The sequence below is a fragment of the Ranitomeya variabilis genome, chromosome 1, assembly GCF_051348905.1.
Source record: "Ranitomeya variabilis isolate aRanVar5 chromosome 1, aRanVar5.hap1, whole genome shotgun sequence".
In the NCBI taxonomy this organism is placed as follows: domain Eukaryota; kingdom Metazoa; phylum Chordata; class Amphibia; order Anura; family Dendrobatidae; genus Ranitomeya; species Ranitomeya variabilis.
The window spans coordinates 404,255,546-404,543,903 of record NC_135232.1 but is presented as its reverse complement, the minus strand read 5'-3'; the positions used below and the strand labels follow the sequence as shown (position 1 = coordinate 404,543,903).

At 45.6% G+C, this 288,358-nt stretch overlaps 2 protein-coding genes across 3 annotated transcripts; both read right to left on the bottom strand.

Annotated features, from left to right (window-relative positions):
* Positions 1–54,501: 54,501 nt before the first annotated feature.
* On the bottom strand, positions 54,502–222,027 carry LOC143762310 (uncharacterized). 2 transcript variants are annotated; one of them, XM_077249180.1, is made up of 9 exons: positions 221,912–222,025; positions 221,738–221,821; positions 203,423–203,536; positions 200,549–200,667; positions 155,588–155,626; positions 119,963–120,152; positions 104,951–105,040; positions 82,008–82,416; positions 54,502–54,882 (listed from the first exon to the last, which is right to left on the bottom strand). In XM_077249180.1, exons 2-8 carry the CDS (start codon positions 221,742–221,744, stop codon positions 82,010–82,012), a joined length of 966 nt encoding a protein of 321 aa, XP_077105295.1. In that variant the 5' UTR covers positions 221,745–221,821; positions 221,912–222,025; the 3' UTR covers positions 54,502–54,882; positions 82,008–82,009. The 2 variants fall into 2 exon arrangements, with proteins under 2 accessions (XP_077105295.1, XP_077105296.1); XM_077249181.1 differs by lacking the exon at positions 54,502–54,882 and adding an exon at positions 73,468–74,008 and having other exon boundaries at positions 221,912–222,027.
* LOC143762336 (uncharacterized) lies at positions 186,563–188,783 on the bottom strand. Its single transcript, XM_077249182.1, has 4 exons — positions 188,425–188,783; positions 188,031–188,222; positions 187,714–187,870; positions 186,563–187,592 (listed from the first exon to the last, which is right to left on the bottom strand). Exons 2-4 carry the CDS (start codon positions 188,098–188,100, stop codon positions 187,334–187,336), a joined length of 486 nt encoding a protein of 161 aa, XP_077105297.1. The 5' UTR covers positions 188,101–188,222; positions 188,425–188,783; the 3' UTR covers positions 186,563–187,333.
* Positions 222,028–288,358: the final 66,331 nt, after the last annotated feature.

Genomic DNA, 288,358 nt, shown 5'->3' with positions numbered 1-288,358 from the left:
AAAATGGCAAAAAAACGTTGTTTTTTATACACTTATACTGTTCCCGGTCATTTTTGACCGGACCTAACAAAGTTGTGATTTGTACCTAATTCAAGTGTTATTTGATTACCTGTTGCATTGTTTTACTGTATGTGAACATGGTTTTCAATAATCAGATGAAAAATTCAATCAAAAACTTTTATTTTTTGAATCAAATAAATTAACATTTATGTACAGTGTAATACTGTACAACCAGCAAACACATGGAAAATCAGAAAATCATGATTTACAATATGAAATGTTGACAACTGAATGGAACTAGATCTATATGAACAGCAGGGTAAATAAAAACCAGTGAAATAAATTGCGCATAGCTATACTGGAAGCGAATCCGTCGGCTGTATCGCAACTTGAAAATGTTGGTATGTGTAAATCTGTTCTGACCAAAAGTAGTCAGATACATTGATAAATAGTAGTAGATGCAATATATAGTTCAAAATGAGGTGATAGCACCTTTATTTTTGTCAAAAATTGTCTGGAGAGCTGAATAAAGGCCTATCGGTCATTTTTGACCGAACAGTACAAGTGTAAAAAAAATTGTACCAAATAAAGTAAACAAAAATAAAAAAAATAAAAATTCCCACAGAGAGTACCCCCCTAATGACGAAAAGTCAGGGAGCCTCAAGTCTCAGAATCACACGCTGAATTTTTATAACATTATAGAATTTCAAAAACGGTCATTTTTGACCTAACAGAACAGCAAGGTTAAGATGGACCCTGAGAAAGTGAGTGCCATTCTCAATTGGCCGCGTCCCTATGGAATAAAGGCCATCCAGCGGTTCCTGGGATTTGCCAACTACTACAGGCAATTCATATCTCACTTCTCCTCCGTAATCCGTCCTCTTTCTGCTCTCACCCACAAAGGTTCCAACCCGAGGATTTGGACCCCGGAGGCCGAGGATGCTTTTGTGCTTCTGAAACAGTCTTTTTCCTCCGCTCCTGTATTACATCATCCCGAGATCAACAAGCCATTTGTTCTCGAGGTGGATGCCTCCTCCATTGGTGCCGGAGCGGTGCTCTCTCAGAGGACCCCTACGGGTCGACTGGTTCCTTGCGGATTCTTTTCTAAGACTTTTTCTGCTTCTGAACGAAATTATACCATCGGAGATCGGGAACTCTTGGCCATAAAACTGGCCCTGGTGGAGTGGAGGCATCTTCTTGAAGGAGCTGTTCATCCTTTCGTAATTTTCTCTGACCACAAGAATTTGACCTACCTTCAGACGGCGCAAAGACTTAATCCACGGCAAGCTCGATGGTCCCTGTTTTTTGCCCGTTTCGACTTCGAGCTTCGTTTTCAGCCTGGCGACAGAAATGTCAAGGCTGACGCTCTGTCTAGACTTTCTCAGCCTGAGGACATCGACGAAGAATCTACTCATATCCTGGATCCCAGCAAGATCGTCACTGTGGCTCCTTTGAGGATGATCTGTCCCCCTCCGGGTAAAACTCTGGTAGCTGAGGGTGACAGAGAAAGGGTACTTCCTTGGGGACATTCCTCTAAGTTGGCAGGCCATGCCGGAGTAAAGAAGACCTTCCTTCTCATCGCCCGCTACTATTGGTGGCCTTCGTTGCGTCAAGATACCAAAGAGTTTGTCTCCTCTTGTCCTTCTTGTACTAAGAACAAAGTGCCTAGACAGTTACCACGAGGGGCCCTGCTTCCTCTTCCAGTGCCTTCTAGTCTGTGGCAGAATATCGCCATGGACTTCATTACCGATTTGCCAAATTCCTCTGGTTGTACTGTCATCCTTACGGTAGTAGATCGGTTCTCCAAGATGGCTCATTTTGTTCCCCTGCCCGGATTACCCTCGGCTCCAGAATTGGCAAAGATCTTTATTTCGAACATCTTCAAACTTCATGGTTTTCCTCAAAACATCGTGTCCGACAGAGGAGTACAATTTACGTCGCATTTTTGGAGAGCATTATGTGTTGTGAAATTGGATTCTGGGCTCCCCCGGTGGCCACTTGTGGAATTTAACTTGTGTGCATCATCCCCTCTGTTCACCTGCTCCTATCAGGATGTGGGAGTCGCTATATAACCTTGCTCCTCTGTCAGTTTCATGCCGGTCAACAATGTAATCAGTAGCCTTTCTGTGCATGTTCCTGCTACTAGACAACTCCCAGCTAAGTTGGACTTTTGTCCTTGTGTGTTTTTGCATTTTGTTCCTGTTCACAGCTGCTGTTTCGTTACTGTGTCTGGAAAGCTCTTGTGAGCGGAAATTGCCACTCTGGTGTTATGAGTTAATGCTAGAGTCTTAAAGTAATTTCTGGATGGTGTTTTGATAGGGTTTTCTGCTGACCATGAAAGTGCCCTTTCTGTCTTCATGCTATCTAGTAAGCGGACCTCGATTTTGCTAAACCTATTTTCATACTACGTTTGTCATTTCATCTAAAATCACCGCCAATATATGTGGGGGCCTCTGTCTGCCTTTTGGGAAAATTTCTCTAGAGGTGAGCCAGGACTGTCTTTTCCTCTGCTAGGATTAGGTAGTTCTCCGGCTGGCGCTGGGCATCTAGGGATAAAAAACGTAGGCATGCTACCCGGCCACTTCTAGTTGTGCGGCAGGTTTAGTTCATGGTCAGTATAGTTTCCATCTTCCAAGAGCTAGTTCTCATATATGCTGGGCTATGTTCTCTCGCCATTGAGAATCATGACAGTTTGACCGGCCCAAAAAAGGGTTAAATTACTGGCTGAGAAAGGAGAGAAAAAAGAAGTCTGCTACAATTTTTTTTTTTTTCCCTCTAGTTCTGAGTGTGCTCTTAATTGAATCACTTGCTAGTCTGCCTATACTGCAGCCTTCCTCTCTTCCTCTCCTTCTAATCCTTGAATGGCTCTGTGTTCACCTGTTTCAAATGGATCTTCAGAGTGTAGCTACAGGTTTGAATAATCTCGCCACAAAGGTACAAAATTTGCAAGATTTTGTTGTTCATGCACCTATGTCTGAGCCTAGAATTCCTTTGCCTGAATTCTTCTCGGGGAATAGATCTCACTTTCAAAATTTTAAAAATAATTGCAAATTGTTTTTGTCCCTGAAGTCTCGCTCTGCCGGAGACCCTGCACAGCAGGTCAGGATTGTAATTTCCTTGCTCCGGGGCGACCCTCAAGACTGGGCTTTTGCATTGGCACCAGGGGATCCTGCGTTGCTCAATGTGGATGCGTTTTTTCTGGCCTTGGGGTTGCTTTATGAGGAACCTCATTTAGAGCTTCAGGCGGAAAAGGCCTTGATGTCCTTGTCTCAGGGGCAAGATGAAGCTGAAATATACTGCCAAAAATTCCGCAAATGGTCTGTGCTTACTCAGTGGAATGAGTGCGCCCTGGCGGCGATTTTCAGAGAGGGTCTCTCTGATGCCATTAAGGATGTTATGGTGGGGTTCCCTGTGCCTGCGAGTCTGAATGAGTCCATGACGATGGCTATTCAGATCGATAGGCGTCTGCGGGAGCGCAAACCTGTGCACCATTTGGCGGTGTCTACTGAGAAAACGCCAGAAAATATGCAATGTGATAGAATTCTGTCCAGAAGCGAGCGGCAGAATTTTAGACGAAAAAATGGGTTGTGCTTCTATTGTGGTGATTCAACTCATGTTATATCAGCATGCTTTAAGCGTACTAAGAAGCCTGACAAGTCTGTTTCAATTAGCACTTTACAGTCTAAGTTTATTCTATCTGTGACCCTGATTTGTTCTTTGTCATCTATTACCGCGGACGCCTATGTCGACTCTGGCGCTGCTTTGAGTCTTATGGATTGGTCTTTTGCCAAACGCTGTGGGTATGATTTGGAGCCATTGGAGGCTCCGATACCTCTGAAAGGGATTGACTCCACCCCATTGGCTAGTAATAAACCACAATACTGGACACAAGTGACTATGCGTGTTAATCCGGATCACCAGGAGGTTATTCGCTTTCTGGTGCTGTATAATCTACATGATGTTTTGGTGCTGGGATTGCCATGGCTGCAATCTCATAACCCAGTCCTCGACTGGAGAGCTATGTCTGTGTTAAGCTGGGGATGTAAAGGAACTCATGGGGACGTACCTTTGGTTTCCATTTCATCATCTATTCCCTCTGAGATTCCTGAATTCTTGTCTGACTTTCGTGACGTTTTTGAAGAACCCAAGGTTGGTTCACTGCCTCCGCACCGGGAGTGCGATTGTGCCATAGACTTGATCCCGGGTAGTAAATACCCTAAGGGTCGTTTATTTAATCTGTCTGTGCCTGAACACGCTGCTATGCGAGAATATATAAAGGAGTCCTTGGAAAAGGGACATATTCGTCCTTCGTCATCTCCCTTAGGAGCCGGTTTTTTCTTTGTGTCTAAGAAAGACGGCTCTTTGAGGCCGTGTATTGATTATCGACTTTTGAATAAAATCACGGTTAAATATCAATATCCGTTACCACTGCTTACTGATTTGTTTGCTCGTATAAAGGGGGCCAAGTGGTTCTCTAAGATTGATCTCCGTGGGGCGTATAATTTGGTGCGAATCAAGCAGGGGGATGAGTGGAAAACCGCATTTAATACGCCCGAGGGCCATTTTGAGTATTTGGTGATGCCTTTTGGTCTTTCAAATGCCCCTTCAGTCTTCCAGTCCTTTATGCATGACATTTTCCGCGATTATTTGGATAAATTTATGATTGTGTATCTGGATGATATTCTGATTTTTTCGGATGACTGGGACTCTCATGTCCAGCAGGTCAGGAGGGTTTTTCAGGTTTTGCGGTCTAATTCCTTGTGTGTGAAGGGTTCTAAGTGTGTTTTTGGGGTTCAGAAGATTTCCTTCTTGGGATACATTTTTTCCCCCTCTTCCATCGAGATGGATCCTGTCAAGGTTCAGGCTATTGGTGATTGGACGCAACCCTCTTCTCTTAAGAGTCTTCAGAAATTTTTGGGCTTTGCTAACTTTTATCGTCGATTTATTGCTGGTTTTTCTGATGTTGTAAAACCATTGACTGATTTGACTAAGAAGGGTGCTGATGTTGCTGATTGGTCCCCTGATGCTGTGGAGGCCTTTCGGGAGCTCAAGCGCCGCTTTTCTTCCGCCCCAGTGTTGCGTCAGCCTGATGTTGCTCTTCCTTTTCAGGTTGAGGTCGACGCTTCTGAAATCGGAGCTGGGGCGGTGTTGTCGCAGAGAAGTTCCGACTGCTCCGTGATGAGACCTTGTGCTTTTTTTTCCCGTAAATTTTCGCCCGCCGAGCGGAATTATGATATTGGGAATCGGGAGCTTTTGGCCATGAAGTGGGCTTTTGAGGAGTGGCGTCACTGGCTTGAGGGGGCCAGACATCAGGTGGTGGTATTGACTGACCACAAAAATTTAATTTACCTTGAGTCTGCCAGGCGCCTGAATCCTAGACAAGCGCGCTGGTCGTTGTTTTTCTCTCGGTTTAATTTTGTGGTGTCTTACCTACCGGGTTCTAAGAATGTTAAGGCGGATGCCCTTTCTAGGAGTTTTGAGCCTGACTCCCCTGGTAATTCTGAGCCCACAGGTATCCTTAAAGATGGAGTGATATTGTCTGCCATTTCTCCAGACCTGCGGCGGGCCTTGCAGGAGTTTCAGGCGGATAGACCTGATCGTTGCCCACCTGGTAGACTGTTTGTTCCTGATGATTGGACCAGTAGAGTCATCTCTGAGGTTCATTCTTCTGCGTTGGCAGGTCATCCTGGAATCTTTGGTACCAGGGATTTGGTGGCAAGGTCCTTCTGGTGGCCTTCCCTGTCACGAGATGTGCGAGGCTTTGTGCAGTCTTGTGACGTTTGTGCTCGGGCCAAGCCTTGTTGTTCTCGGGCTAGTGGATTGTTGTTACCCTTGCCTATCCCGAAGAGGCCTTGGACGCACATCTCGATGGATTTTATTTCGGATCTGCCTGTTTCTCAGAAGATGTCTGTCATCTGGGTGGTGTGTGACCGTTTCTCTAAGATGGTCCATCTGGTTCCCTTGCCTAAGTTGCCTTCTTCTTCCGAGTTGGTTCCTCTGTTTTTTCAAAATGTTGTTCGTTTGCATGGTATTCCGGAGAATATCGTTTCTGACAGAGGGACCCAATTCGTGTCTAGATTTTGGCGGGCATTCTGTGCTAGGATGGGCATAGATTTGTCTTTTTCGTCTGCTTTCCATCCTCAGACTAATGGCCAGACCGAGCGGACTAATCAGACCTTGGAGACATATTTGAGGTGTTTTGTGTCTGCGGATCAGGATGATTGGGTTGCTTTTTTGCCTTTGGCGGAGTTCGCCCTCAATAATCGGGCCAGCTCTGCCACCTTGGTGTCCCCATTTTTCTGTAATTCGGGGTTTCATCCTCGATTTTCCTCCGGTCAAGTGGAATCTTCGGATTGTCCTGGAGTGGATGCTGTGGTGGAGAGGTTGCATCAGATTTGGGGGCAGGTGGTGGACAATTTGAAGTTGTCCCAGGAGAAGACTCAGCTTTTTGCCAACCGCCGTCGTCGTGTTGGTCCTCGGCTTTGTGTTGGGGACTTGGTGTGGTTGTCTTCTCGTTTTGTCCCTATGAGGGTTTCTTCTCCTAAGTTTAAGCCTCGGTTCATCGGCCCGTACAAGATATTGGAGATTCTTAACCCTGTGTCCTTCCGTTTGGACCTCCCTGCATCCTTTTCGATTCATAATGTTTTTCATCGGTCATTGTTGCGCAGGTATGAGGTACCAGCTGTGCCTTCCGTTGAGCCTCCTGCTCCGGTGTTGGTTGAGGGTGAGTTGGAGTACGTTGTGGAAAAGATCTTGGACTCTCGTGTTTCCAGACGGAAACTCCAGTATCTGGTCAAATGGAAGGGATACGGTCAGGAGGATAATTCTTGGGTCACTGCCTCTGATGTTCATGCCTCCGATCTTGTCCGTGCCTTTCATAGGGCTCATCCTGATCGCCCTGGTGGTTCTGGTGAGGGTTCAGTGCCCCCTCCTTGAGGGGGGGGTACTGTTGTGAAATTGGATTCTGGGCTCCCCCGGTGGCCACTTGTGGAATTTAACTTGTGTGCATCATCCCCTCTGTTCACCTGCTCCTATCAGGATGTGGGAGTCGCTATATAACCTTGCTCCTCTGTCAGTTTCATGCCGGTCAACAATGTAATCAGTAGCCTTTCTGTGCATGTTCCTGCTACTAGACAACTCCCAGCTAAGTTGGACTTTTGTCCTTGTGTGTTTTTGCATTTTGTTCCTGTTCACAGCTGCTGTTTCGTTACTGTGTCTGGAAAGCTCTTGTGAGCGGAAATTGCCACTCTGGTGTTATGAGTTAATGCTAGAGTCTTAAAGTAATTTCTGGATGGTGTTTTGATAGGGTTTTCTGCTGACCATGAAAGTGCCCTTTCTGTCTTCATGCTATCTAGTAAGCGGACCTCGATTTTGCTAAACCTATTTTCATACTACGTTTGTCATTTCATCTAAAATCACCGCCAATATATGTGGGGGCCTCTGTCTGCCTTTTGGGAAAATTTCTCTAGAGGTGAGCCAGGACTGTCTTTTCCTCTGCTAGGATTAGGTAGTTCTCCGGCTGGTGCTGGGCATCTAGGGATAAAAAACGTAGGCATGCTACCCGGCCACTTCTAGTTGTGCGGCAGGTTTAGTTCATGGTCAGTATAGTTTCCATCTTCCAAGAGCTAGTTCTCATATATGCTGGGCTATGTTCTCTCGCCATTGAGAATCATGACAATTATGCAAACTCCTGAAGGTCTCTCTAGATTTTTCATCTGCTTATCACCCTCAGACTAATGGTCAAGCTGAACGAACAAATCAAATTGTGGCTGTCTATCTTCGACACTTCACTAAAGGTACCTTCACACTAAACGATATCGCTAGCGATCCGTGACGTTGCAGCGTCCTGGCTAGCGATATCGTTGTGTTTGACATGCAGCAGCGATCAGGATCCTGCTGTGATATCGCTGGTCGTTGATTAAAGTTCAGAACTTTATTTGGTCGTCAGATCGCCGTGTATCGTTATGTTTGACAGCAAAAGCAACGATACCAGCGATGTTTTACAATGGTAACCAGGGTAAATATTGGGTTACTAAGCGCAGGGCCGCGCTTAGTAACCCGATGTTTACCCTGGTTACCATTGTAAAATGTAAAAAAACAAACAGTACATACTCACATTCGCGTCCCCCGCCGTCCGCTTCCTGCACTGACTGAGCGCCGGCCCTAAAGTGAAAGCACAGCGGTGACGTCACCACTCTGCTGTTAGGGCTGGCACTCAGTCAGTGCAGGAAGCGGATGCCGGGGGACGCGAAGGTGAGTATGTAGTGTTTGTTTTTTTACATTTTACACTGGTAACCAGGGTAAACATCGGGTTACTAAGCGCAGCCCTGCGCTTAGCAACCCGATGTTTACCCTTGTTACCCAGGGACCTCGGCATCGTTGGTCGCTGGAGAGCGGTCTGTGTGACAGCTCTCCAGCGACCAAACAGCGACGCTGCAGCGATCAGCATCGTTGTCTGTATCGCTGCAGCGTCGCTTAGTGTGAAGGTACCTTAATGCCCACCAAAATGATTGGGTTAGTCTCCTACCTTGGGCAGAGTTTGCCTACAATAATCACTCCAATGAGTCCTCCGCAAACTCTCCTTTTTTCATTGTGTTTGGACAGCATCCTAATCTGCCTCTTCCGATCTCCTCTACGTCTGGAGTACCAGCGGCTGATTCTTTGACTATGGACTTTTCTTCAATATGGAGGAAGGTTAAAGCAGCACTCAATAAGGCATCTGTTCGAATGAAGAGACATGCAGACAAGAGGCGTTTGGATTCTCCTCTGTTTTTACCCGGCGACAAGGTCTGGCTCTCCTCGCGTTACATTAGACTCAAGATGCCATCTTATAAACTTGGACCTCGCTACATCGGTCCCTTTCAGATTCTGAGTCAAGTCAACGATGCCGCCTACATGCTGAAGTTGCCTGCTTCGCTCCGTATTCCCAATACCTTTCATGTGTCTCTGCTCAAGCCTGTTATTCTTAACTGCTTCCATCCAACTTCTGGTTCCTCTCCTCAGCCTGTCCAAGCCGATAACATTTTTGAGGTAAAGGAGATTTTGGCTATGAAGAGAGTTCGTGGGAGAGAGTTTTTCTTGGTGGATTGGAGGGGTTTTGGTCCCGAGGAGAGATCGTGGGAGCCCCGGGAGAAAATCAATGCTCCTCGTCTTCTAAACAACTTCCTTTCCAGTTCTGGGATGGGGGATTTTAAGGAGGGGGGTACTGTTACGGTCACTACTCACCTTCGGCGTCCCGCTCCTGGCTCCCGGCGCTTTGTTTCTGTCCCTTCGGCTGCCGCGGCTCCTCCTGGCTTCCCTTCCTCCAGGCTCCGGCGCGCTTCTTGCTCCTCCTCTCTGTTGGCGCCAATTTCTTCCACCGTTGCTCGCTCCTGCTGTCCTGCCACCAGCAGGCGGCGCGCTCGCCTTCGGCAGGCTCCTCCTCCATGTTCCACCGCTGGAGGAGTCCGGCTTCTGCGCAGGCGCACGGCGTCTGGTAATGGGCGCACTCTTCCCAGTCTAGCTTCTTCTGTTTCCGGATGTCTCGATCCAGAGAGCCAATCCAGGTAAGGCTCACACTATTTCAGGCCACCTCCCCTGCTAGGCGGTGCCTGAGTGTCTTTAGCATTTCGCTTCTGCCTCCGGCCCTCTCCATTCTGTGTTATACACCTCCGTGTCTTGCTCAGTGTTCTTTTGTATAGCAACTCCGTCCTTGCTCTGCATTCCTCTCCCTGCCTCGCTTCTTCTGTGCCCTTATTTACCTTGCTCTCCCTTGTCTTCTCTTCCTACAGTTCCGTCCCAGTCCTCCTCCGGCTTGCCCGTGGATCTCCGTTTCTGTTCGCCTTCAGCTCAAGCCTGCCTTCCATCCTCCATAGGTTCCACCTTCCCCGCTACAGCTTGTTTCCGTTTTCGTTTTTCTCCTCTACTCCTTCCCTCCCAGAGCCATCCCTCTTGGTATCTGCTACTGTGGATTGGTGATCTCTGGGCCTGCTCCCCAACAGTCCCTGTATAGGGGTTGGTTAACACAGGGTCAGCTCGCCCGGGGGTTTGTCCCTTCCACGGTCCAGAGGGTCCACTCTCACCTCTGCCTCTGAAACCGTTACACGCCCCCATACGCAGGGCCGTGGGGTACTCGGTACCGGGCCTCTCTGTCTCAGTTCTGGGGTGGTCACGGACGCTAGACCCGGTCCGTGACCCTGCTAAGGGGCGTCCAATGAAAGGTTTGATGAGGGTGCGTGGTGCAGGTCGCGATGAATAACGATGACACAGGGTTGCAGTCTCTTTACCTCTTTACTGAAGGCTTCGGGATCCTCAATCCAGAGCACTGCTAATGGGGCTGGCTGAGACCGGCCGGTCCGAAGGCACATCCAGAGTTCCCTTTGCAGGTGGAAATCAGTGCCTACCTACTAGCGCCTGTGTGTTGTAATTCTTCCCTGCTGAGCACCACGGGATAGTCCTCACAACTGTTGTGTCTGTTTCTGATGTTCTCTCTCTCCGTCCCCCAGATGATATGGCTAGGACGCACCCGTATGACGGGGTAGGCCTGGAGTTATTCTGGGACCCTAGAGACGCCCCTCTCCCACAATTGCCTCCTTTGTCTTCGTTAGGTGATTTAGGTGAGACAGCCAACCTATAGTTAACTGTCCTGCCGCTGTTTGAAGTAATACGTACAGTTTCTTACTTCCTCGGTGCTCCGGCCACCGGCTACGCGCCTCAGAAGGATGTTGCCACGGTCTTAGAACCAGAAGGAGTCGTGCCCTTATCTCCTCTGTGCTGTGATCTCGCTTCTCACTTCTCCACAATATACTCCGCTTTCGTGTCCTTTCTTAGGACTCTGCCGGTGTAACACTCAAGCACGGCTCCGTAACGTTCTGTCTGTCCTAAGCTGCTGTCAGGATCCCACCCCTGACAGGTCCTCTCTCGAGCTCTCCCTAGCTACTTTCTTCCTAACTTGCTGTCCAACCCCCAGTTTTACCAGAGTGTGGGGAGTGGCCTAATAGATAGAACCACCCCCCTGGTGGCTGGAGTGTGGAGTGTAGTATGTGTCTGTGATACCTGGTCAGGTGAACTCCTTTAGTGCAATCAGACGTAACATCACTCCCCTTAGTGGCAGAGCGACATTACTGCAACGACCAGGACTCTGGGGCGCTGCAATAGCATTGGCCGGAGGCCCAGGGAGATTGAGAAGCGTCTCCCTGGCTGTTAGCCAGAGTGGGAGCGCGTGGCTGCGGGCAAGTGCCATGCGCTCAAGCCAGCGTGAAACCAATTGATGACGTAACTCCGGCTCCCTCTTGGGCTAAGGCCTGGTGGTTGATTTGGCTGGAGGCCCTGGGAGATGAACATGGGTCTCCTCGGCCGTGAGCCCTTGATGGAGCACATGACCGCTTGTGCTGGTTGTGTGCCTGCAGCTGTTTAACGGGACCCTGCGATGTGTTGGACCATCCAGATGTGGAACGCCATCCAGAGGACTGAAATCTGTGGCGGCTCCTATATGCGGTGGTACTGTGAGGCACGTCTTTAGAGGGACCGCATGAATGATGATAGGAATAGTCAAAGGAGGATTGGGAGGACCTGCGGCATTTATGCCTGCATGCGCTGCTGCTTTGGGGGGGTGTTGGGGACCTGTAAATCGATAATAAGGGGGAAGGGGCGTTATGGACCATAACTGGTAACTCTGTCCTAGTTAGCAGGGGGAATGTTATTGCATTACCATTTTCTGTATCGTGGGCGATAGGGTTTCATTAGTATTAAGGGCCATAGCCGGCAGTGGTGTGCTGTGTAATATGGGAGGTGGCGCTACGCTGCCATAATCAATATTATAAACCGTGTATGGGAGGGAAGAGGTTAAGTACTTTATTTGCTTCTGTTTGGGCGGGCATTGGCGGTGTTAGTGGTACATTAATGATAGGTGAAATAACATTAGGTGTACTATTAATGACTTGATGCTGCCGCAGAGCGTGCAGATGGGTCGTATAGAACCAATCAATGCGCTCAGCAGCAGCATTGTGGGGCCTAAGTTCTGTCTCCGCGTCCACCCATGCAGGCAGCGTGGATACGCCTGCAGAAAGGACGGTGTGGACTGTGACAGGGCTCATAAAGTTAGTGGTGCTTGGTATATTCACATTCTAACATGATGACTGAAGCTGCAGAGCAGGCTTCTCGGTCAAGTAGGACCGTTCAGCGCGCTCTGCAGCTGTATACAGCGTCCTTTGCCCTGTCCCCCGTCCCCCCTGCAGGCAGTGTGGTTATGCCTGCATGAGGAACGGAGCTGGACAGGCACAGGGAGTGATGCGGGGATGTGGGTGGAGCCTCATGGTGACATCCCGGAAGTGGGCGGGGTCTGCGGTGCCTTGGGCCCGGCGTGTCCAGGCCTGCACCCCGGGAGCGCGCGAATGACGACGTGGCTGTGGCGGAAGTCCTGTGTGGAGGTAGGCTGGGCCAGGTTATGATGGGCCGGGAAGTGGGCGGTGATAGCCAGGGCCTGGGCCCTGCGTGTGCGCCATGCTGGCCTGAGCCCAGGGGTGGGAGGAGGAAAGCGCCACTTATGTGGAGGCAGATGGGGCTCGGGACTGGCCGATCACAGCCTGCAGCCACTCGGGGCAGAAGTGGGAGGGGCATGTCTGGACCTCACTGTGGCGTAAGCGGAAGCCGCAGGGGTCCGGGCCCAGGCTGTCGGGGGCTTCGGCAAGGGAGCAGTGGTGACGGCCGAGGCCCGCGGCACGTGCCCCCAGGCCCCCGCCGCACACCTGGGGGTGCAGGATGAAGAAGCGGCACGAGAACGTGTACCTGACAAGAAAATGCTCCGGGGGACAGGAGAACCACATGGAGCGTCTGCCTGCCCGCACCGTAGCATCGACGAGGGAAGCGCAGCCCGAGATGGAGGGGGCTGATGATAGACCAGGGGTCGAGGAGGAAAAAGGAGATTGGGAGGAAGCAACGGGGCCTAAGGAGAGTTCAGGAAGGGTAGAAGTGTATGGTGCCCCGGGGGGGGTGAAGGGGAAGCCCGCGGTGCTGTTAGGGGATCATGAGAGGGCACTGGAAGGTGAGCACGGAGGCCAGCTATAAGGGCTTGTAACCATTGCTCACCTTCCTGTGCTGCTCCCTGCCACAGGGCCTCGATCATGGGGTCAGACGTGGTAGCAGCACTCTACGATCCACAACGGCTTCCAGGGATCGGTCGGGGAGAAAGAGAAAGTCGATGATCCCGGGTTACTGCATTTAACCCATGTAGGTGTGGTCGGATGCCCCTTTCCCTTTATTCCCGTTGGTTAGTCGGGCGTCCCAATTAGTGCATCACCTGGGGGAGCAGTTGGAGGGGGGAATTGGGCACTGCACAGTGTTTCCTTCTATCTTTAACCCTATGGGCTGCGCAGTCACAGGCATGTTCCTTAATCAGTACCTAATCACCTAACTACAATCTTTAATCTCTCCCTCTCCTCTAGCAATTTCCCTTCCTCCTTCAAACACTCTATCATTACTCCATTACTAAAAAAACCCACCCTTGACCCATCATGCACAAACAACTACAGACCAGTCTCCAATCTCCCCTTCATCTCAAAACTCCTGGAGCGCCTGATCTACTCCCGCCTTACCCCTTACCTCTCCACTCATTCCCTTCTAGACCCTTCACAGTCTGGTTTCCGCGCCCTACATTCGACAGAAACTGCACTCATCAAGGTGACCAATGACCTTCTGACAGCAAAATGTAACGGTGACCACTCTCTGCTCATTCTCCTCGACCTCTCTGCAGCCTTCGACACTGTTGACCACCCCCCTCCTACTCTCTAGGCTCCAGTCACTAGGCATTAAGGACACTGCTCTCTCCTGGTTCTCCTCCTACCTTTCTGAACGCTCCTTCAGTGTTCTGTTCTCTGCCTCCACTTCGTCTCCTCTACCTTTCACTGTTGGGGTATGACTCTGACGCCGTGTGACAGAGTTCGGCTTACGGCGGCGCATGCGTCATTATGTAGCGGTGTACTACCTTGATATACTTACGCTTTCCCTTATGCCCTATCACTGTGGACTTGCTGCATCTTGAAATCCCGCAGGAAATGCTATTTCTATGCAGTTATTATCGGCTGATGCGGTGATGTGCAGCGTCGCTAGTTTGTTTCAATGGTAATAGGGGAATACTTCCGGGCAAATAAACATTGGTTCCGGCGTCCTATTTAAACTCGCACTACCAGTCACGGCCATGCCCCCTGACGAAGGCTCCTGCCGAAACGCGCGTCGGGGTGACGTGGGTTGTGTCGATGGCTCTCCTCTGTACGCCCTAGGCGGTCTCCTGTCTACCTACTTAGGTATGTGAGGTTTTGCTACTAAGCTTAAATCCAGTACTCTCTCTTTGAGATATATGTTATACAGCCTCCCATGTTATCATTGGTGGTCCTCTGAGACCACATGGGCTAAGTATATATTATAATAAGTATTGATATACTAGGCAGGAGTACTTTACCGCTATTATTGCAATGGGCAATTACTATTACTATGTTGTCTGTATTTGACTATATAATTAAAATATTGTTAGCCGTTGTCCTTTCCATGTCCCGCGTTTCCTTTTAGAATTGCACATATGCCACGTGGGAGTACCCACTGTTATACCTGTTAAAATGTATGTATAATAAAGTTTTTTCTATTTTTACTATACCCTTGGCCTCTTTGATCGTTTTTTTCTCCTAGTTGTTGATTTATGTTTTTTTGCGATTTGGCCCATTATTAGTCCATCTTTCTTTGTGGCAATTAGAATGATTTATTATATTTTTATATTAAGGTTTCATTTATTATTTCTTTGAAATGCTGCTAAGATATCTATTGGGATATTTCTTTACCTATACATATGTATATATATATGTCCTCCTGACTTTTCTCTGGCCCCTTTTTCCACACCTTGGATTTATTCACCTATTAATTTCAAAACCCCTGTATCATAATATATTGTTTGATATTTATTGGTTTGGTGTTATCATTGGTTACAATAATAAAATTTGATGTTATTTTACTGGCTTTTTGTGCTTGATTTTCTCCAAGTTTTTGAAGCAGAAGAGACTTGTTTGGGTCAAAGAACACAAGGAATGGACATCAGACCAGTGGAAATCTGTGCTTTGGTCTGATGAGTCCAAATTTGAGATCTTTGATTCCAACCACTGTGTCTTTGTGAGACGCAGAAAAGGTGAACGGATGGACTGTACATGCCTGGTTCCCACCGTGAAGCAAGGAGGAGGAGGTGTGATGGTGTGGGGGTGCTTCGCTGGTGACACTTTTGGGGATTTATTCAAAATTGAAGGCATACTGAACCAGCATGGCTACCACAGCATCTTGCAGCGGCATGCTATTCCATCCGGTTTGCGTTTAGTTGGACCATCATTTATTTATCAACAGGACAATGACCCCAAACACACTTCCAGGCTGTGTAAGGGCTATTTGACCAAGAAGGAGAGTGATGGGGTGCTACGCCAGATGACCTGGCTCCACAGTCACCTGACCTGAACCCAATCGAGATGGTTTGGGGTGAGCTGGACCGCAGAGTGAAGGCAAAAGGGCCAGCAAGTGCTAAGCCTCTCTGGGAACTCCTTCAAGATTGTTGGAAGACCATCCCCGGTGACTACCTCTTGAAGCTCATCAAGAGAATGCCAAGAGTGTGCAAAGCAGTCATCAAGGCAAAAGGTGGCTACTTTGAAGAACCTAGAATATAAGACATATTTTCAGTTGTTTCACACTTTTTTCTTAAGTATATAATTCCACATGTGTTAATTCATAGTTTTGATGCCTTCAGTGGGAATTTACAATTTTCATAGTCATGAAAATACAGAAAAATCTTTCAATGAGAAGGTGTGTCCAAACTTTTGCTCTGTACTGTATATACGTATTAACCTTTGTATGTTAACATATACAAAAGTATACACACTCACACTATTCAATCATACTATTCCTTGAATTTTGTACTTTTCAATAAAATTGCGTTGTATTGCAAGTATTAGCCTTCTTTAAACCGAATCTGAACCTTAGTGCTAAAAACATGGCAGATAAAATTTCCAAATTCTCTGGTAAATAATTCTGCAAAGAGGGAACCATCATACCATTAAAAAAAACTAGCGGATTTTCATGGGCCCATCCAGTATGTGGGTTTCAAGGCGTAATGGGGTGCATATGACCATGCAGCAGGGCTGGCCTTGCCGCCAATGTGTAAAACCAAGGAGTACGGGAGTACAAAATGCATATTGTGAAGTGGATTTTCATGGGCCCATCCAGTATGTGGGTTCCAAGGCGTAATGGACTGCATATGACTGACTATGCAGCAGGGCTGGCCTTGCTGCCAATGTGTAAAATAAAGGAGTACGGGAGTACAAAATGCATATTGTGATGTGGATTTTCCTGGGCCCATCCAGTATGTGGGTTCCAAGGCATAATGGAGTGCATATGACTGACTATGCAGCAGGGCTGCTAGTATAAACCAGACAGGGAGATGGAAAGGAAATTGTAGGACCTCCAAGGAAAAATCAGGGTGTGACACAAGAGGATAGCACTTTTTTGTTAATATGTCTGCTTGTGGAGAATGTTCCCTGAAGGAGATTAAAGGGTATATATAAAGAAGGTGATGGACGTCACAGCGTCTCAGAATTTCACCTCTTAGTCCCCTATCCCAAAAAGAACAGAAACCAAAAGAAGCCCAAGTAGTAACCACAGGTATTATATTCACATTAAGATTGCTGAAAACCGCTCAAAACAGAAGTAGAACAAATCACAGTCTGTATTATGACATGGAAGGGTCCTGGGCTGTAATTACAAGAACCAGTCACCAGGTGGCAGGCACGTATGGAATGATGTGCGATGCATGGAAAGTAAAGGATATGGAATGAAACAAGATGTAATAGAGCAGCAAAGGTATAATCAATAATTACCTGGGTCAAGAGGCTGAAAGGGAATACAGCAGAAGGATGTGGTTGTGTCACCGTGCTGCGCCCGACGAGTGCCGTTTTGCGTTACCACTAGTGTTGAGCATTCCGATACTGCAAGTATCGGGTATCGGCCGATACTTGCTGTATCGGAATTTCCGATACCGAGATCCGATACTTTTGTGGTATCGGGTATCGGGTATCGCAACAACATTAATGTAATAATGTGTAAAAAAGAGAATTAAAATAAAAAATATCGCTATACTCACCTGTCCGACGCAGCCGGGACCTCAGCGAGGGAACCGGCAGCGTTGTTTGTTTAAATTTCGCGCTTTTACTTGGTTACGTGAAGTCCCGGCTTGTGATTGGTCAGGGCGGCCATGTTGCCGGGACGCGGACCAATCACAGCAAGCCGTGACGAAATTACGTCACGGCTTGCTGTGATTGGTCCGCGTCCCGGCAACATGGCCGCCATTAACCAATCACAAGCCGTGACGTCACGGGAGGCTGGACATGCGCGTATTTTGAAAAGCGCGCGTGTCCAGCCTCCAGTGACGTCCCGGCAACATGGCCGCCATTAACCAATCACAAGCCGTGACGTCACGGGAGGCTGGACATGCGCGTATTTTGAAAAGCGCGCGTGTCCAGCCTCCAGTGACGTCCCAGCAACATGGCCGCCATTAACCAATCACAAGCCGGGACGTCACTGGAGGCTGGACACGCGCGCTTTTTAAAATACGCGCGTGTCCAGCCTCCCGTGACGTCACGGCTTGTGATTGGTTAATGGCGGCCATGTTGCCGGGACGCGGACCAATCACAGCAAGCCGTGACGTAATTTCGTCACGGCTTGCTGTGATTGGTCCGCGTCCCGGCAACATGGCGCCGTGACCAATCATAAGCCGGGACGTCACTGGAGGCTGGACATGCGCGCTTTTCAAAATACGCGCATGTCCAGCCTCCCGTGACGTCACGGCTTGTGATTGGTTAATGGCGGCCATGTTGCCGGGACGCGGACCAATCACAGCAAGCCGTGACGTAATTTCGTCACGGCTTGCTGTGATTGGTCCGCGTCCCGGCAACATGGCCGCCCTGACCAATCACAAGCCGGGACCTCACGTAACCAAGTAAAAGCGCGAATTTTAAACAAACAACGCTGCCGGTTCCCTCGCTGAGGTCCCGGCTGCGTCGGAGAGGTGAGTATAGCGATATTTTTTATTTTAATTCTTTCTTTTACACATTAATATGGTTCCCAGGGCCTGAAGGAGAGTTTCCTCTCCTTCAGACCCTGGGAACCATCAGGAATACCGTCCGATACTTGAGTCCCATTGACTTGTATTGGTATCGGGTATCGGTATCGGATTGGATCCGATACTTTGCCGGTATCGGCCGATACTTTCCGATACCGATACTTTCAAGTATCGGACGGTATCGCTCAACACTAGTTACCACTTCTTCATAGGGGCGTGGTGGAGACTAGGTGGATGGGTTGGGTCTATATATCCCACAGGTAAGAAGGGGGCAAGATTGGAGGGTGGAGTTGTAGAGGTGTCTGGCGTTGTTATCGGCGCATGACGTTGGTCGGGCACGCCCAGAGCAAAGGGGACTTCCGGTCCTGTGGCAGATGACACGCGGTGGAACGCACCGCGTCTTATGTAGTAGAAGTCAGAGGGAGACGCCGAACCAGTGCATGCGCACCATGCAGAGGAGGAACAGGAAGACTGGGTGCTTAGCAGGGGGCGGTTCTATTCACCGCCTGTGCTCACAGACACGCCCCTTTTCTTCCTGTTCCTCCTCTGGATAGTGCGCATGCGCCGATTCGGCATTTCCCTCTGACTTCCGATTGGCACCTACTACATGACACGCGGTGCGTTCCACCGCATGTCATCTGGCGCAGGACCGGAAGTCCCCTTTGCTCTGGGTGTGCCCGACCAACGTCATGCGCCAATAACAACGCCAGACACCTCTACAACTCCACCCTCCAATCTCGCCCCCCTCTTACCTGTGGGATATATAGACCCAACCCATCCACCTAGTCTCCACCACGCCCCTCTATGAAGAAGCAGTAACGTGAAACGGCACTCGTCGGGCGCAGGACGGTGACACAACCACATCCTTCTGCTGTATTCCCTTTCAGCCTCTTGACCCAGGTAATTATTGATTATACCTTTGATGCTCTATTACATCTTGTTTCATTCCATATCCTTTACTTTCCATGCATCGCACATCATTCCATACGTGCCTGCCACCTGGTGACTGGTTCTTGTAATTACAGCCCAGGACCCTTCCATGTCATAATACAGACTGGGGTCTAAGGGGTAGCGTTTCTCCTTATGGAGAGTGACATACCATCTCTGGCTTGTCAAGGTAAGGAGGCTTATTCGCCGTGCAATGCTCCTCTGGGAATTTAAATATGCAAATTGCCTCTTCTGAGAAAAGAGGACTTCACTCTATAGCGCCACCTATTGGAAGTAGCGATCCTAAAGGGTTGATTGTGACTTGTAGGATCGCTACTTCCAATAGGTGGCGCTATAGAGTAAAGTCCTCTTTTCTCAGAAGAGGCAATTTGCATAATACAGACTGTGATTTGTTCTACTTCTGTTTTGAGCGGTTTTCAGCAATTTTAATGTGAATATAATACCTGTGGTTACTACTTAGGCTTCTTTTGGTTTCTGTTCTCTTTGGGATAGGGGACTAAGAGGTGAAATTCTGAGACACTGTGACGTCCATCACCTTCTTTATATATACCCTTGAGGCTATGTGCACACGTTGCGGATTAGCCTTAGGAATTTCTGGTGCGGATTTTGCCTCTTCTGGCAGAAAACGCAGGTGCGGATTTGTCGCATTTTTTTTGCGGATTCTCAGCGTTTTTTATGCAGTTTTGCTGCGATTTTTTTGCGGATTTACTGCGTTTTTTACCCATACGGATTTCTATAATGGAATGGGTACAAAAACGCTGCAGATCCGCAAAAAAGAAGTGACATGCTACTTCTTTTAATCCGCAGCGTTTCCGCACCGGATTTTTCCGCACCATTAGCACAGCATTTTTTTTTCTCATTGATTTACATTGTACTGTAAATCAATTGCGGATCTGCAGCATTTCTGCACTGCAAAAAACGCTGCAGACCAGCAGAGAATCCGCAACGTGTGTACATAGCCTGAATCTCCTTCAGGGAACATTCTCCACAAGCAGACATATTAACAAAAAAGTGCTATCCTCTTGTGTCACATCCTGATTTTTCCTTGGAGGTCCTACAATTTCCTTTCCATCTCCCTGTCTGTTTTATACTAAATAAGTTGTTTTTATCATTATGTTAATAAAAAAAATTGTTTTATTCACTACCCCTTGCGTCACTTCATACCTTTTAAGGTAAATTTTGGTAATTATGTATATTTGAAGTGCTATTGCCAATTAAATGTTGGATTATGGGATTAATATGACTGACTATGCAGCAGGGCTGGCCTTACTGTCAATGTGTAAAACAAAGGAGTACGGGAGTACAAAATGCATATTGTGAAGTGGATTTTCCTGGGCCCATCCAGTATGTGGGTTCCAAGGCTTATTGGGGTGCATATGAAGTGGTAGCAGGGCTGGCCTTGCATTCCTGGATATCTTATGGAAGGGGTATTGTGGTGCGTTGTAATTCTTGGCAGCTCATCCACTCACAGCCTAGGCTACAACAGCTTAGGAGACCCACTGTTTAATAATGGCCCTTTAAGAAGATTAATGCCGCCTGATGCACCAGTAAAAATAAGCTCTGTGACTTTAAGGATATGTGCACACGATGCGGAAAACGCTGCGGATCCGCAGCGTTTCCGCAGCAGTTTCCCATGAGTTTACAGTACAATGTAAACCTATGGGAAACAAAAAACGCTGTGCACATGCTGCGGAAAAAGACGTGCGGAAACGTAGCGGTTTACATTCCGCAGCATGTCACTTCTTTCTGCGGATTCCGCAGCGGTTTTACAGCTGCTCCTATAGAAAACCGCAGTTGTAAAACTGCAGTGAAATCCGCAGAAAAACCGCGCTAAATCCACTATAAATCTGCAGCAAAAATGCACTGTTTTTGCTCTGCAGATTTATCAAATCCACAGTGGACCAGAATACGTGTGCACATACCCTAAGAGTCTCTCCTTCATAAATGAAACAAGATGGGTCTTCTTATGTATAAATACAGAAAAGGAAGCAGCATCCGTTCCAGGTGAAAAGTGTATCAAAGAAGTCTTTATTCTGCCATCACATCATACAACGTTTCGGCCAAACATGGCCTTTGTCAAGTATACAACACAGTTCAAATGGCCACCTTAAATAGTGTGGAGCCAAAACAGGCACCAATCACCATCAAGGGGCGGCCTTTATTCAATCATTTAAAAGAGCAAAAAAATACATATGCAACATAGCTAAACCTTAAAATACAGACAATATACAAACAGTGCATTATGTGACATATAGAAAATATGTACAGTATCCAAGAAGTATGTAATTCCTAAAGAAATGCTCCAATCGTAGCGTAGCTGTTTGATTGTCATGGTAACATTCCACCAATCAGCTGTTCTATATTCGTAAACAGACGTCTCATCCAATCCCAGGAAGTCTTCATATCGGCGCTTCAGCCCATGTATAACAACATGTATCAACAACGCTATATCCGCCGGTCAGAGACCGCCAGAGCGTCCGCACAAGACACACCATGTGCAAGCGGTCACATGACCGCAGCACCGATGTAGCCCACAGCGCACGCGCAAGCGGTTCAAAGCCGTACGTCACCCCCAGAGACATTAGGTACACAGTGCGACCACGTGAGCAAAAGGGAGGAGCCAGGGTGGAAAACCACCCAGACCCACCCCCTGACAACCCACAGGGCGCACTGGACCCACGTGTACATGGAGAACCCGGACCAAGCCAACTCCATGGCAACCAGCGCATTTACAGGTATAACAACATCCTGTGCATAGCGATTTGGCACACAAGGGGAGGAGGAAGAAAAAAGGCACATACTAACAATTCATATGTACACCAAAAGAAAAAAAGGAAAACCGCAGCCCCTGCAATTTCCAAATCTCCCTGGATGTGAAATCCCAAGTGCACTGTAAAAGAAAACAAATCAGAAAAGGAAAGAAAAAAACAAATATTAGCACATAACAGATAAAAATACATATACCGAATCAGACGCAACCTGTATAAAGAGGGGGATCAAGGGATACATACAGTGGGGCAAAAAAGTATTTAGTCAGTCAGCAATAGTGCAAGTTCCACCACTTAAAAAGATGAGAGGCGTCTGTAATTTACATCATAGGTAGACCTCAACTATGGGAGACAAACTGAGAAAAAAAAATCCAGAAAATCACATTGTCTGTTTTTTTTATCATTTTATTTGCATTTTATGGTGGAAAATAAGTATTTGGTCAGAAACAAAATTTCATCTCAATACTTTGTAATCTATCCTTTGTTGGCAATGACAGAGGTCAAACGTTTTCTGTAAGTCTTCACAAGGTTGCCACACACTGTTGTTGGTATGTTGGCCCATTCCTCCATGCAGATCTCCTCTAGAGCAGTGATGTTTTTGGCTTTTCGCTTGGCAACACGGACTTTCAACTCCCTCCAAAGGTTTTCTATAGGGTTGAGATCTGGAGACTGGCTAGGCCACTCCAGGACCTTGAAATGCTTCTTACGAAGCCACTCCTTCGTTGCCCTGGCGGTGTGCTTTGGATCATTGTCATGTTGAAAGACCCAGCCACGTTTCATCTTCAATGCCCTTGCTGATGGAAGGAGGTTTGCACTCAAAATCTCACGATACATGGCACCATTCATTCTTTCATGTACCCGGATCAGTCGTCCTGGCCCCTTTGCAGAGAAACAGCCCCAAAGCATGATGTTTCCACCACCATGCTTTACAGTAGGTATGGTGTTTGATGGATGCAACTCAGTATTCTTTTTCCTCCAAACACGACAAGTTGTGTTTCTACCAAACAGTTCCAGTTTGGTTTCATCAGACCATAGGACATTCTCCCAAAACTCCTCTGGATCATCCAAATGCTCTCTAGCAAACTTCAGACGGGCCCGGACATGTACTGGCTTAAGCAGTGGGACACGTCTGGCACTGCAGGATCTGAGTCCATGGTGGCGTAGTGTGTTACTTATGGTAGGCCTTGTTACATTGGTCCCAGCTCTCTGCAGTTCATTCACTAGGTCCCCCCGCGTGGTTCTGGGATTTTTGCTCACCGTTCTTGTGATCATTCTGACCCCACGGGGTGGGATTTTGCGTGGAGCCCCAGATCGAGGGAGATTATCAGTGGTCTTGTATGTCTTCCATTTTCTAATTATTGCTCCCACTGTTGATTTCTTCACTCCAAGCTGGTTGACTATTGCAGATTCAGTCTTCCCAGCCTGGTGCAGGGCTACAATTTTGTTTCTGGTGTCCTTTGACAGCTCTTTGGTCTTCACCATAGTGGAGTTTAGAGTCAGACTGTTTGAGGGTGTGCACAGGTGTCTTTTTATACTGATAACAAGTTTAAACAGGTGCCATTACTACAGGTAATGAGTGGAGGAAAGAGGAGACTCTTAAAGAAGAAGTTACAGGTCTGTGAGAGCCAGAAATCTTGATTGTTTGTTTCTGACCAAATACTCATTTTCCACCATAAAATGCAAATAAAATGATAAAAAAACAGACAATGTGATTTTCTGGATTTTTTTTTCTCAGTTTGTCTCCCATAGTTGAGGTCTACCTATGATGTAAATTACAGACGCCTCTCATCTTTTTAAGTGGTGGAATTTGCACTATTGCTGACTGACTAAATACTTTTTTGCCCCACTGTATCTGAAAATTATATTCTATATTAAGCCCCTTTGGCTGTAAAGTCTCCAGTACAGAGATCCATCTAAGTTCTTTTTGCTTTAATTTCTGTATCCTATTACCTCCTCTTCTCAGTATAGGGACCCCATCGATAACTCTAAATCTAAGCTGGTTAACAGAGCTTCTACACTCATCAAAATGTTTGGGGATTGGTAATTCAAGTAACTTAGTCCTAATAGTGCTCTTATGCTTGCTAATACGAGCTCTGATCTCCATAGTAGTTTCCCTTACATACATGAGTCCACACGGACATACTATCAAATAGATAATAAAGCTGGAAGAGCACGTATAGCGTTCTTTGATCAAAATTTTTTTCCCTTTTCGGGGGTGATAAAAACTGTCACCCTTTAACATGTTGCTACAGCAAGCACAATTAAGGCAAGGAAAATTGCCCATCCGAGGTGGACACAAGGTCCTTTGGAGGACAACCTTCTTTGTACCCACATCCGATTTTACTAATCTATCTTTCAAGTTTCGTCCACGCCTATAAGAAAGAATAGGATGTGAGCAAAAATCTTGAACTTGCGGCAAACCTCTGTTCAGAAAACCCCAATGCTTGTTCAAAATATTTGCAATACCATTACTAGCTGGGCAGTATGTTGAAACAAATGGAACACGTTTCTGTTTGACCCTATTATTTTGAGCCTGCAGTTCCTCATCTTTTAAATTGGTCACCCTGTTTTTATGACTGATCACCTTCATCTTAGGGTAACCTCTACAGATAAATTTGTTGCACATTTCATCCAATCTAGTATCACATATATCATCATCAGAGACAATCCGTCGTACTCGTATCAACTGACTCCAAGGAAGAGAGTCCATCATCCTTCTTGGATGATAACTGTCATACTCTAAAAGGCTATTTCTGTCAGTTGTTTTCGTGAACAAATCAGTATACAACCTATCACCCTGTTTATACACCATGGTATCCAGGAATTGTATCTTGTCAGTGGAATGTGTAACAGTAAATTTCAACTCTGGATGTACATTATTCAATTCAGACAAAAAATCAAATAAATCAATCTGGGTCCCTTCCCATATACAAAAAATATCGTCGAAGTAACGCCACCAGGATCGGACATGGCACCAGAAGCTGGAACTGTACACAAATTGGTCCTCGAGTACCACCATATAGATGCTAGCATAAGGGGGGGCCACATTGGACCCCATGACGGTACCCCGTAACTGCAGGTAGTAATCATCCCCAAAGAGGAAAAAATTCCTCCTGAGGATGAACTCCAGCAGAGTGAGAACCAACTGTGCACAATCCAGAGCCATGTCCGAGCCCGACAGCACCACACCGACGGCATGTAAACCCCTCTCATGTTCGATCGAAGTGTACAGGGAAATAACATCAAAGGATACCAAAATAGTAGAAGTACCAACCCTGATATCCTCAAGCTTGTCCAAAAAATCATTGGTATCCCTAATGTAGGACCGAGCAGAGGTAGCAAAACGACGTAAAATTTTGTCAAGAAAAATCGCCACTTTATGACACATAGAACCTCTCCCCGACACAATATGTCATCCTGGGGGACTAAGTTCTTATGTATCTTCGGAAGAGTATACAGAACCGAAGTAACTGGTGCATCCACAAAAAGAAATTCTGACAGCTTCTGAACGATGAGTTCACTAGTAAGGGAGTCCTCGATCAGGAGCTGTAATTCCCTCTGAAACTGAACAGTGGGATTACCTGTCAATTTCATATATACATCAGTATCAGCCAGTTGTCCAAAAATTTCCGCCTCATATTTGATAGTGTCCATAATTACCACCGCACCGCCTTTGTCGGCCGGTTTAATTGTAATTTCAGCATTATCCGCTAATCTGCCAAGGGCCTGTCTCTCAACACTGGATAGATTGTTAAAACCAGTGTTCCGGAATCTGCCCTTCAACAATTTAATATCTCTCTCTCCACCAACTCAATGTAGGACTCAACAAAATGATTTTTAACAGGGGGTTGGAAAGAACTTTTGTTGAATAAACCTGCCCCTTTCAGGGTAAAGCCATCCAAATCCCCCCTACAGTTATCATCAACAATCTGTTGTTTCTCAGAGAAATATACAGTAAGCCGTAATCGTCTAAAGAAGGCATATAAATCACATTCTATCTGAAACCAATCAGGAGAATTTCTAGGACAAAATGAAAGTCCTTTAGATAACACATCATACTCAATTTCTGACAACTCTACTGATGATATATTTACCACTAACTCATTACGGTTTAGTTCACTTTCCGCCGTTCGTCCATTCTCCGAGTTCTCATTGGTGATTTGTGGAACTTCCTCCGTTCTCGATTCGTGCCTCCACCTCTTGTGTTTTCTAGCACCTCTATGGTTCCTTCTTTTGTTACCAATGTGTCCAGTTTTTTGGTTCCTAAAAAACTAGAAGAGGAAGAAGCTCCCAGATTAGAATCATCAGTGGAGTCAGACTCCGCTGTGATAAAACCAAACCTCTGTGGGTCCTTGTCCTGTGATCTTTTTTTCCTCCTTGCTTGTTGAAATCTAGGTCTTATATTAAAAGATGATTGTGTACCAGGTTGCCAAGAAAAAACTCGACCCGATCTATAATTCTCCATATCACGAAACCATTTAGATCTCTTAGTCTTCTCGATGTCACTACGAAATTTCAAAAGGTTCTCACCCAATTGGATCTTATAGGAATCCAACTCCTGTGCTGTCATCAGGCTAGTCAGTTGTTGCTCCAAATCTGCCACAACAGTCTTAATCTGCTCCATTTCCATACGAAGAAATTCAATATTAAGGAGCATCAAATCAAATGAAAATTTATTGGTGATGGGTCTGCTTATGTGTCACACACCACATGGCCAGCTAGGATTGTTAAATGTTACAATGACATTTCCCAGTGAATGCATTTGTAGTGGTTGAAAGCAATGTTAAAGTTGAAAAATGCTTCAAAAACGCTGCGTTTGAACTAAGCCCAAATTTTTGATCTGGGATTAATTATTTGGCCTTACAGGCAAGTCATTAACCTGCAAAGGATGTACCTTAACATATTTCCCAGCAAAATCCATTTTTGTTTCGTTTTAGTGTGTTTTTTGTGGCACCGAGAAAAATGGCATGAATCTCGGAAAAAATTGTTAAAGCTGTGAACTCAGAGTCAGGAATGCTTCCAGGGGCAATCCCCATGAGGTTCCTGTGTCATTTGAGCAGTGTTCCCATCATTTTCAGACGTTTTTAGACCTTAAAAGGACCCCCCGGGGGATCGAGGTAAAAATACTGGGGTCTCCCATAGACTTACATTGGGCTTGTTGCTCGGGTCAAATACCCGAGAATTCCAATTTGCTCGACCCGAGCAACGAGCACCCGAGCATTTTAATGCTCGCTCATCACTAATGAGAAGTGAAATGTGTCTTTGTTGTACTCTCTGAGCCGAGTCGTGGCTGAAAGAAGTTGTCATGTCGGTCTGGGCCAGATGGAAAAGACAGGAAAAGTGAACAATTCCATCAGAAAGGACGTCAGCGGTAAGTCACTATCTGTAGCTGTGCTGTGATCTCTTATATTTTCTATAGGGCTGGTATTTACCACTGACCATAAGGCAGTAATATCAATATTGGTCTTTATATAGAGATTATTTTCAGTAATACCGCGGTCATCTGCTGAGGTCTTCCTCCACTATTAGGGCGTGTCACCGAGTTGTAATCAAGGCTACCTGGTTAGGGGCCCACTCAGAAGTTTCACCCCCACCCCCGAATCAAAACCCTAGCTACGCCATTCTCAATATTTTGTTATATATCCTTTGTTGGCAATGACAGAGGTCAAACGTTTCTGTAAGTCTTCTCAAGGTTGGCATATACTGTTGGTGGCATGTTGGCCCATTCCTCCATTCAGATCTCCTCTTAAAGCAGTGATGTTTTGGGCTTGCCTTGTTCCCATTATGTCACACGATAAATGGGTGGTGTCATTCAAAAGTACAATTTGTCCTGCAGAAAACAAGCCCTCATATTGCTAAGTCGACGGAAAAAATCTAAAAGTTATGGTTCTTAAAATAAGTGGAGGAAAAAATAAAAGTTAAAAAACTAAAAATTGCCCAGTCCTGAAGGGATAAATCCATCAACAAATATGGCCTTTTTCTTTCCTGCCAATTTTTATTGTCTTTAATGGGGCATTGTTCACAGTATTTCTTGGGGGCTCATCTTTAGGCTGCTCTGCATTATTACACTGTAAGCATCACCCCCTTGATAAAGCCCATAAAAAGCAACACTGAATAAAGAGGCTCATATCTTTGGAACTATATGGCGGATTAAAAAAAAATTAAGAAGGCATCCTCAGGGGAGAACCAGGTTAAAATAAGAGCGCAAACTGTCCACTTTTGACATGGTGACAAGGGATGAGTGAATCTGAATTGTAAACTTTGGGTTTTGTTCCGGACAGCTGGTGTCTTGTGCCAATCTGTGAACATGGACTTTTTTCCGGAAATTCGTTTTACTGTTCGGGTTTGGTGTCGAATAAAGTTTGTTGATAGGCTGCAGCGCAGCCAGTCAACAAGCTTTTTGGCTGGAGCCATCACAGCCATACCTTGGGTATTTGGACTACAGTTAGACCGAACCTGAAAATCCATCCCTAATGGTGAAAGTTGTACTTTCACCCCTTTCCGACGTTGGGCGTAATAGTAAGGCAATGTCAGAATCTCTCCCTTTAATGTGGGCTCTGGCACTGAGCCCACATTTTTCTCAGAACATATCAGTTGTTTTGAACAGCTGACATGTGCCGCTAACAGCCGTGGGTGGAATCGCGAGTTTTATGACAGGGAAATGAGGGCTTCGGTGGAGCAGACCTCTATGGTTGTCATAGCCGGATTGCTATAGCAAGTGAGCATTTCTGCTACACACAAGCGATCTGATCATCATCTGTATGTAGAAGAGCTGATCAGACAACTGCAGCTTCTAGTCTCCCATGGAGACTATTGAAGCATGCAAAATTAAAATAATTATTTTTAAAAGTATAAAAAAATATAAAAGGTCAAATCACCTTCTTTCGCCCCATTCAAAATAAAACTATAAAAAAAAAATCAAACATACACATATTTGGTATTGCCACATCCAGAATGTCCCGTTCTTTTAATATAAAAAAAGAATTAACCAGATCGGTAAGCAGCGTAACAAGAAAAAAATTCAAAACGCCGGAATTATGTTTTTTTGGTCACCGCTACATTGCAATAAAATGCAATAATGGGCGATCAAAAGATCGCATCTACACAAAAAAATGATATAAAGAAAAACATCAGCTTAGCATGCAAAAAATAAGACCTCACCCAGCCATAAATCACAAAAAATGGAGATGCTACAGGTCTCGGAATATGGCACTATTTTTTTTTTTACCAAAGTTTGGATTTTTTTCATGACTTAAATAAAAAAGAACCTAGACATGTTTGGTGTCTATGAACTTGTAATGTGCTGGAGAATCATAGTGGCAGGTCAGTTTTAGCATTTAGTGAACATGGTAAAAAAAATAAAAAAAATTGTAAAAAAATATGGAATTGCACTTTTTTGCAATTTCACCGCACTTGGAATTTTTTTTTACCATTTTCCAGTACACGATATGTTAAAACCAATGCTGGTGTTCAAAAGTACAACTAGTGCTGCAAAAAAGTAAGCCCTCAGATGGCCATGTTGACAGAAAAATAAAAAAGCTATGGCTCTAAGAAGAAGGGAAGCAAAAAACGAAAACGCAAAAACAAAAATACCTCTGGTCATGAGGGGGTTAAAGAGGACCTATCATTTCAGGAGAACTTGTAGCACAATTTTTGTGTTTGCCACTAGCTCTTCTCTCCTCCTTCGCTCTCCGTAGAATTTTATGAACAGCAAATGCTATGTCATCACTCAGTAGAGATGGGTGAATCGGGACAGTAAAGTTCGGCGTCCGTACCGAACACCCACTGTTTGGGCATGGACACCGAACACGAACTTCACCAGGAAGCCCCTGTTACTGTTTGGGTTCGTCTGCCCAAACAGTGGGTGTTTGTCACACTGTCATGTGCATGACAGCGCTGCAAACACCGCTTCTGATCAGCGGTGAAATTATCCCTGCTGGTCAGTGAACCGCAGTTCCCAAGCTGTGAAAAGACAGCGTGAGCGCTCAGCTGTGGTCGGCCACTTGCGTCAGCTGATGGGACCACAGCTCCCATCATCCGACATCTGCGGCCACTAATAACAGGGAGAGCAGGAGCAGCTGATGGGAGTATTCATCAGCTGCTCCTTTGCTGTAAATAAATAATTTAAAAAAAAACGGCATGGGTTCCCCTGTATGTTTGAGAACCAGCCAGGCAAAACTCACAGCCGAGGGCTGCAACTCTCAGCTGTCAGCTTCATTAAGGCTGGTTATCAAGAATAGAGGGGTCCCACTCCCCACGCTGTATTTTTTAATCATGAGATCCCGCTAGGACCGTGAGAGTTTTCACCGAGGTCACAGCAGTTCAGCCCTGCAGGGAATGCAGCCTCAGTGACCGGAGATAATCTCTATGACGTCCCCACCAGTCACTCGCAGCAGTTCAGTCACCAGTGGATCTCAGCCTGGACGGTCGAATCTTGGCACCATCCAGGTTGAAAACTGTTTATCCCCCAGACATGGATTATGGCGTGGGACAGAATGACAGACAGGTATGGTATATTGTTGTTTTTTTATTTTAGTTTTATGACAGGGGAATGAGGGCTTCGGTGGAATAGGTGTTAGGTGAGTGTAACTGTGTTTGTTATTTTTAAATAAAAATTAAAAGTGTGTTTTGTTTTATTTCAAATAAAGGACTTTATTCTTGCTGTGTTTTTATTTACCATATAACTTATAGGATTACTAATGGATAGGTGTCTTATAGACGCCTCTCAATTACTAACCCGTGGGCTTGATGTCACCGGACAATACAAAGGTGACATCAACCCCACAAATATTAACCCCACTTGACACCGCTACAGGCAAATGGGAAGAGCTGGGCAAAGCACCAAAATTGGCGCATCTAATAGATATGCCTTTTCTGGGCGGCTGCAGGCTGCTATTTTTAGGCTGGGGGGGACAATATCCATGGCCCCTTACCAGCCTGAGAATACCAGCCCCAGCTGTCTGCTTTAGCAAAGCTGTATGTCAAAAATAGGGGGGTACCCCACGTCTTTTTTAAAATTACTTATTTAAATACCATATATACTCACTCATAAGCCAAGTTTTTCAGCACATTTTTGTGTGCTGAAAGTTCCCCCCCTCGGCTTATACACAAATCATTGCTTAAGAAGATGGCAGGGGAGTTGGAGTGTCGGAGCCACGGGTCACAGGAGGCAGGCTGCTGCTAAAGCCTATGCCCGCTGCTAAAGAGAATTGAATATTTACTGCACTGGCAGTGACTATTAATTTCTCTTATAGCGTGCACAGTTACAGCCGCAGCTGCCAGTAATGGCTGGGCTAGTATGGTTGCCCGCTCATTCAGGTAATGAATATTCATCTCTCTCCACTCCCATAGGTGAATATTTATTACCTTAACCCCTTAATGACTGCCAATACGCCTTTTAACTGACCTGAGATATAAGAGAATAGCATCTCCATACAGGTGACAATCCAGCATCTGTCAGTTGTGCACTATAGCTGACAACTTGCTGTATCAGCCACGATCAGTATTTGCACCATCCAAATGTTTAACCCCTTAGATGCTGCTGTCAATAGTGACTACATCATTATAAAAGGTTAACAGAGTGTGGGGGCTTCTTCTTTATCCAAATTGGTGCCCTTAGATCGTGAGTGTGTGGTCCTGATGTTTGCCATGGCAATTCACATCCAAATAACGACCTTACAGTCTGACGGCTATAGTAATCTGTTCAGAAGTTAGAGGCATTTAGGTGGTAAAAATACACATTTTCATTTCTGTCATACCACTTTGCGTTAATTCCTGTAAAGCACCTGAAGGGTTAATAAACTACTTGACAGCAGTTTTCAATATGTCTAGGGGTGCTGTTTTTAAAATGGTATCACGTTTGGGGGTTTACCAATATATGGGACCCCTAAAGTCACTTCAAACATGGATAAGTCCCTAAAAAAATAAATTTTGTAAATTTCCTTGAAAAAATGAAAAATTGCTGCTACATTTTTAAACCTCCTAAAATGCTAACAAAATAAAATAACATTTTACAAATGGTCCTGATGTAAAGCCGACATGTGGGAAATGTTATTTATTAATGGTTTACTGTGGTATGACCATCTGGATTAAAGGGATAATCATTCAAATTTAGAAAATTGCTAATTTTTAAACATTTGGCTCTGTCACTAAGGGGTTAATGAGCGGGGACAAGTGATCGCTCTGCCGGAAGAGCAGCTGGCACCGGAACGAGGTTCTGAGAGGGCGTGCAGGGAAGGTAAGTAGGATGTGTTTTTCTTTTTTATGGGGATAAGGAACCATGCATACAAGGACAGGGTTGAGGAGTCATGTAGACAAGGATAGGGGATAAAGAGCCATGCATACCAAGATGGGAATGAGGAGCCATGCAGACAAGGACAGGGATGGGGAGCCATGCAGACAAGGACAGGGATGGGGAGCCATGCATACAAGGACAGAGATGGGGAGCCATGCATACAGGGATGGGGAGCCATGCAGTGAAGGACGGGGATGGGGAGCCATGCATATCAGGATAGGGATGAAGGGACAATGCATCCCCGGCTTATACTCGAGTCAATAAGTTTCCAATTTTTTTTGTGGCAAAATTAGGTGCCTTGGCTCATATACTCGGGTCAACTTATACACAAGTATATATGGTAATTAAACAATACAACGTGGGGACTAGTGTTGAGCATTCCGATACCGCAAGTATCGGGTATCGGACGATACTTGCGGTATCGGAATTCCGATACCGAGTTCCGATACTTTTGTGGTATCAGAAATCGGAATCGGAAGTTCCCAGTGTATGGTTCCCAGGGTCTCATTGAGGAGTTTAGGGCCTGCGATGACGTCGCGGCCTGTGATTGGTCGCGTGAGCGGTCATATGAGCGGCACGCGACCAATCACAAGCCGCGACGTCATCGAGGGTCCTAAACTCCTCATTCTTAGGAATGGAGGCTGCCGGTTACAATCGGTAAGGTCCAGGGGCCTCCGGACGGGTGAGTATATCCATATTTTTTATTTTAATTCTTTATTTTTTACATGGATATGGATCCCAGGGCCTGAAGGAGAGTTTCCTCTCCTTCAGACCCTGGGAACCATCCAGGATACCTTCCGATACTTGAGTCTCATTGACTTGTATTGGTATCGGGTATCGGTATCGGCGATATCCGATATTTTTCGGGTATCGGCCGATACTATCCGATACCGATACTTTCAAGTATCGGAAGGTATTGCTCAACACTAGTGGGGACCCCTCTATTCTTGTAGCCAACCTTGCTGAAGTTGACAGCTGAGGGTTGCAGGCCCCAACTGTGAGTTTTGCTAGCTGGTTGTCAAAAATACATGGGAAACCACGCAGTTTTTGTTTTTTTAAATATTTAATAAAATTTCAAGAGCCGGCTAATGAATACACTCATCAGCCTCTTCTGCTCTCGCTGTTATTAGCAGCAGCAGGTGGGAAGATGGGAGCTGTATTCCCATCAGCGGACGCCAGTGACCGGAGGTAAACTTTATACATCTGATCACAGCTGAGCTTTTGACAGCATGGGAACCGCAATTCTCTGACAGGCGGGGATGATTTCCCCACCGATCAGAAGCGGTGTTTGCCACGCTGTCATGTAATTGAATGGGGTCAGGGTTCGGGTTCGGGTCTGGGTACTGTTCTGGTACCCGAACTTACTATAACGGTTCGGCCGAACCCGCCGGACCCGAACATCCAGGTGTCCGCCCATCTCTCTCACTCAATAAAGTGAAAATCTGTATTCACTGCAGACAGATTTTACCTGTGAATCAAAAGTAAATGATCAGTCGAGTAGGAATAATAAGCATAATTTCTCTGACAAGATTTATTGCGTATTTTCTTATTTTTCATGTGTACATTAGATTATGAAAAAAACTAAACTACAGTTAATACAGTATAAAAATTCTAATGAAATAACAAATGCTTATTATTTTTTTACGAAAATGCAGAAAATGTCCCCACATTGAGAATCTGTTATTTGCTTGTCTGTTATCCTTTTTTCCTCTTTTACAACTCTTCCTATTGTAACAGCATTCACATTAGGGAATTTTTAGTTTGTCCAGGTTATTCACAAAAAATGCTCAAAGTAAATATCAGGTTTTTTTATTCTTTTTTTTTTTTTTTTAACAGCCATGAACAAATTAAACAGATAATCATCATCAATCCTACATCACTACATTAATAGCAGAAATGAAAACAATAAAGATTATATATATATACACTCACCGGCCACTTTATTAGGTACACCATGCTAGTAACGGGTTGGACCCCCTTTTGCCTTCAGAACTGCCTCAATTCTTCGTGGCATAGATTCAACAAGGTGCTGGAAGCATTCCTCAGAGATTTTGGTCCATATTGACATGATGGCATCACACAGTTGCCGCAGATTTGTCGGCTGCACATCCCAAAGATGCTCCATACAAGGCAGGATGGATCCATGCTTTCATGTTGTTTACGCCAAATTCTGACCCTACCATCCGAATGTCGCAGCAGAAATCGAGACTCATCAGACCAAGCAACGTTTTTCCAATCTTCTACTGTCCAATTTCGATGAGCTTGTACAAATTGTAGCCTCAGTTTCCTGTTCTTAGCTGAAAGGAGTGGTACCCGGTGTGGTCTTCTGCTGCTGTAGCCCATCTGCCTCAAAGTTCGACGCACTGTGCGTTCAGAGATGCTCTTAGGCCTACCTTGGTTGTAACGGGTGGCGATTTGAGTCACTGTTGCCTTTCTATCAGCTCGAACCAGTCTGCCCATTCTCCTCTGACCTCTGGCATCAACAAGGCATTTCCGCCCACAGAACTGCCGCTCACTGGATTTTTTTTCTTTTTCGGACCATTCTCTGTAAACCCTAGAGATGGTTGTGCGTGAAAATCCCAGTAGATCAGCAGTTTCTGAAATACTCAGACCAGCCCTTCTGGCACCAACAACCATGCCACGTTCAAAGGCACTCAAATCACCTTTCTTCCCCATACTGATGCTCGGTTTGAACTGCAGGAGATTGTCTTGACCATGTCTACATGCCTAAATGCACTGAGTTGCCGCCATGTGATTGGCTGATTAGAAATTAAGTGTTAAAAAGAAGTTGGACAGGTGTACCTAATAAAGTGGCCAGTGAGTGTGTATATATATATATATATATATATATATATATATATATATATATATATATATATATATATATATATATATATATATATATATATATATATATATATATATATTATTTGAGCACCTACAGTGCTCCAAAAATCATCCCAAAATCCCACTGTAAGACCACGTTCACATATTCAGCATTCCGTCAGTATTTTACCTCAGTATGTGTAAGCCAAAACCAGGAGTGGGTGATAAATACAGAAATACAGAAGTGGCCTGGGCAGTATTTGCCACTAGACACTTGAGGGCACCAGGATGCAGGGGGTAGGGGTGTTGGCACCTGAGCAAGGTTTTTTGTTTGTTTGTTTGTTTGTTTGTTTTTTAGTCCAGCAGGTTGCAGGGGCAGGCCAAGTTTTTTTTAAGGGGGGTATTTTGATATGCGAGTGCACGGCGGGGGAAGGGAAGCACTAATCAGCTCCCTGCCTTAACGGTAGAAATTAGTGATGTGTCATTCACGAACGAGCTGACACAAAGAGCCGGCTCCCTGCTGTGAACGATGGGAGCCGGCACACCAGTGAGAGCCACTAAAATTCCTGAATGGCTCTCACTGGGCGTAAAATCCCGGACTTCGGCATGTGTAACTCCGCCCACCTGAGCAAAATCCCGCCCACGCTTCAATTTAATTGGCTCTAAGAAGTGGGCGGGGATTCTGCTGTAGGTGGGCGGAGTTTTGGACACCTGAATAGATATTGAGTAGGGATCCATTTAGGATCCAAAAAGAGCCGGCTCTTTCGGCTCACGAACCGGCTCTTTTTGGTGAGCGGAGCCATGAGAGCCGGATCACCAAAAAGAGCCGGACTGCCCATCACTAGTAGAAATGACATCTGAATGGTACAGGACCTGGGATGGTGTCACGATCATGTGACTCAAGGGGGAGGAGCCACAGAGCTTTGCAGGCTGGAAGCTGCAGGAGCAGCTGAAGGAGATGAGGAAACTTGTGAGAGCTAATGAGGGAACGGTTACATGTGGAGTGCTTGTATGTGATAGAGGGGTGCAGGCTCTGTGGGCTGTGGGGGTGAAGACTGACAGGGATGTGTGGCAATTATAGGCTGTGGGAAATAGAGAGGTCCAGACTGTGACAGAGAAGTGCAGGGTGTGTGAGATAGAAGGGAGCAAGGGGGTGCAGGGAGCAAGAGAGAGGGGGGTGCAGGGAGCAAGAGAGAGGGGGGTGCAGGGAGCAGAGAGAGAGGTGTGCAGGGAGCAAGAGAGAGAGGGGTGCAGGGAGCAAGAGAGAGAGGGGTGCAGGGAGCAAGAGAGAGAGAGGGGTGCAGGGAGCAAGAGAGAGAGGGGTGCAGAGTGCAAGAGAGAGAGGGGTGCAGGGTGCAAGAGAGAGAGGGGTGCAGGGTGTGTGCAGTTCCAGCCACCAAGTACAGTTGATTGATGGGAGTGGCAGGCGTTGCACCCCTACCGATCAGACATTGATGACCTATCCTAAGGATAGGTCATCCCCTTTGGACAGGGGCTGTCCTAAGTTTAGGTCATCAATATTAAAGCAGTGGCCTCTTTAAACAATGTTATAATTTGTTTCACTCAATGGACAAACATTTTGCTCGTGGATTGTGTGATTGACTGTCTATTCTGTATAAATGCATTCGGAGGCTCTGTCGGGCTTATATCTGAACCTCCACAAAACAGCTTTCAGTGATATGCGCTGATGGGGACATTGATGCAGACAAAGTCAGCACATGCTCTGTCGTGCATCATTTTTGGCTGTAGTTCGGGCAGGTGGCAAGGATGCATCTGGCTCCAAATTTTGCAGCAGGACAAGGAGCCCAAACATATAGCCAATACCATTAAAGGGGCAGTCCAGACTTAGAAAAACAGTCTCTATTCATGCTATTACGATTCCCTGTTACAAGAAAGCGATCCCGTGACCTTATGCATGTGATTTGCATACCTGGGTTCACATGCCAATTCAATGTATTTGGCTTCTGTCACGCTCCCGCCCTGACTGGTGGGCGTGAGCTCGGGGGATTTGTGGCCCCACTGTGCCACAAACCAGACTTCCCTGGAAGGGGCGTGACTATGACAGCTGCCTGGGTTCTCACTGGAGCCCCTGATGGTGAGGTCAGGCTTGTGCAGCAGGCAGCTGCAGGTGCTACTCCAGGGTGGTGTCTGGCTGTGGCTGCTGATCCCACTTGGGAGACAGGAACACCAGGATTGGTGCGAGCATCAGGCAGGACTGGCAGAAGAGCACGGCTGAAACTCAGACAAGTAGGCTGGCACAGCTGAGACATAGGGCTGGCAGAGACACGGCAGAGAACACAGGGCTGGCAGAGACACAGGACTGGCAGGGACGGCAGGAAACACAGGACTGGAAGTCACGGCAGGAACAGCAGGACTGGCAGGAACACTGGATTGGAAGGCACGGCAGAGAATACAGGACTGGTTGATGTGGTTTATGAAGGAACAGGTAGGGACCTGTTCACACTGGAGGTGCAGGTATGGATATGTAGTGTGGAGGAACAGGTAGGGACATGTTCACACAGGAGGTGCAGGAACGGATATGAAATATGAAGGAACAGGTAGGGACCTGTTCACACAGGAGATGTAGGTACGGAAACAAGCCAGAAGGAAAGGAGAATGAAGGAACAGGTTGGGACCTGTTCACACAGGAAGAGAACCGCATAGGAATGGTAGAGCAGCAAGAGATAGTGTAGCAACAAAAGCTAAGCAGAGCAGAACCACAAGGAATACTGAAAGGAGCTGCAGCGAGAGGTTTCTGCAGCAAAGCAGAGCAGAGCCACAAGGAATGTGGAGAGGAGCTGCAGCAAGGGATAACTGCAGCAGCAGCAGAAGATAAGCAGAGTAGAAAGGAGCTGAACCGCAGGAGTGCGGAGCAGAAGTAAAGCCACAAAGGTACAGAGCAAGCAGAGCCGCAAGAGTGCGGAGTGTAGGCAGACTGAGAACACAATGAAAGACACAGCAGGGAAGGAAGCCACAGACAAGGAGACCGAGATAAGACTAAGTTCAGACAAGGAAATGGAACAAGACAAGAAACAAGGACAAAGACACAGGGACCAGGATATTCTGCCTCCTGGAGGGTGGACAACAAGACCAAGGCAATAGCACAGAGAAAAGCCTCCAGAGAGGGAGTAAAGGTACCGTCACACTAAGCGACGCTGCAGCGATACAGACAACGATGCCGATCGCTGCAGCATCGCTGTTTTGTTGCTGGAGAGCTGTCACACAGACAGCTCTCCAACGACCAACAATGCCGAGGTCCCTGGGTAACCAGGGTAAACATCGGGTTGCTAAGCGCAGGGCCGCGCTTAGTAACCAGATGTTTACCCTGGTTACCAGTGTAAAATGTAAAAAAACAAACACTACATACTCACCTTCGCGTCCCCCAGCGTCCGCTTCCTGCACTGACTGAGTGCCGGCCCTAACAGCAGAGCGGTGACGTCACCGCTGTGCTGTGCTTTCACTTTACGGCCAGCGCTCAGTCGGTGCAGGAAGCGGATGGCGGGGGACGCGAAGGTGAGTATGTACTGTTTGTTTTTTTTACATTTTACACTGGTAACCAGGGTAAACATCGGGTTACTAAGCGCGGCCCTGCGCTTAGTAACCCGATATTTACCCTGGTTACCACTGTAAAACATCGCTGGCATCGTTGCTTTTGCTGTCAAACACAACGATACACGGCGATCTGATGACCAAATAAAGTTCTGAACTTTAATCAACGACCAGCGATATCACAGCAGGATCCTGATCGCTGCTGCGTGTCAAACACAACGATATCGCTATCCAGGACGCTGCAACGTCACGGATCGCTAGCGATATCATTTAGTGTGACGGTACCTTAACTCAGAGCAAGGCCTGGCAAACTCAGAAGCTAAACACAAACTGAGCTAACACATTGCACAGGCGCAGACCACTGGGTGGAGCTGCACTATATACTGGAGGCCTCCTGGCAATTGGTCAGGAACAGATTAGACAGATGCACCTGATTCCTATAAGTACCAGAGAGTTCAGGCGCCGCCCCCCTATACACACAGCCATGAAGCATGCAGAGAGCAGAGACACAGAACATGGAGCTGGCATGAAACAGAAACCACATCATGACCTGGAGCAGTGGGTAAGATAGTGTGAGAGATGCGAGGCCATGCCATGATGCCAGCAGAGTTGTTACAGCTTCTCTTAATAAAAGTGAATTGATTGCATTTGTTTCTTAGTGATAAACTTGAATAAAAACTTAACATTCCAAGGGTTTTGTATTGGCTTGAAGTGAGCGCCTCTTTAGTGAAACAAAACGGGAGAAAAAAAAATTAAGCAACCTGGATGACCACTGAGAAAAAAATAATTCGGCTTCTCTCAGATTGTAGCACATGGATGTGTTAATCTAGGATCAGATTGTCAGCCGAGTATATTGATATCTGCGGGTTTGGCTGACCTTAGTCTAATGTGTATGGGTACATTAACTACTATTTAATGGTAATGGGCATTTTTCGTCATCTTTCACTCGTCTGTGTTTAAACAAGTACGTGTAAAATGGTTCCGGTGTCATCAGTGTATGGTCCGTGCGTCATCAGTGTATGGGCTGTGCGTCATCAGTGTACGGGCCGTGCGTCATCAGTGTACGGGCCGTGCGTCATCAGTGTATGGTCCGTGCATCATCAGTGTACGGTCCATGCGTCATCAGTGTACGGTCTGTATGTCATCAGTGTATGGTCTGTGCATCATCAGTGTATGTATGGTTTGTGCATCATCAGTGTACGTACAATATGTGCATCATCAGTGTATGAAGAGTTCGTGTATCGTCAGTATACGGTCCGTGTGTTATCAGTGTACAGTCCGTGCGTCATCAGTTTATGGTTTGTGTGTCATCAGTACACAGTCCGTGTGTCATCAGTGTACAGTCCGTGTATCATCAGTGTACGGTCCGTGTGCCCATTTTTACCATCAGTTATTGTTGGTGGTTTTCACAGATGGATAAATAAATGACGAAGCCTCTGCTAAACTTTGCAATGTTAATCACTGTCAGCACACGGATTGTGCATAGACTGTATACTAATAGTTACTGTGTGATATGTTTTTTTTCTGGACCCATAGACTTGTATTAGCACTTTTCATATGTTGTACTGTAAAAAAACGGACAAATCTCCGTAAATTCTGCACAGGCACACAGTCTGTGAAAAATCACGGATATGTGGACTGCCTCATAGACTATAATCGTTACCTGTAGTTGTGAAAAATACGGATAGAATTTGTACGTGTAAAACTGATGGCTGCATGAGACTGTTGTCTAAGTAACCAATAGAGGGAGTGACCACTTACCTAGCTCCCAACCGTCCCTCATTGTGCGGGACTGTCCCGGATTTGATGCTTTGCCCCGCTGTCCAGCACAGGACGCTCTGATCCCGGAGACAGCAGGAGAAACTGCCATCACACCCCCTTTTGTTAGGCCACACCCCTTCCTGTATGTTCCTGAGTCTCCCAGTGTGCATCACTGTTCAGAGAGGGAGAGAGAGGGGACACTTCTAGTTTGAGCATAGCTCTTTTGAGGTACGTAACAGCCGAACACAGTCTGGGTGCCGGCGGCAATGTAAGTAGCAGACCAGTGGACTGGAGCTAATAATGCCTGGCTAGTAATCGTGCGTGGAATGAGTGGGGCTGAGCACGGTGGGATAGACACACTCACAGCCTCCCTCTGTTTGCCTCGGCTGCTCAGTGCTCACTGCTGTGTTATTGCAGAGCGACAGATGCAGATCAGTGAGTGAGTAGTCGATGTCACAGATCGATGACTCACTGACACTCCAGTCAGTGCATTTCAGAGGAGGAGCAGCTGCAGCTCCCTGGGAGAGGGTGACGACGCTATTGTGGCTGCTTTTTTTCCCCACGCATAAAAGGGCTAAGCCAAAGCCCCTGTGACAGTCTGACACTGTATCATCATGTGCTATAATGAGACAGCAAATCATGGCACAATTAAGGTGTGTGTATGAGGTGTATGGAGCGGAGCCATGTGTGTGTGTGAGGTGTATGGAGCGGAGCCGTGTGTGTGCGGGGTGTATGGAGCAGAGCCGTGTGTGTATGAGGTGTATGGAGTGGAGCTAAATGTGTACGAGGTGTACAGAGCAGAGCCGTGTGTGTATGAGGTGTATGGAGCGGAGCCGTGTGTGTATGAGGTGTATGGAGCGGAGCTAAATGTGTACGAGGTGTACGGAGCAGAGCCGTGTGTGTATGAGGTGTATGGAGCGGAGCCGTGTGTGCAAAGTGTAAGGAGCGCAGCCGCGTGTGTAGGAGTAGCTATGTGTGGCCATTATATGGTACGAAGTATCATGTGCGGCCAATATACAGTATGGAGCATCATGTGCGGTCATTATACAGTATGGAGCATCATGTGCGGTCATTATACAGTATGGAGCATCATGTGCGGTCATTATACAGTATGGAGCATCATGTGCGGTCATTATACAGTATTGAGCATCATGTGGGGTCATTATACAGTATGGAGCATCATGTGCAGCCATTATACAGTATGGAGCATCATGTGCGGCCATTATACAGTATGGAGCATCATGTGCGGTCATTATACAGTATGGAGCATCATGTGCGGTCATTATACAGTACTGAGCATCATGTGGGGTCATTATACAGTATGGAGCATCATGTGCAGCCAATATACAGTATGGAGCATCATGTGCAGTCATTATACAGTATGGAGCATCATGTGCGGCCATTATACAGTATGGAGCATCATGTGTGGCCATTATACAGTAAGGAGCACTGTGTGGCCATATTTTTTTGTTTATAATTATTGTATATGAAACAGTGTGATCAGCAGTGCTAAATGGGTGTGGTTGGGACGTGGATATGGGTGTGACTAATTATGAATGGGTGTGGTCAGAGGCGTGGCCTAAAATTTGCCACGGCGCGCGTTGCGCGACGCAAACTTTGTCCCTCTTTCCCATCTTCAAAAGTTGGGAGGTATGCACTTACAGTGCCTAGGGCAGCATGAATGCCAAATACGGCACTGGAAGTGGTGACGTGTTTCTATTATACTTTTCCTCTGATTGTTCCTCTCCTGGTTTTGGCTTATAAATACAGTACTGACCAAATACTGAACGTGAGAACATGTTCTTACGTGTATCCTGGCCCCATCCTCAGCACACTGGAAGTGGCTGCAAAATGTCTGTGAGTGAATCGCTAGGAACAGTGGTGACAGACCTGCCTTAGACAGTCTTTTCCTGCCTCTATGTGTGTCGAGTATGGGACGCAGAATCATTGGCTAGCAGAGACAGTAGTAGTACCAAAACAACACCTACAGAGGATCAATGAAGGGGAGTATTATTTGTTTTAGTATTTTAAACTGATCTCAGTGATTTCAGTAAAATGTTAAGTCATTGGAATGCCCCTTTAAGGGTATGTGCACATATTAAGTAATTAGTGCAGAAATTTCTGCATCTCTTGGCAGGAAAAATGCAGCATAAAATATGCACATTTTTTACATGCGTTTATGGTGCAGATTTTTCATCACTTATTAGTAGGGTTGAGCGAAACGGATCGTTCATTTTCATAAGTCGCCGACTTTTGGCAAAGTCGGCGTCTCATGAAACCGAGCCGATCCCTGTGTGGGGTCTGCCATGCGGTACGCGACTTTCGCGCCAAAGTCGCGTTTCAATGACGCTAAAAGTGCCATTTCTCAGCCAATGAAGGTGGACGCAGAGTGTGGGCAGCGTGATGACATAGATCTCAGTCCCCACCATCTTAGAGAAGGGCATTGCAGTGATTGGCTTGCTTTCTGTGGCATCACAGGGGCTATAAAGGGGCGTTCCCGCCGACCGCCATCTTACTGCTGCTGATCTGAGCGTAGGGAGAGGTTGCTGCAGCTTCTTCGGAAGCAGGGATAGTGATAGGCAGGGTACATAAAGCTACAAACCGCTTGTGCTGTAGCGATTTCCACTGTCCAACACCACCTTTTGATTGCAGGGACAGTGGAAGCTACATTTTTTTTTTCCTCAGCGCTGTAGCTCATTGGGCTGCACTAGAAGGCTCCCTGACCCTGATAGCTGCGTTGCTGTGTCTGTGTGTACGCCGCTGTGCAAACCAACTGCTTTTTTCAAAGCACAAATCCTGTTTTTCCTTCCTTTCTGCACAGCTATCTTGTGTGTTTGTCCACACTTTTGTGTGCAGCAGTCCTTTTTATAGCTGCCTGCCATACTTTTCTGAGATAACTGCAGGGAGATAAATATTGGCAAGTCTGCCTCCGTGCCATTGCTGTGTGTGGTATCTGTCTCTCATTGTGTGGCACCGAAAACACTGTGTAATACTTGGCCTTTTTTTTTTTTTTTTTTTTGGGTACATTCTCTCTTTTCCAAAAAAAAAAATTAGTGGGAGATAAATATTGGCAAGTCTGCCTCCGTGCCATTGCTGTGTGTGGTATCTGTCTCTCATTGTGTGCCACCGAAAACACTGTGTAATACTTGGCCATTTTTTTTTTTTTTTGGGTACATTCTCCCTTTTCCAAAAAAAAAATTAGTGGGAGATAAATATTGGCAAGTCTGCCTCCGTGCCATTGCTGTGTGTGGCATCTGTCTGTCATTGTGTGGCACCGAAAACACTGTGTAATACTTGGCCATTTTTTTTTTTTGGGTACATTCTCCCTTTTCCAAAAAAAAAATTAGTGGGAGATAAATATTGGCAAGTCTGCCTCCGTGCCATTGCTGTGTGTGGTATCTGTCCCTCATTGTGTGCCACCGAAAACACTGTGTAATACTTGGCCATTTTTTTTTTTTTTTTGCTAAATTCTCCCTTTTCCCAAAAAAAAAAATAGTGGGAGATAAATATTGGCAAGTCTGCCTCCGTGCCATTGCTGTGTGTGGCATCTGTCGTCATTGTGTGGCACCGAAAACACTGTGTAATACTTGGCCATTTTTTTTTTTTTTTGCTAAATTCTCCCTTTTCCAAAAAAAAAAATTAGTGGGAGATAAATATTGGCAAGTCTGCCTCCGTGCCATTGCTGTGTGTGGCATCTGTCTGTCATTGTGTAGCACCGAAAACACTGTGTAATACTTGGCCATTTTTTTTGGGTACATTCTCCCTTTTCCAAAAAAAAAATTAGTGGGAGATAAATATTGGCAAGTCTGCCTCCGTGCCATTGCTGTGTGTGGTATCTGTCTCTCATTGTGTGCAACCGAAAACACTGTGTAATACTTGGCCATTTTTTTTTTTTTTGCTAAATTCTCCCTTTTCCAAAAAAAAATTAGTGGGAGATAAATATTGGCAAGTCTGCCTCCGTGCCATTGCTGTGTGTGGCATCTGTCTGTCATTGTGTGGCACCGAAAACACTGTGTAATACTTGGCCATTTTTTTTTTTTTGGGGGGTACATTCTCCCTTTTCCCAAAAAAAAATTAGTGGGAGATAAATATTGGCAAGTCTGCCTCCGTGCCATTGCTGTGTGTGGCATCTGTCTCTCATTGTGTGCCACCAAAAACCAGTGTGTGATACTTGGCCATTTTTTTTGTTTTTGGGGACATTCTCCCTTTTCTAAAAAAAATAGTGGGAGATAAATATTGGCAAGCCTGCCTCCGTGCCAGTCCTGTGTGTGGCATCTGTCTCTCATTGTGTGCCACCAAAAACCAGTGTGTGATACTTGGCCATTTTTTTTGTTTTTGGGTACATTCTCCCTTTCAAAAAAAAAAATTAGTGGGAGATAAATATTGGCAAGTCTGCCTCCGTGCCATTGCTGTGGGTGGCATCTCTCTCTCATTGTGTGCCACCGAAAACCACTGTGTAATACTGGGCCTTTTTTTTTGGGGGGGGGGGGTAAATTCTCCCTTTTAAAAAAAAAATAATTAGTGGGAGATAAATATTGGCAAGTCTGCTTGAGTGCTGCTCCTGTGTGTGCCATATGTCTCAAATTATTGGGGCACAGAAAGCCTAGTGTGTAACATTGGGCCTGATTTTCCTTTCAGTGTCAGGCACCTATAAAGGTATATATAAATCCTACAGAAGTTTGAGTTCACCTTATAAGTTGTTTTACAGTAACAAATAGCGTTACTTTGGTTACGTTTTGCAAACAATGAGGAAGTCTAGTGGAAGAGGTCGTGGCTGTGGGCGGTCATTGTCAGCTGGTAATGATGGTAGTGGTGGTGGAGCATCAGGTGGTCGTGGTAAAAGCAGTACAGCACCTAAGTCTCGAGTTGTTGAGCCAAAAACGTCGTCTGCCTACACAAGGCCTCGAACGCTCTCTTTTCTGGGAGTAGGAAAACCACTTTTGAAGCCGCAGCAGGAGGAACAAGTATTGGCTTTCATTGCTCACTCTGCCTCTAGCTCTTTCGCCTCCTCCTCGGAAAGTGCCAAATGTCAGAGCAGTGCATCATCAGTGGATGCTCCCGGTCAGGAACAAGTCGCTTCCTTGTGTCCTTCACCCAGAACAACAGTGAAGGATGCGTCAGTCGACACAACAGGTTACTCCATGGAGCTCTTTACACATACCGTTCCTGGGTTAGACAGTGAAACAGTTAACAGGCCATGCCCATTAGAAGTTGAATCGGACATGGAGTGCACAGATGCACAGCCACAGCCAGATTACTATGCTGTTCCTTTGACTCAGACCAGAACATTACCCTCGCAGTGTACTGAGGCAGAATCAAACCCAGCGGAGACTATGGTGCCCCGTCACGAACGCTATACCACCGGCTTACACGGTGACACAGACGAAGTTGCACACGACATAGAAGAGGAGGTCATAGATGACCCAGTTGTTGACCCCGATTGGCAGCCATTGGGGGAACAGGGTGCAGGCGGCAGTAGTTCAGAAGCGGAGGAGGAGGAGCCGCAGCAGGCATCAACATCACAACAGGTTCCATCCACTGTGCCCGTATCTGGCCAAAAACGCGTGGCAAAACCAAAACCTGTTGGAGGACAGCGTGGCCATCTGGTTAAAGAAGCTCAGTCTGCAATGCCTGAAAAGTTATCCAATAGTAGAAAGAGTGCAGTCTGGCATTTTTTTAAACAACATCCAAATGATCAGCGCAAAGTCATCTGTCAAAAATGTTCAACTACCTTAAGCAGAGGTCAGAATCTTAAAAGTCTAAATACAAGTTGCATGCATAGACATTTATCCACCATGCATTTGCAAGCCTGGAATAACTACCAAATGTCCCTAAAGGTTGCAGCACCCTCGGCCAATGAAGCTAGTCAGCAACGCTACATCCCTTCCTTCACTGTAAACCCACCATTTCCCGCACCACCGGCAGTATCTGTGCAGCTTTCGTTGCCAGGCCAAAGCAGTCAGGGAATCACCAGGTTTGCAGTAGGAAACACTGCATGTAGGGCACCGGCAAGAATACCATCTCCAACCCTCTCTCACTCACCCATGTCCACCGGCACCACCGCTAGTTCCACGATCTCCAGCTCTCCAGTCCAGCTCACCCTACATGAGACTCTTGTTAGGAAAAGGAAGTACTCATCCTCGCATCCGCGTACACAGGGTTTGAACGCCCACATTGCTAGACTAATCTCATTAGAGATGATGCCCTACCGGTTAGTTGAAAGCGAAGCTTTCAAAGCGCTGATGGACTACGCTGTACCACGCTACGAGCTACCCAGTCGGCACTTCTTTTCTAGAAAAGCCATCCCAGCCCTCCAACAGCATGTTAAAGACCGCATCGTCCATGCACTCAGGCAGTCTGTGACTACAAAGGTGCACCTGACAGTTGGAGCGCCCCCACACCGCCGCAGGGCCGAGGGGCACCCGGAGCCGGGCCTCTGAGAGTCTCTGTCCAGTTCTGGGGTTGTCACGGTGGCTAGACCCGGTCCGTGGCCCTGTCCGTCAGTGGGGGACGTCCAGTACAATAAGTGGTGTTGTAACGGTGCAGTTGTGGGGTGCAGGTCGCGGTAAATAACGAGGACACCAGGTTGCAGTCTCTTTACCTCTTTACTGAAGATCTCTGAGTCCTCAGTCCAGAATACGGCTCACCAGGCTGCGCAAGTCCGGCCGGTCCAATGACACTTCCAGAGTTCTCTTCACAGGAGGAAATCTGTGCCTTCCCCCTAGCGCTATGTGTTGTAGTCCTTCCCTGCTGCGCTTACGGAAAGTACCCCACAACTGTTGTGTCTGTTTCTGAAGTTCCCTCACAACTCGACTAGATGATGTTCTGCTAATCCTCCGTCCCTCCCTGAGGTTCGGGTAGGAACGGCACCCGTTTGACGGGTAGGCCTGGAGTTCTTCCGGGACCCTAGAGACGCCCCTCTCCCACAATTGCCTCCCAAGACTTCATAGGTGATTTGAGTTAGACAGCCCGCCTGAGACTGACTGTCCTGCCGCTGTTTGGAGTATTGCTTGAAGCTGAATGTTATTCTACTCCCTCGGCGTTCCGGCCACCGGTAGTGCGCCTCAGTAGGATGTTGCTTCGGTCTTACAGCACGACTCCTACTGGTATTTCTCCTTTGCGTGATCCCGTTTCTCACTCAGCACAATCTATCTCTCTTCTAATCCTTTCTTGGGCACCGCCGCTACCCGGAGCAGGCACGGTCCCGTTACGTTCGTTCTCGTTGCCAAGCCTCTGTCAGGATCCCACCCCTGACAGAGACCCTACTGTATCTTCCCCTACAACACCCTCTGCCACAAGGTGTTGCCTGGTTCCAACCCAGTCAGCTTTCTGATCTAACTTCCTGCCTGACCCCCAGTTTACCCACTATGGTGGGGAGTGGCCTAATGAATAGCACCCTTAGCTCCCCCCGGAGGCCCGGCTGTGAAATGTATTGGTGTCTGTGATACCTGATCAGATGAACTCCTTCAGTGCCATCGGACGCACCATAGCTCCCCGTAGTGGCGGAGCCACAGTACTGCAACGACCAGGACTCTGGGGCGCTGCAACAGCAGATGCATGGACCAGTAGGCATGGCCAGGGACGTTACGTGTCCATCACGGCACACTGGGTGAATGTGGTGGATGCAGGGTCCACAGGGGACAGCAATATTGGGACAGTTTTGCCTAGTCCACGGTCAAGGAAAGAGTTGGCTGTAGGCGTTCGCCCCCCCTCCTCCTCTTCCTCCTCCTCATGCAGAAGCGAGAGCTCGTCCACACACCGCAGTCGCACATCCACTCCATCCGCAGCTGCCACTGTTGCACACCAGGTGTGCCATTATGGGACAGCTAGTGGCAAGCGTCAGCAGGCTGTATTGGCAATGAAGTGTTTGGGCGACAACAGACACACCGCGGAAGTTCTGTCCGAGTTATTGCAGAATAAAACTCAGTCATGGCTGGCACTGTACATCTTGAGGCAGGCAAGGTTGTGAGTGATAATGGAAGGAATTTCATGGCTGCCATAGCCCTTTCCCAACTGAAACACATTCCTTGCCTGGCTCACACCTTAAACCTGGTGGTGCAGTGCTTCCTGAAAAGTTACCCGGGGTTACCCGACCTGCTCCTCAAAGTGCGCAGACTTTGCTCGCATATCCGCCGTTCGCCCGTACACTCCAGCCGTATGCAGAACTATCAGCAGTCTTTGAACCTTCCCCAGCATCGCCTAATCATCGACATTTCAACAAGGTGGAACTCCACACTGCACATGCTTCAGAGACTGTGCGAACAGAGGCGTGCTGTTATGTTTTTGTGGGAGGATACACATACACGGGCAGGCAGTTGGATGGCAGACATGGAGTTGTCAGGTGTGCAGTGGTCGAAGCTACAAGACCTGTGTCAAGTCCTTCAGTGTTTTGAGGAATGCACACGGCTGGTTAGTGCAGACAACGCCATAATAAGCATGAGCATCCCCCTAATGCATCTGGTGATGCAAAGTTTGACGCACATAAAGGAGCAGGCGTCTGCAGCCGAGGAAGAGGAAAGCCTTGATGACAGTCAGCCATTGTCTGGTCATGGACGTGTAGAGGACGTGGTAGCGGGCGAAGAGGAGGAGGAGGACAAGGAGGATGATGGGGATGAGTACTTTTTGAATGAGGAAGCTTCTCCTGGGCCAACAGAAATTAGTGGCGTTGCAAGGCTGGGTTCTGTTTTTTTAAGGGAGACAAGTGACGTAGATTTGCCTGTAACAGCCCCTCCAACCAGCACAACCGCAGATTTGACAACTGGAACTTTGGCCCACATGGCGGATTATGCCTTATGTATCCTCAAAAGGGACACACGCATTATTAAAATGATGAGCGATGACATTATTGGTTGGCCTGCATCCTTGACCCTCGCTATAAAGGCAAATTGCAAAATATTATGCCACATGAGAACCTCGAACAAATATTAGCAACCAAACAAGCTACTCTTGTAGACCGTTTGATTCAGGCATTCCCAGCACACAGCGCCGGTGATGGTTCTCAGTCTCACACAAGCTGCAGGGGGCTACATGGCAGTGGTGTTAGAGGTGCACAAATCAGAAGTGGCGTTGGACAGAGCGGTTTTCTGACCAGGTTGTGGAGTGATTTCGCAATGGCCGCAGACAGGACAGGTACTGCAGCATCTATTCAAAGTGACAGGAGACAACATTTGTCCAGTATGGTTACTAACTATTTTTCTTCCCTTATCGATGTTCTCCCTCAACCGTCATTCCCATTTGATTACTGGGCATCAAAATTAGACACCTGGCCTGAATTGGCAGAATATGCGTTGCAGGAGCTTGCTTGCCCAGCAGCTAGTGTGCTATCAGAAAGAGTATTCAGTGCTGCTGGTTCAATATTAACTGAAAAAAGGACTCGTCTGGCTACCCAAAATGTGGATGATCTCACCTTCATTAAAATGAACCACTCCTGGATTTCAAATTATTTTGCCCCACCTTTCCTGGCTGACACCTAGCTTTCCTATAAAAAGGTCTTGCTTGTGGACTGGTCTTACTGAGTGTTCCAATCTGTTAATTTGCAGCAGCTGTTTGTCCAGCATACGACATGTTTACACCTCCCCCAATGGGAAAAATCCCCCCACGGGGCCGTTGTCTCGCCACTTGGCGCAAGCACCCGTTACAGTGCTGATTGTCTGAAGAGGTGGGTGTGCCCGCTTTTGGTCGACGGCACTGCCACTGGGTCCCTCATAGTACAATGTAGTGTCTCTGGTGGTGGTGGTGCGCACCCAACGTCAGACACACCATTGTAACATGAGGGGCCCTGGGGCGGTACCGCCGGCCACAAGAGAGTTCCCCCCCCCAGCTCAAACTGTGCTCTACCACGTGCAAAATTATCTCGCACAGCTCCACCAATGTTTAGTCTATGCACTGACATCATTCAATGCCTGGCACTGACAAACAATACCAATTTGTTTGCATCTATGATGCTAGTTAAAGTAGTCTGGGTCAGTGTCCTATATTGACACCAGTAAATACTAATTTACTGCCAAATTACTTTGTCATAAACTCTGCAGTTGAGCCCACCCCTGTACCTAAGCATGACACCCTTTTTTTACTTATAGTTGTTTTGCGAGACATTAACATCTATTTATTTTTTTGGAGTACTAACTGTGTCAGACACTCCTTGCAATACTCCTCCACTGACCACAATGCTGCCTGCCTGTGCATCCATGTAACCGATATAAAACTGCAATGAGCCTATTGTTTGTTATTTTAGGCCTTTGATAGCCTGTCTGCGGTCCCTACTTGCATTACTCCTCCACTGACCACAATGCTGCCTGCCTGTGTATCCATGTAACCGATGTAAAACTGCCATGAGCCTATTGTTTGTTATTTTAGGCCTTTGATAGCCTGTCTGCGGTCCCTACTTGCATTACTCCTCCACTGACCACAATGCTGCCTGCCTGTGTATCCATGTAACCGATATAAAACTGCCATGAGCCTATTGTTTGTTATTTTAGGCCTTTGATAGCCTGTCTGCGGTCCCTACTTGCATTACTCCTCCACTGACCACAATGCTGCCTGCCTGTGTATCCATGTAACTGATGTAAAACTGCCATGAGCCTATTGTTTGTTATTTTAGGCCTTTGATAGCCTATCTGCGGTCCCTACTTGCATTACTCCTCCACTGACCACAATGCTGCCTGCCTGTGTATCCATGTAACCGATATAAAACTGCCATGAGCCTATTGTTTGTTATTTTAGGCCTTTGATAGCCTGTCTGTGGTCCCTACTTGCATTACTCCTCCACTGACCACAATGCTGCCTGCCTGTGTATCCATGTAACCGATATAAAACTGCCATGAGCCTATTGTTTGTTATTTTAGGCCTTTGATAGCCTGTCTGCGGTCCCTACTTGCATTACTCCTCCACTGACCACACCAATGCTGCCCGTTTACCCCTGGAACCTATTTTACAGTGCATAGAGCCTATTTTTTTATTTTATTTAATATTAATAAAGCCATGATGGACTACGCTGTACCACGCTATGGGCTACCCAGTTGACAATTCTTTTGCGAGAAAAGCCGTCCCACCCCTCCACCAGCATGTAAAAGACCGCATTGTCCATGCACAATGTCAATCTGTGAGTCCAAAGGTACACCTGACAACAGACACATGGACCTGTAGGCATGGCCACGGAAGGTTACGTGTCCTTTGTGGCGCAATGGGTTAATGTATTGGGTGCATGGTCCACACAGGGGACAGCCTGGTAAGTCTGTCTGCAGTCCCTAATTCAAGTTGTCCTCAAATGAATAAATCTGAGCTTCAACCTTCTGGCTCTCATTAAGTGCTGTTTTTTTTAAAAAAAATGGTGTTTAGGGCCTACTAACGGTGTCTGCCCCTCCCTGGTGTTTGTCCTCAACTGAATAAAGCTGAGCTTCTACCTTCTGGCTCTCATTAAGTGCTGTTGTTTAAAAAAAAATTGGTGTTTAGGGCCTACTAACGGTGTCTGCCCCTGCCTGGTGTTTGTCCTCAACTGAATACAGCTGAGCTTCAACCTTCTGGCTTTCGGCCTATAGTATCAGATATTAAACTGCATTTGGCCTTCAACTTTGGTTACGGCCTACTAACGGTGTCTGCCCCTCCCTGGTGTTGACCTCAACTGAATACAGCTGAGCTTCAACCCTCTGGCTTTCGGCCTATAGTATCAGATATTAAACTGCATTTGGCCTTCAACTTTGGTTACGTCCTACTAATGGTGTCTGCCCCTCCCTGGTGTTGACCTCAACTGAATACAGCTGAGCTTTAACCTTCTGGCTCTAATATATATATATATTTATTTATTTATTTATTTTTTTTTTAAGTGCTGGTTGGGGCCTAATTGCTCTGTTTGCTGCTCCCTGGTGTTTTCCCTCAACTGAATACAGCTGAGCTTCAACCTTCTGGCTCTCATTAAGTGCTGTTTTTTTTTTAAAAAAAATGGTGTTTAGGGCCTACTAACGGTGTCTGCCCCTGCCTGGTGTTTTCCCTCAACTGAATACAGCTGAGCTTCAACCTTCTGGCTTTCGGCCTATAGTATCAGATATTAAACTGCATTTGGCCTTCAACTTTGGTTACAGCCTACTAACGGTGTCTGCCCCTCTCTGGTGTTGACCTCAACTGAATACAGCTGAGCTTCAACCTTCTGGCTTTCGGCCTATAGTATCAGATATTAAACTGCATTTGACCTTCAACTTTGGTTACGGCCTACTAACGGTGTCTGCCCCTCCCTGGTGTTGAGTCTGACCTCAACTGAATACAGCTGAGCTTCAACCTTCTGGCTCTTATTAAGTGCTGTGTTTTTAAAAATTGGTGGTTAGGGCCTACTAACGGTGTCTGCCCCTCCATCTTGTTTGTCCTCAACTGAATAAAGCTGAGCTTCAACCTTCTGGCTTTTGGCCTACAGTAGCAGATATTAAACTGCATTTGGCCTACTAGTGTGGTTGGGCCCTTAAAACAGTGTCTGCTGCTCTTGGGTTTGCTACTCCACTGAACAAAGCAATGCCGCCTGTTTAGTCCTGTTACCAATTTTGAACTGCATTTAGCCTACTTTATTCTTTGGCCCTATATCTGTTTCCTCCTCATCCTGCCCATTGCCCAGCCACTGCTAGATGAGTCTGCTGGTACATTGACCTAGACCACTACATTCCCCTTGCACTCTACACAGCCAGAATCTGACCCTGCTGAAAGTAAGGTTCCCCTTCCCGCATGTTATACCACCTTACACAGGGACAAAGAGGAAGGTGCAGATGAAAGTGCAGGTTCCTTCATCAGGTGGGGGGGCATACTCGTTGGCGACGTCACGGGCACAGGGCCCCTCAGAGTACGCAAAAGTGTCGCTGCCGGTGGGAGGCGCCCCCACCATGCAAACACACCGCTTTACTTTGAGGGGCCCTGTGCCAGTGCCAATGCGAACGATTGGGCCCCCCCTGCTTGCTCAGGATCACAGCACTTGCAACGTTGAAATACTTACCTCTCCCTGCTCCACCGCCGTGACGTAGTCCACATTTCCTGGGCCAACTAAAGCCTTGAACCAGCCCTACCCCCCACAACTTTTGCCAAATGACCCCCAATTTCTTGTGCCCAACTATTATTATAAAGTTAATTAAGATTGACAAGCTTCAGAAACAAGAATGGATGTTTTTGCCATTAAAATGGGCACTGTAGGTGTTTTCCTGGCCTCCATGCACTGCCGACTATGCTTCCCCATTGACTTGCATTGGGTTTCGTGTTTCGGTCGATCCCCGACTTTTAGCGATAATCGGCCGACTGCACTCGACTCGACTCTGGACAAAGTCGAGTTTCACAAAACCCGACTCGATCTTTAAAAAATGAAAGTCGCTCAACCCTACTTATTAGTATTAAATACTTATGGGCATTGCCTACTAAGCAAAGCTGACACAGAGGGGAAAGGCATTGGCACCAATGTCACAATATGGATGGATTCATGTATGTGTATTTCTGCAGTTCTCCTTAACTAATTTTGCTGGTAGTAGTATTTTCAACTTCATGTTTGCTTTTGTTTCTGAATAAAATGGTGTACTTTTTTTTATAGTATTATGACTCCTGTTTTTATTGCTTTTTTAAATTCTGTCTTAGTACAGTTGCTATTTTTACATTAAAATATCTTGTATCAATGATATAGACTTCTTTCTGGAATGTTAAAAGTATCCAAAAATTATTGCAAAATTTGATCTAACAAAACACTGCATGTGTACCATCTATTAAGCAGATAACGGGTGTGCAAGTGACAGTAGCCTTAAGGTACCTTCACACTAAGCGACGCTGCAGCGATACAGACAACGATGCCGATCGCTGCAGCGTCGCTGTTTGGTCGCTGGAGAGCTGTCACACAGACAGCTCTCCAGCGACCAATGATGCCGAGGTCCCCAGGTAACCAGGGTAAACATCGGGTTGCTAAGCGCAGGGCCGTGCTTAGTAACCCGATGTTTACCCTGGTTACCAGTGTAAAATGTAAAAAAAACAAACAGTACATACTCACATTCGCGTCCCCTGCCGTCCGCTTCCCTGCACTGACTGAGTGCCGGCTCTAACAGCAGAGCGGTGACGTCACCGCTGCGCTCTGCTTTTACTTTACGGCCGGCACTCAGTCAGTGCGGGAAGCGGACGGCAGGGGACGTGAAGGTGAGCATGTACTGTTTGTTTTTTTTACATTTTACACTGGTAACCAGGATAAACATCGGGTTACTAAGCGCGGCCCTGCGCTTAGTAACCCGATATTTACCCTGGTTACCATTGTAAAACATTGCTGGCATCGTTGCTTTTGGTGTCAAATACGACGATATACGCCGATCTGACGACCAAATTAAGTTCTGGACTTTCTTCTCCGACCAGTGATATCACAGCAGGATCCAGATCGCTGCTGCGTGTCAAACACAACGATATCGCTAGCCAGGACGCTGCAACGTCACGGATCGCTAGCGATATCGTTTAGCGTGAAGGTACCTTTAGTGTAACATTGTAGATGAAGGTAACAGTATAATACTAATATATAAGCCAAGTATTATGATAATCTTAGTAAAATATGTATTGCCAATATCATACTCTTAAAATAGTTTTGCCAAATGCTTCTTAGTGTTGTCCTTAGAGCATGGATCAGTCTACAATAAAAAAAAAATAGACATAAATAATTAAAGAATTTACTTGCATCATAATTAACCCCTTAAGGACTGAGCCACTTTGTATGTTACTGACCAAGCCTCACTTTCCAAATCTGACCAGTGTCACTTTCTGTGGTAATAACTCTGGAACACTTTTACATATCCTAGTTATTCTGAGACTGTATTTTTCGTGACCTATTGCAATTCATGTCAGTGGTGAATGTTCGTTGATTATAATTTGCATTTATTTATGAAAATATAAAAAAGTTGCAATTTTTAAAATGTTATGCTTTAAAATCAGATAGGGATACCACACAAAATATTTAATAAATAACATTTCCCACATGTCTACTTTACATCTGCATCATTTAAAAAAATAAAATTTCTTAGAAAGGTAGAAGGGTTAACGGTTGATCAGCAATTTCTCATTTTTCCAACAATTTTTTGGGGGACCACATTACATTTGAATAGACTTTGAGGGGCCTGTTTGACAGAAAATGTCAAACTGTGACACCATTCTAAAAACTGCATTCCTCAAAGTGCTTAAAACCAAGTTCTTCCCAGAAGTGAAAGGAATGTGGAAGGAAAAATAAACATTTTATTTTAACAAAAATGATAGCCCCAATTTTTTTATTTTTACAAGGGTAACAGGAAAAAATTAACCACAATATTTGTTGCGCAATTTCTCCTGAGTACGTCGATATCCCATATGTGGGTTAAAACTATTGTTAGGGTGCATGTCAGGGCTCAGAATGAAAGGAGGGCCATTTGACTTTTGTGGTGTTTGCAGAGCTGCTGATAACCTAAACAGTGGAAACCCCCCACAAGTGATGACATTTTGGAAACTACACCCTTCAAGGAACAGACTTACTGTATAAAGGTGTAGTAAGCACCTTAAACACCCAGGTGCTAAACAGAATCTTATAACATTGAGATGTGAAAATGAAAAAATAAATTTCTCACAAAAAAAGTTACCTTTTTCACAAGGGTAACAGGTGAGGATGTCACATGTAACGTAAAGGACCAATTAGGAAAAAGTATAAAGTACAAAATGGACATAACAATGATGAAAAATCACATATACATGATAGAAAAAACTGATAAAATTTCACATCATCTAATGGCAGTTATTATTGTAAAATAAGGTCTGGACTAATGTTAAAACCCTATGGAGCTCTAGCTTCTATTTTAAATATCCAAAATGATTCCCGATTTGTGAGTTTTCTTTTTAAATCACCACCACTGACAGATCTATATATCTTCTTGATACCCATGAACTTTAATGAGGTAGTATCCCCTTTATGGACATGTAGAAAGTGTCTGGAACCTGTGGATATATGTACTGCATTGTGATTAGCGCATGCCGTTGGATGCATTTTTTCAGGGGACCTGTGGTGCAACCTACATACTGGATGTTGCACATAGTTACATTAATTGTCAAGTCTGCCCAATACAAAGCAGAAAGATACCTGTATAGGATGTGCTCTACACCCCTAATCTTCAAAGCAATCTGTTATCTGTGAAGAAATTCACAAGTCAAGAAAAATAAGTTATATTTCAAGATGACAGCTGTATCATCTCAAAAGAAGGTCACACACTAGCAGAAGGAAAAATCAAAGAGGAGCTGTGCCAGCTAAAATGCAAGAAAAGTGTATATTCTGCTAAACATGAACAGCACAAGAACTTTATCCATCTGTAGCACAGGCGCCTTACACATAGACTCAGAAGCAATAAGAAAGTTAGTTAAAAAACAACTTGCTGATGGTATTACATTCGATCTGTGTAATCAGACAATGAAACGTACTAGCTGTCTTAAAGGGAAAATGTCAAGAAAATCCTTTCCTAAGAATAGTACTACATTATCAGAAAATCAGAACAGCTACACAGTTGGCTATCTGCTTCACAGCAAAGATGAAGTTCCAGAGAAACTTGAAATATTTCTTGCTGAGGTATATAACAAATTTTGGTGAATGCCAAAATTTCTACGTGCAGATAATGGAAACAGAAATTGCAAAGATGACAAATTCTAAATCAGCATTTTGAAACTAAATAATAAAAGAATGTTTGGCATTTCCAAATCAGAATACTGCTGTGAACAGATGCTAACTAAGGGTAGCCATGTCTATACACATCAAAAACATAATAAGAAAATAAAGTTGCAACTTGTAGTGCTAAGGCATGTACACATTGTACAGTAGGGGAAATAAGTATTTGATCCCTTGCTTATTTTGTAAGTTTGACCACTGGCAAAGACATGAACAGTCTATAATTTTAAGAGTAGGTTAATTTTAACACTGAGAGATAGAATATCAAAAATAAAATCAAGAAAATCACATCATGTAAATTATGTCAATGTATTTGCATTTTGAAGTGAGAAATAAGTATTTGATCCCTCTGGCAAACAAGACTTAATACTTGGTGGCAAAACCCTTGTTGGCAAGCACAGAAGTCAGATGTTTTTGTAGTTGATAGTGAGGATTGCGCACACACATATCAGGAGGAATTTTGGTCCAGTCCTCTTTTGCAGATCATCTCTAAACCATTAAGATTTTGGAGGTTGTCGCTTGGCAACTTGGAGCTTCAACTCCCTCCATAAGTTTTCTATGGGATTAAGGTCTGGAGACTGGCTAGGCCACTCCATGACCTTAATGTGCTTCTTTTTGAGCCACTCCTTTGTTGCCTCGGCTGTATGTTTTCAGTAATTGTCCTGAAGGAAGACCCAGCCACAAGCCATTTTTAATGTCCTGGCGGAGGGAAGGAAGTTGTCACTCAGGATTTTACTGTACATGACTCCATCCATTCTCCCATTGATTCGGTGAAGTAGTCCTGTGTCCTTAGCAGAGAAAAACCCCCAAAACATAATGTTTCCACCACCATGTTTGATAGTGGGGGACGGTGTTCTTTGGGTCAGAGGCAGCATTTCTCATCCACCAAACACGGCTAGTTGAGTTAATGCCAAAGACCTCCATTTTTGTCTCATCTGACCACAGCATCTTCTCCCAATCACTCACAGAATCATCGAGGTGTTCATTGACAAACTTCAGATGGGCCTGCACATGTGCCTTCTTGAGCATGGGAACCTTGCGGGCACTGCAGGATTTTAAACCTTTACGGCGTAATGTGTAACCAATGGTTTTCTTCGTGACTCTGGTCCCAGCTGCCTTGAAATCATTAACAAGTTCCACCCATGTAGTTTTAGGCTGGTCTCTCACCTTCCTCGTGATCAAGGATACCCACAAGGTGAAATTGTGTGAGGTGCCCCAGATCGATGTCGGTTGACAGTCATTTTGTATTTCTTCCATTTTCTTACTATTGCACCAACAGTTGTCTCCTTCTCAACCAGCATCTTACTTATGGTTTTGGAGACCATTCCAGCTTTGTGCAGGTCTATGATCTTGTCCCTGACATCCTTATAAAGCTCTTTGGTCTTGCCCATGTTGTAGAGGTTAGAGTCTGACTGAGTCTGTTTACAGGAGTCTTTTATACAGGTGACTATGTAAGACAGCTGTCTTTAAAGGGACTCTGTCACCTGAATTTGGAGGGAACAATTTTCAGCCATAGGGGCGGGGTTTTCAGGTGTTTGATTCACCCTTTCGTTACCCGCTGGCTGCATGCTGGCTGCAATATTGGATTGAAGTTCATTCTCTGTCCTCCATAGTACATGCCTGCGTAAGGCAAGATTGCCTTGTGCAGGCATGTACTACGGAGGACAGAGAATGAACTTCAGTCCAATATTGCAGCCAGCAAGAAGCCAGCGGGTAAGGATAGGGTGAATCAAACACCCGAAAACCCCGCCCCTATGGCTGAAAATTGTTCCCTCCAAATTCAGGTGACAGAATCCCTTTTAATGCAGGTAACAAGTTGATTAGGAGAGTCTAACTGGTCTGTAGGAGCCAGAACTCTTAAAAGTTGGTAGGGATTCAAATACTTATTTCTCACTGCAAAATGGAAATACTTTTATATAATTTATACAATGTGATTTTCTGGATTTTATTTTTGATATTCTATCTGTCAATGTTAAAATTAACCTCCCCTTAAAATTATATACTGTTGATGTCTTTGTCAGTGGGAAAACTTAAAATCAGAAAGAGATCAAATACTTATTTCTCCCACTGTAAATATGAAATACTAGATGGTGGCCCGATTCTAACACATCGAGTATTCTAGAATATGTATGTAGTTTATTTATGAAGATTTCAGAATAATGCAATGAATACACAGGATTCGGCCGGGCGTGACAAATTAGCGAAGCGTGGTTCAAATCCTGCAGCAATTCTCGGCCGGACTGTGCCTGTCACTGATTGTTCACGGCCGGCCGCGACCATTCAGTGAAGCCAGGGCCAGCTGCAGGTTTTTGAGGGCCCCGGACGAAAGTCTCACAGCTCACGTAGCACATAACACAGCCCATGTAGTATATAGCACAGCCACGTAGTATATAGCATAGGCACATAGTATATAGCACAGCTATGTAGTATATAACACAGCCACGTAGTATATAGCACAGCCACGTAGTATATAGCAGCCATGTAGTACATAGCAAGCACAGCCACGTAGTATATAGCACAGTCCACACAGTATATAACAGCCACATAGTATATAGCACAGGCACGTAGTATATAGCACAGGCACATAGTATATAACACAGCTACGTAGTATATAGCACCGCCACTGTTGTGAATTCTGCTCTTGGGCTCCCTCCGGTGGTTGTTAGTGGTAGTGCAGTGTTCTCTGGATTATAGGCCAGGGCAGGTGTTTCTGCTTATTGCAGCTCTATTAGGTATTTAGGTTTGTAGGATCCATCAATCCCTGCCAGTTGTCCATTGTATCTTGGAGTGATTGCATCTCTGTCTGGCTCCTCTGCCCTGCTGTCATTTCAGCTAAGATAAGTGCCTTGTTTTGGTTCTCTGTAGCACGCATGCAGTGTGCTTTTATGTGCAGTGCAATCTATTGTGTTTTTGTCCAGCTTGACTTGTTTGGATTTTTCTGTCATGCTGGTTTCTCTGGAGATGCAGATATACATCCTTTGTCTTTAGTTAGATGTAGTATATAGTATTTTCTGCTGTGGAATTTTCTAGTGTTTTAATACTGACCGCTTAGAATTCTGTCCTATCCTTTCTATCTAGCTAGAAGGGCCTCTTTTGCTAAACTCTGTTTTTTTCTGCCTGTGTACGTATTTCCTCTTAAACTCACAGTCAATATTTGTGGGGGGCTGCCTATCCTTTGGGGCTCTGCTCTGAGGCAAGATAGGATTTCCCATTTCCATCTTTAGGGGTATTTAGTCCTCCGGCTGTGTCGAGGTGTCTAGGCCTGGTTAGGTACATCCCACAGCTACTTCTAGTTGCGGTGTCAGTATTAGGATTGTGGTCAGTACAGGTACCACCTACTCCAGAGATAGTCTCATGCGGCTCCAGGGTCACCGGATCATAACAGTACAACTGGCCAACAATGAGTTAAATGCATCTCAGAAGAAGGGAAGAAAAATCCTGAGTCTTTTTTTTTTCTGCAGTCTGTTTTGTCTTTCCTTCCCTCTTTTCCTCTGGGTGACTGAGGAGCTGTGTGCTAGCATGGATGTTCAGGGATTAGCTTCTCGTGTAGACCAACTAGCTACTAGGGTACAGGGTATTTCCCGATTATATTGTTCAGACTCCGGTTTTAGAGCCTAAGATTCCTACTCCTGAGTTATTTTTTGGGGACAGGTCTAAATTTTTGAGTTTTAAAAATAACTGTAAACTGTTTTTTGCTCTGAAACCTCGTTCTTCTGGTGATCCCATTCAGCAGGTTAAAATAGTCATCTCCCTGCTGCGTGGCGATCCTCAGGATTGGGCATTTTCCCTGGAATCTGGGAATCCTGCCTTGCTTAATGTAGAAGCCTTCTTTCAGGCTCTAGGGTTATTATATGATGAACCAAATTCTGTGGATCATGCTGAGAAGACCTTGTTGACCCTGTTTCAGGGTCAAGAAGCGGCAGAATTGTATTGTCAGAAATTTAGAAAATGGTCTGTGCTGACTAAATGGAATGAGGATGCTTTGGCGGCAATTTTCAGAAAGGGTCTTTCTGAATCTGTTAAAGATGTTATGGTGGGGTTTCCCACGACTATTGGTCTGAGCGATTCTATGTCTCTGGCCATTCAGATTGATCGGCGCCTGCGTGAGCGCAGAGTTGTGCGTGCTGTGGCGTTGTCCTCAGAGCGGATACCTGAGCCTATGCAGTGCGATAGGATTCTGTCTGGAGCTGAACGACGAGGATTCAGACGTCAGAATGGGTTGTGTTTTTACTGTGGCGATGCTTCTCATGTCATTTCGGTCTGCCCTAAGCGTATTAAGAGAATCGCTAGTTCAGTTACCATTGGTACCGTACAACCTAAATTTCTGTTATCTGTGACATTGATCTGCTCATTGTCGTCATTTTCTGTCATGGCGTTTGTAGATTCTGGCGCTGCTTTGAATTTAATGGACTTTGAATTCGCTACACGTTGTGGTTTCCCCTTGCAGTCTTTGGAGAACCCTATTCCTTTAAGGGGCATTGATGCTACACCTTTGGCTAAAAATAAACCCCAGTTTTGGACACAGGTGACCATGTGCATGGCGCCAGCCCATCGGGAGGATTGTCGCTTTTTGGTGTTGCATAATTTGCATGATGCTATTGTGCTGGGTTTTCCATGGTTGCAGGTACATAATCCGGTGTTGGATTGGAAATCTATGTCTGTGACTAGTTGGGGTTGTCAGGGAGTTCATGGTGACGTTCCTTTGATGTCAATCTCCTCTTCCCCCCCTTCTGAAATTCCAGAGTTCTTGTCTGATTTTCAGGATGTGTTCGGTGAGCCCAAGTCCAGTTCCCTTCCACCGCATAGGGACTGTGATTGTGCTATTGACTTGATTCCAGGTTGTAAGTTTCCTAAGGGCCGACTTTTCAACCTGTCGGTGCCTGAACATACCGCTATGCGGAGTTATATTAAGGAGTCTTTGGAGAAAGGGCATATTCGGCCATCGTCTTCACCATTGGGAGCGGGATTTTTTTTTGTTGCCAAGAAGGATGGCTCCTTGAGACCTTGTATTGATTATCACCTCTTGAATAAGATCACGGTCAAATTTCAATACCCTTTGCCTTTGCTTTCTGATTTGTTTGCTAAGATTAAGGGGGCTAGTTGGTTTACTAAGATTGAGCTTCGAGGGGCATATAATCTTATTCCTATTAAGCAGGGTGACGAATGGAAAACTGCGTTTAATACACCCGAGGGCCATTTTGAATACCTTTTGATGCCCTTCGGGCTCTCTAATGCTCCATCTGTTTTTCAGTCCTTCATGCATGATATCTTCCGGAATTATCTTGATAAATTCATGATTGTATATTTGGATGACATTTTGATTTTTTCCGATGATTGGGAGTCTCATGTGAAACAGGTCAGGATGGTTTTTCAGATCCTTCATGACAATGCTTTGTTTGTGAAGGGGTCTAAGTGTCTTTTTGGAGTGCAGAAGGTTTCTTTTTTGGGCTTTATTTTTTCTCCCTCATCTATAGAGATGGATCCGGTTAAGGTTCAGGCCATTCATGATTGGATTCAGCCCACGTCCGTGAAGAGCCTTCAGAAATGTTGGGGCTTTGCTAATTTTTATCGCCGTTTCATTGCTAACTTCTCCAGTGTGGTTAAACCCCTGACTGATTTGACGAAAAAGGGCGCTGATGTGACGAATTGTCCCTCTGCGGCTGTCTCTGCCTTTCAGGAGCTTAAACGCCGATTTACTTCCGCTCTGGTGTTGCGTCAGCCAGATGTTTCTCTTCCATTTCAGGTTGAGGTTGACGCTTCTGAGATTGGGGCAGGGGCCGTTTTGTCTCAGAGGAATTCTGATGGTTCCTTGATGAAACCATGTGCCTTCTTTTCCCGAAAGTTTTCGCCTGCTGAACGTAATTATGTCGGCAATCGGGAATTGTTGGCTATGAAGTGGGCGTTCGAGGAATGGCGACATTGGCTTGAGGGAGCCAAGCATCGCATTGTGGTTTTGACTGATCATAAAAATCTGATTTACCTCGAGTCTGCCAAACGGCTGAATCCTAGACAGGCTCGATGGTCTTTGTTTTTCTCCCGTTTTGATTTCGTGGTCTCATATCTTCCGGGTTCTAAGAATATTAAAGCTGATGCCCTCTCTAGGAGCTTTTTGCCTGATTCTCCGGAGGTCCTTGAACTGGTCGGCATTCTAAAGGAAGGGGTGGTTCTTTCTGCCATCTCCCCTGATCTACGACGGGTCCTTCAGGAATTTCAGGCTGACAAACCTGACCGCTGTCCAGTGGGGAAACTGTTAGTTCCTGATAAATGGACTAGTAGGGTGATTTCGGAGGTTCATTGTTCTGTGTTGGCTGGTCATCCTGGTATTTTTGGTACCAGAGATTTGGTTGGTAGGTCTTTTTGGTGGCCTTCTTTGTCGCGGGATGTGCATTCTTTTGTGCAGTCCTGTGGGACTTGTGTGCGGGCTAAGCCTTGTTGTTCCCGCGCTAGTGGGTTGCTTTTGCCTTTGCCGGTCCCTGAGAGGCCTTGGACGCATATTTCTATGGATTTTATTTCAGACCTTCCGGTTTCCCAGAGGATGTCAGTTATCTGGGTGGTTTGTGACCAGTTTTCTAAGATGGTTCATTTGGTGCCTTTGCCTAAGTTGCCTTCCTCTTCTGATTTGGTTCCGTTGTTTTTTCAGCATGTGATTCGTTTGCATGGTATTCTGGAGAATATTGTGTCCGACAGAGGTTCCCAGTTTGTTTCTAGGTTTTGGCGAGCTTTTTGTGCTAGGCTTGGTATTGATTTGTCTTTTTCTTCCGCATTTCATCCTCAGACAAATGGCCAAACCGAGCGAACCAACCAGACTTTGGAAACTTATTTGAGATGCTTCGTGTCTGCTGAGCAGGATGATTGGGTGGCTTTCTTGCCATTGGCCGAGTTTGCCCTTAATAATCGGGCTAGTTCGGCTACCTTGGTTTCGCCTTTTTTTTGTAATTTTGGTTTTCATCCTCGTTTTTCTTCAGGGCAGGTTGAGCCTTCTGATTGTCCTGGTGTGGATTCTGTGGTGGACAGGTTGCAGCAAATTTGGGCTCATGTGGTGGACAATTTGGTGTTGTCTCAGGAGGAGGCGCAACGTTTTGCTAATCGTCGTCGGTGTGTTGGTTCCCGGCTTCGGGTTGGGGATTTGGTCTGGTTGTCTTCTCGTCATGTTCCTATGAAGGTTTCTTCCCCTAAGTTTAAGCCTCAGTTTATTGGTCCTTATAGGATTTCTGAGATTATCAATCCGGTGTCTTTTCGTTTGGCCCTTCCGGCATCTTTTGCTATCCATAATGTTTTCCATAGATCTTTATTGCGGAAATATGTGGTGCCTGTTCTTCCCTCTGTTGATCCTCCGGCTCCTGTGTTGGTTGATGGGGAGTTGGAGTATGTGGTTGAGAAGATTTTGGATTCTCGTTTTTCGAGACGGAAGCTTCAGTACCTTGTCAAATGGAAAGGTTACGGCTAGGAGGATAATTCTTGGGTTTTTGCCTCTGATGTCCATGCTGCTGATTTGGTTCGGGCCTTTCATCTGGCTCGTCCTGATCGGCCTGGGGGCTCTGGTGAGGGTTCGATGACCCCTCTTCAAGGGGGGTACTGTTGTGAATTCTGCTCTTGGGCTCCCTCCGGTGGTTGTTAGTGGTAGTGCAGTGGTCTCTGGATTATAGGCCATGGCAGGTGTTTCTGCTTATTGCAGCTCTATTAGGTATTTAGGTTTGTAGGATCCATCAATCCCTGCCAGTTGTCCATTGTATCTTGTATCTTGGAGGGATTGCATCTCTGTCTGGCTCCTCTGCCCTGCTGTCATTTCAGCTAAGATAAGTGCCTTGTTTTGGTTCTCTGTAGCACGCATGCAGTGTGCTTTTATGTGCAGTGCAATCTATTGTGTTTTTGTCCAGCTTAACTTGTTTGGATTTTTCTGTCATGCTGGTTTCTCTGGAGATGCAGATATACATCCTATGTCTTTAGTTAGATGTGGTATATAGCATTTTCTGCTGTGGAATTTTCTAGTGTTTTAATACTGACCGCTTAGAATTCTGTCCTATCCTTTCTATCTAGCTAGAAGGGCCTCTTTTACTAAAGTCTGTTTTTTCTGCCTGTGTACGTATTTCCTCTTAAACTCACAGTCAATATTTGTGGGGGGCTGCCTATCCTTTGGGGCTCTGCTCTGAGTCAAGATAGGATTTCCCATTTCCATCTTTAGGGGTATTTAGTCCTCCGGCTGTGTCGAGGTGTCTAGGCCTGGTTAGGTACATCCCACGACTACTTCTAGTTGCGGTGTCAGTATTAGGATTGCGGTCAGTACAGGTACCACCTACTCCAGAGATAGTCTCATGCGGCTCCAGGGTCACCGGATCATAACACGCCACGTAGTATATTGCAGAGCCACGTAGTATAGAGCACAGGCCACGTAGTACATAGCACAGGCCACGTAGTATATAACACAGCCCATGCAGTATATAACACAGCCCACATAGTATACAACACAGCCACATAATATATAGCAGAGCCCACGTAGTGTAGAGCACAGCGACGTAGTATATAACACAGCCCACGCAGTATATAACAGCCCACGTAGTATATAGCAACATGGGCACCATATCCCTGTTAAAAAAGAATTAAAATAAAAAATCGTTATATACTCACCTTCCAGCGGCCACCGGATCCAGCCCAGGCCTTTAGCGATGCTCCGTTCCCAGTAATGCCTTGCGGCAATAAACCGTGATGATGTAGCGGTCTCGCGAGACCACTACGTCATCACGGGTCGTTGCCGCAATGCATTCTTGGGACCGGAGCGTCGCGATGAGTGGGAAAGGGTGCTGTGGACGCCGGAAGGTGAGAATATAATGATTTTTTAAAATTATTTTTAGCATTATATGTTTTTACTATTGATGCTGCATAGGCAGCGTCAATAGTAAAAAGTTGGTCACACTTACAGGGTTAATGGCAGCGTTAACGGACTGCGTTACACAGCATTATGCCCCGGTGTGACGCAGTCCGTTGAAATGACTGCTAAAACGCTATGTGGGCGCTGACTGGAGGGGAGTATGGAGGGGGCAATGACTGGAGGAGAGTAGGGAGGGGCCAATTCGCGGCCGGACTGTGCCTGTCGCTGATTGGTCGCGACCAATCAGCGACGCGGGACCGACAAACAGACGGAAGTGGACCTTAGATGATTTTATAGATAGATGAATAGCATTACTGCTATAAATAATAAGAAAAATGAAGATGCTTAACACATAATTCATGCATGCCCAGCAGCCAATGACAAGGCAATCTCCGGTTTTGCTGGGAACCCATCTAGTGTGAACACCTCCCTTAAGCTAAAGCCTGAATTTATGGGTAGGTAGGATCCTGCTGCAATTAAAACCACCACAGGCTGGAGGGCGAAGTGCTCAGTCAGAGAGCTAATATAGAAATAACAAAAGACTGACTGTTGCTTCCAAATCAGAAAACTGATGTAGCCATCTCTATCGTGTGAGGGATTGACTCAGTCAGCAGCTTCCCAAGGTAGACACAGGAACACTTCTTGTGGTAAATAACCTGCTGGTTTATTGTCGAACAGCATAAACCATAGCAGGGTTCAGGAAAGTAAACAGAGCCTTTCTGGAATAATGGCAAAGCAAAAATATAACGTATAGCAAAGTCCGTTTGTCTGAGGGATTCGCCCGCTCATACGACCATGTGTCTTCAAGTCAACCTAGAGCCACCGTTTGGAGTCTTCTCTCAAAACCACAACACACAAGCTGCCTCTCAAGTCCAGCTATTTATACCCAGACCATGTGACTGATTACATGACTGTGACATCACACAGGTCCTGTCAGTACATGGCTATACCAACTGCAGGTGGAGATAAGCTGGATATCTTCCCACCCACTCTATAAATGTCCACATAAAACTAGCCCATGTATGAAACTTTAAGTTAACCATCAAAACACGTAGTGTGCTGGAGGAAACACTCTGGTTTCACATCACTGACACCAATATGCGCAGTGACACATATCTCCCCTCATATACCGTGCCATTGACTGTCACAGTACATAACAAAAAAAATAAATAATTTTGTTTTTTGAAATTAAAGACCTTGGAAATGTGCCATCTTTTCTTTGGACCTGGATTCTTAGATTATAAGATGGAAGCTTTCTTCTAAAACAAAGTGCAAAAATCAACTCCATTCTCAATCAGTTTGGAATGTCAGAAGCCAAAGGTATACCCCAATGGAAGCATCCTACTTAAAGTTGGAAGATGATCTGTTACTTAATGAGAAATACAGACAAGCAGTTGGGGCACACGAGACATTCGGCAACATGGAGGAGCTTGTGAAGCATCTGGTCCAGGTCCAACAGCAGCACCAGCTCGCCAGTCAACAGCAGCAAATGGTGCAACAGGAGACAAACTGTTTTGTACAGCAGCAGCAGCGACAGCAGCTGAAGGTGCTAATGCAGCAAATCGAACTCCTCGTTGAGTCAGTTCGTGGGAGGCTGACGGTCTCCTTCCCAACTCCAGGTGATAACTCATACGTCTGGAAAACGGTAAGACAAGCCGTGCAAAAAAAATGACCCCAGGGGATGATGTGATAGCCTTTCTGACTGTTTTCGATAGAGTGGCTGAATGGGAGAAACTTCCGCCAGAGCAGTGGGCAGAGGTGCTGGCGCCATATTTGTTGGGAGAACCGCAAAAGGCGTATTATGACTTTGCCCTTCAGGATGCCAAAGAATACACCACATTAAAAACTGAAATCTTGGCATGCCTGGGAGTAACGATGTCTGTTAGAGCCCAGTGAATCCACTGCTGGGCATATGCTTGCAACAAACTCGCTTGCTCACAAATGTTTGACTTGTTGAGCCTAGTCCAAAAGTGGTAGCAACCAGAAATTTTCACTCCCGCCCAAATCGTCGAGTGGTTCGACAGGTTTATCCACTCCCTTCCCAAGCCAATGCAGACTTGGGTTGCCCAGCACGACCCTTGGAATGCAGAAGACCTGGTTGAGAGATACCAGGTTGTTAAGAAATCACTCAGGAAACCACACATTGCCACTTCGCCGTACTGGGATACCCAAAGGGGGCGGGCTCACCATGGAGGGTGGCTACACCCACAAATGTGCAAATGGGGGGCATCCCAATCCGCTGAGGGGTTTCCTAAGGCTGTTATTAAGGATGTGGTCTGTTGGTGATGTCACTATCCTGAACACGTAGAGGCCTAGTGTCATATGTCCCCTGAACCAATAGACTGCACCATAGGCAGGTGCTACTCCTATTATGTCTATCTGACCTGCAGTGTGGATCCGGCAAGGGGTCGCAGTCATGTACCATGTCCATCAATGGGGTAATGGTTCTTGGACTTTTGGATTTAGGCAGACTAGTGACCCTAATCAGTGCTACACTGCCCCACCAATTAATCCCTAATAAACTTGTGGGCGTCTGCTGAATACACGGAGACACCAAGGACTATCCTCTAGCAACAGTGACCATGGGAACAGGCTGTGGAACTAAGTCCCATGAGGTTGAGGGTGTAAAAAAACTTAATACATACTGGGGTGGTATTTTTCATTGTTTTGGAACTTGTGGCAAGAGGGGGCTGCACAGAGTGTCCCGGACAAAAGCCAGGTCCCTCTGGAAGAGACTCCATCAAAAGTAGGAGGAGTTTACACTGTGTCCTTGATGGCAAGGAGGAGGAGACGGTGACAGAAGAGCCCGTCTTCCCTGAGTTAGAAATGCCTGAAGAGAACTTTGGGACTCCTCAACTTAGAGATCGTACATTGAAGGGGCATTTGATAATGTTAACATATGTAATGGGGTTGCTCAAGACCCGGTGGCTGACACCAGGTTCCAACAGTTTGCAGTCAATGGTGATTTGTTTTATCGGGTGACCAAACTGAGGGAAGGTGACATGGCCCATTTGCATGTTTTGGGGGGACATCTGGGGGTAAAGAAAATTCAGGAGAGAGTAATGAAGAGGTTCTATTGGCCAAGATGTTACCAAGAGATCCTAAATTATTGTAGGTCCTGCCCCACCTGTCAGATAACGGCTCCTACTTCTCACTTCCAACGCCCCTTAGTCCAGTTGCTTGTGATAGCGGTTCCCTTTGAGAGGACTACCATGGACCCAGTAGGTTCCCTAGTTAAATCTGCATGGGGCCATCAGTACATCCTACCCAGTACCCTAAAGAGGTGCCACTAAGGAAGTTTTCAGCTAAGAGTATCACCCGAGAGCTTGTCCAGATCTTTGCTAGGACACTCCTGCCAAAGGAGATTTTGACAGACCAGGGAACCCCCTTTATGAGCAAAGTGATAAGGGAGCTGTGTAGAGTCCTCCAGATTGCCTAGATGTGAATCTCAGTTTACCATCCGCAGACCGATGGCCTGGTGAAGCGCTTCAATAAGACCTTGAAGGCCATGCTCAAGAAGGTCATTGAGAAGGATGGTCGAGACTGGGACTATCTGCTTCCACTTCTGCTCTTTTCCATCAGAGAAGTCCCACAAGCCTCCACTGGTTTCTCATCTTGTACGGTTGACATCCGTGAGGGCTTCTGGACATTGCCAAGGAAACCTGGGAAGCCTAGGTCACACCACACCAGAGTGTCATTGAGCATGTCGCCCAGTTGCAGGAGAGGATAGCGCAGGTGATGCCTTTCGTGATGGAAAATCTTCTCCAGATACATGAAGCACAGACAAGGTTATATAAGCAATCAGCAAGACGGAGGCAATTCGAGCCCGGTGACTGCATGCTAGTGTTTATCCCAATGTTGGAGAGCAAGTTCCTAACCAAGTGGCAATGCCATTATGAGGTGCTGGAAAAACTGGGTAACGTGAATTCCAAGGTACACCATCCCGGTCACAGGAAGCTGCACCAGGTTTACCCTGTGTACTTGCTCAAACCAAGGTGAGATCAGGAATTGCTGGAAGCTCCTTGCCTGGGGATGCATCCCGAAGCCAAAGGGGAGAAGGTCACAACTGCTGAGACTCTAATGCCAGCTCAGAAACAACAGTGTCAAGAACTGCTGCAGTGGAACTGTGACCTATTCTCTGAGTTGCCAGGGCGTACACAGGTGGTGGAACACAATGTGTTAACAGAGCCGCATGTAAGGGTGAATCTCAAGCCCTATAGAATCCTCGAGGAATGCCAGAAGATAATATCAAAGGAGGTGAAGAGAATGCTAGACTTCAATGTGATACAGGAGTCAAAATATGGATGGTGAAGTCTCATCGTCCTCGTGCCAAAGCCCAATGGCAAGTGGTGATTTTGTAACGACTACCGCAGACTCAATGAGGTGTCTAGTTTTGATGCAATTCTGAAGCCCCGCGTGGATGAACTCATTGAGCGGCTTGGACCTGTGAGGTATATCACAACCCTCGACCTGTCAAAGGGGTACTGGCAGATTACCATGTCCCAGAGTGCCAAGGAGAAGACTTCTCGACACCTGATGGGTGTTTCCAGTACACTAGAAAGCCCTTCTGACTCTAGGGGGCCCCAGCTACCTTCCAGAGGAAGATGGATCAGATCTTTGTTACACAAGAAATATGCAGCAGCCTACCTTGATGACATTGTCTTCTTCAGCCCTGACTGGAGTAGTCATCTACCAAAGGTACAGGCGATCCTGGATGCATTGAGAAAAGCTGGGTTCACTGTAAATCAAAAAAAGTGTGCCATAGGGAAGGAAGAGGCTAGGTAGGCTATATCATCAGGAGTGGTGAAATTACACCACAGTTAAATAAGATCGAGACAATTCAGAAGTGGCCGCAACCACTCTCGAAGAAGAAAGTGAGGGTGTTTCTTGAAATTGTGGGGTATTACCAGCGGTTTATCCCAAATTTCACCATTATTGCTCTCCACACACATAGTCCCAGCGTGGAGAGCAGTGAGTATTCCGGCAGCTGTGCTCTGCTTGTAAGCAGCGCATGATGTTACTGCCATTCGCTGCTTACAAGCATAAATCAGCTGCTGGCATTGGAACAAGACGCTGCGAGAGAGCGCAGGAAAGTAAGTATAATGGTTTATTTTTTAATGTTTTTCTGATCTGGGCCATGCATACAGGATAGGGATGATGGGGCCATGCATACCAGGATAGAGATGAGGAGACCATGCATACCAGGATAGAAATGAGGAGACCATGCATACCAGGATAGGGATGAGGAGACCATGCATACCAGGATAGGGATGAGACCATGCATACCAGGATAGAGATGAGGTAACCATGCACACCAGGATAGGAATGAGGGGGCCATGTATACCAGGATAGAGATGAGGGGGCCATGCATACCAGGATACGAATGAGGAGTCATGCATACCAGGATGGGGATGAAGGGGCCATGCATGCCAGGATAGGAATGAGGGGGTCATGCATACCAGGATAGGGATGAGGAGCCATGCATACAAGGATAGGGATGAGGGGGCCATGCATACCAGGATAGGGATGAGGAGCCATGCATACCAGGATGGGGATGAGGAGGCCATGCATACAAAGATGGAGATGAGGGGACAATGTATACCAGGCTTATATTCGAGTCAATACGTTTTCCCAGTTTCTTGTGGTAAAATTAGGTGCCTCGACTTATATTCGGGTATATACGGTACATTGTATAGTAAATTCTAGGAAATTTAAAAATAATTCCAGATGTAGTGCTTTTTTGTTCATAATTTTTTTTTTTTTTTAACAAAAAACAACTTGATTCTTCATCTCTTCTCTCCTGCAGGGGAGAAGAGATGAATGCCGCCTTCAGCACCACATGCAAGGGGGACAGCGCTTACTGTAGCGCTGTCTCTCCTACCGCGGGACGTGCACACGGAGGAGAGTGCACACTGTTCTCCATGTGCACGTGTGTGGGATGCTTTGCGGACCATGCTGCCGGAGATAAACGGACATGTCTCCGTGTTTTCAACACGGACACACGGTCCGTGAAAACACGCAGACATGTGCATAGACCCATTCATTTGAATGGGTCTACGTGTGTCAGTGTCTCCGGTACGTGAGAAAACTGTCAGTACACGTACCGGAGCTCTTTCAAAACTTACATATACATTTAAATTGTCTATTGGTATTTTGTTTGGGCACACAGCAAAGCTCGGAAAGGAAGGAGCGTCATTTGACTTTTTGAATGTAAAATTTCCAAGAATCATTAGGGATGTCATGTCTGATTTGGAGAGCCCCTGATGTTCATAAACAGTGGAAACCCCCCAAAAGTAACCCCATTTTAGAAACTAGACGCCTCAAGGAATGTATTTAGATGGGCGGTGAGCACCTTGAACCCCCAGGTGTTTCACAGAAGTTTGAAACATAGTGCCGTGAAGATAATAAAATCAGATTTTCCTCACAAAAAATGTTATTTTAGCCCCAAATTTTGCATTTTCATAAAGGGTAACAGGAGAAATTGAACCATACAATTCATAGTGCAATTTCTCCAGAGTACACCGATACCCCATATGTAGGAGAAAACTACTGTTTGGGCGCATGGCAGGGCTCAGAAGGGAAGGAGCGTCATTTGACTTTTTGAATGTAAAATTTCCTGGAATCATTAATGGGTGTCATGTCCCATTTCGAATGCCCCTATTGTGCCTAAACAGTAGAAACCCCACACAAGTGACACCATGTATTTAGAAGCATGGTGAGGACCTTGAACACCCAGCTGCTTAACAGAAGTTTATAACGGTTGAGTCGTGAAAATTTAAAAAAAATAAATAAATTTCCCCACAAAAATGTTATTTAGGCACCAAATTTTACATTTTCATAAGTATAAGAGGAAAAACTGCACCATACAATTAGTTGTACAATTTCTCCTGAGTACGCCAATACCCCATATGTGGGGGAATACTACTTTTGAGGCACAGTGCAAAGCTCAGAAGGGAAGAGGCGCCATATTGGAATTCACACTGGCAGAGCTCCTGAGGTGCCAGAACAACAGAAACCCCCTATATGTGAATATATGTGAACTCATTTTAAAAACTACATTCCCCTATGAATTCATCTAGTGGTGCACTGATCATATTGACACCACATGTGCCTCACAAAATTTTATACCACTGAGCGGTGAAGAAGGAATAAATTACAGTTTTACCACTAAAATGTTGTTTTTGTCCTAAGTTTTTTACATTTTTCTAAGGGATAATAGGATTTTTTTTTACAACAAACTAAGGTCCATTTTTTTCCTGAGTGTGCCAATACCCTACATGTAATCGGGAAGTATTTTTCAGGCACAGTGCAAAGCTCAGAAGGCAAGGAGCACCAGATTTTACTGCTATGGTTTGCAGGTGCCATGACCCACTGGGAGAGCCCATGAGGTGCCTGAACAACAGAACCCCCCATAAGTGACCCCATTTTCCAAACTAAACCTCTCAATGAATTCATCTAAGGGTGCAGTGATCATATTGACACTACGAGTATGTCACAGAATTTTATACCATTAGGCAGTGATGAAAAAATAACTACATTTTTACCAACAAAATTTTGTTTTAGCCCTAGATTTTACATTTTCACACAAGAAGTGGATAAAAATGGCACCAACATGTGTCCCACAATTTCTACTGAACGTGGCAATACCCCATATGTGACTGTACAGTACTACTTAGCCATACGGAGAAACTTGGAAGGAACGACGCACTATTGGCCTCCTCCATTGGCGCAGATGTTCCTAGAACAGTTTGTGGACTCCCCTAATTGCTAGAAGAGCAGAATCCCCCTCAAGGGACCCCATTTTTGAAACTATACCTCTTGGGGAATTTATCTACAGGTTGTAATGAATGGAAGCGGAGGCACAGGTGGTAAAGTTCACATTCGGTTTTTATTGATATTTTTGTGGAACCTCGGGACCACGGTCCGGGGGGCTCCGACGGGGGCGTGATTACGTGAGCCTCAGACACCCGTGGTAAGACCCCTCATACAGCGTTGGAACGGGAGACACGGGTGCTATCTCCAGTTAGACCCCAGACACGTGGCAGCTGTCCCAGTGGGACAGACGGACAAGCAGAGTTAACAGATATCGTGGAGCTGACACAGGTGGTACTGGCATTGTCCAGAGGTGCAGGTGGCTCAATGGTGGGATGTGACGGATCTGGTGTAGACAGAACAGTCGTCGTCCAGGATAGCCGGGTAAAAGATATCTGATATTCTGCGGAGACAAACAGTGTAAGCGGAGCACTGGCAGAACACTTCAGAAGCTAAAGCACACACTAGCCGAAACCAGAAGCTAGCAACAGAGGATATTTGTTGCTCCGGCACCCTCCCTATGGCGGGGCTAAAAATAGTAATTACTAACATGCCATTGGTCAGAAGTACTTTTGAAAAATGCACGCTGTGTCTTTAACCCTGCTGTTCTGTTTAGATTTCACATACACTTGTACTGTTCCCGGTCATTTTTGACCGTCCTTATAAAATAATCATTTTTAGCTAATCTAAGTGGTTTTTTTAAACAGTTTTTGCACTATTATATTGCTTGTGAAGATGGTTGTTCAAATACCAGAAAAAAAAATAAATACAAAGCTTGTTTTATATTTTTTTTATATCCAAAAGGGAACATGGTATTTTTTCGATTTTTGTAAAAATTGATTATTTTTGCAGATAAAAAAAAATCTTGATCTAAATGTTAACTATAAGTAATAATATCAAACATTATGTAGATATACTTTTTTCAAAGGCAAAAAAAAAAAAAAAAAGCTTTTTTCTCTATAAAATGGCAAAAAACATTTTTTATACACTTATACTGTTCCCGGTCATTTTTGACCGGACCTAACAAAGTTGTGATTTGTACCTAATTCAAGTGTTATTTGATTACCTGTTGCATTGTTTTACTGTATGTGAACATGGTTTTCAATAATCAGATGAAAAATTAAATCAAAAACTTTTATTTTTTGAATCAAATAAATTAACATTTTTTGCAATATTTGCTTCATATTGCACATAAAAACTTTTCTTTATTCTAAACTATATACAAACTTTTCAAAAAAAAAAAAGGTTTTTTGTCAAAAACAAATGATAAATGCGATCAATGTATTACTTGCATTGATCACATGTATAATTTACATGACGCTTGCACAAGTATTTTGCACATTTGCAACACATAATATTAGATTTATGGTTACTGGACGTTGGACAGAATGAGCATCTTTTTCGCTTGCAGCTGGTTGCGATGGTGGAAGCCGTTTCAGTATCAGTGGTGGTCGAAGCTGTTGGCTCGCCGTCTCCACCATGCTCTCGAATTTGTCGGGCCACTTTTTCTGCACTCTCATTTCTTGGATTTCGTGGCCGTGTTTTTACATATGGATTAGTGAGAGACTTCCCCAATTCCTCAATAAAAAGCCGTCGTTTGTGTAATTTTTTTTCTTGCCATTTGGGGTTTATTTCCCGCCACAATACAAAGGCATTATAGGTAGATACATCGATCAGGTTGTAAAAGAGAATCATAGGCCACCTATTTGTTTTTCTTTTACATGTATACGTGCCTACAAGCTGGTCTAATGTGTCAACAGCACCTTTAGTGGCGTTATAGTGAAGAATCATGTCTGGCTTTCTGTCATCTCTCTCACTTATTTTTGCATCATGGTGCTCATGAGGATAACTTGTTTATTTTTTGGGGGAACGTACGACACTACCGTAGTGTCCTTTGTAAAATAAAACATTGAACTGTGTACGTCTCTCTTATTGAGGATACCCTGTGGAAGTTCAGGTTTATTTTTTCGTACAGTACCCAGCATAGTTATATTGTTTTTTTGTAACATCTGCCCCAATTGGTAGGATGTGAAGAAATTGTCACAGGTAACGTTTCTCCCTTTGAGTCCATGGGTCAAGTCCAAAGCTACCCTCATGCCTTGGTTTTTTTCAGGTCTTTCTAGAGGGTTTTTTCCAATATATACTTGAACATTTGCAGCATATGATGTTTTACTGTCACACAGAGTCCAGATTTTTATACCGTATTTTGCTGGTTTACTTGGAATGTATTGCCTGAATGGGCACCTGCCTCTAAATGACACCAGCTGCTCACCAACAGTGACATTTTCTACGGTATTATAACATTTTGGGAGTATCTCGACCCATTTAATCCACAAATCCCTAATTGGGGCAAGTTTATCTGTGCTTCTTTCAGATCTATCCGTTTTGTCATCAAACCGTAGAACTCTGGAAATTTCGTGGAATCTTTCTAAAGACATGGTGGCCCTAAATATATGGCGCCCCGTTTCCGAATTCCACAAACTTTTAGTGGACTCTCCATATGATTTGTATACTCCAGCTAATAGAAGTAACCCGATGTAAGCATTCATAGCCGTCACATCGAAGTTCTTCCATTTATCGCCATAAACCTTTTTTCCCTCAATGTTTGTCATTTGGATAAGTATATTTTGCATGGCTATATTTATGAATAATAGGAATGCCGATTGAATGTCATCAATTCTAGCAATTGCATATCTAGTGGGACCTGGAGTATCTGTGATGACATTTGATGAAGACCTTCTACGAGTCGGAGCAGGAGGCTGCAATTTCCAAACGATATCTTTGTTTTTTGAATTGATTTCTTGCGTCAGACCGGTTATCGGGGTTTCCACATCCGATTCACCCTCAGAATCCGAGTTCTCGGCAATATCTTCATCCTCACTAATGTTGTCCTCCTCTTCGGAGACATTTTCAGGTGTGACATCCTCGTCTGTATCGGAGTCGTTTATAAACTCCTCCAATTCAGCTTGGGTGAAGTGTCTTCTTCTCATGCTGTAAGGCATCACTGTTGAATGAAAAAATAAAATATATCCATAAACAATGAATGAAAAAAAAAATCAAAACAATTTCGCAACAATACACACAATAACGTCCCGTCACACATTGAGATATGCCCTGTGATTATGGTGCTGGAGCGTCGCAAACAAAAATGAGGCATGCACTCATTCTATCACAGCAGTGAGAATATGTACTCATAAGCAGACATTGAGTCTACACAACCCTAATGCTAACCCCCTATCATCCATTCTATCACAGCAGTGAGAATATGTACTCATAAGCAGACATTGAGTCTACACAACCCTAATGCTAACCCCCTATCATCCATTTTATCACAGCAGTGAGAATATTGAATAATTTTAGAATAAAATAATAATTTATCTGTAACATACCTGTAAAAATGGGACTTCAGAGCTCTGACGTCTGAACCTCTGCTCACTCTGTGTTGTCTCCAGCTGAACTGAAACTCTACACTGCTATGTTATCTGTCTACAGATAAGATCAGAGCAGACACCACCCTGCAGCAGGAAAAAGCTCACAGTACAACACTTTAGGTGAATTCTGCTTAGGACAGCATTGCACAGTGTAATACTGTACAACCAGCAAACACATGGAAAATCAGAAAATCATGATTTACAATATGAAATGTTGACAACTGAATGGAACTAGATCTATATGAACAGCAGGGTAAATAAAAACCAGTGAAATAAATTGCGCATAGCTATACTGGAAGCGAATCCGTCGGCTGTATCGCAACTTGAAAATGTTGGTATGTGTAAATCTGTTCTGACCAAAAGTAGTCAGATACATTGATAAATAGTAGTAGATGCAATATATAGTTCAAAATGAGGTGATAGCACCTTTATTTTTGTCAAAAATTGTCTGGAGAGCTGAATAAAGGCCTATCGGTCATTTTTGACCGAACAGTACAAGTGTAAAAAAAATTGTACCAAATAAAGTAAACAAAAATTAAAAAAAAAAAAAATTCCCACAGAGAGTACCCCCCTAATGATGAAAAGTCAGGGAGCCTCAAGTCTCAGAATCACACGCTGAATTTTTATAACATTATAGAATTTCAAAAACGGTCATTTTTGACCTAACAGAACAGCAGGGTTAAGAGACCGGGAGCACGAGTGTGCGACCTAAGCACTCTACCCGAGGACTTGCTGGCAGCGCGACAGGAAGCAGGGGGAAGAGAGGAAGCGGGGCTGCAGCAGGATGGCGCGGGGCCGGCACAGAGCAGGAGTCCCACTGGGAACCATGCAAAGGTGCGGGACCGGGTGTAGCACAGGTGTAGTGACGATTTTTACTCCATGGGTATTTTCCAGAAACAAGCAGCAATGAATGTTGCCGAGTGAAATTTGCAAACTACCGTTGTAGTGACCAGTACGCTGTAGTCACCAGTACGCTGTAGTCACCAGTACATTTTGCCCAGCCCGTGCTTCTGGAGGCATGCACCCGTAAGTTAGGCGGGCTCTCATCGCTTCAAAAATGCCAAACGTGGACGCAATATGTGGTTTAGGCACACTGTGGGGCTCAGAAGGGATGGGGCATTTGGATTTGAGAGCAGAGAATTTGCTGAATTTCTTTTGGCGGGTGAGGAGTCATTTCACTTTTCCAGAGCCTTTGTGCTACCAGTAATGTGGATGCCACCTATATTTTGTTAGCAGATGACAGACCTGAGTGGGGGCTTGTTTTTTTTTGTGGCTTGAGATGAAGCTTTTATTGGGAACACATTACATAATGTTTGGGATCACATTTATCCGGTGCTATACACTGAGCACTTAATTTGCAGTTTCCATCTAAATCTCTGTGTACATAATTCAGATGAAACCCCCCAGGGATTTGTTCACCATAGAGAGGCAGCAGAGTTACTCTGGACTCTGTCTGGTCTCTGTTTAGTGGTGTCCTTTTCAGAAGTGCACAAAACTGTGGCTGACGGCACTGTTAAGCAATCCTAAAAAAAACGGACACTGCCAGATCACGGGTTAGATGGCGTCCACAGTGCCTCCATCTGCCTTATTATAGGGAATGTTCAGCCATAGGTTTGTCTGAATCACGCATTTCTGAGATTTACACGAAACCTCGGTGCAAGCGCTCAGCACAGGATAAATGTGCAACGAGCCTTAAGGTACCGTTACACTAAACGACTTACCAACGATCATGACCAGCGATACGACCTGGCCGTGATCGTTGGTAAGTCGTTGTGTGGTCGCTGGGGAGCTGTCACACAGACAGCTCTCTCCAGCGACCAACGATCAGGGGAACGACTTTGGCATCGTTGAAACTGTCTTCAACGATGCCGAAGTCCCCCTGCAGCACCCGGGTAACCAGGGTAAACATCGGGTTACTAAGTGCAGGGCCGTGCTTAGTAACCCGATATTTACCCTGGTTACCATTGTAAAAGTAAAAAAAAAACAGTACATACTCACATTCTGATGTCTGTCACATCCCCCGGCATCCACAGGGTTATGCGCTGCTGCTCAGAGCTTCCTGCACTGAATGTGTCAGTGCCGGCAGTAAAGCAGAGCATCACCTTCAACCACTAGTCTTTGATACACCTAGTTTCATTTCTTACAGATGCGCCATTTCTGGGGCGGCTGAGAGCTGGTGTTTGTTGCCGGTGGGGCAATATCCATGGTCCCTTCCTAGACTATGACTCAGCCCGCAACTGTTTGCATAACCTTTTCTGGCACAAAAAATTGCGAATGAGCCCACACCAATTTTTTCCCTGAAAGATTCTTTTATTAACCCTTTAACCCCCAGAGCTTTTTTCAGCTTTGCGTTTTCGTTTTTCGCTCCCCTCCTTCTGAGAGCCAAAACTTTTTTATTTTTCTGGCCATGTGAGGGCTTATTTTTTGAAGGACCAGTTGTACTTTTGAACAGCACCATTGGTTTTACCATGGCGTGTACTAGAAAAATGGGAAAAAAAATTCCAAGTGCAGTGAAATTGCAAAAAAGTGCAATTCCACCCTTTGGCTTTTTTTTTTTTTTGGCTTTTTTGCTAGGTTTACTAAATGCTAAAATTGACTTGCCATAGTGATTCTCCCACTGGTTGGCGCTCATAGCAAGTGAGTAATTCTACTACATACAGGGAATCTGATCATCGCCGGTATGTAGCAGAGCCGATCGGGTTGTGGCAGCTTCTAGTCTCCCATGGAGACTATTGAAGCATGCCAAAAGTATACAAAAATAAAAAAACATAAGTTCAAATCACCCCCCTTTCACCCCATTCAAAATAAAATAATTTTTAAAAAATTTCAAATATACACAAATTTGGTATCACCGCATTCAGAATCGCCAGATCTATCAATTAAAAAAAAGATTAACCTGATCGCTAAATGACGTAGCGATAAAAAAGTCAAAACGCCAGAATTACGTTTTTTTTGGTTGCTGCGACATTGCATTAAAATGCAATAACGGGCGATCAAAAGAACCTAGACATGTTTGATGTCTATGAACTCGTAATGACCTGGAGAATCATAATGGCAGGTCAGTTTTAGCATTAAATAAACCTGGTAAAAAAGCCAGACAAGTGTGAGATTGCACTTTTTTTTTGCAATTTCACCGCACTTGAAATTTTTTTCATGTTTTCTAGTACACAGCATGGTAAAACCAATGGTGTCGTTCAAAAGTACAACACGTCCAGCAAAAAATAAGCCCTCACATGGCCATATTGACGGAAAAATAAAAAAGTTATGGATCTGGGAAGAAGGGGAGCAAAAAATGAAAACCCCAAAATACCTCTGGTCATTAAGGGGTTAAATTACAATAATATCGATATAACCGGTGTTCTGTGCTAGAAAAAGTCTGTATCTCTTAGAGCTGTGAACTCCTCTCTATGTCCATTCATCCTATAGTCTTTTATAAGTGGCCATCTCCTCACAGAAGGGAACCCACATCATTTTTTGTTGTTGTTTATTTATAGTGCAGACGCTGCACTAAATACTCCCATAAGCCTGCGATTGCTCTCGCTTTTATTAGTGACAGCAGGCGTAGCCTGATAGGAGTAGTAGTCTCATCAACCGACACCTGTGACTGGAGGTAAACTTTTTAACTCCGGTCACAGCTGCATGCTCACCATGGACACACTGATGCACAACACTGATGGCACCATTTTATTCACATATGTGCTTAAGTACGTATTGGTGAATTAGGCCTAAGGCCGCGTTTACACGTTATTTGGTCAGTATTTTACATCAGTATTTGAAAGCCAAAATCAGGAGTGGAACCATCAGAGGAAAAATGATGCCTGATCAGAAATGTGAAAACAGGCTTCTACGGGACAGAGTTAACCCCTGTTTCTATTCAAATTGTATAATCTTATCCTTTAGATAAATGCCTTAGATGTGTTTGTCATGTTTCATTTTCTCAGCCATTTCTAGGTTTTGTGTTGCTTTAGGTGAAGTTAGCCCTTTAGTGACCACCAATACGTCTTTTTACTGACCTGCGATATAAGAGAATAGCATGCCCCCGATGGGTGACAAGCCAGCAGCTATCGGTTGTACACTATAGCTGACAACTTTTGCTGCATCAGTCACGATCCATGTTGGTACCGACTATAGCCGTTTAACCCCTTTAATGCTGCTGTCAATAATGACTTCAGCACCTAGATGGTTACCAGAGTGTGAGAGCTCCCTCTTTAACCCCTTCGGCACCCTGAGATCTTGATCATGTGGTGCTGATGTTTGCCATGGCAATTCATGGCCAAATAATGGCCTTAGAGTCTGACGGCTATAGTCACTTGTTCATAAGTTATCAGCATTTACATGGTAAAAATAAATTTCTTCACTGCTGTCCTGCCACATTGCATTAATTCCTGAAAAGCACCTGAAGGGTTAATAAACTACCTGAAAGCAATTTTGAATATGCTGAGGGCTGCTGTTTTTAAAATGGCATCAATTTTGTGGGTTTCAAATAATTAGGACCCCCAAAGTCAATTCAAAACTGAATAGGTCCCTAATAAATAGGTTTTGTAAATTTCCTTGAAAAAATTGAAAATTACCGCTACATTGTTAAACCTTCTAAAATGCTAACAAAATAAAACAACATTTCACAAATGGTGCTAATGTAAAGCAGACAAGGGGGAAATGTTATGTATTAATATTTTTGTGTGGTATGACTATGTGGATTAAAGGCATAATCGAAGTTTGAAAATTGCTATTTTTTGAAATTTTTTAAAATTTCTGATATTTTTTATAAATAAACATAAAACATAGCTACTTAAATTTACCATTATCATAAAGTACAATGTGTCACGAAAAAACAATCTAAAAATAAATGGGATATGTTGAAGCGTTCCAGAGTTATTACCACAAATTAACACTGGTCAGATTTCAAAAATTTGGCTCAGTCACTAAGGGGTTAGATATCTCAGAAGTCAAAATAATGAAGGATATATTTACCACTATTTTCTGTTTTTGATCTTTGGCGAATTCTTCCTTGCTAAAGATCGTGTTTGATAACGATATTCTCTTTTTGGATTCTCCGGAGCACATTTTCTCTTTTTTTCTATTATGTTCACTTCTTCTAAAAAAGTAGTGCATGTGGTTTTGATCTTTGCTGAATTCTTCCTTGCTGAAGATCGTGTTTGATATCGATATTCTCTTTCTGGATTCTCCAGAGCACATTTTCCCTTTTTTTCTATTATGGTCACTTCCTCTGAAAAAGTAGTGTATGTGATTTTGATCTTTGCTGAATTCTTCCTTGTTACAGATCGTGTTTGATAACGATATTCTCTTTCTGGATTCTCCAGAGCATATTCTATTTCTGCACGTCTTGTCTCTGTTTTTTTTTCTGGTATGGCCATTTTCTCTAAAAATAAAAAAGAAGTCCATGTTGAATTATCAGTGGAATCATAGTCTCATGCAGTTAAAGTCCTCTTTCACACGTCCTGATATTTCCGGTACCGGAAGAACCGGTACCGGAGATATCCGTGTCCGTATGTCCGTGTGCTCAAGTGGCACATACGTGCGGCATCCGTGTGCTGCCCGTGTGCCGCCTGAGGACCACACGGACCGTGCAGGAGAGACAGCGCTACACTAAGCGCTGTCCCCCCCCGCATGTGGTGCTGAAGGCAGAATTCATCTCTTCTCCCCCAGCGTTTGTTGGAGAGAAGAGATGAAAGATCTTTTTTTTTTTTTTTGGGGGGGGTGAAAAATAAAGTTTGCATGTGCGTCCGCGTCCCCCCCCCAGTGCGCCGCCCGGCCCCTTGCCGAAGAAATACTCACCTAGCTCCCGCGATGTCTCCTCTGTCCTCTCCGCGCTGGCAGCTTCTCCTGAGTGAGCGGTCACGTGGTACCGCTCATTACAGTCAGGGAATATTCACTGACTAATGAGCGGTCCCACGTGACCGCTCACACAGGAGAAGCTGCCAGCGCTGAGAGGACAGAGGAGACATCGCGGGAGCTAGGTGAGTATTTCTTCGGCAAGGGGCCGGGCGGCGCACTGGGGGGGGAGGCGGGGGGCACATGCAAACTTTATTTTTCACAAAAAAAAAACTAAACTTGATCTTTCATCTCTTCTCTCCGGCGGGAGAGAAGAGATGAATTCCACCTTCAGCACCACACGCGGGGGGGGACAGCGCTTACTGTAGCGCTGTCTCTCCTGTGGGCGGTACGTGCACACGGAGGAGAGTGCACACTGTTCTCCGTGTGCACGTGTGCTGTACGTATTGTGGTCCGTGCTGCCGGTAGAAAACGGACATGTCTACGTGTTTTCAGCACGGACATATGGTCCGTGTGAAAACACGCACATGTGCATAGACCCATTCATTTGAATGGGTCTACGTGTGTCAGTGTCTCCGGTACGTGAGAAAACTGTCACTACACGTACCAGAGACACTGACGTGTGAAAGAGGCCAAAGGAGGTTTTCTGCTTTTAGAAAACTCATGTCCCCAGGTGCAGTCTGCAGCCAATCAATGGGCCCAGTGTCTGTCAGCAGATTGTGCCATCTACAAGGGCAAGGTCACTGAGCTTAGTAATTGGCTGTAGCACTGTCAAAATGGCGTCAGCGCTTCAAAAAATAGCAGAGACTCAGTGGTGGACATGGGGAAAGTGAATGAAGCACAGTTTGTTTGTTTTTGTTTTTTTAAACAAATTGCTCTTCTGACATGGCAAGATCATTGTAAAAACTTGCTTTACTCCATTACAATATGCACCAATTTTTACTACTTTGTTAAAGCGCAAAAATGTTTAATAAAAACACAAATTAAGAAAGGAAGCTAAAGAAACAAAACAAAACAAATTGCACCAGGGGTTCTGAAACCATAAAATCCCTTTATATTTTCATATACTGTGCATTACAGTTAGATGTTAGTGAAACAATAATGGCATTTAGTCCTTCTAGTTTCAATGTTTATAATTAATAATATCAAAGAGAACCTGTCAAAAAATGTTATTTATCTGCAGCCAAAGTGCTGATCTACTGAGAGATACTGTTTTTCAAGGCGTTGCCGGGCCTCTCTCTATATGGCCGGCGTCACACTGGCGAGTTTTACGGACGTAAGAGCGCAGAAACTACGTCCGTAAAACTCGCATTACATACGGCACAATTATTCTCAATGGGGCTGCTCCTATTAGCCGTATATTACGGTTCAGTATTATACGGCTTTCTACGGCCGTACAAAATCGCAGCATGCTGCGTTTGTCAGCGTATTGCGCAAATAATACGCCAATGAAAGTCTATGGGGGCGAGAAAAATACGGATTCCACACGGACCTGCAGTGTGACTTACGAGAAATACGCAGCGGTGTTAGTGAAAAGTCGGTAATTCAATTGCCGGCTTTTTCCTTCTCCTTCACAAACCCGACATGATATGAGACATGGTTTACATACAGTAAACCATCTCATATCCCCATTTTTTTTGCATATTCCACACTACTAATGTTAGTAGTGTGTATGTGCAAAATTTGTGCACTGTAGCTTGTAAAATAAAGGGTTAAATGGCGGAAAAAATTGGCGTGGGCTCCCGCGCAATTTTCTCCGCCAGAATGGTAAAGCCAGTGACTGAGGGCAGATATTAATAGCCAGGAGAGGGTCCATGGTTATTGGCCCCCCCGTGGCTAAAAACATCTGCCCCCAGCCACCCCAGAAAAGGCACATCTGGAAGATGCGCCTATTCTGGCACTTGGCCACTCTCTTCCCACTCCCTGTAGCGGTGGGATATGGGGTAATGAAGGGTTAATGCCACCTTGCTATTGGAAGGTGACATTAAGCCAGATTAATAATGGAGAGGCGTCAATTATGTCACCTATCCATTATTAATCCAATTGTTGGAAAGGGTTAAAAACACACACACACACATGATTAAAAAGTAGTTTAATGAAATAAACACAGCGGTTGTTGTAATAATTTATTGTTCTCGCAATCCATCAGGAACACCCTCGCTTGGAAAAATAATAAACGCACAAGATACATACCCTCAGCTGACCCGTCACGTCCCACGAAGTAATCCATCTGAAGGGGTTAACTAATATTACAGGCAGGAGCCCTGCAAATGCAGCTGTGCTCTGTGCCTGTAATCCCCGGCGAATGAATGAAATGTAGGTCATTGACCTACATTTCCTTCAGTCGCGGTGATGCGCCCCCTGGTGGATGTCCTCATATGACCTGGAGCGTGGGAAAAAGTTCCCAGGCTGCAGTTCATGAGAACATCCACCAGAGGGCGCCTCACCGCGACTCAATGTAAGTACAGATCCTGCTTTCCTTTCAGCACCCGGGGATTACAGGCACCAGCGAGTGGTTTATCGCAGCTCGTGCCTGTAATATTAATTAACCCCTTCAGATGGATTACTTCGTGGGACGAGACGGTTCACCAGAAGGTATGTATCTTGTGCGTTTATTATTTGGCCAAGCGAGGGTTTGCAAATGGATTGCGAGAACAATAAATTATTACAACAACCGCTGTGTTTATTTCATTAAACTACTTTTTAATCATGTGTGTGTGTGTTTTTTAACCCTTACCAACAATTGGATTAATAATGGATAGGTGTCATAATTGACGCCTCTCCATTATTAATCTGGCTTAATGTCACCTTCCAATAGCAAGGTGGCATTAACCCTTCATTACCCCATATCCCACCGCTACAGGGAGTGGGAAGAGAGTGGCCAAGTGCCAGAATAGGCGCATCTTCCAGATGTGCCTTTTCTGGGGTGGCTGGGGGCAGATGTTTTTAGCCACGGGGGGGCCAATAACCATGGACCCTCTCCTGGCTATTAATATCTGCCCTCAGTCACTGGCTTTACCATTCTGGCGGAGAAAATTGCGCGGGAGCCCACGCCAATTTTTTCCGCCATTTAACCCTTTATTTCAGCAGCTACAGCGCTGAAATTTTGCACATACACACTACTAACATTAGTAGTGTGGAATATGCAAAAAAAAAGGGGATATGAGATGGTTTACTGTGTGTAAACCATGTCTCATATCATGTCGGGTTTGCGCAGGAGAAATGAAAAGCCGGCAATTGAATTACCGGCTGTTCACAGATATCGCGCTGAATGAAATCTAAATACAGAATATATATATATGTGTCTCAATGACATATATATATATATATATATATATATATATATATATATATATATACTGTATATATGTTTTCCCTAACATTTGAGCACATAAATCCATTAGATGTCGGTTTTGCAAGCCTGCGCGAAAATCTCGCAGTACGGATGCCATACGGATTACATACGGAGGATGCCATGCGCAAAATACGCTGACACACCCTGCCTACGGATCACTATTTTGGGAACATTTCACCGTATTTCGGCCGTATTACGGCCGTAAAATACGGACCGTATTGTCTTACGCCGAGTGTGACGCCGGCCTATTACTGTACATGGCTGAATTGTTATAGTGTGCGAAGCTCACAGTCACGATTCCCGTGTATGCCCCATAGGACTGAGTGGTCATGTAAGCACATATATATAACACCCCAGGAAGACGGTTGTTACAGTGGTATTGCCTTCCTCACGGGGAGGGTGATGCCATGTCTGGAAGCGACAAGGATCCCTTTAGCAGGTAATTTGTACATACAACATGTTCTGACTCCAGGCCAGAAGGGGGAGCTTTGATCCAGTTTGTGGATGGCTTCCCTATATATTCTGGCTGAAGGAGGAGTTCGGTAGTCAGTTGAGAGGAGAGCTGGAGCCGTACAGACACGTTGTTCTGCAGCTCCTGACAGGGCAGTCTGTGAGAGACTGTGAGTGAAGCAGAGGCAAAGGAGAGGAAAGATACTGGGAGTGGAGCTGCGAGAGGGCTCACTCCAGGATCAACGCAGAATACCGAAGGCCGGAATTCCGAGGTTGTGGGGGTAACTGTATGCCCCATAGCAGCAACCGGCGGGAAGGAGATACAAAGTTGCCTGTCCACAACTACACCCAAAGGCACAGCACCATCACCTGTGATCCGTACCCTGGACTGTGGCTGCATACTACCAGTAAAAGGTAAAGAGACTGCAACCTAGTGTCCTCCAATTCTTTCAGCACTACACTGTCTGTCCCCGGGAGCCCAGGGGACTAAGCTTCACCTGTGGGAAGCCATACCATCTCTACTGCAATAACATCATCTCCAGTGAACCCCTTTAAGCATAGTTGGTCATCCCTGACCGAATACCACAGGCGGCATCACAAACATTCTTTATTCACAACAACCCCCTAAAAGACCTTCTCTTAACTTAAACTTCAATGCCCAGGGCCACAGACCGGGTTGCTGCCACCGTGACTACCCTTTAACGACCACCGGACCCGGCCCAAGTACCGTACCCCAGGGTCCTAGCGGGCGGCTCCAACTATAGATTGCGACTTAGTGCTTAAGATAATCAGAACCTCTTAAAAAAAACAAAAAGTGTGTGTCAATATTTTCTGCAACCTGAGATTTTTTTCTTTTTCCATCTATGGAGTTATGTGATGATTTTTTGTGTACATATGACGTTTCTCACTGATAATGCAGCCAAAATCCACTTATTTGGAGCTCCATAATCCCAACCTGATATAGGATGTACATGGCTGTCCTTGGGACAGAGAGCAATTATTGTTACAGCACACTGCTGTCATATTTTTATAGCCCTGTCCATCTGCCTATCCTCTACACAGTCCAGTCTAATGTTATTTCTAGTGTTGGGTCACAGTTATATCTTCAGTATTTACATCTGTATTTTTCACCCACTCCTGATTTTGGCTTACAAATACAGAAGTGGTGAAGTGTTTCTATTATACTTTTCCTCTTAGGCTGGTTTCACACTTGCGTTTTGATCTGCAGCGTTTTTTTTAAAAAACGCAGGTGGTGAAAAAACGCATGTAAACGCGGCAAAATGCCGCGGTTTTTAGACGCATGCGTTTTTGCATGCAGAAAAAAACGCGGCGTTTTGCCGCGTTTACATGCGTTTTTTCCTGCGTTTGCGTTTTTTAAACGCATGCTGAGAAGTGTGTGACAGCTGCCAATCATCAAAATCAACTAGAAAACCCACTACAAACAGAAATAGCTAGGGTTAGGGTTAGGGTTAGGATCCCTAGGGTTACTAGGGATCCTAACCTTAGGGATCCTAACCCTAAGGGTATGTGTCCACGTTCAGGATTGCATCAGGGTTTGGTCAGGATTTTTGATCAGTATTTGTAAGCCAAAACCAGGAGTGGAACAATTAGAGGAAAAGTATAATAGAAACATATGCACCACTTCTGCATTTATCACCCACTCCTGGTTTTGGCTTACAAATACTGATGAAAAATCCTGACCAAATCCTGATGCAATCCTGAACGTGGACACATACCCTAAGGGTTAGGATCCTAACCCTAACCCTTAGGATCCCTAGGGTTAGGGTTATGGTTAGGATCCCTAGTAACCCTAGGGATCCTAACCCTAACCCTAACCCTAGGGATCCTAACCCTAACTCTAACCCTAACCCTAGGGATCCTAACCCTAACCCTAACTCTAACCCTAACCCTAACCCTAACCCTAGGGACCCTAACCCTAACCCTAAGGGTTAGGATCCTAACCCTAACCCTAAGGGTTAGGATCCTAACCCTAACCCTAAGGGTTAGGGTTAGGATCCCTAGGGTTAGGGTTAGGATCCCTAGGGTTACTAGGGATCCTAACCTTAGGGTTAGGTTTAGGGTTAGGATCCCTAGTAACCCTAGGGTTAGGGTTAGGGTTTTCTTGTTTTTTCTTGTGTTTAGGGTTAGGGTTAGGGTTTTCTTGTTTTTTCTTGTGTTTTCTTGTGTTTTTCTATAAAAACGCATGCGTTTTTAACGCAAGCAAACGCATGTGCTTAAAAACGCATGCGTTTCCAAAGACAGCAATACATTTTTTGCCGCGAATAAACGCATGCGTTTTTTTGCGGCAAAAAACGCTGCTAGAAATTACTACATGTTGCATTTCTGCAACTGAACGCACGCGTCAAAAAACACATGCGTTGCTGAAAACGCGTCAAAGCGCATGCTAAAAAACGCATGCATTTTTAATGTTAAGTATAGGAAAAAAACGCATGCGTTTTTTAGCGCTAAAACGCTGCAGATCAAAACGCAAGTGTGAAACCAGCCTTATTGTACCATTCCTGGTTTTGGCTTACAAATACTGATGCAAAAACTGATCAAATACTGAACATGTCATGTGACCTTAAAAGGGGTATTTCCATCTCGAAGATCCTATCCCGATATGTAGTAGGTGTAATAATAATATTAGCAAATATTCCCAATTAGAAATGTTCTCCTGATAAGCTGCTGCATACGAGTTATGTGACATAAGTTAGGTATCCAAGGTTACGACTAGAGATGAGCGAATTTGCTTGGGTTCCCTCTTATTCGGCAAGCTGTAGCTCTTGCAGATATGCTGCAGAGGGAACCCGGCTTCCTGGATCGCGCTGGTAGCTCAGCTGATCGGCGCTGTAGCTGCATGTGTCGCGGCAGTGTGACAGTGACAACACATGCATGGAGAACCCAACAAACAGGCTCTCCATGCATGTGTCATGACTGTGACACAGCCACGATAGATGCAGCTGCAGAGCCGAACAGATGATCAGCTTCCCTCTGCTCTCCAAGAGCTATAGCTTGCCGAATAAGAGGGAACCCGAGCAAATTTGCTCATCTCTAGTTAAGACCATTCATATAGTGACAGCTAGTTACTTGCTGTTGGTCGTAACCATGGATACCTAAGCTGCTGCATATGGGGTAAGCAACGTAAGTTAGGTATCCATGGTTATCACCACTCATAGTGACAGCGGGTTACTTGCTAGTTGTCGTAACCATGGATACCTAAGTTTCTGCAATGGCCTACACTTGAAGTAAGCGACATAGGTTATCAGGAATTCCACTGAAGTGGAGTCTCATTACAAACACTTATAATAGCTCTCCTCTCCAATTAAAGTGAGCTTTATTGGCAGGACCATATACAAATTAACATTGCAAAGGCAAGTGTAGCACTGCCAACTATGCTGTACTGACCCTCCCTCTCACTGAATGTTAGAAATGAGAGCTGAAAGCTTTCAGTTAGTCACACTCCTTTCTACTGTGCTCTGGCACAAGTTATGGCACACTTTGCAGTGAGGAGAGCAGACTGTGTTGTCATATCTTACTGAGAGCATATTCTAAGTTACACTGAGAATGTGTTCTTTCCCCTTGTATGTGCCTGCCTGTTTGTGGTTGGCATCAAACTACAGTAAGGGAGAAGACTGTTTGTCAATACGTGTCTAAGGCCCCCTTCACACGTCCACTTTTCATGATCCTATGTGGTCCGTTTTTAAGGACCGCAAATATGGACAGACGCACACCCATTGTATATAATGGTGGTGCGCACATGTAAGGTTTTTCATACAGACCGTGTGTCCATGTGAAAAACCCGCAGACATGTCTGTATTTAAGAGGTATGCCAGCTCACCATGAAAAGTCCAGTGGGTGCCGCACACATGCACACTGATGACATCCATGGGTCCTCAGTGTGACATGTACCGGCAACTGGGAAAAGCTGGACAGATGGTGCTGTTCCCAGGTGCCGGGTGCTGAAGGCAACTCACTCGTGAAAATGGGAAACACACTATAAACTACAACTGTCCCTGCTGATTCCTGTACAGACTAGAGATCCTGACCCTGCAGTCTTTAGTGGTTCTTATGTGAGCAGAGTTAGCACTAACCACAGACTAGACAATGGCAACTCAGACCTATGCTGCCTGAAAGGCAGTTGAGCACTTCTCGTTTCTCCTAAAGAATGGGAGGGCAAAGCAGAGTGCAAATTACCTACAAAAGGGAAAGTATACTGAAACAGAAAGAGATCCCAGAGTGGGTAAAAACAAACCATGCAATACAAAATAAAGGATTAAGAATGTATTGTTAGAGAATATGCCACTTACTTCCTAAAAAGAAACAGAAGTTAGGTGCAGGGTAAATAACATAAACAGCAGAAAGAAAAACCACAGCTGGTCTTTCACTGGCTGGCTTAATTACAGCAATAAGGCTGGACATCCAAATGAGACTATCACCAGAAGGAAATACCATCAGGGGAAGATATATAAAGATGCACCCGAATGGTGATAGGGCACACAAATGAGTAAATGTTAACATCTGTTAGTCTTTAAAGACTGAAGCAGGGATATCAGAAACTAAACACCCAGAGAAAGGGTGTCTCTGTTGTGGTTTGGCAGACAGAGAAGCTGATTGCAAAGCACACACGCTTGACAGAATCACTGATGGATAAATCTGGCCTATGAAACTCCAAATCTTATATTATTAATAGTGTTGAGCATTCCGATACTGCAAGTATCGGGTATCGGCCGATACTTGCTGTATCGGAATTTCCGATACCGAGATCCGATATTTTTGTGATATCGGGTATCGGGTATCGCAACAACATTAATGTAATAATGTGTAAAAAAGAGAATTAAAATAAAAAATATCGCTATACTCACCTGTCCGACGCAGCCGGGACCTCAGCGAGGGAACCGGCAGCGTTCTTTGTTTAAATTTCGCGCTTTTACTTGGTTACGTGAAGTCCCGGCTTGTGATTGGTCAGGGCGGCCATGTTGCCGGGACGCGGACCAATCACAGCAAGCCGTGACGAAATTACGTCACGGCTTGCTGTGATTGGTCCGCGTCCCGGCAACATGGCCGCCATTAACCAATCACAAGCCGTGACGTCACGGGAGGCTGGACATGCGCGTATTTTGAAAAGCGCGCGTGTCCAGCCTCCAGTGACGTCCCGGCAACATGGCCGCCATTAATCAATCACAAGCCAGGACGTCACGGGAGGCTGGACATGCGCGTATTTTGAAAAGCGCGCGTGTCCAGCCTCCAGTGACGTCCCGGCAACATGGCCGCCATTAACCAATCACAAGCCGGGACGTCACGGGAGGCTGGACATGCGCGTATTTTGAAAAGCGCGCGTGTCCAGCCTCCAGTGACGTCCCGGCAACATGGCCGCCATTAACCAATCACAAGCCGGGACGTCACGGGAGGCTGGACATGCGCGTATTTTGAAAAGCGCGCGTGTCCAGCCTCCTGTGACGTCACGGCTTGTGATTGGTTAATGGCGGCCATGTTGCCGGGACGCGGACCAATCACAGCAAGCCGTGACGTAATTTCGTCACGGCTTGCTGTGATTGGTCCGTGTCCCGGCAACATGGCGCCGTGACCAATCATAAGCCGGGACGTCACTGGAGGCTGGACACGCGCGCTTTTCAAAATACGCGCATGTCCAGCCTCCCGTGACGTCACGGCTTGTGATTGGTTAATGGCGGCCATGTTGCTGGGACTCGGACCAATCACAGCAAGCCGTGACGTAATTTCGTCACGGCTTGCTGTGATTGGTCCGCGTCCCGGCAACATGGCCGCCCTGACCAATCACAAGCCGGGACCTCACGTAACCAAGTAAAAGCGCGAATTTTAAACAAACAACGCTGCCGGTTCCCTCGCTGAGGTCCCGGCTGCGTCGGACAGGTGAGTATAGCGATATTTTTTATTTTAATTCTTTCTTTTACACATTAATATGGTTCCCAGGGCCTGAAGGAGAGTTTCCTCTCCTTCAGACCCTGGGAACCATCAGGAATACCGTCCGATACCTGAGTCCCATTGACTTGTATTGGTATCGGGTATCGGTATCGGATTGGATCCGATACTTTGCCGGTATCGGCCGATACTTTCCGATACCGATACTTTCAAGTATCGGACGGTATCGCTCAACACTAATTATTAATAATAATTATAATTATACACCTAGGGGCATTTCCAGTCATTCCACATGAGTAGTTAAAGTGAGAGGACATGTCCCTCAAATAGTTCTAAAATCTGGTGTATGCATCCTGCCTGGCTAGATTGTCTGGTAGTTCACGTCAAGTATGTTGATTTCTGGGCTCACAAAACTGATCACCCAAATCTGTTTGTCACATGGAATGCATATAAAGCAACAATTAGAGGGGTGTTTACTTCTGGTATTGATGTGCAGAGACATGTCCTTAAAGATAGCGAGTTATCCCTGAATACTGAGGTCCAAAGGGCAGAGCAGGCATACATTGCTGATTCCCAGCCCTCATGTAAGCGTTACTGGGCCCAAACTCAGGTAATTACTTATTCTAGCCAAAAAGCAGAGTAGAAAGAAACTGCTGGCTAAGGAGTCTGTCATTTTTGAGATTTGGGATAAAAATGTGAAGTTATTGTTATTGGCTTATTTGGCTTCTGCTGTGTGGTTTCCAGTATCCATTCAGTGTATTAGGAATTTAATTGGTAAATGGCACACTGACTAACATGGTGTTAATGGGATTTTGGGGGATTTTTATCAAGATTTGTGCACTTCTAAATGTGATCATCTCTCCCAGGTGGTGGGCTCTTTTCTATCCAGTCTTCCCCTTTGCTGCTTGTGCCATTAGCAATTAGAGGCACTAGATGCCCCGATTAGTGAAGAGGAAATAGAAGATGCTATTAAAGCTCTACCGTCTGGGAAAACTCCTGGATCTGATTGTTTGGTAAGGGATTGGTACAAGACTAATTGTGATTTGGTTAAACAGCATTTGTTTAAGCTCTTTGAGACAATTTTTTAAAGTAAGGGAAGCTTCCTGACAATGACGGAGGCACTGGTAATGGTCTTGCTGCAGCCAGGAAAGGACAACATGTCTCCAAATTTGTAATGCCCCATTTAATTACTGAACACATATTAAAATTCTAGCTAAAATTCTGGCTTTAACCCCTTCATGACCTTTGCCATATAGATACATCAATGGTCATGTCCCTCCCTCCCTCCCATGACTAATAAACTTTCATGTGCTGGGAAAGATGCGGACTCAACACAGTTGTGCCTCCCTTCATAAACCCTATCTCTGTGGGTGTACCCTGAGATACTCTCGCACATCTTGTACAGTTTCATTCTGTACTTTGCCCACTTACTGGTCAGGTATTGTCGGAATTTTAGCCTCCCATTGAAATTAACTAGAGAGTCATCTATACAGAAGTCCCTTTGGGGGATGTATGCCTCAGCAAATTTTCTGCTGCAGTGTTCAACTACTGGCTGAATTTTGTATAGACGCTCAAAGTTCAGATTGTCTTGGGAAGGACACTTCACATTATCATTATGATTAGTGTTGAGCATTCCGATACTGCAAATATCGGGTATCGGCCGATATTCGCGGTATCGGAATTCCGATACTGAGTTCCGATACTTTCTCAATATCGGATACCGGAATTGGAAGTTCCCATAATTCAATGAGCCAGTTTGATTTAATTCGGTCGGAAACGATGGTCATGATGCACAAAAAAAACGTTACATGCAAACGTTTTTTGGTGGCGACGGACCGACGCAACACGACACAACCGTCGCACGACGGTTGCGACGTGTGTCAATGCATCGCACTGCGTCGCTAATGCAAGTCTATGGAGAAAAAACGCATCCTGCAAGCACTTTTGCAGGATGCGTTTTTTCTACAAAATGATGCATAGTGACGTGCAGTGCACGACGCTAGTGTGAAAGTAGCCTTACCCAGGCTAATTTAGCAACCGCTGTGTGAGAACCTTGTTTTTGCCTTGCAGCGCTGTTCACGGCTGTCTACAAGGTCTGTGTGTGAGTGCAGCTCACTCTGTAGTCTGTTCTGCAGCAACAGCTGGTTGTAGTCAGCTCAGACTGCGTCACTGCCTCATACTGTTCCATTGTCCTTTTTTCAATTAGTGCAGCCTGCTGCACATTTTTCTGCTTTATCCTATTAGTGGGTTTCCATCCGTATCCTGCTAGATTGTGGAAAAACACTATATAGGATTACATAGAGGAGCTTTTTTTGGCCTTGCAGTGCTGTTCACGGTTGTCTGCAAGGTCTGTGTGTGAGTGCAGCTCATGCTGTAGCCTGTTCTGCAGCTACAGCTGGTTGTAGTCAGCTCAGCGTGTGTCACGGCCTCATACTGTTCCATTGTCCTTTTTTTCAAATAGTGCTGCCTGCTGCACATTTTTTCAGATTTATCCTATTAGTGGGTTTCCATCCGTATCCTGCTAAATTGTGGAAAAACACTATATAGGAGTACATAGAGGAGCTTTTTTTTGGCCTTGCAGCGCCGTTCACGGCTGTCTGCAAGGTCTCTGTGTGAGTTCAGCTCATGCTGTAGTCTGTTCTGCAAAAAAAACAAAAAGTTAATAAAGTTCACCAAACACTCCACTTTACAGTTGTGTAGGCCACATTAGTTCATATTAAAGTCTAGTCCACACTTTATAAAATTAGTGTTTCTTATACCTGTTAGCAGCTGTTCAGGAATAAGCACAATAAGCCCTTAGTACTTTTCTGCCCATCTTTATCAGTCTACCGAGATGAAGAAGGCAGGGAGTAAGGCACGTGGTCGTGGGCGTGGAGTTTCTGCAAGGAGAGGACATGGGGATTCTGTGCCTGCTGCGGGCACCAGTGACTCGTCATCATCCCCCAGTTTTAGCAGGGAACAGTCCTTCATGCGCAGCTTTGTAGGAGCTCACCGTACCCCACTGCTGCGGGACGAACAAATTGAAGTCGTTGTCGGATGGATGGCAGCTAACGCATTGACTTCAATTAGTGCCACATCCTCTCAGGCACAGAGCACTGAAGAGCACCCATCTGTCTCTTCACCACCTGCCAAATTGCCCAGGCAGTCAGAGAGCCCTGTACAGGAGCCATCTCTACTTCTGTTCTCCGAATCTCTTGGCTTGGAAAGAGGGGGCCAGCCAAACAGCATTCGAGAAATGGAAGAAGAGGCAGTATGCAGTGATGCCCAACTGCTTTGTCTCTCTGAATCTGAAGAGGCGGGTGGGCCAATGCCTCCTTTCAGCACACCTCAGTACGCATCTGATGATGAGACTCAGGTGCCACTTTCTGGTGCGTACTGTGCTGCCGAGACTACCCAGGAGAAGCAGTTGTTGGAAGAGGGTAGTGTAGATGATGAGGTCCTTGACCCATCATGGCGTGAGGTACAGGAAGGTGGTGGGAGCAGCTCTAAGGAAGAGATTCCCTGAACGGCCCAAAAAGGAGGGAGAGGGAGGGGGAAGACTGCGTTGCCTGTAGCCTCCACTTCGGCACCCATTAGGAGCATGCCTCTTCCAAAAGCCAAAACAGGCGCTCTCAAGACTTGCAGTGCTTGGTCCTTTTTTGACACAGTTGCAGATGACATTTGCTTTGTCAAATGCAAGCTGTGTAATCAGAAAGTCAATAGAGGGAAAAGTGTCAGCAACCTCAAAACCACAAATATGTGGAAACATGTGCGGCTAAGCACGTGGTGGAGTTACAAAAACACACTGAATACCTAGGCCAACCTACAGCGGAAACTACCACATCTTCAGCTCGTGTTGTAGCCTCTTCCTCCAGCTCACACACAGCTGGTTCGGCTTCCTCACAGGATCGCCATGGAAGAACCTCTGGCACTGTTGTACAGAAACCCAGTGTAATTCCACCCACAGCACCACGTTCCCTGTCATCCTCACATTCCCAGGCCAGTCTACAGCCATCGGTAGCACAGGCATGGGAGAATAGGCGTCCATTCTCGGCAAACCACCCCTGAGCACAGGCTCTGAATGATGGCATAGCAAAACTACTGTCCCTTGAAATGCTGTCATTCAGGCTGGTAGAGACTGACACCTTCCGTAACTTGATGGCATTGGCAGTCCCACAATACAACGTGCCCAGCCGCTTTTATTTCAGCAGGCAAGCTGTCCCTGCCCTGCAAAATCATGTGGAGGGAAACATTAAACATGCGCTACTAAACGCCGTCAGTAGCAAGATCCACCTCACCACCGATGCGTGGACAAGTCACCATGGACAGGGACGATACCTTTCCCTCACTGCCCATTGGGTAAATGTTGTGGAGCTGGGTACAGATCTTGAGAGTGGTGCTGTACGTATTCTGCCAACTCCAAGAATTGCAGGAATCGAGTCTGTACACACTGACTCTTCCTCATACTCCAGTTCCTCTGAATCAGCGCTGCAGGAGCCGTCACAGTCCACCTCCACATGGACCCGTGAACGCTTACCTGTTACGACCGATATGAGCACAGCCGTGGCCAAACGTCAACAGGCCGTATTGAAATTAATTTCTTTGGGGAATCGAAGCCACACAGCGCAGGAGCTCTGGAATGCCATCAAGCAGGAGAGCGACATGTGGTTTGTGCCAGCGAATCTCCAGCCAGGCATGGTAGTGTGTGACAATGGCCGAAATCTGGTGGCAGGGCCTAGGTAACCTCACTCACATCCCATGTCTGGCACATGTGCTCAACTTGGTTGTGCAGAGTTTTTTGAGGGACTATCCGGATCTTGATGCACTGCTGCACAAGGTCTGCCTAGAGTGTGCTCACTTGTGGCGTTCCAGCATGGCAAGATCGCGCATTGCAGCTCTGCAGCGCCGATTCCGTCTTCCGGAACATCGCATCATATGTGACCTACCCACCAGGTGGAATTCAACGTTACATATGTTGGAGCGGTTGTGTGAGCAGCAGGCAGCAGTAATGGAGTACCAGCTGCATCAGACACAAAGAAGTCGCACTGCGCGCCGTTCAGACTTCACAACCACTGAGTGGGCCACTATGAAGGACATCTGCCAGGTTTTGTGTGCCTTCGATGATTCCTTGAGGATGTCGAGTGCAGATGATGCACTAGTCAGTATGACTATCCCCCCTATCTGCCTGCTTCAAAAAACACTGCAAGCGCTAAGGGATGAGGTTGTGGAAGAGGTGGAGGATGAGGAGTCACAAATGCCATCTGCTTCTGGACAGTCTGCGCAACGTGGTTCCTCACAAAGGCCTAGGCAGGGGACACTTTGTGAGGAGGATGAGGAGGAGTCAATGGAGGAGGAAGACATCTGTCCAGAGGAGAGAGTTACACAATGCTCCAGTATTCAGTATGTAGAGCGAGGGTGGGGTGATGCAGAGCAGGCAGAGATCCTGCCTCAAGCAGGGGACAGCGTTTCTTGACTAGTTGGCAGTCTGCAGCACATGGTTAATTTCATGCTGCAGTGCCTGAGAAACGACCGCCGCATCGCCCACATTCTCAGTACGGCTGATTATTGGGTGTACACCCTCCTAGTTCCTCGCTACCAGGACAACTTACAAAGCCTCATAACACCATTGAACCGGGAGCGTAAAATGCGGGAGTACCAAGACACACTGGTGCATTCCATCATCTTCTCCAGTACAACCGAGAGCAGTGCTGCTAGTGCTTCACAAAGCAGCTCAGTGGGTCGAGGCAGTGGAGGAAGCTCTGCACAAAGAGGGAGCAGAAGCAGTGCCTCAGCACAAGGCAAGACCAGTATGGCCCAACTGTGGCAAAGTTTTGTGTGCCCACCACAAATATCTACACCATCACAGACGGCTCCAGTCAGCAGGAGGCAACGTTTTCGTCAGATCGTGACAGACTACATGTCTTGCCCTCTCAGTGTACTCCCAGACAGCTCTTCCCCCTTCAAGTTTTGGGTCTCTAAGCTGGATACATGGCCAGAGCTTAGCCAGTATGCATTGGACGTAATGGCTTGCCCTGCTGCTAGTGTATTATCGGAACGCGTCTTTAGTGCCGCAGGTGGTGTACTAACAGACCGTCGCATGCGACTATCCTCCGATAACGTTGACTGGCTTACTTTTCTGAAAATGAACAAGGCCTGGATCTCGCAGGAATTTGCCACTCCTCTTCCAGATTAAATAATTGGTTTGCAACAGTATCCAGGTCTTCTGTTGTGTTCATGTTTCTACCATCTGAACTGCAATCCCTGGGCTCCAACACCACCAGTTGCTGCTCAGAAGTGCCGTCTGCACAGTCAACACATGACCCAGTGTTATTGGGTTTCAGTAACGTCAGCTGATCCCCAGCTTTCTCCTGCTCTGTCCACACTCACAATACAACAGATTTTAAACTTGCTGGGGTTCTGTAACATCAGCTGATCCCCTGCTGTGTATCCGGCAATGCCTCTGCTCTGCTTCTCCTGCATTCCCTGGGCTCCAACACCGCAAGTTGCTGCCCGGAAGTGCCGTCTGCACAGAGAAAAACACTAGCTCCTGTGTTAGTGGGGTTCAGTAACATCAGCTGCTCCCCTGCTGTGTATCCGGCAATTGCTCCTGCTACCTCCACATTCACATTACATCAGATATTAAACTTGCTCCAATTAGGCCTCGGCCTACACCCTGATTGACCCTGGGCTCCAACACCGCCAGTTGCTGCTCAGAAGTGCCATCTGCACAGAGAAAAACACTAGCTCCTGTGTTAGTGGAGTTCAGTAATGTCAGCTGCTCCCCTGCTGTGTGTCCGGCAATTGCTCCTGCTCCCTCCACATTCACATTACATCAGATATTAAACTTGCTCCAATTAGGCCTCAGCCTACACCCTGATTGACCCTGGGCTCCAACACTGCCAGTTGCTGCTCAGAAGTGCCATCTGCACAGTCAACACTTGCTGCCGTGTTATTGGGTTTCAGTAACGTCAGCTGATCCCCAGCTGTGTATCCAGCAATTTGTCCTGCTCCGTCCACGCTCACACTACAACAGATATTAAACTGCCTCGAGTGTAGGCATCAGCCTACACTCTGTTTCTCCTGGATTTCCTGGGCTCCAACACCGCCAGTTGCTGCCCGGGAGTGCTGTCTGCACAGTCAACACCTGCTCCAGTGTTATTGAGGTTCAGTAACGCCAGCTGCTCCCCTGCTGTGTGTGCGGCAATTTCTCCACTCAGTTTCTAGCATTGACCCTGGGCTCCAACACCACCAGTTGCTGCCCGGAAGTGCTGTCTGCACAGTAAACACCTGCTCCAGTGTTATTGGGGTTCAGTAACGCCAGCTGCTCCCTTGCTGTGTGTGCGGCAATTTCTCCATTCAGTTTCTAGCATTGACCCTGGGCTCCAACACCGCCAGTTGCTGCCTGGAAGTGCTCTCTGCACAGTCAACAGTTGCTCCTCTATTATTGGGGTTCAGTAACGTCAGCTGATCCCCAGCTGTGTATCCGGCAATTGCTCCTGCTACCTCCACACTGACACTACTACAGATTTAAAACTTGCTCCAATTAGGCCTCGGCCTACACTCTGTTTCTCCTGTAATCCCTGGGCTCCAACACCGCCAGTTGCTGCTCGGAAGTGCTGTCTACACAGTCAACACTTGCTGCCGTGTTATTGGGGTTCAGTAATGTCAGCTGATCCCCTGCTGTGTATCCGGCAATTTCTCCGTCTCCCTCCACACTCACACTACTACAGAAATTAAAGGGAACCTGTCCCCCCCAGGCGTTTGTAACTAAAAGAGCCACCTTGTGCAGCCCTAATGCTGCACAAGGAAAAGGTGGCTCTTTTAGTTATGCTCCTTGCACACGCTGAACTAAACACTTATAAAATGTGTCCCCTCATACCGTGTAAGTCCCGGAAGCGGGACTTTCCTTCCTAATCAGACACGGCACAGCTGTCATTAATACCCCCTTGGCGCCGTGCACCGCCTCCTGAGCGTTGTTTGAATCTGTCCTGGAGCCTGCGCTGTTAAGTTATCCCTTGGCCATGCGCAGTTAGCGCTGCCCGTCTTCTGACATCATTTGATGTCAGGCTGACTGCACCTGTTCGGCCGCGGTGCCCGAGATGCCGCCCCGCAGTGTCTTCTGATTTATTCACACTGCGGGGCTGGGATTCATAGGCATGCGCAGTGCATATCTTCGCCTCTCACTCATCTCCTTCCGCCTTTTTCAGACTGTGCAGCGTCAGCTGATCCCTAATCGCCGTGGCATGCGCTTAGGGATCAGCTGACACCACACAGTCTGAAGAAGGCGGAAGGAGATGAGTGAAAGGCAAAGATATGCACAGCGCATGCCCATGAATCCCAGCCCCGCAGTGTGAATAAATCAGAAAACACTGCAGGGCGGGATCTCGGGCAGCGTGGCCGCTCCAGCGCAGTCAGCCTGACATCAAATGGTGTCAGAAGACGGGCAGCGCTAACTGCGCATGGCCAAGTGATAACATAACAGCGCAGGCTCTGGGACAGATTCAAACAACGCTCAGGAGGCAGCGCACAGCGCCAAGGGGGTATGAATGACAGCTGTGCCGCGTCTGATTAGGAAGGAAAGTTCTGCCTCCGGGAGGGTTTCACGGTATGAGGGGGCACATTTTATAATTGTTAACTTCAGCGTGTGCAAGGAGCATAAGTAAAAGAGCCATCTTTTCCTTGTGCAGCATTAGTGCTGCACAAGGTGGCTCTTTTAGTTACAAACGCCTGGGGGGGTTAAAGGTTCCCTTTCAACTTGCTCCAATTAGGCCTCAGCCTCCACTCTGTTTCTCCTGTAATCCCTGGGCTCCAACACCGCCATTTGCTGCTCAGAAGTGTCTTTGGCACGGGTAGTCCCTCCTGCCCAGCCTGGTTCCAGCACGCCAGCTGTTTCCGGGTAGTGTCAAGGTCACTTTGCCTCCAATACGTTGTCCTGTCGGGTTGCGGTCGGGTTAGCCAACTCTATGGTGCCTGCAGTTTAGGTGCTTCCTATGTGGGCTGCGAGAACTGGCAATCAAGGCTGATTCCGTAGTGCCAATAGGACAAGCTACCCCTGTAGGACTGTGGGTTTTCGGTAACTCCGGCCGCCTCGCGGCCTAGCAATTTTTTTTTTTCACTTGGACCTTCTGCTGCCTATCTGAGTTCCAGCACCATTAGCTGGTTCTTTGGAAGACAATCTTGAATAGGTCCCCCTGGTTCCAGTACTGTCAGCTGGTTCCAGACAGAGCCTTTGGCTTAGGTACCTCCTTCTGGGTATCCGAGTTCCACCAACATCTAGTGGTCCTTGGTAGTGCTTTCTGGCACGGGTACCTCCTGCTTAGTAACTGAGTTCCAGTACCGTCAGCTGGTCCTCGGTAGTTCGATTGGCTCTTGTACCTTCGGGTACCCATCTGGGTTCCAGTACCATCAGCTGGTTCTCGGCAGTGTCTTTTGCTCTTGTACATTCTGCTCCCCATCCTGGTTCCAGGACCATCAGCTGGTTCCAGGCAGAGCCTTTGGCTTAGGTACCTCCTTCTGGATATCCGAGTTCCACCAACGTCTGGTGGTCCTTGGTAGTGCTTTCTGGCATGGGTACCTCCTGCTTAGTAACCGGGTTCCATTACCGTCAGCTGGTCCTTGGTAGTTCCATTGGCTCTTGTACCTTCTGCTACCCATCTGGGTTCCAGTACCGTCAGCTGGTTCTTGGCAGTGTCTTTGGCACGGGTACTCCCTCCTGCCCAGCCTGGTTCCAGCACGCCAGCTGTTTCCGGGTAGTGTCAAGGTCACTTTGCCTCCAATACGTTGTCCTGTCGGGTTGCGGTCGGGTTAGCCAACTCTATGGTGCCTGCAGTTTAGGTGCTTCCTATGTGGGCTGCGAGAACTGGCAATCAAGGCTGGTTCCGTAGTGCCAATAGGACAAGCTCCCCCTGTAGGACTGTGGGTTTTCGGTAACTCCGCCGGCTTGTGGCCTAGCAATTTTTTTTTCATGTGGACCTTCTGCTGCCTATCTGAGTTCCAGCACCATTAGCTGGTTCTTTGGAAGACAATCTTGAATAGGTCCCCCTGGTTCCAGTACCGTCAGCTGGTTCCAGGCAGAGCCTTTGGCTTAGGTACCTCCTTCTGGTGATCTGAGTTCCACCAACGTCTGGTGGTCCTTGGTAGTGCTTTCCTGCACAGGTACCTCCTGCTTAGTAACCGGGTTCCAGTACTGTCAGCTGGTCCTCAGTAGTTCCATTGGCTCTTGTACCTTCGGGTAGCCATCCGGGTTCCAGTACCATCAGCTGGTTCTTGGCAGTTCCTCAGCCTTCTTGTACCTTCTGCTGCATTTCCAAGTTCAAGCTTTTGTAAATGGTTTTTGCTAATCACTCTGGATCTCCCTGACGACGACCCTAAAAACGACGACCCTGAAGACCACCCCGAAGAAGACAACGACCTCGGAGACGACGACCCTGGAGACGACGACCATGAAGACCACCCCGAAGAAGACAACGACCCCGGAGACGATGACCCTGGAGACGATGACCCTGAAGACCAAGAAGCAGAAGAACAAAAAGCTGCAGAACAAAAAGCAGAAAAACATTAAGCATAAGACTAAAAATCAGAGCAAAAGATATTATCTAAATTATAAGCAGAAGAAGACTAAGCAGTGTATGGGGGTGAGTCCGTTCCTCCTCGTGGTGCCCCTGGAAAAAACCTGCTGATGCAGGCCAAACTGAACGCGGACAAATCCTGTTGTAAATCTTTTGTGACAGGCAGAACCGAAGGTGTAATCTTCAAACTTTTATAGATAACAAATACAGGAATGCCTGTCACAATTAAGAATATGATGAAGAAGAAGAATATGAAGAAGATGAAGAAGTAGAATATGAAGAAGAATAATAGTTGAATAAAAAGAATATGAAGAATGTAAAATAAAAGAATAACGAAGAAGAAGATGAATAATGTGAAGGAGAAGTTGATGAAAAAGATGCTGCTGCTGAGGATGATGAAGAAGAAAGTGTGGGAGAAGTAAAAAAGAAGGTGAAGAGCATGGAAGTAGTGAAACATAAATATCTGACAAAATATAAAAAATCTTAACATAGTCAATATCTTAGTAACTCCGAACGTCTTAAAAAAAAAATTAATTCCTGCTATTCCATTTGATTGGGCTAAACCTCTATGCCTTTAATGTCTCCTCCACCTCCCCCAATACATCCTACATTATTCTTAGTTGTTTTCCTTCATGTAGAATTAACCTACAAGGAAAGAAAGGGTTTATTTTAATTCCGATATTTTTGTCCCATTGACTTGCATTGGGATCGGGTATCAGTATCGGTGATATCCGATATTTTTTGGATATCGGCCGATCCAATCCGATACCGATATTTCCGAATATCGGAAGGTATCGCTCAACACTAATTATGTAGCTAAATTTTTTTGATTGCTTCAAATCATTGTCATGGCCATATGGAATACTAGTGTGCTGCACAGGTAATCAGTAGCCTAGTATTGCCAAAGCTTCACAATGCCCCAAAATGTCATAATTTCTGCTCAATTTACAGGGGTCCATCTGACGTATGATGATGTGGGATTTTGGGAGAAAAATTGATGGCCATACAAGTTTTCTCAGCCACCATAATATTTATTATATCCTTACCGAAAAAGAATTGGAAAAAGTACATTTCACTGAGGCCTGTCGTGTCAAATTTGGATTCCTGAGCTGCCCATGAAATTCGGAATAACAGGCTGATAATTTTCAGGGGCTGAAGTCCATATGAGATCAATTGCTGAAGGCGTTCACTCGTTCCTAGGGAGCCTTTCTGTGGGACCCTCCTCACCATATGAAGAGGAGGAACAAAATAGGAGCACCTCACTGCCTGAATCTGTGTCTGAGGCAAGGGAAATGTATGTTTCCTCTGTTAGTATCTTCTTGACCAATAGGCCATTTTTTAATTAATGCTTTTATACAGTAGGGATGTGTGTGTAAGTGGTGCTTTTAGAAAGTGCATTGTGTTGTGTACTATTTATTATTATATTTACTATAAAAGGTGGAGAAAAAAATAGAGAAAATTAGAGAAAACAAAAGAGGAAAGAAAAAATTTAGAAAAAAAAAATTATCAGTAGAATTAATGAGAACTTTTTATTAAAAAAATTAGCGACATTCACTACACTAATGCCCTACCTTTAAAGCTACTTGTTCGGGGGATTGATGCACTTCACCTGGGTGTGAGGGGTGGGGATAACAAAAAACGACTTGCGCAGATTGAAACAAAATGGATTGTTATGTTGGATTGTATGACTCCCAAAGGGTTAAATGAGTCCTTGAGTTTCGCTCCGTACCTCTAGTCATTTACCATCTCTAGGCCTGATCTATATGGATTTCCATCATTAACTCGCCAGATAAATTTCTTTGTTTTTAACTTTTTTTGTATTTTTTAACCTTCGTTGTTTTTGTTTTTGTATTATCAGTAATTATTCTTACCTGTGGGCCTTCTGCTGACTATTGCCTCCCTCCTCCTCTGGCCATTTGGATCTATCATCTTAGCGTCTCCATTACTTTGGACATGAACATCTGCGAGAATAAAAGCTGGTTATTATGCCATCTGTGTACTACTAATGGACACATTCAATTTTTTGTTTATGTTGCAGGATATAGGTACATTATGGCATTTAAAATATGTATGTATAGTTGCATGAGATGTTATGAATTTTGATACATTCCTACTTTGTACAATACATGTAACTGACATTCTATTATGGTGACTTATTTGTGTCACCTCCTGCATATTATTATTATATGATATATATTAATAGTTCTCCCCATTTGGGGATTAATTGCGCTATACCCATTTGTACTACATAGGCGACACTGCGGTCCGGTTTCCGGCCAGTATTTCTGACAGCATTGCTGTCCCTTTTTGATTTTTTATTCTGTGGCCGTGCGCATCGCCCGGCTGATGGGCGGCTCCTTCATGTAGGCGGGCGTCTGTGTGCTCTGTGCGGGCGCTCCGTGACGTCGTCCGGCGCGTGCGCACTGAGCCTGACGCCCTGCCTCCATGGAGGACCTTCCCGTCGCCGTGCGCATGCGCCGCCGGCGCCACCGCTATTGGCTAGATATAGACATGTGACGGAGGTCAGGCAGGTTAATAGCAGGTCCAGTCTGCCCTTTACCTCACACTTCCTTGAAGAAGCGGCGTTTTCCAGCCGCGAAACGCGCGTCAACAGGGGTTGTTATTCTGGCGGGATCCCGCTCCTCTGTCTCCCCTCTATTTTTGGTAAGCTGATTTAGGCCGATTTTTTGACTTCTATATACATGTATTGACCTTTGGGCTTGGCACTTTATTACTGATTAGCTGGCCGCTGTACCAGGTTATACTGCATGGAAGGGGCTCTTCATTTATCCCCCGCCCAGGGTTATTGTGCAGTATGGGGATCTTAGAGGGGTGGGCTTCCCCCTTATATATGTGAGTCATGGAAATAATTATGCACCTCTAAGTATTACTGATAGATGTTGTTTTTAAACTTTTGTACTAATAAAGCAGCTTTTTATATCATGCTCCGGGTTCTCCTATCTTTATTTATTCTTTAAAGCTACTAGGTAGTATTTTTTTTGCAAAAGGAAAAAGGGCATCACTAACATTCCGATGTCTGCTCAACTAATGTCCTACTTATGAAGCTACTCAGTACTATTAAGGCCGGCGTCACACTAGAGAGTTTTACGGACGTATGCGAGGCGCAAAAACAACGCATTGCACACGGACCAATGAATCTCTATGGGGCAGCTCCTATTTGGCGTATATTACGCATCCGTATTTTACGAGCGTAGAAAATCGCAGCATGCTGCGCTTGTCAGAGTATTGCGCAAAAAATCCGCCAATGAAAGTCTATGGGTGCGCAAAAAATACAGATTACACACGGACCAACAGTGTGACTTGCCTAAAATACGCAAGAGTTCAGCAGGTGACAGGAAATGTGCCAAGCCCTCAATCAGGAAGCTTAGACATGCAAATTAGCTGAAAAAGCCAAACAGACATCCCGGAAGTCTGCAGCATGCCTCCATGGAGTCTCCTGCATCATGGCCAATATTATTAATGTTGAAATGCTGCTGGTCCTGGTGCAAGAGAGGCCAGAAATATGGGATCAGCGAGATGCCCATTATTCCAACCGGGCCAGAAAAGAGGCGCATGGAGAAGCATATGTGGGATCCTTTTCCCAGAATATGAGCAGCGGCCACGTGAGGTCCAGAGGCAGATAAGTAATGTTTCTCTATGAATAATATTGCAAACTGCATTACCTACATGAATTTGGGCCTTTTGATATTTTCATTAACATTAATCTCATTTATTTATATAGCACCATTAATTACATGGTGCTGGACATGAGAAAGGGGTTACGTACAGAGTTTTATAGATGTCGTTTACATTAAACAAATTTACAATGACATACTGCTACAGACGGCAGAGGACCTGTCCTTATGGCCTGAAATTCTATGTATTTTCCATTATATCGTATTGTGCTGTTTGTGCTTACAATCTTTATGTTGATGATATTTTTTAAGAAATGCAGGTTACTAGGCCACATTAAAATCTGATCAAATATATCACTGACACATTGTGGTACCACTGTGCACAATGGCCTTATACATTATTTTTTTCGCTTTCATTGCAGTGGAAGATGTTATGAGACGATGGCGCAGCATACGCGACCAATATAGGAGAGAAAGGCAGCAGCGGGCCAGGAGTGGGGCAGCAGCGCCTGCAAAAAAAAGGAAATATATTTATTATGACCAAATTTCCTTTTTAGATCCCAGTATGGATCTAAGACCGTAAGTAAAAACATAAATAAAAATTACACATATGTTTTATAAAGGTAAAATTTGAATTTATCATTAATTATTCTCATACTTTACAAACAGAACACAATCAAACCTCACTGAGAGGGAGACCGGCTCAGACTCGGAGGCCCTGATAGATCCGGTTGGGGAAGGAGAAGAGGTGGCTGGCCCATCTTCACATCCTTCCAGTGACATCCCTCCTGCAACATCTTCAGTTGCACCACAAGATCCTGCAACAACTGGCCAAGAAGCTGCACCACCACCCGCAGCAGCACCACATCCAGGAAGTCAGGATGATCTAGGAAACAGTAGCAGCCCAACTGTTCCACTGGAGACATCCCCACAGCCTGCTGTCATTTCCCGCCGTGGCCGCAGAAGGAGAGAGCTGCAAGAAACTCGCAGGAATGTGGACAATGGGGTCCTTAATTATTTGGCATGGGCTGCACAGGATGATGGTGAGGAGGCCTATTCGAAGAGCCTGGCCCGGTACCTCCGTCCCATACCCCGTGAGGTGAGGCTACGTGTGAGAGGGTGTTTTCAAATACTTAGTGATGCATGTACCCCACCAAATGAACCCTATGAATTATTTGAGTTCATTGAGAGGTGGCAGCTGTCAGCACGTAACGTCCTGCACCTTCCATCATCTCAACAGGTGCATGCTCAACAAGTATTTGAAGCACCCCCTACACGTGTTCCTACACCTCTACTCATTCCCACCCAAAACCCACCAAAGACAGCACATTACCATATGCCATCATACCATCATACCATCAACCTTCCCAATATGGCCACTTGTCCAGACCCAGTGCTGGAGGCTGGTCCCAACCTGGTTTTGGACAACATGGCCATATTGGGGGTGTTATAATGCAAGGCCTTATTTTCAACTTCATGAGGGTCATACTCAAAACCCTTATTATAGCCAATACACAACTGGCCAATATGAGCAAGGGCATCATTTTGAGGAGGGACAAACATCATACACACAGGATGATGGACAATTGGCACAACAAACGCCACCTGACCAGGACCCTGAGCTTTCGCCATCACCTCCACCAACTTACAGAAATCTGTAATGAGAATTGTTTTATGATAATTCTTTTTTATTTTTGTTTCTAAACATGTTTTTCTTTGACTCTGCTGTGATAATCCATTTTGTTAGAAAAATATAACAAAGTGCTATGTCCTGTTTTCTGAAAAAAAAACAAAAACATATATTAATATGGTCTTTAAAAACCAAAAAAGGCTTTTGCTATAATAAAAAAATATAGTCAAAAGTAAATTTCAGTTTGTTGGACAAATCATTACAACATCATACTCAATTACTCGGTTGATAAACATCTGTTACATAAGTCAATGAAACACACATAGTTAAGTAATTTAAGTCATTTATGCATTTTTTCAAAAAATATACTGTATATAGATATTGAGCACAACGCACCAGCCCATTTCCTTTATCCACTGGATGGGCAACACTTCAATATTAATGACAACATACTGACCGATACCGATATTGAATTCAATTATACCTTCAAAACCAGGTATTGTGGCCAAGAGATCAAGGAATATCCGGGATATCCTAGTGCATAGTCATTATGAGCCTGAAAAGAAAAAAGTGGGGCCTAGTAACCTGGTTGGTTTTTTCCCGTGCGGCCGGTGTAAGGCCTGTGCGAATTGTGTCAAAACAAAAAAATTTACCAATTTTGACGGGTCTAAGGTATTTCAGATTAGGAACTTTATATCATGTTCAACAAAGGGGGTGATTTACCATTCCACATGTCCTTGTGGGAAAGTATATATTGGACTTACCAGCAGGGAACTGAAGGTGCGTATCCGGGAGCATGTGCTTGACATAGAGAAAGCTAAAACAATAGATGATCTTGCTAGTTTAAAAACACTCCCGAGGCACTACAAAAAGTTCCACAATTGTGATCCCCGCTGTATGGCTGTTAAGGGCATAGATCTCGTGACTGTAGGCCCTAGAGGTAGAGATTTGGGTAAGGCCCTAGCGCAGGTCGAAAGCAGGTGGATTTACCGCCTGGGCACACGGACTCCGCAGGGCCTTAACGAAAATTTGGGCTTCGGCTCCTTTTTGTAAGCCATTAATGTTTTGGTCTTTTTGTGCACATATGAGCATTAGTCGGTCTCTTTTAAATGTTCTTAACTTTTGTGGTTGTCTTTGGTTAGGTTTTGTGCTGTTTTTAATTGAGTTTATTCTTTCCAGAAATTATACGGTGGGGTTCCATTGATGCGTGGCCAACATTCTTCTTATCATGGATCATTGATACTGATGTGACCCTGAAGACGTTGGCATAAACTATCCTGTCTCTAAGGATTTTATATCTGCCAAGGCCGTTGGTTTCATGAAGAAATATATGACCTGTCCCATTGTTTCATATTTGAATTATTCGGCGTTCAAGGTTTCCACATCTGCCAAGATTGCTGTGTGCATGAAGGAGCGTATTATTATCTACCAGGAACCTAACCAGTGGACATTGACATATGGCTGAAAGGCCGAAGATCTTTTCCGGGCAGGAATGAAATGGCGATTTGTCTTGCTGGATATTATACGTTTGATTTGTACTTGATTTATGGACTCCTATGTATTGTAATTAGTAATTAGTATAGATTTATTTTAAGCTATGTTCTGTGTTTATAGGTGGTAGCCATATTGTATTTATATATACCTGTGGTATATGGATGAATTGTCAAGCTTAGGGACCCCTTGTATTGTACCCAGCAATTAATATTGATTTATTGGTATCCATTTTTTGTGGTGGTTACATTGAATTTATACACACTTGTGGCACAGGGAGAAATTACAAAGTTTTATTAGGGTAGCACCAGTATTAGTGCATCATGTACTGGTATTGGTGCTATAGGGACAGGGTGCAATAGAACATCAGGTTGAGAATTACGTAGTGTGGTTTTGTGTATCCGCATGGGTTTCATTTTGATTTTTTCCTTTGATAGTGGATATTGCGCCCTGTGGATTATGTGGGATCATGTGGGGGTTGATGGCATTGACTGGTGCTCCATCCTGCAGGGGTAGCTCCGATCATGCCTCACTGTCCTGTTACATGGCCCTTTTCCCTGGCGCAAACAAGGGTTCTTTATATGGGTGTTCACAGTTATGGTAACGCTGCTGTTTTAGATCATAATCGTTTTGGATGTGTATGGTTGCTTTGATGCCGTTGTTTGCTTGGGGGATGCGATGTGCGGTGTGCACTTGGACATGTGTGATCGCGGTTTTCCTTGGCCTCGGCAATAGATTTATTGTTGTGAGGCTGCTTTGGGATACGTCATCGTTTGTAGGTGTTCTGGGAAGTATGACTCATTCAGGGAATGCCCTGCCGCGGCCACTGGATTGGTTGCTTCGGCTTTTAAAAGATAGTGACGCCTTACCTATGACACGCCCCCAGGAAGAAGCAGGTGCGAAACGCGCGTCGGGGTGACGGAGCTTCAGCGTGCCACGAGGCTGGGATTCTGTGCTTTCAGTGACTGCGCTCAGGTAATATGTTTTGGAACCGGGATTACACCCACGTTTTCCATTCTCTTCAACCACTTTCAGTTCGCTACATGGGAGGTGCAGGTGTGGAGCAGCTGGGAACCTTTTGGTCTGGTTAGTTCGCTGTGCGTGTCTGGCTTGTAGCTTGCCCATTTTTAGCTCACTATGGGCTTATCTGTTATACGATCTGCATGTTAGGGAGCTATTAGGGTCCACAAAGGATTGCATATGTTAATCTTCCATTGGGCATTTGTCCTATTGTTTGATGGAGTAATTTACTCCTCTAAGCGTTCATCAGGAGGATAATAGGGCTGCATAGTGTATTATTTACACCAGATTTGAATCCCCTTTTCACCGCACTGATTTCCCATGGAATGTCATTGGTGTATATACTTGAATGGGGTTGAGGATTACCTGGGTACACTTTATTTACATTTCGCTGATCTCTGTCTTGAGTCTATTTTTGATTGTGAGGCATTGTTTTTAATGTGTATGTTCTATATGTCAATAAATAATTATGTTATTAAATTTAAATAATGCTTCTTGGCTTAAAGGAGTTTAAGAACTCCAGGGTCAGTATGTTGTCATTAATATTGAAGTGTTGCCCATCCAGTGGATAAAGGAAATGGGCTGGTGCGTTGTGCTCATTATATGTTTATCTGTCTTTTGGCAGTGCACATTGTGGTCCAGTATGGACTTTACGGCCAGAGAATTGACCTGGCGTCAGAAGGCTTCTACTATTTTCCATACAAGTGCCTCACAATCAGTGACCGATGTTTCCAATAATTATAAGGATTTGATGAAACAATATAGAAGCTATGTGCACAAAAAGACTAAAGTATGGTGGACCAAGACTACCTTGGAGAACTATGTCTGTCAGAAAATCATCCCTCGGGGGCTAAAGGTGCAGTTGTACCCGACTTTCGATTTGGGTGAGCAACAATTGGTGGATCGGTGGATGGCAGCTGCCTCAGCCTGTTCCCTGGAATTTTTACAAATTATTATAGAGAGCAACACCTTATCTATCAAAAAGATTGAAGACGAAATCAATAGGTTGGACATTCTCCTTAAAAGTGATCTCAAGAGGGAGCAACTTGAAACCTTTCTTGGGGAAATCACTAGTGACATGGAGAAATGGGAAAAAGATATCTGCTCGGGGAAAATGAAGAAATACTCTAGGGATATTTCTGATTATGAGAACAACAGGGTTTATAGGTGGCAGGAGCCCCGCCCAAGTAGGGAGAGGAGAGAATTGAGAACTACCTCCATTAGCTCTACATCATCTATGTCCGATACTGGTACTTCAAATCAGGGGGCTGATATTGTGCCATGGAACAAACGCACCAGGTATGGTGGCAATTCAAGATCACACGATTTTTTCAAGAAAAGACCTTACCAAAGGGATGACAAGATGAAGGTAATCAACCTGTCATCACATGTATTATCTGAGGAACAGACATCTATTCTTGAAAAGGGTCTTACCTTTTGTCCCTCTTTTTCTCTAGACCCCTTCACATGTGTAAAAGATTTACATCTGCTCTCAAGGAAGCTGATTTTAAAGAGGCTACATCACAAGGGGCAGGGTGATACTACTTTTGACACTGAGGAGGAGAGGGAGGCATTGGCTAACCTAGAGGCTTTGGAGTTGGAGAGCAACCCTATTGAGGTGAGTGGATTTCCAGACCATTTGGTTGGGAAGCCAAAGAAATTCCCTGCCTTGAATCTCTGTCCAGCAGTGGAAGTGTTTACAAAGCTGGTGGCTGGGGATATTGAGAAACTTGCCCAAAAGGGTTTTGGCCCATCTAACATTAGGCAGTCGGAGAAGAAGGCTTTGGACATCCTCAAGGGTTGGGGGGATGTTGTTTTCAAACCGGCCGACAAAGGCGGAAATTTGGTAATCTGGCCTCACATTTTATATGAGAAACAAGCATTTAAATTGCTCAATAACAGGGAGTGCTATAAGAAAATGGTTGGGAACCCACTTAGGTCTTTCCAGGACCAACTGAGCGATATCTTGGAAAAGGCATTTGAGGAAGGTCTAGTCCCCAAAAGACTATGGGAACTGATTAAGAACATGCATCCTAGGATGCCCACCCTATATCTTTTACCTAAGATACACAAGGACCCCGTTGACCCTCCGGGCAGACCCATTGTGTCTGGCAACGGGGGCCTTTGTGAGATCGTTACACAGGTTCTTGACTATTATTTGAAGCCTCTGGTGATACAGCTACCTTCATATATTAAGGACACCACAGCGGCCCTACGTAGATTGGATAATCTTCAACTCAGCCCAAATAGCATCATGGTGACGGCTGACGTAGAGGCACTTTATACCTCAATAAAACACGCTGATGGGATAAGTGCTGTGGCCTGGTATTTGGAGTGCAGCAATCTGGATAAAAAACTGGTACAATTGTTACTTAGGTTGCTGGAGTTTGTACTCTCACATAATGTTTTCGTTTTCGGGCGTGGCACGTATCTGCAGTTACAAGGTACCGCTATGGGGGCTTGCTGTGCCCCCTCCTATGCCAACCTTTTTCTGGGGGCTTGGAAGAGGGAGATTTTTATGAGCAACCCCATCCCCCAGGGTTATCTCATCCAGGAGTGGATGAGATATATTGATGATATTTGGTTTGTGTGGGAGGGGAGCACAGCAGAGCTTAATACCATGATGACCAATTTAAATCAGAACAACCGGAATATTAAACTCACCTTCAAGTATGGGAGGTCGGTTGATTTTTTGGATTTGCAGATACGTGCCCGCCCGGAAGGCGACATTGTGACTAATGTGTTTCGAAAAGGCACAGCTACCAACTCGTTGCTCCATGCTCGGTCAGCACATTTGCCTTCTACAATTAGGGGGATCCCGATTGGCCAATTTCTGCGGGTTCGCCGCATTTGTTCCAATGAGACTGACTTCACCACTCAGTCAATTGATCTGGCAGATAGGTTTCTGCAACGTGGATATGGCCAGAAAACAATCAGGAGAGGGCTTTTGAGAGCTAAAAACACTTCCAGAAATACTTTATTATATGGCAATAACAACAGTACACTAAAGGATGGTAAAGACCAAATACGATTCATTACGGGATACCATAATAAATGGCATGAATTCAGGCAGATCATTGAAAAGCACTGGGCGGTTCTTCATACAGACCCGATATTGAATTCAATTATACCTTCAAAACCAGGTATTGTGGCCAAGAGATCAAGGAATATCCGGGATATCCTAGTGCATAGTCATTATGAGCCTGAAAAGAAAAAAGTGGGGCCTAGTAACCTGGTTGGTTTTTTCCCGTGCGGCCGGTGTAAGGCCTGTGCGAATTGTGTCAAAACAAAAAAATTTACCAATTTTGACGGGTCTAAGGTATTTCAGATTAGGAACTTTATATCATGTTCAACAAAGGGGGTGATTTACCATTCCACATGTCCTTGTGGGAAAGTATATATTGGACTTACCAGCAGGGAACTGAAGGTGCGTATCCGGGAGCATGTGCTTGACATAGAGAAAGCTAAAACAATAGATGATCTTGCTAGTTTAAAAACACTCCCGAGGCACTACAAAAAGTTCCACAATTGTGATCCCCGCTTTATGGCTGTTAAGGGCATAGATCTCGTGACTGTAGGCCCTAGAGGTGGAGATTTGGGTAAGGCCCTAGCGCAGGTCGAAAGCAGGTGGATTTACCGCCTGGGCACACGGACTCCGCAGGGCCTTAACGAAAATTTGGGCTTCGGCTCCTTTTTGTAAGCCATTAATGTTTTGGTCTTTTTGTGCACATATGAGCATTAGTCGGTCTCTTTTAAATGTTCTTAACTTTTGTGGTTGTCTTTGGTTAGGTTTTGTGCTGTTTTTAATTGAGTTTATTCTTTCCAGAAATTATACGGTGGGGTTCCATTGATGCGTGGCCAACATTCTTCTTATCATGGATCATTGATACTGATGTGACCCTGAAGACATTGGCATAAACTATCCTGTCTCTAAGGATTTTATATCTGCCAAGGCCGTTGGTTTCATGAAGAAATATATGACCTGTCCCATTGTTTCATATTTGAATTATTCGGCGTTCAAGGTTTCCACATCTGCCAAGATTGCTGTGTGCATGAAGGAGCGTATTATTATCTACCAGGAACCTAACCAGTGGACATTGACATATGGCTGAAAGGCCGAAGATCTTTTCCGGGCAGGAATGAAATGGCGATTTGTCTTGCTGGATATTATACGTTTGATTTGTACTTGATTTATGGACTCCTATGTATTGTAATTAGTAATTAGTATAGATTTATTTTAAGCTATGTTCTGTGTTTATAGGTGGTAGCCATATTGTATTTATATATACCTGTGGTATATGGATGAATTGTCAAGCTTAGGGACCCCTTGTATTGTACCCAGCAATTAATATTGATTTATTGGTATCCATTTTTTGTGGTGGTTACATTGAATTTATACACACTTGTGGCACAGGGAGACATTACAAAGTTTTATTAGGGTAGCACCAGTATTAGTGCATCATGTACTGGTGTATTGGTGCTATAGGGACAGGGTGCAATAGAACATCAGGTTGAGAATTACGTAGTGTGGTTTTGTGTATCCGCATGGGTTTCATTTTGATTTTTTCCTTTGATAGTGGATATTGCGCCCTGTGGATTATGTGGGATCATGTGGGGGTTGATGGCATTGACTGGTGCTCCATCCTGCAGGGGTAGCTCCGATCATGCCTCACTGTCCTGTTACATGGCCCTTTTCCCTGGCGCAAACAAGGGTTCTTTATATGGGTGTTTACAGTTATGGTAACGCTGCTGTTTTAGATCATAATCGTTTTGGATGTGTATGGTTGCTTTGATGCCGTTGTTTGCTTGGGGGATGCGATGTGCGGTGTGCACTTGGATATGTGTGATCGCGGTTTTCCTTGGCCTCGGCAATAGATTTATTGTTGTGAGGCTGCTTTGGGATACGTCACCGTTTGTAGGTGTTCTGGGAAGTATGACTCATTCAGGGAATGCCCTGCCGCGGCCACTGGATTGGTTGCTTCGGCTTTTAAAAGATAGTGACGCCTTACCTATGACACGCCCCCAGGAAGAAGCAGGTGCGAAACGCACGTCGGGGTGACGGAGCTTCAGCGTGCCACGAGGCTGGGATTCTGTGCTTTCAGTGACTGCGCTCAGGTAATATGTTTTGGAACTGGGATTACACCCACGTTTTCCATTCTCTTCAACCACTTTCAGTTCGCTACATGGGAGGTGCAGGTGTGGAGCAGCTGGGAACCTTTTGGTCTGGTTAGTTCGCTGTGCGTGTCTGGCTTGTAGCTTGCCCATTTTTAGCTCACTATGGGCTTATCTGTTATACGATCTACATGTTAGGGAGCTATTAGGGTCCACAAAGGATTGCATATGTTAATCTTCCATTGGGCATTTGTCCTATTGTTTGATGGAGTAATTTACTCCTCTAAGCGTTCATCAGGAGGATAATAGGGCTGCATAGTGTATTATTTACACCAGATTTGAATCCCCTTTTCACCGCACTGATTTCCCATGGAATGACATTGGTGTATATACTTGAATGGGGTTGAGGATTACCTGGGTACACTTTATTTACATTTCGCTGATCTCTGTCTTGAGTCTATTTTTGATTGTGAGGCATTGTTTTTAATGTGTATGTTCTATATGGCAATAAAGGAATTTTGTTATTAAATTTAAATAATGCTTCTTGGCTTAAAGGAGTTTAAGAACTCCAGGGTCAGTATGTTGTCATTTGTATATAGATATATATGAAAAAATTACAACAAAGAAACAGCATTATCTTGCCAGGGAGTAGCTCCCTGAGGAGAAACAAAATAATTTGTAAAAATATCCATAACTTTTATGCCAGAAAGGGGACGCCGTGGCAGAAGGACTTGTGTTGTAGGCCTACCCTCATTAGCCAACATGCCTTCAACACTGTCAGCTTAGGATCACTCATGAATTCTTGTGAAGTTGTGTAGAACAACACAAGCTTTTATGACTTCATTTACATTTGTCTTACTCAGCTGAATGCTAGACTGGAGAACACGCCATTTGGATGCCATAATGCCAAAGGCGCACTCCACCAGTCACCGTGCCCGTGAAAGTCTGACATTAAAGACACGCCGCCGGTGTTCAAGGTTGCACCGGGGATAAGGACTCATGCCATGCCTGGTCAATTGGAAGGCCTCATCTGCCACAAGTACATATGGGACTGCTTCAGTATTGGAGCCTGGGAGTTGTGGTGGTGGGAGGTCCAACAGGTTTTCACGTAGCCGCCGACCCATAATGGACACATTGAAGACTCTAGAGTCTCTAGTTCGCCCATAGGCCCCAATATCTACAATTATAAACTTGTAGTTACTGTCAACTACAGCTAACAGAACTACAGAGAAAAACTGCTTATAATTATAGAATTGGGTGCCGAGCTTGGAGGCTTACGCACCCTGATATGTTTCCCATCCAGTGCTCCAATACAGTGTGGAAATTGACAACAGTCAGAAAATCCACGGGCTATTTTCAGCCAATCCTCCATTTTGGGCTCCGGCATCACAAGTTCATGTAGTTTGTCCCATATTTGAACACATGTATTACGCACAATGCCTGAAATAGTGGACCGCCCTATGAGAAATTCAAGATGTAGTCCCGCATAAGATAATGGAGTTGACAGGAATCTGAAAGCAAAATAAAAAGCAGTTGTGCTTACCCATGTAAGTGGTCTCCTGACAGCCCCCCGAGGAAGCTTAGAACGCGAAACGCGCGTCGGGGCTATCTGTCTGACACCTCTAGCAGGAGACCACTTACATGGGTAAGCACAACTGGTAGCAGCTTATTTGGTTTATTATTGCACTTTACGGGTTAGTGCAATATGGGTGGGTGTAGAAGGGACTTGGTAGAGCTATGCGGATGGGCTATTTAGCTTAGGATTACTGTATCTTTCCCTACCCTACTAGCTTTAGCATTACTGGTGTCCCACCTAATGGAGCACTTGCTCCACATAATGCGTTGCTGGCACCTTTATATGTATTATGTATGTTTCTCCATATAGGTGTGTCTTTCAGTCATTAACCTTATCCTCATCACTTATATTAGTTGAATTTCTACTTTTTGTCTTTAAACTATATGAATAAAATTTATACGTTTTATAATGAAACGGCTGATGTTATGAATATCTATGGGGCATTATACTCTCGGTTGTTTTTTTAGGATTATATGTATGAGGGAGTATTGCCCCTCTTTTTCCCCACTGAAGTGCAATGGGCACCTTCTGTAGATGGGATTGTCATATTTATGATTGCATCCTCAAGGTCGGTTTTTGTTATAAATACTTTACAAAAACCCTAGTAAACCAAACTAATATGAGGATCAAAAAAGCAGGAGACCAGTGTACCTTCCTAAATGTACACTGGATACTAACATTTAACATTTAATACATATTTGTATATGATGTATACAAAATGTATTAATATAATTTAAATAAGATGCTATGAAAATCAAAAGAGTACAAAAAACATCATCAACATACAGTATGTGAGGATGGTGAATACATACCGTAAGGTAAGGAGAAGACGCTCCTCTGCGGTTTGCATTTCCGCATCCTGGTATCCTGATACGTGATTCCTGGACGTACTGTCTCCAACAAGATATCAAAGGTGGGTATTGTCATGCGACAGTACTGGAAGAATTTGTCCGGATGTGTCCGCAGAGATGAATAGAGCCGGCGAAAATGCCCTTTAGTGAGGTGTTGCCGCAAAAGTGGATGCAGCCACATTCTTCTTCTCCTCCTTCGTGGATCAACTATCACGGGGTATGGCTGGCCAAAGCAGCGTGACAAGACCCAATTAAATAACACCCGCTGAGATGGTGTGAATTGCAGGAGGTCACACATGTTGCCCAAGTACCACCAAAACACCTACACAAGCACAACAACAAAATGGCCATATGGGAGGGTTCCACCTGTTGTAGACGCCTTAAATAGGGTTTATGCTGATGATTTAAATTATTTTCAGGCCTCAAAACCGTTAAATGTCCATTTTGTAAGGTTGCGTGAAAAAAACGCAGTACGGATGCCATACGGATTATATACGGAGGTTAACATACGTAAAATACGCAGACACACCCTGCCTACGGATGACATACGGAACACTGTTTTGGGATCATTTCTGCATATTACGCCTGTAAAATACGGACCGTATTTCCCTACGCTGAGTGTGACGCCTGCCTCATTCACTAACACTGCAACATCTGTTGCCCAAATCCTTTACCTATAAAGCTACTCTGTACTAATTATTACATTTTTTTTTTACTGTAAGAAAAAACGAATGTCACTAACTCTGATGAATACTATTCTACTTCTAGAAAAAAGAAGAAAAAGACCCTTTGCACAGACTTTGATTAGCAATACTGATCAGAGCACTGCGACCAAGGGAAGTGCACACATTAGTTTTGTAAAAAAAAAGTGCACCAAAGATTGAGCACGGATGCTCAGCGCAGATTGCAAATGGGAGGTGAACGGGGGCCACCAATTATCTCTCTCATAGGTAAACAGAGGGGCCGTACAACTGCTCTGCAAGTCCTATCTGAGGGACATATGGCGTGCAGAGCGGTGATTGTCATTTTACATTTACCCTTTTGGCGCCGATTGGTCATTGAATATTGTACTGATCAGCTAATTGACACCAAAAAGGTTAATAAATAGAGGTGATGCCGTGATCTCCCAATCCATTTTCACTGCTATGATTGATGCTAACACGCAATGATTGGCCTGTCAATTCTGACCAGTCAATCACAGTGATCGTTGATGCTGGTGAGGGGATGTGGTACAACCCCTCATGGCGACGTGCATAGACAGCAGCCATCATTACATTACACAGTCATTACACAGTCACCACGCAATTCGGCGTGGTGACTGGAAATTGCAGGGCGAGACATATTCAGTGCATGTCATGAAGGGGTTAAAAAAATACAATAATTTAAGAATATGGTTAGCAAGGACTATCTTTGTATAGTGCAGGCTAAGGAGTCCAAGACCTCTCCATGATGCGTGTGTGACAGCTTTGTTACATAGTTTAGTAGTTGACTATCCCTTTAATTCATATAACGTTTATGAAAAAATAAACTAGCAAACAATTTCTATTATGATGCAATTTAAACCAAACCTGCTAAATAAATTTGAAAGATGGTCTCATGTTGTTGATCTGGTTCACGTAGTTGCACTTCATTTCCACCATTTTCACCTTGAACGCAGAGATATAGTTCCGGCTTGGCTTTACATTGAAATTTGTATTTCTGATCTCCCATGGATACTAGAATGAAAAGACAATCTTCTAAACGTTTATATGCCTGGGTCTGCAAGAAAAAAGTATGCATTTTGTTATACATTATGTGACCGTGACAGCTGTGTACTATACATATATACAGTGTATATATATATATATATATATATATATATATATATATGTATATATATACTGTATATATATGGAGCGCCCCCACGACTAAGGGCAATGGGGTACCCGGTACCGGGTCTATCTCTCTCAGTTCTGGGGATGTCACGGTGGCCTGACCCGGTCCGCGGCCCCTTCCGAGGGGCGTCCAATTAAAGGTGGGAGTTTGTCAAGTGTTCGTGACGCCACCTGTGGTATTCGGTCAGGGTGACCGACACTGCTAGGGGTCCGCTGGGGTGATGGAATGGCAGCTAGATGGTATACCTTCCCACAGGTGAAGTAGGTCCCCAGGGCTTCCCAGATGTGTAGGTGGTGATGGTGGACGTTGTAAGGCGCAATGAATAACGAGGACACAAAGGTTGCAGTCTCTTTACCCGTTACTGAAGACTTCAGCGTCCACAGTCTAGAGCACTGTTCACAGGGCTGGCTGAATCCGGCCGGTCCGAAGGCACATCCAGAATTCCCTTAGCCAGGAGGAAATCAGTAGCCTTCCTACTAGCGCCTGTGTGTTGTAGTACCTCCTTGCTGAGCACCACGTGAAAGTCCTCACAACCTTTGTAGATGTTTCTGATGTTCTCTCTCTCTGTCCCCCAGATGATATGGATAGGACAACCCGTATGACGGGGTAGGCCTGGAGTTAATTTATAGGGACCCTAGAGACGCCCCTCTCCCACAATTGCCTCCGTGTCTTCTTAGGTATTTAGGTTGGGCAGCCAACTTGGAATTAACTGTCCTGCTGTTGTTTAGAGTAATGCGTAGAGTCAGTACTCCCTCGTGTTCTGGCCACCGGCTACGCGCCTCGGAAGGAGGCTGCCGACCTCAGGGCAGAACTCCTCCCAGTGTTATCTCCTAGTGCTGTGACTTCAGTTCTCACTCTCCACAATATACTTCGCTTCGTGTCCTTTCTTAGGATGCTGCCGCAATGATGTGCAGGCGCAGCTCCGTAACGTTCTATCTCTTGCTAGGCCTCTGCTAGGATCCCACCTCTGACAGGGATCCTCTCTGGGTCAAACCCAGGCTGCTTCAGACTAGATGTTATCTGGTCGAAGCCCAGTCTCCTTCTTCCTCACTTCCTATCCAACCCACCATTTTTACCCGCGTGTGAGGAGTGCCCTAGTAGATAGAAGCTTTGCTCCCCCTGGTGGACTGGAGTGTAAAGTGTAGTGTGTGACTGTGATACCTGGCAAGGTGAACTCCTTTAGTACAATCAGACGTAACATCACTCCCCCTGGTGGAAGAGCGACATTACTGCAACGACCAGGACTCTGGGGTGCTGCATTCCCCCCCGTTAAATCCAGTACTCCCGGACTGGGAAAAGAAGAACAACAATACATGTTAGCAAAAGACATACTAAATTTTTTAAATGCTGTAAACAATTAAATATAACAGTGCTTCCCTTTATGGGAGGTGAGGACACTTGAACGTTGCAAACAAGAACATATTTACATTGTTCTTATGATTTTAAATAACACTTATTAATTAACTAACTATGAATAACCGTTATTACCCATACGGGTATGCTACCTACTAAGTGCAAATACAAAACAGTATCTCTCCTTTAAGGGCGTGTACCCACTAAAGGTATACTATAAAACTCAAAAGTGCAAATCAACATTCTCTTCATTTCTCTTTCACTTTCACGTATGCAGGACTATCTGTCTACCCCTACGGGCCTACTGCATCTTTCTTTAGCTTTCTCTCATCAATTCTAATAATTACTTTAACTTCGATTTTATTCAAAGAACATTATTAAACATTTCTACTTCTAGCTACATACTATCACTATGTAAGAACATTATTACTATCTAACTACTTAAGGCAACATTATCACTTTTAGGCGAAGTGCAACAACTAAACATTCCCTTTAAGAGGAAATCAAGTCTCTTCTGAGGTAGTGCAAACAATCAATTTGCAAGTCAGTTTAAAGCAAGAACTTTCATGCTGTAATCAGGAACAAAATCCATATGAAGAGAAAAAATGGAGTACAAGTCCATCAGTAAACAAATGCAGATTTATTAATTATTCAACTGACACCAATAAAACATATAATATAGTACACATACTAAATTAGTTAGTTCAGACAGAGAAAGCCAGGTAGCACAGACCAAAACCGATGTGGAAAACAGCTGATGCCATATACAAATATAAAGTGCATAGTGCCAAGGTAAATAGGCAAGAAACCCGGGATGTAGTACAACCGTATGGGAGGATTACTGAGCCCTGTACACAAACTACTAAATCATTCAATCCACAATCAATCCCACCCCAGGTTCTTACCCATATGCTGGCGTCAGGAAGGATCCACACCGTTGCCCCAACTCGCATTTCGCGTCGGCTTCGTCAGGGGGTGGTGCTGCTGAGTGTCCAATGATTCCATTTATAGGTCCCCCATTTAATTCTATAAATCCCACCTGTTGCGGCGCATGTCCTCCGTTCATCCGGCCGGGAGTTGCATCCCAGACGGCATCCAAAAATGGCGCCGCGGTCCACAGTTTCGTCGCACTGACGTCACTGCACCGCATGCGTCATTACCCGGCGCCGCCCACAATGCCCCGGACCTTGGATGACAGGGAACATGCGCACAGTGGATCAGAGCGGTAATTATGCCAGATACACCTAAAAGCTGATGACGGATTGTTACCCGCACAGAAACATTAATTACAATTACTAAACCTATATGTTAATAAAATTAGAGAGGAAAAGACCTCGAAAAAAGTGCAAGAAGTGCAGAGAGTGCACATATTATATAAAAGGTGATTACTATATATCTCCCCTATATACATGTCATATACTAGAACAATGAGGAGGTTAAAATGTGTAAAACAAAATACGTACAATAAATATGAATAAAAAGAAGAGCATAAATATAACAGTGTTAGTGTTAACACGCCCGCACAATTACAAAAGAGAAAACAGGGAGGAGAGAAAATACTAATACAAACATATGATACAAAGATGACAGTTATAAACAAAATTGAACATTATATCAATTCTCTCATTGCTCCACGGGTGCTATAATTTCAACGTGCCAAAAAAATATTTGAGGCGAGAGCCCGTCAATCATTTCGGTATCTTATTAACCCCTTTCTGCCATTGGACGTACTATTCCGTCCATGTGGGGTGGGTCCTAATTCCCAAGGACGGAATAGTACGTCCAGCACGATCGGCCGCGCTCACGGGGGGAGCGCGGCCGATCGCGGCCGGGTGTCAGCTGCCTATCGCAGCTGACATCCGGCACTATGTGCCAGGAGCGGTCACGGACCGCCCCCGGCACATTAACCCCCGGCACACCGCGATCAAACATAATCGCGGTGTGCCGGCGGTACAGGGAGGCATTGCGCAGGGAGGGGGCTCCCTGCGGGCTTCCCTGAGACCCCCGGAGCAATGCGATGTGATCGCGTTGCTGCGAGGGTCTCCTACCTCCTATCCCTGCAGGCCCCGGATCCAAAATGGCCGCGGGGCTGCATCCGGGTCCTGCAGGGATTACTTCCGGGTGCCGTGCAGGCTGCAGATGAAAGCTGCAGCCTGCACGGCTGTAAGTGAGATCGGTGATCTGACAGAGTGCTGTGCACACTGTCAGATCACCGATCTGTAATGTCCCCCCCTGGGACAAAGTAAAAAAGTTTAAAAAAAAATTCCCACATGTGTAAAAAAAAAAAAGAAAAAAAATTCCTAAATAAAGAAAAAAATATATATATATTATTCCCATAAATACATTCCTTTATCTAAATAAAAAAAATCAAACAATAAAAGTACACATATTTAGTATCGCCGCGTCTGTAACGACCCCACCTATAAAACTATATCACTAGTTAACCCCTTCAGTGAACACCGTAAAAAAAAAAAAAAAAAAAAACGAGGCTAAAAACAACGCTTTATTTTCATACCGCCAAACAAAAAGTAGAATAAAACGTGATCACAAAGACAAATATAAATAACCATGGTACCGCTGCAAACGTCAACTTGTCCCGCAAAAAATGAGCCACGATAAAGCATCATCAGCGAAAAAATAAAAAAGTTATAGTCCTCAGAATAAAGCGATGCCAAAATAATTATTTTTTCTGTAAAAGAGTTTTTATCGTATAAAAGCGCCAAAACATAAAAAAATGATAGAAATGAGGTGTCGCTGTAATCGTACTGACCTGAAGAATAAAACTGCTTTATCAATTTTACCAAACGCGGAACGGTATAAACGCCTCCCCCAAAAGAAATTCATGAATAGCTGGTTTTTGGTCATTCTGCCTCACAAAAATCGGAATAAAAAGCGATCAAAAAATCTCCCGTGCCCGAGCATGTTACCAATAAAAACGTCAACTCGTTCCGCAAAAAACAAGACCTCACGTGACTCTGTGGACTCAAATATGGAAAAATTATAGCTCTCAAAATGTGGTAACGCAAAAAATATTTTTTGCAATACAAAGCTTCTTTCAGTGTGTGACAGCTGCCAATCATAAAAATCCGCTAAAAAACCCGCTATAAAAGTAAATCAAACCCCCTTTCATCACCCCCTTAGTTAGGGAAAAATAAAAAAATTTAAAAAATGTATTTATTTCCATTTTACCATTAGGGTTAGGGCTAGGGTTAGGGCTAGGGTTAGGGCTAGGGTTAGGGTTAGGGTTAGGGTTGGGGCTAGGGCTAGGGTTAGGGCTAGGGTTAGGGTTAGGGTTGGGGCTAGGGTTAGGGCTAGGGTTAGGGTTAGGGTTAGGGTTGGGGCTAGGGTTAGGGCTAGGGTTGGGGCTAGAGTTAGGGTTGGGGCTAGGGTTGGGGCTAGGGTTAGGTTGGGGCTAGGGTTAGGGTTGGGGCTAGGGTTAGGGCTAGGGTTAGGGTTAAGGCTACAGTTAGGGTTGGGGCTAAAGTTAGGGTTAGGGTTGGGGCTAAAGTTAGGGTTAGGGTTTGGATTACATCTACGGTTGGGAATAGGGATGGGATTAAGGTTAGGGGTGTGTCTGGGTTAGAGGTGTGGTTAGGGTTACCATTGGGATTAGGGTTAGGGGTGTGTTTGGATTAGGGTTTCAGTTATAATTGGGGGGTTTCCACTGTTTAGGCACATCAGGGGCTCTCCAAACGCGACATGGCGTTCGATCTCAATTTCAGCCAATTCTGCGTTGAAAAAGTAAAACAGTGCTCCTTCCCTTCCGAGCTCTCCCGTGCGCCCAAACAGGGGTTTACCCCAACATATGGGGTATCAGCGTACTCAGAACACATTGGAGAACAACTTTTGGGGTCCAATTTCTCCTGTTACCCTTGGGAAAATACAAAACTGGGGGCTAAAAAATAATTTTTGTGGAAAAAAAAATATTTTTTATTTGCATGGCTCTGCGTTACAAACTGTAGTGAAACAATTGGGGGTTCAAAGCTCTCACAACACATCTAGATAAGTTCCTTAGGGGGTCTACTTTCCAAAATGGTGTCACTTGTGGGGGGTTTCTACTGTTTAGGTACATTAGGGCCTCTGCAAACGCAATGTGATGCCTGCAGACCATTCCATCTAAGTCTGCATTCAAAATGGCGCTCCTTCCCTTCCGAGCCCTCCCATGCGCCCAAACGGTGGTTCCCCTCCACATGTGGGGTATCAGCGTACTCAAGACAAATTGGACAACAACTTTTGGGGTCCAATTTCTCCTGTTACCCTTGGGAAAATACAAAACTGGGGGCTAAAAAATAATTTTTGTGGGAAAAAAATGTTTGTTTTATTTTTACGGCTCTGCATTATAAACTTCTGTGAAGCAGTTGGTGGGTCAAAGTGCTCACTACACCTCTAGATAAGTTCCTTAGGGGGTATACTTTCCAAAATGGTGTCACTTGTGGGGGGGTTTCAATGTTTAGGCACATCAGTGGCTCTCCAAACGCAACATGGGGTCCCACCTCAATTCCTGTCAATTTTGCAGTGAAAAGTCAAACGGCGCTCCTTCCCTTCCGAGCTCTCCCATGCGCCCAAACAGTGGTTTACCCCCACATATGGGGTATCAGCGTACTCAGGACAAATTGTACAACAACTTTTGCGGTCCAATTTCTTCTCTTACCCTTGGGAAAATAAAAAATTGGGGGTGAAAAGATAATTTTTGTGAAAAAATATGATTTTTTATTTTTACGGTTCTGCATTATAAACTTCTGTGAAGCACTTGGTGGGGCAAAGTGCTCACCACACCTCTAGGTAAGTTCCTTAGGGGGTCTACTTTCCAAAATGGTGTCACTTGTGGGGGGTTTCAATGTTTAGGCACATTAGTGGCTCTCCAAACGCAACATGGCGTCCCACCTCAATTCCTGTCAATTTTGCATTGAAAAGTCAAACGGCGCTCCTTCCCTTCCGAGCTCTCCCATGAGCCCAAACAGTGGTTTATCCCCACATATGGGGTATCAGCGTACTCAGGACAAATTGTACAACAACTTTTGGGGTCCAATTTCTTCTCTTACCCTTGGGAAAATAAAAAATTGGGGGCGAAAAGATCATTTTTGTGAAAAAATATGATTTTTTATTTTTACGGTTCTGCATTATAAACTTCTGTGAAGCACTTGGTGAGTCAAAGTGCTCACCACACCTCTAGATAAGCTCCTTAGGGGGTCTAATTTCCAAAATGGTGTCACTTGTGGGGGGTTTCAATGTTTAGGCATATCAGGGGCTCTCCAAACGCAACATGGCGTCCCATCTCAATTCCAGTCAATTTTGCATTGAAAAGTCAAATGGCGCTCCTTCGCTTCCGAGCTCTGTCATGCGCCCAAGCAGTGGTTTACCCCCACATATGGGGTATTGGCGTACTCAGGACAAATTGTACAACATGTTTTGGGGTCCATTTTCTCCTGTTACCCTTGGTAAAATAAAACAAATTGGAGCTGAAGTAAATTTTGTGTGAAAAAAAAGTTAAATGCTCATTTTTATTTAAACATTCCAAAAATTCCTGTGAAACACCTTAAGGGTTAATAAACTTCTTGAATGTGGTTTTGAGCACCTTGAGGGGTGCAGTTTTTAGAATGGTGTCACACTTGGGTATTTTCTATCATATAGACCCCTCAAAATGACTTCAAATGAGATGTGGTCCCTAAAAAAAAATGGTGTTGTGAAAATGAGAAATTGCTGGTCAAATTTTAACCCTTATAACTCCCTAACAAAAAAAAATTTTGGTTCCAAAATTGTGCTGATGTAAAGTAGACATGTGGGAAATGTTACTTATTAAGTATTTTGTGTGACATATCACTGTGATTTAATTGCATAAAAATTCAAAGTTGGAAAATTGCAAAATTTTTAAAATTTTCGCCAAATTTCCGTTTTTTTCACAAATAAACGCATGTAATATCAAAGAAATTTTACAACTATCATGAAGTACAATATGTCACGAGAAAACATTGTCAGAATCATTGGGATCCGTTGAAGCGTTCCAGAGTTATAACCTCATAAAGGGACAGTGGTCAGAATTGTAAAAATTGGCCCGGTCCATAACGTGCAAACCACCCTTGGGGGTGAAGGGGTTAAAGATCAAAGAATGTCTTTTCCAGAGGAGGGACCACATCCATAATATCATCGAATTTACATGAGGATGACTAGACAAAAATGAATCAAAGAAAAAGAGTTAAAAACATACATAGAAAAACATACAGCAACACACTAAAAAAATAATAATAAAAAACCGGAGTTGGTTCTATAAAAAGGAACTAAAGCTCAGATGTTCATTTAAGCCTGCAGGAGCAATAGTATTTAATACCGTAATCCATCGGCATTCTCGCTGTGCCAGCTTCTGTTTTGCATCGCCACCTCTGATGCCTACCCGAATCCTGTCGATACCCCAAGCTTTTAAAGCTTTTTTTTTTTTTTAACCAATTAACTTTTTATTAGCAATATAGAAATAAGTACATAAGTACATATAACATCCCCCGCAGGAGAAACAAAGGGGAAAAAGGTACAAGGGGAAGGGGGGAGAATACACAATGTTCAGAATCACAGCAATTCCAACAAAGAAATACAGAGTTAACCATAGCACAAATCGCAGCTTATAAGAGTAACTAAATGAGAGCAAGGGCGGATGGAGGTATGTGGGCTGAGGAAACCCAAGGATCCCACCAGGAGAGCACTTTATTTTTCTTGGAGAGGCTCTGTGCCATAATTGCTTCATAGGTAAAATGAAGGTTGATCTTGGAAATCAAAAGAGCCATAGTTGGAATATCTGAGGATTTCCAATGACCCGCTATACATTGTCTAGCAGCAATCAGAATATTAGAGATTATTGGACGGAGAGGGGAGGGGAATCCCGCAAGGGAGACACCCAAAACAGCTAGACAACCGGTTTAAACAAAAGGAACCTGAATGACCTCCGCAATCAGAGTTTCAACTTGACGCCAGAAGACCTGAATCCGCGGACAGGACCACCAGATATGAGATCCGGAACCAATAGCCCCGCATCCCCTCCAGCAGAGAGGGGAAAAAGAGGGACCAAACCTGGCTAAGCGAGCAGGGGTTAGATACCATTGCAGCTGGATCTTTTTTGATTGCTCCAAGTGGCCTATACACGAGGAATATTTAGAGGGGTGCATCAACGCAAAGTGCCAGTCCTCTAGAGATGCATCAAAACCAAGAGAGGACTCCCAGGAAGTCATAAAAGGAAGCTTAGCAGGGATATCATGGGATAAAAGGGCCTTATAGATAATGGAGATGCCATGGGGCACTAAGATGGCCGGTCTAAAGAACCGGTGTGCTGAGTCCTCCGAGAGAGGCGGGGGGGCACCGAACAGCCGACGTGACCTGAGAAAACTGCGGAGTTGTAGATATTGAAAGAAATCTCTACCAGAGAGAGAAAATCTACCTGCAAGGACCTCAAACGACATTAAGCCATCCGAGCCAAATAGGTCAGCCACCCGGTGCACCCCCCGCGCCCCCCAGGAGGAGAGAGAGGTGTGCCCAATAGCACATTCCAGGGCTCGTAGGGAAACATAGTGATACATAAATAGGAATTGGGAAGAACAAACTGATGTCCACATTTTAGAGGCAGTCTTGATAGAGCAGAGAGTAGGGCCACGAGGAAAGACCTGGAGCAACCAAAGCTCCAAAAGTAATTGGAGAGAATTTCTGGGAGCAAAATGAGATTCAATGAGCACCCAGGGTAACCGCGAGTTCCCCTCCCACCAAAGCTTAAGAGGCTCCAAGATCGCCGCCCTATAATAACACTGGATCGAGGGAACACCCAACCCACCCATAGAGTACGGAAGGGACATTATTTGGCGCTTAATCCTGTGTGGCTTGTTATTCCAAATAAACCGATCTATGATCGACTGGAAAGCCGAGATAAATTTGGAAGGTATGAAGAGGGGAAGGCACCTAAATAAATAGATAATTTTTGGGAGAAATAGCATTTTAACGGATTGTATACGGGCCATCCACGAAAGTGAGGAGCTCGATAGCTGATCGATGCCCCTCCTAATTTCAGTAATAGTTTCTTCGCAATTAGAACGAACGATGTTATCCAACCTCGTTATCCGGACGCCCAGGTACGAAAACCCCATAGGGGCCCAAATAAACGCAAATTTAGATTGAATTTGAATTTGGAGATCAACTGGAAGGAAAAGGGGGAAAATAATGGATTTAGTCAAATTAAGTTTGTAATATGATACCGCCGAAAATTGGGATAAAATTGAGGTGGTCGCGTTTAGTGAAGTTAAGGCCGAGGTACAAGTCAACACTACGTCGTCAGCGTAAAGTCCAATTTTGTGTTCAGTCTCTCCAACCCGCACCCCCTTAATATCAGGGCACTGTCTAATTAAGGCAGCCATAGGCTCCATGATCAGAGCAAAAATAAGGGGGGAGAGGGGACAGCCCTGACGGGTCCCGTTCAAAATCGGGAATGTCCAAGATTTAAAACCGCCCGAGCAAACCGACGCGCAGGGATTCGAGTATAAAGCCATAATGGCCCTGGAAATCAGTCCTGTGAGCCCAAACTTCCCGAGCGTGAGCTCGATGTATCCCCAGTGTACCCTGTCAAACGCCTTTTCGGCATCAAGAGACAGGAATACACTGGGGAGACCCTCCCCCTCCACCACATCTAAGAGATCAATCAGTCGTCTTGTGCCATCTCTGGTCTGCCTACCAGGGACAAACCCAACTTAGTCGGGGTGTATAAGGCTGGGGAGCACCGCTATCAATCTATTGGCCCAAATTTTAGCATAGATTTTAACGTCGCAATTCAGGAGGGCTATGGGGCGAAAATTTCCCGAGATGTTGTGGGCTTCCCCGGTTTAGGGAGGGTCGCGATGGAGGCCTCCAACCCCTCTGCCCTAATGCTACCAACAGATGCCCAGTTGTTAAATAAGCGAAGGAGAAAAGGGGAGAGGACAGAGAAGAATTGTGCATAATAAAGAAAAGGAAAACCGTCCGGGCCTGGAGAGGAACATTTATTAGAGTCCCTGACAATTTAGGAAAGCTCAGACTCAACAATAGGAGAATTCGGAAAGGAAAGCTGTTCCGCACTGACCGAGGGGAGATTAGCTCTCTCCAAGAACGCCATAATTAGCTCCAGCGAGGGCTGAGGGACTCCCGGGTCAGAACTAAGATCATAGAGAGAGGAGTAGTACGAAGCAAACTCCTCAGCAATATGAATGGGATTGTAAACACGGGAACCATCAGATCCAAGCAGGAATGGAATCTTGGATTGAGCCTCTCTCCTCCTGACCCGCCTAGCAAGAACAGCACCTGCCCGATCCCCCATTGCATAGAATCTGGCCTTGGTTTTCCTCATGGCATTCTCAGCTCTATGTAGAAGTAATTGGCGGACCTTCATGCGAGTTTTAGAAAGGTCAGTAAAGAGCACCGGGTTAGGGGACATCTTACGTGCAGACTCAAGACTAGCTAGTTCGTCCAGGGCCGACTGAAGGGTCAAATTATATTTCCTCTTAGCTGTTGCAGCCATTTTAATAAAGCAACCCCTAGCAACCGCCTTGTGAGCAAACCACAGGGTATCATCCCGCACATCTGGGGTATCATTGGAGGAGAAAAATTCTTGTAAGGCTCTCTCCATAAACTGGGAATTTAGTTGATTAGTTAGAAGATGAGTATTGAGACTCCAATGTGCGGGAGGCCTGACAGCAAGAGGGTCCCTCAAAGTAAGAGACACCGGGGCGTGATCTGACCACGTGATACTACCAATATCTGCCGAGATGCACTGAAGAAGAGCCACATCATTCACCAGCACATAGTCAATCCTACTATAGGAACCGTGTCTGGGAGACATGAATGTGTAATCTCTCTCACCACAATGCAGATACCTCCATATGTCATGCAGTTTATATGAGTTGATTAGTGGCCCCGCCTCCTTCCTTGACAGGGGAGCGGAAGAGCAATCCAACACCTTAGACATTGGCACATCCCATTCTCTTGAACCTTTAACACGATGTCCAGGAAGGAGATCTCACTGTGATGGTAAATATACGTGAGCCTGATGTTGGAGTCGTTTTTGTTCAATCCCACCATAAATTCCTGTAACTCCAGGACAGGGCCATGCCATATAAACAGCACATCATCAATATATCTATACCACCCAAGAATCTGGGGGGCGGACTGTGCGCCGCCCTGAAAAATCTCACGTTCCCAGTACCCTAGGAATAAATTAGCATAGGATGGCGCACAGGCCGCCCCCATGGCGGTGCCCTGTCGCTGGAGGAAAAAACGATCCTTAAAAACAAAAACATTGTGCGTCAGGATGAACTCCAACAACTCCAACACCAGCTCACGCAAATCAGGATCCAGATTACTGGATTCAAGAAAAAATCTACTAGCCCTCATCCCATCCACATGGCGGATGCTAGTGTACAATGATTCGACATCCGCCGTAACTAAAAGCATGTCCTCCATGACAAGGCCATCAACCCGTCTCAGTACGTCCGTAGTGTCCCTGACATAAGAGGGCAGTGTCTCAACCTGTGGTTTTAAATAATGTTCAATAAATTTACATGTTGCGTCGCACAGCCCTCCCATGCCAGAGACAATCGGACGTCCTGGAGGAGAAACTAGATCTTTGTGGACCTTGGGGAGTAGATAGAAGGTGGGTATCACCGGATTTTGGACTACCAGTCCGCCTAGCGTTTTTTTATTAATGATACCTCTTTCAAAAGCCATTTCAAGAATATTTAGTAGCTGTGTTTGAAATTTAGAAAGAGGATTTTGTGGTAGTGGAGTATAGGTGTCTCGATTTCTTAGTTGCCGAAAGGCCTCTTTTTCGTACCTCTCCACTGGCCAGATGACCACGTTTCCCCCCTTATCCGCCGGTTTTATGACAACATCATCCCACATTTTAATCTCCTGTAGCGCCCCTCTCTGTGCGGCCGTGAGATTATCTCTTTTTTTGTAATTAGTTATTTTGTTGAAATCTTCCATCACCAATTTTATAAAAATTTCAACCTGTGGGCAAAGGGAAAAGGGGAGAAAAGTGGTACATCTGGCAGATATAGCGGGTGGAGAGGCACTTACACGTCAGCAAGAGACTCCTGTTCCAGCTCCTCAAGATTTTTCAAAACTTCTAATTCAATGGGATCAGTTATACCGGCACTTCCTGAAGAGCGTAGATGTAGTCTCTTTAGAATGATCTTCCGGGCAAAAAATCAAAGTTATTACATGGGGAAAATGAAAGACCCAGCCCCAAAACTTCTTTTTGTGGTTCAGAAAGTACATGAGTGGACAAATTGATTACCTCTAATACATTGGTTTTTAATTTTTTATCCATTAACGGAGATGTATTCTTTTTCCGTTTGTTTCTCAGTCGTCCATTTCTCCACTCATTTCTCTCCTAATCCCTATTTGTCCATATTGGTCTTATGTTTTCCACTCTCTGAGTTCTTTCCTCAGCCGAGGATACAGAGGAGATTGAGGTAGAACGACTCCTGGGAAAAGTTTTGTTGTACAGCCGTTTGTTATGCCATTTATATATTCTGCCTTGCTGCCGATCAGCCATATCACGCTGATATTTTCTTGTTTTATTTTGCACCACTTCAGTCTCCCATTTTTTCAAGGATGAATCAATCTCATCCTTAAATTTTGTGGCCATTTCTCCAGTAAGACATTTATTGATCTCTTCCTGTGTCATGTTGAGCTCCACATCCAATTCTTTAAGTTGTTTTTCATTATGCTTAGACAACAATTCCATAAATTTCCTGGAACACAGAGATGCTGCGTCCTCCCATTGTTTAATAAATTCAGTGTCATTCACCACAAATGAAGGGAAAACTTGAACTCTCAATCCCCTAGGGATCAGGGCACACCCTATATAACGCTCGAGGAAGGCCCTGTTCCACCACAGCCGTGTACGCTTGTTGAGCAATTCCTTATATTTATTTGTAAGACCACTAATATCTCCGGATTTAAAATCAGCTGTGCTACCAGCACTCTCACTGAACACTTGATCAAGCTGAGTCAGCCACGCTTTTTCGCGTTCACGAAAATCCATTCCTTCAAAAATGGTTACTGTGAAAACACATACAGCAATATAGTAAAGAAAGGCCAAAATGAAGGATAAATAACTACTTTTCACCACCATGCTCACAACCACAATGGGGGAGCTTATAGAGAAAAGATAGGTGTGCAAAATGCACAGAGGACACTCCCACAAGCTAAATCCATATGAAGAGAAAAAATGGAGTACAAGTCCATCAGTAAACAAATGCAGATTTATTAATTATTCAACTGACACCAATAAAACATATAATATAGTACATGTGGCGCCCCTAGGGGTATTTGCCACAAAAATAGTTATTGACACCAAATACAAATACTAAAATAGCAAGACTGCACTACCATCTCCGGCCAGAAGGGGGAGCTCCAGAGACTCCCCTTGATCTATTCTGGTCTGAGAAAAGGACTGGCAGTTGGGCTAAGGAGCTAGGAGTGAAAGGTCATACAACTGATTTTCTAACAACCCTATGACGGTTGATAAGTCAGGACCATCGACCTGAAGAGAAGGAGAATAGAGAGAAAGGACATTGTGAGAACCGGGTAGCATTAATTATTACCCAGAATAGGCGCAGAGACGGATACCGGATCCGCGGCTATATACATTATATATAATACAGCAACCGGAAAGACGTGAGGTGATATCAGCCTCACTAGGGTCAGGCGCAGCAACAGACACAGAGTTCAGCGGTATTCCCAGAGGGGATAAACTGACAAAAAGGACTTGGGTTGCCCGTCGAACCAGGACCCGGGAGGGACAGATTGAGTCGGCAGCCAGTTCACATACAGCAGCAGGGCCACATGGAAACTGTGCATAATAAGAGATAGAAATCTTGACAAGGTCAGAGTGCTCATACAGACTCCGGTGACAGTACTGATTGCAAATACCTTCATGTTGAAGTAAACTGGTTAAACGTTTCAACGCCTCAGTCTTTCATTTGTACAATAATCATCTACTCAAGATCGGGATCATCACTACTGGGAAGATCTGCTGCTGATCAAGTAAGTGCCTGTTCCTTCGCGATATCCCTTACACTGTGCATTGCCTGAGACCACAGCACTGGGTCAAGCCATTCGTGACATCCCCCTCAAGAGACAGACTTCATTGGTCTAGTGCTGGGTACCTCGGTCTCCCGGGCATCACAACTGGCGTCACGAACAGGATCGGGCCAGCCCGTACACCGGGTATTGTGTGCCATGATTGGAGCCTAAAACTGTGAAAACTTGGATGAAAAGTTTTGAAAATTGACTTTATTAAAGAAAATCCCGTTCTCCATTGAAAACTATTGAAAGTGACTTTTCTCCATTGGTTATAATGGAGTAAAAATGGCCACCATCCCCTGAGGTAATAATCTCATAACCGTTAGGCACAAAACTGTTAATCGAGCTACGTCATTACCCAAGCCCCAGTCTAACTGAAAAACTTCAAAATCCACCATTACAGAGCGTGCGGCAGATAGAGGCAGCAGGAGGCGTGTCATTGTGAGCGGTACCAAGCAGAGTGCTCTGACATTAGAGCGAGGGGAAAACCAATCCTGTTGCACAGAGGAACGAATCTACATTATTTAGACGGAAGCGGAGACCGGAAGGGTCTAGATTAACTAAGGGGGTACAGTATGTCGCAACACGGAGATGCCACAGCACCCGGCGACGCTAATGCAGCTGAAAGACAGAGTGTTGATAGAGTGCCCGGCAGTGCAGCAGTGCAAGGAGTGGCGCCCATCATGCCGGTGTTGATGCCATATACCCCGGGTGGCCCGTGGCTTCCAATGTATGAATGTGAACCTAATACCCTTGACGGTTTCAGGGAAAAGATGCTGGCTCATTTTGATATGTTCCCCATGGGTGAAGCTCAGCGTGTTAGTCTCCTGATGATGCAGTTAAGTGGCCATGCTAAGCGAGAAGTCACGGCATGGGCAACTGATCTAAAAGGTACTGTTGAACACGTATTTGCTGGATTAAAAGCTACATTTGAAACCACTGCCAGCAGCAAAGCTAAAGTACGATTCTTTAATTGCAAACAAAAAGCTAATGAGGGTGTGAGAGATTTTGCCTTAAACCTGCAGGAAGCCCTTAAATCACTTACACTTGCTGAACCCATTTTTAACACTGGAGCGGATAAACTACTAAGAGATCAATTTATTGAGGGACTCTACACCCCTTCTCACCGGGGGCATGTGAGCATGCTTGTTTTTAAGAACCCTGAATTGACATTTGCCCAATTAAAAGAGAGCGCTATACATCTTCAGCTGGCAGAGGCACCTCGGGATCAGGATTTTGCGCAACCCATGGCAGGTGCATCTCAACAACAGGAAGTGCCAGTGACATCGGATATGTCTGGGGCGATTGCTAAGCCCCTGGGGCCTAGTACTAATGAGACTCTTTAACAAAAGCTTGACTCTTTAAGGCTACGTTCACATTTGCGTTGTGCGCCGCAGCGTCGGCGCCGCAACGCACAACGCAAACAAAAACGCAGCAAAACGCATGCACAACGCTGCGTTTTGCGCCGCATGCGTCCTTTTTTTCATTGATTTTGGACGCAGCAAAAATGCAACTTGCTGCGTCCTCTGCGCCCGGACGCGGGCGCCGCAGGGACGCATGCGGCGCAAAACGCAAGTGCGACGCATGTCCATGCGCCCCCATGTTAAATATAGGGGCGCATGACGCATGCGGCGACGCTGCGGCGCCCGACGCTGCGGCGCCGACCGCAAATGTGAACGTAGCCTAACTGATGTTGTTGCTTCAATGGCTAAAACCATGCAGGAGATGAGAGGACTCAAGATAGAGTTGACAAACCGTAGAGAGGATGTCCCATGGATGAGACGCCGGAGATACCCGACATGGAGAGGGCGACCCCGCGACTGTTTCCACCCGGATGGACAGCCCATTTGCCGCCGTTGCCAGCAGCCAGGCCACTTTGCATGAGATTGTGGTTTAAACGGGAATCCCCTGGGAATGCGGGCCGCTTCGCAGGAATGAATTTTCAAGGCCCAACACCCTGGCACGACAGGTACATCGGAGGACGACCCATCATCCCTATCATGCTGGATGGAATTCCCCTCAACGCTTTGTTGGATACAGGTTCCCAGATTTCATCTATACCATATATCCTTTAAAAGAGGTACTGGGCTGATGTAGATATTGATAAAGGGCCCTCTGATGTTGAACTAGATATATGGGCCAGTAATGGTAAGTTGGTACCGAAACTAGGATTCAGGGAGATGACCATAAAGATTGGTAAAGCAGAATTGAAGAAACAGGGTATAATTGTCGTTGATGTTGACCGGCAGAACTGTGAACCAACTGTATTGATAGGAATGAATTTGTTAGAGAACTGCTTTTCCGAAGTTATTTCTGTCTTACAGCAAATTGCTGAAACTGCCCGATCCTGCCAGCAGAGATTTCTCAGGAGGGAAATAAAAATATTAATGTTAAGGCAACAGGTAGAAGTTGCAGGTGGAGAAATCGGCAGTGTGAGGGTGAGTGATCCAACGTCTATTGTAATCCCACCAAAAACAGAAATGCTGGTATGGTGTAGAGCGGCCATTGGTACTAAAGGACGAGACTATCAAGCCTTAATAGAACCAGCGTACACTGACAGCAGGCCCACTATACTCACGGCACGAGGGGTGGTCAAGGTACACCGGGGACGGGTGCCGGTACAACTTTTGAACTGTGGAGAGGAAGAGGTCACTTTGCCAAGGTACGCTACAGTGGCAAAGTTATATACTGTTGACAACAATGCCATCACAACCGTTGAGCCCTTAGAATCGACCTGTCAGGTGGAAAATAACGGCTCAGATGGAGAATCGGAGGATTGGTGCCAACAGCTAGACGTGGGCGTAGATTCAACACCTACCCATCAAAGACAAGGGGTGTATAGATTAGTGACGAAATATGAACAGGTCTTCAGTAAACACCCATTGGACTTCGGACGGATAGAAGGGGTGGAACATACAATCCCCACCGGTGACCATCCCCCGATAAAAGAAAGATATAGGCCCATACCGCCCGCTCACTATCAATGCGCGAAGGACATGCTGAGAGAAATGAAACAGGCCGGGGTAATAAGAGATAGTTGTAGCCCTTGGGCGGCCCCTCTGGTGATTGTCAAAAAAAAGGACGGAACCATGAGAATGTGCGTAGACTACCGGCGGATTAATAACATCACCCATAAAGATGCCTATCCCTTGCCTAGGATAGAAGAGTCCTTGACCGCTTTGAAATCTGCTAATTATTTTTCCACCTTAGACTTAACAAGCGGGTATTGGCAAGTCCCTGTGGCTGAGAGGGATAAAGAAAAAACGGCATTCACCACACCAATGGGTCTAAGCGAATTTAATCGCATGCCGTTCGGACTCTGTAACGCATCCGGTACTTTCCAGCGACTGATGGAATGTTGCCTTGGACACAAGAACTTTGAGACCGTCCTCCTGTACCTAGATGATGTGATCGTCTACTCAAAGACTTACGAACAGCACTTAATAGACCTGGCAGAGGTGTTCGAAGCCTTATCCAAGTATGGTATGAAAATCAAACCATCCAAATGTCACCTTCTCAAGCCAAAGGTACAATACTTAGGGCACATCGTGAGTTCGGAGGGAGTAGCACCGGATCCCAAGAAAATAACTGCCATAAGGGATTGGCCAAGACCTACCAACGCAAAAGAAGTGAGGCAATTCTTGGGATTGGTGGGTTACTATCGCAGATTTATAAAAGGATTTACCAAGTTGGCAGCACCCTTGCAAGACGCTTTGGTAGGGCAGACGAAGAAACCTTCGAACCGAAACCCTCCTTTTCAGTGGGGCGACGAAAGAGAAGACTCCTTTGAGCAACTAAAGAAGGCACTAACCGGAGAAGAAGTTCTGGCATATCCGGATTACCATCAACCTTTCATCCTCTACACCGATGCCAGTAATGTAGGATTGGGAGCGGTGCTGTCACAAAAGCAAGAAGGTCGGGAGAAAGTCATCGCCTTTGCAAGTAGAAAACTCCGGCCTACTGAAAGAAATTCAGAAAATTATAGTTCCTTCAAATTGGAGCTACTGGCAGTAGTTTGGGCAGTGACTGAACGTTTCAAACACTATTTGACCGGTGCAGAATTTACTGTCTACACTGACAACAATCCGTTGACCCATCTAGACACGGCTAAATTAGGTGCGTTAGAACAGCGATGGATGGCCCGGTTATCTAATTACAACTTCGTGATCAAGTATCGAGCAGGTCGCAAGAATGGAAATGCCGATGCCCTATCCCGGATGCCACACTTGAGAGATGTAGAAGAAGAAACGGGAGAGCTTGAAGAAATTGAACTACCAGCCTTTCATCAGCCCAAGGCAAAACATCGTCAGTCAAATACCTATCAGAAACAACAAGAAGTGAATTTTAATCCGTTAGCACACTATAGATGGGCTGACACCCAAGATAGCAATCCGACTGTGAAGTTAGTGAAGGAACTATTGACTGAGCAAAGTGCATATCCCAATGAGGATGCCCCAGAAGAGACGCATCAACTCTGGAAAGAGAGAGGCAAAATGTTCCTGTATCAAAAGAAGCTCTGTAGGAGGTACACCAATCCAAAAACACATGAATTGGTTTGGCAAATTATCATGCCTAAACAAGATGTGAAGATGGTCCTCGAGGCTTACCACAATGGTGCTGGTCACTTCGGTTGGAAAAAGTTAGAAGTGCTTCTAAGAGAAAGATTTTATTGGGTCGGGATGAGAAAATCAATCGAACAGTGGTGCAGAAACTGTGGCCCGTGCAACCTCAGAAGGAACGATCAAAAGAGCCAAAGAGCACCACTGCAGCCCATAATCACCAAACAACCACTTGAACTTGTAGCCATGGACCACGTGAAGTTGACACCGAGCCGGTCCGGTTATGTCTATGCCTTGACCATCGTGGACCATTATTCGCGCTTCTTGGTAGCAGTACCTGTAAAAGATCTGACTGCAAAAACAGCGGCCAAAGCGTTCCAAACGTACTTTTGTAGACCCCATGGATATCCGGAACAGGTTCTCACTGACCAGGGTACAGCCTTTGAATCAGAGATCTTCAGAGAATTCTGTAATATGTATGGTTGCAAAAAGATCCGGACGACGGCCTATCATCCGCAAACAAACGGCTTATGTGAGAAGATGAACCATATTGTGATAGACCTACTAAAGACTTAACTGAAACGGAAAGGAATCAATGGCCAGAGAAATTGCCTGACTTGGTGGATCTGTATAATCATGTCCCGGTGAGCTCTACCAACTGCACCCCAGCTTATCTTATGTGTGCAAGACCCAGCCAATTACCAATCGATCTAGAAATGGGAATTCTGAAACCAGACGTAGAAGTTCAAGACTCCAATTGGGATGTCGTACGGCAAAAGCAGTATCGCCAAGTGCAAGAGAGTGTGGAAAGAAGCCTCCAGCAAACCAGAGAAAGACAAGAGCAAACTTTCAACCAGAATTCTCTAGCAACTCCATTAAGACCTGGTGACCAAGTACTCAAGAAGAATCGTCGAACCAATAAACTGGATAATCAATGGGAAGCCGTACCCTACACAGTTTTACCAACAAGAATGGATAATCCTAAAATGTGTCTCATTAGCAAAAACGGAGGTTTAACATCTGTACTAGTGTCAAGAGACAATCTTAAATTATGTCCGGAAACGTTGAAAGAGCCAGAAGTTGTCCAGCCAGAACCAGAAGTTATTCAACCCATACAGGTTCAACCAGTAAAGGAAAAAGAAGAGGAAATGTATCACACCTGTATAGGAGACTTTCCCAAAACCCTACTAACATACCATGGTGCGGTAGTGGTTCCCATGGTGGCCTTTTATCCAACACTGAACCCAATATTAGAAGTCCCAAGACAGGAAGAGGCTGACCCCGTACTGCAAGAGGTTCCAGACCAGGAAGAACAGATTCCTGATCAGAGTAATCTCATTCACGGTGGACTTGCCAACCCCATAGTTGTGGAATTATCTTTAGCAGAGAGGGCAGATACTATATCCGCAGTAGACAGAAGTACACTACATAAAGAGACACCGCTATTACGTAGATCCCAGCGTAGTACCCAGGATCAATTACCGGCCAGGTATGTGGAGTACCAACTATAAGGCTATAGTCACTGTTATCGTTCTGTAACGTTTAAGCCCAGTACCTACAGAGACTTACCTGTATGAACTTCTTGCATATTTTTGATCTTTTTATCAGCCCGGAAACACCAAATCAAAGCTCCGGAAAGACTGCTTTGTGAACTTTACTTCCTAGTACCTTCAAGGATAGAACTGTATTAATGGACGCTATTTGAAGTGACTTTTTACAGAATTCCATTTTTTTTGTTTCTTTGAGTGGTTTTTGTAACTTTTCATTTTTAAGACTCTGTACATACCAATTGTTATTTCAAAATGTTATCGTCCCACAGTCCCGGAGTACTGTTCTTAACTAAGGGGGAATGTGGAGCCCCTAGGGGTATTTGCCACAAAAATAGTTATTGACACCAAATACAAATACTAAAATAGCAAGACTGCACTACCATCTCTGGCCAGAAGGGGGAACTCCAGAGACTCCCCTTGATCTATTCTTGTCTGAGAAAAGGACTGGCAGTTGGGCTGAGGAGCTAGGAGTGAAAGGTCATACAACTGATTTTCTAACAACCCTATGACGGTTGATAAGTCAGGACCATCGACCTGAAGAGAAGGAGAATAGAGAGAAAGGACATTGTGAGAACCGGGTAGCATTAATTATTACCCAGAATAGGCGCAGAGACGGATACCGGATCCGCGGCTATATTCATTATATATAATACAGCAACCGGAAAGACGTGAGGTGATATCAGCCTCACTAGGGTCAGGCGCAGCAACAGACACAGAGTTCAGCGGTATTCCCAGAGGGGATAAACTGACAAAAAGGACTCGGGTTGCCCGTCGAACCAGGACCCGGGAGGGACAGATTGAGTCGGCAGCCAGTTCACATACAGCAGCAGGGCCACATGGAAACTGCGCATAATAAGAGATAGAAATCTTGACAAGGTCAGAGTAATTCAGAGTGCTCATACAGACTCCGGTGACAGTACTGATTGCAAATCCCTTCATGTTGAAGTAAACTGGTTAAACGTTTCAACGGCTCATTCTTTCATTTGGACAATAATCATCTACTCAAGATCGGGATCATCACTACTGGGAGGATCTGCTGCTGATCAAGTAAGTGCCTGTTCCTTCACGATATCCCTTACACTGTGCATTGCCTGAGACCACAGCACTGGGTCAAGCCATTCGTGACATCCCCCTCAAGAGACAGACTTCATTGGTCTAGTGCTGGGTACCTCGGTCTCCCGGGCATCACAACCACATACTAAATTAGTTAGTTCAGACAGAGAAAGCCAGGTAGCACAGACCAAAACCGATGTGGAAAACAGCTGATGCCATATACAAATATAAAGTGCATAGTGCCAAGGTAAATAGGCAAGAAACCCGGGATGTAGTACAACCGTATGGGAGGATTACTGAGCCCTGTACACAAACTACTAAATCATTCAATCCACAATCAATCCCACCCCAGGTTCTTACCCATATGCTGGCGTCAGGAAGGATCCACACCGTTGCCCCAACTCGCATTTCGCGTCGGCTTCGTCAGGGGGTGGTGCTGCTGAGTGTCCAATGATTCCATTTATAGGTCCCCCATTTAATTCTATAAATCCCACCTGTTGCGGCGCATGTCCTCCGTTCATCCGGCCGGGAGTTGCATCCCAGACGGCATCCAAAAATGGCGCCGCGGTCCACAGTTTCGTCGCACTGACGTCACTGCACCGCATGCGTCATTACCCGGCGCCGCCCACAATGCCCCGGACCTTGGATGACAGGGAACATGCGCACAGTGGATCAGAGCGGTAATTATGCCAGATACACCTAAAAGCTGATGACGGATTGTTACCCGCACAGAAACATTAATTACAATTACTAAACCTATATGTTAATAAAATTAGAGAGGAAAAGACCTCGAAAAAAGTGCAAGAAGTGCAGAGAGTGCACATATTATATAAAAGGTGATTACTATATATCTCCCCTATATACATGTCATATACTAGAACAATGAGGAGGTTAAAATGTGTAAAACAAAATACGTACAATAAATATGAATAAAAAGAAGAGCATAAATATAACAGTGTTAGTGTTAACACTAGAGGTTGGTCTGATAGGCACCTCCCGAGCAAGGGGTCAGTTGTTAGAAAGGGCCAATGTTTTTTCAAAATCCGCCTCATTTCCTCCCACTTGTGATTGAAAGTAGACACAAATCTAGGTTGGTCATCACAAGTTTTATGTTTAGTTTTTTTCTTCTCAGCCAGAAGGTCACTCCTACCGGTCTTTTTTGCCCTTAAGCAGCCTTTTTTGATCACCCGACCACTATAACCACCTTCTGGCTGAGACTGCCTTGCCTGTCAAAATCTTGTTAGATCCTCAGTATTTGTGTCATCAGATGGTAGGCGTGAATTCAGAATAAAAGAATATATTACATGTAGTACAACTCATGTTGTCTATTATGCCACCTGTACATGTAATTTAGTCTACATTGGGTTGACGTCCAGGGCGTTGCGTGTCCGCATACGTGAACATGTAAGAGATATAAAGGCAGCACGTGATGTGGAGGATGAAAATAGTTTACAACCCATACCAGCCAGCTTCTGTTTTGCATCGCCACCTCTGATGCCTACCCGAATCCTGTCGATACCCCAAGCTCTTAAATCTTTAGGGTTGCATTTATGATGACGCCGAAAATGTTTCGGTATGGGTTGTAAACTATTTTCATCCTCCACATCACGTGCTGCCTTTATATCTCTTACATGTTCACGTATGCGGACACGCAACGCCCTGGACGTCAACCCAATGTAGACTAAATTACATGTACAGGTGGCATAATAGACAACATGAGTTGTACTACATGTAATATATTCTTTTATTCTGAATTCACGCCTACCATCTGATGACACAAATACTGAGGATCTAACAAGATTTTGACAGGCAAGGCAGTCTCAGCCAGAAGGTGGTTATAGTGGTCGGGTGATCAAAAAAGGCTGCTTAAGGGCAAAAAAGACCGGTAGGAGTGACCTTCTGGCTGAGAAGAAAAAAACTAAACATAAAACTTGTGATGACCAACCTAGATTTGTGTCTACTTTCAATCACAAGTGGGAGGAAATGAGGCGGATTTTGAAAAAACATTGGCCCTTTCTAACAACTGACCCCTTGCTCGGGAGGTGCCTATCAGACCAACCTCTAGTGTTAACACTAACACTGTTATATTTATGCTCTTCTTTTTATTCATATTTATTGTACGTATTTTGTTTTACACATTTTAACCTCCTCATTGTTCTAGTATATGACATGTATATAGAGGAGATATGTAGTAATCACCTTTTATATAATATGTGCACTCTCTGCACTTCTTGCACTTTTTTCGAGGTCTTTTCCTCTCTAATTTTATTAACATATAGGTTTAGTAATTGTAATTAATGTTTCTGTGCGGGTAACAATCCGTCATCAGTTTTTAGGTGTATCTGGCATAATTACCGCTCTGATCCACTGTGCGCATGTTCCCTGTCATCCAAGGTCCGGGGCATTGTGGGCGGCGCCGGGTAATGACGCGTGCGGTGCAGTGACGTCAGTGCGACGAAACTGTGGACCGCGGCGCCATTTTTGGATGCCGTTTGGGATGCAACTCCCGGCCGGATGAACGGGGGACATGCGCCGCAACAGGTGGGATTTATAGAATTAAATGGGGGACCTATAAATGGTATCGTTAGACACTCAGCAGCACCGCCCCCTGGCAAAGCCGACGCGAAACGTGCGTTGGGGCAACGGTGTGGATCCTTCCTGACGCCAGCATATGGGTAAGAACCTGGGGTGGGATTGATTGTGGATTGAATGATTTAGTAGCTTGTGTACAGGGCTCAGTAATCCTCCCATACGGTTGTACTACATCCCGGGTTTCTTGCCTATTTACCTTGGCACTATGCACTTTATATTTGTATATGGCATCAGCTGTTTTCCACATCGGTTTTGGTCTGTGCTACCTGGCTTTCTCTGTCTGACCTAACTAATTTAGTATGTGTACTATATTATATGTTTTATTGATGTCAGTTGAAAAATTAATAAATCTGCATTTGTTTACTGATGGACTTGTACTCCATTTTTTCTCTTCATATGGATTTAGCTTGTGGGAGTGTCCTCTGTGCATTTTGCACACCTATCTTTTCTCTATAAGCTCCCCCATTGTGGTTGTGAGCATGGTGGTGAAAAGTAGTTATTTATCCTTCATTTTGGCCTTTCTTTACTGTAATCAGGAACAGTCTCTTCAAAAAAGTTCTTCTTTGTAAAACCAGTAGCGAGCACCTTTAAGAAGGTGCAAACTATATACAACCAGTTTGTAATCATGCGCAGTTCATGATTCAAATGTTCTTTAGTAGAAAACAGTGATGAACCAAGGCAAAAACTAGAGACACTAGGGTTCCCGTGTTAACGAAGGGATCCCTTTAAGAAGAATAACCCTGAATGGGTTTAAAGCAGTAAAAGAACAGTTAAAGTGTTAGAAGAACTATATACATTTTCAGATCTCCAAGGTTTATTCTTACAACTCAGGAGGCGGACCTCGGCTGCTGACGGACACGTCCTCAGGATACAGAAATATTTAGACTGGGCGGCCATTGTTTTTCGCACTTCTCAATTCGTTCATGCCCACAACTCCACGCCCTTCTTCTTCTCCTGCGCTCCTCGTGGCGCTGTAATGGCGGCGGTTTTGGTGGGAATCTTGGCGGCAAAGGGCAATACACAGTCTTTGCAATAAATCACAGTTCAAGCACAATTCTGGCACAGTTCCAAGGCACACATGACCCGATTCTCGGGCTTAAGTAGATCCTATTCGTGACGACTCAGGGCAATGGGGTACCCGGTACCGGGTCTATCTCTCTCAGTTCTGGGGATGTCACGGTGGCCTGACCCAGTCCGTGGCCCTTCCAAGGGGCGTCCAATTAAAGGTGGGAGTTTGTCAAGTGTTCGTGATGCCACCTGTGGTATTCGGTCAGGGTGACCGACGCTGCTAGGGGTCCGCTGGGGTGATGGAATGGCAGCTAGATGGTATACCTTCCCACAGGTGAAGTAGGTCCCCAGGGCTTCCCAGATGTGTAGGTGGTGATGGTGGACGTTGTAAGGCGCAATGAATAATGAGGACACAAAGGTTGCAGTCTCTTTACCTTTTACTGAAGACTCCAGCGTCCACAGTCCAGAGCACTGTTCACAGGGCTGGCTGAATCCGGCCGGTCCAAAGGCACATCCAGAATTCCCTTAGCCAGGAGGAAATCAGTAGCCTTCCTACTAGCGCCTGTGTGTTGTAGTACCCCCCTGCTGAGCACCACGGGAAAGTTCTCACAACCTTTGTAGATGTTTCTGATGTACTCTCTCTGTCCCCCAGATGATATGGATAGGACAACCCGTATGACGGGGTAGGCCTGGAGTTAATTTATAAGGACCCTACAGACACCCCTCTCCCACAATTGCCTCCGTGTCTTCTTAGGTATTTAGGTTGGGCAGCCAACTTGGAATTAACTGTCCTGCCGTTGTAATTGTAGAGTAATGCGTAGAGTCAGTACTCCCTCGTTGTTCTGGCCACCGGCTACGCGCCTCGGAAGGAGGCTGCCGACCTCAGGGCAGAACTCCTCCCGGTGTTATCTCCTAGTGCTGTGACTTTGGTTCTCACTCTCCACAATATACTTCGCTTCGTGTCCTTTCTTAGGATGCTGCTGCAATGATGTGCAGGCGCAGCTCCGTAACGTTCTATCTCTTGCTAGGCCTCTGCTAGGATCCCACCTCTGACAGGGATCCTCTCTGGGTCAAACCCAGGCTGCTTCAGACTCGATGTTATCTGGTCGAAGCCCAGTTTCCTTCGTCCTCACTTCCTATCCAACCCACCAGTTTTACCCCTGTGTGATGAGTGCCCTAGTAGATAGAAGCTTTGCTCCCCCTGGTGGACTGGAGTGTAAAGTGTAGTGTGTGACTGTGATACCTGGCAAGGTGAACTCCTTTAGTACAATCAGACGTAACATCACTCCCCCTGTGAAAGCACAACCAACATTCAAAAGTGACCAAAACATCAGCCAGAAAGCATTGGTACTGAAATGTAGTCTGTGGTCCCCACATCCAGACTCCACTTCCTTCTTCCTCACTTCCTATCCAACCCACCAGTTTTACCCCTGTGTGATGAGTGCCCTAGTAGATAGAAGCTTTGCTCCCCCTGGTGGACTGGAGTGTAAAGTGTAGTGTGTGACTGTGATACCTGGCAAGGTGAACTCCTTTAGTACAATCAGACGTAACATCACTCCCCCTGTGAAAGCACAACCAACATTCAAAAGTGACCAAAACATCAGCCAGAAAGCATTGGTACTGAAATGTAGTCTGTAGTCCCCACATGCAGATCCACTCCTTCATTGAGGGTGTCTTGATAATTTTAAATAAATTTAGTTTTAAATAAACTTCTGACAACATCTCCGAATTTCCAAGCAATACATTTGGTATTTTTTTTCTGACAAAGAAAAATGGTAAAAATTAAAAAAACAAACAGTGCTTTCAGACCTCAAATAATGCTAACAAAACAAGTTCATAATCATTTAGAAACAATAATATTGTTTTAACTCAGGAAAAGTTCAGAAATCAATATATTGTGGAATAACCATGATTTTTAATCACAGCTTTCATGAGTCTAGGCATGCTTTCCACCTGTCTTTCACACTGCTTCTGCAGCAAAAATTTAAGCAGTTCTTCATTGTTTGATGGCTTGTGACTATCCATCATCCTCTTGATTACATTCCAGAGGTTTTCAGTGGGGTTAAGGTCTGGAGATTGGGCTGCCCATGACAGGGTTTTGATGAGGTGGTCCCTTAATTGTTGCCGGAGCTGTATATATATATATATATATATATATATATATATATATATATATATATATATATATATATACACATATATATATATATATATATATATATATATATATATATATATATATATATATATATATATATATATATATATATATATATATCTATGTAGCTTTGTCACCATAAAAGGAGAAGGGCCCAGAAATGTTTTGTGCACAGGGGCCCCAAGCTGTCAGTGTCTCCCCTGGTGTATCTACTATAAAAATGACAGACCTCTCCATTGATTGTATGTAGGAAAACTTGCAAGATTTGCAGTGTATCAGATACTTACTTTCCCCACTGTATGGGTTTTAGGGGTACGTCAAAATCAAAAGAAAAGTCAAAGATGCTGTAGGATTTTTAAGGGTAAAAAGGGTGAAGTGGTCAAAAATGGTGAGAAGGCCAAACTTTCAAAATTCTTATTTTGCATCTGTGTTCTCTTAGAAAGCAATTGTTACATCAATTGACCTTCAGGCTACTATCGAAGGAACAAAATAATCCACACTATCTATAAACAGTGATATGATGAGAGAACATTTAGCTAATTTAAATGAATTTAAATCTCATGGTTCAGAAGAATTACATCTTAGGGTACTGAAAGAGTTAGCAGAGGAAATAGCAGAATCACTAGCCAGAATCTTTGAAAAATAATCCTGGAGAACAGGAGAAGTCACAGAAGATTGGAGGAGGTCAAATGTTCTTACTATCTTCAAAAAAGGAAAGAAGATGGAGCCATGAAATTACAGGCCATTGAGCCTTATTTCTAGACCAGGAAAGATCTTTGACCAAATTATTAAACAGCATGTATGTAAGTACTTGGATAAAAATACAGTAATTAACCAGAGACAGAATGGGTTTGTAGCAAACAAGTCATGCCAGGCTAATCTAATTTCCTTCTATGATGGAATCACTGACTGGGTGGATCAGGGTAATGCGGTAAATAATGTGGCAAAGCATTTGATAAAGTATATCATACTATCCTTATTGAAAAAAATGACCAAGTATGGGATTGACAAGGCTACCGTTAGGTTGATTCATAACTGGCTCGGTGATCGTACTCAAAGAGTAGTGATAAATGGTTGGACATCCAATTGGAAGAGTGTTTCAAGTGGAGTACCACAAGGCTCTGTCCTGGCCCCAGTGTTGTTCAACATTTTTATAAATTATCTAGATAAGGAAACTGAAGATAAACAAATCAAAATTGCAGAAGATGTAAAGCTAGGCGGGATAGTTAACACTTTGGAAGACAGAAAGAATTCAGACGGATCTAGATAAGCTTGTACAAGGGGCAGTGTCTAATAAAATGGTATTTAACAGGGAGAAAGGCAAGATTCTACATCTGGCCAACAAAACAATGGAACAGAATAGGAGGAATGGAATAGAACTAAGCAATAGCACGTGTGAAAAATACTTGGGAACACTAATAGATCATAGACTGCCTTTTTGCTGCTACATCACACTGTTGACTCATGTGCAACTACAGTTCTAGGATGCATTAGGAGAAGCATAGAGTCTAGAACACGTGAAGTAATTATTCCCCTTTACTTCTCCTTGGACAGTCCTCGCCTGGAATACTGTGTCAAGTTTTGGGCACTACATTTTAAAAAAGACATTGAAAAACTGGAGTAAGTTCAGAAGAGAGCTACCAGGAATGTAAGCAGACTGCAAAGTATGTCTTACGAGGAACGGTTAAAGGATCTGGGAATGTTTAGCTTGCAAAAAAGGCTGAGAGAAGTCTTAATAGTGTCAGGACTCTGAACATTTTTTACCTTTTGTGCTTTACTGCCCTTTTCCAACATGGCGTCTTTGGTCTCATGTGCACTTGTCTTCCTGCTATAAAACTCCACCCCAGCCTTCAGTCTGTGCTAGATTATTCTGATTTGCATCCAGCTCCTGATTACTCCCTGGCCTTGCACCTGCACCTGCTCCTGTGAACCTGTGTTGGAGATCCTGCCACTCTGCTCTGAGTTCCTGCTGCATATACCAGTGTTCAGTAATCCTCCTTCATCTGCTGCTCGTGTTACTTCCATCTGCATTTGCTGGACATGTAAGCTGCTGCTGCAATAACCTGAGACTATTAACCAGGCCTCCCTGGTTGAGCTAAGATATTATTTGAACTGCCTTATAGCATATCTATCTGTGCCTGGACTAAGTCAAGGATCTATTCGTGTCAAGTTTCCTCAAGAATAACTGTGCTTCATAGACTTTCTGTTTGTTTGCATCTACCTCTGAAGTTTCCTATTGACTGCTAAGCTGCGTTTATTATTTGCACCAAGTGTTGTGGACTTGAGTTTCCCTCTGCACCTGTTTGAATCACCGTGTGATAATATAAACTTTACCACTTATAAAACTGTGTCCTGTTGTCTTGTTCCACGCAAAGAGTCTCCTGAATTATCCCCTATAATTATTACAAATAGCTGTCTACAAATATCTGAAGGAATGTCGTAGTGTAGAGGGATCATCCTTATTTTTATTTGCACATGGAAGCACGAGAAGCAATTTAAATAAACTGAAAGGGAGAAGATACAGATTAGATATTAGAAAAAAACTTTTTGACAGTGAGGGTGATCAAAGAGTGGAACAGGCTGCCACAAGAGGTGGTGAGTTCTCCTTCAATGGAAGTCTTCAAACAGAGGCTGGACTTTTGTCTGAGATGGTTTAGTGAATCCAGCATTGAGCAGGGAGTTGGACACGATGACCCTTGCGGTCCCTTCCAACTCTAACATTCTATGATTCTATGTTGTGCAATTTCTCCTGAGCTAAAATTGTTATGTTGTGTGGTTAAAGTTTATGCATATGATAATGTTAATTTTTTCCTTATGGTTGATCTGTGTGTCAGGTTCCTGTAGAGTTAAACCGCAAGTCCGTCCCCAGAGAGTTTAGAAGGGCGGCCCTATAGGGGGAACCAGTGGGAAGGCTATAGGGATATTGGAGGTAGTTAGTGTTGAAGTAGCAGCGTGTGGAGTAGTTTATGTGCTGGAGAGGAGGTGGAACTTCAAGGCTCAGCATAGAAGAAAAGCTAGTTATAGTCGAGGCATGATATCACAGGCAAATGGGGACCCTTGCAGAAAAGGAAAACTTATACGTCCAGGAAAAGTACAGTGCACTGGAATAGTGAGACTGTAGGGAAAGAAAGCACGCTGCTGTGACTACTAAAACAGGGAGCTTAGTATCACCAAGCAGTCCCTGGGACTGATATAGCTAAAGACTCCAGGTACTGAGATCATACACACGTGGACCCGTATGACCCTACCCCTAAGAAAACACAGGCAAAACATCCCCCCATGCACCCTGCGGTACCTGTTACTAGGAACAAAGTACACAATGTAACGCTGAGAATGGAGGCGGTGTATTGTATGAAAGATGGAGAAAGAGAATGTGTATCCCATTAATCCCCTGTTCACCAGATTGCTGAATATAAAATGGACATTATTTTTAAGAACGGGTCTGGCTTATTCAATGAAAAGGTTAATGGGAGCAGGACTGCTTTGGAACCATCAGTGGAAGCAGCAGATCCAGGTGCAATGGTGCACATTCACCAAAACCCCAACATTTCCTGTAGTTGGCCCAGAGGTGGAAATGGTGAACCACTCACTTGACTACGGCCAGGGTCCAGCTTACAATGTTATAGTGCAGATTTTGCTCTTATGGTTTGATATTTCCTATTCCTATAATTTCATATTAGCTCTTAGAAAAATTAAAAACTTGGGGCTAAAACAACATTTTTGTGAGGAAAATTAGATTTTATTATTTTCATGGCTCAACGTTATAAACTTCTGTGAAGCACCTGGAGGTTCAAGGTGCATACCATGCATCTAAATACATTCCTTGAGGGGTCTAGTTTCCAAAATGGGGTCACTTCTGGGGGGTTTCCACTGTTATGCACATCAGGGGCTGTCCAAATGGGACATGACGTGCGCTAATGATTCCAGGAAATGTTACATTCAAAAAGTCAAATGTTGCTCCTTCCGTTCACAGTAGTTTTCTCCCTTATATTGGGTATCAGTGTACTCAGGAGAAATTGCAAAACAAATTGTATGGTGCACTTTCTCCTGTTACACTTATGAAAATGCAATATATTGTGCTGAAAACTGATTTTCTTTATTTTTACGGCTCAACACTATAAACTTCTGTGAAGCACCTGAGGGTCCAATGTGCTCTCCACATATCCAGATCAGTTCCCTAAGGGGTCTAGTTTCCAAAGTGGTGTCACTTGTGGGGGATTTTCACTGTTTAGGAACATCAGAGGTTCACCAAATGCGACATGGCATTCGACAATTGGCTCTCCTTCTCTTCCGAGCTCTGCCATGTGCCCAAACAGTGGTTTTCTCCCTGATGTGGGGTATCAGCGTTCTCAGGAGAAATTGCTCAACAAATTTTGGGCCCTTTTTTTCTGTTACCCTGGCCAAAATAAAAAAAAAATGGGATCTAAAGTATATTTTGGGGGAAAAAATGTAAATGTTCATTATTTTTCCACATTCAAAAAATTCCTGTGAAACACCTGAAGGGTTAATAAACTTCATGAATGTGGTTTTAAGCACCGTGAGGGGTGCCTGTTTTAGAATGGTGTCACTTTTGGGTATCTTCTATCACATAGACCCCTCAAAGTGATTTCAAATGTGATGTTGTCCCTAAAAAAATGGTGTTGTAAAAATGAGAAATCGCTGGTCAACTTTTAACCCTCATAACTTCCTAACAAAAAAATGTTGGTTCCAAAATTGTGCTGATGTAAAGTAAGACATGTGGGAAATGTTACTTATTAAGTAAATTGCAAAATTTTCAAAATTTTCACCAAATTTCCATTTTTTTCACAAATAAATGCAAGTCATATCAAATAAATTTTACCACTATCATGAAGTACAATTTATCAGGAAAAATAGTCTCAGAATCACTGGGATCCATTGAAGCATTCCAGAGATATTACCCCATAAAGGGACAGTGGTCAATTGAAAAAAAATTGGCCTGGTCATTAACGTGCAAACCGACCTCGGAGGTAAGGGGGTTAAGCGGGCTCTCACCGCTATAGAAATGTGGACACTAAATGTTGTTTATAAAGGCACAGATGATTGGCCTCGGGGAGACCAAAACATCCAACACCGCGGAGACACCATCACGTGTTTCTCAACGCAGTGATCCAGAACACTGCCCCCATCCCTTATGGGAAATATGCAAATGCAAGTAGGATAGCTGCGGAGACACCATCACGTGTTTCTCGACGCAAGCAGTGAATAGCCAGGCCTTTCCCCGGGAAGGAACAACCACGGGAAGGGCGGCATCCAATAAAGGAAAACAGCCAATACAGGAAAACCACCTATGCCAAGCATGGTATCCATGGATGGATACCATGCTTGGCATAGGTGGTTTTCCTGTATTGGATGTTTTCCTTTATTGGATGCCGCCCTTCCCGTGGTTGTTCCTTCCCGGGGAAAGGCCTGGCTATTCACTGCTTGCGTCGAGAAACACGTGATGGTGTCTCCGCAGCTATCCTACTAAATGTTGTTTAGGCACACTGACGGGCTAAGAATAGAGGTGGACATTTTGATTTGGAAGTGCTGAATTTGCTGGATTTCCTTTAGGGGGAGAGGAGCTATTTGGCTTTTTCAGAGCCTTTGTGTTACGAGTAGCGTGGAAACCCCCATTTGTGGTTCCTTTTTGAGATGTGCATGTAAAAATAGGATGGCAGACAGATGGTCCGTGTGCCATCCGATTTTTTTTTTCTCACATCCATTGACTTGCATTGGCGATTCTCATCTGATTTACATAGTCAATCACAACATGCTGCAATTTTTTCTTGACACAGATTAGCCCCAAGAAAAAATATGCAGATGAGCACTGCCTCATTGAATAACAATGGTCAGAGTAAAATGCAATGTTTTTTTGCATTGCACTCCTCCATATTATACGCCAGTGTGAGCAAGCCCTTACTCAAAGAAAATATAACCTAGTCAGCAATCCATGTTCAGCCACAGAAATTTTTCTGGTCACAATTCTATCATGATTTTGTGCTAATTTACCTCATTCTAAGAAGTAAGCAGACAAAAGATAATTTAAACATCTTTCAAGTTAAGTACACCTCCTTTAAAATGTGATGGCATAAAAACATAAAAAAAAAATGGGGACAAGGTTAACAAAAGGCAGGAAACATACGTGGCCACATGACTTTGTATAAAAAGAGCCTATTTGAGAGGCAGAGTCTCTCAGAAGCAAAGATGGTCAGAAGCTTACCAAGTTGAACAAATGTATCTAAAAATTGGGGAACAATTTCTGAAAAATGCTCCTCAACATAAATTTGCAAAGACTGTGAATATCCTACCATCTATGGTACATAATATATAAATTCAGAGTATTTGGAGAACTCCATGTGCACAAGGGACAAGGTCGACAGTCATTACTGGATGCTGATGTTCTAAGGGCCATCAGACGGCTCTGTGTTAAAAATAGGCATGATTTGGTCAAGGAAATCTATGCATGTGCTCAGAAAAACTTCAAGAAGTCACTGACTGCAAACGCAGTCATCCTCAATGTACGTTATACAGTGGCATGTAAAAGTTTGGGTGCCCTGATCAAAATTACTGTTATTTTGAACAGTTAAGGAAGTTGAAGATGATATTATCTCTAAAAGGACTGAAGTTAAAGATGATACATTAACTTTGTATTTTAGGCAAAAAAAAAATCATCTTTTAAATTTTAAAAATTATAAAAAGGAAAATGTGCCGATGCAAAATTTTGGGCACCTTTGGAGATTTGTGTCCCCAGATAACTTTGACCAAGGTTTCAAACCTTAATTAGCCTGTTAGAGTTGTAGCTTGATCACGATCACCATTAGAAAAGGCCCGGCGATGCAAATTTCCCAGTTTTATGAAAAAACCCAGCCTCATCTAACCTTGAGACAAAATGTAAAAAATGACAATATACTTTTTTTTTTGCATAAAATTCAATGGAAATGTGTCATCTTTAACTTTAGACCTTTTAGAGATCATGTAATCCTGAACTTGCTTAACTGTTCACAATAACAGTAATTTTGACCAGGGAAACCTAAACTTTTTACATGCCACTGTAGGTCTTTAATGCAAAACAATCCAGAAATGCTGTCAGTCTTTTCTGGTCCAAAGCTCCAAATAAGGAAAAATAGAAAACTGTTCTGTTGTAAAATGATTCAAAATTTGAAATTCTTTAGAGAAACCACAGACGCCTTGTCATGCTGAGTCAAAAGGAGAGGGACTATCCAGCTTGTGAACAGTGCCCAGTTCAAAAGTCTGCATCTCTAATGGTAAGTGGTTGCATTAGTGTATATGACATGGACAGCTTAGACATCTTGATTTGAATTATCAATGCTGACACAACATCTATTTCAGGGAAGGCAGAGCAAATTTCAGCTAGACAATGCCAAGCCTCATACTGCATCCATCACGGCTGCATGACTTCAAAGAAGAAGAGTTCAGATGATTAACTGGTGGCCTGCAGTCCAAACCTTTCACCAATAGAAAACATTTGTAGCATAATGAAATGAAATTTCCAGCAAAGAAGACCCAGGACTGTTGAGCAGCTAGAATACTACATCAGGCAACAATAGGACAACATTCCTCTCCCAAAATTCCAGTGATTGGTGCCCTCACCTCTCAGACGTTTACAGGTGTAAAAAGAAGAGGGGAAGCTAAATGATGGTAGACATGACACTGTCCTAACTTCTATGAGATGTGCTGCTGCCAGCAATTTCTACATTGGTTCATTTTTTCAAACGAAATGCAAAAATGTCTAGCTTTCATCTCCTGATCTTTGTTCTATGTACAGTGGTGAAGATAATATGGCTAGAAGATTTCCAAATCATTGCATTCTTGTTGAATTTACATTTACATAGCGTCCTAACTGGAGTTTTATACATATAAAGTCTACAATATATTTTACAATATTTTAGAGTTTTTTTCTTTTGTGAAACATAAGGGACAGCGATGAATACTTACGTTTGTTTCTACAAACTCCAGTTCTGTGGACATTTCATTCTGCAAGCAGATAAAGTAAGTTACAATGCAGTTTAATTCTTTGGGTTGTTCTTTATTTTGTTAAACATTTTAAGCTTGCATTTCCTGGTTTTCCCACTTTTTTAAAGTTACAAAAAACTTTTGAGATTAACATTGCTGGACTACACTAGTCAGGCAACGCCCCCTTCCTCTGTGATAAGCAGCTCACAGTCTATGGACTTTGTACATGGTGAGCCTGATGTGGGCAGGGCTAGCTTTCTCAGCCCTGCTTCATTCTAAATCTAAAAGCTCTGATTGTGTCAGAACATCTGCACCCAGTAATCTAAGTGATATATCGCTTGATTCAGGGTCTTTTTCCCTACATTATGCTGCTCTCGGATGAGGTAGCAAAAACCTGATTACAGATTCCCTTTAAATGTCCTTATAGTCTGGGTCAGTCATGCCCGCAAATTCTAGGAGCTGCTCACTGTCTACTATCTATGCAATTTGTACAAGATTAGAGCATACTGCAGTTTTTATTCACACAGACTTGAGATCCATGTGAAAAATAGCTTATACACTAGCACATAAGCTAACTTAAGCTCAGTGGACATTTACAATAAATGGTATACAGTATATATACGTAGGGGTTGCTGATCTAGAAAGGTCATATAGTTGTGGAATGCATCATTGACATTATAAAGAAATAGTGTAGAAATGTGATATTCTATTGCGTTGTCATGAAATATTAACATATATGCAGCTGACTTATGTCTGTTTCTTTTGCCTATAGATTTATATAGACACACAAATCCATATACAGGAATTATTATTTTTTAAATCTAAGACTCATAACTTTTTGATTTTTTTCATCAACACATAGTTTTTTAGGAGTACAATGTGATTTTTTCTTTACTAATGACTTTTTTGAGGTGTGTGAGAGTGCAAAACCTAGCAATTCCACAACCGTTTTTTTTGTGGAAACTGATGTATCATTTTCACTGCTGAGTAGTGTTGAGCATTCCGATACCGCAAGTATCGGGTATCGGCCGATACTTGCGGTATCGGAATTCCGATACCGGGATTCCGATACTTGCCGCGTATCGGATACCGGAATCGGAAGTTCCCAGATTCAAAATGCACAAATTCAGCCAATGAGAATGATTTCAAGTGTGGGCACATCCTGTTCAGCATGGAGGGCATGAAACTACTGGCAAGGCTGTGATTGGCTGCTGAAATGATGTCATGATGCAGTTTAAAAGTCGCTGGCGCCATTTTGCGATCACTCTGCTGTGAATTCAGTTAGTGACAGGACGCTGTTTGCTGACTGAGGGACAGTTTAGAGATAGCGATTTGCTTCTTTGTGCTTTCCAAAGGCTAATTTAGCAACCGCTGTGTTCACCTACTATTCACCTTGCTTTTGCCTTGTAGCGCTGTTTTCACAGCGATCTGCAAGGTCTGTGTGTGTGTGTGTGTGAGTGCAGCCCACTCTCTAGTCTGAGTGCAGCCACATAGGCCATCCATAGCTGGTTGTATTCAGTTCAGGGAGGGTGGTTCATTGCCTCATACTGTTCTTTTTTTTTTCCAAGTAGTGTAGTCTGCTGCTAAGTTTTAACAAAAAATCCTATTAGTGTCTTTCCACTCGTCTCCAGCTAATTTGTGGAAAAACACTACATAGGATAACGTAGAGGAGGGTTTTTGGGCCTTGCAGCGCCGTTTACGGCTGTCTGCACGGTCTCCGTGTGACTGCAGCTCGCCCTGTAGTCTGTGAGCAGCCATAGCCTGGTTGTCTCCAGCTCAGGGTTGTTCACTGCGTCATACCGCAAAATCAATTTTCATTTTGTTTTAAGTAGTGCAGGCTGCTGCACATTTTTTCAAAAAATTCCTATTAGTGTCTTTCCACCCGTCTCCAGCTAATTTGTGGAAAAACACTACATAGGATAACGTAGAGGAGGGTTTTTGGGCCTTGCAGCGCCGTTTACGGCTGTCTGCACGGTCTCCGTGTGACTGCAGCTCGCCCTGTAGTCTGTGAGCAGCCATAGCCTGGTTGTCTCCAGCTCAGGGTTCTTCACTGCGTCATACCGCAAAATCAATTTTCATTTTGTTTTAAGTAGTGCAGGCTGCTGCACATTTTTTCAAAAAATTCCTATTAGTGTCTTTCCACCCGTCTCCAGCTAACTTGTCGAAAAACACTACATAGGATAACGTAGAGGAGGGTTTTTGGGCCTTGCAGCGCCGTTTACGGCTGTCTGCATGGTCTCCGTGTGACTGCAGCTCTCTCTGTTGTCAGTTCAGCCCCAAAAAAATTAATAAATAATAAAGTTCACCAAACACACCAGTGACACCACTTTACATTTCTGTAGGCCACATTAGCTCATATTAAAGTCTAGTCCACACTTTAGAAAATTAGTGTTTCTTATACCTGTTAGGAGGAGTTGTTCAGGAATAAGCACACAAAGCCGTTAGTACTTTTCTGCTTATCTTTATCAGTCACCCAAGATGAAGAAGGCAGTGAGTAAGGCACGTGGGTGTGGGCGTGGGCGCGGAGCAGGGAGGGGACATGGGGATTCTGTGCCCGCTGCGGGCACCGGTGACTCATCAGCACCCACTTTCACAAGGGAACAGTCATTCATGCGCAGCTTTGTCGCAGAGCGCCGTACACCGCTGCTGCGTGAAGACCAAATTGAAGCCGTTGTCGGATGGATGGCAGCTAATGCATCAACTTCAATTAGTGCCACATCCTCTCAGACACAGAGCACTGGAGAGCAGCCATCTGTCTCTTCACCACCTGCCAAATTGCCCAGGCAGACAGAGAGCCCAGGACAGGAGCCGTCTCTACTTCTGTTCTCTGAATCTCTTGGCTTGGAAACAGGGGGCCAGCCAAGCAGCATTGGAGAAATGGAAGAAGAGGCAGGGTGCAGTGATGCCCAACAGCTTTTTCTCTCTTCCTCTGAAGAGGCGGGTGGGCCAGTGGCTCCGGTCACCACATCGCAGGCCGCATCAGCTGATGATGACACTCAGGTGCCACTTACTGGTGCGTGCTCTGCTGCTGAGACTACCCAGGAGGAGCAGTTGGGGGCAGAGGGTAGTGTAGATGATGAGGTCCTTGACCCATCTTGGCGTGAGGGACAGGAAGGTGGTGGGAGCAGCTCTGAGGAAGAGATTCCCCGTACGGCCCAAAGAGGGAGAGGGAGGGGGAAGACTGCGGATCCTGCAGCCTCCGCTTTGGCAGCCGTTAGGAGCATGTCTCTTCCAAAAGCCAAAAAGGGCGCTCCCAAGACTTGCAGTGCCTGGTCCTTTTTTGACACAGTTGCAGCTGACATTTGCTATGTCAAATGCAAGGTGTGTCATCAGAAAGTCAAAAGAGGTCGAAATGTCAGCAGCCTCAATACCTCCAACATGTGGAAACATGTGCGCACCAGGCACCCGGCGGAGTTAGAAAAACACACTGAAGAGCTAGGCCAACCAACAGCGGCAGCTACCACCTCTTCAGCTCGTGTTGCCTCTTCCTCTAGCTCACACGCAGCTGGTTCGGCTTCCTCCCAGGATCGCCGTGGAAGAACCTCTGGCCCTGTTGTCCAGAGACCCGCTGTAATTCCACCCGCAGCACCACTTTCCCAGTCATCCACACACTCCCAGCCCAGTCTACAGCCATCGGTAGTACAGGCATGGGAGAAAAGGCGGCCTTTCTCGTCAAACCACCCACGAGCACAGGCTCTGACTGCAGGCATTGCCAAACTTCTGTCACTGGAAATGCTGTCATTTAGGCTGGTGGAGACTGACAGCTTCCGTGACTTGATGTCATTGGCAGTCCCCCAGTACAATGTGCCCAGCCGCTTTTACTTCAGCAGGCAAGCCGTCACAAGCATGTGGAGGGACACATAAAACACGCGCTACTGAACGCCGTCAGTAGCAAGGTCCACCTCACCACTGATGCGTGGACCAGTCACCATGGACAGGGGCGATACCTTTCCCTCACTGCCCATTGGGTTAATGTCGTTGAGCCGGGTACAGACCGTGCGAGTGGCGCAGGACGTATCCTGCCCACTCCAAGGATTGCAGGAATCCATTCTGTACGCATTGACTCCTCCTCCTACACCAGTTCCTCAGAATCATCGCTGCAGGAGCCGTCACAGTCCACCTCCACATGGACCCGTGATGAACGTGTACCTGTTACGACCGACATGAGCACAGCCGTGGCCAAACGTCAACAGGCCGTCTTGAAATTAATTTCTTTGGGGAATCGAAGCCACACAGCGCAGGAGCTCTGGAATGCCATCAAGCAAGAGAGCGATGTGTGGTTTGTGCCAGCGAATCTCCAGCCAGGCATGGTAGTGTGTGATAATGGCTGAAATCTGGTGGCAGCTCTGGGCCTCGGCAACCTCACTCACATCCCATGTCTGGCACATGTGCTCAATTTGGTCGTGCAGAGTTTTCTGAGGGACTATCCGGATCTTGATGCACTGCTGCACAAGGTCCGCCTAGAGTGTGCTCACTTGCGGCGTTCCAGCACGGCAAAAGCGCGCATTGCGGCTCTACAGCGCCGACACCACCTGCCGGAACATCGCATCATATGTGACCTACCTACCAGGTGGAATTCCACGTTACATATGTTGGAGCGGTTGTGTGAGCAGCAGCAAGCTGTAATGGAGTACCAGCTGCTTCAGGCGCAAAAAAGTCGCAGTCAGCGCCGTACAGACTTCACAACCACAGAGTGGGCCACTATGAAGGACGTCTGCCAGGTTTTGCGTCCCTTCGATTATTCCACGTGGATGGCGAGTGCAGATGATGCACTAGTCAGCATGACTGTCCCCCTTATCTGCCTGCTTGAAAAATCACTGCAAGCGCTAAGGGATGATGTTGTGGAAGAGGTGGAGGATGAGGATTCAGCATTTCCATCATCTTCTGGACAGTCAGCGCCACGTGGTTCCTCACAAACGCGTAGGCAGGGGACAGTTTGTGAGGAGGATGAGGAGGAGTCAATGGAGGAGGAAGACATCCGTCCAGAGGAGGGAGTTACACAATTGTCCAGTAGTCAGTGTGTACAGCGAGGGTGGGGTGATGACGAGCGGGCAGAGATCACGCCTCCAGCAGGGGACAGCGTTTCTTGGGCAGTTGGCAGTCTGCAGCACATGGTGGATTACATGCTGCAGTGCCTGAGAAACGACCGCCGCATCGCCCACATTCTCAACATGTCTGAATATTGGGTGTTCACCCTCCTCGATCCTCGCTACCGGGACAACGTAGAAAGCCTCATCACGCCGTTGAACCGGGAGCGAAAAATGCGGGAGTACCAAGACACACTGGTGAATTCCATCATCTTCTCCATTCCAAGTGAGAGAAGTGCTGCTAGTGCATTCCAAAGCAGCTCAGTGCGTCCAGGCAGTGGTGGAGGCTCTGCACAAAGAGGGAGCAGAAGCAGTGCCTCTGCCCAAGGCAAGACCAGTATGGCCCAACTGTGGCACAGTTTTCTGTGCCCGCCACAAAAGTCTACACCATCACAGACGGCTCCAGTCAGCAGGAGGCAACGGTTCCGTCAGATGGTGACAGACTACATGTCTTGCCCTCTTGCTGTACTCCCAGACGGCTCTTCCCCTTTCAAGTTTTGGGTCTCAAAGCTGGATACATGGCCAGAGCTAAGCCAGTATGCATTGGAGGTGCTGTCTTGCCCTGCGGCCAGTGTATTATTGGAACGTGTCTTTAGTGCTGCAGGTGGTGTACTAACTGACCGTCGCATGCGACTATCCTCCGATAACGTTGACCGGCTTACTTTCCTGAAAATGAACAAGGCCTGGATCTCGCAGGAATTTGCCACTCCTCTTCCTGATTAAATAATTAGGTGACTGTCTACAGTATCCAGGTCTCCTGTTGTGTTCATCTTTCTACCACCTGAACTTAAATTCCTGGGCTCCAACACCGCCAGTTGAGGCTCAGAAGTGCCGTCTGCACAGTCAAAACATACGACCCAGTGTTATTGGGTTTCAGTAACGTCAGCTGATCCCCAGCTGTGTAGCCGGCAATGTGTCCTGCGACCGCCACGCTGACACAACAACTGAAATGTAAGGGAACCTGTCCCCCCCCCCAAGGCGTTTGTTACTGAAAGAGCCACCTTGTACAGCAGTAATGCTGCACAAGGAAAAGGTAGCTATTTTTGTTTAGCTCCTTGCACACGCAGAACTTAACACTTATAAAATGTGTCCACTGATACCGTAAAACCGTCCCGGAGGTGGGACTTTCCTTCGTAATATGACGCAGCACAGCCGTCATTCCTACCCCCTTGGCGCCGTGCCCCGGCTCCTCAGCGTTGTTTGATTCCATCCCGGAGCCTGCGCTGTTATGTTATCCCTTGGCCAGGCACACTTAGCGCTGCCCGTCTTCTGACATCATTTGGTGTCAGGATGGCTGCGCCTGTGCGGCCGCGCTGGCCGAGAGCCCGCCTCGCAGTGTCTTCTGATTTCATCCCACTGGGGGCCTGAGATCCATGGACATGCGCAGTGCATATCTGAACCTCCACCTCTCACTCATCTCCCTACGGCTTCTTCAGACTGTGCGGTGTCAGCTGGTCCCTAATAGCATGCCACGGCCGTGACACCGCACAGTCTTAAGAAGCCGTAGGGAGGGGAGTGAGAGGCGAGGATATGCACTGCGCATGGCCACGGATCCCAGGCCCGCGGTGGGATTACATTAGACGACACTGCGAGGCGGGCTCTCGGCCAGCGCGGCCGCACAGGCGCAGCCAGCCTGACACCAAATGATGTCAGAAGATGGGCAGCGCTAAGTGTGCCTGGCCAAGGGATAACATAACAGCGCAGGCTCCGGGACGGAATCAAACAACGCTGAGGAGCCGGGGCACGGCGCCAAGGGGGTAGGAATGACGGCTGTGCTGCGTCATATTACGAAGGAAAGTCCCACCTCCGGGACGGTCACACGGTATCAGGGGACACATTTTATAAGTGTTTAGTTCTGTGTTTGCAAGGAGCATCATGAAAAGAGCCACCTTTTCCTTTTGCATCTTTTTTGCTGCACAAGCTGGCTCTTTCAGCTACAAACGCCTTGGGGGGGGGGGGGGTTAAAGGTTCCCTTTCGACTTTCTCCAATCAGGCTTCGGCCTACATTGTGTTCCTCTGCTTTTCCTCCTGTCCCTGGGCTCCAACACCGCTAGTTGTTGCCTGGTAGTGCTGTACGCACAGTCAACAGTCCCTCCTCTGTTATTGGGGTTCAGTAACGTCAGCTGTTCCCCTGCTGTGTGTGTGGCAATCCCTCCTATCTCCTCCACCTCCTCCTCCTCCACCTGTCCCTGGGCTCCAACACCGCTAGTTGTTGCCTGGTAGTGCTGTACGCGCAGTCCCGACAGTCCCTCCTCTGTTATTGGGGTTCAGTAACGTCAGCTGTTCCCCTGCTGTGTGTGTGGCAATCCCTCCTATCTCCTCCACCTCCTCCTCCTCCTCCTGTCCCTGGGCTCCAACACCGCTAGTTGCCATCCAGAAGTGCTGTCCGCACAGAGCCAAACACCTCGCCAATGTGTTAGTGGGGTTCAGTAACGTCAGCTGTTCCCCTGCTGTGTGTGTGGCAATCCCTCCTATCTCCTCCACCTCCTCCTCCTCCTCCTGTCCCTGGGCTCCAACACCACTAGTTGCTGTCCAGAAGTGTTGTACGCACAGTCAACAGTCCCTCCTCTGTTATTGGGGTTCAGTAACGTCAGCTGTTCCCCTGCTGTGTGTGTGGCAATCCCTCCTACCTCCTCCACCTCCTCCTCCTCCACCTGTCCCTGGGCTCCAACACCGCTAGTTGCCATCCAGAAGTGCTGTCCGCACAGAGCCAAACACCTCGCCAATGTGTTAGTGGGGTTCAGTAACGTCAGCTGTTCCCCTGCTGTGTGTGTGGCAATCCCTCCTATCTCCTCCACCTCCTCCTCCTCCTCCTGTCCCTGGGCTCCAACACCGCTAGTTGCTGTCCAGAAGTGTTGTACGCACAGTCAACAGTCCCTCCTCTGTTATTGGGGTTCAGTAACGTCAGCTGTTCCCCTGCTGTGTGTGTGGCAATCCCTCCTATCTCCTCCACCTCCTCCTCCTGTCCCTGGGCTCCAACACCGCTAGTTGCTGTCCAGAAGTGTTGTACGCACAGTCAACAGTCCCTCCTCTGTTATTGGGGTTCAGTAACGTCAGCTGTTCCCCTGCTGTGTGTGTGGCAATCCCTCCTACCTCCTCCACCTCCTCCTCCTCCACCTGTCCCTGGGCTCCAACACCGCTAGTTGCCGTCCAGAAGTGCTGTCCGCACAGAGCCAAACACCTCGCCAATGTGTTAGTGGGGTTCAGTAACGTCAGCTGTTCCCCTGCTTTGTGTGTAGCAATCCCTCCTATCTCCTCCACCTCCTCCTCCTCCTCCTGTCCCTGGGCTCCAACACCGCTAGTTGCTGTCCAGAAGTGTTGTACGCACAGTCAACAGTCCCTCCTCTGTTATTGGGGTTCAGTAACGTCAGCTGTTCCCCTGCTGTGTGTGTGGCAATCCCTCCTATCTCCTCCACCTCCTCCTCCTCCTCCTGTCCCTGGGCTCCAACACCGCTAGTTGCTGTCCAGAAGTGTTGTACGCACAGTCAACAGTCCCTCCTCTGTTATTGGGGTTCAGTAACGTCAGCTGTTCCCCTGCTGTGTGTGTGGCAATCCCTCCTACCTCCTCCACCTCCTCCTCCTCCACCTGTCCCTGGGCTCCAACACCGCTAGTTGCCGTCCAGAAGTGCTGTCCGCACAGAGCCAAACACCTCGCCAATGTGTCAGTGGGGTTCAGCACCGCCAGCTGTTCCCCTGCTGTGTAGCCGGCAACGTGTCCTGCGACCGCCACGCAGGCACAACAGACCCAAAGCTGCCGCCAGTGCAGGCTTCGGCCTACACTCCCCTCCCCCTTGCTCCTCCTCCTGCTCCTCCTCCTGCTGACCCTGGGCTCTAACACCGCCAGTTGGGGCCTGGTACTGCTAGCTGCACAGAGAAAAACACCAGCCAATGTGTCAGTGGGGTCCAGCACCGCCAGCTGTTCCCCTGCTGTGTAGCCGGCAACGTGTCCTGCGACCGCCACGCAGGCACAACAGACCCAAAGCTGCCGCCAGTGCAGGCTTCGGCCTACACTCCCCTCCCCCTTGCTCCTCCTCCTGCTCCTCCTCCTGCTGACCCTGGGCTCCAACACCGCCAGTTGGGGCCCGGTACTGCTAGCTGCACAGAGAAAAACACCAGCCAATGTGTCAGTGGGGTCCAGCACCGCCAGCTGTTCCCCTGCTGTGTAGCCGGCAACGTGTCCTGCGACCGCCACGCAGGCACAACAGACCCAAAGCTGCCGCCAGTGCAGGCTTCGGCCTACACTCCCCTCCCCCTTGCTCCTCCTCCTGCTCCTCCTCCTGCTGACCCTGGGCTCTAACACCGCCAGTTGGGGCCCGGTAATGCTAGCTGCACAGAGAAAAACACCAGCCAATGTGTCAGTGGGGTCCAGCACCGCCAGCTGTTCCCCTGCTGTGTAGCCGGCAACGTGTCCTGCAAAAGCCACGCAGACACAAGAACTGAAATTGAAGGGAACCTGTCCCCCCTCCCCCAGGCGTTTGTACGTTTTACAACCACCTCGTACAGCGGTAATGCTGCATGTGTGCAAGGTGGCTCATAAACGTATTCTCCTCGCACATGTGGAACTGAAAACACGTCTAAAATGTGTCCTCTGTGTGACCATTTAACCGTCCCGGTGGTGTGACTTTCCTTTGTAATGACACGCTGCAACCCCCTTGGTAGCGCTGCCCGTCTTCTGGCATCATTGTTTGGCTGCCTGCGCCTCTGCGGCCGCCCTGACCCACACAACGCCCCTCGGTGTCTTATTTATTGGGACTGCGAGGGTGTGATTGATGGGCTTGATCGGTGCATTTCTTCGCCTGTCCCTCATCTCCTTCCGCCTTCTTCGGACTGTGCGGCTTCATGGCCGTGGCATGCGATAAGGGATCAGCTGACGCCGCATAGTCTGAAGCAGGTGTAAGAACCCAAGCGAGAGGTGAACATATGTACTGCACCAGGCCATGAATCCCAGCCCCGCAGTGTTTTAACAATGTTAAGACACTGCGGGGCTGGGATTCATGGTCATCGCGAACCGCACCGGCCGACATTACATGATGTCAGAAGATGGGCAGCGCTAACAGCGCTAGGCCAGGGGATAACACGACAGCGCAGACTCCTGTACAGCAAATAACAACGCTCAGGAGGCTGCACCCAGCACCAAGGTGGGATTCTTGACATCTGTGCTGCGTCTCATTACGAAGGGAACTCGCGCCTCCAACACAGTTTGACTGTATAAAGGGCTAAATGTTATACGTGTTTCATTCGGCGTGTGCAAGGAGAAAAATTAAAAGAGCAACCTTTGACTTGTGCGGCACTACTGCTGCATAAGCTGTGGCTCTTCTAGTTTGTAACCCCTGAGGGGGGGTTAAAGGTTACCTTTGAAATCGGTTCAATTAGGCTTCGGCCTACACTCTGCTCCACCGGCAGAGCCCGGGCTCCAACAACGCTAGTTGCTGTCCGGAAGTGCTGGCTGCACAGAGCCAAACACCTCGCCAATGTGTCAGTGGGGTTCAGCACCGCCAGCTGTTCCCCTGCTGTGTAGCCGGCAACGTGTCCTGCGACCGCCACGCAGGCACAACAGACCCAAAGCTGCCGCCAGTGCAGGCTTCGGCCTACACTCCCCTCCCCCTGCTCCTCCTTCTGCTGACCCTGGGCTCTAACACCGCCAGTTGGGGCCCGGTACTGCTAGCTGCACAGAGAAAAACACCAGCCAATGTGTCAGTGGGGTCCAGCACCGCCAGCTGTTCCCCTGCTGTGTAGCCGGCAACGTGTCCTGCGACCGCCACGCAGGCACAACAGACCCAAAGCTGCCGCCAGTGCAGGCTTCGGCCTACACTCCCCTCCCCCTTGCTCCTGCTCCTGCTCCTCCTCCTGCTGACCCTGGGCTCCAACACCGCCAGTTGGGGCCCGGTACTGCTAGCTGCACAGAGAAAAACACCAGCCAATGTGTCAGTGGGGTCCAGCACCGCCAGCTGTTCCCCTGCTGTGTAGCCGGCAACGTGTCCTGCGACCGCCACGCAGGCACAACAGACCCAAAGCTGCCGCCAGTGCAGGCTTCGGCCTACACTCCCCTCCCCCTTGCTCCTCCTCCTGCTCCTCCTCCTGCTGACCCTGGGCTCTAACACCGCCAGTTGGGGCCCGGTACTGCTAGCTGCACAGAGAAAAACACCAGCCAATGTGTCAGTGGGGTCCAGCACCGCCAGCTGTTCCCCTGCTGTGTAGCCGGCAACGTGTCCTGCAAAAGCCACGCAGACACAAGAACTGAAATTGAAGGGAACCTGTCCCCCCTCCCCCAGGCGTTTGTACGTTTTACAGCCACCTCGTACAGCGGTAATGCTGCATGTGTGCAAGGTGGCTCATAAACGTATTCTCCTCGCACATGTGGAACTGAAAACACGTCTAAAATGTGTCCTCTGTGTGACCATTTAACCGTCCCGGTAGTGTGACTTTCCTTTGTAATGACACGCTGCAACCCCCTTGGTAGCGCTGCCCGTCTTCTGGCATCATTGTTTGGCTGCCTGCGCCTCTGCGGCCGCCCTGACCCACACAACGCCCCTCGGTGTCTTATTTATTGGGACTGCGAGGGTGTGATTGATGGGCTTGATCGGTGCATTTCTTCGCCTGTCCCTCATCTCCTTCCGCCTTCTTCGGACTGTGCGGCTTCATGGCCGTGGCATGCGATAAGGGATCAGCTGACGCCGCATAGTCTGAAGCAGGTGTAAGAACCCAAGCGAGAGGCGAACATATGTACTGCACCAGGCCATGAATCCCAGCCCCGCAGTGTTTTAACAATGTTAAGACACTGCGGGGCTGGGATTCATGGTCATCGCGAACCGCACCGGCCGACATTACATGATGTCAGAAGATGGGCAGCGCTAACAGCGCTAGGCCAGGGGATAACACGACAGTGCAGACTCCTGTACAGCAAATAACAACGCTCAGGAGGCTGCACCCAGCACCAAGGTGGGATTCTTGACATCTGTGCTGCGTCTCATTACGAAGGGAACTCGCGCCTCCAACACAGTTTGACTGTATAAAGGGCTAAATGTTATACGTGTTTCATTCGGCGTGTGCAAGGAGAAAAATTAAAAGAGCAACCTTTGACTTGTGCGGCACTACTGCTGCATAAGCTGTGGCTCTTCTAGTTTGTAACCCCTGAGGGGGGGTTAAAGGTTACCTTTGAAATCGGTTCAATTAGGCTTCGGCCTACACTCTGCTCCACCGGCAGAGCCCGGGCTCCAACAACGCTAGTTGCTGTCCGGAAGTGCTGGCTGCACAGAGCCAAACACCTCGCCAATGTGTCAGTGGGGTTCAGCACCGCCAGCTGTTCCCCTGCTGTGTAGCCAGCAACGTGTCCTGCGACCGCCACGCAGGCACAACAGACCCAAAGCTGCCGCCAGTGCAGGCTTCGGCCTACACTCCCCTCCCCCTGCTCCTCCTTCTGCTGACCCTGGGCTCTAACACCGCCAGTTGGGGCTCTAGGAAGACAAGCTTGAATAGGTCCCCATCCTGGTTCCAGTACCGTCAGCTGGTTCCGGGCAGAGCCTTTGGCTTAGGTGCCTCCCTCTGGGTATCCGAGTTCCAACAACGTCAGGTGGTCCTTGGTAGTGCTTTCAGGCACGGGTACCTCCTGCTTAGTAACCGGGTTCCAGTAACGTCAGCTGGTCCTCGGTAGTTCCATTGGCTCTTGGACCTTCGGCTACCCATCCGGGTTCCAGTACCGTCAGCTGGTTCTCGGCAGTGTCTTTTGCTCTTGTACCTTCTGCTCCCCATCCTGGTTCCAGTACCGTCAGCTGGTTCCGGGCAGAGCCTTTGGCTTAGGTGCCTCCCTCTGGGTATCCGAGTTCCACCAACGTCAGGTGGTCCTTGGTAGTGCTTTCAGGCACGGGTACCTCCTGCTTAGTAACCGGGTTCCAGTAACGTCAGCTGGTCCTCGGTAGTTCCATTGGCTCTTGGACCTTCGGCTACCCATCCGGGTTCCAGTACCGTCAGCTGGTTCTCGGCAGTGTCTTTTGCTCTTGTACCTTCTGCTCCCCATCCTGGTTCCAGTACCATAAGCTGGTTCCGGGCAGAGCCTTTGGCTTAGGTGCCTCCCTCTGGGTATCCGAGTTCCACCAACGTCAGGTGGTCCTTGGTAGTGCTTTCAGGCACGGGTACCTCCTGCTTAGTAACCGGGTTCCAGTAACGTCAGCTGGTCCACGGTAGTTCCATTGGCTCTTGGACCTTCGGGTAGCCATCCGAGTTCCAGATCCATCAGCTGTTTCTCTGCATTTTCTCAGCCTTCTTGTACCTTCTGCTACATTTCCAAGTTCAAGACCCTAAAGACGATGACCCGGAAGACCACCCCTAAGATGATGACGACACCAGAGACGACAACCACCGAGATGACGACGACCCTGGAGACGATGACCCTGAAGACGACCCCGATGACGACGACCCCGATGACGACGACCCCGGAGACGACGACCCTGGAGACGACGACGACATGGGAGACCGAGAAGCAGAAGAACAAGAGGCTGCAGAACAAAGAGCAGAAGAACATTAAGCATAAGACTAAATATCAGAGCAAAAGATAATATATAAATTATAAGCAGAAGAAGACTAAGCAGTGTATGGGGGTGAGTCCGTTCCTCCTCGTGGTGCCCCTGGATAAAGCCTGATGCTGCAGGCCAAACTGAACGCGGACAAATGTAACTCTTTTGTGACAGGCAGAACGGAAGGTGTAATCTTCAAACTTTTATAGATAACAACTACGGGAATGCCTGTCACAAATAAGAATATGATGAAGAAGTTGAATATGAAAAAGATAATAGTTAAATAAAAAGAATATGAACAATGTAAAAAAAAAAATTAGAGGTAGAAGAAGATGAATAAGGTGAAGATAGTTGATGTCAAAGAAGCTGATGATGAGGATAATGAAGAAGAAAGTGTGGGAGAAGTAAAAAAAAAGGTGAAGGACGTGGAAGTAGTGAAACATCAATATCTGACAAAATAAAAAAAAAAAAAATAGTCAAAATCTTTCTAACGCCGACCGTCATAAAAAAAAACAAAAAACCCTGCTATTCTATTTGTTTGGGCTAAACCTCTGTGCCTTTAATGTCTCCGCCACCTCCCCCAATACATCCTACATTATTCTTAGTTGTTTTCCTTCATGTAGAATTAACCTACAAGGAAAGAAAGGGTTTATTTTAATTCCGATATTTTCGTCCCATTGACTTGCATTGGGATCGGGTATCGGTATCGGATTAGATCCGATACTTTGACGGTATCGGCCGATACTTTCCGATACCGATACTTTCCGATATCAAAAGGTATCGCTCAACACTACTGCTGAGTTAAAATGACATGATCATTTTAATCTGCAACTACAATTACTGCAATACCAGATTTAACCCCTTCACGTCTGGGCCAATTTCTGTTTTTTCCATTTTTTTGCTCCCCTTCTTCTGAGAGCCATAACTCTAAATTTTCTGTCCACATAGACATTTGAAGGCTTGTTTTTTGTGAGACGAGTTGTACTTTTGAATTACACCATTCATTTTACCACACATTGTGCTGTAAAGCGGGAAAAGAATTCCAAGTGTGAAGAAATTATGAAAAATTTGTTTTTTGCAAATTGTTTTTACAGTGTATATTTTGTAGAAAAAATTACCTTGCCATATGATTCTGCACATCATTACAATTGTGGCGATTCCAAACTTGTCCAGTTTTTTATTATTTTAGTGGTGGAAAAAAACAGAAGTTTGCAATAAAAAAAATGTTGGAGTTGTGTCGCCATTTTCAGAGACCCGTAATGTTTTTTTTTTCAGTTGATGGAGATTTGTGATAGTTAATTTTGTGTGACATTGCAGAGATCAAATTTTTTTTACAAAGGCTATATTTTAGGGACCACTTTGATTTTGAAGTGACTGAGGGGTGCAGATTTTAAAATGGGTTCTTGTTTGACGGTTTTCTGACAGATAGGCCCTCAAAGTATCATAAACTGCAATCAGAAAATTTATTCACCATTTAGGTGTTTCATAGGTATTAATGGAACCTGAAAAAAAAAAGAAATACATTTTTTTTTTTGCATTAAAATGTTGTTTTAGCCCCACATTTTTCATTTCTACAAGGATCAACAGAAAATGTTGGGTCAACAGTTTGTTGTGCAAATTCTCCTGAGTACTCAGATTCCATATAGATGGTTGAAAACTACTGTTACAAAACGTACTGTATCAGTGCTCAAAAGGAAAGTAGCGCTGTTTGTTTTTTGGAGGGTAAATTTTGCTGAAATAGATTATGGATGTGATCTTGCATTTGCAGAGCCTCTGATGTGCCAAAGCAGCTGAAACCCCCCACATGTGACCACAATTTGGAAACTCCACAGACAGGTGTGAGAACCATCTTAACCCCTTAAGCCCCGAGGGTGGTTTGCACGTTAATGACCGGGCCAATTTTTACAATTCTGACCACTGTTCCTTTATGAGGTTATAACTCTGGACGCTTCAACGGATCTTGGCGATTCTGACACTGTTTTCTCATGACATATTGTATTTCATGATAGTGGTAAAATTTCTTCGATATAACTTGCGTTTATTTGTGAAAAAAATGGAAATTTCGCAATTTTCCAACTTTGAATTTTTATGCCCTTAAATCACAGAGATATGTCACACAAAATACTTAATAAGTAATATTTCCCACATGTCTGCTTTACATCAGCACAATTTTGGAACCAAATTTTTTTTTTGTTAGGGAGATATAGGGGTTAAAAGTTGACCAGCAATTTCTCATTTTTACAACACCATTTTTTTTAGGGACCACATCTCATTTGAAGTCATTTTGAGGGGTCTATATGATAGAAAATACCCAAGTGTGACATCATTCTAAAAACTGCACCCCTCAAGGTGCTCAAAACCACATTCAAGAAGTTTATTAACCCTTCAGGTGTTTCACAGGAATTTTTGGAATGTTTAAATAAAAATGAACATTTAACTTTTTTTCACACAAAATTTATTTCAGCTCCAATTTGTTTTATTTTACCAAGGGTAACAGGAGACAATGGACCCCAAAAGTTATACAATTTATCCTGAGTACACTGATATCCCATATGTGGGGGTAAACTACTGTTTGGGCGCATGGCAGAGCTCGGAAGGGAAGGAGCGCCATTTGACTTTTCAATGCAAAATTGACTGTAATTGAGATGGGACACCATGTCGCGTTTGGAGAGCCCCTGATGTGCCTAAACATTAAAACCCCCACAAGTGACACCATTTTGGAAAGTAGACCCCCTAAGGAACTTATCTAGATGGGTTTTGAGAGCTTTGAACCCCCAAGTGTTTCACTACAGTTTATAACGCAGAGCCGCGAAAATAAAAATTCTTTTTTTTTTCACAAAAATGATGTTTTAGCCCCCAGTTTTGTATTTTCACAAGGGTAACAGGATAAAATGGACCCCAAAAGTTGTTGTACAATTTGTCCTGAGTACGCTGATACCCCATACGTGGGGGGGGAACCACTGTTGGGGCGCATGGCAGAGCTCGGAAGGGAAGGAGCGCCATTTGAAATGCAGACTTAGATGGAATAGTCTGCAGGCGTCACGTTGCATTTGCAGAGCCCCTGATGTACCCAAACAGTAGAAACCCCCAAAAGTGACCCCATATTGGAAACTAGACCTCCCATGGAACTTATCTAGATGTGTTGTGAGAACTTTGAACCCCCAAGTGTTTCACTACAGTTTATAACGCAGAGCTGTGAAAATAAAAAAAAAAATTTTTCCACAAAAATTATAGTTAGCCCCCAGTTTTGTATTTTCCCAAGGGTATCAGGAGAAATTAGACCCCAAAAGTTGTTGTACAATTTGTCCAGAGTACGCTAATACCCCATATGTGGGGGGAACCAGTGTTTGGGCGCATGGCAGAGCTTGGAAGGGAAGGAGCGCCATTTGGAATGCAGGCTTTGATGGAATGATCTGCGGCCGTCATGTTCCGTTTGCAGAGCCCCTGATGTACCCAAACAGTAGAAACCCCCCACAAGTGACCCCATATTGGAAACTAGACCTCCCAAGGAACTTATCTAGATGTGTTGTGAGAACTTTGAACCCCCAAGTGTTTCACTACAGTTTACAACGCAGAGCCGTGAAAATAAAAAATCTTTTTTTTTTTTCCACAAAAATGATTTTTAGCCCCCAAAATTTTTATTTTCCCAAGGGTAACAAGAGAACTTGGACCCCAATAGTTGTTGTCCAATTTGTCCCGAGTACGCTGATACCCCATATGTTTGGGTAAACCCCTGTTTGGGCGCACGGGAGAGCTCGGAAGGGAAGGAGCACTGTTTTACTTTTTCAAAGCAGAATTGGCTGGAATTGAGATCGGATGCCATGTCGCGTTTGGAGAGCCCCTGATGTGCCTAAACAGTGGAAACCCCCAATTCTAACTGAAACCCTAATCCCAATGGTAACCCTAACCACACCCCTAACCCTGACACACCCCTAACTCTAATCCCAACCCTCATCCCAACCGTAAATGTAATCCAAACCCTAACCCTAACTTTAGCCCCAACCCTAACCCTAGCTTTAGCCCCAACCCTAACCTTAACCCCAACCCTAACCCTAACTTTAGCCCCAACCCTAACCCTAACTTTAGCTCCAAACCTAGCCCCAACCCTAATCCTAGCCCTAACCCTAACCCTATCCCTAACCCTAGCCCTAACCCTAACCCTAACCCTAACTCTAGCCCTAACCCTAGCCCTAACCCTAGCTCTAACCCTAGCCCTAACCCTAGCCCTAACCCTAACCCTAGCCCTAACCCTAGCGGGAAAATGGAAATAAATACATTTTTTTTAATTTTATTATTTTTCCCTAACTAAGGGGGTGATGAAGGGGGGTTTGATTTACTTTTGTAGCGTTTTTTTATAGAAGAAGCAGGAGAAAATAGACCACATAATTTTTTGTGCAATTTTTTCTTGCGTACAGAGACACCCCAAATTTAGTCAGAAACTCTTGTTTGGGCACGCGGCTCGGCTGGGGAGGGGAAGCAGAATTTCACCTTTGGACCAAAATTTTTGCTAACAAAGATTGTGGATGCCATGTCACATTGGCAGAGCTCCTGAGATGCTAAAATAGCACAAACCCCAACAAGTAACTAATTTTGGAAACTACATCCTTCAAAGAATTCCACTTGGTGTGTAGTCAGCATTTTAAACCCACATATGCTTCACAGAATTGTATATCATTTGGCTGTTAAAATGAAAAAAAAAATTCCCACTAAAATGTTGTTTTAGACCCAAGTTTTTAATTTTAAAAAGGGCTAATAGGAGAAAATGGGGCAATTTGTTACACCATATGTGGTCAAAACATACTTTTAACCCACAGCGGAATCTGGAGGGCAGGGGTTTGCAAGTCCCATGGCCCCATCGAACAATCGGAGGCACCGCAGCAGGCCAAGAGCCCGGGACTGCAAGTGGACAGGCAGTGCCCATAATAGACTCATGCTGTCTGCCATACGGGTCGAAGTCAACACGCAGGAGAGGGCCACAGCTAGCTACAGGCAGCAAGGACCTAAGAGAACAGAGCAGAAGGAAGGCCTCTGAACCCACCTGGCTAGGTGGATCTTAAGTTGCTTCCTGGCTGCCCGGATCCCAATTATCGCCTGTTACCCGTGTCCCGGACTGTACCTGCAACTATCAAGTAAAGGTAAAGAAAACTGCAGTGCTTGTGTCGTCCTGTCATTTCCCGCACTCTCAGTCCTGCACACCAACATCTATGAACCCTTACAAATGATACCGGTAGCCCTGGGACCCCGCTCCACCTGTGGGAAGCGGAACCATCCCAGCTGCGTCACAATAAGCCCCAGCAGTCCCCTTAAGCAGCGTCGGCCACTCATTGCCGAACACCAACGGTAGCGTCATGTTAATTCCCCTACAAACTGTCCCTCATCATTTTTATTGTGCACCCAGGGCCACGGACCGGGTCACTGCTACCGTGACAACTCCCTGAAGAACAGTCCAACCCGCTTCCGAGTATACCACGGCCCTGGCGGGCATCGCATTCTGGCGTCACGAACAGGATTTTGTAGCCCGATACCACCGGTTCCTCTATACCATAAACTTTATTGAACTGATTGGTAACTGCCATTTTTCATGCCATGCGGCGTGCGAGAAGCAGAAGGGGTGTGTTGTCGTGGGTGGAGCCGAAGAGAAGCCCTGCCGTGTGCTCTGCCGTCAGCGGATGAAAAGCAGGAAGCCCCGACTTGGACACCCTCAGGAGCTCAATCCATCCTGCCTGTGGAGCAGCTGCTTACTATGGTAACAATACCCAGAGCCTTGCTGAGGTTAACAAGTGGGGAGAAAATGTCTAACCGTAGTGGAGATCCAGCGGCGGATGCAGCCGCAGCCCCCATAATGCCACTATCAATGCTGTACATACCGGGAGCTGCCTGGTTACCGTAATACTCAGGGAAGTCGCACACTCTGAGCGATTTCAAGGAGAGACTATGGAGCTTGTTTGAAGTGTACACCCTGTCTGAGAATCAAAAATTCAGCATCCTTACTGGCCAGTTAACTGGTGTGGCCCAGAGGGAGGTAAAGTCCTGGCCGGACACTGATAAAAGAACTGTCAAGCAAATCTTGGCCAGGCTGAAGGACACCTTTGACATCCACACTGTAGCAAACATAAAAATGAGATTCTTTGGATGCAAACAGAGGGTGCAGGACAGTATACGGGACTATGCCCTTAATCTTCAGGAGGCGCTGTGGGACATAAAGCAGGTTGACCCCGACAGCATGCAAGATGAGGATGGCTTGATAAAAGAGCAGTTTATTGAGGGACTCCTATCCAACATCCACAGGACACCGCTGCGCATCATGGCCCTACAAAACCCTGACCTGGACTTTGCGCACATTAAAGATCGGGGTGCTGCGTGAACCAAATTCCAGCGGCACAGCACCCCTTAGGTGCCCAGCAATTACATACCACCAGGAAGAGGCATCCTTTCCCCGGACCCTCATTAAGGCTGATGCGCAGACCCTAGATAATAACTGCTCTGCAGACCTACGTCTCCAGGTCCAGGAGCTGACCAAGAGTGTGGCTGCACTAACCAAAACCTTGCAGTCCATGCAAGTGTCCCCAAAGGAGTAGATCCAGCTGGCCTCCAGTCCAGATGACGTCCCATGGTGAAGGCAGAAGAGGATCCCACCGACCAGAGGGAGAGACAATGATCGCTAGGATGGATGACCCATTTGCCTCCGCTGCAGCAAGGCGGGGCACATCGCAAGATTCTGCAATTAAAACCAGAAACCCCTGGGTTAGAGGGCCAACCCCCAGGAGTAAGACGACCAGGCCCACAAAGCTGGTGAGACAAGTACGTCGGAGGACAACTGGTCCTCCCAGTTGTGATTGATGGCATCACGATAAATGTTTTACTGGACACTGGCTCTCAGGTGATGACTATGCTATATATTCTTTACAAACGGTACTGGACTGACTCTGATATTACCTGCGGCTCAGATAATGATCTGACAATAGTCACCAGCAATGGTCAGCCTTTGCCACAATTGGGGTATAAGGAGGTGACCATTAAGGTTTGGTGAGTAGAGTTGAAAGCCCAAGGTCTGATATTTGTAGATATTGACTGGCGAGAATGTAACCCTATGATGACAATGACCCTGGGGACCAATGTGATAGAAAATTGTCTTGTGAGGTTATTGTTTTATTGCAACAGGTAGCCCAAACTGCCAGTTCAAGTGAGCAGAGAGTCCTGCAAAAAAAGATCAAAGCCCTGATGCAGAGACAAGTGGTAGAGCTGTCTGGTGAAGAAGTCCGCAGTGTCACAGTGAGTGATCCAATCCCTATTGCAATACCCCCTAAGAGTGAAATGTTAATCTGGTGTCGAGCAGCAATAGACCTCAGGGGTCGAGACTACCAAGCCCTGGTAGAACCCATGTACTCTGACAGTAGGCCCACCACCCTGACAGCCAGAGGGGTAGTTGATGTCCGTAAGGGGAGGTGTTGTGAACTCTGTTTCCGGGCTCCCTCCTGTGGTCATGAGTGGTACTGTGTGAGTTCTCTCTTTGGGCTCCTCCTGGTGGCTCTTTTTGTTATTTTGCAGGTTTCTGGCAGGATCAGCTGTCTCGTCATCTGCTAGTTAGGTTTCCTATTTAATCCACCTGGTCCTTCATTCCTTGCCTGTTGCCGTTGTATTTAGTGCTATTCTGATTGCTCCTGTCTACATCCGTTATCAGTCTCTCCAAGAGAAGCTAAGTTCTGTTTGCTTATTTTTGCTCATCTGTGTTCAAGATGTTTCCTAGTATATGATGAGTTTTTGTCCAGCTTGCTAATATGTGATTTCCCTGCTTGCTGGTGCTCTGGGGTGCTGAGTTGCTCCCCCCACATCGTTAGTTGGTTTGGGGGTTCTCGCATTCTCTGCGTGGATATTTTTGCATAGGGTTTTTTACTGACCGCACAGATCCCTTGCTATTTTCTGCTATCTAGCGTTAGCGGGCCTCATTTGCTTAACCTGTTTCATCTCTGCGTTTGTCTTTTCCTCTTAACTCACCGTTATTATTTGTGGGGGGCATCTATATCTCTGGGGGATTTCTCTGAGGCAAGTGAGGTCTTTACTTTCTCTTTAGGGGTAGTCAGTTTCTCAGGCCGTGAAGAGACGTCTAGGATTTCAGGAAACGTTCCACGGCTGCCTATAGTGTGTGCGGTTAGGATCAGGTTTGCGGTTAGTCCAGTTACCACATCCCCAGAGCTCGTCCTATTATTTTCTACTTAGCTGGTTAGATTTGTGATCCTAAGCCACTAGGATCATAACAGTGCAACAGGCCAAAAGTGTTAAATGCATCGCAAAAGTGGGATAAGAGAAATCCTGAGTTCAATTTTTTTTTTCTGCTCTGCAGTCTGTCCTGCTTCTCTCCTCCCCTTAATCTCTGGGTGGCTTTGAGTTCTGCTGCAGACATGGATATTCAGAGTCTGACTTCTAGTGTGGATCATCTTGCTGCAAGGGTGCAAAGCATTCAGGATTTTGTTGTTCACAGTCCTATGTCTGGGCCAAAAGTACCTATTCCTGAGTTTTTTTCTGGAGATAGATCTAGGTTTCTGAATTTTAAGAATAATTGTAAATTATTTCTTTCTTTGAGACCTCGTTCCTCTGGTGATTCCGCTCAGCAAGTTAGAATTGTTATCTCTCTGTTACGCGGCGACCCTCAAGATTGGGCCTTCTCCCTGGCGCCAGGAGATCCTGCATTGCTGAATGTGGATGCGTTTTTTCTGGCGCTTGGATTGCTTTATGAGGAACCTAATCTGGAGAACCAGGCAGAAAAGGCCTTGCTGGCTCTCTCTAAGGGTCAGGATGAAGCTGAGGTGTATTGTCAAAAATTTTGGAAATGGTCGGTGCTTACTCAATGGAATGAGTGTGCCCTGGCTGCAAATTTCAGAGAAGGTCTTTCTGAAGCCATTAAGAATGTTATGGTGGGGTTCCCCACGCCTGCGAGTCTGAATGAGTCAATGGCTTTGGCCATTCAGATTGATCGGCGTTTGCGGGAGCGCAAACCTGCGCACCATCTGGCGGTGTTATCTGAACAGAAACCTGAGTCTATGCAATGTGATAGGATTCTGACCAGAATTGAACGGCAAAATCATAGACGTCAGAATGGGTTGTGCTTTTACTGTGGTGATTCAGCTCATGTTATCTCAGCATGCTCTAAGCGCACAAAAAACTTTGCTAGATCTGTCACCATTGGTACTGTACAGCCTAAATTAATTTTGTCTGTTTCTTTGATTTGCTCTCTGTCATCCTACTCAGTTATGGCTTTTGTAGATTCAGGTGCCGCCCTGAATCTGATGGATTTGTCATTTGCCAAGCGCTGTGGTTTTATCCTTGAGCCATTACAGTTCCCTATTCCATTGAAGGGAATTGATGCTACACCATTGGCCAAGAATAAACCTCAATACTGGACTCAAGTGACCATGTGTATGACTCCTGCACATCAGGAGGTGATTCGCTTTCTTGTGTTATATAATTTGCATGACGTTGTCGTGTTGGGTCTGCCATGGTTGCAGGCTCATAATCCAGTCCTGGATTGGAAAGCTATGTCTGTGTTGAGTTGGGGTTGCCAGGGAATTCATGGCGATGCTCCCTTGGTATCAATTGCTTCCTCTACTCCTTCTGAAGTCCCTGAGTTTTTGTCGTACTACCAGGATGTATTTGATGAGCCCAAATCCAGTGCCCTACCTCCTCATAGGGATTGTGATTGTGCTATAAATTTGATTCCTGGTAGTAAGTTCCCTAAGGGACGACTGTTTAATTTGTCTGTACCAGAGCATGCTGCTATGCGGAGCTATGTAAAGGAGTCTTTGGAGAAGGGACATATTTGCCCCTCCTCATCCCCTCTTGGTGTGGGATTCTTTTTTGTGGCCAAGAAGGATGGTTCGTTGAGACCCTGTATAGATTATCGCCTTCTAAATAAAATCACGGTCAAATTCCAGTATCCCTTGCCATTGTTGTCTGATTTGTTTGCTCGGATTAGGGGGTCTAGTTGGTTCACCAAGATAGATCTTCGCGGTGCGTATAATCTTGTGCTTATAAAACAGGGCGATGAATGGAAAACAGCATTTAATATGCCCGAAGGCCATTTTTAGTACTTGGTGATGCCTTTTGGACTTTCTATTGCCCCTTCTGTGTTTCAGTCCTTCATGCACGATATCTTCCGAGAATATCTGGATAAATTTATGATTGTGTATCTGGATGATATTTTGGTCTTTTCAGATGATTGGGAATCCCATGTGAAGCAGGTCAGGATGGTATTTCAGGTCCTGCGTGCCAATGCCTTGTTTGTGAAGGGTTCCAAATGTCTCTTCGGAGTCCAGAAAGTTTCCTTTTTGGGCTTTATTTTTTCTCCTTCTTCTATTGAGATGGACCCAGTCAAGGTCCAGGCTATTCATGATTGGACTCAACCTACATCGGTTAAGAGTCTTCAGAAGTTCTTGGGTTTTGCTAATTTTTACCGTCGCTTCATTGCTAATTTTTCTGGTGTGGTTAAACCTTTGACGGATTTGACCAAGAAGGGTTCTGATGTGACTAACTGGTCTCCTGCGGCCGTTGAGGCCTTTCAGGAGCTGAAGCGCCGGTGTTCTTCGGCTCCAGTTTTATGTCAGCCAGATGTCTCTCTTCCCTTCCAGGTCGAGGTTGATGCTTCTGAAATTGGAGCAGGGGCTGTTTTGTCACAGAGAAGCTCTGATTGCTCTGTGATGAAGCCATGTGCCTTCTTTTCAAGAAAATTTTCGCCGGCTGAACGAAATTATGATGTTGGTAATCGGGAGTTGTTGGCAATGAAGTGGGCATTTGAGGAGTGGCGACACTGGCTAGAGGGAGCTAAGCATCGTGTGGTGGTCTTGACTGATCATAAAAATGTGATTTATCTTGAGTCGGCCAAGCGGTTGAATCCTAGACAGGCTTGTTGGTCGTTGTTTTTCTCACGTTTCGATTTCGTGGTCTCGTACCTTCCTGGTTCGAAGAACGTGAAGGCTGATGCTCTTTCTAGGAGTTTTGTGCCTGACTCCCCTGGAGTTTCTGAGCCGGTTGGTATCCTCAAAGAGGGGGTAATTTTGTCTGCCATTTCCCCAGATTTGCGACGGGTGTTACAGGAATTTCAGGCGGATAGTCCTGACCATTGTCCATCAGTGAGACTGTTTGTCCCAGATAGATGGACCAGCAGAGTTATTTCCGGGGTCCATTCTTCAGTGTTGGCGGGTCATCCTGGGATTTTTGGTACCAGAGATTTGGTGGCTAGATCCTTCTGGTGGCCTTCCTTGTCGCGGGATGTGCGTTCCTTTGTGCAGTCCTGTGGGATTTGTGCTCGGGCTAAGCCTTGCTGTTCTCGTGCCAGTGGTTTGCTTTTGCCTTTGCCGGTTCCTAAGAGGCCTTGGACACATATTTCCATGGATTTTATTTCGGATCTTCCGGTCTCTCAGAGAATGTCTGTCATCTGGGTGGTTTGTGATCGTTTTTCTAAAATGGTCCATTTGGTGCCCTTGCCTAAGTTGCCTTCTTCCTCCGATTTGGTTCCGTTATTTTTTCAGAATGTGGTTCGTCTGCACGGCATCCCTGAAAACATTGTATCTGACAGAGGATCCCAGTTTGTGTCCAGATTTTGGTGGTCCTTTTGTGCTAAGATGGGCATTGATTTGTCTTTTTCGTCGGCCTTCCATCCTCAGACGAATGGCCAAACCGAGCGAACTAACCAGACCTTGGAAACTTATTTGAGATGTTTTGTTTCTGCTGACCAGGATGATTGGGTGGCTTTTTTGCCATTGGCCGAGTTTGCCCTTAATAATCGGGCTAGTTCGGCTACTTTGGTTTCGCCTTTTTTTTGTAATTCTGGTTTTCATCCTCGTTTTTCCTCGGGTCAGGTTGAGTCTTCTGACTGTCCTGGGGTGGATTCTGTGGTGGATAGGTTGCAGCAGATTTGGAACCATGTGGTGGACAATTTGATGTTGTCACAAGAGAAGGCTCAGCGCTTTGCTAACCGTCGTCGCTGTGTGGGTCCCCGACCGTGTGGGGGATTTGGTGTGGTTGTCTTCTCGTTATGTTCCTATGAAGGTTTCTTCTCCTAAGTTTAAACCTCGTTTTATCGGTCCTTATAAAATTTTGGAAATCCTCAACCCTGTGTCATTTCGCTTGGACCTCCCGGCATCGTTTACCATCCATAATGTGTTCCATAGGTCTTTGTTGCGGAGGTATGTGGTGCCTGTGGTTCCTTCTGTTGAGCCTCCTGCTCCGGTGCTGGTTGAGGGAGAATTGGAATACGTGGTGGAGAAGATCTTGGATTCTCGTATTTCAAGACGGAGGCTTCAGTATTTGGTTAAGTGGAAGGGCTATGGTCAGGAGGATAATTCCTGGGTTGTCGCCTCTGATGTTCATGCAGCCGATTTGGTTCGTGCCTTCCATGTGGCTCACCCTGATCGCCCTGGGGGTTCTGGTGAGGGTTCGGTGACCCCTCCTCAAGGGGTGGGGTACTGTTGTGAACTATGTTTCCGGGCTCCCTCCTGTGGTCATGAGTGGTACTGTGTGAGTTCTCTCTTTGGGCTCCTCCTGGTGGCTCTTTTTGTTATTTTGCAGGTTTCTGGCAGGATCAGCTGTCTCGTCATCTGCTAGTTAGGTTTCCTATTTAATCCACCTGGTCCTTCATTCCTTGCCTGTTGCCGTTGTATTTAGTGCTATTCTGATTGCTCCTGTCTACATCCGTTATCAGTCTCTCCAAGAGAAGCTAAGTTCTGTTTGCTTATTTTTGCTCATCTGTGTTCAAGATGTTTCCTAGTATATGATGAGTTTTTGTCCAGCTTGCTAATATGTGATTTCCCTGCTTGCTGGTGCTCTGGGGTGCTGAGTTGCTCCCCCCACATCGTTAGTTGGTGTGGGGGTTGTCGCATTCTCTGCGTGGATATTTTTGCATAGGGTTTTTTACTGACCGCACAGATCCCTTGCTATTTTCTGCTATCTAGCGTTAGCGGGCCTCATTTGCTTAACCTGTTTCATCTCTGCGTTTGTCTTTTCCTCTTAACTCACCGTTATTATTTGTGGGGGGCATCTATATCTCTGGGGGATTTCTCTGAGGCAAGTGAGGTCTTTACTTTCTCTTTAGGGGTAGTCAGTTTCTCAGGCCGTGAAGAGACGTCTAGGATTTCAGGAAACGTTCCACGGCTGCCTATAGTGTGTGCGGTTAGGATCAGGTTTGCGGTTAGTCCAGTTACCACATCCCCAGAGCTCGTCCTATTATTTTCTACTTAGCTGGTTAGATTTGTGATCCTAAGCCACTAGGATCATAACAGGGAGGGTACCGATATGCATCCTGAATTGTGGGGAAAAAGAGGTCCATTTACCCCAATATGCCACCCTTGCTAAGCTGTTCACTGTCAGTAACAACACAATACAGGCAGTAGAACCCTTGGTCTCGTCCGACCAGGCAGAGCACAATGGCTCTGAGGGGCAGCTGGAGGATTGGAGTCAGAAGTTACGCGTAGGCACTGACTCCACCCCTTTGCACCAAAAGCATGGGGCTTACGGGGTGGTCCAAGAATATAAGTGGGTCTTTAGCAAACACCCTCTAGACTTTGGGCAGGTAAAAGCGGTTCAACACCATATCCCCACCGGAGATCATCCGCCCAATAAAGAGAGGTACCGGCCTGTACCTCCAGCTCACTATCAATGAGCCAAGAGTATATTACGGGAGATGAAGGAGGTTGGGGTGATCAGAGACAGTTGTAGCCCCTGGGCAGCTCCATTAGTCCTCGTTAGAAAGAAAGATGGTACAATGAGAATATGTTTTGACTACAGGCAAATTAACTGCATTACACATAAGGATGCCTACCTGTTACCCAGAAATGAGGAATCATTGGCTGCACTGAAATCCGCTAACTATTTCTCCGCCTTAGATCTCACCAGTGGGTATTTACAGGTTCCCGTAGCAGAGGCGGATAGAGAGAAGGCCGCCTTCACGACACCCATGGGCTTATGCGAGTTCAACTACATGCCATTCGGGCTTTGCACAAGTGTTGCCTCCAGCACAAGAACCTCAAAACGGTTCTATTGTACCTGGATGATGTCATTGTCTTCTCCAAGACCTATGAAAATCACTTGAAGCACCTGGTTGATGTGGTCCAAGCCCTGTCCAACTTTGGCCTGAAAGTGAAACCGTACAAATGCCACCTGCTGAAGCCCAAGGTGCAGTGCCTAGGCCACATAGTAAGCGCAGAAGGCATAGCATCAGACCCTGACAAGTCACCATTATCAGGGACTGCCCAAAACCCAACACCATTCATGAAGTACAGCAGTTTCTCAGGTTGGTGGGCTACTACCGGAGATTCATCAAGGGCTTCACCAAGATAGCCGCACCCCTACAAGACCTCATAGTGGACCAATCCAAGAAGGTCAAGAACAAGAATTCTCTATTCGAGTGGAACGACAGGTTAGAAGAATCCTTCACCTGGTTGAAGTTGGCTCTCATGGGAGATGAAGTCCTGGCCTATCCTGACAATGACCAACCATTCATACTCTACACTGACGCCAGCAATGTGGGATTGGGAGCAGTGCTGTCACAAGTGCAGAAAGGCAGAGAGAGAGTGATTGCCTATACCAGCAGAAAGCTTTCTCCCACTGAAAGGAACCCCAACAACTATAGTTACCTTAAAGGCTAGTTTCACATTTGCGTTAGAATCCGCAGCGTTTAATCCACAACCGCAAATGAAGGAAAAATCGCATGGAAACGCGTACAAACGCAGTGTTTTTTAGACGCATACAGTAACGCATGCGGTTTAAAAAATGCGGCGTTTTCATGCTTTTGCATGCGTTTGCATGCGTTTGCATGCGTTTGCATTTTTTGTGCGCATGGTGGAAAATTTTACAGGGGAAAAATGTAGATAACCAGACACCGCCAATGGGACTACAGAGGGCGTGTATTATGGGATATCTATATAGACCCTAGGACTGCTGAAATCTGAACAGTGTGCTACTGTATCCTGTTTCATGATGGATCTTCACATGGAGAGCTTTTATTTAAACCTGGATTTAAGCATCAAGCTGTTTCTTGCCTGTGCATTTGCTTGGGAGTAACAAAGAAATCGAGAAAGACAGAGAAGGACACAGCGTGGGCGTTTTTGGCGACACCCCATTATCGAACTCCGGGAGAGCCGTGGAGCCTATCACATGCTATATGGATAGCTTAATGCCAACCCGGATAAATTCCCGGAATGTACTCGGATATCGCAAGACTCTTTTCGGGATTTGCTTGGTCGTGTCCAAGGAGCCATCTGGAGACAGGACACCCAGCTCCGTAGAGCGATTCCTGCAGAGGAACGTCTGCTGCTTACATTAAGGTACGTAATAATTCTAAACAAATGCCAGTCATAATTATTGTTGGTCTGACATGTATTCTTTGTATTTTCCTTTATGTCTTTAGCAGAACAACACCATAAATAGAATTGATTGTAATTTATTTTTTATTTATTTTATTACAGATTTCTGGCAACCGGAGAGAGCTTATCATCCCTCCACTTCAAGTACCGGCTTGGAATTTCCACCCTGTCTAGAATAGTTGCGGACACTTGCCGGGCTTTGTGGAACATTCTCCGGGATGAATTTATACCCATACCCACAGAGGACATGTGGATGGGAATTGCAGAGAAATTCTGGAGTGTGTGTGATTTCCCAAACTGTTTGGGTGCGGTGGATGAAAAGCACATACGCATTATCCAACCCGCCAGAACTGGATCGGAGTACTTCAACTACAAAAAATATTTTTCTGTTGTGTTCATGGCAATAGCAGATGGGGACTGTCGCTTCATCGCCATGGACATTGGAGCTTTTGGCCGGGGCAACGATTCCCAGAATTTAAGAACTCGGATATGGGCCAACGTGTGTATGGCAAAAATTTTAATTTTACAGGGCTACAACCTCTCCCCAACACTCAAGGCCCACTGATGCCATTTGTTATGGTTGGGGATGAGACCTTTCAGATGCGTGAAAACCTACTGAAGCCATATTCCAGTCGGGACTTGAACCACACTAAAAGCATCTTTAACTACAGATTGATCAGGGCCCGAAGAACAGTAGAGTGTACCTTTGGGATTCTAGTCTCAAAATGGCGCATTCTTGCAACAGCCATTAATCTAAAAATGGAGACTGTCGATGAGGTGGTCAAAGCCTGTGTGGCTCTCCACAATTACATTATGGCTAAGGAGCGACCCAACATTGAACTGGATGAACCAGTTGCAAACCCATTGCCAGATTACCAGCATCACCCTGGCATGGCAGGACAATATTGTGTAAAATGTCCTGTTGGGTTTGGGTCTGTACCAGTTATGTTTTAAATGTTACTAATATTTGTTGTTAATAAACTACGTGTTTTGTTATCTTGACCGTGTCTCCTATGTATTTCCTCTGCAAACCACATAGGTTGTTAGTGCTAAGGTTGTTGACGTCATTGCGTTCTGATTCTGTTCTGCAGTATCTATTGGACGCAGATGATGACGATGGAGGTTTACAAAACAGATCTATACTCATCAAGACAGGTGTCAGAAATAAAGAATTCATGATGCACAAATAACAGCCTCATTAATTCACTATTTCTGACACATGTCCAGGTGAGTATAGATATGCCTTGTATGACCTCCATCATCCCTTCACTTTGTGTGAAACAGATTACGTACACAGAAGAGAAAATGGAGGTTATACAAGGCAGTTCTCTACTCACCAGGTCAGGTATCATAACTAATGAGTTTTTGAACACATGACCTGTTGAGTATAGTTCTGCTTTGTATTACCGCCATTTTCTCTTCAGTCTACAACACAAAGTCACAGAGTAGTATACTATAGGAGGTGTGGATTAAATCCGCGCTGCCGTAATAATGATGAGGTTTCAGTTGGTAGTAGACGTAAAACAGTGGTTTATTCAACGCGTTTCAGGGCTCTTATGGCCCCTTCTTCAGGAATTACCACATACAACATGATTTAATCCACACCTCCTTTAGTATACTGCTTCATATGGTCGGTGACCGGCTTGTGGATCTGCGGCAGCCGAAATCTTTACATGCCTACTTTCAGTGTCACCAGGTGAGTGATTTTCTTGGTGATACCTCCATTCTTTTGTGAGATAAGACCATATTTGCGCTTTGTGTCTCCCTTTTTCCCTTCAAATAAAAGTCACAGAGTAAGCAGAAAGAAGAGATTATGGAGAAAATAAAAGTATTATTTTTTTGGGCCACCTTATATCTCTATACAAAACACACACAAAGCTGCAGTGTTGTATTTACTAACTACTGGAGCTATGAGGTGGCAAAAAAATAAAGTGTGTGGCGCAGTGTTTTATTCGGTGCACGGTGTGTGTTGCCGACGGCGAAATACACAATAAACCAAACATTATTGGGGGCAAAAAACGTTATTATTTATTTTTACACACAAAAAAAAAATTAACTGCACCTGCTTGGGGTAGAGTGCCGGAAATGGGGGGTATGTAGCTGTGAAGCTTGACTAACTGTGGACGACGCAGGGGTGGCAGGAGAAAGGGCAATTAAATTACCGGGGTCTGGCAGTTCAGGGATGGGGTTGACGCATGGGAGGGCAGAGACACACTGGAAGGGTGAGACAAACCAGACATTACAGACACATTGGGAGGTGAGGGGGGAGGGATAGCGATAGTCCTCTGTTTCTTTTTTCCTTTCCTTTTTTGGGATCGGCGCTGCGGTACGGGGAGCCTCGTTGGGCTCATTTCTAGCAGCCTGGCCGTGGTGGCTGACCTGTCAGGGTCCATGTGCCGCTGCATGGCTGTGGTGGGCTGTCCAACAGCACTCTGCATGGTGGTGGTGCTGTAGTGGTGTCCGGCAGTGCTTGGAATGGAGGTGGCCGTGCAGTGGTATGCAGCAGAAGTCGGCATTGAGGTCAAGCGTGACAGTGTAGGCACAGGTGGATATGCCGCCACTGTCTGCTGAAAATACCGACTCTGCTGCATAGCCTGCACGTAAGCAGCATTACAGGCCTGCATGACACTAAGCTGGACACTAATTTGATTGAAAAAATGATGTGCTGGCCTCTGGAGGTCAGCTTTTACTTGGTCAAGGCTTTTGGTAACCTCCTGGATACGTGTATTCATATGGCTAAAGGCAGTATCCAGTTGGTCACCCATCGCCTTGAGTCCATCATGAAAAATCGTGCTCAAGTGCAAAAACTCGGGCATGAGTGACCTGTCCGAGGCCCTCTGCCGCTGCTGGAAAGAGCCCCCCAAAAAAGGGCAGAGGCAGAGGACTGAAAAAGGGAACACCAGATGGACCAGCTTCCTGGTCTCCACTTTGTGTGGCAGGCCCACTTGCTGCAGCGCTGCTGGATGGCTGGGACGGGTCCATGGCTGTCTGATGAAGGACCGCTCCAGAACCAGGGTCAAGAGTGCTGCTCCATGTGCTGTGAAAAAAGAAGAAAAAAAAATTAATACCAAACATTTACAAAATGCCAACTCCTGTGGTATAGAAACATACAGATTATGGCAATACAACACAACCTAATACACCAAAAAAATACTTACGTTCTCTGGGCAAGGACCGGTCTCAAAAATGCCAGAATGCGGTGGTATTTATATTTTCGGATCCTCGCTCCAGAACCACTAGGAACCCGGCTCTCTTGACGAAGGTACTTGTTGAAGCGATCCTTCATCGAACGCCAACGTGTTTTGACTTTGAGCACTTTTGAAAAAACAAAAAAGAATGGTTAAACAATGGACTTTTGGCCGTGCTCACACAACTGTGTGTGATGAGAGAAACTCCTGAGAGTTTCTCTCATCACACACAGTTGTGTGATCATGGCCAAGGTCACTGCTGCATCACACTGCATTGCAATACTTACAAAATGCATTTCGGACCCGAGTCGGTGCGTTGTCCCAGTCATCCCACATCGCTTTGGCCACCTCTTCCATAGCCGCCGGATCGTCACCTTGTCCTAGTGCTGCGGAACCTGGGTGTCCCACAACAGGTCTCGCCCATGGACCAGGGAGATAAGGAGGTCATTTTCAATGAGGTCTTCATCCCGTTCAGGACCCTAAAAAATAAATAAAGACATTAATGTTGGCTACATTAACATAAGGAAAAGAAAGAAAACAGAGACAGAAAACTGGCATGAATATTGAAAGCCAAGAAACAAAAGGAGTCAAGAAGAAAAAGGGAAAGAAAGAGGAAAGTAAAGAAATGAACATCCAATAGTAGAGTGAGTATACAATAAACAGTCAGCCACGTATACGTACACGCTGCCGCCTTGCCACCCGACCGTGACCCCACTGATCCTGCTCAGCCTCTGCCGCAGTGGAAGAAGTGCTCTAAAAAAAGGGAAAAAAAATTGTCATATGTGTAGATGTGACAGTGAATACTTACCAATCTGAGGAGGTGAGTACTCACTTCACTGACATGTTCGGCTTGTGCAGGCCCAGGCCATTGCTCCTCCTCAGAAGAAGATGACATTCTGATGCACACAGAAAGAAAGAAATGGCAGAAATTAGGACATATAGAGACAGAAAATAGAAAATAAAGACATTGGCTAGGATATACTCATATTGTTTAGAGTGTAGATTCCTTCCTGTGTCTGGTCTGCTGCATCTGCTCTTGTTCCCAGTCTGCTGAGTTGTGACCTGCAAATGTCCACTCCTTCCTTTATCAGTTTGTATGTGGGGGGTGGCTAATCAGTGTCTAGACATGTTTTCCTGTGGTGCAACGCATGCGTTCACAAATGCATGTGCTTGCAAACGCATGCGTTCACATAGACAGCAATGCATTTTTTGCCGCATTCCTTAACCGCAACAATAACAACCGCATACGTTTCTAGGCGGCAAATTGACACCTCTAAAATTACTACATGTAGCATTTACCACGCCAAACCGCAGACGATGAAACGACGCATGCGTCGTCAAACGTGGCAAAGCGCAACCTATCGCAGACACATGCATCCCTAATGTTAAATATAGGAATACACAACGCATGCGGATAATTGTGGAAGAAACGCTGCGTACACAACCGCAAATGTGAAACCAGCCTAAGCTGGAGTTTCTCACCATAGTCTGGACTGTAACCGAGCGATTCAAACACTACATGGCTTCAGCGAAGTTTACCATCTTCACGGACAATAGCCCGCTGACTCACTTGGAAACCGCAAAGCTAGGTCCATTGGAACAGCAATGGATGGCCCGGCTGTGCAACTACGAGTTTACCATCAAGTACCGAGCAGGGCATAAGAACGCTAATGCTGATGCACTGTCCAGGATGCCCAATTTGCCGGATGGGGAGATGACCCGAAAGAGAAGAAATCGAGTTACCAGCCTTCCACCGCCATGAGGCGGCCCAGTGCTCCCATTGAGTGAGGAACAAGCACTATGTCATGCAAAAAGCTACGCTTAACCCGTTGACTCTCAATGGATGGGTAGAGACACAGGATAGCGATCCAGCATTCCACCTAGTAAAGGAGTTGCTGACATAAGCTGACTCACACCCTGGTTCAGATGCTCCACAGGAAATGCAACAGTTGTGGAAAGAGAAGGGCAAGCTGTTCATCTATGAGGTAAAGCTGTGTCAGAGGAACATCAACTCGCGAACCCACAAACTGGTCTGGCAGGTGATAGTCCCTAACCAGTAGTCTTAAGGCCCCGTCTCACATAGCGAGATCGCTAGCGAGATCGCTGCTGAGTCACAAGTTTTGTGACGCAACAGCGACCTCCATAGCGATCTCGCTATGTGTGACACGTACCAGCGATCAGGCCCCTGCTGCGAGATCGCTGGTCGTGTCGGAATGGCCTGGACCTTTTTTTGGTCGTTGAGGCCCCGCTGACATTGCTGAATCGGTGTGTGTGACACCGATCCAGCGATGTCTTCACTGGTAACCAGGGTAAACATCGGGTTACTAAGCGCAGGGCCGCGCTTAGTAACCCGATGTTTACCCTGGTTACCAGCGTAAATGTAAAAAAAAACAAACACTACATACTCGCCTTCTGATGTCCGTCAGGTCCCTTGCCGTCTGCTTCCTGCTCTCACTGACTCCCGGCCGTACAGTGAGAAGTGAGAGCACAGCACTGACGTCACCGCTGCGCTCTCAGTGTACGGCGGCTCAGTCAGAGCAGGAAGCAGACGGCAAGGGACCTGGACACCGAAAGGCGAGTATGTAGTGTTTGTTTTTTTTGGTAACCAGGGTAAACATCGGGTTACTAAGCGCGGCCCTGCGCTTAGTAACCCGATGTTTACCCTGGTTACCGGGTGCTGCAGGGGGACTTCGGCATCGTTGATGACAGTTTCAACGATGCCGAAGTCGTTCCCCTGATCGTTGGTCGCTGGGGAGAGCGGTCTGTGTGACAGCTCCCCAGCGACCACACAGCGACTTACCAACGATCACGGCCAGGTAGTATCGCTGGTCGTGATCGTTGGTAAATCGCTTAGTGAGACGGGGCCTTTAGAAGCATACCACAATGGAGCAGGACAGTTCGGGTGGAAGAAGCTGGAGGTCCTACTTTGTGAAATATTCTACTGGATTGGCATCAGGAAAGCCATTCAGATGTGGCCCCTGCAACCTGCGCAGGAAAGACCGTAATAGCCAGCGAGCCCCACTACAACCGATCATCACGAAACAATCACTTGAACTGGTAGCTTTGGATCACATGAAGTTGACTCCGAGTAGGACTGGCTACACCTACGCTCTGAAGATAGTTCAGATTGTTGATCGGTTTTCAAAAATGTCGCACTTTGTGTCTTTGCCTTCGTTGCCTAACGCTAAGACTCTGGCTCAGGTATTTGTGCAGGAGGTGGTCAGACTTCATGGGGTTCCGTCTGATATCGTGTCTGATAGGGGTACTCAGTTTGTGGCAAAATTTTGGAAAGCATTTTGCTCACGGCTGGGGATCAAGTTGTCTCATTCTTCTGCGTTTCATCCTCAGTCAAATGGTCAGACCGAGCGTATGAACCAAAATTTGGAACAGTACTTACGCTGCTTTGTCTCTGATAACCAGGAGGAGTGGTTCCTTCCTTTGGCTGAGTTTGCCATCAATAATCACCGCCAGGAGTCGTCTGGGGAGTCTCCTTTTTTTGTGTTTATGGGCTACATCCTCAATTTTGTACTTTGAGTCAGAGGGGCTCTTCCGGCGTTCCGGAGGAAGACCAGTTAGGAGCACAATTGTCATCAGTCTGGTGGAGAGTTCAACAGCGCCTGTTGAGTGTGGGTGCTAGGTACAAACGTGTGGCTGACAGTAGGTGTGTGCCAGGTCTGGACCTGAGTGTGGATGACTGGGTGTGGTTATCCACAAAAAACATAAGACTCAAGATACCTTCCCTTAAATTGGGTCCAAGGTTTATTGGTCCATTTAGGGTCGCCGCCGTCGTTAACCCTGTAGCGTACCGATTGGAGCTTCCTACGGTGTATAAGATACACAACGTGTTCCACAGATCGTTGCTAAAAAAGATGGTGGGTCTTGTGGACGCGACACCAATGCCTTCTCCAGTCTTGGTGGATGGTAATTTGGAATTTGAAGTCTCCAAGGTGGTTGACTCTCGTGTAGTGCATCGCACTTTACAGTACTTGGTACACTGGCGTGGTTATGGGCCTGAGGAGAGGTCCTGGGTACCAGCCTCGGACGTTCATTCGGATCGGCTGGTCAGTATGTTTCACCGCTGTCATCCGGACAAGCCGGGTCCTATAAGTTGTGAGGGCCCTGGGGTCCCTCGTAGAAGGCGGGGTAATGTCATGTCGGACGCTGTTCATTCTAGGGCGTTCGACAGACAGCGGTAATTCCGCTTTTGTCCACTATGCGCTCAGTGGCGTCGGCTAGATTTTGTCTAGCTGGTCCGGGGTTAATTTAGCTGGTGCTCGGATTGGAAGCTGGGCCAAGCCTACTGCGTTTAAATAGTTCTTCTGAACATTGGGCGTCGCCGATTATAGCTTCTGTCTAGTGCTTGGTTATCTCAGTCTGGAGTGGTGAGCTAGGAGTTGGAGTATCGTATCTGGTGGTGTATTTCCCTTTGTCTTATTTACTCCTTCCTATATTTGTATTTGTTTTGCCCTGTGCACTTATTGTGTATTCCTGAGTGACTGCGGCTTGGTTCACATTTTCAGTTATCCTTGTCTGTGCTAACTGTGGGTATTGGTGTATGATCTCTTCACTGGGTGGTGGGTGGTGGTTTCAGCCTAGGGTTGAAACAGGAGATAGGGTGAGGGTGGAGGCCTAGACATGCACACCATCAGTGTAAACTCTAGGAGAGGGTCAGTCAGGATTTCACTAGTCTGAGGGAAATTGCAGGGGCCCAGGTCAATAGCTCTTGCCCACCTAGGCTTCCCGTGACAGATATTGGCAGTGGTATTTCATTAGCACCATATATTTTATATTGTAATTTTGGTAGAACAGTCTTTCCCTGACCCTGCTTACATTTAGTGACGTGGTTGGTCCTCAAATCTGAGCCTTTGTATCTGCTTGATCTGTATCGTATATATTGTCTTGTTATTTTTCCTGCCTGATTATTTAAATAAACTCTTGTTTTAAAATACCTTTTTGGACTACAACTCCGTTGCTTTTGTAGGATATAATCTTTTTGATCTTGTAGACTCAGACTGTTAGGCTGGTTTCACATTTGCGTTTGTTGCCGCAGCGTTTGTACCGCATATAAATGCATGCGTCGTGTTTTCCTATATTTAACATTAAAAACGCATACTTTTTTTTGGTTCGCGTTTTGCCGCGTTTGACGATGCATGCGTCGTCTCGTCGTTTGCGGCTTGGCGCGGAAATGCAACATGTAGTAATTTCTAGAGGCGTCTATTTGCCGCCAGGAAACGCATGCGGTCGATTGCGCAAGGATTGTGACCAAAAAACGCATTGCTGTCTATGTAAACGCATGCGTTTTTTAGCACATGCGTTTGGTTGCGTTTTTGAACGCATGCGTTTCAATTGAGAAAAACATGTCTAGACACTGATAAGCCACCCCCCGCCATCAAGGTGATAAAAGGGAGGGTGTGGACAGTTGCAGGTCACTTCTCAGCAGACAGCCAAGCAGAGCAGACGGACCACAGTGGACAGCCAAGCAGAGCAGACGGCCCACAGCGGACAGCCAAGCAGAGCAGACGGACCACAGCACCTTGGAGCAAACAAGCCTCAGAACAATGTGAGTATATCCTAGCCAATGCCTTTATTTTCTATTTTCTGTCTCTACATGTCCTAATTTCTTGCATTTCTTTCTTTCTACATGCATCAGAATGTCTTCTTCGGATTCTTCTTCTGGTGAGGAGTTTCAGCCAGGACAGTCGGAAGTGGAGCATGTCAGTGAGGTGAGTACTTGCCTCATCAGATTGGTAAGTATTCACTGTCACATCGACACATGTGACAATTAAAATTTTTCTTTTATAGCTCTTCTACTGCGGCAGAGACAGGGCAGGAGCAGCGGAGTCAAGGTCCGGTGGCAAGACGGCAGCGGGTACGTATACAAGGCTGACTGTCCTCAGTGTAATATTCTTGAATCTTCCTTTCTTTCCATTCCTATTTCTTTACTTTTTTCTTGTGGAATCCTTTTGTTTGTTGACTTTACTATTCATGCCATTTCACAGCATCTTTTTTCTTTCTTTTCCGTTTGTTAATTGAGCAAACTGTAATGACTTTCCTTAATTTTTAGGTTTCACAACGGGAGGATGATCTGATCGAGAATGACCTCCTCATCCCCCTGGTCCAGGAGAGAGTTCCGTTGTGGGACACCCAGGATCCACTGCACTCAAACAACATGACGATCCGGCGGTTATGGAATGTGGTGGCCCAAGCGATGTGGGATGGCTGGAACAACGCCCCAACACGGGTCCGAGCTGCATTTGGTAAGTATTGCACTGCAGTGTGAAGCAGCAGAGACCTTGGCCGTGCTCACTCGACTGTGTGTGATGAAAGAAACTTTCTGGAGTTTCTCTAATCACACACAGTTGTGTGAGCACGGCCAAAAGTACTTTTTCTGACCAACATTTTTTTTAAACAGTATCCAAAGTCAAAACACGTTGGCGTTCGATGAAGGACCGCTTCAACAAGGACCTGCGTCAAGAGAGCCGTGTTCCCAGTGGTTCAGGAGCAAGGATCAGACGCTACAAATACCATCGCGTTCTGTCATTTTTAAGGCCGGTCCTTGCCCAGAGAACGTAAGTATTAATCACGTGCATTAGGTTGTATTGTATTGCCATAATCTTTATTTTTACATTCCACAGGATTTTGCGTCTGTTAAATTTTTGATAGTAATTTTCTTTTTCCTTTTTTCACAGCACATACAGCACTACTGTTGGCCCAGGTTCTGGAGCGGTTCTTCATCCGACAGCCATGGACCCATCCCAGCCATCAAGCAGCGCAGCAGCAAGTGGGCCTTCCACACTAACTGGAGACCAGGGAGCTGGTCCATCAGGTCTTCCCCTTTCGCAGTCCTCTTCCACTGCCCCCTTTTTTTGGGCTCATCCCGGCAGCGGCAGAGGGCTTCGGACAGGTCACTCATGCCCGAGTTTTTGCACTTGAGCTCGGTTTTACACGAAGCAATCAAGGCTTTGGGTGACCGAATGGATGTTTCACATAACCTCTTGAATGCACGTATCCAGGAGGTCAGCAAAAGCCTTGATCAAGTGAAAGCCGACCTCCAGAGGCCAGCACATCATTTTTTTTTTAATCAAATTGAGCAGGGCATGTCAGAACACCTTACTCCTGATCTCCAGCTGAGTGTCATGCAGGCCTGCAATGCTGCTTACGTGCAGGCTATGCAGCAGAGTCGGTATTTCCAGCAGACAGTGGGGGCATATCCACCTGTGCCTTCACTGTCACGATTGTCCTCAATGCCGACCTCTGCTGCATCCCACTGCACGGCCACCTCAAATCCTTCCACAGCCGGACACCACTACAGCACCACCACCATGCCGAGTGCAGTTGGACATCCCACCACCACCACCATGACATCCGCTGCTCCTGCTTGGACCTCCTCCACTGACACCACAATGCAGCAGGACCCTGGCATGGCCTTCCGTACCGCCACCTCCACTATGCAGCAGGACCCTGGCATGGCCTTCCGTTCCGCCACCTCCACGATGCAGCAGGACCCTGGCATGGCCTTCCGTACCACCACCTCCACGATGCAGCAGGACCCTGGCATGGCCTTCCGCTCTACAAGCGCTATGGACTCTGGCATGGCTGCACGCTCTACGAGCGCTATGGACTCTGGCATGGCTGCACGCTCTACGAGCGCTATGGACTCTGGCATGGCTGCACGCTCTATGAGCGCTATGGACTCTGGCATGGCTGCACGCTCTACGAGCGCTATGGACTCTGGCATGGCTGCATGCTCTACGAGCACTATGGACTCTGGCATGGCTGCACGATCTACGAGCACTATGGACTCTGACACAGCGCAGCCAGACCCTGACAGGTCACCGGCCACCATGCCACGCCATATGAGCCCAACAAGACCTCCCACAACCAGGCAAACAAAAAAAAAACAACAGAAAAAAAAAAAACCAGAGGACTCTTAGCATTCCTCCCCCTTCACCTACCAATGTGTCTGTAATGTCAGGTTTGTCTCACCCTTCCAGTGCGTCTCAAGCCTCTCATGTGTCAAGCCCCATCCCCGAACTTCCAGACCCTTCTAGTTTCATTGCCCCTTCTCCTGCCACCTCTGCGTCGTCCACGGTTAGCCAGGCCTCAGTTCTTCACACCCCCCGTTTACATCACTCTACCCCAAGCCGGCGCAGTAAAAAATAATTTTTTGAGTTGTTAACAAAATAAAAAAAAGTTTGATTTGCCACAATTATGTTTGGTTTATTGTGTCTTCCGCCGCCGGCAACACACACCGTGCGCCAAGAAACTTCGCCACACACTTACTTTTTGGGCCACATCATATCTCCACTAGTTAAAAATAAAAAGACTGCAGCTTTGTGTGTCTTTAGTATACAGATATGAGGTGGCCCAAAAAATATTACATGTATCTCCATAATCTCTTTTTGTCTGTGCCTAGTGTGGCAGTCTGAAGAGAAAATGGTGGCAATACAGTGCAGACCTCTACTGAACAGGTCAGATGTCAAAAAACTCATTAGTTATGACACCTGACCTGGTGAGTAGAGAACTGCCTTGTATAACCACCATTTTCTCTTCTTTATACATAATCTATTACACACAAATTGAGGGACAATGGTGGTCACACACTACATATCTATGCTCACCTGCACAGGTGTCAGAAATAGTGAATTCATGACCCTGTATATGTTTCTCATGAATTCATTATTTCTGACAACTGACTTGATGAGTATAGATAGTGTGACAGTGATTGTCTCTTCAGTTTGTGTCCAATGGATACAGGAGAAGAGAATCATGATGCAATGACGTCAACAAGCTTACCAATAAAGCAACATGGCTGTCATTACTAGCAGTATGTGGCCAGTGTTTTATATCAGTATTTGTAAGCCAAAACAAGGAGTGGAACAATTAGAGGTAAATTATGATATTAACCTAATAACTAGCACCTCTGCTTTTATCACCCACTCCTGGTTTTGGATTACAAAAACTGATATTAAATACAGATCAAATACTGCCAGTTTTAGGACAGCCTTGGTTTGTAGAGGAAAAAGATAGGAGACACGGTCAACACAACCAAAACTAAAGTTTATTAATGAGAAATATTATTATCATTGTAGAAAATTACTGGTACAGATTTATTTACAACTGGACATTTACACAACATTGTCCTGCCATGACACACGTACAATATCTGAATAAAAAAAGGCAGCAAATTGGTCCCGCATGTGACCAACGACTGCAGTTGACCGCAGCGGGTGATGCTGGAAATCGGGCAGTGGGTGTGCAACTGGTTCATGCAGTTCAATGTTGGGTTGCTCTTTAACCATTATATAATTGTGCAGAACCACACAGGCTTTGACCACCTCGTCGACTGTTTCCACTTTTAGATTTATGGCTGATGCAAGAATGCGCCATTTAGCGACCAGAATACCAAAGGTACACTCTACAGTTCTTTGGGCCCTGGTCAGTCTGTAGTTAAAGATCCTTCAAGTGTGGTTCAAGTCCCGACTGGAATAGGGCTTCAGGAGGTTTTCACACAACTGAAAGGCCTCATCCCCAACCATAACAAATGGCATCGGTGGGCCTTGAGTGTTGGGGAGAGGTTGTGGCGGGGGAAAATTGAAATTGTTGCCATACACACGGCGGCCCATATCCGAGTTCTTGAAAGTCTGGGAATCGTTGCCACGTCCAAAAGCTCCAATGTCCACGGCGATGAAGCGACAGTTCGCATCAGCTATTGCCATGAGCACAACAGAAAAATATTTTTTGTAATTGAAGTACTCCGATCCTGTTCTGGCTGGTTTGATAATGCGAATGTGCTTTCCATCCACCGCTCCTAAACACTTGGGGAAATCACACACACTCCAGAATTTCTCCGCAATTTCTAGCCACATGTTGACGGTGGGTAGGGGTATAAACTCATCCCGGAGTACATTCCACAAAGCCCGGCAGGTGTCCACAACTATTCCGGACAGGGTGGATATTCCAAGCCGGTATTGGAAGTGGAGGGATGATAAACTCTCTCCGGTGGCCAGAAATCTGGAAGAAAAACAAACACAAAAAACATTACAATCTATTTTTTTTATGGTGTGGTTATGCTAAAGAAAGAAAGGAAAATACCCAAAAAATACATGCCAGAAAACACTAAATTTGGACTGTCATTGGTGTAGATTTTGAACGTACCTTAATGTAACCAGCAGACGTTCCTCTACGGAGCTGGGTGTCCTGTCGCCGTATGGCTCCTTGGACACGAGAAAGCAAATCCCGGAACGAGTCTTGCGACATTCGTGTGTATTCCTGGAATTTCTCCGGGTTGGCATTAAGCTCGGCATAGAGCGTGTGGTAGGCTCCACGGCTCTCACGTAGTCCAATAATGGGGTGCCTCCAAAAACGCCTACGTTGTCTCCTTCTCCATCTTTGGCGATTTCTGTCTTGCTCCCAAGCAAAAGCACAGGCAAGAAACAGTTTGAAGCTGAAATCCAGGTTGAAATAAAAGCTCTCCATGCGAAGATCCATCATGACACAGGATACAGTAGCAAACTGTTAAAATTTCAGTAGCCCTAGGGTCTATATATAGAGATTCCATAATACACGCCCTCTGTAGTCCCATTGGCGTTGTCTGGTTATCTAGATTTTTCTCTTGTGAAATTTCTCATCATGCGCACCAAAAACGCAAACGCAGGAAAAAACGCATGTAAATGCGTACAAACGCGGCATTTTTTTAACCGCATGCGTCAACGCATGCGTAAAAAAAAAGCAGCGTTTGTACGCGTTTACATGCGTTTTTTCCACCACTTGCGGATGCGTTTTAAACGCTGCGGATTTAGACGCAAATGTGAAACTAGCCTTACAGGGCTAAGTTGACTCTTTAATTGGTGGTATTTTGGGGTACATCACATACCAAACATTTTGAATCAGTTCACATTTATCTTGTGATATACGCTGAGCACTTACATTGGGATTTCCATCTAAATCTACAAAATACATTATTTGGATGAAACCCCTGATGGATCAATTCGCTAATGAGGCAGCAGAGATACTCTGAACTCTGTGTGACCTCTGTTTAGTGGTGTCCCTCATTTCAGTTTTGCACAAAACTGGCCTACCGCACTTTTGTGCATGCTTACAAAGATGGACACCACTGGTCATTGGCCAGATTGACTCCCTTTGCCTCATTATATGGAATGTTCCACCAGGGCTTTGTCTTAATCACGGATTTCAGACATTTATAAGTAAATCCCGATGAAAACACTCAGTGTAGAGTGCAGGATAAATTTGAACCAAGCCTTATTGCGATGTTTGGGAGGCAAATTGAACAAATCAACATCAACAGATGGTCAATAATTGCTTTTTTCCCTTCTTTTTATGCTATTCACCATGTGGTATAAGTAATAAGTCAGCTTTATTTCTCAGGTCAGTACGACTACAGCAAAAACAGATTTACAGTGTGTCTCTTTGCTTTTTTTACATTCAGGTTTTGCTACTAGATCAGACTAAAGTAGTTTTTTTATGACCATATTTTGAAAGCTATAATTTTTTCCATTTTTCTGCCAACATGTGAGGGCATGTTTTTTGCAGGATCAGTTAAGTTTTATTCTTCTCATTAGTATGATTACACTGATATCACATTTATGTAGGCATTTTAGGTTTTTTGCTCTTACATAATAAATATTTTGTAGGAAAAGAAGTAAAGAGCTAATTCTATTTTATTTTTGAAGTGGTCAGTGGTGAAGATTGTTTTTTGTGGGACAAGATGACTTTTAGGGATACCTTTTCTATTGACATAACACATTTTTTAATTGTGTTTCATTTCACTTTTTGTTTGGCTGTATGATGCAAAAACATATTTTTTTTTACAATTTTCACTGTAGGCATTAAATCAAGTGACAGTTTTATAGAGCCTGTTGTTTCGAATGCTGTCAGGGTCTAACAAACCACCATATCTTTTATTACATTTTTTTGTGTGGTGTGGCAGCCTAAAAATCTAAATTGTGGTGTTGTGATTTTTTTCTCGTTATGCCATAGGTCAGACTATTATGAACACTGCAAAATCAAATATGCACTTTTTTTTAAGTATTAAGGAAATGGTTGATGATTTGAACTTTTATATTTTTTTTTATTTTTAAAACATTGGTGTATTTGTTAGTCCCCTTAGGGAACTTGTGCTGTACACAGCAATGCAATTCCATAGTATAACAAAAATAACTGTCTCCTATGAACGCCAGCCATCGGTTAGCTTTCATAAAAGTACCGTCATGACAGGCACATGGGTCTTCAGCAGACCCCTGACCATCATGGCAACCAATCGGCACCCTGCAATTACGTCAAGGGAACGTGAATGGGGGCATAGAACAGAGTGACCCCCTGCCGGTGTGCTGTAAATGCCACTCTCACAGATTGACAGTGGTATTTGACAGATTAATAGCCATGGGCAGAGCTCTGCTCCACCTGTGGCTGTTACAGCCACGATCTGACGACAAAGATGTAAGCTTGCAACAAAACAGGGACACGGCATGTCATGAAGGGGTTAAGGGAGTGGTCAGGAATGTGCCAAATTAAAGCAGAATTTGCTGCCCAGCTATTTTATATTGATGAGGGTCTGTGGTAGTAGAGGTGGTGGTGTTGGGGGTTAATTGTATGAGGCTTGGAGGGGTTTGAGTACCACAGTAACTTTATAGTCCCAGGCTCTGTATCTGATTATCAGTTGTCTATGTGCTACTAGTTCTGTTTTGTAATGAAGAAGCCTAATGGTATTTCTTATTGCCAACGGATAGGGAAGCATCAATCTGATAACAATTTTTATTGTAAACAAAAATAACACATAACATACCTTTTCTGTATATCTCATTTGATATTTTAACCCTTGATGTTGCAGAAGTAAGGCTGCTTCTCGCTTTTGCACAGTCCCCGGTATAATTTTCTGTTCTGAATAGACTAGTTCACAAACATCTGAATGGAACAGAAGTTAAAATGTCAATTAAACAATTAGAATATATTTCTTAAAGGGTTGTGCAGTCTAACAGGACAAATCTGCAGTTACTTTGTAACTGTAGACTTGTGAAAATTCACATACTGCGCACTGTGATGATTCTTCGAATGTTAGCGTCAGGAACAAAGGTCATGTGAACACAAATATGCAATATGCATACTCCTAGCTAGAATCCGACAAGACCGTTTCCAGCCTCAAGCAATGCATTGAGTGCGCGGGAAACAGTTTAGTTAGATTCTGGATGGGAGTATGCATATTGCGTATTTGTGGTCACGTAACACCGCACTGACAACTGGAGAATGTTCAGAGCATGCAGTGCTCACTATGTGAGGCTTCACAAGTCTGCAGTCGCACAGATTTTAGACTGCAAAACCCCTTTAAGCAAATTTCAGACTTCTGAAATTAATTATCTGAGTTCAGACCATGATGTGCAGACTAGGTAACACAAACCCACATAGGAAACCATTAGTGGACTGACATGAGGACCAAAAGTCCAGTGAATAGATCTCAGACACAACATTAGAATGGGACCCTCCAAAATATGCCAAAAGAAACTATGGAGCAACAATGTCCAATTTGATATTAAAAAGGTATGAATTTATTCAAATAAACAATTTTTGAATGCAATTACAGTACATACAGCTCTGGCAAAAATTAAAAGACCACTGTAAAATGTTCAGTTTGTCTGATTTTTTCTCTTTATAGGTATATTATTGAGTAAAATGTAAATTGTTCTTTTATTCTATAAACTTCTGACAACATGTCTCCGACGTTCCAAGCAATACATTTTGTATTTTTTTTTCTGACAAAGAAAAATAGTCAAAATAAAAAAACAACAACAGTGCTTTCAGACCTTAAATAATGCAAAAAAACAAGTTCATAATCATTTAGTAACAACAATACTAATGTGTTAACTCAGGAAGAGTTCAGAAATCAATATTTTGTGGAATAACCATGATTTTTATTCACAGCTTTCATGTATCTTGGCATGCTTTCCACCAGTCTTTCACACTGCTTTTGGGTGACCTTATGCCACTCCTGGTACAAAAATGTAAGCAGTTCTTTGTTTGATGGCTTGTGACTATCCATCATCTTCCTGATTACATTCCAGAGGTTTTCAATGGGGTTCAGGTCTGGAGATTGGGCTGCCCATGACAGGGTTTTGATGTGGTGGCCTCTTAATTTTTGCCAGAGCTGTATTTTGGATAAAAAAAACAAACCAACAGCATCAACAAAATCTATCTCTGGTACTCAAAGAGTAATATTGAAAAGGTCAATATAACAGATTCCTAAAAGGAAAATAAGTCAGCTGATCAATGTTGTATATCTCTGATTAACTCCTTTTCGACATCGGGCGTAATAGTACGCCGAAGTCGGTATCCCTCCCTTTGACCACATCTTTCCGGGGACATGTCAGTTGTTTTGAACAGCTGACATGTGCCCACAATAGCCGCGGGTAAAATCACGATCCACCTGCGGCTATTAACTAGTTAAATACAGCTGTAAAACGCTGACAGTGGTATTTAAATGGCGCTTCTGGCAATCGCGCTGGAAATACACACACCGGTGACCCACATCACGTGATTGCGGGTCACTGGTGTGTCGGCATGACAACCCGAGGTCTCCTGGAGACCTCTATGGTTGTCAGTGCCGATTTGCTGTGAGCACCACCCAGTGGTCGGCCCTCATTGTAAGTCAGCAATTCTACTACATAGAGGCGATCTGACCATCTCCTCTATGTAGCAGAGCCAATCGGGCTATGCCAGCTTCTAGTCTCCTATGGAGACTATTGAAGCATGGCAAAAGTAAAAAAAATGTGTTTAAAAATATAAAAAAATATAAAAGTTCAAATCACCCCCCTTTCGCCTCATTCAAAATAAAACAATAAAAATATAAAATCAAACATACACAGATTCGATATTAGCGCATTCAGAATCGCCCGATCTATCAACAAAAAAGGATTAACCTGATCGCTAAATGGCGTAGGGAGAAAAAGTCAAAACCCCAGAATTACGTTTTTTTGGTTGCCACGACATTGCATTAAAATGCAACAACGGGCGATCAAAAGATCGTATATGCACGAAAATTGTATAACTAAAAAAGTCAGCTCGGGACGCAAAAAATAAGCCCTCACCCAACCCGAGATCACAGAAAATGGAAGCACTTTTTTTTTTCTTTTTTAGCATCGTTTGTAATTTTTTTTCACCACTTAGATAAAAAAAAACCCTAGACATATTTGATATCTATGAACTTGTAATGACTGACCTGGGGAATCATAAAGGCAGGTCAGTTTTAGCATTTAGTGAACCTAGAAAAAAAGCCAAACAAAAAACAAGTGCGGGGTTGCACTTTTTTTTGCAATTTCACCGCACTTGGATTTTTTTTCCCATTTTCTAGTACATAACATGGTAAAACCGATGGTGTTGTTCAAAAGTACAAATCATCCCACAAAAGATAAGCCTGCACATGGCCATATTGACGGAAAAATAAAAAAGTTATGGCTCTGGAAAGGAGGGGAGCGAAAAACAGAAAGACAAAACCGAAAAAGCTCCGGGGGTTAAGGGGTAAAAAGGATTGTCTGTATTGAGACAACGCTTTAAATTAAAGCTTTTTTGCTTATCCTATCTTGTCCTATATATGTAATGACCCTTTAATCTTGTTTAATTCCAAATGTCCAAAATAATTAAACTGATGTAAAAACAATATAAAAATTACCTTCTGTACTGTCAGTGCTGGAATCCGAGACAATTGCTTTGATGATGGGACCAGACACCATTTTAACAATTTTTTGACTATTGACAGTTTTTAGATGATAGAGCCCCGGCTTATCTGATATAAAAAAAAATAAATAAAGTAAGTCATGGGTAGATAAAAGTTATCTAGTTGAATATTATATGATATGATATACAATCAGTTGCTTTATGTTTAAAGTGGTTGTCCACTTTATTTTAACAAATGTATTTGGGACATGACTTAGTAGTACTTGCTGACATATACTGTACATATTACTGGTTCTCCTCTAACAATTGTTATTGTGCCCTTCCTAACAGGACATTGCGGGTGTTTCCTGCGCCCTGATTGGCTAACCGCAATGTGCACACATAAAGCTAAGGGAAAAAAATGACTGTTTACAAGAACGCCTCGCCTCTGAGCTCTGCAAACCCCCTCCCCTCCCCACTTGCCAAACGCTCATGATACACCACCATTATCGTTGCTAACGGGCTGGAAATACTTTTGTGGCAACACAAATATTTTCCCGCACTTTTTGCCAAATGTTACCGATTTTATAAAATTTTGCTTGTGTTTCCGATCACGAATCCGAATGTGTCATATTCGTGCCGAATTTATGTTTGGTGATCGTTTTCGTTCATCAATAGACATCACTACAATTCTGCTTGATGCATGTAAATTAACCTACTGGTATTGATTTAATGGTGTGCCTCGAAAGGCTGCTGTTAGCGTGTAAAATTGTGTTACCTGGCAACGGTTTAAAAAAAGTAGAAGTAGAAAGTAGAAATCAATTTAACACACATGACGTCTAATTGTAGAATGTTTACCCACAATATCCTCACCCGTCCCCTGCAGACTGTGAACCCTTGCAGGCAGGGTCCTCCCTCCTTCTGTTCCTGTTAGTACCTTGTTTTTTGCTCATGTTTAATGTACTTATTTGTATTTGCCCCTTTTCACATGTAAAGTGCCATGGAATAAATGGCGCCATAAAAATGTATAATAATAATAATAATAATTTTGGAAAGGTGCCAACAATTTTGTCCGGCCCATTTTTCCGATTTTGTGTGGAATTATGTCCAATTTGCTTTTATTTGTTTTTTTTTCAATATACACAAAGGAAATAAACATGGTACAATAAAACATGTGAAATGACAATTTTCTGGGAGAAATACTTAATTTTCTGGAACAATTTCAAAGGTACAAACACTTTCGGCCATATCTGTATATATAGAGTGTTGAATGAATGATGAGTATTCAATTTAGGGAGCAGAAACAGCACTCCCTCCTCCTGTCCTAGCATTTTTGTGATCTCCAGGTACCGGGAGGGAGCAGGAGCTGCCGGGTTTCAGCAGGCACATATAAACTTAGTGCACAGTCCCGAATTTAGGTCTACACCTTGCAGTCTGCTGAATGTTCCTCACTGCCACCTGTCAGGGTAGAAAAAAAATGGTAAATGGGTTTAAATTGGGGTGTGATTAGAGACGTGGCCAAAATTTGCCTCAGCGCACATAGCGTACCGCATGATCTGTACCTCTTTCTGTTCTTCAAAAGTTGGGAGGGATGTCCTTACAAGTGACCCCATTTTGAAAACCACAAAGAAAGTTACTTATGGCTGCAATAAGGCTTTTGAGCCCACATATTGAGGAAGGATTTTAATTCAAAATAATGGTAAAACCCCTTTTTTTTTTTTTAAAAAAGTGTCCTTTTTATGACAGATTTGTCATATAGTGATTAGCAGATTTTTGCTTATGCAGAGTGTACAAACAAAGCTGCCGACCAGTGGTGTGGGTGATGCTAATGTATTCATCGGTGGGTTTAGTGTTCATTTGAAAAACAATGTTTTATTTAGCAAGAAATAATGAGATTATTCTCTTGATCCCAAGAGAAGAAGTATGCAGTATACTTCTCATAAAATAAATATAAATATCAATTTCTATTTACAAAGGTGATTTGCCCCCAGTAAATAGGACTATGTCATGCTGACAAAGCAGAACTGGCAGTTTATTTTGGTATTTAGCAAGAACTGGAACAAAGAACTGCAAACATGAGCATGTTCTCAGGATAAAACAGAACTTCAGGAAAAGTGTACTTATTTTTTTATTAACATGTCTGGTTGTACAATGTATATACAGCCCAATTAGTCGCTACACGAGGGACAATGTGGAAAGTGTCCCTGCCTGGCAAAACAACTCATCCCTTACAGCAGTGGTCCCCAACCTTTCTGACCTTGAGAGCCACATTTAGCTTAGAGAAATGGTCGCGAGCCACATTCAGCACTGAGAGAGGGTCGCGAGCCACATCTAGCTCCCACCCCCTTCAAAGTAGTGTCAACCAAAGCCCCCATTACAGGTATAATGATAACCAAAGCTTTTGCACAGAAATCACTCCAAAGCAGTATATACCCACAATACCCCCATTCACTATTCTCCCATCAAGGACTCCCAACACACTGTCACATCCAGCTTTAACCCCTTTCTGCCAGCTGACGGCGCTCAAAGTACACCTGGATTTCTGCTACATAGAGGTGATCTGTACTTCACCTCTATGTAGCAGAGGCGATCGTGTAGTGCATGCTTCTAGCCTCCTATGGAGGCTATTGAAGCATGCCAAAATTAAAAAAAAAAAAAGTGTTTAAAAATATAAAAAAATAAAAAATGTATAAAAGTTCAAATCACCCCCCTTTCACCCCAATCAAAATAAAACAATTAAAAAAAAATCAAACATACACATATTTGGTATCGCCACGTTCAGAATCGCCCGATCTATCAATAAAAACAAAGGATTAACCTGACCGCTAAATGGCGTAGCGAGAAAAAAAATCAAAACGCCAAAATTACGTTTTTTTGGTCGCCACAACATTGCATTAAAATGCAATAACGGGTGATCAAAAGAATGTATCTGCACCAAAATGGTATCATTAAAAATGTCAGCTCGGCACGCAAAAAATAAGCCATCACCTGACCCCAGATCACAAAAATTGGAGACGCTACGGGTATCGGAAAATCGCACAATTTTTTTTTTTTTGCAAACTTTGGAATTTTTTTTCACCACTTAGACAAAAAATAACCTAGACATGTTAGGAGTCTATGAACTCATAATGACCTGGAGAATCATAATGGCAGGTTAGTTTTAGCATTTGGTGAACCTAGCAAAAAAGCCAAACAAAAAACAAGTGTGAGATTGCACTTTTTTTGCAATTTCATCACACTTGGAATTTTTTTCCCGTTTTCTGTTACACGGCATGGTAAAACCAATGGTATTGTTCAAAATGACATCTCGTCTCGCAAAAAATAAGCCCTCACATGGCCATATTGACGGAAAAATAAAAAAGTTATGGCTCTGGGAAGGAAGGGAGCGAAAAACGAAAACGAAAAAACGGAAAAAGCTCCGGGGCTGAAGGGGTTAAGCACCTCCTCTAACAGGTTGTACCATCCTCTAGCGTACCATACCTAAAACATCTCTAAACCCCTAAGACCAGTAAATATGCATCCAGATCTGCACTTCAGTGCAGGGCTGCTCACAAAATTAATAATTTTGAGATGTGCTCTTCAGTCTTCATACCTGTTTGCTAGACCTGGAGCTAAGGCACCAAGCTGGTAGACAGTCGCAAGCCACAATTCATGGGACAGCAAGCCACATGTGGCTCCTGAGCTACAGGTTGGGGACCCCAGCCTTACAGCAATTCAAGAGGGTGTGACAAAGTCACAGGTAAAGTGCTGGAGGGGAGATATATTTCACCACGAACGTCGTCAGTGATATAAAACCCTGAGTTTTTCCTCTAGCACAATAAGTGTTGTGAGGGTTAAGCTAAGGGCTCATTTCCACTTGCAAGAGAAAAAACGGTCTGTAATCTGGACCGAAAAAACGGATGTAGCTTATGCGATTGTTATGCGAGTGCAATGCGATTTTTACTCGCACCATCTGTTTTACATCCGTATGACATCCGTATGCAATCCGTTTTTTTTCTCTGCAACTATTTTTATACAGTCATTTACAGGACCATTTACAGTGTTCTATGCCACAGAATGGTAATGTATCCGTAAAAAACGGACGGAATACGGATGGTCCGTATTCCATGCGTTTTTTTTCACGCACCCATTGACTTGCATTGGCGAGTCTCGTCCGAGACTCGCAGCAAATCGCAGCATGCAAATGAAAAGACACCTATTGAATAACATTGGTCTGAGTGCAATCCGATTTTTATCGGATTGCACTCGTCCGTTTTCCTCGCAAGTGGATACGAGCCCTAAGTTGCATAATGGGCTGGCTTTTATGTGGACATCCATAGAGTGGGTAAGAGGATGTTCACCTTATCTCCATTTGCATAGCCGGCACCGCCGTCTGCTGACATGAGCTGTGTGGTGTCACAGTGTGACATCCCTGCCGGCCATCACTGCATGGCTTCCCATTTCCCATCTTACTCAACACTCCAGACCATGCTGTGAGTTCTGTCCTATGACAGCTCCTTGCTGTGAGCCTCATGTCCTTGCTTGCTGCATACTTCCTGGCTGTATGCTTAGGGCGGCGGCCCCGGCACAGGTTGTGTATACTCTCCTAATATGTCCCCAGCCTAGTGCTATGAGGCATCAGGTACTTAAGGCATCTCCACCCACTGGCTGTTATGATCTGGTGGCCTAAGAGCAGCATGAGATGTACTCTGGAGAAGGTGGTACCTGTACTGACCGCAGACCCTGAACTTAACACCGCAACTAGAAGTAGCCGTGGAATGTACCTAGCGCTCCCTAGACATCTCGACACAGCCGGAGGACTAATTACCCCTAGAGATAGAAAAGGGAAAACTATCTTGCCTCAGAGAAAATTCCAAAGGATAGGCAGCCCCCCACAAATATTGACTGTGAGAGGAGAGGGAAAAAACATACACAGACTGAAATGAGAATTTAGCAAGGAGGCCACTTCTAGCTAAATAGAAAGGATAGGACAGAGTACTATGCGGTCAGTATTAAAACACTAAAACATATCCACCACAGAAAATACAGAATCTCCACAGCTAACTAAAGATATGGAGGGTATATCTGCATCTCCAGAGATACCAGCTTGGCTAAAAAATTCCTTATACAGACCAAGCTGGACAAGACAAAACATAGAAAAGAACTGAACAATAAGACCACAGCATGTGGACAGCAAAATCAAGGCCAGAACTTATCTTTGTTGAAAAGAACTGCAAAGCAGAAAAGACCAGGCAGGGATGTGAATCCTCCAGGAACAATGGACAACTGGCACTGACTAAAGGGTGAAGCAAGACTAAATAGCCCAGTCCAAATTGCAAAAAGTGAACACACCTGATAAATGCTGTGATTCAGAGACAGCAGCGCTACCACTTACAACCCCCGGAGGGAGCCCAAGAGCAGAATTCACAATAGTACCCCCCCCCCTTGAGGAGGGGTCACCGAACCCTCACCAGAGCCCCCAGGCCGATCCGGATGAGCCAAATGAAAAGCACGAACCAAATCATCAGCATGAACATCGGAGGCAACAACCCAAGAATTATCCTCCTGGCCATAACCCTTCCATTTGACAAGATACAGAAGCCTCCGACTCGAAAAACGAGAATCCAAAATCTTCTCAACCACATACTCCAACTCCCCATCAATCAACACCGGGGCAGGAGGATCAACAGAGGGAACAACAGGCACCACATATTTCAGCAACAAAGATCTATGAAAAACATTATGGATGGAAAAAGAGGCTAGAAGGGCCAAACGAAAAGACACTGGATTGATAATCTCAGAAATCCTATAAGGGCCAATAAACCGAGGCTTAAACTTAGTGGAAGAAACCTTCATAGGGACATGACGGGAAGACAACCAGACCAAATCCCCAACCCGAAGCCGGGAACCAACACAGCGACGACGGTTAGCAAAACACTGAGCTCCCTCCTGAGACAACACCAAATTGTCAACAACATGAACCCAAATTTGATGCAACCTGTCAACCACAGAGTCCACCCCAGGACAATCAGAAGACTCAACCTGCCCTGAAGAAAAACGAGGATGAAAACCAGAGTTACAAAAGAAGGGTGAAACCAAGGTAGCAGAACTAGCCCGATTATTAAGGGCAAACTCGGCCAATGGCAAGAAAGCCACCCAATGTTCCTGATCAGCAGACACAAAGCATCTCAAATAAGTTTCCAAAGTCTGATTAGTTCGCTCGGTTTGGCCATTTGTCTGAGGATGAAATGCGGAAGAAAAAGACAAATCAATGCCCAGCCTAGCACAAAAGGCTCGCCGAAACCTAGAAACAAACTGGGAACCTCTGTCGGACACAATATTCTCCAGAATACCATGCAAACGAACCACATGCTGAAAAAACAATGGAACCAAATCAGAAGAGGAAGGCAACTTAGGCAAAGGCACCAAATGAACCATCATAGAAAACCGGTCACAAACCACCCAGATAACTGACATCCTCTGGGAAACCGGAAGGTCTGAAATAAAATCCATAGAAATATGCGTCCAAGGCCTCTCAGGTACCGGCAAAGGCAAAAGCAACCCACTAGCGCAGGAACAACAAGGCTTAGCCCACGCACAAGTCCCACAGGACTGCACAAAAGAACGCACATCCCGCGACAAAGAAGGCCACCAAAAAGACCTACCAACCAAATCTCTGGTACCAAAAATACCAGGATGACCAGCCAACACAGAACAATGAACCGCCGAAATCACCCTACTAGTCCATTTATCAGGAACGAACAGTTTCCCCACTGGACAGCGGTCAGGTTTGTCAGCCTGAAATTCCTGAAGGACCCATCGTAGATCAGGGGAGATGGCAGAAAGAACCACCCCTTCCTTTAGAATGCCGACCGGTTCAAGGACCTCCGGAGAATCAGGCAAAAAGCTCCTAGAGAGGGCATCAGCTTTAATATTCTTAGAACCCGGAAGATACGAGACCACGAAATCAAAACGGGAGAAAAACAAAGACCATCGAGCCTGTCTAGGATTCAGCCGCTTGGCAGACTCGAGGTAAATCAGATTTTTATGATCGGTCAAAACCACAATGCGATGATGGGCTCCCTCAAGCCAATGTCGCCATTCCTCGAACGCCCACTTCATAGCCAACAATTCCCGATTGCCGACATCATAATTACGTTCAGTAGGCGAAAACTTTCGGGAAAAGAAGGCACATGGTTTCATCAAGGAACCATCAGAATTCCTCTGAGACAAAACGGCCCCTGCCCCAATCTCAAAAGCGTCAACCTCAACCTGAAATGGAAGAGTAACATCTGGCTGACGCAACACTGGAGCGGAAGTAAATCGGCGTTTAAGCTCCTGAAAGGCAGAGACAGCCGCAGAGGACCAATTCGTCACATTAGCGCCCTTTTTCGTCAAATCGGTCAAGGGTTTAACCACACTGGAGAAGTTAGCAATGAAACGGCGATAAAAATTAGCAAAGCCCAAACATTTCTGAAGACTCTTCACGGACGTGGGCTGAATCCAATCATGAATGGCCTGAACCTTAACCGGATCCATCTCTATAGATGAGGGAGAAAAAATAAAGCCCAAAAAAGAAACCTTCTGCACTCCAAAAAGACACTTAGACCCCTTCACAAACAAAGCATTGTCACGAAGGATCTGAAAAACCATCCTGACCTGTTTCACATGAGACTCCCAATTATCGGAAAAAATCAAAATGTCATCCAAATATACAATCATGAATTTATCAAGATAATTCCGGAAGATATCATGCATGAAGGACTGAAAAACAGATGGAGCATTAGAGAGCCCGAAGGGCATCACAAGGTATTCAAAATGGCCCTCGGGCGTATTAAACGCAGTTTTCCATTCGTCACCCTGCTTAATACGAATAAGATTATATGCCCCTAGAAGGTCAATCTTAGTAAACCAACTACCCCCTTAATCCTAGCAAACAAATCAGAAAGCAAAGGCAAAGGGTATTGAAATTTGACCGTGATCTTATTCAAGAGGCGATAATCAATACAAGGTCTCAAGGAGCCATCCTTCTTGGCAACAAAACAAAATCCCGCTCCCAATGGTGAAGAAGATGGCCGAATATGCCCTTTCTCCAAAGACTCCTTAATATAACTCCGCATAGCGGTATGTTCAGGCACCGACAGGTTGAAAAGTCGGCCCTTAGGAAACTTACAACCTGGAATCAAGTCAATAGCACAATCACAGTCCCTATGCGATGGAAGGGAACTGGACTTGGGCTCACCGAACACATCCTGAAAATCAGACAAGAACTCTGGAATTTCAGAAGGGGGGAAGAGGAGATTGACATCAAAGGAACGTCACCATGAACTCCCTGACAACCCCAACTAGTCACAGACATAGATTTCCAATCCAACACCGGATTATGTACCTGCAACCATGGAAAACCCAGCACAATAGCATCATGCAAATTATGCAACACCAAAAAGCGACAATCCTCCCGATGGGCTGGCTGTTGTGAAATTGGATTTTGGGCTCCCCCGGTGGCCACTGGTGGAATTGAACTGGTGTGCATCATCCTCTCTGTTCACCTGTTTCCATCAGGATGTGGGAGTCGCTATTTAGCCTTGCTCCTCTGTCACTTCCATGCCGGTCAACATTGTAATCAGAAGCCTTTCTGTGCATGTTCCTGCTGCTAGACAACTCCCAGCTAAGTTGGACTTAGTCCTTGTTTGTTTTTGCATTTTGTTCCAGTTTACAGCTGTAGTTTCGTTTCTGTGTCTGGAAAGCTCTTGTGATCTGAAATTGCCACTCTGATGTTATGAGTTAATACTAGAGTCTTAAAGTAATTTCAGGATGGTATTTTGATAGGGTTTTCAGCTGACCATGAAAGTGACCTTTCTGTCTTCCTGCTATCTAGTAAGCGGACCTCAATTTTGCTAAACCTATTTTCATACTACGTTTGTCATTTCATCTAAAATCACCGCCAATATTTGTGGGGGCCTCTGTCTGCCTTTCGGGGAAATTTCTCTAGAGGTGAGCCAGGACTATATTTTCCTCTGCCAGGATTAGTTAGTCCTCCGGCCGGCGCTGGGCGTCTAGGGATAAAACGCAGGCTACGCTACCCGGCTACTGTTAGTTGTGCGGCAGGTTTAGTTCATGGTCAGTTTAGTTTCCATCCTTCCAAGAGCTAGTTCTTATGTTTGCTGGGCTATGTTCTCTTGCCATTGAGAACCATAACAGTTTGACCGGCCTAAAAGGGTTAAATTAATTGACAGAGAAAGGAGAGAAAAGAGAAGTCTGCTGAAGATTTTTTTTTTTTTCTCAGTTCTGAGTGTGCTTGTAATTGAATCTCTTGCTAGTCTGCCTATATTGCAGCCTTTCTCTCTCTCTCTCCTTCTAATCCTGGAATGGCTCTGTGTTCACCTGTTTAAAATGGATATTCAGAGTTTAGCTGCAGGTTTGAATAATCTCACCACGAAAGTTCAAAACTTACAAGATTTTGTTGTTCATGTTCCTATATCTGAACCTAGAATTCCTTTGCCTGAATTTTTCTCGGGGAATAGATCTTGCTTTCAAAATTTCAAAAATAATTGCAAGTTGTTTTTGTCCCTGAAATCTCGCTCTGCTGGAGATCCTGCTCAGCAGGTCAGGATTGTGATTTCTTTGCTCCGGGGCGACCCTCAGGATTGGGCTTTTGCATTGGCTCCAGGGGATCCTGCGTTGCTCAATGTGGATGCGTTTTTTCTGGCCTTGGGGTTGCTTTATGAGGAACCTCAGTTAGAACTTCAGGCGGAAAAGGCCTTGATGTCCCTATCTCAGGGGCAAGATGAAGCTGAAATATACTGCCAGAAATTCCGTAAATGGGCTGTGCTTACTCAGTGGAATGAGTGCGCCCTGGCGGCGAATTTCAGAGAGGGTCTCTCTGATGCCATTAAGGATGTTATGGTGGGGTTCCCTGTGCCTGCGGGTCTGAATGAGTCCATGACAATGGCTATCCAGATCGATAGGCGTCTGCGGGAGCGCAAACCTGTGCACCATTTGGCGGTGTCTACTGAGAAGACGCCAGAGAATATGCAATGTGATAGAATTCTGTCCAGAAGTGAACGGCAGAATTTTAGACGAAAAAATGGGTTGTGCTTCTATTGCGGTGATTCAACTCATGTTATATCAGCATGCTCTAAGCGTACTAAGAAGCTTGATAAGTCTGTTTCAATTGGCACTTTACAGTCTAAGTTTATTCTATCTGTGACCCTGATTTGTTCTTTATCATCTATTACCGCGGATGCCTATGTCGACTCTGGCGCCGCTTTGAGTCTTATGGATTGGTCCTTTGCCAAACGCTGTGGGTATGATTTGGAGCCTCTTGAAACTCCTATACCCCTGAAGGGGATTGACTCCACCCCATTGGCTAGCAATAAACCACAATACTGGACACAAGTAACTATGCGGATTAATCCGGATCACCAGGAGATTATTCGCTTTCTTGTGCTGTATAACCTACATGATGTGTTGGTGCTTGGATTGCCATGGCTGCAATCTCATAACCCAGTCCTTGACTGGAAAGCTATGTCTGTGTTAAGCTGGGGATGTAAGGGGACGCATGGGGACGTACCTGTGGTTTCCATTTCATCATCTATTCCCTCTGAGATTCCTGAATTCTTGACTGAATATCGTGACGTTTTTGAAGAACCTAAGCTTGGTTCATTACCTCCGCACCGGGAGTGCGATTGTGCCATAGATTTGATTCCGGGTAGTAAATACCCTAAGGGTCGTTTATTTAATCTGTCTGTGCCTGAACATGCTGCTATGCGAGAATATATAAAGGAGTCCTTGGAAAAGGGACATATTCGTCCTTCGTCATCTCCCTTAGGAGCCGTTTTTTTCTTTGTGGCTAAGAAAGATGGCTCTTTGAGGCCGTGCATTGATTATCGGCTTTTGAATAAAATCACGGTTAAATATCAATATCCGTTGCCACTGCTGACTGATTTGTTTGCTCGCATAAAGGGGGCCAAGTGGTTCTCTAAGATAGATCTTCGTGGGGCGTATAATTTGGTGCGAATTAAGCAGGGGGATGAGTGGAAAACCGCATTTAATACGCCCGAGGGCCACTTTGAGTATTTGGTGATGCCTTTTGGTCTTTCAAATGCCCCTTCAGTCTTTCAGTCCTTTATGCATGACATTTTCCGTGATTATTTGGATAAATTTATGATTGTGTATCTGGATGATATTTTGATTTTTTCGGATGACTGGGACTCTCATGTCCAGCAGGTCAGGAGGGTTTTTCAGGTTTTGCGGTCTAATTCCTTGTGTGTGAAGGGTTCTAAGTGCGTTTTTGGGGTTCAAAAGATTTCCTTTTTGGGATATATTTTTTCCCCCTCTTCCATCGAGATGGATCCTGTCAAGGTTCAGGTTTTTTGTGATTGGACGCAACCCTCTTCTCTTAAGAGTCTTCAGAAATTTTTGGGCTTTGCTAACTTTTATCGTCGATTTATTGCTGGTTTTTCTGATGTTGTTAAACCATTGACTGATTTGACTAAGAAGGGTGCTGATGCTGCTGATTGGTCCCCTGCTGCTGTGGAGGCCTTTCGGGAGCTTAAGCGCCGCTTTTCTTCCGCCCCTGTGTTGCGTCAGCCTGATGTTGCTCTTCCTTTTCAGGTTGAGGTCGACGCTTCTGAAATCGGAGCTGGGGCGGTTTTGTCGCAGAGAAGTTCCGATTGCTCCGTGATGAGACCTTGTGCTTTTTTCTCGCGTAAATTTTCGCCCGCCGAGTGGAATTATGATGTTGGGAATCGGGAGCTTTTGGCCATGAAGTGGGCTTTTGAGGAGTGGCGTCATTGGCTTGAGGGGGCTAGACATCAGGTGGTGGTATTGACTGACCACAAAAATCTAATTTATCTTGAGTCCGCCAGACGCCTGAATCCTAGACAGGCGCGCTGGTCGTTGTTTTTCTCTCGGTTTAATTTTGTGGTGTCCTACCTGCCGGTTTCTAAGAATGTTAAGGCGGATGCCCTTTCTAGGAGTTTTGAGCCTGACTCCCCTGGTAATTCTGAACCTACAGGTATCCTTAAGGATGGAGTGATATTGTCTGCCGTTTCTCCAGACCTGCGGCGGGCCTTGCAGGAGTTTCAGGCGGATAGACCTGATCATTGCCCACCTGGTAGACTGTTTGTTCCTGATGATTGGACCAGTAAAGTCATTTCTGAGGTTCATTCTTCTGCGTTGGCAGGTCATCCTGGAATCTTTGGTACCAGGGATTTGGTGGCAAGGTCCTTCTGGTGGCCTTCCCTGTCTCGAGATGTGCGAGGCTTCGTGCAGTCTTGTGACGTTTGTGCTCGGGCCAAGCCTTGTTGTTCTCGGGCTAGTGGATTGTTGTTGCCCTTGCCTATCCCGAAGAGGCCCTGGACGCACATCTCGATGGATTTTATTTCGGATCTTCCTGTTTCTCAGAAGATGTCTGTCATCTGGGTGGTGTGTGATCGTTTCTCTAAGATGGTCCATTTGGTTCCCCTGCCTAAGTTGCCTTCTTCTTCCGAGTTGGTTCCTCTGTTTTTTCAAAATGTGGTCCGTTTGCATGGTATTCCGGAGAATATCGTTTCTGACAGAGGTACCCAATTCGTGTCTAGATTTTGGCGAGCATTCTGTGCTAGGATGGGCATAGATTTGTCTTTCTCGTCTGCTTTCCATCCTCAGACTAATGGCCAGACCGAGCGGACGAATCAGACCTTGGAGACATATTTGAGGTGTTTTGTGTCTGCAGATCAGGATGATTGGGTTGCTTTTTTGCCTTTAGCGGAGTTTGCCCTCAATAATCGGGCCAGCTCTGCCACCTTGGTGTCTCCCTTTTTCTGTAATTCGGGGTTTCATCCTCGATTTTCTTCTGGTCAGGTGGAATCTTCGGATTGTCCTGGAGTGGATGCTGTGGTGGAGAGGTTGCATCAGATTTGGGGGCAGGTAGTGGACAATTTGAAGTTGTCCCAGGAGAAGACTCAGTTTTTTGCCAACCGCCGGCGTCGGGTTGGTCCTCGGCTTTGTGTTGGGGACTTGGTGTGGTTGTCTTCTCGTTTTGTCCCTATGAGGGTTTCTTCTCCCAAGTTTAAGCCTCGGTTCATCGGCCCGTACAAGATATTGGAGATTCTTAACCCTGTGTCCTTCCGTTTGGACCTCCCTGCATCTTTTTCTATTCATAATGTTTTTCATCGGTCATTATTGCGCAGGTATGAGGTACCGGTTGTGCCTTCCGTTGAGCCTCCTGCTCCGGTGTTGGTTGAGGGCGAGTTGGAGTACGTTGTGGAAAAAATCTTGGACTCCCGTGTTTCCAGACGGAAACTCCAGTATCTGGTCAAATGGAAGGGATACGGTCAGGAGGATAATTCTTGGGTGACTGCCTCTGATGTTCATGCCTCCGATTTGGTCCGTGCCTTTCATAGGGCTCATCCTGATCGCCCTGGTGGTTCTGGTGAGGGTTCGGTGCCCCCTCCTTGAGGGGGGGGTACTGTTGTGAAATTGGATTTTGGGCTCCCCCGGTGGCCACTGGTGGAATTGAACTGGTGTGCATCATCCTCTCTGTTCACCTGTTTCCATCAGGATGTGGGAGTCGCTATTTAGCCTTGCTCCTCTGTCACTTCCATGCCGGTCAACATTGTAATCAGAAGCCTTTCTGTGCATGTTCCTGCTGCTAGACAACTCCCAGCTAAGTTGGACTTAGTCCTTGTTTGTTTTTGCATTTTGTTCCAGTTCACAGCTGTAGTTTCGTTTCTGTGTCTGGAAAGCTCTTGTGATCTGAAATTGCCACTCTGATGTTATGAGTTAATACTAGAGTCTTAAAGTAATTTCAGGATGGTATTTTGATAGGGTTTTCAGCTGACCATGAAAGTGACCTTTCTGTCTTCCTGCTATCTAGTAAGCGGACCTCAATTTTGCTAAACCTATTTTCATACTACGTTTGTCATTTCATCTAAAATCACCGCCAATATTTGTGGGGGCCTCTGTCTGCCTTTCGGGGAAATTTCTCTAGAGGTGAGCCAGGACTATATTTTCCTCTGCCAGGATTAGTTAGTCCTCCGGCCGGCGCTGGGCGTCTAGGGATAAAACGCAGGCTACGCTACCCGGCTACTGTTAGTTGTGCGGCAGGTTTAGTTCATGGTCAGTTTAGTTTCCATCCTTCCAAGAGCTAGTTCTTATGTTTGCTGGGCTATGTTCTCTTGCCATTGAGAACCATAACAGCTGGCACCATGCACATGGTCACCTGTGTCCAAAACTGGGGTTTATTTTTAGCCAAAGGTGTAGCATCAATGCCCCTTAAAGGAATAGGGCTCTCCAAAGACTGCAAGGGGAAACCACAACGTCTAGCGAATTCAAAGTCCATTAAATTCAAAGCGGCGCCAGAATCTACAAATGCCATAACAGAAAATGACGACAATGAGCAGATCAATGTCACAGATAACAGAAATTTAGGTTGTACGGTACCAATGGTAACTGAACTAGCGATTCTCTTAATACGCTTAGGGCAGACCGAAATGACATGAGAAGCATCGCCACAGTAAAAACACAACCCATTCTGACGTCTGAATCCCCGTTGTTCAGCTCCAGACAGAATCCTATCGCACTGCATAGGCTCAGGTATCTGTTGTGAATTCCGCTCTTGGGCTCTCTCCGGTGGTTGTAAGTAGCACTTTTGTGAATTCTGCTCTTGCGCTCCCTCCTGTGGTTTTGAGTGGTATAGCTGCTTCTTGGAGTTAGCATCAGCAGCTGCTTCCACTGATAGTCTTTCTGGCTCGGCTATTTTAGTCTGGCCTTATCCCTCAATCAATGCCAGTTGTCAATTGTTCCTGCTTGGAGCCACTGCTCTTTTGGATTTCCCTGACACTCTGTCCAGTTCAGCAAAGATAAGTCCTTGCTTGTCCTTTTGCAGTCCACTTGTTGTGGACTTTATTGTTCAGCACATTCTATGTTTTGCTCATTTGTCCAGCTTATCAGTATGGATCTATTCAGCTAAGCTGGAAGCTCTGGGCTGCAGATTTTGCCCTCCACACCTTTAGTCAGGTGTGGAGATTTTTGCATATCTCTGCGGTGGACTTTTTCTAGTTTTTATTACTGACCGCACAGTGTTCTTTCCTGTACTATCTATCTAGCTAGAAGTGGCCTCCTTTGCTAAATCTTGTTTCATACTACGTATGTCATTTCCTTCTCCTCTCACAGTCAATATTTGTGGGGGGCTGTCCTATCCTTTGGGGATCTTCTCTGAGGCAAGATAGCTTTCCTATTCCTACCTTTAGGGGTAGCTAGTTCTCCGGCTGTGACGAGGTGTCCAGGGAGTGACAGGAACATCCTACGGCTACTGCTAGTGTTGTGTTAAGATCAGGAACTGCGGTCTGTATAGTTACCACCTGCTCAGAGCTAGTCGCATGTCGCTCCTAAATTACCAGTCCATAACAGGTATCTGCTCTGAGGACAACGCCACAGCGTGCACAACTCTGCGCTCACGCAGGCGCCGATCAATCTGAATGGCCAGAGACATAGAATTGCTCAGACCAATAGGCGTGGGAAACCCCACCATAACATCTTTAACAGATTCAGAAAGACCCTTTCTGAAAATTGCTGCCAAAGCATCCTCATTCCATTTAGTCAGCACAGACCATTTTCTAAATTTCTGACAATACAATTCTGCCGCTTCTTGACCCTGAAACAGGGTCAACAAGGTCTTCTCAGCATGATCCACAGAATTTGGTTCATCATATAATAACCCTAGAGCCTGAAAGAAGGCTTCTACATTAAGCAAGGCAGGATTCCCAGATTCCAGGGAAAATGCCCAATCCTGAGGATCGCCACGCAGCAGGGAGATGACTATTTTAACCTGCTGAATGGGATCACCAGAAGAACGAGGTTTCAGAGCAAAAAACTGTTTACAGTTATTTTTAAAACTCAAAAATTTAGACCTGTCCCCAAAAAATAACTCAGGAGTAGGAATCTTAGGCTCTAAAACCGGAGTCTGAACAATATAATCGGAAATACCCTGTACCCTAGCAGCTAGTTGGTCTACACGAGAAGCTAATCCCTGAACATCCATGCTAGCACACAGCTCCTCAGTCACCCAGAGGAAAGGAGGGAAGGAAAGACAAAACAGACTGCAGAAAAAAAAATGGCTCAGGACTTTTCTTCCCTTCTTCTGAGATGCATTTAACTCATTGTTGGCCAGTTGTACTGTTATAATCCAGTGACCCTGGAGCCGCATGAGACTATCTCTGGAGTAGGTGGTACCTGTACTGACCGCAATCCTAATACTGACACCGCAACTAGAAGTAGCCGTGGGATGTACCTAACCAGGCCTAGACACCTCGACACAGCCGGAGGACTAAATACCCCTAAAGATGGAAATGGGAAATCCTATCTTGCCTCAGAGCAGAGCCCCAAAGGATAGGCAGCCCCCCACAAATATTGACTGTGAGTTTAAGAGGAAATACGTACACAGGCAGAAAAAACAGAGTTTAGCAAAAGAGGCCCTTCTAGCTAGATAGAAAGGATAGGACAGAATTCTAAGCGGTCAGTATTAAAACACTAGAAAATTCCACAGCAGAAAATACTATATACTACATCTAACTATAGACATAGGATGTATATCTGCATCTCCAGAGAAACCAGCATGACAGAAAAATTCAAACAAGTCAAGCTGGAAAAAAACACAATAGATTGCACTGCACATAAAAGCCCACTGCATGCGTGCTACAGAGAACCAAAACAAGGCACTTATCTTAGCTGAAATGACAGCAGGGCAGTGGAGCCAGACAGAGATGCAATCCCTCCAAGATACAATGGACAACTGGCAGGGATTGATGGATCCTACAAACCTAAATACCTAATAGAGCTGCAATAAGCAGAAACACCTGCCCTGGCCTATAATCCAGAGACCACTGCACTACCACTCACAACCACCGGAGGGAGCCCAAGAGCAGAATTCACAACAGGACTCCCAGACTATGAGAAATAAGATTATCTGCTCTTATGAGACTAAGATAGATCTTTTTGGTGATAATTCTAAGCGGTATGTGTGGAGAAAACCAGGCACTGCTCATCACCTGCCCAATACCCTTCCTACAGTGAAACATGGTGGTGGCAGCATCATGCTATGGGGAGTTTTTCAGATGAAGGGAAAGGACGACAGGTTGCCATTGAATGAAACATGAATGCGGCCAAGTACAGAGATATCCTTGATGAAAACGTCTTCCAGAGTGCTCTGGACCTCAGACTTTGCCGAAGGTACGCCTTCCAACAAGACAATGACCCTAAGCACACAGCTAAAATAACAAAGGAGTGGCTTCAAAACAACTCTGTGACCCTTCTTGACTGGCCCAGCCAGAGCCCTGACCTAAACCCAATTGAGCATCTCTGGAGAGACCTGAATATGGCTGTCTACCAACGTTCACCATCCAACCTGATGGAACTGGACAGGATCTGCAAGGAAGAATGGCAGAGGATCCCCAAATCCAGGTGTGAAAAACTTGTTGCATCATTCCCAAGAAGACTCATGGCTGTACTAGCTCAAAAGGGTGCTTCTACTCAATACTGAGCAAAGGGTCTGAATACTTATGACCATGTGATATTTCAGTTTTTCTTTTTTAATAAATTTGCAAAAATTACTACATTTCTGCTTTTTTTTCAGTCAAGATGGGGTTCAGAATGTACGCTAATGAGAAAAAAAAGAACTTTTTTGAATTTACCAAATGGCTGCAATGAAACAAAGAGTGAAAAATTTAAAGGGGTCTGAATACTTTCCGTACCCACTGTATATACTGTATATATATATATATATATATATATATATATATATATATATATATATATATATATTATATCATGGTATACACATATATACACACTTCCTTGTTCACCCACTTCGCTGCTTGAAAAAGGTTCACTGCAACCAAAATGTCACCACGGCACATGAGTTAAAGTCCTGTTCCTTTTGGTAACTATTTGAGTGCTGCCTGCATTTTCTATACATTTTTGCAAAAGTCAGATGTTTGCCTGGGAGGCTCTGCACCCACCACTTATTTTTGTATAGTGTGTTATTCCAATCTCTCTTTCTCTCGAGTAGTAATAGTACATGTAAATAAAATATAGTACTGAAATAACATTATTTTTATCAAAAAAGCATAACAGCCATCCCGCCATGACAAGGTGTACAAAATCGAGACAGTACCTAACTTATATACATATATGATTAAAAGGTTGATTTTTGTGGACATACTTTCTCAGATAGCAAAGCTGCAATTGCTGATGTTGGGAAGCCACGTCAATCATTACCAATTACGGTATCTTCATTATTGTACACAAAGATCATCATCGATCATCTGTTTAGTATGAATTATAATTACAATCTGGAAGTAACACTTACACTGCATCTTCCTGTGTCTGTTAGCCTGGAATTTGTCCTGGTAGCGATGGAAACAACCACAAGTCTTCCTTCTGCAGTGTAAAACTGTAAATCATTTACATTCTAGTCAGAACTGCAACTGTCAACAGCAGAGCTGCAAAGTGGAGTATAGCATAAGCCATATTAGATACTTACTATATTGCCTGTGAAACACCCAGAAATATAGCCGGGAGCCCCCAGTATCTCTGACTGCAGCTGACAAGGTGGCTAGAGCTCTGGTCTTTATGTAACCACAGGAGAGAGCTTTATTACCACAGAATCCACAAACTCCGCCTCACTTCCTTTTTTCCTTTGTAGTACTCAAAATTATTTTACTTGTTTAACCAGTTCTTGCATGAATTATTTTAAGTAAGATATAAGAATGTTTGGTTACCATGATAAGCTGTAGAAATGAAAAAAATTCAGATTAAAGTGGTACTTCTAGAAAAATGAAAATACACTTATTGGCCAGAGTGAAGGTTACTATCCCAAACCCAAAGTCTTAGGGTATGTGCACACGTTGCGGATTCCATTGCGGATTTTTCTGCGTGTATTCTGCAGAATCTGCAGGTAAAATGACCTGCGTTTTACCTGAGGATTTCCTGCGGGTTTTCTGTGGATTTTGTGCAGATTTTCTGCAGATTTCACCTGCGTTTTTACACCTGTGGATTCCTATAATGGAGTAGGTGTAAAAACGCTGCAGATTCCGCACAAAGAATTGACATGCTGCCAAAAATAAACTGCTGCATTTCTGCGCAAAATTTTCCTCAGCATGTGCACAGCGGTTTTTGTTTTCCATAGGTGTACATGGTACTGCACACCGCATGGAAAACTGCTGCGGATCCACAGGGCCAAATCTGCTGCAGATCCGCAGCCAAATCCGCAACGTGTGCACATGCCCTTACAGTGGGGGAAAAAAAGTATTTAGTCACACACCAATTGTGCAAGTTCTCACCCTTAAAAAAGATGAGAGAGGTCTGCAATTGACATCATAGGTAGACCACAACTATAGGAGTCAAAATGAGAAAACAAATCACCTTGTCTGGTTTGGCAAGATTTATTTAGCAAATTATGGTGAAAAATAAGTATTTGGTCACCTAAAAATATGCAAGCTTCTGGCTCTCATAGACCTGTAACTTCTTCTTTAAGAGGCTCCTCTGTTCTCCACTCATTAGCTGTAGTAATGGCACCTGTTTGAACTTGCTATCACTATAAAAGACACGTGTCCACAACCTCAAACAGTCAAACTCCAAACTCCATTATGGTGAAGAGAGCTGTTGAAGGATACCAATAACAAAATTGTAGCTGGGAAGACTGAATCTGCAATAGGCTGAACTGGATGGACAAATGTATTTTTTGGCCTTGCTAACTATGCTGCTATGTTAATAAAGTATATTAAAAAAAATTGTACACCTGTTATTTTTCCTTTAAATATGCATTTTGAGACGCTTTTTGCTGTCCCATTGCTTCACATGCAACTCACACAGAAAGTATTTGGGCTGTAGACATCACTAAAGTAGAGGGGTGTCAAATAATGCTGATTTCCAGCTTGAGAAGTGTCTGTTAAAGGGCTCGCTCACATGAGCGTATCCATCGGACGAGTGCTATCTGATGTTTTATCGGAGAGCACTCGGACCAATGTTATTTAATGGGGCAATGTTATTCAGCGGATTTGTTCTCATCACGATCAGGCATGAGAAACAACATCGCAGCATGCTGTGATTTGCAACGCAAATTGGATGCCTCGTACTCATTCAAGTCTATGGGTGTGTGGAAATCATCGGTCTGCACTCAGACTCACAGAATAGCGAAGATGGAGACATTTTGTTCTCCATTTTCTCATTTGTGCTACGATTTTCTCATTTAAGAGAATTGGATCACAATAAGCTGATACTCAGAGTCAACTCGGATCAGAGTTTGATCCAAGTATAATTTACCTAACTGTTCCGATTCGTGTGACAATAGCCTAAATGTCAGGAATTACCGTTCCTGGAGCACATAATTTCTTAACTTTGTGTCCCCACATGGATCCAGAAATGGTCTCCCCTGTAATGAACTCATTCATTACAACCCATTGTCTCAAGTTTCTCCAAAGATACTTTGGGTTCTCCTACTAGTGCCACCAATTCACCTAAAATTTATCCAGAGCAGTGTTTCACCCATGCAACATTTCAGCTTAAACCATTAAACTTTAGCTTCAAGGTGTAATCTGAATTGTTGCACTGGTGGTGAATAAATGGAGCGCCCCCACTGCCGCAGGGCCGAGGGGTACCCGGTACCGGGCCTCTCTGTCTCGGTTCTGGGATTGTCACGGTGGCTAGACCCGGTCCGTGACCCTGCTGAGGGGCGTCCAGTGAAAGTTGAGAATGATGTGGTGTTGTGCAGGTCGCGGTGAATAACGAGGACACCAGGTTGCAGTCTCTTTACCTCTTTACTGAAGGCTTCAGGATCCTCAATCCGGAGTACGGTTAACAGGGCTGTCTGAGACCGGCCGGTCGGATGACACTTCCAGAGTTCCCTTTGCAGGTGGAAATCTGTGCCTACCTTCTAGCGCTTGTGTGTTGTAGTCCTTCCCTGCTTAGCACCACGGGATAGTCCTCACAACTGTTGTGTCTGTTTCTGAAGTTCCCTCACAACTGATTCTGATGTTCTTCTCCGTACCCCAGATGATATGTCTAGGACGCACCCGTATGACGGGTAGGCCTGGAGTTCTTCCGGGACCCTAGAGTCACCCCTCTCCAACTGTTGCCCCCTATGTCTGCTTAGGTCATTTGGGTGAGACAGCCTGCCTATAACTGACTGTCCTGCCGTAGATTTGAAGTAAGGCCTGGAGCTCAATACTTCCTCGGCGTTTCCGGCCACCAGCTACGCGCCTCAGTAGGATGTTGCCTCGGTCTTACAGCACGACTCCTCCTGGTGTTATCTCCTTGTTGCGTTGATCTCGTTTCTCACTCTTCACAATAAGCCTCGCTTCTTGTCCTTTCTTGGGGTACTGCCACAATGAAGTGCAGGCGCGGTCCCATAACGTTCTTTCTGTTCGCTAGGCCTCTGTCAGGATCCCACCCCTGACAGGGACCCCCCTGAATCTTCCCCTGCAACACCCTCTGCTACAGGATGTTGCCTGGTTCCAACCCAGTCAGCTTTCTGTCTAACTTCCTATCTAACCCCCAGTTTTACCAGATTGTGAGGAGTGGCCTAATACATAGCACCCTTAGCTCCCCCTGGAGGCCAGACTGTGAAGTGTATTGGTGTCTGTGATACCTGGTCAGGTGAACTCCTTCAGTGCCATCAGACGTACCAACACTCCCCTTAGCAGCGGAGCATCAGCACTGCAACGACCAGGACTCTGGGGCGCTGCACTCCCCCCCGGTTAAATCCAGTACTCCTGGACTGGGAAGAAAACAACAATACATGTCAGCAAAAACACATACAATTTTCAGAAATGCAAAAAACAAGTAAATTTGAACAGAGCTTCCCTTTATGGGAGGTGAGAACACTTGAACGTTACAAACATGGTTAAATACTTTAAATAACATACCATAAATAACTTCTATTACCCAACCGGGTATTCTACTTAGTGCAATTTCTGAACAATAATTTAACTTTGCCTCTAAGGACGTATAAGCTGAATCCACTAAAGGCTTACTATAAAACACTACAAGGCTAATCAACTTTTCTTCATTTTTCCAACTTTACATTCGCAGGACCGCCTGTCTATCTGCCCCAGGCCTACTGCCTCTCGCTCTTTTGCAGGACCGCCCCATTCCTCATCCGGGCCTACTGCCTTTCTCTTTCTATACACAGTATAGGACTTATCAACCTTCTCTCAGCACAAGATCACTGAGCCATCTCTGTATGGCTCCTAGGAGGACTCACCAATTAACCCCGTACGGGTTCACTTCCTGTCCTCATTCTTTAACACATTGTTAAACATTTCCTACAAGCAACTAACTAACTACATATAACTTTTTCATATAAATACTATCATTACTTCTTTTAAGGCAACATTATGCATTAAGTGCTATTGGTGAACGTTCCCTTTAAGAGGGGACCAAGTCTCTTGGAGGTAGTGCAACTTCTCAAGCTGCGAGTTCGTGTAAGTCAGGGATTCCTGTACTGTTTCCAGGAACAGTTTTTTCGCAAAGAGTCCTTTTCCTTGTAAAACCAGTAGGGAGCACCTTTAAGAAGGTGCAAACTATTTACAATAAGTTTGTAATCATGCAGTGTTCATGATCCAGCAGTTCTTTTCAACAGTGATAAACGGGAAACAAAACAAAAAGGGAAAAATAGGGATCCCGGGTAAACTAAGGGATCCCTTTAAGAGTTAACCCTAGTCGGGTTGTAGCAGCAGAAAGACACATAGAAAGACGAACAGTTAACTATATACAGCATGTAAAGCACTTATGCTTACTCAGGTTCTGGCTGAGCCGGAGGTGGCCTCCTTCCGGGCCTCACCTGGCAGACGGGTCGTGGTGGCGTAACAAGGACCGGTCCTGGCCTCAGCAATGACAGGATTCCTCTTTGGGACACCCTCCTCAATCGGGAGCGACCACGGCTCATAGATACGCGGTGGGTCTGGATTTCCTGGGGTTCCGCGGGGGCAGGTTCCGTCGCCTTCTCCGCAGGGGATTTGTCCTCTGACGTTCCGGCAGCGGCCTGGAGTGTGACACACCGCTGGACACCCCGAGCCACCCAGCCAACCTCCCTCCTCCACCGTGTGTAGGTTACTGCATCTCCGGGCTCCAGTGTTGTGAATTAGACTTTTTGGCTCCCTCTTGTGGTTACTAGTGATATGACTCTGGGATTGTCTTTCCTCAGTTTGGCACCCACCTGGGTCGTTAGTCCAGGGGTGTTGCTATATAAACTTCCTGGATCCTTAGTCCAGTGCCTGGCATCGTTGTAATCAGATCCTTTCTGTTTGCTCCTGTCTGCTGCTCCTTGTTCGTGCAAAATTAAGCTAAGTCCTGCTTCTTTGTTTTTTGGTTATTTGCTTTGCTCTTATTTTTGTCCAGCTTGTACTAAATGTGATTCCTGACTTTGCTGGAAGCTCTAGGGGGCTGGTGTTCTCCCCCCGGGCCGTTAGACGGTTCGGGGGTTCTTGAATATCCAGCGTGGATATTTTGATAGGGTTTTTGCTGACCATATAAGTCATCTTACTATATTCTGCTATTAGCTAGTGGGCCTCTCTTTGCTAAATAACTAGCTCATTCTTACGTTTGTCTTTTCCTCTTACCTCACCGTTATTATTTGTTGGGGGCTTGTATCCAACTTTTGGGGTCTTTCCTCTGGAGGCAAGAAAGGTCTTTCTTTTCCCTTCTAGGGTTAGTTAGTTCTCCGGCTGGCGCGAGACGTCTAGAACCAACGTAGGCACGTTCCCCGGCTGCTGCTATTTGTGGTGCTAGGATTAGATATATGGTCAGCTCAGTTACCACTGCCCTATGAGCTGGTTTTTGTGTTTGCAGACTTAGTAATTATTTCTGAGACCCTCTGCCATTGGGGTCATAACAGTATGCCAGGCCAACATTGAATGTTTAATGCATTGCAGAAGTGGGATAATAAGAAAGGAAATTCTGAGTTTTTTTTTTTTTTCCTCTCTTCCTCCCCTTTACCTCTGAGTGGCTTGTGCTTGCTGCAGACATGAATGTCCAGACCTTGATTACAAGTGTAGACCAGCTTGCTGCTCGTATGCAGGGCATACAAGATTTTGTTACCAGTAGTCCAATTCCTGAACTGTTTTCTGGAGACCGATTTAAGTTTAGGAATTTCAGGAATAATTATAAATTGTTTCTATCTCTGAGACCCCGTTCATCTGGAGATTCAGCTCAGCAAGTTAAAATTGTTATCTCTTTTTTACGGGGCGACCCTCAGGATTGGGCTTTCTCGCTAGCGCCAGGAGATCCGGCATTGGCAAATATTGATGCGTTTTTTCTGGCGCTTGGATTGCTTTACGAGGAACCCAATCTTGAAGTTCAGACAGAAAAAGCCTTGCTGGCTATTTCTCAGGGCCAGGATGAAGCTGAAGTGTATTGCCAAAAATTTCGGAAATGGTCCGTGCTTACTCAGTGGAATGAGTGTGCTCTGGCCGCAAATTTCAGAAATGGCCTTTCTGAAGCCATTAAGAATGTGATGGTGGGTTTCCCCATTTCTACAAGTCTGAATGATTCCATGGCGTTGGCTATTCAAATTGACCGGCGTTTGAGGGAGCGCAAAACCGCTAATCCTCTGGTGGTGTTGTCTGAACAAACACCTGATTTACTGCAATGTGATAGAATTCAGACTAGAAATGAGCGGAAAAATCATAGACGTCAGAATGGGTTGTGTTTTTACTGTGGTGATTCTACACATGTTATATCAGCATGCTCTAAACGCCTAACAAGGGTTGTTAGTCCTGTCGCCATTGGTAATTTGCAACCAAAATTTATTTTGTCTGTGACTTTAATTTGCTCATTGTCTTCTTACCCTGTTATGGCGTTTGTGGATTCAGGTGCTGCCCTGAGTCTTATGGATCTGTCATTTGCCAAGCGCTGTGGTTTTGTTCTTGAACCGTTGGTAAATCCTATTCCTCTTAGAGGTATTGATGCTACGCCATTGGCGGAAAATAAGTTTTGGACGCAGGTAACCATGTGCATGACTCCTGAACATCGGGAGGTGATTCGTTTTCTTGTTCTGCATAAAATGCATGATTTGGTCGTTTGGGGTCTGCCATGGTTACAGACCCACAATCCAGTCTTGGATTGGAAGGCAATGTCTGTGTCAAGTTGGGGCTGTCAGGGAATTCATGCTGATTCCCCGCCGGTGTCTATTGCTTCCTCTACTCCTTCGGAAGTTCCTGAGTATTTGTCTGATTATCAGGATGTTTTCAGCGAGTCCAGGTCCAGTGCTCTGCCTCCTCATAGGGACTGTGACTGCGCCATAGATTTGATTCCAGGTAGTAAATTTCCTAAGGGAAGACTACTTAATCTGTCTGTACCTGAGCATGCCGCAATGCGTTCGTATATCAAGGAGTCTCTGGAGAAGGGGCATATCCATCCATCCTCTTCCCCTCTTGGTGCGGGATTCTTTTTTGTGGCCAAGAAGGACGGATCTTTGAGACCTTGTATTGACTATCGGCTTCTGAATAAAATCACTGTTAAATTTCAGTATCCTTTGCCTCTGTTGTCGGACTTGCTTGCCCGGATTAAAGGTGCCAAGTGGTTCACCAAGATAGATCTTCGTGGTGCGTACAACCTTGTGCGCATTAAGCAAGGAAATGAATGGAAGACAGCATTTAATATGCCCGAAGGTCATTTTGAGTACTTGGTGATGCCTTTTGGGCTCTCTAATGCTCCCTCAGTGTTTCAGTCCTTTATGCATGATATTTTCCGGAAGTATCTGGATAAATTTATGATTGTTTATCTGGATGATATCCTGGTTTTCTCTGAAGATTGGGACTCACATGTGGAGCAGGTCAGGATGGTGTTTCAGGTTTTGCGTGAGAATGCTTTGTTTGTTAAGGGCTCAAAGTGTCTCTTTGGAGTACAGAAGGTTCCCTTTTTGGGGTTTATTTTTTCCCCTTCTGCTGTGGAGATGGACCCAGTCAAGGTCCGAGCTATTCATGATTGGACTCAACCCACGTCAGTTAAGAGTCTTCAGAAGTTCTTGGGTTTTGCTAACTTCTACCGTCGTTTTATCGCTAATTTTTCTAGCGTTGTTAAACCTTTGACGGATATGACCAAGAAAGGTTCTGATGTTGCTAACTGGGCTCCTGCAGCCGTGGAAGCTTTCCAAGAGTTGAAGCGCCGGTTTACTTCGGCGCCTGTTTTGTGCCAGCCTGATGTCTCACTTCCCTTTCAGGTCGAAGTGGATGCTTCTGAGATTGGGGCAGGGGCCGTTTTGTCGCAGAGAGGCCCTGGTTGCTCGGTAATGAGACCATGTGCTTTCTTCTCTAGGAAGTTTTTGCCTGCTGAGCAGAATTATGATGTTGGCAATCGGGAGCTGCTGGCCATGAAGTGGGCATTTGAGGAGTGGCGTCATTGGCTCGAGGGTGCTAAGCATCGTGTGGTAGTCTTGACTGATCACAAAAATTTGATGTATCTCGAGTCTGCTAAACGCCTGAATACTAGACAGGCACGCTGGTCATTGTTTTTCTCCCGTTTTGACTTTGTGGTCTCGTATTTACCAGGTTCAAAGAATGTGAAGGCTGATGCTCTTTCAAGGAGCTTTGTGCCTGACTCTCCTGGAGTCGCAGAACCAGTTGGTATTCTTAAAGAGGGAGTTATCTTGTCGGCCATTTCTCCTGATTTGCGACGTGTGTTGCAGAGATTTCAGGCTGGTAGACCTGACTCTTGTCCACCTGACAGACTGTTTGTTCCTGATAAGTGGACCAGCAGAGTCATTTCCGAGGTTCATTCCTCGGTGTTGGCAGGGCATCCGGGAATTTTTGGCACCAGAGATCTGGTGGCTAGGTCCTTTTGGTGGCCTTCCTTGTCACGGGATGTGCGGTCATTTGTGCAGTCCTGTGGGACTTGTGCTCGAGCTAAGCCTTGCTGTTCTCATGCCAGCGGGTTGCTCTTGCCCTTGCCTGTCCCGAAGAGGCCTTGGACACACATTTCCATGGATTTCATTTCGGATCTCCCGGTGTCTGAGGGCATGTCTGTCATCTGGGTGGTATGTGATCGCTTTTCTAAAATGGTCCATTTGGTGCCTTTGCCTAAGCTGCCTTCCTCTTCCGATCTGGTTCCTGTGTTCTTTCAGAATGTGGTTCGTTTACACGGCATTCCTGAGAATATTGTGTCTGACAGAGGATCCCAGTTTGTTTCCAGGTTCTGGCGATCCTTTTGTGCTAGGATGGGCATTGATTTGTCGTTTTCATCTGCCTTTCATCCTCAGACTAATGGACAAATGGAGCGAACTAATCAGACTCTGGAGGGTTATTTGAGGTGTTTTGTTTCGGCAGATCAGGATGATTGGGTGACCTTCTTGCCGTTGGCTGAGTTTGCCCTTAATAATCGGGCTAGTTCCGCTACTTTGGTTTCGCCATTTTTCTGCAACTCTGGTTTCCATCCTCGTTTTTCCTCGGGACATGTGGAGCCTTCTGACTGTCCTGGGGTAGATTCTGTGGTGGATAGGTTGCAGCTGATCTGGAATCATGTGGTGGACAACTTAAAGTTGTCACAGGAGAAGGCTCAGCGTTTTGCCAACCGCCGCCGCGGTGTGGGTCCCCGACTTCGTGTTGGGGATTTGGTATGGCTGTCTTCTCGATTTGTTCCTATGAAGGTCTCCTCTCCTAAATTTAAGCCTCGCTTCATCGGTCCTTACAAGATATTGGAAATCCTTAATCCTGTGTCCTTTCGCTTGGATCTTCCGGTGTCGTTTGCCATTCACAACGTGTTCCATAGGTCTTTGTTGCGGCGGTACGTTGTACCTGTGGTTCCTTCTGTTGAGCCTCCTGCTCCGGTGTTGGTTGAGGGCGAGTTGGAGTACGTGGTGGAGAAGATCTTGGATTCTCGTCTCTCCAGACGGAGGCTTCAGTATCTGGTCAAGTGGAAGGGCTATGGTCAGGAGGATAATTCCTGGGTGGTTGCTTCTGATGTGCATGCGGCCGATTTAGTTCGTGCCTTTCACGCTGCTCATCCTGATCGCCCTGGTGGTCTTGGTGAGGGTTCGGTGACCCCTCTTTAAAGGGGGGGGTACTGTTGTGAATTAGACTTTTTGGCTCCCTCTTGTGGTTACTAGTGATATGACTCTGGGATTGTCTTTCCTCAGTTTGGCACCCACCTGGGTCGTTAGTCCAGGGGTGTTGCTATATAAACTTCCTGGATCCTTAGTCCAGTGCCTGGCATCGTTGTAATCAGATCCTTTCTGTTTGCTCCTGTCTGCTGCTCCTTGTTCGTGCAAAATTAAGCTAAGTCCTGCTTCTTTGTTTTTTGGTTATTTGCTTTGCTCTTATTTTTGTCCAGCTTGTACTAAATGTGATTCCTGACTTTGCTGGAAGCTCTAGGGGGCTGGTGTTCTCCCCCCGGGCCGTTAGACGGTTCGGGGGTTCTTGAATATCCAGCGTGGATATTTTGATAGGGTTTTTGCTGACCATATAAGTCATCTTACTATATTCTGCTATTAGCTAGTGGGCCTCTCTTTGCTAAATACCTAGCTCATTCTTACGTTTGTCTTTTCCTCTTACCTCACCGTTATTATTTGTTGGGGGCTTGTATCCAACTTTTGGGGTCTTTCCTCTGGAGGCAAGAAAGGTCTTTCTTTTCCCTTCTAGGGTTAGTTAGTTCTCCGGCTGGCGCGAGACGTCTAGAACCAACGTAGGCACGTTCCCCGGCTGCTGCTATTTGTGGTGCTAGGATTAGATATACGGTCAGCTCAGTTACCACTGCCCTATGAGCTGGTTTTTTGTGTTTGCAGACTTAGTAATTATTTCTGAGACCCTCTGCCATTGGGGTCATAACACTCCAGGTCGCGGTCATACCTTCCTCCGCAGGGCTCCACTTCTTTCCGGTCAACACGGACCTGCAGTGGCTCTCCAATTTCTTGGATGACTCCCCTTCCTTCCCGGGAGTTGAAGAACACCACCACACCCCAGTGTGACGGCGGAGCCTCCTCAACGCCCGTCAGGTCGACCTGGGCCGCAGGTTGGGGTCTGCTCCGCCACGCCGCCATCAGGCGCCGCAGGTGTTCTGCCTCCGGCAGGATCCTCAAGCCCTGTGCCTGCAGCTCACACTCTGCCGTGGCTGGGATGGAGGAAGCAGGGGACACTGGAGTTAGGCGGACCTCCGTAGGCTGACTCAGCCGAGCGGTCACATGAGCGTCAGCCTCGAGGCGGCGTGCTATCTGCCAGGCCTCAGCTGCAGCCACACACTCCTCAGACGGCGGCCAGTTGGGTCCGTCCGGCGGTAGCTCCGTAAGGGCCAGTCCCTGCAACGATGGCGAGTCTGGGGCTGTGACGGGCAGTGCAGCCTCATGCTGGTCGTCCCCATGCGGTGCTTCCGACGTCGCCATCTTTGCCTCCTCCTCGGTATCTTCTTCCCGCGCTCTCTTTCGTGGGCGGCCCCGTCTCCATGGTCTCCACCCTCCAAAGAGGATGAGAAGGTGGACCTCAGCTGCTGACGGGCACGTCCTCAGGATACAGAGACGTCTAGAACCAACGTAGGCACGTTCCCCGGCTGCTGCTATTTGTGGTGCTAGGATTAGATATACGGTCAGCTCAGTTACCACTGCCCTATGAGCTGGTTTTTTGTGTTTGCAGACTTAGTAATTATTTCTGAGACCCTCTGCCATTGGGGTCATAACACTCCAGGTCGCGGTCATACCTTCCTCCGCAGGGCTCCACTTCTTTCCGGTCAACACGGACCTGCAGTGGCTCTCCAATTTCTTGGATGACTCCCCTTCCTTCCCGGGAGTTGAAGAACACCACCACACCCCAGTGTGACGGCGGAGCCTCCTCAACGCCCGTCAGGTCGACCTGGGCCGCAGGTTGGGGTCTGCTCCGCCACGCCGCCATCAGGCGCCGCAGGTGTTCTGCCTCCGGCAGGATCCTCAAGCCCTGTGCCTGCAGCTCACACTCTGCCGTGGCTGGGATGGAGGAAGCAGGGGACACTGGAGTTAGGCGGACCTCCGTAGGCTGACTCAGCCGAGCGGTCACATGAGCGTCAGCCTCGAGGCGGCGTGCTATCTGCCAGGCCTCAGCTGCAGCCACACACTCCTCAGACGGCGGCCAGTTGGGTCCGTCCGGCGGTAGCTCCGTAAGGGCCAGTCCCTGCAACGATGGCGAGTCTGGGGCTGTGACGGGCAGTGCAGCCTCATGCTGGTCGTCCCCATGCGGTGCTTCCGACGTCGCCATCTTTGCCTCCTCCTCGGTATCTTCTTCCCGCGCTCTCTTTCGTGGGCGGCCCCGTCTCCATGGTCTCCACCCTCCAAAGAGGATGAGAAGGTGGACCTCAGCTGCTGACGGGCACGTCCTCAGGATACAGAGATATTTAGACTGGGCGGCCATTGCCTTTCGCGCCCTTCAGCTTAGCTGCGCCCACTCCACGCCCTTCTTCTTCTCCTGAACTCTCCTTAGCGCTGTAATGGCGGTGGTTTTGGCGGCAAGTGGCAATACACAGTCTTTGCAATAAGTCACAGTCCAAGCACAATAAATCACAGTTCCAAGGCACACATGACCTGATTCTTCAGGCTTAAGTAGATCCTGTTCATGACGCCAAGTTGGAGCGCCCCCACTGCCGCAGGGCCGAGGGGTACCCGGTACCGGGCCTCTCTGTCTCGGTTCTGGGATTGTCACGGTGGCTAGACCCGGTCCGTGACCCTGCTGAGGGGCGTCCAGTGAAAGTTGAGAATGATGTGGTGTGGTGCAGGTCGCGGTGAATAACGAGGACACCAGGTTGCAGTCTCTTTACCTCTTTACTGAAGGCTTCAGGATCCTCAATCCGGAGTACGGTTAACAGGGCTGTCTGAGACCGGCCGGTCCGATGGCACTTCCAGAGTTCCCTTTGCAGGTGGAAATCTGTGCCTACCTTCTAGCGCTTGTGTGTTGTAGTCCTTCCCTGCTTAGCACCACGGGATAGTCCTCACAACTGTTGTGTCTGTTTCTGAAGTTCCCTCACAACTGATTCTGATGTTCTTCTCCGTCCCCCAGATGATATGTCTAGGACGCACCCGTATGACGGGTAGGCCTGGAGTTCTTCCGGGACCCTAGAGTCGCCCCTCTCCAACTGTTGCCCCCTATGTCTGCTTAGGTGATTTGGGTGAGACAGGCCCGCCTATAACTGACTGTCCTGCCGTAGGTTTGAAGTAAGGCCTGGAGCTCAATACTTCCTCGGCGTTTCCGGCCACCGGCTACGCGCCTCAGTAGGATGTTGCCTCGGTCTTACAGCACGACTCCTACTGGTGTTATCTCCTTGTTGCGTTGATCTCGTTTCTCACTCTTCACAATAAACCTCGCTTCTTGTCCTTTCTTGGGGTACCGCCGCAATGAAGTGCAGGCGCGGTCCCGTAACGTTCTTTCTGTTCGCTAGGCCTCTGTCAGGATCCCACCCCTGACAGGGACCCCCCTGAATCTTCCCTTGCAACACCCTCTGCTACAGGATGTTGCCTGGTTCCAACCCAGTCAGCTTTCTGTCTAACTTCCTATCTAACCCCCAGTTTTACCAGATTGTGAGGAGTGGCCTAATACATAGCACCCTTAGCTCCCCCTGGAGGCCAGACTGTGAAGTGTATTGGTGTCTGTGATACCTGGTCAGGTGAACTCCTTCAGTGCCATCAGACGTACCAACACTCCCCTTAGCGGCGGAGCATCAGCACTGCAACGACCAGGACTCTGGGGCGCTGCATAAACATTACTGATTTTTTACTTTGATCTAATGGAGTGCTGCTTCAAGTTTTGCTTTTTATTGTTCGCTATCCAGACATAGATTTGGAGTGCCTGCGAGGGCGTAGGGGTACTCGGTACAAGGTCCGGTCGTCATTAAAGGGGCAGGTGACAGTGACTCAGTTCGTTGCCCTGGGCATCCAAATTAAAGGGAAGGTCTTTAAAGGGTTTATTTGGAATAAAGAGTGTTTGTGAAGCCACCTGTGGTATTCGGTCAGGGATGACTGGCGCTGCTTAAAGGGGTCCACTAGGGATGATGGTACTGCAGCAGGGATGGTATGGCTTCCCACAGGTGAAGCTGAATCCCCAGGGCTCCCGATGTAGAAGGCAAAGATGGTGTGGTGACAGAAAGAATCAGAGGACACAAGGTTGCAGTCTGTTTACCTTTTACTGGTGGTGAAAAGCCACAGTCCAGAGTACCGGTAATAGGTGTTGTTGAGGTCCAGGCAGCCTGGAAACGATTAGGAATCCCCTTAGCCAGGCGGGTTTGGGAGCCTTCCATACTGCGCTGTAAGATGCGTCCCTTGCTGCCTATGGCTTCTCACAAGGTCCTCTCTCTTTCTCTCTCTGTGTCCTAGGACAGTACCTGCATGGCAGGCAGCATGAGCCTTTTTTCAGGTGTCTCTATATACTGAGACTCCAGGCTCTGTATGCTGCTGTGCCTTCGTATGTAGGTGTAGGCAAGTAACTTTCAATTTCCTGCCCTCCGGTTTCTGCTGTAGGGCATACAGTCTAACACAGCCTCGGACTCCCGCAATCCAGGAGTAAGTCCCCTGCCATCAACATGTGAGCTGCAAAGGGGACAGCGCACTACGCACCCAAGACGCGGGCGCTGCGATGGACTGCAGCCGACAGTGCCGGTGACCTAGAGGTAGGGGGCGAGGCTAAGATAAAGCAGGCAGGACAGCAGAGACTTTTTGTGTGGACAAGCAGCGCGTAGTAGTCTGAGCAGCGTGCTCCATTCTTAGAGCAGTGGCGCCGCAAACGACTGTTCAAGTTGGCTACAGCCGCTAACAGCAGTACTGCCAGAGAGCGAGGTGCCGTGCGCTCCGTGACCATGAGTACAGCGCACATGCGCAGTAGAGAGAGACAGTTCATGCCACATGTCCAGCTTGGATAACCAATAATTATAAGGCACAGAGGAATCTCGTAGGACGTTGGTATGGTCAGCAAGGTACTTCCTCAGCATCTTCCAAAACTTTGCACTCCTTGTGAGAGTACCACACGCCTCAGGGCCAGGGCGATGGTAGAGTCTGAGAAAACTCTCCCAGAAGTTTTCCAGTGTTCCACTTCCTTTGCTGGATAGGAATTGTGTCTCTCTCACACCTATCCTCCTTGGTTGTCTAACAAACTGTGACACTTGCCGCCAGCGTTTTTAGATGTGATTTTTTTTAATAATTCCGCAAGAAGGGCCCTCTGGTACTCCAACATTTTAGTACACCTGTCTGCCTCTGGAATAAGAGATATAAAGTTCTCCTTGTAGCGTGGGTCTAGAAGTGTCAACAATCAGTATTGTCTCTCACCCAAAATTTGGAAAACGCAAGGGTCATGGGAAGGGCAGCGTAACATAAACTGAACCTTGCATTCCAGACTGCTAACAGGCAAAACTTCCGTGTCCTCACCAAGAGGATGACTGACCATGCTCTCCTCCTCCTTCTCCTCCTCCTCTCTGTCCTCAGGCTATCCACGCTGAACAGACGGTCTGACAGTTGTGCTTGTAGTACTGTCTATAGCGCATGAAACTAGCTCCTGTTCTTCCGCCTCCTGCTCGTCCTCATTGTTACCCACCCAATGGGATGAGATTAAGCTGGCCTGTGTGTAATCACTCTGTATGGTATCTAGCTCAGTCTCATCATGCTCTGCAAGCAATGCATCCTCTTTGCTTGTGAGCAGAGAGCGTTTAACGCTTTATTAATTGGCCTCCCCCTCCCTCGACTTTTACCTCTCCAGTCCATTCTTAATGCAGCAGTCAGGGTTGTCCATCTGGCTAATCAGTACTCGGATGCGTCCGCTCTTTGCCAGTCCTTACTCTGGCTGCCCATTCATTATAGGATCCAATTCAAAGTACTTGTTCTCACCCACAAAGTTCTCCAGTGTGGCACCCCCTCACATCTCCTCCCTCATTTCTTTCTATCGGCCTAGCCTATTGCTGCACTCTGCAAACCACTTACAACTAACCTCTGCACTAATCCTTACCTCATGTTCCCGACTCAAAGACTTCTCCCGCATTGCGACAATCATATAGAATGCTGTACCACAAGAAATTCGGACCAGCCCCAACTTGCACAGTTTTAGGCGCTCCCTCAAAACACATTTGTTCAGAACAACCTATCACGTTCCCTAATCCAAGTCATTTTATGTGTAAGCGTAGCCCATTCACTATCTCTATGTACCCCCCACTCCCTCAAGATGGCTGGACTATCAATGTAAATATATCATTGTGAATGCACACCAGTACTTTATATCTCCCTCACCTTATTATAGATTGTAAGCTCTCACGAGCAGGGGCATTTTATTTTGCTTTAATTATTGTATTGTTGTTAACATTGTTACTTATGACTGTATTGTTTGAAACTGTTAAACTGTAAAGCGCTGTGGAATATGTTGCCGCTATATAAATAACTATTATTATTATAATTATTAGAACACAGAGAAGCGGGATGGTGACGCTAATTATGGTATGTCCGCCGCTCACCATCTTGGTGGAATGCTCAAAGTTTTGGATGATGGTACATATGTCTGACATCCATGTCAACTCATGAGGTCTTATGTGTGGAGTCTGAACCGAATACCGCCGCAATTGTTGATCTTGGTAGTCAACAACTGCCCTCTTTTGTTAACAAATCCTTTCCAACTTATGCAGTGTAGAGTTCCAACGTGTAGTGACATCACACACCAGTCGGTGAGCCAGAAACTGCAAACTCTCATGTAGCACGGCAAGGGCGGCTGAAGCTGTAGCTGACTTTCTAAAATGGGCACACAGGCGGCATACTTTCACAAGCAGATCTGGCAGCTATGGGTAGCTTTTGAGAAACCGATGAACAACAAGGTTAAGCACATGGGCCAGGCATGGTACGTGTGTGAGCTCGCATCGCCTCAGAGCCGACAACAGGTTCCAGCCAGTGTCACACACGACCATGGCTAGCTGTAGGTTCAGCGGGGTCACAGATCTGCCTGCTCTTTCAGAGCTGTCCACAACTCCTGAGCATTGTGCCGTTTGTCATCTAAGCATATTAGCTTCAGCACAGCCTGTTGCCGCTTAGCTGAGGCAGTGTTGCAGTACTTCCAGCTTGTGACTGATGTGGTCATTTCGGAGATGGAGGCTGAAGAGGAGGAGGAGGTGCAGGAGCTGTAGACTGTAGGGGCAACCCAGATTGATGTAGGTCTCGCAACCCTGGGGTTGGGGCAAAAACGTCAGGTGCTTTGCTGCCATGTGCCTGTTCATGCTGGTGGTGGTCAGGCTGGTGTTTTTGTGAGCCATGCTGATGTGGGCATGCCAGGTGGTACAAATGGACTGTTTGTGGTTATCAGCAGAGTAAAAAAGAAAAAAACAACCATTTTCGAACACCTAACAGTTGTAACGCCAACTTCCGTTTTGTTGGTGTCACGGGAAGATTCAATGTCTCCCTCTCCCACACCACCTCCTCACCTCGCCCCGTCTCTCGGTGTTCTACAATGCTCAGTTCTAGGACCCCTACTCTTTTCCATCTACACCTTTGGCCTGGGACAGCTCATAGAATCCCACAGTTTGCAATATCAGCTCTACGTCGATTAAATGAAAATCTACCTATCTGGACCTGACATCACCTCCTTCCTGACCAAAATGCCACAATGACCGTCTGCTATTTCATCCTTCTTTTCTGCTCACTTTCTAAAACTGAACATGGAAAAAACAGAATGCATCATCTTTCACCCATCTCACTCTACCTCTTCAGACCTATGCCTCAATGTCAATGGCTGCTCAATTTCACCAGTTCTGCATGCTCGGTGCCTTGGTGTGATCATCGACTATGCCTTCTCTTTCAAGCCACATATCAAAGCCATTGCCTACTCCTGCCGATTACAGCTCAAAAACATTTCATGGATCCATACATTCCTTGCCCCAAAAAACAGCTTTAACGCTTGTGCACGCCCTCATCATCTCCCGCCTCGACTATTGCAAACTTCTACTTTCTGGCCTCCCCTCTAGCACTCTTGCACAACACCAATCTATCCTAAACTCGACTGCACGACTAATCCACCTTTCTCACCGTTATTACCCAGCCTCTCCTCTCTAAACCCTAAAACTACGACATACAAAGCCATTTACAACCTGTCTCTTCCATATATCAGTGACATGGTCTACCGGTACTTACCTACACTCAACCTTTGATCCTGCCAAGCTCTCCTTCTCTACTCCCTTCTTATCTATTCTTCCCACAACCGCATACAAGACTTCTCCAGTGCTTCACCCATACTCTCTAACTCTCTACCCCAAAACATCGGACTTTCGCCTACTATGGAAACATTAAAAAAACCTGAAGAACCACCTCTTCCTTCAAGCCTACAACCTGCAGTGATCAACAGTCGACTGAACCGCCGCACGACCAATGGTACCCTCCACTATTCTATCCTCGCCCATCCCCTGTAGACTGTGAGCCTTGTAGGAAGAGTCCTCTCTCCTTCTGTACTTGTGTGTGACTTGTATTGCTCATGTTTAGTGTACTTGTCTATGTATGCCCCTTTTTCACATGTAAAGCGCCATGTAATAAATGGCGCTATAAAAAGGACTAATAATAATAATAATATTATCCACCACCTCCTCTTCCACTTATGCACCCTGGTCCTCCTCCTAACGATCTGGAAATTGTGTCTCATCATCCTCCACCTCTTGTGACACTTTCCCACTGTTGCCTTAATGTGACGGTGGCTGCTCAAATATTAGGGCATCGCTACATGCGATATCATCTTGCCACTCTTCAAGTGGACCAGGCAAGAGGGCCAATTCTATAAATGGAAAAGTGAATAGCTCTTCAGAGTTACCAAGTGTGGGATCAGTTGTCTCCGGGCACTCGACATGGTGGGAGGAAAGAGGCTCAGGGTGAGGAATATGCGATCCAGACTCACGGCTACTCAGACTTGACCGAGTGGAAGACAGGGTTCCGGTGGTGGTGGCAAAGTGACTGGAAGTATTATCCGCTATCCAACCAACAACCTTTTGACACTGCTCTGGGTTCAATAGTGGTGTGCTGCTGTGGTCCTCTAGTAATTGGGACAGGAAGGTCTGGTGAGAAGATGTGAGTGTTTGTTGTGGCCCAATTTCAGCTTGCCCACAGCCTCGGCCTCTGCATGCACCATCACCATCACGTCCACTTCCCCATCCCTTGCCACGTGCCTTGGCCATTTTAAATGGACTACAACATTTTCCACGATCACTTCAAATGGCCAAATGATATGTGATCCGTGTGCGCATAAACCACAGTTTAAAATATCTGTCCTGTCGGTCCAATTTTTTTTTTTTAAGGAAACTGGAGTCAATAACTATGGCAAGACACCAGAAAAAAAGTTCAATGGAGGACTCAAATGCCACATTTTTTTGCCCACAGATAGATGAGGCATCTGATGGAGATAGCCCACTTTCAAATATCTTGGCTGTTTTGTTTATATTTTTGGGGGCAAAAAATTGTGTTAATAAGTAGGCTAAGACACAACCAAAACAATTCTATGGAGGCCTGAAACCTTCTGCAGATTAAAACAGAGCTGGGTAACCTGAGCAAGGCTGGGAGGAGAAGATTAACCCTTTTTGTGCTGCCTGTTAGCAGGTCTCACAAAGTATTTAAAATGCAGAGTCAATAAAAATACACAGCATTTGTATGAAAACACACAATATCGCCAGTAAGCCATAGAATTGACCACTTTGTGGGATACCACACACCATCCAAGTCTCTTGTGACACCACCACTATAACACCAGGGTGAACGTGTTCCGTGATGCAACAGCCACGCTATTGTTTGCAAAGGGGTGTTTGTGGTCTCAGCATAGTTCACCTATTGTTTCTTGTGTCTACCTCCCCTCCCAATGAAGAGTAGAAATAAATATCAATTTAAAAAAAATAATAGGATTGTACAGGAAGAGCAAATAGATAGTTGTGGCATGGCACTGCGCCCTGCCAACACTAGAGTAACTTTATTTTAAGTACCAGCATTACTTAAATTTTTTTAAATGCAGTTGAAGTTGATAGAAAACCACAATCTGTGTCCTCCCAGCATTCCTCTGTACACATCTCTGTATTTAGATCACCAATACCATGATCTATTTCCCTTCAGCATTTCTCTGTCTTCAGATCACAGATATCACAAAATGCTTCAGCCTCGGGACAATAACTATTGCCAACGATTAAACAGTTCTGGATTACATTTGTACTGCGTGAAACATTAATTAGGCGTAAAAAAATTATTTGTCTAAAACACAGTCGGTGGACACTTATTAATTCCCCCCCATTTAAAGGAATATGGAGGTATTCACATCCAATTGTAGGAATCCATATATTAAAACTACAGAACAACAAAGCTTATCTTTTAACCCCTTAATGACCGCCGACACACTTTTTAATGGCGGAAGTTAAGGGTACTTAAACCACACTGCGCTGTGGAAAAAGTGTATAGCGCCCCCCAGAGTTGGATTTTCTCCAGACTCTTGGATGCTGGGGATAGCAGAGACCCCAGAGAACATGATTCTGGTCAGTTTTTACTGACCCCAGGTTGCGATCGCCGTTATTAACTGTATAACGGCGACTGTCAAAAATGCACAATTTGCCATTTTATTTCTCTGTCCTCCGATGTGATTGCACATCAGAGGACAGAGAAATAGGGTCTCTGATCACCCCCCAATACTTATCAGTGTCTCCCAGTGTTCCTGGGTCCTCCTGCTTCTCTCCAAGGCCGCTGGTGTCTTTCTTTCTGTCAGAAAATGTTGGGCGCATGCACAGTGCGCCCGCCGAGATCTGCCTGCCGGCATCTGGCAACAATAGGAAAATTTTTCCTATTGGTTCATTTTGGTTACTGTGATAGACCCTATCACAGTGATCAAAATAAAAAATAGTAAATAACCCCCCTCTTTATCCCTTAGTTAGGGAAAATTAATAAAATAAAGAAAATGCGTTTATTTCCATTTTTCCATTAGGGTTATAGTTGGGCTAAAGTGAGTTGGGCTAAAGTTAGGGTTGGGGTTGGGGCTAAAATTAGGGTTAGGTTATGTTTCCACGTTAAGGATTTGTTTAGGATTGGACATGCGTACGGCCGCAGCGTCCAATCCACAGCATCCAGATGTTACAGCATAGTGGAGAGGATTTTATGAAATCCCGTCTCCACTATGTACACTCCCTGACAGAAGTTATGTCGTTATCCATGTTATGTAAAAAAAGCTTATAACCTGACGTTAAATTCATCCATTGGCTGTATAAATTATTCTTTTGAAAGCTGAAGCCCTTCGAAATGTGGTTTAGGTTAAGAAAATAAATTGGCATCAATGCAGAAATATTGATCAGTTAATAGACACAGAATGGTCAGATTTTGGCAAGACAAAAGTTTTGGTGGACCGGGGTATCCGCTGCATCCAAAGTGCAGAGATTACGCCCTGTGGAAACATATCCTTAGGGTTGGGGCTAACGTTAGGGTTAGGGTTGGGATTAGGGATAGGGTTGGGATTAGGATTAGGGTTAAGATTAGTGTGAGGGTTGGGTTTAGTGGGATAAGAGTTAGGGTTGGGATTGGGGTTCGGTTTGTGATTAGGGTTATGGTTAGGGTTGGTATTAGGGTTAGGGGTGTGTTGGGATTAGGGTTGGGATGAAGGTTAGGGTTGGGATTAGGGATAGGGGTGTGTTGGGGTTCGGGTTGTGATTAGGGTTATGGTTAGGGTTGGGATTAGCGTTAGGGGTGTGTTGGGGTTAGGGTTATGGTTAGGGTTGGGATTAGGGTTAGGGGTGTGTTGGGGTAAGGGTTGTGATTAGGGTTATGGTTAGAGTTGGGATTAGGGTTGGAGATAGAATTGGGGGGTTTCCACTGTTTAGATACATCAGGGGGTCTCCAAACGCGACATGGTGCCACCATTGATTCCAGCCAATTTTGCGTTTAAAAAGTCAAATGGTGCTCCCCCCCTTCTGAGCTCTGCTGTGTGCCCAAACAGTGGTTTACCCCTACATATGGGGCATTAGTATACTCAGGACAAGTTGGACAACAACTTTTGTGGTCCAATTTCTCCTACTACCCTTGTGAAAATAAAAAATTGCTTGCTAAAAAAAAATCATTTTTATGGAAAAAATATTTTTTTTTTATTTTCATGGCTCTGCGTTATAAACTTCTGTGAAGCACTTGGGCATTCAAAGTGCTAACCATACATCAAGATACGCTCCATGGGGGGTCTAGTTTCCAAAATGGGGTCACTTATGGGGTGTTTTTACTGTTTAGGCACATCTAGGATCTGCAAACGCAACATGATGCCCGCAGACCATTCCATCAAAATCTGCATTTCAAAACATCACTACTTCCCTTCCAAGCCCAGACGTGTGCCCAAACTGTAGTTTTCACCCACATGTAGATTATCAGCGTACTCAGGACAATTTGGACACTAACTTTTAGGGTCCAATTTGTCCTGTTACCCTTGGGAAAATAAAAAAAAAGGGGGCTAATAAATCATTTTTGTGGAAAAAAAATTATTTTTTATTTTCACGACACTGTGTTATAAACTTTAGTGATGCACTTTGGGGTTCAAAGTTCACACAACACATCTAGATGGCTTCCTTAGGGGGTCTAGTTTCTAAAATGGGGTCACTTGTGGGTGGTTTCTACTGTTTAGGCACATCAGGGGCTCTGCAAATGCAACATGACACCCGCAGACCATTGCATCAAAGTCTGCATTCCAACACGACTCTCCTCCCCTTCCGAGCTCTGCCATGCACCCCAACAGTGGTCCTTCCACATATGGGGTATCAGAGTACTCAAGACAAATTGCAAAACAACTTTGTTGGTCTAATTTCTTCTGTTACCCTTGTGAAACTAAAAATTTGGGGATGAAAAGATCATTTTTGTGGAAAAATGTGATTTTTTATTCTCACAGCTCTACGTTATAAACTTCTGTGAAGAACTTGGGGGTTCATAGTGGTCACCACACATCTGGATAAGTTCCTTGGGGGGTCTAGTTTCCAAAATTGGGTCACTTGTGGGGCTTTCTACTGTTTAGGTACCTCAGGGGCTCTGCAAACGCAACATAACCCCCACAGACCATTCTATCAAAGTTTGAATTCCAAAATGGCGATCCTTCCCTTCCGAGCTCTGACATGTGCCCAAACAGTGGTCCCCCCACATATGGGGTATCAGAGTACTCAGGACAAATTGTAAAACAGATTTGGTGGTCCAATTTCTCCTCTTACCTTTGGGAAAATAAAAAATTGCAGGCTAAAAAATCATTTTTGAGAAAAAAAAAGATTTTTTATTTTCACTGCTGTACGATATAAACTTCTGTGAAGCACTTGGGGGTTCAAAGTGCTCTCCACACATCTAGATAAGTTCTTTAAGGGGTCTAGTTTCCAAAATGTTATCACTTGCCAATTCTGCATTGAAAAAGTCAAACGGCGCTCTTTCCCTTCCGAGCTCTGCCATGTGCCCACACAGTGGTTTACCCCCACATATGCAGTATCGGCGTACTCAGGACAAACTGCACAACAACTTTGGGGGTCTAATTCCTTCTGTTACCCTTGTGAAAATAAAAATTTGGGGGAGAAAATCATTTTTGAAGAAAAAATATTTTCACGGCTCTACGTTATAAACTTCTGTAAAGCACTTTGCGGTTCAAAATGCTCACCACACATCTAGATAAGTTCCTTAAGGGGTCTAGTTTCCAAAATGTTGTCACTTGTGGGGGTTTCCACTGTCTAGGCACATAAGGGGCTCTCCAAACCTGACATGGCTTCCGATCTCACTTCCAGCCAACTCTGCATTGAAAAAGTCAAATGGCACTCCTTCTCTTCCAAGCTCTGCCGTGCACCCAAACAGTGGTTTATATTATATGGGGTATCGGCGTATTCAGGAGCAATTGCACAACAAATTTTGTTGTTCATTTTCTCTATTTACACTTGTGAAAATAAAAAAAATTGGTTCTGAAGTAAAATGTTTTTAAAAAAAGTAAAATGTTAATTTTATCCTTGTGAAGCACGTAAAGGGTTAATACACTTCTTGAGTGTGGTTTTGAGCACCTTGAGGGGTGAAAGTTTTAGAATGCTCTCACTTTTGGGTATTTTCTGTCATGTACACCCCTCAAAGTGACTTTAAATGTGAGATGGTCCCTAAAAAAAAGGTTTTGTTCATTCTGTTGTAAAAATGAGAACTCACTGGTCAACTTTTTAACCCTTATTACTTCCTAACAAAAACAATTTGTTTCCAAAATTGTGCTGATGTAAAGTAGATGTGTGGGAAATGTTATTCATTAACTATTTTGCATGACATATCTCTCTGATTTAAGGGCATAAAAATTCAAAATTTGAAAATTGCTAAATTTTAAAAATGTTCACCATATTTCCATTTTTTTCATACATGAGAACCAACGCTGGTGCATCGGCGCAGTAGACTCTATTGGACGCTGATAGTGGCACGCCATGACTGCTACTGCCTATCACACCTGGTAGGTGCAATTAGATATGTTTTAGCTATTTAAGAGAGGGAACACGCCATGAACGTTATGCTGACCTTGAGGAAGACGCCATGTGCGTCGATACGCGTGGGTCTTAAAAAATCCTACAGCCTGATGGATACCCACTTAACCCACCTCGCCAGGAGCTTCATCACAGCCCATCTGTTAGGTAGGGTAACATTCATAGTGCCCAACTATTAGGATTGAGGCATCTATTTTATGCCCAGTTCTTTTGAGAATGGTATTCCATCTCTCATGGGTTTTTGTTATAGAGTACTAAACAATGTGCCTGGTTTCATTTGGAGGTATTTGAGTTGGTTTATGGTACCATAACTTATTATATGACATTCATTTGTTGGATATACTTTTGTATTGTTGCATAGTGGCTGTATAAGATTGTAAAATTGTGTATTGTGCTTCAGTATTTATCTGTTATTTGTATTGACCCGTTACCCCAGGTCATTTTGTGGGGTTTTTAGATGTTTTTATGTTTTCTGTGTTATGTTCCCTACAATAAAGATGTTTTTGTATTAATCTTTAATTGTTGTGGTGATCCCAATTTACATGCATACGCTTTTCCAGGCGGCAAATTGACGCCTCTAAAAATTACTACATGTTGCATTTCCGCGCCAAGCCGCAAACGACGAAACGACGCATGCGTCATCAAACGCTGCGGACACAACCGCAAATGTGAAACCAGCCTTATTCAACATTTATTTAGCCTCCCTTGACAGAACTGTAGAACCATAATCTTGCTGTATCACAATAATAGAGCAAGGAGAAAACGCAAATTCATGATGCAATAACGCAACTGGCCCACAATGAAGGTGAACTGTACTACAGTGCTGGGTACAAGATAAATTGTCCAATGCCTGATGGCAAACTCCTTTAAACATCAACTATCTGCTGTTGATCATCAGTGCTAAACTAAAAGCAGATAGAAAGCTGAAGTTTTTTTTATTTAAAGTGGTCTCTGGGCCCATATGTGAATTGCAAATCTCTCTTATTACAGTCTCCAAGTTGTGCTGGTGTCATCAGAGCTTAATCTGAAATGCAGGTGGTTGAATGACTGATGATTAGTGTTGAGTAGTGTTGAGCGATACCTTCCGATATGCAAAGGTATCGGTATCGGATTGGATCGGCCGATATCCAAAAAATATCGGATATCGCCGATACCGATACCCGATACCAATGCATATCAATGGGACACAAAATATCGGAATGGTTCCCAGGGTCTGAAGGAGAGGAAACTCTCCTTCAGGCCCTGGGATCCATATTCATGTATAAAATAAAGAATAAAAATAAAAAATATGGATATACTCACCCCTCCGACGGCCCCGGCTCTCACCGGTCCAAGCGTCTGCTTCCGTTCCTAAGAATGCAGAGTGAAGGACCTTCGATGACGTCGCGGCTTGTGAATGGTCGCGTGACCGCTCATGCGACCAATCACAAGCCGCAACGTCATCGAAGGTCCTTCACTCCCTGCATTCTTAGGAACGGAGGCACCGCTAAGAGCCAGGGTCCGCCGGAGGGGTGAGTATATCAATATTTTTTATTTTTATTATTTATTTTTTACATGAATATGGATCCCAGGGCCTGAAGGAGAGTCTCCTCTCCTCCAGACCCTGGGAACCATACGCACCGCACACTTCCGATTCCGATTTCCGATATCGCAAAAATATCGGAACTCGGTATCGGAATTCCGATACAGCAAATATCGGCCGATACCCGATATTTGCAGTATCGGAATGCTCAACACTAGTGTTGAGCGATACCTTCCGATATCGGAAAGTATCGGTATCGGATTGGATCGGCCGATATTCAACAAATATCGGATATCGCCGATAACGATACCCGATACCAATGCAAGTCAATGGGACCAAAATATCGGAATTAAAATAAACCCTTTCTTTCCTTGTAGGTTCATTCTACATGAAGGAAAACAACTAAGAATAATGTAGGATGTATTGGGGGAGGTGGCGGAGACATTAAAGGGAATAAAGGTTTAGCCCAATCAAATAGAATAGCAGGAATTTTTTTTTTTTTTTTAAGACGTTCGGAGTTACAAAGATATTGACTATGTTAAGATTTTTTTATTTTGTCAGATATTGATGTTTCACTACTTCCATGCCCTTCACCTTCTTTTTTACTTCTCTGACACTTTCTTTTTCATCATCCTCAGCAGCAGCATATTTGACATCAACTTCTTCTTCACCTTATTCATCTTCTTCTTCATCTTCTACCTATTATTTTTTTTGTTACATTCTTCATATTCTTTTTATTAAACTATTATTCTTCTTCATATTCTACTTCTTCATCATATTCTTATTTATGACAGGCATTCCTGTAGTTGTTATCTATAAAAGTTTGAAGATTACACCTTCCGTTCTGCCTGTTACAACAGGATTTGTCCGCGTTCAGTTAGGCCTGCAGCAGCAGGCTTTTTCCAGGGGCACCACGAGGAGAAACGGACTCACCCCCATACACTGCTTAGTCTTCTGCTTATAATTTAGATAATATCTTTTGCTCTGATGTTTAGTCTTATGCTTAATGTTCTTCTGCTCTTTGTTCTGCAGCCTCTTGTTCTTCTGCTTCTCGGTCTTCCGGGTCGTCGTCTTTAGGGTCTTGAACTTGGAAATGTAGCAGAAGGTACAAAAAGGCTGAGAAAATGCCGAGAACCAGCTGATGGAACTGGAACTCGGATGGCTACCCGAAGGTCCAAGAGCCAATGGAACTACCGAGGACCAGCTGACGTTACTGGAACCCGGTTACTAAGCAGGAGGTACCCATGCCAGAAAGCACTACCAAGGACTACCTGACGTTGGTGGAACTCGGATACCCAGAAGGAGGCACCTAAGCCAAAGGCTCTGCCCCGAACCAGCTGACGGTACTGGAACCAGGATGGGGACCTATTCAAGATTGTCTTCCTAGAGCCCCAACTAGCGGTGTTGGAGCCAAGGGTCAGCAGGGGGAGCAGAGTGTAGGCCGAAGCCTGCACTGGAGGCAGCTTAGTGTCTGTTGTGTCTGCGTGGTGTTTGCAGGACACATTGCCGGCTACACAGCAGGGGAACAGCTGATGTTACTGAACCCCACTGACACAGTGGCGAGTATTTTTCTCTGTGCAGCCAGCACTTCCGAGCACCAACTGGCGGTGTTAGAGCCCAGGGAATCAAGGAGGAGCAGAGGAGCAGAGTGTAGGCCGAAGCCTGCACTGGAGGCAGCTTAGTGTCTGTTGTGTCTGCGTGGCGTTTGCAGGACACGTTGCCGGCTACACAGCAAGGGAACAGCTGACGTTACTGAACCCCACTGACACAGTGGCGAGGCGAGTGTTCTTCTCTGTGTAGCCAGCACTTCCGAGCACCAACTGGCGGTGTTAGGGACAGCAGGAGGAGCAGAGTGTAGGCTGAGGCCTAATTGGAGCAAGTTGAAAGGTAACCTTTAACCCCCCCAGGCGTTTGTAGCTGAAAGAGCCAACTTGTGCAGCACTAATGCTGCAAAAGGAAAAGGTGTCTCTTTTAATTTTGCTCCTTGCAAACGCAGGACTAAACACTTACAAAATGTGTCCCCTGATACAGTGAAACCATCCTGGAGGTGGGACTTTCCTTCGTAATGGGACTCAGCACAGCCGTTATTCCTACCCCCTTGGTGCCGTGCGCCGCCTCCTCAGCATTGTTTAAATCTGTCCTGCAGCCTGCGCTGTTATGTTCAACCTTGGCCATGCGCAGTTTGCGCTGCCCGTCTTCTGACATCATTTGGTTTCAGGCTGGCTGTGCCTGTGCGTCCGCGCTGCCAGAGATCCCGCCTCGCAGTGTCGTCTAATGTAATCACACTGCGGGCCTGGGATCCATGGGCATGCGCAGTGCATATCTTCGCCTCTCACTCATCTCCTTTTGGATTCTTCAGACTGTGCGGCGTCACGACCGTGGCACACTAGTAGAGATCAGCTGACGGCGCACAGTCTGAAGAAGATAGAGGGAGATGAGTGAGAGCCTGAGGTGAAGATATGCACTGCGCATGCCCATGGATCCCAGGCCCGCAGTATGATTAAATCAGAAGAGACTGCGAGGTGGGATCTCGGGCAGCGCGTCCGCACAGGCCCAGTCTGCCTGACACCAAATGATGTCAGAAGATGGGCAGCGCAAACTGCGCATGGCCAAGGTTGAACATAACAGCGCAGGCTCCAGGACAGATACAAACAACACTGAGGAGGCGGCGCACGGCGCCAAAGGGGTAGGAATAACGGCTGTGCTGCGTCCCATTATGAAGGAAAGTCCCACCTCCGGGACGGTTTTACGGTATCAGGGGACACATTTTATAAGTGTTAAAGGTACCGTCACACAGTGCCATTTTCATCGCTACGACGGCACGATTCGTGACGTTGCAGCGTCGTATAAGTATCGCTCCAGCGTCACACGTTGCAATACACGGCGCTGGAGCGATAATTTTATGACGTATTTGCGATGTAGAAGCCGTTGGTTACTGTGCGCACATCGTATACAACCTGTGTCACACAATGCAATCATGCCGCCACAGCGGGACACTAGACGACGAAAGAAAGTTTAAAACGATCTGCTACGACGTACGATTCTCAGCGGGGATCCGGATCGCAGTAGCGTAGCGATCAAAATTGCACTGTGTGACGGTACCCTAATTAAGTTCAGCGTGTGCAAGGAGCAAAACTAAAAGAGCTACCTTTTCCTTGTGCAGCAATACAGCTGCACAAGGTGGCTCTTTCAGTAACAAACGCCTGGGGGTGGGGGGACAGGTTCCCTTACATTTAAGTTGTTGTGTCAGCGTGGCGGTCGCAGGACACATTGCCGCAACACAGCAGGGGAGCCGCTGGCGTTACTGAACCCCAATAACAGAGGAGCAACTGTTAACTGTGCAGACAGCACTTCCGAGCACCAACTGGCAGTGTTAGAGCCCAGGGATAGCAGGAGGAGCAGGCTAGAGTTATTGCTGCAACACAGCAGGGGAGCAGCTGGCGTTACTGAACCCCAATAATAGAGGAGCAACTGTTAACTGTGCAGACAGCACTTCCGAGCACCAACTGGCGGTGTTAGAGCCCAGGGATAGCAGGAGGAGCAGGCTAGAGTTATTGCCGCAACACAGCAGGGGAGCAGCTGGCGTTACTGAACCCCAATAACAGAGGAGCAACTGTTAACTGTGCAGACAGCACTTCCGAGCACCAACTGGTGGTGTTAGAGCCCAGGGATAGCAGGAGGAGCAGGCTAGAGTTATTGTGGCAACACAGCAGGGGAGCAGCTGGCGTTACTGAACCCCAATAACAGAAAAGCAACTGTTAACTGTGCAGACAGCACTTCCGAGCACCAACTGGCTGTGTTAGAGCCAAGGGATAGCAGGAGGAGCAGGCTAGAGTTATTGCCGCAACACAGCAGGGGAGCAGCTGGCATTACTGAACCCCAATAACAGACGAACAACTGTTAACTGTGCAGACAGCACTTCCGAGCACCAACTGGCGGTGTTAGAGCCCAGGGATAGCAGGAGGAGCAGAGTGTAGGCTGAGGCCTAATTGGAGCAAGTTGAAAGGTAACCTTTAACCCCCCAGGCGTTTGTAGCTGAAAGAGCCACCTCGTGCAGCAGTAATGCTGCAAAAGGAAAAGGTGTCTCTTTTAATTATGCTCCTTGTAAACGCAGAACTAAACACTTATAAAATGTGTCCCCTGATACAGTGAAACCGTCCCGAAGGTGGGACTTTCCTTCGTAATGGGACGCAGCACAGCCGTTATTCCTACCCCCTTGGCACCGTGCGCCGCCTCCTTAGCGTTGTTTGAATCTGTCCCGTAGCCTGCGCTGTTTTGCTCAACCTTGGCCTTGCGCAGTTTGCGCTGCCCGCCTTCTGACATCATTTGGTGTCAGGCGGACTGGGCCTGTGCGGTCACGCTGCCCGAGATCCCACCTCGCAGTGTAGTCTAATGTAATCACACTTCAGGCCTGGGATCCATGGGCATGCGCAGTGCATATCTTCGCCTCTCACTCATCTCCTTTTGGATTCTTCAGACTGTGCGGCGTCACGGCCGTGGAATGCTAGTAGGGATCAGCTGACGGCGCACAGTTTGAAGAAGGCGGAGGGAGATGAGTGAGAGCCTGTGGTGAAGATATGCACTGCGCATGCCCATGGATCCCAGGCCCGCAGTATGATTAAATCAGAAGAGACTGCGAGGCGGGATCTAGGGCAGCGCGGCCGCACAGGCCCAGTCCGCCTGACACCAAATGATGTCAGAAGATGGGCAGAGCTAACTGCGCATGGCCAAGGTTGAACAAAACAGCGCAGGCTACAGGACCGTCTCAAACAACGCTAAGGAGGCGGCGCATGGCGCCAAGGGGGTAGGGATGACGGCTGTGCTGCGTCCCATTACGAAGGAAAGTCCCACATCCGGGACGGTTTTACGGTATCAGGGGACACATTTTATAAGTGTTAAGTTCAGCGTGTGCAACGAGCAAAAGTAAAAGAGCTACCTTTTCCTTATGCAGCATTACTGCTGCACAAGGTGACTCTTTCAGTAACAAATGCCTGGGGGTGGGGGGACAGGTTCCCTTACATTTCAGTTGTTGTGTCAGCGTGGCGGTCGCAGGACACATTGCCGGATACACAGCTGGGGATCAGCTGACGTTACTGAACCCCAGTAACATGGCAGCAAGTGTTGACTGTGCAGACGGCACTTCTGAGCATCAACTGGCGGTGTTGGAGCCCAGGGATTACAATTCAGGTGGTAGAAACATGAACGCAACAGGAGACCTGGATACTGTAGCCAACCAATTATTTAATCTGGAAGAGGAGTGGCAAATTCCTGCGAGATCCAGGCCTTGTTCATTTTCAGAAAAGTAAGCCGGCAGAGGCATAGCTAGGGTTTTGGTCCAGGGGGGGCGAAGCTTCTAAGTGGGCCCCTAACCAGGTAACCTTGATTACAACTCGATGACGCACCCTAATAGTGGAGGAGAACCTCAGCAGATGACCGCGCTATTACTGAAGATAATCTCTATATAACGACCAACATGGATATTACCGCCATATGGTCAGTGGTAAATACCAGCCCTTCAGAACATCTAAGAGATCACAGCACAGTTACAGATGGTGACTTACCGTTGACGTTCTTTATGATGGAATCGTCACTTTTCCCGTCTTTTCCATCTGGCCCAGACCGACATGACAACTTCTTCCGGCAAGGACTCAGCGGCAGGGAATACAACAAAGACACATTTCTCTTCTCATATTCCAGCCATCACCATCTATTCCCAACCTGCACAAACTCCTCATCCTGCTGATACCCCAACACTGAGCCGCTGCTGCTGTATGTGTCCCTATTACTGCACCTGATACCCCAATACTGAGCCGCTGCTGCCGTGTGTCCCTATTACTGCACCTTATACCCCAATACTGAGCCACTGCTGCCGTATGTGTCCCTATTACTACACCTGATACCCCAATACTGAGCCGCTGCTGCCGTATGTGTCCCTATTACTGCACCTGATACCCCAATACTGAGCCGCTGCTGCCGTATGTGTCCCTATTACTGCACCTGATACCCCAATACTGAGCCGCTGCTGCCGTATGTGTCCCTATTACTGCTCCTGATACCCCGATACTGAGCCGCTGCTGCTGTATGTGTCCTTATTACTGCCCCTGATACCCCGATACTGAGCCGCTGCTGCCATATGTGTCCCTATTACTGCACCTGATACCCCAATACTGAGCCGCTGCTGCCGTATGTGTCCCTATTACTGCACCTGATACCCCAATACTGAGCCGCTGCTGCCGTATGTGCCCCTATTACTGCACCTGATACCCCAATACTGAGCCGCTGCTGCCGTACGTGACCCTATTACTGCCCCTGATACCCCAATACTGAGCCGCTGCTGCCGTATGTGTCCCTATTACTGCTCCTGATACCCCAATACTGAGCCACTGCTGCCGTATGTGTCCCTATTACTGCCCCTGATACCCCAATACTGAGCCGCTGCTGCCGTATGTGACCCTATTCCTGCACCTGATACCCCAATACTGAGCCTCTGCTGCTGTATGTGTCCCTATTACTGCCCCTGATACCCCAATACTGAGCCACTGCTGCCGTATGTGTCCTTATTACTGCACCTGATAACCCAATACTGAGCCGCTGCTGCCCTATGTGACCCTATTACTGCACCTACTCTGTGGTTCTCTGTACCCTCTAAATTCTAAAGCACCCCTCTATAATATAGTAATGCCGGGTGCAAGTGCCGTAGAAAACAGAGCCCACATTTTGCCCCCTAGAAAATAATAATGCCCTCTGTGTGCCCCTTTGATAGTCACAGTAACCTGAGTTCCCCTATTACAATAAGTGCCCACTTTACATTTAATAATGTCCTGAGTCTCCCCCCTGTACAGCTCACCTATACACAGTATAATGCCCCCTAACTGTATAGTACCACCCACACAGTATACTGACCCGTTAGTAGCCTTCAAACTGTTTGATGGCTCCAACACTGTAATCCCCACACTGTATGATGGCCCCATAGATAACCTCCATATAGTATATTGTGCCAGATAGTCCTCAATATAGCACAAGGCAGCACCCCTATAGGCAGACCCTGTAGTATAAGGCAGCACCCCCATAGGCAGATCCGGTAGAATAAGGCAGCACCCCCAAAGGCAGATCCTGTAGAATAAGGCAGCACTCCCCCCATAGGCAGATCCTGTAGAATAAGGCAGCACTCCCCCCATAGGCAGATCCTGTAGAATAAGGCAGCCCTCCCCCCTATAGGCAGATTGTGTGTATAAGGCAGCACTCCCTCCCCATAGGCAGATACAGCAGAATAAGGCAGCACTCCCCCCTATAGGCAGATACTGTAGAATACGGCAGCACTCCCCCCCATAGGCATATCCTGTATGTAAGGCAGCACTCCCTGCCCTATAGACAGATACTGTAGAATAAGGCAGCACTCCCCCCCTATAGGCAGATCCTGTATATAAGGCAGCACTCCCCCCCTATAGGCAGATCCTGTGTATAAGGCAGCACTCCCCCCTATAGGCAGATCCTGTGTATAAGGCAGCACTCCCCCCTATAGGCAGATCCTGTGTATAAGGCAGCACTCCCGTGCATAGGCAGATCCTGTAGAATAAGGCAGCACTCCCCCCTTATAGGCAGATCCTGTATATAAGGCAGCACTCCCCCCCAATAGGCAGATCCTGTGTATAAGGCAGCACTCCCCCATATAGGCAGATCCTGTATATAAGGCAGCACTCCCCCCCCATAGGCAGATCCTGCAGAATAAGGCAGCACCCCCTTGCATAGGCAGATCCTGTATATAAGGCAGCACTCCCCCCTATAGGCAGATCCTGTAGAATAAGGCAGCACTCCCCCCTTATAGGCAGATCCTGTATATAAGGCAGCACTCCCCCCCTATAGGCAGATCCTGTGTATAAGGCAGCACTCCCCCCCTATAGGCAGATCCTGTATATAAGGCAGCACTCCCCCCTATAGGCAGATCCTGTGTATAAGGCAGCACTCCCCCCTATAGACAGATCCTGTATATAAGGCAGCACTCCCCCCCTATAGGCAGATCCTGTATATAAGGCAGCACTCCCCCCCTATAGGCAGATCCTGTATATAAGGCAGCACTCCCCCCCTATAGGCAGATCCTGTGTATAAGGCAGCACTCCCCCCTATAGGCAGATCCTGTATATAAGGCAGCACTCCCCCTATAGGCAGATCCTGTATATAAAGGCAGCACTCCCCCCCTATAGGCAGATCCTGTATATAAGGCAGCACTCCCTCCCTATAGGCAGATCCTGTATATAAGGCAGCACTCCCCCCCCTATAGGCAGATCCTGTGTATAAGGCAGCACTCCCCCCTATAGGCAGATCCTGTATATAAGGCAGCACTCCCCCCTATAGGCAGATCCTGTATATAAAGGCAGCACTCCCCCCCTATAGGCAGATCCTGTGTATAAGGCAGCACTCCCCCCTATATGCAGATCCTGTATATAAGGCAGCACTCCCCCCCTATAGGCAGATCCTGTGTATAAGGCAGCACTCCCCCCTATAGGCAGATCCTGTATATAAGGCAGCACTCCCCCCTATAGGCAGGTCCTGTATATAAAGGCAGCACTCCCCCTATAGGCAGATCCTGTATATAAGGCAGCACTCCCCCCCTATAGGCAGATCCTGTATATAAGGCAGCACTCCCCCTCCTATAGGCAGATCCTGTGTATAAGGCAGCTCTCCCCCCCTATAGGCAGATCCTGTATATAAGGCAGCACTCCCCCCTATAGGCAGATCCTGTAGAATAAGGCAGCACTCCCCCCTTATAGGCAGATCCTGTATATAAGGCAGCACTCCCCCCCTATAGGCAGATCCTGTGTATAAGGCAGCACTCCCCCCCTATAGGCAGATCCTGTATATAAGGCAGCACTCCCCCCTATAGGCAGATCCTGTGTATAAGGCAGCACTCCCCCCTATAGACAGATCCTGTATATAAGGCAGCACTCCCCCCCTATAGGCAGATCCTGTATATAAGGCAGCACTCCCCCCCTATAGGCAGATCCTGTATATAAGGCAGCACTCCCCCCCTATAGGCAGATCCTGTGTATAAGGCAGCACTCCCCCCCTATAGGCAGATCCTGTATATAAGGCAGCACTCCCCCCTATAGGCAGATCCTGTATATAAAGGCAGCACTCCCCCCCTATAGGCAGATCCTGTATATAAGGCAGCACTCCCTCCCTATAGGCAGATCCTGTATATAAGGCAGCACTCCCCCCCCTATAGGCAGATCCTGTGTATAAGGCAGCACTCCCCCCCTATAGGCAGATCCTGTATATAAGGCAGCACTCCCCCCTATAGGCAGATCCTGTATATAAAGGCAGAACTCCCCCCATATAGGCAGATCCTGTGTATAAGGCAGCACTCCCCCCTATAGGCAGATCCTGTATATAAGGCAGCACTCCCCCCCCTATAGGCAGATCCTGTGTATAAGGCAGCACTCCCCCCCTATAGGCAGATCCTGTATATAAGGCAGCACTCCCCCCTATAGGCAGGTCCTGTATATAAAGGCAGCACTCCCCCCTATAGGCAGATCCTGTATATAAGGCAGCACTCCCCCCTATAGGCAGATCCTGTATATAAGGCAGCACTCCCCCTCCTATAGGCAGATCCTGTGTATAAGGCAGCACTCCCCCCTATAGGCAGATCCTGTATATAAGGCAGCACTCCCCCCTATAGGCAGATCCTGTATATAAAGGCAGCACTCCCCCCCTATAGGCAGATCCTGTGTATAAGGCAGCACTCCCCCCTTATAGGCAGATCCTGTAGAATAAGGCAGCCCCCCAGGCAGATCAAGCAGCCACCCCTCCCCCCCGGCAGATCAAGCAGCCCCCATATAAAACACAGTAAAGAAATACTCGCCTCTCTTCCTCCTTGTTCCAGCGGCGCTCCCTACTCCCGCTCATCTGACAGTGGGCGCTGGGCGGTGACGTCATCGCGCCCGCTGTCAGACAGTGTGGGGGATGATGGGAGGAGCGCAGCGCAGCGCTCCTTCCCTCATCACTGCGGTGAGCTGTATCAGCTAGATGCCGATACAGCTTACCGTGCAATGACAGGCGGGGGGCCCACTGCTGGCACCGGGCCCCCGCTGCCTGCTCAGGGGCTCCATAGCGGCAGAGCAGGGGATCGATTCTCCCTGCTCTGCCGCAGAATGTAACTGCATCGGCGCGCTGCGAGCGCCGATGCAGTTACAGTAGCGTAGCTCCGGGTGGGCCCCCTCAGAGCGCGGGGCCCAGGGCGATGGCCCCCTCGGCCCCCCCGGTAGCTACGCTACTGTAAGCCGGTCAACGTTATCGGAGGATAGTCGCATGCGACGGTCTGTTAGTACACCACCTGCGGCACTAAAGACACGTTCCGATAATACACTAGCAGCAGGGCAAGCCAGCACCTCCAATGCATACTGGCTTAGCTCTGGCCATGTATCCAGCTTAGAGACCCAAAATTTGAAGGGGGAAGAGCCGTCTGGGAGTACAGTAAGAGGGCAAGACATGTAGTCTGTCACCATCTGACGGAAACGTTACCTCCTGCTGACTGGAGCCATCTGTGATGGTGTAGACATGTGTGGCGGGCACACAAAACTGTGCCAAAGTTGGGCCATACTGGTCTTGCCTTGTGGTGAGGCACTGCTTCTGCTCCCTCTTTGTGCAGAGCTTCCTCCACTGCCTCGACGCACTGAGCTGCTTTGTAAAGCACTAGCAGCACTGCTCTCAGTTGGACTGGAGAAGATGATGGAATTCACCAGTGTGTCTTGGCACTCCCGCATTTTACGGTCCCGGTTCAACGGTGTTATGAGGCTTTGTAAGTTGTCCCGGTAGCGAGGATCTAGGAGGGTGTACACCCAATAATCAGCCGTGTTGAGAATGTGGGCAATGCGGCGGTCGTTTCTCAGGCACTGCAGCATGTAATCAGCCATGTGCTGCAGACTGCCAACTGGCCAAGAAAAGCTGTCCCCTGCTTGAGGCGTGATCTCTGCTTGCTCTGCATCACCCCACCCTCGCTCTACACACTGACTACTGGAGAATTGTGCAACTCCCTCCTCTGGACCGATGTCTTCCTCCTCCATTGACTCCTCCTCATCCTCCTCACAAAGTGTCCCCTGCCTAGGCCTTTGTGAGGAACCACACGCTGGCTGTCCAGAAGCTGATGGAATTGGTGACTCCTCATCCGCCACCTTTTCCACAACATCATCCCTTAGCGCTTGCAGTGTTTGTTGAAGCAGGCAGATAAGGGGGACAGTCATGCTGACTAGTGCATCATCTGGACTCGCCATGCGCGTGGAATCATCGAAAGGAACGCAAAACCTGGCAGACGTCCTTCATAGTGGCCCACTCAGTGGTTGTGAAGTCTGAACAGCGCGGAGTGCGATTTCTTTGCGCCTGATGCAGCTGGTACTCCATTACTGCTGGATGCTGCTCACACAACCGCTCCAACATATGTAACGTGGAATTCCACCTGGTGGGTAGATCACATATGATGTGATGTTCCGGAAGGTGGAAACAGCGCTGCAGAGCTGCAATACGCGATCTTGCAATGCTGGAACGCCGCAAGTGAGCACACTCTAGGTGGACCTTGTGCAGCAGTGCATCAAGATCCGGATAGTCCCTCAAAAAACTCTGCATGACCAAGTTGAGCACATGTGCCAGACATGGGATGTGAGTGAGGTTGCCTAGGGCAAGAGCTGCCACCAGATTTCGGCCATTGTCACACACTACCATGCCTGGCTGGAGATTCGCTGGCACAAACCACACGTCGCTCTCCTGCTTGATGGCATTCCAGAGCTCCTGCGCTGTGTGGCTTCGATTCCCCAAAAAGATTAATTTCAAGACGGCCTGTTGACGTTTGGCCACAGCTATGCTCATGTCGGTCGTAACAGGTAAACGTTCACGGTTCCATGTGGAGGTGGACTGTGACGGCTCCTGCAGCGATGATTCTAAGGAACTTGTGTATGAGGAGGAGTCAATGCGTACAGACTGGATTCCTGCAATCCTTGGAGTTGGCAGAACACGTCCTGCGCCACTCGCACGATCTGTACCCGGCTCAACAACATTAACCCAATGGGCAGTGAGGGAAAGGTATCGCCCCTGTCCATGGTGACTGGTCCACGCATCGGTGGTGAGGTGGACCTTGCTACTGACGGCGTTCAGTAGCGCGTGTTTTATGTGTCCCTCCACATGCTTGTGCAGGGCAGGGACTGCTTGCCTGCTGAAATAAAAGCGGCTGGGCACATTGTATTGTGGGACTGCCAATGCCATCAAGTTACGGAAGGTGTCAGTCTCTACCAGCCTGAATGACAGCATTTCAAGGGACAGTAGTTTTGCAATGCTAGCATTCAGAGCCTGTGCTCGGGGGTGGTTTGCCAAGAATGGCTGCCTTTTCTCCCATGCCTGTGCTACCAATGGCTGTAGACTGGGCTGGGAGTGTGAGCATGACTGGGAACGTGGTGCTGTGGGTGGAATTACACTGGATCTCTGGACAACAGTGCCAGAGGTTCTTCCATGGCGATCCTGTGAGGAAGCTGAACCAGCTGTGTGTGGGCTGGAGGAAGAGGCTACAATACGAGCTGAAGAGGTGGTAGGTGCCGCTGTAGGTTGGCCTAGGTCTTCAGTGAGTTTTTGAAACTGCACCACGTGCTTGGTCCGCACATGTTTCCACATATTTGTGGTATTGAGGTTGCTGACACTTTTCCGCATGAAGGACTGTTCCCTGCTAAAAGTGGGGGATGATGAGTCACCGGTGCCCGCAGCAGGCACAGAATCTCCACGTCCTCTCCCTGCTCCACCTCCACGCCCACGCCCACGTGCCTTACTCCCTGCCTTCTTCATCTTGGTAGACTGATAAAGATAGGTTTTAAGGGCTTAGTGTGCTTATTCCTGAACAGCTGCTAACAGGTATAAAGATCACTAATTTTATCAAGTGTGGACTAGACTTTAATATGAGCTAATGTGGCCTACACAACTCTAAAGTGGAGTGTTTGGTGAACTTTATAAACTTTTTTTTTCGGAGAACAGACTACAGAGTGAGCTGCACTCACACAGAGACCGTGCAGACAGCCGTGAACGGCGCTGCAAGGCCAAAACAAGTTCCTCTATGTAATCCTATATAGTGTTTTTCCACAATCTAGCAGGATACGGATGGAAACCCACTAATAGGATAAATTTGAAAAAATGTGCAGCAGGCTGCACTAATTGAGAAATGGACAATCGAACGGTATGAGGCAGTGACGCACCCTGAGCTGACTACAACCGGCTGTGGCGGCAGAACAGACTACAAAGTGAGCTTCACTCACACAGAGACTGTGCAGACAGCCGTGAACGGCGCTGCAAGGCCAAAACAAGTTCCTCTATGTAATCCTATATAGTGTTTTTCCACAATCTAGCAGGATACGGATGGAAAGCCACTAATAGGATAAATTTGAAAAAATATGCAGCAGGCTGCACTAATTGAGAAACGGATAATGGAACGGTATGAGGCAGTGACGCACCCTGAGCTGACTACAATCAGCTGTGGCGGCAGAACAGACTACAGAGTGAGCTGCACTCACACAGAGACCATGCAGACAGCAGTGAACGGCGCTGCAAGGCCAAAACAAGCTCCTCTATGTAATCCTATATAGTGTTTTTCCACAATCTAGCAGGATACGGATGGAAAGCCACTAATAGGATAAATTTGAAAAAATGTGCAGCAGGCTGCACTAATTGAGAAACGGACAATATAACGATATGAGGCAGTGACACACTCTGAGCTGACTACAACCAGCGGTGGCTGCAGACCAGACTACAGAGTGAGCTGCACTCACACAAACACCTTGCAGACAACTGTGAACAGCGCTGCAAGGCAAAAACAAGGTTCTCACACAGCGGTTGCTAAATTAGCCTGGGTAAAGCACAATGAAGCAAATTGCTATCTCAAAACTGGCCCTCAGTCAGAACACTGTGTCCTGTCCCTAACAGAATTCACAGCAGAGTGAACCCAAAATGGCGGCGGCGACTTTTATAGTGCATCATGACATCATTTCAGCAGCCAATCACAGCCATGCCAGTAGTTACATGCCTAACATGCAGAACAGGATGTGCCCACACTTCCAATCATTCCTCATTGGCTGAATTCTGGCTCTTTGAATTATGGGAACTTCTGATTCCGGTATCCGATATACTGAAAGTATCGGAACTCGGTATCGGAATTCAGATACCGCAAATATCGGCCGATACCCAATACTTGCGGTATCGGAATGCTCAACACTACTTACAAATAATGATGTAAAATACTGACCAAATACTGCTAGTGTGACGGCAGCCTAACCCTTATAACTTCCTAACAACAAAAAAAATTGGTTCCAAAATTGTGCTGATGTAAAGTAGACATGTGATAAATGTTAGTTATTAACTGTGATTTAACCCCTTAACCCCTTACTGACATTAGACGTACTATCCCGTCGAGGTAGTATGGGCCCGTATGACCGCCGAGATAGTATGTCTAACGCGATCAGCTGCGCGATCAGGAGCGCGGCCAATTGCGGCCAGGTGTCAGCTGACTATTGCAGCTGACATCCGGCACTATGTGCCAGGAGCGGTCACAGACTCCTGGAACACTGCGATCAAACATGATCGCAGCGTACCGGCGGCATAAGGAAGCATCGCGCAGGGAGAGGGCTCCCTGCGTGCTTCCCTGAGACCCTCGGTACAATGCAATGTAATCTCGTTGTATCGAGCGTTTCCTCCCTGCAGGCCCTGGATCCAAAATGGCCACGGAGCTTTTTCCGGGTCCTGCAGGGAGGTGGTTTGCAAGCGCCTGCTCAGAGCAGGCGCCAGCAAGCCTCCTTGCAGTGCCTGTCAGATCGCTGATCTGACACAGTGCATTTCAAAGTGTCAGATTAGCGATCTGACACTATACTGTGATGTCCCCCCTGGGACAATGCAAAAAAAAAAATATTTACATGTGTAAAAAAAAAAAAAAAAATTCCTAAATAAAGAAAAAAAAAATATTGTTCCAATAAATACATTTCTTTATCCAAATAAAAAAAACCAATAAAAGTACACATATTTAGTATCGCCGTGTCCGTAACAACCCGACCTATAAAACTGTCCCACTAGTTAACCCCTTCAGTGAACACCATAAAAAAAGAGGCAAAAACGACGCTTTCTTATCATACCGCCGAACAAAAATAAGCATGGTACCGCTGAAAACGTCATCTTGTCCCGCGAAAAACGAGCCGCCATACAGCATCATCAGCAAAAAATAAAAAAGTTATAGTCCTCAGAATAAAGCGATGCAAAAATAATTATTTTTTATATAAAATAGTTTTTATAGTATAAAAGCGCCAAAACATAAAAAAATATAAATGTGGTATCGCTGTAATCGTACTGACCCGAAGAATAAAACTGCTTTATCAAGTTTACCAAACGTGGAAAGATATAAACACCCCCCCAAAAGAAATTCATGAATAGCTGTTTTTTGGTCATTCTGCCTCACAAAAATCTGAATAAAAAGAGATCAAAAAATGTCACGTGCCCAAAAATGGTACCAATAATTCGTCCTGCAGAAAACAAGACCTCACATGACTCTGTGGACCAAAATATGGAAAAATTATAGCTCTCAAAATCTGGAGACACAGAAACTATTTTTTTGCAATAAAAAGCGTCTTTTAGTGTGTGACAGATGCCAATAAAAAAACACTATAAAAGTAAATCAAACCCCCTTCATCACCCACTTAGAGCAAAATAATAAAATTGAAAAAAAATTATTTATTTCCATTTTCCCATTAGGGTTAGGGTTGTGTTATGATCCTAGTGGCAAGGATCGCAGGTCGGACTAGCTAAGTAACTGAACAGACTACTAGCTCTGGGGAAGTGGTAACTAGATTGACCGCAACCTGATCCTATCCGCAAACAACTATAGGCAGCCGTGGAACGTTACCTAAAAATCCTAGACGTCTCTTCACGGCCTGAGAAACTGACTATTCCTGGAGGGAAAGAAAGCTCTCTCTTGCCTCAGTGGAATGACCCCAAAGATATAGAATAGCCCCCCACAAATATTAACGGTGAGTTAAGGGGAAAGCACAAACGCAGAGATGAAATCAGATTTAGCAAATGAGGCCCGCTAATACTAGATAGCAGAAAATAGGAAGGGAACTGTGCGGTCAATAAAAAACCCTATTCAAAATATCCACGCAGAGATTGCTCGAGCCCCCGCACCAACTAACGGTGCGGGGGAAGCAACTCCGTACCCCAGAGCTTACCAGCAAAAAGAAATCACATATTAGCAAGCTGGACTAGACTCATCATACACAGAAATCATATTGCAGGCAGATGAGCAAAAAATATTCAAACAGAACTTAGCTTATCCTGAAGAGGCAGAAAATGAGATAATCAGGAGTAATCAGAATAGCACTGAATACATTGACAGCCGGCAACAAGTGGAAGTGAAGCAGAGCTAAATAGGAGCCTCCCTGGTGAATAACGAGGCAGCTGATCCAGCCAGACCCGCAGGATAATAAACCAAACCACCAGGGGGAGCCAAAAAACCAAAGTCACACAATACCATCTGTGACCACAAGAGGGAGCCCGAAAACGGAGTTCACAACAGTACCCCCCTTCTTGAGGAGGGGTCACCGAACCCTCATCAAAACCCCCAGGGCGATCAGGGTGAGCCACATGGAAGGCACGAACCAAATCGGCCGCATGAACATCAGAGGCGACAACCCAGGAATTATCCTCCTGACCATAGCCTTTCCACTTAACCAAATACTGAAGCCTCCGTCTAGAAATACGAGAATCCAAGATCTTCTCCACCACGTATTCCAATTCTCCCTCAACCAGCACAGGGGCAGGAGGCTCAACCGAAGGAACCACAGGCACCACATACCTCCGCAACAATGACCGATGGAACACATTATGAATAGCAAACGATGCCGGGAGGTCCAAACGAAATGACACAGGGTTAAGGACTTCCAAAATCTTATAAGGACCGATAAACCGAGGCTTAAACTTAGGAGAGGAGACCTTCATAGGAACAAAGCGAGAAGACAACCACACCAAATCCCCAACGCGAAGTCGGGGACCCACACAGCGACGACGGTTGGCAAAGCGCTGAGCCTTCTCTTGTGACAGCTTCAAATTGTCCACCACATGATTCCAAATCTGATGCAACCTATCCACCACAACATCCACTCCAGGACAGTCAGAAGGCTCCACCTGACCCGAGGAAAAACGAGGATGAAACCCTGAATTACAAAAAAAAGGCGAAACCAAAGTAGCAGAACTAGCCCGATTATTAAGGGCAAACTCGGCCAATGGCAAAAAAGTCACCCAGTCGTCCTGATCAGCAGAAACAAAACATCTTAAATAGGTTTCCAAAGTCTGATTAGTGCGCTCGGTTTGGCCATTCGTCTGAGGATGGAAGGCCGACGAAAAAGACAAATTAATGCCCATCTTAGCACAAAAGGTCCGCCAAAATCTAGACACAAACTGGGATCCTCTGTCGGAAACAATATTTTCAGGGATCCCATGCAAACGAACCACATTTTGAAAAAACAGAGGAACCAACTCGGAGGAGGAAGGCAACTTAGGCAAGGGCACCAAATGGACCATTTTAGAAAAACGATCACACACCACCCAAATGACCGACATTCTCTGAGAGACAGGGAGATCTGAAATAAAATCCATGGAAATGTGCGTCCAAGGCCTCTTCGGGACAGGCAAAGGCAACAACAAGCCACTGGCACGAGAACAGCAAGGCTTAGCCCGAGCACAAATTCCACAAGACTGCACAAAGGAACGCACATCCCGCGACAAGGAAGGCCACCAGAAGGACCTAGCCACCAAATCTCTGGTACCAAAAATCCCAGGATGGCCTGCCAACACCGAAGAATGAACCTCGGAAATAACTCTGCGGGTCCATCTATCCGGGACAAACAGTCTCTCCGGTGGACAACGGTCAGGTCTATCCGCCTGAAACTCCTGCAGCACTCGTCGCAAATCTGGGGAGATGGCAGACAATATCACCCCTTCTCTGAGGATACCAGCTGGCTCTGAATCACCAGGAGAGTCAGGCACAAAACTCCTAGAAAGAGCATCAGCCTTCACATTCTTCGAACCAGGCAGGTATGAGACCACGAAATCAAAACGAGAGAAAAACAACGACCAACGAGCCTGTCTAGGATTCAGCCGCTTGGCCGACTCGAGATAAATCAAATTCTTGTGATCAGTCAAGACCACCACACGATGCTTAGCTCCCTCGAGCCAATGTCGCCACTCCTCAAATGCCCACTTCATAGCCAACAACTCCCGATTACCAACTTCATAATTCCGCTCGGCAGGCGTAAACTTTCTTGAAAAGAAAGCACATGGCTTCATCACAGAGCCATCAGAGCTTCTCTGCGACAAAACAGCCCCCGCTCCAATCTCAGAAGCATCAACCTCGACCTGGAAAGGAAGGGAGACGTCTGGCTGACATAAGACCGGAGCCGAAGAAAACCGGCGCTTCAGCTCCCGAAAGGCCTCCACAGCCGCAGGAGACCAATTAGTAACATCAGAACCCTTCTTGGTCAAATCCGTCAATGGCTTAACAACACCAGAAAAATTAGCGATGAAGCGACGGTAAAAATTAGCAAAACCCAAGAACTTCTGAAGACTCTTAACAGATGTAGGCTGAGTCCAGTCATGAATAGCCTGAACCTTGACTGGGTCCATCTCAATAGCAGAAGGAGAAAAAATGAAACCCAAAAAAGAGACCTTCTGGACTCCAAAAAGACATTTTGAGCCCTTCACAAATAAAGCATTGGCACGCAGGACCTGAAACACCATCCTGACCTGCTTAACATGGGACTCCCAATCATCCGAAACAACCAGAATATCAACCAGATACACAATCATAAATTTATCCAGATATTCGCGGAAGATGTCGTGCATAAAGGACTGAAAGACAGAAGGAGCATTAGAAAGTCCAAAAGGCATCACCAAGTACTCAAAATGGCCTTCGGGCGTATTAAATGCAGTTTTCTATTCATCACCCTGCTTAATACGCACAAGGTTATACGCACCACGAAGATCTATCTTGGTGAACCAACTAGACCCCCTAATGCGAGCAAACAGATCAGATAACAATGGCAAAGGATACTGAAATTTGACCGTGATTTTGTTTAGAAGGCGATAATCAATACAAGGTCTCAAGGAACCATCCTTCTTAGCCACAAAAAAGAACCCCGCACCAAGAGGGGAGGAGGAGGGGCGAATAAGTCCTTTCTCCAAAGACTCCTTTATATAACTCCGCATAGCAGCATGCTCCGGCACTGACAAATTGAAAAGTCGTCCCTTAGGAAACTTACTACCAGGAATCAAATTTATAGCACAATCACAATCCCTATGAGGAGGTAGAGAACTGAGTTTGGGCTCATCAAATACATCCTGGTAATCTGACAAAAACGCAGGGACCTCAGAAGGAGTGGATGAAGCAATTGACACCACAGGAGCGTCGCCATGAATTCCCTGACAACCCCAACTTGACACAGACATTGCTTTCCAATCCAGGACTGGATTATGAGTCTGCAACCATGGCAGGCCCAACACGACAACATCATGCAAATTATGCAATACAAGAAAGCGAATCACCTCCTGATGAACAGGAGTCATGCACATGGTCACTTGTGTCCAGTACTGAGGTTTATTCGTAGCCAATGGTGTAGCATCAATTCCCCTTAGTGGAATAGGGAATTTTAAAGGCTCCAAAACAAAACCACAGCGCCTGGCAAATGACAAATCCATCAGACTCAGGGCAGCACCTGAATCCACAAAAGCCATAACCGGATAAGATGACAGGGAACAAATCAGGGTAACAGACAAAATAAACTTAGGCTGTAAAGTACCGATGGTGACAGATTTATCAATCTTTTTTGTGCGCTTAGAGCATGCTGAGATAACATGAGCTGAGTCACCACAGTAAAAGCACAACCCATTTTGCCGTCTATAATTTTGCCGTTCACTTCTGGTCAGAATTCTATCACATTGCATAGACTCAGGTGTCTGTTCAGAAGACACCGCCAAATGGTGCGCAGGTTTACACTCCCACAAACGCCGATCAATCTGAATGGCCAGAGTCATTGACTCATTCAGACCTGCAGGCGTAGGGAACCCCACCATGACATTCTTAATGGCTTCAGAAAGACCTTTTCTGAAATTTGCAGCCAGGGCACACTCATTCCATTGAGTAAGCACCGACCATTTCCGAAATTTCTGGCAGTACACCTCTGCATCATCTTGCCCCTGAGAGAGGGCCAACAACGCTTTTTCAGCCTGGTTCTCAAGATTAGGTTCCTCATAGAGCAATCCAAGGGCCAGAAAAAACGCATCCACACTGAGCAATGCAGGATCCCCTGGAGCCAATGCGAAAGCCCAATCTTGAGGATCGCCACGCAAGAAAGAAATAATAATCTTAACTTGCTGAACAGAATCCCCAGAGGAACGAGGTTTCAAAGAAAGAAACAACTTGCAATTGTTCTTAAAATTCAGGAACCTAGATCTATCTCCAGAAAACAACTCCGGAATAGGTATTCTAGGCTCTGACATAGGAATGTGCACAACAAAATCCTGAATACTTTGTACCCTTGCAGCAAGATGATCTACACTGGAGGCTAAACTCTGGATATCCATATCAGCAGCTGAACTCAGAGCCACACCAAGATTAAGTGGAGGAGAGAAGCCAGACACACAGCAGCTAGACACACGGCAGCAAAAAAAAAAAAAAAATATCTCCAAGCTTCTTTTCTCCTGCTTCTGCCATGCAATTAACACTTTACTGGGCCGGCTGTACTGTTATGATCCTAGTGGCAAGGATCGCAAGTCGGACTAGCTAAGTAACTGAACAGACTACTAGCTCTGGGGAAGTGGTAACTAGATTGACCGCAACCTGATCCTATCCGCAAACAACTATAGGCAGCCGTGGAACGTTACCTAAAAATCCTAGACGTCTCTTCACGGCCTGAGAAACTGACTATTCCTGGAGGGAAAGAAAGTCCTCTCTTGCCTCAGTGGAATGACCCCAAAGATATAGAATAGCCCTCACAAATATTAACGGTGAGTTAAGGGGAAAGCACAAACGCAGAGATGAAATCAGATTTAGCAAATGAGGCCCGCTAATACTAGATAGCAGAAAATAGGAAGGGAACTGTGCAGTCAATAAAAAACCCTATTCAAAATATCCACGCAGAGATTGCTCGAGCCCCCACACCAACTAACGGTGCGGGGGAAGCAACTCCGTACCCCAGAGCTTACCAGCAAAAAGAAATCACATATTAGCAAGCTGGACTAGACTCATCATACACAGAAATCATATTGCAGGCAGATAAGCAAAAAATATTCAAACAGAACGTAGCTTATCCTGAAGAGGCAGAAAACGAGATAATCAGGAGTAATCAGAATAGCACTGAATACATTGACAGCCGGCAACAAGTGAAAGTGAAGCAGAGCTAATTAGGAGCCTCCCTGGTGAATAACGAGGCAGCTGATCCAGCCAGACCTGCAGGATAATAAACCAAACCACCAGGGGGAGCCAAAAAACCAAAGTCACACAATACCATCTGTGACCACAAGAGGGAGCCCGAAAACGGAGTTCACAACAGGGTTGGGGCTACAGTTAGGGTTGGGACTACAGAGGGTGGGGCTACAGTTAGGGTTAGGGTTGATGATAAACTTAGGGTTAGGGTTGGGGCTAAAGTTACGGTTAGGGTTGGGGCTAAAGTTAGGGTCTGGATTACATGTATGGTTGGGATTAGGGTTGGGATTATGGTTAGTGTTGGCACTAAAGTTAGGGTTAGGGTTGGGGATAAAGTTAGGGTTAGGGTTGGGACTAGGGTAAGGGTTGTGTTGGGGTTAGGGGTGTTTTGGGGTTAGGGATGTGGTTGGGATTGGAGTTAGGGGCATGTTCGGGTTAGGGGTGTGGTTAGGGTTGGGATTAGGGTTAGGGTTAGGGTTTCAGTTAGAATTGGGAGTTTTCCACTGTTTAGGCACATCAGGGGCTCTCCAAATGCGACATGGCATTTGATCTCAATTCCAGCCAATTCTGCGTTGAAAAAGTAAAACAGTGCTCCTTCCCTTCCGAGCTCTCCCGTGCGCCCAAACAGGTGTTTACCACAAATGGCGTATCAGCATACTCAGGAAAAATTGGACAACAACTTTTGGGGTCCAATTCCTCCAGTTACCCTTGGGAAAATACAAAACTGGGGGCTAAAAAATAATTTTTGTGGAATATAAAAAAGATTTTATATTTTCACGGCTCTGCGTTATAAACTGTAGTGAAATACTTAGGGGTTCAAAGTTCTCACAAGACATCTAGATAAGTTCCTTGTGGGGTCTAGTTTCCAATATGAGGTCACTTGTTAGGGGTTTCTACTGTTTAGGTACATCAGGGGCTCTGCAAACACAATGTGACACCTGCAGACCAATCCATCTAAGTCTGCATTCCAAACGGAGATCCTTCCCTTCTGAGCTCTGCCATGTGCCCAAACGGTGGTTCCCCCCATCATGTGGGGTATCAGCGTACTCAGGACAAATTGGACAATGACTTTTGCGGTCCAATTTCTCCTGTTACCCTTGGGAAAATACAAAACTAAGGGCTAAAAAATAATTTTTGTGAAAAAAAAAAGGATTTTTTATTTTCACCGCTCTGCGTTATAAACTGTAGTGAAACACTTGGGGGTTCAAAGTTCTCACAACACATCTAGATAAGTTCCTTGGGGGGGTATAGTTTCCTATATGGGGTCACTTGTGGTAGGTTTCTACTGTTTAGGTACATCAGGGGCTCTGCAAACACAATGTGACGCCTGCAGACCATTCCATCTAAGTCTGCATTCCAAACGGAGCTCCTTCCCTTCCAAGCTCTGCCATGTACCCAAACGGTGGTTCCCCCCCAGAAATGGGGTATCAGCGTACTCAAGACAAATTGGACAACAACTTTTGGGGTCCAATTTCTCCTGTTACCCTTGGAAAAATACAAAACTGGGGCTAAAAAATAATTTTTGTGGAAAAAAAAGATTTTTTTTCACGGCTCTGCGTTATAAACTGTAGTGAAACACTTGGAGGTTCAAAGTTCTCACAACACATCTAGATAAGTTTTTCAATGTTTAGGCACATCAGGGGCTCTCCAAATGTGACATGGTGTCCCATCTCAATTCCAGTCAAATTTAAAAGTCAAATGGCGCTCCTTCCCTTCCGAGCTCTGCCATGCGCCCAAACTGTGGTTTACCCCCACATATAGGGTATCAGCGTACTCAGAACCAATTGCACAACAACTTTTGGGGTCCAATTTCTTCTGTTGCCCTTAGGAAAATAAAAAATTGGGGGCGAAAAGATCATTTTGTGAAAAAATATCATTTTCTATTCTTACGGCTCTACATTATAAACTTCTGTGAAGCACTCGGTGGGTCAAAGTGCTCACAACACATCTAGATAAGTTCCTTAGGGGGTCTACTTTTTAAAATTGTATAATTTGTGGGGAGTTTCAATGTTTAGGCACATCAGTGGTATATGGGGTATCATCGTACTCAGGCAAATTGTACAACAACCTTTGGGGTCCAATTTCTCCTGTTATCCTTGGTAAAATAAAACAAATTGGAGCTGAAGTAAATTTTTTGTGAAAAAAAGCTAAATGTTCATTTTTTTTAAACCTTCTAAAAATTCCTGTGAAACACCTGAAGGGTTAATAAACTTCTTGAATGTGGTTTTCAGCACCTTGAGATATGCAGTTTTTAGAATGGTGTCACACTTGGGTATTTTCTATCATATAGACCCCTCAAAGTGACTTAAAATGTGATGTGGTCCCTAAAAAAAATGGTGTTGTAAAAATGAGATACCGCCGGTCAACTTTTAACCCTTATAACTCCCTAACAAAAAAAAAATGTTGGTTCCAAAATTGCGCTGATGTAAAGTAGACATGTGGGAAATGTTACTTATTAAGTATTTTGTGTGACATATCTCTGTGATTTAAGGGCGTAAAAATTGAAATTTAGAAAATTGCCAAATTTTTGCCAAATTTCCATTTTTTTTCCACAAATAAACGCAGGTAATATCAAATAAATTTTACCACTATCATGAAGTAAAATATGTCACGAGAAAATAATGTCAGAATCATCAGGATCCATTGAAGCATTCCAGAGTTATAACCTCATAAAGGGATAGTGGTCAGAATTGTAAAAATTGTCCCGGTCATTAATATGCAAACCACCCTTGGGGGTAAAGGGGTTAATGATCGCCGATATGCCTTTTAACGGCGGTAGTTAAGGGTACTTATACCAGAGCACCCTTAATTACTGGAGCTGTGGAAAAAGTGTATAGCGCCCCCAAGAGTCGGATTTTCTCCGGGTTATCGCTGCTGGGGTAATCGAGACCCCAGAGAACATGATTCGGGTCAGTTTTTACCGAACACGTGGTTGCCATTGCCATTATTAACCATATAACAGCGACCGCAAAGAAAAAAAAGCGTGATTTCCCATTTATTTTTTCTTTCCTCTAATGTGATCGCACATCAGAGGAGAGAGAAATATGGTCCCTGATCCCCCCGGTACCTCTGTTGTCCCTCCATGGCCCCCTGAAGTCCCCTGTGCCTCTGCCTTCTTCTTCCAGGAGAAAATGGCAGGGGCATTCACAGTGCGCCCGCCAAGATCTGCCAGCTGGCACTCGACAACAGTAGGGAGATTTTTCTTATACATTCATTTTGGTCACTGTGATACGGTCTATCACAGTGATCAAAATAAAAAAAATAGTAAACAACCCCCCCTTTTATCACCCCCTTAGGGAAAGATAATAGAATAAAAAAATATATATTTATTTCCATTTTTCCGTTAGGGTTAGAGTTGGGCTAAAGTGAGTTGGGCTAAAGTTAGGGTTAGAGTTGGGGCTAAAGTTAGGGTTAGGGTTGGGATTAGGGTTATGGATTCCGGTTAGGATTGGGATTAGGGTTAGGAATAGAGTTGAGATTAGGGTTAGGTTTTTGGTTAGGGTTATGGTTAGGGTTGGGATTAGGGTTAGGGGTGTGTTGGGGTTAGGGTTGTGATTAGGGTTATGGTTAGGGTTGGGATTAGGGTTAGGGGTGTGTTGAAGTTAAGGTTGTGATTATGGTTATGGTTGGGATTAGGGTTAGAGCTAGAATTGGGGGGTTTCCACTATTTAGGTACATCAGGGATCTTCAAACGCGACATGATGCCACCATTGATTCCAGTCAAATGGTGCGCCCTCCCTTCTGAGCCCTGCCATGCGCCGAAACAGTGGTTTACCTCCACATATGGGGCATCAGCTTACTCAGGACAAATTGGACAACTTTTGGGGTCCAATTTCTCCTGTTACCCTTGGGAAAATAAAAAATTGGGGGCTAAATATCATTTTTGTGGAAAAAAATGAATTTTTATTTTCACGGCTCTGCGTTATAAACTTTTGTGAAGCACTTGGGCATTCAAAGTGCTCACCACACATCTACATAAGCTCCTTGGGGGGTCTAGTTTCCAAAATGGTGTCATATGTGGGGGTTTCTACTGTTTAGGCACATCAAGGGCTGTGCAAACGCAACATGATGCCCACAGACCATTCCTTCAGGGTATGTGCACATGTTCAGGTTTTTTTGCGATAAAAACGCTATAAAAACTCATTAAAACGCATACATTATGCATCCTATCATTTAGAATGCATTCTGCATGTTTTGTGCACATGGTGCGTTTTTTTCCTCGAAAAAATGCATCGCGGTAAAAAAAACAGCATGTTCATTAATTTTGCGGATTTTCCGCGTTTTTCCCACAATTCTATGCATTTGGAAAAAAACGCACAAAAACGCGTCAAAAATGCATGAAAATCGTGAAAAAAAGCATGCTGTTTTCTGGCAGAAATGTCCGATTTTTTTGTCAGGAAAATTTCTGCAAGAAATCCTGACGTGTGCACATACCCTCAAAGTCTGTATTCCAAATCGTCACTACTTCCCTTCCGAGCCCCGACGTGTGCTAAAACAGAAGTTTTCTCCCACATATAGGGTACTAGTGTACTCAGGTCAAATTGGACAACAACATTTGGGGTTCAATTTCTTCTGTTACCTGTGGGAAAATAAAAAATTGGGGGCTAAATTCATTTTTGTGGGAAAAAAATTATTTTTTATTTTCACAAATCTGCATTTTAAACTTCTGTGAAGCACTTGGGGGTTCGAAGTGCTCACCACACATCTAGATAAGTTCCTTGAAGGGGTCTAGTTTCCAAAATGGGGTCGCTTGTGGGGGGTTTCTACTGTTTAGGCACAACAGGGGCACTGCAAACGCAACATGACGCCCGCATACCATTCTATCAAAGTCCGCATTTAAAAAATTGCCCAACAACTTTTTTCTTCAATTTTTTCCTGTTATCCTTGTGAAAGTAAAATTTTGGGGGTGAAAAGATCATTTTTGCGGAAAAAATATGATTTTTTATTTTCACGGCTCTACGTTATAAACTTCTGTGAAGCACTTAGGGGTTCATAGTGCTCACCACACATCTAGATAAGTTACTTAAGGGGTCTAGTTTACAAAATAGTGTAATTTGTGGGATGTTTCCACTGTTTAGGCAGATCAGATGTTCTCCAAACACGATATGGGGTCCGATCTCAATTCCAGCCAATTCTGCAATGAAAAAGTCAAACGGCGCTCCTTCCCTTCCGAGCTCTGCTGTGCGCCCAAACAGGCTGGTTTACCCCCACAAATGGGGTATCGGCGTCCTCAGGACAAATTGCACAACAACTTTGGGCATCTAGTTTCTCCTGTTACTGAGTCGCCCCGCGGGCTAGGGGTACTCGGTACCGGGTCTGGTACTTCACAGGTGGATGTCACGGTGGCTGCGACCCAGTCCGTGGCCCAGGGCGCTCATGTAAAAGGGAAAGGTCTTTATAGGTATAGTCTGTGTTCGTGACGCCACCTGTGGTATTCTGTCAGGGTGACCGACGCTGCTTTAAGGGATCCGCTGGAGTGATGTTATGGCAGCTAGATGGTATAGCTTCCCACAGGTGAAGTGTATCCCCAGGGCTTCCCGGTGTGTAGATGGTGAATGATGAATGGCGCAGTGAAAAACGAGGACACAAGGTTGCAGTCTCTTTACCTTTACTGAAGACTTCAGCATCCACAGTCCAGGGCACCAGATCACAGGGCAGGCAGAGTCCGTCCGGTTTGGAGGCAAGTCCAGAGTTCCCTTGTTCAGGTGGAAATCAGTAGCCTTCCTTTGCCCTGCAGTGTTGTAGTCCCTTACTGCTAAGCTTCTCATAAGGTCCTCACAACTGTTGTAGATGTTATGTCTCTCTCTCTGTCCCCCGAAAAGGATAGGACAAACCCGTATGACTGGTGGCTTGAGTCGGTTTATAGGGACTCTATCATGCCCCAGCCTCTAAGCGGTGCCACCGTGCCTCCTGGGTGTAGGGCGGACAGGTAACGTGAAATTAGCTGTCCTGCAAGTCTCTGGAGTAAGGCATAAAGGTCGTTACTCCCTCGGTGTTCCGGCTACCGGGATTCTGCGCCTCAGAAGGAGGCAGCCTGTGTAGGTCTAGTCCCCTTCTGATATCCACTCCTTTGCTACGACTTGGCACGCTCGCTGCAATACAATTCTCCTTCGATGTCTCTTTCTACGAACTGCAGTTCTGAGGGCATGCACAGCTCTGTATCCTTCTCCTTTGCTCTTTGACAGGATCCCACCCCTGCCAGGGACCAACAACTGAGCGGAGGTCAGCCAGCAACTGACTAACTTTCCCTACAGGCAAACAGTTTTATTAACACCTAACAAATGTTACAAAGATAGACATAAAAGGAAAAAAATCTCCAAAAGTATAATCACAGCAAAACATGGGTGTCTAAAAGACCACAAAGAAGTATAATCCTTCAATTAGTGTTTATTAAATATATGATATTCACAAGGAAATTTCTCTTAAATAACCACAATACAACAGGAGAACTACTGGAAACCAATAAACAGAAGGACACACTGTGACCAGCCCAATCAGCCAATGCTATTAATTTTCATAACCATAGGTTAATGACTCTCATGTCACATATCAATAGAAAATGGACAATAAACATCTGAAAGTGCAAATATAAATATAGCTATGAATTTACCTGTGTATAAATGAGGTGCATAGTGCATCAAGGCCAAAACCGACCATAAAGTGCAAAATCAAGCTAATGATAGAGAGACTAAGTATACTCACGAAGTATAAGCTGGCTTGGTGCTGGCAACAAGAGGTCCCCGCCGCCCCAACGCACGTTTCGTCGAGACTTCCTCAGGAGGCGTGCATTGGGGAGGGGGCTCTGGCTATTTATCTAAGGTCTAGCCTATGAGAATGCAGTTGCGGGCATTAATTAGTTCGTAACATCCGCTCATATACAAATATGAAGAGCGCAATCGCATTAGTGTCTCACGCATATCCGGGATTAGCAGCGCATGCGCTGCTGCCGTGGCAACCAAAAGGACCCTAGCAAGAGCGGCCGTGGAGCGCAAACAAGCAGAGCCGTCATGGAGACGAAATCTGCGTGCCGCGTGCCTGGCGCCGCCCCTACCAAGATCCGGAGCCAGGGAAGCAGCGCATGCGCACTCCGGACCACAAAATACAAGTGATTTAAAGCAGTGCAAAAAGAGACTGTGTACTACAGTGACGGTGCGAATGTGGTGACAGGGCCACATTATGAAAATACACACCATGGTAGTGACTAAAAACTCTCACAGCAATATAGTCACCATATTTACAGTGACAACGTGCAAAAATGCATGGGAATAACGATATACCATGCAAGAATATATGAATATACCCAAACTGATAAAATACAACAATTCAGGTGAGTACAAGGTGCAGAATCATGCTTTGATGAACATATAGCATAAAAATACAAAAATACACAGCAATAAACCAAGCAGGCTAACATAAAAAATATATAACTATAAAAACCTAGCCTGGCTGATTAATTGTCATAATATGACAGAATAGTGAATATGTGGGTGCAAGATATATAAAAGTGCAAATGTTACATACATCCTAATACTGAGAACTTAGGACTACCAATAAAAAATAAATAAAGGACTAGCAGTAAAAGAACAGCATACATTCTTGTAGTAGGTTATACAGTTCAAATATATAAAGAAGCTTCTTTTTTGGCGTCCAATGGAGAATAGTCTCAATGAAAAGGAACTTGTAGTTCAATGCGTGAGGTAGATGCGCATCATTCAAACATGCAAATAACGGAAACCCAAGACTAGAAAATTCAAGAAAAAAATGAAAGAAAAAATGGTTAAAATAAACAGCAATAATTTAAGCATAGACATATTAAAAAACAATAAAAAAACAGACAAAATGGCCGAACCCCAACCCCCCTAAAAAACGTGTATGATGTCGCTATAGAAAAGACCCGAAACCAAAACCCTCATTAAGGCCATATGGGGTAACTGTATTAAGTCTATAGATCCAACGGCTCTCTACCCTAGCTAGGGCTTTAAACAGATCACAACCCCGTGGACCCAGAGACACTTGGTCAATAGCTTTAATTTTGAGTTTGCTGGCATTGCAATCATGATGCAAAAAGAAATGACGGGGAAGGGTTTTTAATAATTCAACATCCTTAGCCGTTTTTGCCTTCTCTATGTCGCGTACATGTTCTCTAGTTCTTATCTTAAGTTCACGGGTGGTCATCCCAATGTATAATTTGTTGCATGGACATTGGGCATAATACATTACTCCTTTTGAGGCACATGTGAGTCGATGACAAATAGTGAAACTACGACCCCCCTGAAGATTAGAAAAATCTCTACTCTTAACATGGTTCTGACAACCCTTACAAAAAGTACATGGAAAAAAGCCATGTATTAGATCACTTGGTCCTTTCATTTTTTTGTCATTTAGAGAATAATGGCTCCGAACAAGTAGGTCACGAAGATTATTTGATCTCCTGGCAGTGATCATTGGTTTATCTGAAAGGATATTTTTCAAAATGGGGTAAGATACCCCAATGTTTGGTTACAATTTCCACAAAGGTCTACCATTGACAGTTGAAGGGGGTAATCAGTCCAACCTGTGTATCTTCATTAGTTCTGGATGAAGACTGATAGGGGAGGTCATTACGAGGGGTCTGGCATGCTCTTTTATAGCCTCGACGAATTTGTCGGTGGCTATAACCTCATCCTCTGAAGCGACAATAAAGGTCACGTGCCTGATGCTGGAATTTTTCTTGACTGGAGCAGATGCGTTTGATCCGTAAATGTTGTCCAATTGGAATTCCATTGATGGTAGACTGGCGATGTGATGAGCTCGCATGTAACAATGTGTTAGTGGCAGTAGGTTTCCAATATACATTAGTCTCTATCAATCCCTGAGAAGAGACACAGACATCCAAATCCAAAAAATTGACCTGTCGACCATAGGAGAAGGTAAGCTTGATATTCAAATTATTTGTATTAAGTTCAGCCATAAAACAATTGAGTTGTTCAATAGTTCCCTCTCAAATGAAGAATACATCGTCGATGTATCGAATCCAGTGGTGCACCTTGTCAATGTGCCCCACTGGTTCACTGAGGAAGATGTCCCTCTCCCAGGCACCCAGAAACAAATTGGCATAGGACGGAGCACAGGCGGTCCCCATAGCGGTTCCCTGAAGCTGGAGATATATTTTATCAGAAAAAATAAAACAATTGTGCGTAAGTATAAATTCTAAAAGCTGCAGAATGAAATCAGCCATTGGTTTCTTTATATCTCCAGACTCAAGGAACCATGAAACCGCCCTGAGTCTGTCCTGATGCCTGATAGATGTGTAAAGACTTTCAGTATCTGCTGTGTCGAGTATCATATTGTCCTGAACCAGGAGACCATCAAAGCTGCGCAAGGCTGATGTGGTGTCCTGAATGAATGACGGAAGTGTATTCACTAAAGGCTTGAGATAAAAATCAATGATTTGACAAGCCAATTCACAAATCCCCTCATTCCCTGAGACTATTGGTCTCCCTGGCGGGTTTATGGGGTCTTTGTGAATTTTAGGAATGAGATATAGGGTAGGCATCCTAGGTTTGATGAGGGCTACTGCATCCATGAGTTTTTTAGGAATAACGCCTATTTCAAATGCATGTGTAAAAATTTTTTCAAGATCTTGTTTGAACCCGATAAGGGGGTTAAAGCATAGTTTTTTATAGCAGGCCTTGTCTACCAACAGTTTTTGAGCCTGTTTTTCATATAGATGGTTGGGCCATATGACCACATTACCCCCTTTATCAGCCTGCTTAATAGTCACATCAGTCCATTTTTGTATTTCCTTGATGGTTTCATGCTCTCTTGGATTTCTACCACAACGTTTACTAGAACATAATTGTTCAATATCACTGGAGACCATTTTTACAAATACATCGACTGCCGGGCATGTACTTAAAGCAGGAAATTTTTTAGATTTATTGTACAGATGGGTTGGAAAGTTACTCACCGAGGTTGGATTTTGTTCATCCAACAAAGATTCCAAAACAGCGACCACGTGTTGATCGTCAATTGTGTCCGAGTGGCAATAAGAGGTAGATTTCTCATGATACCTCTTCAAAATCAATTTTCGGGCGAAAGGTGAACATCCTTTACCGCTGTGAATGGATCTAAAAATTTAGCAGGTGAAAAGGTTAAACCTCGTTGTAAGAGGTCTTCCTGCTCTGGGGTGAGAACATGATCAGATAAATTAATTACCTTAGGTTGATCATTTGTCGATCCCTGTTTTCTAGAGGGACCGGAGTTAGTCCATCTCCCACCAAATCTGGTTTTCATGTTGATGTCACGGGAAGCCTAGGTAGGCAAAAGCTAATAACCCAGGCCCCTGCGATTTCCCTCAACTCTGGGAAACCCTGACTGACCCTTCTCCCAGAGTTTACACTGATGGTGTGCATGTCTGGGCCTCCACCCTCACCTTGTCTCCTGTTTCAACCCTAGGCTGAAACCACCCAGTGAAGAGACCACACACCAATACCCACAGTTAGCACAGACAAGGATAATGGAAAATATGCACCACGCCGCAGTCACACAGGAATACACTATAAGTGCACAGGGCAAAACAATACAAATAAAGGAAGGAGAAAATATGACAAAGGGAAATACACCACCGGATACGAAACTCCTTCTCCTAGACTACCACTCCAGACTGAGATAACCAAGCACATGACAGAAGCTATAATCGGCGACGCCCAAAGCCCAGCAAAACTATTTAAAGGCAGTGGGCATGACTCAGCCCTCAGCCCGAGTACCAGCCAGATTAACCCCGGATAATCTGGATCAAATCTAACCGGTGCCACTGAGCATATAGTGGACGAATGAGGAATTACCGCTGTCTGTCGGACGCCCTAGTGTGAACAGCGTCCGACATGACAGTTGAATGATCGAGACCTATCCATTTCCTGTGTCGATGTTTGACTAGACAGGGAAGTTGTGGAAGAGATTGACAAGCTCCTTGATGAAAATCCTTTTTTCTCTTTCCTATATTGCCACTTGAAAATTTTTCCCGTCTCATAGTCATTTACATCCCTTTCATATTTTTTAGTTTTGGTCTCACATACGTCCCTCTCCCCTTTCTCCATATCCTTAGCAACGTCAAGAAAAAATTGGTCCATCAGCTCTTTAGAAAAATCAAGAAGCATCTGTGTTTGCATAGAGCTGATCTGTGAATCCAGCTCACTCAAAAGTACAGTATTCTTATCATTGATAATTTCAATAAATTTCAAAGAGCACGCCATAGAGGTTTCCTCCTATCTGGTATTAAAGGCATCATCTCCAAGTTCAAAGGTCGGATAAAGTTGGATACGAAGGCCCCTAGGGATGATATTGCATTTATGATAGTTTTGTAATGAGGCTCAGGTCCACCATAACCAGATTTTTTTATTCAACAAGTTTCGGAATTTCTTACTTGCATCTTTGAAATTATTTGAGACATCATTGGTGTCACCAGTAGTTCTCTGTTTAAAAACATCACTCACACGATCTTGCCAGGTTTTTCCCTGGCTTTATGATCCATAGTAATAAAGAAACGGACAAGAATTTTACTCTGTTCAAAAAACAGAAAAACAGTTATATTAACACCTAACAAATGTCCCAAAGATAGACAAAAAAGGAAACAAAACTCCAAAAGTATAATCACAGCAAAACATGGGTGTTTAAAAGACCACAAACGAGTATAATCCTTCAATTAGTGTTTGTTAAATATACGATATTCACAAGGAAATTTCTCTTAAATAACCACAATACAACAGGAGAACCACTGGAAACCAATAAATAGAAGGACACACTGTGGCCAGCCCAATCAGCCAATGCTATTAATTTTCATAACCATAGGTTAATGACTCTCATATCACATATCAATAGAAAATGGACAATAAACGTCCGAAAGTGCAAATATAAATATAGCTATAAATTTACATGTGTATAAATAAGGTGCATAGAGCATCAAGGCCAAAACCGCATGCGCTGCTGCCATGGCAACCAAAAGGACCCTAGCAAGAGCGGCCGTGGAGCGCAAACAAGCAGAGCCGTCATGGAGACGAAATCTGCGTGCCGCGTGCCTGGCGCCGCCCCTACCAAGATCCGGAGCCAGGGAAGCAGCGCATGTGCACTCCGGACCAAAAAAGACAAGTGATTTAAAGCAGTGCAAAAAGAGACTGTGTACTACAGTGACGGTGCGAATGTGGTGACAGGGCCACATTATGAAAATACACACCAACCAGTTTTACCTAAGTGTGGGGAGTGACATAATAAATAGGAGCAAGGCTCCCCCTGGTGGCCTGGAGTGTGAAATGTGTTGCATGTTTGTGGTATCTGGATGCAGTTATCCTTCATTGCCTCCAAATGTAGCATCACTCTCCCCAAGAGGAAAGCAATACCACTGCAATGACCAGGACCCTGGGGCGCCACATTACCTTTGTGAGAATAAAAATTTGGGGGCAAAAATATCATTTTTGAGGAAAAAATATGGTTTTTTTCATTTTCATGGCTCTACGTTATAAACTTCTGTGGAACACTTGGGGGTTCAAAGTGCTCACCACACATCTATATAAGTTCCTTAAGGGGTCTAGTTTCCAAAATGGTGTCACTTGTGGGAGTTTTCTACTGTTTAGGCACATCAGATGCTTTCCAAGCGCGACATGGCAACCGATCTCAATTCCAGCCAATTCTGCAGTGAAAAAGTAAAATGGCGCTCCTTCCCTTCCAAGCTCTGCCATGCGCCCAAACAGTGGTTTACCCCCACATATGGGATATCAGAGTATTCAAGAAAAATTGCACAACAAATTTTGTGGTTGATTTTTTCTTTTTAAACTTGGGAAAATAAAGAAAAATCGTTCTGAAGTAAAATGTTTGTAAAAAAAGTTAAATGTTAATTTTTTTCCTTCCACATTGCTTCAGTTCCTGTGAAGGGTTAATACACTTCTTGAATATGGTTTTCAGCACCTTGAGGGTTGCAGTTGTAGAATGGTGTCACTTTTGGGTATTTTCTGACATGTACACCCCTCAAAGTGACTTTAAATGTGAGATGGTCCCTAAAAAAATGGTTTTGTAAATTTTGTTGTAAAAATGGGAAATCGCTGGTCAAATTTTAACCCTTATAACTTCCTAACAAACAAAAAAAATTATTTCCAAAATTGTGCTGATGTAAAGTGGACATGTGAGAAATGTTATTTATTAACTATTTTGTGTGACACATCTCTCTGATTTAAGGGCATAAAAATTAAAATTTGAAAATTGCAAAAATTTTTTTTTTTTTCCATATTTCCTTTTTTTCATAAATAAATGCAAGTAATATCAAAGAAATTTTACCACTAACATGAAGTACAATATGTCACAAAAAACAGTCTCAGAATCAGCGAGATCCGTTAAAGCGCTCCAGAGTTCTAACCTCATAAAATGACAGTGGTCAGAATTGTAAAAATTGGCCTGGTCATTAAGCTGCAAATTGGCTCTGTCACTAAGGGGTTACTGGCATGAAAATTCAAAGTTGGAAAATTGTGAAATTTTCGCCAAATTTCCAGTTTTTTACCAAATAAATGCAAGTCATACCAAAGAAATTTTACTACTATAATGAAGTACAATATGTCACGAAAAAAGATTCTCAGAATCACCGAGATCCATTGAAGCGTTCCAGAGTTATAACCTCATAAAGGGACAGTGGTCAGACTAGTAAAAATTGGTCTGGTCATTAACGTGCAAACTACCTTCGGGAATAAAGGGGTTAATACATATCAGAAACAGGACAAGACATTATTTAAAAAATATGTACAGCACAAAGGTGCCATCTAATAGAATGGACCCACAATCCTTTACTTACCCAATAATGCAACAGAGTTACTACTATGATAAAACAGTACGTCATTAAATAGAGAAGTACAACGGCAATAAATAGCCTTGTACAAAGATTTTGATGTGTGACTCGGACCAAAAATTCACATATATTCATAATTTTTGTTGAGGTGCAGACACACGGGCTGCAAAAAAACACAGATGTGAACAGCACCATAGAAAATATTAGATACATGTCCTATTTGTGAAGAACATAGATAGAATGCACATGTGAAAATGAACGTCTGAATGAGGCTTTAAGTATCAATGTCACAGTTTTCTCATGAGTAGTGTCCACTAAGAGGACGTTCCCACGTTCAGGATCTGCTGCAGTTTTGACACTAAAGAATGTCCGCACCATTTCCACACTTGTTATGCAAATTACTCATTAATGCAAGTCTATGGGGAAAATCAACATACTTACTCGCGAGAAAAATTAACATGCTGCAGATCTTAAAGATGCCACATAAGTTCTAAGAGAAAAAGGTAGGCCTTATAGACGGGAGTCACCACTTTCAAATATAGATAAATAACACAGCTTTATTAAACGTATATGCGAGAGACAAGACCCATTAAAAACATTAAAAACAGAGGGATATACAATACCCCCAAATCTACACAAAGCCTATAATAAGGCAAAAAACCGCACCTCCCACAACAGAGTATAATTCACATGTCAAATGGTACAATAACACTTAAATAGCACAAACCAATAATTACAACCTGGCCAGTCCCGTGAGATGATCTTAATAAACACCGTCTAGATAAGGTATATATATACCCTCAATACCACGGAAAACGTGATGGCATACCAAGCAAGTAATAGCCCCTGTAGACCATGAAGGACAGACATGCAGGTTAAGAGAGACTATCACAGAATAGAATATACTGACCCATGTCCACCTAGCTTAGATCTATCTGCCGCAAAGCCAATAACTGTAATGTCCATCGGGTGCCTGTGCAAGGCAGGGTCAGGCCAGGTCAAAAGGACATGTGTACCCTGTAGAAAGAAGGGAGTGCGGACCGAGGCACCCAACGCGTGTCGCCACTGAGCTGTGGCTTCGTCAGGGGTAGGCCTGAATGAAATGAGTGAATTATACTCTGTTGTGGGAGGTGCGGTTTTTTGCCTTATTATAGGCTTTGTGTAGATTTGGGGGTATTGTATATCCCTCTGTTTTTAATGTTTTTAATGGGTCTTGTCTCTCGCATATACGTTTAATAAAGCTGTGTTATTTATCTATATTTGAAAGTGGTGACTCCCGTCTATAAGGCCTACCTTTTTCTCTTAGAACTTATGTGGCACTTTTTAAGGCCTTGGTTTGAGTCCCAGTGACTGTGGTGCCCCCATTTGTCTCTGTTAGATCTTAAAGATGTATTCTGACTCATGGGTATGTAGAACGCAGTGGTGCCTGGATAGGCCAATTCTTTTGGGCGCTTCCGTATTGACCTGTACTCACGTTCATACCGATTTATCAGATAGCTTAACTCAGCCACGTTCTCATGTAAGAAGACTCCAGGAAAAGAGGATTGCTTTAACTGAAATTCTTGTATTATGATGAAAGCAGCAGGTAAAAAGGAATATTCAACAGAGGACATGTAATAGGATGCATACAGATATGGGGATGATGACAAAATGGAGAATAAGGGCGTGAACAAACATACATCACAGGACTACAGTGAGAGAGTTGGGACAAAATAAAGGGAAAGGCAAACTTCTGCCTAGAAAGAAAGGATGGAACACAAACAATGCAAACATTAAATGATTTCTCAAGTCGTGGGACATGACACTCCCCGTCTGAAATCCTTGGATTTCACGATGTCCGTAATTTTTCGAAGTCGTTCGAACCTGAAAAAACAAGAGGAAGAAAACATGCATGCAATAATAAACATAAAAGATTTTTAAGTCCAACTCGTAGTTGTTGACCCGTAGATCACACCGAAAGATAAGTTCAAGTATATAAAACCCATCTTCAGATTGGGGAAGCCGCAAACATGCAAACTCTTCCACCAACCCAGAATCCAATGGGAATGTTAAAGGTTCAATCCAATGGAAAATGTCAACATTCAATAAACTGGGGGATGAGGAGGAATGCTCCCCGCCGTGAACAACGTCCAGGAGCATGTTCAGTTCATGTGATGTCCTCCTTTCGTAGAAGCAACACGAGTTCAGTGACCGGGCGGAAGAAGGTTCGGGTAGAGCCCCCTTTTGTCACCTTAACTTCTACCTTACGAGTCTTTCCGTCCTCACTGGGTAGGACCTTGGTGATAAGTCCCATTGGCCAGTCATTACGATGAGCCTCTGTATCCTTTAAGAGAACAAGGTCTCCTTCTTGGAGATTGGGACTGGGCGTCTGCCATTTGTGACGATTTTGAAGCAAGTGTAAATATTCGGTCTTCCAGCGATGCCAAAACACATTAGCCAGGTGTTGAACTTGTCTCCACTGACGTTTGTAAATGTCCTTGTTATCGAAATTCCCAGGTGGGACTGTAGCGGCTCCAATCTTCTGTGTGAGAAGTGTGGCTGGAGAAATATCAGAACCCAAGTTGAGGTCCTTTAGGTTTGTGGCGTGGTCCTCAGATGGAAACACGTTCATTACGTCTTGTACAACTTCAGCAATTTCTACTGCCAATACCGCAGCGCAAAGCTCGAGTCTGGGTACAGAGTGTGCAGGCTTTGGAGTTAATTTGGCTTTACCCAGGATGAAACCACAGTGTACCTTGTTAGCTCCTAAGGTCATCAGATAAGCTACTGCGGCTATGGCTTCTGTAGATGCGTCAGAGAAAATATGGACTTCTCTTCTGATTGCAGTCAAAGGTGATCTTGGAGAATAACAACGTGGGACTTGGAGTTGCGCTAAGAACTTCAGAGACTTCTTCCACGCCTCCCACCTTTGCTGTTTCTGAGTTGGGAGCGGGGTGTCCCAATCCGTGTTCTCGGCCGTAAGCTGTCTTAACAGTATCTTGCCTTGAATAGTGATGGGTGCTACAAACCCGAGAGGATCATAGATGCTATTTATGACAGATAGGACTCCTCGTTTGGTAAAGGGTTTGTCATAGGGTGACACTTGGAAAGTGAAGCTGTCCCGTTTGATATCCCACAGTAGACCAAGGCTGCGCTGTGTTGGAGGAACATCGGAACCCAAGTTGAGGTCCTTTAGGTTTGTGGCATGGTCCTCAGATGGAAACGCGTTCATTACCTCTTGACTGTTAGAGATAATCTTGTGGAGTCTGAGGTTTGATGTGGATAGCATTTCCTGTGTTCTGGAGAGTAGGTCAATTGCATCTTCGCTTGTGGGCAAGGACTTGAGCCCATCGTCCACGTAGAAGTTCTTCTCTACAAATTGCCGAGCATCGGAACCGTACTCTCTCTCACCTTCCTGGGCTGTCCGTCTCAGTCCATAGATCGCCACAGCAGGTGAGGGACTGTTGCCGAAGACATGGACCTTCATCCGGTAGTCTATGACCTGATTGTTGACGTTGTTGTCCTTGTGCCATAGGAACCTAAGATAGTTTCTGTTGTCTTCTTTCACAATGAAGCAATGAAACATCTGCTGAATGTCGGCCATTATGGCAACAGGTTCTTGTCTGAAGCGGATCAATACTCCAAGGAGGCTGTTGTTCAGGTTGGGCCCAGTTAGGAGCAGGTTATTGAGAGAGAGGCCTTCAAACTGAGCACTGGAGTCAAACACCACTCTGATCTGATTAGGTTTGCGAGGGTGATAGACACCAAAGGATGGAAGATACCAACATTCTTCTCCCTCCCTCAGTGGTGGCGCAGGTTCAGCATGATTTCTGTCAAAGATGTTCTGCATAAAGTCAATGAAATGCTTCTCCATCTCTGGTTTCCTCTTTAGGGTACGCTTTAAGGATGAGAACCTTGCAGTTGCTTGCTGCAGGTTGTTCGGCAACCTCACTCTTGGGAAACGAAAGGGTAAAGGAGCTACCCAACTGTTGGAGTCGTCTTGAACAAATTCTTTATCCATAACCTTTATAAATTCTTTATCTTCCCTTGTGGGTGCCAACTTGTTGTCATTACTTGTGGAATCGAACACTGATGACCCGAGGTTTTCTTCCCAGGACTGGAGTGTGTTCATGTTGTTGAAGGATTCCTGTTGCCACTTGGTGTTGCTCACTTTCTCTTTCACCCAGTAGTGATGTGGGCATGGTTGGAAATGGGTGCTGCGACCATTTGACAAAATGTGTGTCTTGTAAGAGGAGATGTTGTTAGGTCTCTTCATCTTGTGTATGCAAACATTGCCTATGAATACCCAGCCTAGATCTAAGCGTTGGGCAAATGGTGCATCGTGTGGTCCGTTAATTTGCTGACGTACCTTGTGCAGCCGGAGAATGTCTCTGCCCAACAGAATCAGGATATCTGCATTGTTGTTGAGGGCTGGTATCTTGTTTGCTATCCCCTTGAGATGTTGGTGATGAAGAGCAGCCTCTGGCGTTGGGATCTCTTCTCGATTGGATGGAATCTGGTTGCACTCGACCAGTGTAGGTAACGGTATCTCGACGGTGTTCTCGAGAGATGTCGCTGTAAGACCACTGGCCCTTCTCCCATAAACCTCTGTAACACCACTGCAGGTACCTAAGGTGTAAGGGTAGGCATTTCCCTTTAAGTTAAACATATCAAAGAGTTCTGACCTTGCAAGTGATCGGTTGCTCTGATCATCCAGAAGGACGTACACCTTCACAGCTTTCTCTGGGTGACCGTTGGGATATACGTTCACCAGGCAAATCTTCGCACAGGACTTGTCCCAGAGGTCTTCTTCGCAGACTTCTGTGCATGAAGAAGATATTGTGGTATGGCTTGCAGTTTGAGCTGCGTCCTCCCCGCCATGGCTCGTGGTGGGGGAAGGAGTAAGTGTAGAGTCAGGACGGAATGGGTGGAGTGCTTGTACGTGGTCCTCACTGTCGCACTCCATGCACTTAATTGTAGTTTTACAGTCTTTAGCAAGGTGTTCAGTAGAAGCACAACATCTGTAGCATACCCCGAACTTCTTTAGAAGCTCCTTGCGTTCTAGGAGCGGTTTCTTCCTGAAGCCGATGCACTTTTTTAAGGGATGTGGCTTCTTGTGGATGGGACACTCACGATTTGGGTTCTCTATCTTTTCACCTTTGTTACTCTTGTCTGGGGGTGATGTTGGTAAGGGAAGAATATCCGTCTTCTTCACTGACACTGGACCCCTGCGGTTTCTATCATTTGAGCGTGCGCTCACGTATTTAGAAGGAGGTGAAGCTGGGCCACTGTATTCTTCATAGGAAAAGCTTGGGTCGTTCTTGCGCTCTGCCACATCTTTTATAAACTCACAGAAGTAGGAGAACGGAGGAAATGACACTTGATGGTCTTTCTTGTATTTTGACCCTAGTGTAGTCCACCTTTCTTGTACGTTGTATGGTAGCTTGGAGATAATGGGATTTACTCCACGAGCAGTGTCCAGATAGCTGAGGCCAGGTAGGTGGGTGTCTGCCTTGGCCAGCTGGAGCTCTAACAGCAAGTCACTGAGCTCTAGGAACTTTGAACTGTCCTTGCTTGATATCTTTGGAAAACTCTGTAGACGCTTGAACAGTGCATCCTCTATGGCTTCTGGACTGCCAAAGTTTTTCTCTAGTCTTTCCCATGCAGCCATGAGACCAGCCGTTGGATTACTGATATGTACAGACCTGAGTCTCTTGACACGCTCGGTGGATTGTGGTCCTAGCCATCTGATTAGCAGGTCCAGCTCTTCGGCAGCAGT

Excerpts from the sequence above, each read along its gene's own strand:
- LOC143762336 (XM_077249182.1), bottom strand. The coding sequence starts at position 188,100 with ATGGAAGAGGTGGCCAAAGCGATGTGGGATGACTGGGACAACGCACCG. Across the intron at positions 187,871-188,030 it reads TCGGGTCCGAAATGCATTTT|TGCTCAAAGTCAAAACACGT; the intron begins GTAAGTATTGCA and ends TTTTTTCAAAAG. Across the intron at positions 187,593-187,713 it reads CCGGTCCTTGCCCAGAGAAC|CACATGGAGCAGCACTCTTG; the intron begins GTAAGTATTTTT and ends CTTTTTTCACAG.
- LOC143762310 (XM_077249181.1), bottom strand. Across the intron at positions 200,668-203,422 it reads CAGCACTGACAGTACAGAAG|ATGTTTGTGAACTAGTCTAT; the intron begins GTAATTTTTATA and ends TGTTCCATTCAG. Across the intron at positions 120,153-155,587 it reads TGGAGTTTGTAGAAACAAAC|ACCCAGGCATATAAACGTTT; the intron begins GTAAGTATTCAT and ends TTTTTCTTGCAG.